A 284,835-nucleotide genomic window follows, 5' to 3' on the forward strand; every position below is an offset into this window, starting at 1 on the left:
TTGCATCTTATGCAAGGGATGTGGAAGTAATGGTTGTTTCTCTCCAGAAAACAGCAAACAGGCTAGGCTCATTAGAGCAGGGAAATGTCACCCAAGTGAGAACACCTGAGGGACAAAACTGGGCCGCCAACAACGACCGAATCAACTCTCCAGCAATAGCCTGGCATGGGCTTCCCTCCCACAGGGGTTGTTGACTGCTCAGGCTTTTACAATTCTCAAGCCCTGTTCCAAGGAGCTTTTGTGGTTTAAATCAATGTGCTTCTGGGAATAAGTGCTCTTATTATTCCTAGTTTCCATTATTTGCCGTGCTCTTATACCACTGTGACATAATATCCTTTGTGCAGCTGAACAATAACAGTCCTTTCAGGAATCCCTAAGAGCTTTCTAATTAAGACCCACAACCACATGACAGATGGAGAAACTGAAGCCCAGGGACAGGGATGACAGAGCTTCACCTTGGTCACAAAGGGGCCAAGCCCAGGTCTGGCTCCTACCGGAGACTGCAGGGCCTGGGCCACACTACTCATGGAGGAAATGCACCTCTGCAGCAGTGACTGCAGTAATTATCAGGTTGCCCAAGTGCATGGCCGGGACCGTTGGGCCCTTTTAGTACTGCTTAGGCTCCCCCGGGCAGTTGAACTATCGAGTTGAGGACTGAGAACTAGAAATGCCCATTGGGCTGGGCAAGAGCTCTTCAGTTTGCAATCTGTTCTCAGTGGCTTGGCTCCCAGGACCACAAACTGTACCATGGCTAGGTCATTTGAATTCTCAAGAAAGTAAACTTGACCGATGGCCTACCATGTGTCAGGCACCAGGAATGCAAAGATGAACTTCCAATCCCCCCCTTGGATGTTCACAACCTAGACAGAAGAGGAGACAGATATGTAAGTGGGGAGTTACAAGAAGCTGAGGGCTTTAATGGAGAGTAGACCAGAAGCTAGGGTGGTGCCCAGCTCTGTGGGGCTTTCAGGGAAAGCTTTATGGAGAGGCAAACTCTCCACCTGGGTAAATCTTTAGAGGTGATCTGAACTTGCTAGGCAGAGCCATAGGGAAGAGAGCAGTGCATGCTGAAAGCCAAGTGTGCACACAGGCCTAATATGTGAAATGCATGGAGGTTCAGGGAACAGTTAGGATGCCAACATGTCTAAAGTGGGGCAAGGTAATCCTATTGTTCTTCCTCTCTTCTATGTTAATGCTTTTTTTTTTTTTTTTTTTTTTTTTTGAGAGAGAGAGAGAGAGAGATTGGCTAAGTGTGGAGCCTGAGCCTGATGTGGGGCTTGAACTCATGACGGTGAGATCATGACCTGAGCTGAAATCAAGAGGCCATGCTTAACTGACTGAGCCACGCAGGCTCCCCTTTCTCTTCTATTAAAAAAAAACTTTTTTTTTTTTAATGTTTAATTTTGAGAGAGAGACAGAACATGAGCAGGGGAAGGGCAGAGAGAGAGGGAAAAACAGGCTCCAGGCTCCGAGGTGGCAGCACAGAGCCTGATGTGGGGCTTGAACCCACGAACTGTGAGATCATGACCTGAGCTGAAGTCAGACACTTAATCGCCTGAGCCACCCAGGCGCCCCTTTCTCTTCTATTTTTATAGGCCAAACTCCATCTTTTTTTATTCTTGATATCTTCCCTATGGATGTTAAAAAGACTAAACATGGGTTTTTTGTTTTGGGGTTTGTCTTTGCATTATTGCTTTAACCCGTCACTCTTCAGGGCATTGTGGATGCCTCTGACTAGGGAAAGATCAAGTATTGGGGAGTGCCCAGATGAAAAGCACAAAGATAAATGTTTTCCTGTATTATAAGGACACAAGGGCGGCTTACGGAACCTTGGACAGGAAGTCAGCTGGGCTGTCTTCTTTTATATAGCCAAAAACATGGCCCTGGATGGCTCCTGAGGTTACCTGCTCCAGGCTCTGTCACCCAGAGGGAGGTTCCATTTGTGGAGTAGAAGCTGGCAAAAGCACATGGGGATGCGAGGGGGAAACGCGAGATGGCCAGCAACGTAATAGAAGACCCGTACGGGAGTGGAAGCATCAGATTTGAACTGTCGGAGTCTGATTTGTAGCTGGCTCTGGAGTCAGGCTAGATTGGGGTGGCGAGAAACCAAAAGCCACCTCCGCTTCCTCTCCTTCCCCTTTCTTCCTTGGTGCCCTCCATTGCCCATTTCACCTCCCATGGGCTTTTCTGGACGGCACTTTATATACCTCCTGAGTCAATGAGAATAATGATGCAGAGTGCTTCTCAGTGTCCCCTCCGTGCACGCTTGGCACCTCAGCCAGCCCTCAGCACCACGGACAAACACTGTCACCCTGACGTATGTGACGACTACCCGCCAAACTTCCTGAGAGCGCGGACTCTACCCAGGCAGTGCCCTGCATAGAACAAGCACTCAATCAGTCCACGGAGACGAAAGGCAGGGAGAGAGCAAGGGATGAAGAGAGGATGGACCGGGAAGAACCCGGCCAGGAACCAAAGCTCGCAAAGTATCAACGCATTCTAAGTTCTGACCAATTCCAGCTGCTGCTGGAGGAGAGTGAAGAGGACTCCAAGGAAAGAGCCGAATAAATGATCTTTAAATTTTTTTTTTTTTTACTTGGGGTACCTGGGTGGCTCAGTCAGTTAAGGGTCCGACTTTTGATTTCGGCTCGGGTCGTGATCTCATGTTTGTGAGTTCAAGCCCTGCATTGGGCTCTGCACTGATAGCATGGAACCTACTTAGGATTATCTATTTCTCAATCTCTCTCTCAAAAATAAATAAACATTAAAAACAATTTTTTTTTTTTTTCTCATGAGCTCTAGGCACTGGTCCTCTCCCTCCTGCCTCAGGCCTTAGATCAGAACCTGAGCTGTACTCTGGACCTCTGCTGGGCCCCGTGATACCTGTAGGCTGTGCTCCCACCATTACACTGCTCAGAGCTCAGAAACAGCAGAAAGCTGCTTCCACACCTCTGATCTCTAAGGTGAACAGTGGGCCGGCGGGCAGATCAGACAGGGTGCTCCTTGCAGGGATGAGTGAGGGCTGAAGGCCAGAGAATAGCCACCGGCCAGTGGGGTGGGGGCGGACAGTGGAAGGAGCCATTTGTTCTCATCAGCAGGACATGGTAACATTAGCTACTACGTGTCTTCCTTTATGCCTGCCCAAGGGCCAAGCAGCCTGACTGCTTCACACAATATTGAATAGGATACGGGCCATGCAGGAATCCTGCACCTGGCTGGAGAACCTGCCCACGGAGGGACGAACGGATTTTTCAGTGATGCCGAGAGGAGCATTCAAGTGGAGGGAAGATATGAACAAAACCATGGCGGTGAAAAAGTGCAGACTGAGCTCTGGGGATGTCCAAGAAGCCAGTTTTCCCACAGACTGGGCTATCCACGCAAGTGTGGCCAGAGGTGAGGCCCTCCCGGCCGCTATGCTGACATCTCATTGGCCGGCGGGAGGCGGGGAGGGGGGGTGGTCTTCAATGACACACTGACGAATTGGGGCTGTTTCGAGAACCCAGTGGGAATGAAAGTTTTGGTCCAGACGAGTGAATTGGGAAGCAATGGGAAGTACGGATTCCTGAGGAGACAGAGACTGGCAGCAAGGAAAATAGGAAGTGAAGGTGATATCCAGGAAGACATAATGAGGTTGCGAGCAAGCATGATGGTTGTGGGGACAGAAGGAGAGAATGTTGTGAAGGCCAGTCTCCCTCCCTCAAAAGTAGGGCAGCTCCTCCCTTTGGCTAGACACGTATCTCATATACACACACACAGACACTCACGGAGGAGGTGAGAGGAAACATAACCTCTTCGCCACCCCTCTCTTCTCAGCCATCAAGCCTGACCCCCGCCCCCCAGCCCTCCTCCCACCTCGGTTCCCTTGTCCTTCTGGGCAGTGTCCAGAGGCATTTACCCTAAAGCCAGGAAGAGTCAAGCAGGGGTTATTAATATCTGCAGCCGCAGTGCCGGAGTACTGTCTGGAGGGCACGTGCCTGGTGGGAAGGAGGGCCACACCCCGTCTCCCAGGCAGAGCCCTCAGCTGGGGATGCTGCAGCCGCCAAGAGCTCCTGCTGATGGAATGGGCCAGGAGGTCCGACAGTCCGTCCTTCTGCCTCCAGAGAAGTAACTGGCAAACACATCCTTCTGTTTGGACCGAATAGCTCACACAGTCCAAATGCCTCCTTCCTTTAGTATTTAATTATTTTCACAGTTCACGAAGTTCTTCCTTCTAGCCAACCTAAACATTTCAATCTTCAGCCTCTGTGCCTCATGGTCCGAGTTTGGGGGTAATGGCAAACTCTGATCAGTAGGAAAATAGTTACGTTCTGTCAGAAAGCGTCCATTGAATCCTGGGGCTTCTGTCCAGTAGATTTGATGGCAAAGAACTAAGTTTGGATATAAGCCCACTTATTTTGCAGCTGCTAAATAACTCCGAATGACAGAGAAGCCTGGGTTGGCTCATTGCACTGGTGACATTTCTCTATTTTTCCCTCCCCACCGGGCCCAAAGATGATGCTGACAAGGATGCCGATAAATGTAAATGCCCTCCTCCCAAGAGAGAATAATAAATTTCTAGTGAGTCTAAGACATTTTAGTACTTTTAGGTCCTCAAATGCCCTGGGACGTCATCTTCCTTTAAGATGGAGATGAGATGATCTGAGACAAACATCGCTGTTTCAGAAGGCTGGTTTCTCTTCTTGCTGTTCTCTGGGCCACCAGGCCACACTGGCCACTTGACCAGAGAGACCGAAGGCAACATTTGGTGGGTCCTTGCCAAGGAGCAGGCTTGGTACATGTATCATTACATTTAATACTGACAACTCTTCAAAGGGCAGTCATCAGCCCCATTTCACAGATGAAGCACCCAGGGCTCCCAGAGGCAGTATGAAAGGAAACAGAGACCCTGAAAATAGCCAAACGGCTGACGTGGGGCATGGGACAGCATAGGGAGCTGTCTGTTCCTATGAACGGGACGTGGCAACTTTAGCCACCATTTGTCCACATTTGTGCCAACCCTGAAGGCTGGGCAGCAGACCGTACCCAAGACTGGGTTGGATACCGGTCACACAAGGGGACCAGCTCTCGTGTCTGGCTGAAGGATCAGGGCAAGGGGGCCTCTGCCAGGTCTGGAGGGTCTGGTATAGCTGGGGTCAGGGAAGACTGTTTTGATTAGAGCTATTTCCCTATGACCGTGGTTTGGGGGAGTTTTCCATTTCCCTCAAACACAGAGAAGCAGGAGGCTGACTGCCATGAGGGGTTTAAGTTGGAGAGAAGGAAGAACTTAGCAAGGCGTGAAGATGATAGATATAAAAGGAGCCGGCATCAGGCTAAGCGCTTTACCGAAGGGCCGCACTGGAAACCGCGAGGGCTCTAGCCTCGACAGTCCTGTCCAAACATTCTTTTCCCCTTTCACTGGAGCAAATGATCAGAAGCTCAGATCCACCAGCATAAATCAAGAGCACGGTGGGTTTCTCACAGCCTTCCCTCCCGCGGTCTGTGCAAACACAAGTGTCAGGGCCATAAACCCAAGGAGCTTGTCCATCATAAGCCCAGTTCCGGGTACCCTGGACGCATTTGATAAACATTTATTTGGTGAGTGAATAAAAAAGGTCACCTGTTCTCAAAATTGTTTGTGTCCTTGTTGGCTGTGCCTTTGGCACAGATCTGGGGAATCTGTCCAAATTCACAAACTCCAGTTCAGACGAATGTTGCTGACTGAGCTACAGAGCCCTGTGATGTCAGCTGAGGTGGCTTTAGTGCTCAGGAGGAAGGAAAAGTGCTTTCCATCAGCTACTCCTGGCCCCAGCCGCTTGAGGGAGGGAGAGGTACTGCTTAGGACAGACTCATGGGCCCTCCCCTGTGTCAAGGGCCCTCAAGGAGAGATTCCTGATGAGCTCACTCCCTGAGAGACGATTCTAGCCAGGGCAAATATGCTTTTGAGCATCCCAGGGGACACTGCAACCACTAAGTAGGATAGATCTGATGTTGCTTAAGCGATTCTGTGATGACAGATTTCTCCCTAAGGCCCTGATACCTTGGAATGTGACATTGGGGGTTTGTGTCATTGAACAGCCTGGCTAGAAGCAGCAGTGGTTTCTGCAACATGAGACAATATTTAATTCTTTTTGAGTGTAAGCTCCTATCTCCTTGAGGCCAAATACTGACTTTACACTTTAGGAGTGTATCTTTTTTCCAAATGCTCTTGTGTTCCTCTCTGGCTTCCAAGGAATAGGTACCCAATAGGTACCCAATAGGTCTCTGATTACGTCAAGAAGCTGTCTGAGGAGGAAGGGACACTTGGATTTCCAAGTGCTGCAACAGGAGAAAATGCCAAATGATGGCCGCTTTCTAATCGCCTAAGAGCCAGTCCTGTTGCATACAAGGGGAGACACTATTAGAATTTCAGGAATGGCATCTTTTGGGCTCTCTCGATAGCTTTTTTTTAATTAAAAAAATTTTTTTTAACATTTATTCATTTTTTAAGAGACAGAGACAGTGCAAATGGGGGAAGGACGGAGAGAGGAAGACACAGAATCCAAACCAGGCTCTAGGCTCTGAGTTGTCAGCACAGAGCCATACGCGGGGCCGAAGTTGGACGCTTACCCGACTGAGCCACCCAGGCGCCCCTCTCACTAGCTTTTATAAAGCCCTCTCCACATTCTGTAGAAATACAAGTCTCCTTCTGTCAAGAGACTACAAGTTGCTTGAGGGCTCTCTCTATCAGTTTTTTGCATTTCCCACACCCAGCTCAGAGCCTGGTATAGCGTGGAGCTCACATCAGGGAGGCCCTTCTCCCCAGGTCCCCCGCTTGCATTTGTACAGTAGGCTTTTCATCTACTCTTGTCCTATGTGTGGGTGTTGGGAGGGTTCAGAACTGACCTTCCTAACACATGACATCTGCCTTTGTTACTGGCTGGGGGTGGGAAGGGAAAGCCAGGTGGGGGACACAAGTCTTAGCAATGCATCATCACTTTGCTCATCTCCGCAGAGTGAGAGGACGAGTAAGGCAAAAAGCATCATTAGCGTCACTGCTTCCAGGGATGGGGGTCGACTTGGGGCAGTACTGCCTGTCCTCACCTTCCATGACACACAACTAGACATTGCTATCTTCTCGCGATTCCTCAGCCTAATTTAGCTCTATGATGTCTTGGTTTTCCATTTGAAATATTTTTGCTTCTTGCCACAAAGAACCTTCATCAAAACCCACCCATGAATCTCCCAAGAAAACCAAAAGGTGAGGTAGAGAATATTTTCTCTCTGTAAAACAATCTGATTTTCTTTAACTCATCCTGACTTCTGAGGGTAGAGATGTTCATTTTGCTGACTGATTCATTTCCTAATACCAAATGAGTTAGTATTATTTTACCTTTATAATTTGCTAAAAATAACTGCAAACAACAACAAAAATATTTTTAGTCTCCGTTTGCCAGCTAAGTACCACAAGACGAAAGCTAGCCCTTGTAGACAGGATCTGAGAGGAAAACAGTCCCTCAACTTGTTTCATCAAGTTTCAATCTTTAACCAAGCCTAAACAGAGGACAGTTATTGCACAACAAACTTGACTGGACATGACAGAATTGCTTTGGGGGAGATTAGCAAGGAAGCAGGAAGGGAAAAGATATAGACTGAAAAATGTTTTGTACCTGCAGTAGATTTGAAAAAAGTAAATTTACATTTAGCATTCTACATTAGAATGTGGAAATCAATGGCTCCAGGCCTTCATATATTAGTTAAGGAGAAAAACATGTCTCATTCTGTTTAAATCCCAACCGCAATTAAAAATTAAACTGCTCATAGAATGAATACGTTAGACCAGGAGATACTACGGGGTAATAATGGCCGAGGTGCACTCAAGCCAATAAAATACACAGCCCATGGAGTTAAAGGTCTTTGTGTTCTTGAGCAAGAAGTGAAAAGGGAGACCATGACCTCTGGCTGTTGGGAGGAGATCTAAGCCCACTCACCAGACTTTTGGACCTCGTACTTTGAATGTTGATGGTTGACAAAGGCTAAATCCAAGGGTTAACTACAGAAAGAACAGGGCTGGGTGTCTGAGCAGCACAGTATTCCTAGGAGCAAAGCACACCCACGAACCCCGAGTACCTTCCTTGTCGTTTACAGTCTTCCATGTGAAACCTTCAGGACATCAAAAAATTCCAATGTAGACAGACCTCTTATCTAGAAATCTATTTAAGAGTTATCTAGGCCCTAAGGGAATAGAGAATTTTATTTCTTCGCACTCTTGCACGGTCCCAATTTTGCAGGCAGTAGCCATGTGAGGCTCTTTAAATTTAACTGAACTAAAAGCAAATAAAAGATTCAGTCACAGTAGCCATATTTTAGATGTTCAATAACTACATATGGCTAGTGGCTATATTGGAAGGCCAGACTTAGAACATTTCCCTCATCACGGAACCTTCTATCGGACAAGCGCTGCATATACGCTACATACCAAGCGGCAGGATCCTCTCACTCCCAATGCTGGCCAGTGTTGGCACAGAAAGACCAAGGGACGAATCTAAGGATCCATGGCGAGGGAGTCTTAAAAATACAACTCAAACTGGCATCTCTGGGACTCTCGTCTGGGCATCTTGGTTTCTTCTTCTAGGAACTATACCACAAGGTGAAAAGTCACTTAGTGCCTCTAGCTGCAAATTACCTGCCACCTTGGTTAGTCTGTGCTAGAAAGGTCATTATCACAAGACCTCTTAGGTCAAGCTGGAATATAACAGTACTTTAATTTCTAAATGGTCAATATACTATTGCTGTCACCATTGAAGACAATCAGCAGCTTTGGAAAGTATTTTCATGATCTTCTTCATACATGTCTTTAAATATTTTAATTAATAGGATTTATAGTATTGGTTGTAGACAGGAATTCCGTTTTGTTTGGGTCAACATTATTTTGTTATTACCCCACATACCCAAATTGAGAATGTGGGAAGATGAGCTTAAATGTGTGTTTAGTAGCAGAGGAAGGTAACTTTTATTATGAATAAATAAAATGCTAAGAATAAGAATTGATCTAACACTGTGAAAAATAATATTCGGGAGGGTATAATAATAGAAGTAACAATGCTAGTGAACCTGTATATCTGCTTACTATATGCTAGGGTTATTCTAATTGCTTTCCTATACTACGTCTATGTTAACTCACTTAATCCTCACACCTATCCCATGAAGCACTATTAAACTTCTCAATTTTAGGAGTAAGGAAACTGAGGCAGAGAGATATCAAGTATCAAGTAGCCTGTGCAAGGTCACAAAGTTAGGTACATAGGATTTGGACCCAGACAGTGTAGCTCCAAAGGCTGTGCTCCGACCCCCCAGGTTATAATGCAAAATGACTAAACACAGAAAAATCAGCCCTGTCTTCCCTAGAATCGATCAGCCAATACCCTTTTTTATCCATATTTGTAAATTCACAGAACACGCTCACTTCACAATCAGTATACATGTATCTTTCGTTCCTTCATCTTTCTTTTTCATTTATAATTATAGTGTAGAAATTATAAACACAATTTCCCCTTACTTCAAATAATTGCTTAACAGTTGATGCCAGAAATGCAGTAGACGTGATACCAAACATAAAATCAGAATTCTAACTCTGGGTCTAACGGACACACTCAATTAAAATAGCCTTTTTTGCTTCACAGAGTTATTTCCATACTTTGAACTATTTGGATTCATTTTTATTAATAATTCCTACAGTGCACCAAATCAAAGAGTTTATAACTACAGCTATCAAAAGCTGGTCTTTTAAGAACATAAAATTTGGGGGGCACCTGGGTGGCTCAGTCGGTTGAGCGTCTGACTCCACCTCAGGTCATGATCTCACGGTTTTTGAGTTCGAGCCCCACGTCGGGCCTTGTGCTGATAGCTTGGAGCCTGGAGCTGCCTCGAATTCTGTGTCTCCCTCTCTCTCTGCCCCTCCCCTGTTCATGTCCTGTCTCTCTCTCTCTAAAAAAAAACAATAAACGGTTTAAAAAAAAAAAGAACATAAAATTTGGGCAGGTCTCAAGGGAACTGGGGAGGGCTGGCGGCTTACAAGATTTGCCTCTTGAGAATTCTGCTTCAAAACAGTACCAGAAACCTGACAGTGACATTATAAAATTTCATTCTGAAAATAGACAATTAAAAAAAAAATTCTCCCCTAATTTAAGAGTCTTTTTTTTTTTTTTTGGTCTTTTAGTCTTTCAGTCACCTGATAAAAACTCTAGATTGACTTGAAGAGATCCAGTCTAATTCAGTCATTTTAGAGACAAGGAAACTAGCCTAGAGAGATTGAGTAACTTGCCCAAGGTAACTCAGCTAATTCATCAGAGCTAAAAGGACAACCTGTGCTTGCTGGGTCAGCTCTTTCCACGCCTGGCAGGTCAAGGGGTTCGTAGCCTCCTCCACATCCCTCTGGTGGTTCTTCCTAAGGCCTGTGCCCTCAGATGCTATCACAACTGTGCACACTGTGACTGTGTACAATGGGGCTGAACATAAAGGGATGCCATCCACAGTCAACACTGGAGATTCGTACGTTTTGCCATGATGTTCTGGCTGGCCAACGACGAAGAGGGACAATAGCTCACCCGAGCCCGGCAATCTCAGAGGGACCCGAATCGCCAATCACTTCTCATCCCTGGAGGCAACATGACAAGGGAAAAAGAAATACCAACTCATTTTTTTTTTCTTTGAGCCAATGTTGACCTTAAAGGGAAAAAAAGTGCAAAACACAAACAAAGAAAATGGGAGATTTATTTAAAAAGGGAACCTCTATGAGGGTTGATGGGGGGTGGGAGGGAGGGGAGGGTGGGGGATGGGTATTGAGGGCACCTTTTGGGATGAGCAATGGGTGTTGTATGGAAACCAATTTGACAATAAACTTCATATATTGAAAAAAAAGGAAAAAGAAAAAGAAATAAATAAAAAGGGAACCTCTAAGGAAGGTGCCCAGCTCCATCTCGGGAACTGCTTCCAGCCCAACTGCCCCACACACATCATGAACATGCGCAACCCTACGATCCCTGATGTTTGGAAACCATGATCCCAAGCACTGAATGATCCCAAACCGAGAACGAACAGGTAAAATACATCTAGTATACTGTGTTAAGACAGGAAAGTTTATTATTATTATATTTTATATAATGGTTTTCAACCAGTATTGAGATAGAAAAAAAGGGATTTTCTGGCTAACCAGAAAATTTCTATTCCCTGAGCATCCCAACTAATTGAGGTTGTGCTATAGATTGTTTTTTCTAGACAATCAAGTCTAGCATTACATAACTTAAGAAGAAACCAAACCAATCAAAAGATCTGCCCTCCTAATTTAAAAGATTAAGATATTACATGTGAGTGATTTTTTTCACTCTTGGAAATAATGTAAAAAGTCTATAATATAAACAAATATTAGAAAACACAAATGATTACTTGCCAATCTTTGTAACTGTTAGCTGGTTTTGGGGGGGGTCAATTAAATACTAAAACAATAAATTAAGATTGCTTTAGCATAGAGAAATATAGGTGAATAGTTGAAATAATGTAGCAGGATGTTTCAATTCTGCTAGACTGCTTCCTCTCAAAATCCAGAAAACTGGATGTTTCAGGGGACACACTGAAGTCAATCTAGGGGAGAACTGTCTCTACTCCCACAGACTCCTCCGTACCAACTAGTCAGCACTTCCCAATGCCTAGCTCAGAATGAGAGGTCTGTGCCAGGTAGTGAGTGATGTGTTTTGGTGGAGAAATCAGTCAAATATATGAATTCAGTGATCCCAACACATGACTTTTCTTGAAAGAGAAAGAAAGGCTCAGCAACAGAAAAACAATGAAAATGTCAAATAGAAGATAAAGGACATGGTTTGAGAAGGAACAAGGGGAAAGCGTCTTTCTGGCTAGGAATCCAATTATTTCTCGAATTAAATTTTTAAAGAAAAACCAACTCTTTTTTTTTGCCAGAGTATTACATTATAGAAACCAATGAATAGATGGACTCCACATTCTTTTATATCTTAATCCATATGAAAAATCAAATTATTTTTGCCCATTTGATCAATTCCTGTAAAGTCTGTAGTGCATTCATCATGTGGCTAAAACCGTGAGTAGGCATTTCGTTGTTGCTGCTGTTGTAATGGTTGTTGGGCCTGCTGTTGTTGTAGGCGAATTTGCTGGGAATAAGGGTCTTCCAGGGATTTTACAAATATGGTAGTTCTGGGACCCGTCTTCCATACAATACCATTGGCATCTTTCACAGAAGATTCCACTGTAATGTTGTGTGTTCCAAGGATAGCAAAGTTCAACAGAAATTGAGTACTGAAGTAATCATTATGAGGTTCAACCCTCTGCTCCATCTCATTGGTCATATTGTCAATGGGTATCTGGAACGAAAAAATTGTTAAATAATAGTAATAGCTAATACGTACTGAGTGCTTACTGTGAGGTAGGCCCTGTACTAAGCGCTTACTTAATCCCTGCAAACAACCAAGAGGTGTAGGTACTATTATTATCCTTGTTTTACAGATAAAAACACTGAGGCAGAGAGGTTAAGTCATTTCTCCAAGGTCACAGCTAATGAGTAGTGGAACTGGCATCTGAACCAAGGCAGGTGAACTCCAGAGCCTACACTCTTTATCACTAAGTGATACTACCTCCTCACTACCAGAACAAGCTCCCAGAGCCTGTCTCGACCCCTTCATATGCTGCCTTTCCTCCTTGTGAAGGAGCTCAGGACACGCCTCTTCAAAACAATGCTGCTTTGGCACATTGATTCTTTTCAACTAAAGGCACTTGCGAAACAGAGGATGTAGGAAGGGTCTCTGACCTTGCCATTTTTACCTAAAACAGGCCATAAAACCTCCCATGAGAAAGGTGCCTTCTCTGTACCAAGAGAAGGAGAACATCCTTATCACCAGAGACTGGGAATCAAGGTTGAAATGCACGGACTGCCGCCCCATCTCTCTCCCAGTCACTCCCCACCTCTTTACTGCCCATTTGTCTTAAGTCTCCACAAATTTACTGTTTCCTTGTCTAAAAGTTACATAAGCTTTCTGCTCTGGTCACTTCTCTGGGTTTCCATTGTCTGTGAAGACTCCCATGTATGTGTACAATTCTAACAAACTCGTATGCTTTTCTCCTGTTAATGTGCCTTAATGTTAGTTTAATCATAGGCCCAGCTGGAGACCTTAAGAGGGTGGAAGAGAATATTCCCCTCTTACACTTGCTTACCCAACCCCAACTCTGATTCCCATCTTTCTTTAGTCTGTAAAGAGAAATTCTGAAGAAACAGAGTACAATCACCTGTTTCAGGGAGTTTAAAATGTAAGAGACTGAAAAAGAACATAACTCTAAGTAAATACAAGTTGGGGTTCCTCCTCCTAGCCAGTCTGATTTTGTATTACTTAATACAGTCAACCCTCCCTCTTTAAAACAAATTAACTTTATAACTTGTACAGTGCTCATTTAATAATCAGTGTCTTGTTCAGATGGGCAGCACAATATATTCTAAAACACAGATTTATGGGCTTGTTCACTTATGTAGCTTGACACTCATGCCTTTGTCCTTCAAAGAACAGGGTAACACTTGCTGGTATACCCTGACCTGTACCTAAGATTGAAGTATGTTAAGAGAGACACTTATTCTGAGAATGCATACACAGGTAACCTTAATGAATATTTGGCCAGATTGTTCTACATTTATGTGTGTGTTTCTGTTGTATAATTAATGATATAAATGTGCCCTGAAGCTTTGTGACTCAGGGAACAGGTTAATCTTTCCGTAACAGCAATGGAATGAAGTCACTGACCAATTCAAGATCTTAGATTTATAAGCCCGGTTTTGTTTGTTTGCACAACTTCTATAGGGATTTTATGTCCCTAAACAACATGCCTACCAAACAAGAACTTCCTTAAAAGGACCAGAAATAGGCCAAGGCAACCTGATCACTCTGAATGGATGATGCATTTCAAGTTGAGAACTCACTGCATGTAACACAACAGAGCAATCCTGTCCTATATAACTTATATCAGCTTCCAGGCATTAAGCAATGCCTCCAGAAGTAAGTCAATAAGCAGAAGACTGGTTTGAAGGTTTTTTTCTTAAGAGTGGAAATCATATGCAAGGAACAATAAGAATCATCGTTACTGTTCTCTCAAACTCAAAGTGAGGAGACAGCTGTTGAAAGGGGTAAGTTAACTATGTAAATTCTCACTAGGATCTTCTGTGACAATAGGGATCACCCACGAACATAGCAGTTGTACTCCAAATACAGTACATCATTCATCAAATATTTGCTACATAAGGCACCATGCTCCGTGTTGTGGGAGTCAGAGAGGAAGAGAAGAGAATGAAGGCTGAGCCATATCAGAGTGGGCAAAGAAGGAGGAGAAAGTTACCAAAGTAAAGAAAGTAAAAACGGCCTAAGCCACACCTTCTCTTGGGTTTTTAGCCTAAAACCACCAAAGAGAATAAAATGCTCTCTTTTTATATTTCTACTAATACTCCTTTCCTTGCTATGGAGCTCAGTTCAAGCGTGCTCACAATAAACCCAGATACAACCAATGTGGGCATCTGAACAACTCCGTCCCTACAACTGTGTACTTGTTCCCTTGTTCCATTGACTGTGAATAAACCATCAAGGAACCAGAAAGAGATGTCCACAGAAAGGAACACTCTGCATTTGGAATACTGGTATTCCACGGTACTCAGCATCCCGGTCTCGGCTAACAAAGCAAGCACGATTTTTGGTTACCTACCTCGTGATTTCTCAAAGCAGCCAATTCCTAGGGTTACACCCTTAAGGAAAGATTTTACTTTATCTGACCATGCCTGTCAATGCTGTATAGCCTTTTGGGGGGAAAATGCTAAAATTCCCTTAAAATAGAGAAAAATAATTCGATGTGTGCTTTTTGGGGGAAAGGGAGCACTTATTCCCTCAGTCCTGAGGTTTCCCTCCGTGTGGAGGGACTTTTCATTAGATGGGCAGTATTGGTCTCCAGGGAAGGAGGTAAATCCTACTGATGGGGAGTTTCTGGGTAGGAACTGAGCATGGGGAGCTAAGATCTTCTCTTTGCCTTCTCTGGGACTCAGGGCGCTCCTTCCTACCATCAGTTTTACAGGGGCAGGCTCTTGTGTGTGCGGGCTGAGGCTGGTGGGAAAATGCAGTGGTACAAAGCTAGAAGTCCCTGTTGCCAGATACCTGAGCGGGGTTTCCCGACAGCTATAATAATAAAACTCGTATTTGATTACTGTCTGCCTGGATGTTTCTCCATCAGCTGGCTCAGGCAGGGAAAAGAGAAGTGCTGTTCACGAGCCCCCTCAAGCCTCAGAATGTACTTTTAACTTGTGTCCGTATCTCATCTGTTAGGAGGTGTAACTGCAATCTGCTTAACACTAGAAAACTTCCATTAATGTAAGTTGATAAAATCCACATCATAACTCTGCCTCTTTTCTAAATTACCTTGTAGTCTTGTCCAGATTTACTCTGTAGTGTAGAGGAAACATTCAGACAGACGGACTGAATTTTGCGGAAGAGTCCTGGTTTTGATCCATGTTGAACCACTCCCTCTACCTTTAGTGCCAGCTGCTGGTTATTCTGGACCGCGATGGGCTCTGCAGGGTTCCGGGGGGATGGCGACAGAGCAAGCTAGAATACCAACATTAAAATAAATGCTAACAAGCAAGAGCAAGCTCTCTTCTGACAGACAAGTTTGTGCTAATTATCATTTATAGGTTACAACGTTACACATACAACTAACGACCTGGCTATGCCAGGACAACCAGGCAGATGTACCTTTAAGGTCAAGAGTTCCTTCTCCTAATGCTTCCTTTTAAATACCACTGTGTTTTCTACGTCAAACCCCAGTTCTGTGTGAGGGTAAAAGAGGATTAGAAAAAAGTGAAGGCACTATTCTTGCCCATTTCTGGGGTGGGGCCTTTCTTTGACAAGGAAACAATTCCAGTACAGAAATGCATCATGTAAATTTTCATATCTAGAGGCTGTCCTCCAGTCTTTCATAATTTTAAATACACTAAATTCAAAGGCAAACGTACTTAATATTCTAGGATTACACATACAATCAAGTCACAATGGTATAAAAGTCAATTTTAAACCTCTCATTAGAGTAGTTTTTTATTTAAAAACATATTTAAAATCCCCAATACACTTAAACTACCGAAAGCCCAAATTCTGCTAAATGAAGAGATGGAAGAAATTGGGTCTTTCTGATAATGTTGAGCATTGCCTCAGTCAACCCTGCACACATCTTACCTAAGGTAATCAATTTTCCTTATTATTCACATCATTCTGAAATGCAACCCAAAACATTCGAATGGATATGCAAAGTGCACGGAAGACATTTACTGCCAGGGATAACCTAGAAAACCTCTTGCGGGTGACAGTTTTCCTCCTTTCCCAAAAATTCCATTCTCTGAATCAAAAATACATTTTTGAATGTTGAGTGGCTTACATATTTTCAAATACTAGCTCTTCTCATTGGCCAGCTCCTCAAAACTGGATATTCACAGACAAAAGTGCCCTGGAGGTAGGACTGGTGATGTTTTATTGGACCTGATTTATTCTGGGTCTGGAAAGTCCAATCACACACGGACTCAGCTCAAGATCCTTGTAGGTGACTATCATGAAACCTCTCAAATTATTCTTGGAGACAAGGGACAGAGCTCCAGGTACCCAAACACCCGTCTCGCTGCATCTGGCACTGACAGGTCACAAGGGAGAGGGTTTAATCCCCAAATCCCGTTCCTTTCACCAAACCACTCAGTAAAGGGAGAAGAAATTCACAACTAAAGGCTGTAAGTTTCATCAAAACCAAAGGTAAGATCCTGAAGCAGAGCTCTATCCCACATACTCTTCAAAAGATAACTGGGTTTTTAACCAGTATTAACCTCTATTCTTGCTATTATTACCTTGATGCTGGTAGACTGCAGTTTCTGGAAAAAGTATCTCTGAAATGAAAGAGGAACTTTCAGCAAGGAAATGATGGCATTGCAGAGGCATGCTGTATGCTGGGGGGAAGAAAAGAAACTAAGTCAAATAAAAATAAATTTCCAAATTTCATCAACAAATGGTACTTTTAGGAAGAAGTTTAAAAAATAGAAATGGTTGGGGCACCTGGGTGGCTCAGTTGGTTAAGCGTCCGACTTTGGCTCAGGTCATGATCTCACGATCTGTGAGTTCAAGCCCCGCGTCGGGCTCTGTGCTGACAGCTCAGAGCCTGGAGCCTGCTTCGGATTCTGTGTTTCCCTCTCTCTCTCTCTCTGCCCCTCCCCCACTCATGCTCTGTCTCTTTCCATCTCTCAAAAATGAATAAACGTTAAAAAAAAATTTTTTTTTAAGTACAGATGGTCCTATGATTATTGCAAAGGTACATACCTATCAGGAAATAGGCATAACACCCAAATGTTTGCCAAATCTCTCATGTCAAGGAATACAATTGCAGATTTTTACTTTACTTTGAAGTATATTCGATAAAATAAAAAGTAAATGTAGAAGAAAATCCTCAAGGCAAAATAATGCACAAACTTTGCATTTCCATAGCACTTAGAGCTATTAGATATATTATTATATAATGATTTTAGTTACTACAATATAGAGTAACTATTGTATGTTAAAGTAGGATAAAGAAAATATGGTAAAGAAGCCAGAGCAGTATATTGATGTCCGAGGCCAGACCGCAAATCCCACGAACCTGACATCCTCATTCTTCCATCCCATCTCCATCTCCATCTCCACATGGTGGCTTCCCTGTCCCTATAGCCCCAGAGTGAGCAATGGGGGAAACTTACTGGAATTCAGATGAAGAATGACAATACAGTCCAACTCTATGGAGTTCCGAAATTTTAATAGAATACTTTATTTCAAATATCTATTTCACAAATTTAACTGAGTTTTGAAAATCCCAGCATAGCTGAAGAGAATCACTACAATGAATCCTTTGAGTCTTAGTAAGAGGAGCCACACAACTAGAACTTAAAAGAGTTCTGAAATATTATATGTATGTATATATGTATGTATGTATGTATGTATGTATGTATGTATGTATTTAAAACCACTTTATTGAGGTATGACCGACATACAAAAAACTTTACGTATTTAATCTATCCAACTTGGTGAGTTTGGAGATGAGCATACAACTGTAACACCATCAAAGATACTGCAAAGATCACCCAGTCTAATCCTCAATTCTGCTGATAACACAGGTCACCCAGACAGGTAATGGGACAAGCAGGGACTAGAACCTGGGTTGCTTGACTCTTAGTTCAGTGATTTGTTTTCTATTTCACCAATGGTTTGCAAACTTAAGAGAAAAAAAATTACAGCACCATCAGAACACTTGTAACTTGAAGTGACCTAGAACTGCTCCTGTTGGTGTACCCTCCCCTCCCCTTCTCAGTCTACTTCCCTACCAGTGGCCTGAAGTTGCAAGCCACTCTACTGTGCTGTCTGCCCTTCTGAGCTGCTGATTCCAAGCACAGTGCCACCTAGTTGCCTATGTTTGTGAACAATTTTAAACAGCTGGGCATTAAGGCTCTAGGCCAGAAGAATCCACTCCTTATTGGTTTCAGGCTGTTGAACATTTCGTGCCCAAGAGACTCCTAATACAAATGCCAGGTCTATTACTTGAGAAAACCACAACACAGATTCAAACACATTGGGTCTATTTCTTCAGGTTTAACTGTTAAGGCAACATTATTCACCTTCCTGCAACGAGGAATCTGGGAAACACTTGCAGGGACATCCTACTGGTGGCGGAAGTCTGATGCCAACAGTATTTTAGGAGAGAAACCTCTTTAAAGGCTGGACTTAGGGGACCCAAGTGCCCTCAGGCTGTTCTGGGGCAAAAAGGCACCATTCTCTCTTTTAAAAGAATGGAGGCAGATTTTGCAATTCCCCATATGGAGAGTGTGGAGTGCCTCTGAGGCCGATGGCCCCTTGGGCACATGTGCATAGGTGTGTTAGGAGCAGATTACCATTATAGTTAACAGTCTGGAAATAGGGAGGCACACAGTGTAGTTAGTAAGCCAGAAGGAGGACTAGCATAGCACCAACACGCTCTTCTTTGTTGAGTCTGATACTTTACAGCCTTTGTATTTTTTTTAAAGTTTATTTGAGAGAGAGAGAGAGAGAGAGAGAGAGAGAGAGAGAGAGAGAGAAGGCATGTGCAAGAGTAGGGGAAGGGGCAGAGAGAGAATCCCAAGCTGTGGGGCTTGAACACACGAACCGTGAGAGCATGACCCAAGCTGAAACCAAGAGTCGGATGCTCAACCGAATGAACCACCCAGGTGCCCCCAGCCTTTATATTTTTTGACATCTAATCAATGTCTTGCATGGATGTGTGTATTTCCTTCAAAGAGAATCTTTACTCTGTCCCTTAGCAACCAAGTCTCTGTCAAACAACCACCCAGGTCAATTCAACTCAGCAAATACGTACTGACGATCTTATGTCAGGGAATGTATCTGTCCTGAAAATCTAATCTAACTCTTCAACAACATATCTTACCAATTTCTTCTTAAACACCTGATAACGGGTGAGAGTACAGAGCGAGAAGAGCGGGAGCCAGAAAAGAGCTACAGGGAATGTCAGCATCTAATGGGTGGCCAGGGCAAGGGAAACTCTCCAAGGTACAAGGTCACAGGTGGGTTGTTATGGGCTGAATGTGTGGCTTCCCCAAACTCCTGCATTGAAGCCCTATCTCCCAATATGTTGGTAATTGGAGGCACGGCTTTTGGGAGGGTATGAGGGTTGGATGAGGTCATGAGGATGGGGCCCCATGATGCGATTAGTGTCCTTACAAGAAAAAAAGAGACCAGAGCTCCCTTTCTCTTCCACGTGTGAGGGCACAGTGAGAAGGTGGCTGTCCACAAGCCAGCAAGAGGGTTGTCACCAGGAACCAAACTGGCTGCCACCTTTGTTCTGGACTTTCCGGCCCCTACAACCATGAGAGAGGAGTGCCTATTGTTTAAGCCAGCCTGTCTACGGGTATTTTGATACAGGAGCCTGAGCCGACTAAGACACTTGGGGAATGGCCAGACAGGGAGGAGAAAATCTGGGTGAGGGTGTGTCAGTCTGTCCTGTGATGGAGGAAACTGAAGGAAGAGGAAGAGCTGAACAGGGCCAGAGGCAATAGATTCAGCAGGCTAAAAGGACATCAGTGGCATCATCTGGCAGGAAGTGATTCACTGCCTTGTAGATGACAAGCACAGTTCTTTCTGTTTCAATTGGCCAGTGGTTCTCAACCCTGGTGGCAGGACAGAATCAATCACCTGGGAGCTTTTTATAAATACTAATGCCTGGGCCTCAGCTGCAGAGATTCAAAGTTACTTGGTCTGGAGTGGGGCCTGGGTAGTGATTTATTTTTTTTAAAAAACTCCCAAAGTGATTCTAACGTGTAGCCAGGGTTGAGAACTATTGCAACTTCAGTTCAATTGTTAAAAGGAAAAAAAAAAGTGCATTCTGGTAGAGCAGATTTGACACATTAACGTAACTCTATAGCAGTGAGAGATGTGCTAAGTGCTCCATGGATTAGCTCATTTCATCCTCACAGCAATTATTAACCCTTACAAAATAGGCACAGCAGAAAACAGGCAGAGAGGGGAATTCGATGAATTCACATGGTTAGTAAGTGTTGGATAAAAACCCACTTCTATCTATGTAATGAAAACTCAATAAAACAAATGTCACTTGCCATGTAAGAAACAGGGGTATATTTCCGATTGAGTGATTCCACTTCCTCCAAGACATGATTATACACAGACATCATTCTCCTCTCATATTCACTGTCAGCATGGGCCGCTCCAGTAGATCCGTATTCCTGGAAACTGAGGTCAAATCAGTATCAGTTAATCAACCAAAATAGTCACTACTTCAATGTCTACATGTGTCAGGCACTTTGCACATGTTCTCATTTAATTTGTAAAATAACGACGTAGGCACGGTTGTTTCCATTTTACAGGTGGAGGGAAATTGAGGCTTGGAGAGGTTAAGTAATAAGCCTGGAATTCAAACCCAGACCTGACTTCAAATTCTGTAAGTCTAATCACTTTGGTGTTAGGTAGTAGAAAAATGTTTAAACCCTGTCTGTGCCATGAGGGGAAGGAGACCTAAGACATTTGAAAAGGTAATTATCCATAAGTGCCAAATAACCAGTGAAGATCTATAAATAACAGATCAGCACATGGAGAGAGGGGAGGAATGCCACAGAACAGACAGGTCCTGAGCAAATTAGCGGGCAAGCAGGATGGAGATGTGGAGTGGTGGAAGTGTGCAGGGCATTTGTGGCTGTGGAAACGGCATGGATCCACAGCATGGATGTGAAAGGCACAGGCATGTTCAGGGGAGAGCTAGTATATAGAGCATGCTGGAAAGTTTTACCGAGATTCCTTCTTTCTTCCTCTACTGCCTCAGACCTAAAAGTGTTTTGAAAGTCTTCCTAAGTGAAAAAAGAAAGCAAACCTTTTGTATTCCAACTAAACTTCAAGGGGGTTATTCGAAAATGCAACATAGGTAATTCAGCCACACTGGGCATAACACTGTTCTTATTATTCATTGAGATTTGTTCTCTAGCCCAGTGTATGGTTTATTTCATTAAATGTTCCAAATGCACTTGAAAAGAACATATACACTGCTGTTGGTACATGTCAATTAGGTCAAGATGATTGATAGTGTTGTTCAAGTCTTCTACATCCTAAGAAATTTTGACAAGCTGTTCTTTAATTACTCACAGAGGAAGTGTTGAAAACTTGATAATTGTGGATTTATTTCTCCTTTCAGTTCTGCCAGTTTTTGCTTCATATGTTTCTTTGTACATATTTAGAATTATGTCTTCTTGATGGATGGATTCCTTTATTATGATAAAATGTACCTTGTACTGAGGTCTATTTTGTATGATATTAATATGGTCACTTCAGCTTTTAGAGTTTCAGGATATATACTTTTCTGTCCTTATGTTTACTTTTATCTGTGTCTTTATAATGGGTTACTTGTGGTGAGCAGACAGTTGGGTTTGCTTTTGTATTCAGTAGGGTAATCTCTGATTTTATTTAGAGTAAGACTACATTTACTGTAATAACTGGTATGGTTGGGTTTATGGCTACCATCTTGTAATTTGTTTTCTACTTTTCCATCTGTTCACGGTTTCTTTTTATCCTGTCTTCCCCATCTTCTTTTGGATTAACTGGGTTTGTTTCTGTTGTTTTTAGTATTTCATTTTATCTCATCTCCTGGCTTGTTTTTTAGTGGTTGCTCTAGAGTTTATTCGTCCTTAGTTTATTGCAAGTTATCTTCAAATAATTTTCTATATGCTACTTCATGTAAAACATAAAAATCATACAGCAATCCCCTCCCTGTCATGTCTTATTTCCTACATTTTACTTCCACATGTTATAAACTCCCATAGTTATTATTGTTTTGAATGATCAACACTTTAAAAAAATGAAAGAAGTCTTTTATATTTAGTGACATATTTACCATTTCCAGTGCCCTTCACTCTGTTTTGTAGCTCTTTTTTTTTTTTTTTTTTTTTTCAACGTTTATTTCTTTTTGGGACAGAGAGAGACAGAGCATGAACGGGGGAGGGGCAGAGGAGAGAGAGGGAGACACAGAATCGGAAACAGGCTCCAGGCTCTGAGCCGTCAGCCCAGAGCCCGACGCGGGGCTCGAACTCACGGACCGCGAGACCGTGACCTGGCTGAAGTCGGACGCTCAACCGACTGCGCCACCCAGGCGCCCCTGTAGCTCTAAGTTTACAGTGGAAATGGTTTCACTTCAGCCTGAAGAACTTAACATTTCTAGTAGTGCACAGCTGGTGGTAACAAGTTTTCTCAGATTTTGTCTGAAAAGGCCTTTATTTAGTCTTAATTACTGAAGGATAATTTTTACTGAATATAGAATACTGGGTTACCTTTTTCACTTTCATAACTTTAACGATGTTCTAATTGTCTTCTTGCTTGCATTATTTCTGATGAGAAATCAGTGGATTTCTGATCTTTCTTCCCTTCTATGCACTCCCTTTCTTCATTTAAATTTTTTCTCTTCATCATTGGTTTTCAGCAATTTGATTACAATGTATGGCTTGTTATGGTTTTGTTTACCTTACTTGTGGTTTGTTAAGCTTCTTGAATCTGTGGGTTTACATTTTTTTTTTTTAATTTTTTTTTTTCAACGTTTTTTTATTTATTTTTGGGACAGAGAGAGACAGAGCATGAACGGGGGAGGGGCAGAGAGAGAGGGAGACACAGAATCGGAAACAGGCTCCAGGCTCCGAGCCATCAGCCCAGAGCCCGACGCGGGGCTCGAACTCACGGACCGCGAGATCGTGACCTGGCTGAAGTCGGACGCTTAGCCGACTGCGCCACCCAGGCGCCCCTGTGGGTTTACATTTTTAATTAAACATTAAAAAACTTCAGCCATTTAAATATTTCCCTTTCCTTCATTCCCCTCTTTCTAGGATTTGTGGTTGCATGTATATATTAGTACAAATGATATTGTTCCACAGGCTAGTTTTGACTCTGTTGTTTTTCAGGCTGTTTCTTATTTCACTGTCCGGTCTGGGTAGTTTTTATTGTTATGTCTTCCAAGTTCACTGAACTTTTCTCTTGCAATATCGAATGTACCATTAAACCTAACCCAAAGTTGAATTCTATATCCATCAAAATTATCTTTCAAAAATAAAGGCAAAATCAAGATACTGTATTTTTTAGCTCTAGAAATTCCATTTGGTCCTTTTTACATCTTTAATTTTTCTCCTAATTATGTTATCTTTTACCTTTAAATCTCTGAAAATATTAGTAATAGCTATTCTAGAGTCCAACTCTGTAAATTCCATCATCTGTCATTTGTTGAGTCTTTTTCCTAAATGACTTAATTTTCTCCTGGTTATGTCACATTTTCCTGCTTCCTCTCATGTCTAATAATTCTTGATCTGATGCTACAAGTGTGGATTTTATACTGTTGAACTTTTTATTTTATTGTCTTTAGAGAATGTTAAATTTTGTTTCGGTAGACAGTCAAGTTACTTGTATATAATCCTGATCCATTTAAAGCTTATCTGAAAGACTGCTCTAGACTTAGTTTAGCCCTACTGCTAAGGTGGTGTGACCCTTCTGGTGTTTCTTCTGAATGCTCTCAGTGTTCAATAAGGTCTCTCCATTTGGCTAGGTGGAACTCAAAACATTTCTCAGACATGTGTGAACTCTAGGAATTGTTCAGCTTATAACTTCTGGTCATCATTCTTCCCCCAGTAGTTGTTTTTTGCCTGGCCTTGTGCAGTTTCCCTTACATATGTGTATCTTAGTACACATATGCTAATCTTCAGCCAAAGAATCACAGCCTATGAAATTTCTGGAGCTCTTTCCCTGGAAACCTGCTTTCTCTCCCCTGTATTCTGTCCTGCAAGTTCTAGCTTCTTCTGGTTCCCTGAACCCTGATTCCTATCTCTTCAACTAAGCAAGACCACTGTGTTCTGCTGAGTGCCTCCAGGGAAAAGAAAGGAAAGACTATGGTAGGGTTTACCTTTTTGTGTCCCTTCACCAAGGGATGACATTCCTGAATTTCCTGTTGTCCAATGTCTGTAAACAGTTAACTGTTTACAGTTTTACATAAAACTTTTATGTTTTATCCAGGTTTTAGTTGTTCGCAGTAAAAGGAAAAGTCCAGTCTATTCTGTCATAGCCAGGAAGTGTTCGCTTATCTTTTAGGCAGTAACATAAAGATTAAGTGCAAAGGACTCATTACAAATAAAAAGTCAGAATAGAAAAATGCAATGAACCACCATCTCAAAATATTTCTTCTTGATAATTCTAAAAAGTTGGAATGAGGTAGACAATTCATAATTATAAACATCTACCCTGTCATAATCCATATTTAATGTTATTGGTTCAGGCACTATATTAGGTGCTAGAGATACAAAGCTGAATAGTAAGACAAAATGCCTTCTTCCAAAAAAGCTTCTAGGCTATGAAAAAGATAGACACATTTTTGTAAAAACTACAGTGAAATACCTATGTTATGCCTCCTTTTCTTGAGTTTTTTTTTAAATTAACTTTTAAGTTTATATCCAAGTGAGTTAGCATGTAGGGCAATAATGATTTCAAGAGTAGATTCCAGTGATTCATCCCCTATGTATAACACCCAGTGCTCATCCCAACAAGGGTCTTCCTTAATGTCCCTTGCCCCATTTAGCCCATCCCCCCCCCACCCCTCTGGCAACCCTCAGTTTGCTCTCCATATTTAAGAGTCTGTTTTGTCCCCCCCCCGCCTTTTTATATTATTTTTGCTTCCTTTCCTTATTTTCATCTGTTTTATATCTTAAATTCCACATATGAATGAAGTCATACGATATCTGTCTTTCTCTAATTTTGCTTAGGATAATACCTTCTAGTTCCATCCATGTAGTTGCAAATGGTAAGATTCATTCTTTTTGATTGTCGAGTAATACTCCATTGTATATATATACCATACCTTCTTTACCTATTCATCAGTCGATGGGCATTTGGGCTTTTTCCATACTTTGGCTATTGTCGATAGTGCTGCTATGAACATTAGGGTGCATGTGTCCCTTCAAAACAGCACACCTGTATCCCTTGGATAAATACCTAGTAGAGCAATTGCTGGTCACAGGGTAGTTCCATTTTTAATTTTTTGAGGAACCTCCATACTGACTTCCAGAGTGGCTGTGCCAGTTTGCATTCCCACCAGCAGTGCAAAAGAGGTCCTCCTGAGGTTCTTTTTTAGCTGCAAGTCCTTCTTTACTTGGAAGGCACAGAATATATAATATCAAGAACAGAAGTTTTAGGAGGAAGCCACTCTTAGCAGTTGTATACTATTGAGAATGAAACCCAAAGAACCCTCCTTCAAGGTACAAGCTTTCTTTTCCAACTTTTCCCTGCTATGAAGGGCAGAGGCTAGGAGAACTGGTTTGGAGAGTGAGAGGGGCGGAGAAGAGTGAGAAGAGAGTAGCAGCATGAGTAAGCTGGCTGGATAACTCCCTTCACCCCATCCCTGCTGACAGTGCACTCAATCTCTCTGTTAAAAAGTCAATCAAGAGAAAAACATGCCTGTCATACCAGTCAACAGTACAATGATATCTGGGTGCTAAGAAGTAAAATGAGTACGGCACAATAAAAAATGGTGTGAGGTGAGTCTTGAATCAGCAATTAATTGGCAAAGACTCTGTAAAGTACATGAAAGTGTAAGCACACTTTGAAACTTAAAAGGAAGGGGTTTGTTTTTTTAAAAACAAGCACTGCAGGTCTGAAGGGAAAATGAACACTGGTGAGAACAGGATAAAAGGAAAAACAAGCAAATATTAGTATGTTATGAAAATATTAAAATGGATCAGATGAATGGGGAAAAAGATAGCTAAGCGGCCTAGTCTAGGAGTAGGCAGAATTTTAAGACAGAAGTAAGGACTTTGCTATTGTCCGGAAAGGAAATGGTGAGTGACTGCTTCAGGGTAGAGAAATTTTACCCTGCTTTGTTGATTGTATTCTTTGAGAAAGCTGACCCTGGAATCACAGGCCTTATTAGACTGGAAATGACAGACACCTGAAAATGCACATTCCAAAACAGAATAGTATAATGGGAAAAAAACAGAAAAACAAACAAAAAAACCAGTGGAACATTCCTGAATAATTAGTTAATGGAAGAGGAGAGAAGAATATTAATGAAGCAAAAATAGGAATATCTTTTTGTTTAGGAAACCAAGGAATAAAAATGCCAAGCTTAATTATATTATTAACCCAGTTTTCCAGACCAAAATTTAGTTACAGTATACAAGAAGAAAATATTCAAATTTCAAAGAATTTCTTCTTAGTTATTTTTCCAGGTCAGTGTTTTAAAAATAGGAGGCAGGAGGTAAATAAACAATGGAGTCGGAAAATCCATGTTTTGTCAGTAGCTGTGACCTCAGGTAAATACTGGAGAAGTCCCTGTTCTTTGTTCTTCTGTAAAACCTCTTCCAAAACACTGTTGTGATGACTAGGTAAGATAACATATTTGAAAATGTACTTCAATGTAAACTATTATTAGAAATACCTTGCTGATTCTGGATCCAAAATGAGGGCTTCTATTGCATGAGATATCAATAAACAGCTCTGCTGCTGTCTGGATGGACGTTAAGGTTATACATGAAAAGAGAGAAATCCACATAGACTTTATATTCTCTGAAGTTCAAGTCGAGATGAGGACCACATTTTAAGTGAAGGCAACAATGTTATCAAATCAAATAGTTTGGGACTCTATTTTTTCCCCCTTTTATTGTTTATAATAGTGACTCTCACATTCTGTTCCAGGAAGAGTACTTCAGAGGCCGCCTAATGTGGGGGTGGGGTAGGGGGCGGGAACCAAGCAACAGGCCCTGTGATTCAATCACAGAAATGGTTTTCTTCTGCTTAGATGTAGAAGTTTCACTGATAAAAGTTAAAAACAGCAACAACCAAAATGGTCTCTAGATACCCCAGAGGTTCCTAAGCTGGGGCTCAAGGGACCTGTTAACCCTACTGCAACTTTACAAATCTGCTGGGGGGTGTGCATAAATGCATTCTGGAGAGGAGAGGGTCCACAGCATTCATAAGGTTTTTACTTAGAAACCCAAAAGGCCCAGAACTACTGGTTTATAGGCCCTACAACTTAAAAACAATTTATCTCTGCCCTCCTTTCAAAAAGGGTTTGAGGCTGCTAATAAGAAAATACGGAAAACCCAAGGAAGGCTTAGGGAACAAAAGGGACAATGAAGATTATGGAATAATAGATCATTAATAAAGGTGATGGGAACCAGGGTTGTTCACCATGAAGAAAACAGAAGTGATGCAAAAGAGAAAATTGTTTTCTGGTGGGAAAATGTGTTACGTTTTCTGCTGCAGCTCAAGTGAGCACCAAGTATGTGGCACTGGGGGACCCGGGTTTTGGATGCTCTTCTTAGCGGTGGAGAAAGGCCACAACTGAGTCACTATTAATTTTTAAAGCCTGGCCGAAGTTAAAAAGTACAACTGTACTGCTCATACTAGATTTCAAAAGAGAAGTTATTAATTATAATACATTTGTAGGCTTATCTACTATATATTTTTTAGTCAAGCACATCTGAAGCATTAACTCTACATTTAAAAGAATACTTCCAGAGAACAAGAAATAACGAGGCGGCTTAGGATATAGTTCCACATTCCTCAAAGTTGCTGAATCAGCATCAAAAGATGCCTGGTAAAGATCCCCATATCGGGAAGCAAGGCTTCGGAATTCTTCCATGGACTGTTTCATCTGAAAAGAAGGAAAAGTATCCATTACCAGAAACAAACATGCTATCATTATTGTATAATAACAGACCACACACACAAAAAAAAAAACAACCCTCCTCAAACAAACAAATCCAAAAGTAGTTCAACTCTTTTCATTTCCATTCCATTCATTCTTACAAACGTTGTTAAATAAAATTAACAAAGATGGTAAACGTTCAAGGAAGTATAATAATACATATAATACACAGAAACAAAAAACATTGCTTTTTTAGCTTCCAGTTCCACTAAAACAATTAATACAGTTATAAACATGCAGCACCTAGTGAGACGTCTTCAATCATTTTGCCACTAAAAAAATGTCAGCCTATTTTTGGCAAGACAGATGAGTTAATAAGCATTTGATAGTTAATGTCTTTTAGTCAAACCGCTGATTTCAGAATTTTTCATCTCACAACTAACCTCAAAAACCTCTAAAGTATAAATAAACACTGCACTGAAAATAAAGTTAAGACACACCTGATTGGAGATGCGACCACACCTCTGAAGGTCATTCCCTAAGGTCATGGCAATGGTTGTGGCAATTGCAGGTGGAGGGCTTGTCTTTAGGCTATTGCAAGTACAGATAAGTTGAGAGAAGGCTTGTAGAAGGTCAATCCTGAGTTTTACAAATTCACACTGAAAACTTAAAGGATTCAGTGGTGTACTGGCAGCCTGGGGGGAAAAAGATATATATAAGACAAAATAAACGTAAGAGCAAGATGGGGCCAGACAAAAAGTATTCGGCACCGTTTGTGCATAAGAGCAGTAGCTCTAACACTGATGGATAAACAAACACCTACATCATAAGAGGAATGATGTAATATTAGAAAGAAAAACTTAGCATACTTAGCATCAGCTCTGAAAAACTGTATGTTTCATCAGCATTCAGGTTCTTTACTTCCTATATTCACAGTCTCTACAGCATGTGGGTTGGTTCGATCATCACCAGTAGGTTATCATTTGAGGGACACTTCAAGGACATTATCATTCTTCCAAAACCCCCTTATCACCACCTTACTTTCTTTAAAAAAAAAGATTTTTTTTAGGGGCGCCTGGGCAGCTCAGTCGGTTGGGCGTCGGACTTCGACTCAGGTCATGGTATCGCGGTCCGTGGGTTCGAGCCCCACGTCGGGCTCTGTGCTGACAGCTCAGAGCCTGGAGCCTGTTTCAGATTCTGTGTCTCCCTCTCTCTCTGACTCTCTCCCATTCATGCTCTGTCTCTCTCTGTCTCAAAAATAAATAAATGTTAAAAAAAAAATTAAAAAAAAATTTTTTTTAACGTTTATTTATTTTTGACAAATGGAGCGGAAGCAGGGGAGGGGTAAAGAGAGAAGGAGACACAGAATTCCAAGCAGGTTCCATGTTGTCAGCACAGAGCCCGACGTGGGGCTCGAACCCACGAACCGTGAGATCATGACCTGAGCCAAAGTCAGAGGCTTAACCAACTGAGCCACCCCAGGCACCCCACCACCTTCCTACCTTTCTAACCTGAAATTCTCATCACTGGAATCATGAATAGGATTTTTAAAAGTTGGGAAGTGAAGGAGGAAAGAAAGATAAGGGCAGAAGAAACATGGTGCTAGACAGTCACTGTTAAAAAAACATGTTGTCTCATAGCTGCATTTTCCCACTGTGAGCCCAGATTAATACTAAAAAGAATTTCTGAGTAGACATGTTTAGAATGCACAGAGAGGCTAATGGAAGGAAGAACAGTTCAAAACACACAAATAAGTTTCAACGAAGATGGAGAAGTATCAGGGTACTTATCTAGGGTCCTGGATAGTAAAAGCAACATTTGCTACGTAGAGGGGGCAAAAAATGTTAAGTCAAGCCAGAGACTCATTGGCAACGAACCAGGACAACTTTTAACTACTCAGCAACTACTCTAGCAGAGAACCGAGCATGGTGCTTTCAACACAAGGCATACCAAAAATGTGCTAAATTAACAATAAATGGAGGCATAGTGAAAATAATTTTCCTCTGATATGACTAGCTTAAAACATGCTGATGCTGTTTGCTCCTTAGATACTACCTTACTTAATACTATCCTTTCAGCAGGAGAGCAACGCATTTGACTTAGGGAAGTCAGGTACAATATTACCATCTAGCCAAGTATCACATATTGACCTTAGTGTACTTCTCTCTACTTTTAATGTCAAATAGTAAGTTTTGTTATTTGGTAGTATTCATATTTTACTCTAGGACTTAGCCACTCCCTAGAACACACACCTGCTCTAGTATTCTTCTTAAATTCCAAGGTCCTTGATGATATTTAAAAGCTACATATAAATAGAGCTATAGTAGTTAGAGGTAATAATTGTACTCAATATAGTGAATTCTGTGGTTTTCATGCTTTTGGGATGTCTGTTCTAATCATGACACAGCATAGATTAGGAGATTAAACAGATCAGTTCAATTGTTTTTAATTCCTTAGAGATTTAATTTGGTCTTATAAGACCTCCTCTGCTCCTTAAACTACTACCTGCTATTTTTAACTTACTGCTTGTCAGTAACTTTACAATGGTCAGGAATACAAGTAGGTGTATATGATACTTTTATATAAATACAGACCATCTGACCAGACAAAAAACACTGGCAATCTTGTGCCAACATGCATTATAAAACTGAAAGAGAAGCAAGATGTAGTTACAATGAGGGAGATTTACCGCAATTCTGGATTTATTTTTGAATATTTTATTGATGATGTAAGATGGTCACCTTGAAAGTGACTGTGCATCTTGGATTGTGTTAAACTGAAGGAAAGCAATGCTAGATATAACACATGTTCAGAAGAACACAGAAAAGATAGATTTGTCATAGAGGTCAGAGGCTTTACGGTAAGATCACCCATGAAAGACAGAAACTGTGTAAGAAATAAAACTTAGATTTATAGCAGTATGCATAATGCTAATAAGGAATATAAAGAATATTATTTACTTTTCTTTGTATTGAAACTAAAGCTTAAACAGAAGTTGGGAATCTAAGGTTAACAGGTAAAGCAAAAATTATATGTAACTAATATTACCCTTGCAACTTCCTCAAGAAGGAATGATATTCAGTGAATTCAACACATGCCAATGAAGGAACAACAGACTCAGAGCTCTCCCTAAGGCTTACTCTGAGGCATCAGCTAATTGGGAAGAGCTATCCCCACTATTTGGATTGCTATTTTACTTCCCCGTTAAATAACTATTTTTCTCCTTCCTTGCTTTTTTTCCCTTCCTTCTTTCTTTTCCCCTAAACATTTACAGTTAAATCTTTGTTAGGTATGCAAATAACACTACTTAACTGTTGACTTGTAGTACTTACCCAATTTTCTTTTTTTATTTTTAAAGTTTATTTCCTTTGAGAGACAGAGAGAGACAGAGCATGAGTCGGGGAGAGGCAGAGAGGGAGACACAGAATTCAAAGCAGGTTCCAGGCTCCAGCACAGAGCCCTACGCAGGGCTTGAACCCATGAATCGTGAGATCATGACCTGAGCCAAAGTCAGATGCTTAACTGACTGAGCCACCCAGGTGCCCCCCCACCCAATTTTCTAAATGGAGCTACCTAAAGAAACCAACATGGCTTAAAAGAAAGCTATCTGATGAGCCCAGTTAAAAAACAGGGTGTGTGGGGGCGCCTGGGTGGCGCAGTCAGTTAAGCGTCCGACTTCAGCCAGGTCACGATCTCGCGGTCCGGGAGTTCGAGCCCCGCGTCAGGCTCTGGGCTGATGGCTCAGAGCCTGGAGCCTGTTTCCGATTCTGTGTCTCCCTCTCTCTCTGCTCCTCCCCCGTTCATGCTCTGTCTCTCTCTGTCCCAAAAATAAATAAACGTTGAAAAAAAAAAACAAAACAAAACAGGGTGTGTGTGTGTGTATGTGTAAGCCATAATGCAAACTTTGGACCTGGCAACCACCATTGTACTTTTGTTCCTATAAATCCGACTTCTTTACATATCTCGTACAAGTGGAATCACGTATCATGTGTCTTTTTGTGTCTGGCTTATTTTGCTTACTATAAGCTCAGATTTTGAAAGAATAAGCCAAGCATAAAGCAATCATGGCCTAGACCGTTTTAGACCAGGCCTCCTGCTAACAACAGCAGTGAAGACTGAATACAATATTAAGAACATCTATTTGAAAGCACTGAAGAGCTTAAGGCAAAAAAGGATTTTGAAGTAAAAAATCATGGAGAGATGGAAAGTGCAAGGAGGTGAGACTAACATTTGGTAACATTTTCTCCCTTGAGATATTTGCTAACTTGCAAGCTGCTCCTGAGAGTCTGAGAAGCTGAGCAGAATTGCTGGCAATCTCCTAGGACCAAGGGGGTGCTGGGAAGAACATTTCAGGCTTTTGGCTATAACCTCAAAGGGCTACGCCCCAGGAGTCAGGAGAACCCAAAAATGTACTGGCTCTCTCCAGGACCGAAGCCTAGCTTTGAATCAGTTCAGTCCTTGGTTGGATTAAGGTGATCTTACCCTAACTGCCTGCCAAGGGCAAAGAAAGAGATGTAAGGCTCTGGATGATGTAATCGGATACTTTTTCATCCACAGTGTCCAAAACCAAATAAAAAATTACCTAGCATACAAAAAAGACAAAATTCTCCAAACCAAGAGGCAGAAAAATCAGTCTAAGACACAAGCCACAATGGATCCAGAAAACAGAACATCAGACATGAATTAGTTAAAAGAAAGTAAATGGCAAGACAGAGTCCTGGCAGAGAACTGGAAAATATAAAATAGCCAAATGGAAATTCTGGAACTGAAAAAAAACCCACAACAAATGAAATTAAGGACCTAATGAATAGGTCTGACAGCAGATCAGACACAATGTAAGAATCACTGAATTGGAAGATAGGTCAGAAGAACATACATAGAGCTAAGAATAGAGAGATAAAAAGATGGAAAATGCAGAAGAGAATGTAAGAGAAAAATGAAACATGGTGAAAAGAGTTATTGTAGGTATCTGGAGTCCTAAATGAAAGAGAAAGGGACAGAAGCTATAGCTGAAGAGACAATGGCCAAATGTTTGAAAATGATCAAAGTCATCAAGCCATAAATTCAAGAAACACTATGAACCCCAAAAAGCATTTATACTGGTAAGAGTCTGAGCTGGAAACCACCATGGGAAACTTTTGGTGGTATTTATTAAAGCTGAATCTCAGTATATCTTATGACACAGCACTACCATTCAGAAGAAATGCACACATCTACCAAAAGATGTACATTAGAATATTCATATCAAATTACTCTTAATAGTCCCAAACTGGAAATAACCCAAATGTTCCCCAGTGATATCAAAGATAAACAAATTGCTTTAACAGTCACCAAAAGAATATCACAGAGCAATGAAAATGAATGAATTACCACAATATGTAAAAACAATAAAATGAATGAATAAACATAAAGCTGAGCAAAACAAGCTACAAAGGTAAAGGAAGCATGAACTGGGGAAAAAAATTTTAAAACAAAAACCATAAAGGAAGAAAGACCAATAACTTAGACCATTAAGTCTTAGACTACTAAGAACTACTGTTCATCAAAAGATAGAAAGTGGGGAATAAAAGCTACAAAATAAGATATTTGCAACTCATTATCACCTATAAAAAAACTAGTATCCAGAACATATAAGGAACTCTGACAAATCAATAAGATAACCAGCCTGCTAGGAAAATGAACAAAAAACTTCAACTTTCACTTCTGTGAAACATCTTTTCTCTCTCTCTCTCTCTCTCTCTCTCTCTCTCTCACACACACACACACGCACGCACGAGCGCGCGCACACACACACACACACAAAATACAAGTGGCCAAATATGAAACAAATGTTCAATTGTTTCAAGAAAATAAAAAGGCAACTACTGAATGGGAGAAAAGATTTGCAAATCCTATATCTGACAAGGGGCTAATATCCAAAACATATAAAGAACTCTTATTAACCCAATAACAAAACAAAACAAAACAAAACAAACAACAATCTGATTACAAAATTAGTAGATCTGACTAGACATTTTTCCAAAGAAGACATAAAGATGGCCAAGAGGTACATGAAAAGATGCTCATCATCACTAATCATCAGGGAAATGCAAATCAAAACCACAAGATATCACTTCATATCTGTTAGAATAACCATCATCAAAAAGATAAGAAATAAATACTATCAAGGATGTGGAGAGAAGGAAACTCTGATATACTGTTAGTGGGAATGTAAACTGGTGTTAGCCACTATGGAAAACGGTATGGAAGGTTTCTCAAAAAAACTAAAAACAGAACTACCATATAATCCAGCAATTCCACATCTGGGTATTCATCTGAAGAAAACAAAAACATTATCTCATATATGCACCCCATGTTCATTACAGCATTATTTACAATAGATATGGCAACAACCCAAACGTCCATCAACAGATGAATGGATACAGGAAATGTGGTGCATATATATAATGGAATATTATTCAGTCATAAAAAAGTGAAATTTTGCCATCTGCAATAACACCGATGGACCATGAGGGCATTATGCTAAGTGAAATAAGTCAGACAAAGACCAATGTTGTATGATCTCATTTATATGTGGAATACAAAACAAAAAACAAACAAAAAAAACCCCAAGCTCATAAATACAGGGAATAGATTTGTGGTTGCCAGAGGTGGGGAGGTGGGGTGGTAGGTAGGTGGGTGAAATGGGTGAAGGGGGTCAAAAGTATAAACTCCCAGGTATAAAATAAATAAATCATGGGGATATTGTGTATAGTATGGTGAGTATAGTTAATAATACTGTATTGCATGTTTCAAAGGTGCTAAGAGAGTAGATCTTAAGTTGTCAGCACGAGAAAAAGTTTTACAACTATGTATGCTGATGATGGATATTAACTAACTACACTTACTGTAGTGATCATCTTACAATATATACAAATATTGAATCATTGTGTTATATACCTGAAACCAGTATGTTACATGTCATTTATACCTAATAAATAAGAAAATAAGTAAGTAAAATGTTTAATTGAATTAATGACTTGAGAAATGTCAATCAGAACTTCTAGAATATACCAAGTCAGGAGAACAATGCAGAGCAACAGAACTCTTATACCCTGCTGGGAGGACTAGAAGTTTGTAAACCACTGTAGAGAGGCTCCTGGTATTAGTTAGTCAGTTGAAGGTACACATAACCTTGCCATTATCCTCCTAGGAAATATATCAGAGCAGTATTTCTTAGCAGAGGCAGGAGTGTACTGGGCATTTCAGGATTAAAGCCAGTAGCAGTCCCCCTTACCCTATGACAAAGAGAAACATCCCCACACACTTTGGAGCAGGGGACAGATACACCGCTTCGATTGAGGCCTACTGCCCCAGAAGAGGGTTTTCAACCTCAGTGTACCAGCCACATTTTGAACCAAGTAATTCTTTGTTGAGGGGACTTGTCCTGTGGATTGTTGGATGTTTAGCAGCATCTCTGGCCTGTGCTCGCTATAAATGCCAGTAATACCATGACAAATCACGATGACCAAAAATGTCTCTAGACATTGCCAAATGTCCTCTGGAAGGATGAAATCATCCCCAACTGAGAATGACTGTCCTAGAGAAAGCTTTCCATAGGTGTATCGAAAGACATGTACAAGCATGTTCACAGCAGTACTGTTATACTAGCAAAAAACTGGAAAAATGAAAATTTCTATCAACACTAGGAGGGGCAAATATTCATATGATATAAGAATATACAGCAGTAAAACTGACCTAGAGCTTCACACAACAAGATGAATAAATCTTAAGAACATCATTTAGATGGGGGAGCCTGGGTGGCTCAGTCGGTTGAGCGTCCAGCTCTTGATTTCAGCTCAGGTCACGATCTCATGGTACCTGGGATCAAGGCCCGAGCCAGGCTCTGTGCTGACAGCGCGAAGCCTGCTTGGGCTTCTCTCAACCTCTCACTCTGCCCCTCCCCTCATGCACGCTGTCCCTCGCACACTCTCTCTCTCTCTCTCTCAAAATCAATAAAACTTTAAAAAAAAAAAAAAAGAACATAATTTAGATAAAGCAAGTTGAATACAAATATGTAGGATTTCTTTTTATATAAAATTCAAAAACAACATAAAATGGTACCTTGTCTAGAATTACAAAAAAGCGCATTAAAATTATAAAGAAGGGCGAGGGAACGGTACACACAAGATGCAGGATGGTGGTTACCTTTGTAGGGTAGGAAATGGTCTGCAAACATGGAGGAATATGCATGAATTTTAGAAGCTATGGTCATGTCCCATTTCCTGAAGATGACAGGTATACTTGGATATTTGTTACACTTTTATATACCCTCTACAATGCATATGGAGATGTTATACATATTCACTCTTTTAAAATAGATAAAGTTAACAATCCACCATCATAGGCAGAATGCTAAGATGGTTCCTCTGGTTCATATCCCTTGGTATCCACATCTTCAGTAATCTCTGAGTGTGAATGAAACCTGTTACTTGTTTCTAACTAGTGCAATATGACAAAGGTGATGAATTGGGGGGATGTAATTTAGATCCTTAATGAAGTGACTCTGTATCAATCAAAAGAGAGATTCGTATATTCTGGATGGAGCTCCCCTAATCAGGTGAGCCCATTAAAAGACAGTCTTGAAGGTGAGAGATCTTCCTGCTGGACTTGAAGCTTCCAGATTCTACAGCTGTGAGGAAATGAATTCTGCAAACGTGAGTTCTGAAGAGGACCCTGCGCTTCCTTGAGCCTCAGACAAGACTGGCCCTGGCAGACACTATGACTGCAACCAGGTCAATATGAGCCGAGGACCCAGCTAAGCCATGTCTGGACTTCTGGCTCATGGACACAGTGAAATAATAAATGAGTGTTGTCTTAAGTCACTAAATTTGTGGTGATTTGTTACACAGCACAGAAAACTAAAATACTTTTTACAATTTTTATTCTTAAGTAGCAAGATAACTGTATCATTAATCACTGTGTTGGGAAATTAGCTACCCAGCGTCGCTGTAGGGTCCCCGTAAGCACAGAATGTTGAGCTTCTCTTGTTTAGTTTGGCTGAAGGAGGTAATTCACAGAGCTGTACAATCTCACATCAGCTCATTCACGTGGCAGGAGTAGAAGGGCATCTGTGCTCATATCTTCTCAGTTACAAAGATGCAAAGCTAGTATCAAATCCACACTTGCCCAATGAATGATAAAAATAAAATCTTTACAAAAACCCTGATGGTATAGTACAATCAGAAACGTGGAAAGTTCCAAATGACTGTAAGGATCATACTGCCTTCTTCTCTAACCTGTTATTAAGAAGAGAATCATTTCCTGATTTTTTTTTTTTTTTTTAACCTCAAAGCAGCGTCTGGCACATAGTAAGTGCTTATGGTCTGTTGAATAAAAGAACTCCATTTCAAAAGGAGATGATGTGAGGCCCAATAACCTGCCTTAGGTCATAATATGTTAACGGCAGAGCGGAGATGAAGACAGGGGCTTTCTGTCTGTCAACTGAGTACTTTCTTTCTATGTCAGAATTCAATCCTTAATTACTGCCAAGCCTCATTAAATACACATACCACACAAATCATTAGAAGACTATTAAATATTCAACAGGATTTTCATAATATTAATTCTGTCTGCTTCACTGTTCTCTGAGCTTCTTTCACGGATGGAACCATTTTCTGTGCTGAATAAACAAGCTGCACGTGAACTAGAAAATGAAATAATTTTACTGATCGCAACCAATAACCATACCTTTTGATTTTCTGAGGCATTTATTAGCCTGATACAGGTAACAACACTCTTTTCCTGGAATAATCAAGAGGAAAGAATCACAGTAGTCCCTGCTACTGGGAGCACCATGAGCTAGAGAGAAGCCATTTGTGTATTCCCGTTTTTAAAACAGCTGCTGATTAATCCTAGCTAAAAAAGAAATTATACTTCAAAAGATATGTACCACAGGAGTCTGAATATTCTGTCTCTTTTGTGACATCTGTTTACTCTTTATTCTACTTCGGAGCATCTCTTTTGGGATGGCCCACCATTAAGAATAGTTTAGATTATGTGATAAACATATGTAAACAGGTACCAAAAGTTTTATGGTTCCATGTAAATATATACAATCTTAAAAGTTGGGTGACAATACTTACAAATTGTCTAATTTTGATTATATAAACTCTTTACTCTTGAGGGGAAAAAATAATCTTTGCATTAATACAGAACACGCTCCTCTTGGATATAGGTTCTTACTTTGGAATACGACTCATTTCAAGAAACATAAGAAATGTTAATGGTCTGCCCTTCCTGCAACCCCTTTACTCTCCTGGCAGAGAAAACAAAAAACAGTAGCTGGCTGACTATTAATTTGAATAGGAGGATATCACAAAGGGGTAAAAAATGGGACGCTAGCATCCTTGATAATTCCTTCTTTGTCTACAAAGTAAGAAACTCTAGTTTCTTAGTGAGCAGCTTCCAGGCATGAAATAGGGGGCAGGGAGTTACATGTGATGGTTGGTACTGAGCCAGTACGTCTTATTACTAGGAGTCTAGAGAGGAAATACCTATCTCCATGTGTCCTTTCTGCATGGATTCAGTAATCCTTCTTCTCTGTGGTACCTAGTACTTGACAAAAACAAAATGATAAACTTCCATCAACTTATGAATATTAAAAAGTGGGGGAGGGGTTAAGGATTTACTACCATGTCCTATTTATTGTTTTAATATTGCTAAATCTATTTATCAGCAGATTTTTCAAGGTAGTTAGAACAGAACAACCCAAAAAGAAAAGGGAGACCATTGTCACACGAATCAAGTTATCACCACCAAAGGAGAATTAAGAGTACTTACTGTTAAGGAAGCAATCCCTTTGTGGTAGAATTTTAAAGACTCAGCAATGCAAGAAAGTGCTGAACTATAGTTCTCCTCTTGCAACCCGGTGAGGCACTGTTCTGCATGTGAGAACTCCTTCAGACTATTCAGCCAGAAGTAGAAATGTTCTGAGGCAACCTGAGTCAGCAAACTCTGATAAAGCTCTCTGGCCATGTCATGGTTACCCTAAAAATGGGGGGGGGGGGTGTGCACATGATGAGATTCTTACATTTGAATTAGGTAGTGAGGCAGCTAAAAGACAAACTCAAACCTTGGATAAGTTTTAACAATCATTCTTCACATTATATAATTCTTTGAGACTCAGTCTAAGTATTTCTTCAGAGAAAATATGCTGAGCTGCTTTTATATAACAGAATGCCTGAAGTTCTTTTCTAAAACAGTTCCAAAGAGAAAATAAATGGAATGAACTATAACTCACATCTAGAATTTTAGTTCAAACTACAGAAAGTATGAACATCTACTGTATGTCATTCTGTATGAGCTAGTTAGTGCAGTGGGGAGGTGGGATGTGAACTCCAGTGAGTTCCCTGAAGTGATTATCAGCAGCACCGCGAATGCCTCTCGAAATGACCGAGGAAGGGGAGCTGTTGGGGGGAACGTGAGCTCGGTATCCTGCAGTGCCTGGATGCTTGGGGGTATTGACTATAACAAAGAATTGTTCTCTCGATAGAGCTCCTCCCCACATTTGAGAAACACCGTAAAATGAGAACATGTGTTACACTATCTAGAATAACACTTCTCAAACTTGCTCTCTGGTCTTATCCCCAAAGGATTTCTATACTGTCCAAGCTCTATATTTCTCTCAAACAAAATAAAAATTGTTAGGCCTTTCACATGGCTGGGAAGGGAACAGCCTACTAAAACGTGCCCCTATCTCCAAATAAGAATGACAAGGTTGGAGAGAGAGAAGGAAGAAAGATCTGGTGTACTGATGATGGAGGATGGAAGTGGTGGGTGGGAGGCAGCTGTGGTTATGAGAATACAGGGCAAAATGAAGTGGCTGAAACTCTTCAGCCAAAAAGAGTTCATGTTTTTGGAATTCCCATGGAACTTTCCCCATAACAACACACGAGAAAAGTTATAAACTAGGTCCTTTCCATTATCATCTTTCAATCTCGTGACTAAAACATACTTCCATATTTACTTTCCATCTTGACTAGGGGTGACAATCACACAGTCAAAGGTTTGTAACCTGTCACTTTCACCAACCCAGTTCACACAGAAGGATAACACGTACCATTCTGGATGCCTGTCTGGCAATTCGGTAAACAGTCCATCCATTGGAGACACTTTCGAGCTGCTGCTTAATTACTGCCTTTACTTCAGCGGATAGTGCTTTCTGACTTGCTACAAATATCACAGTGGCCAAACTCACCTAACGTTGAGAAAGAAGTAAGAAAAATAAGGAAGAAAACATGTAATTCTATCCAATGTCATAGATAACTTTAACCAAAAGGGAGAAAAATTAGAACCCATCAAAAAAGAACAAAATTTGTTTTCCTTTGACATTTATTAATTTTCCACTTCAAAGTCATTAAGCAATTTATCCCATTGCTCAGAGTATTGTTTGTAATAGCAAATAATCAGAAACAATGCCCATAAATACGGATAAGGAGATTATGATATCACACAGTGAAATACCATATAGTAGTGAAAGGGGTAAACCAGAGATACCCTTATCTATTAGATGGCTCCCACCAAACAGGCAAAGAGACAACATGCAAAAGATTTCATGTAGCAAAATAACCTTTATATAAAGTTAAAAATATGAAAAGAATATTGTTTATTACTTAGGATATGTACCAAGGCAGTAAATGTATAACATGCATGGGAACGATGAACACCAAATGCAGGACAGCGGTTAGCTCTGGGAGAAGGAAGAAGATACTATTAGGGAGGTACATAGGGAAGTACAATTCAACTGTACTGGTAAGATTTTTTTTCTTAAGCTAGGTGATGGATGCAAATGTTTTCATATTATTCCTTATGCTTTAATATTATGTTTCATAATTTAAAACTGTCTCACAGTAGTACTAACAAAAAAGGGACAAAGAACATTAGTTGAAAATGCTGCTTCAATACAAAATAAACTTGGCTAACTGTGTCTTAGTATTCTGAAGCTGATATATACAAAGGTCCACATAAGCTGGGATAACTGTATGATGTCATTCCCATGGCTACTGCCACTTGGTCATCAAGGGTAACTTTTCCTGGTAGGAATGAAATGGGGGTAATCTTTTACACAATTCTCCCTGGAGGATTAAATATAAAATGAGCTTGAGTAAGAAATCTCATTACACTTTTCTCCAAGCCCTAAATTCAGATGACCACAATATGAAGCGGCCAACTTAAGGCTTACATCTCATTTATGCTTATTTAGAGCGAAGCCTACTCTCAGCCCTGGAGAACTTCCACCTACACGTTATTATATAGCTTCCCTGTCTTCTGTTTCTAAGCATGCACCTTTCCCAACCCCAGGACTATACTGAAACCTAAACAGGATTCTAAACAGCTACAGAGGTCCTGAATTGGAAAAGAGGAATTTGAGCTAATTTATGGTCACTGTTATCATTACGTCTTTAACTTACATTTTTGAAAGTACAAAATAGGGTTTAGTTCATTACTGCTTTGCATTAGAAAGGAAAAAAAAATTATTTTCACTTTGTAATAAAACAAAAATATCAGACTGGAGGCTTGGCTACACTAAGCAACTTGACAGGGCTTGGGAAGAATGCAGTTTTAGATTTGAACTAAACAGAGCTTTGTAAATCAAAAGTGGAAATAGTCAAAAGCTCACAGTTCCAATTCTGTTCTGATTTCAGCAGATTCTTGGTCTTACATAATTAATCTAAGTAGAGTCAAACAGTAACGTTGACTTCCTAAAGTAATTCCCACTACACCAGATCTATTCATCCCCAGCAGGTTCAAAAGGTGGCTCTTTACCAGAAGTTCCTGCTGCTTGTCTGTGGCTGACCGTCCGATCACCTTGTAGAGCTCCATGAGGTCCCCGAGCATTCCGTCGCCCAGCACTGGCAGCTGCATGGCAATGGCCGCCAGGCAATGGCACATCAGGATCCGCGCGGCATCCTGAGCACTGTGCAGCTGGGTCAACAAGGTCTCAACCACTGACTGGCTAAGATGAGGCCTGCCCTTGGCTAGCTTCACCATACAATTCAGAGCAATCTGCACATTGAATAAAAGATGGACCAGTTACATGCTGAAGGTATTAACTGAAGCTGTAAAGAAAAGAACTTCGTACAAGTGATTAGGAAATATCAAGGAAAAGGTTTTCTGTGGGCATAACATTTTCCTGCCTAAGAAACACACGGCATACTGAATCTTATTATCAGAATCTGAAAGTGAGCCATGTTTAAATGAGAGTAAGTCGGGACTGTATATTAACCACTCATTTCAAGGTAGGCCTATTTAAAAAAAAGACTTGAGATGAAAATCACAACAAGGAAGAGGCCATATACATGCCAAATGGGATATCACCATGCTGCACTTTCGTTACTTTTCAAAAACTGCTTCTGAAGTATGGTTTGTAAACTTCCCTATACCAGCATCATCCAGGATGCTAACGAAAATACAGATTTCCGAACCCCACCTGTCCCAAACTTAATAGATTAACTTTTTTTAGTATTTGGGTTACTAGGAGTTTAAAGTTCAAAAAAGGTGTCCTAAATGACACTGAGGCACACTGAAGTGGGAAGAGACTTCTAATTTTCTTTCTTTCTTACTTCTCACCTGAAATCCAAAAATCAATTGGCTTTAGAACTTCCATTCAGTCCAGTTAATGGCATCGACTAATATCCCAGCCACCAAAACCAGAAACCAGAAGTCCTCTCATTTTTATGTAGCCAACTGACTGCTACATTTAGTCATTTCCACTTTCGCCAAATCTTCAATATCCACCTCCTTCCCATTCTCTCTACCACAACATAAATCTCTTCCTAATTTCCATCTCTTGAAAGCATGGGCCTGTTAACCCACCTTCGCACTACACCCATGTAGCTTTCAGTATGTGTTAGGAAGACACAATGAGGTCTTCAGAACCAGACAGGTCCAGAGTTGAAGATCCGCCTGCCCTTGATCAGCTAGGTATCTTTCAACAAGTTATTTTATCTTTCTGAATCTTAATTTCCTCGTGAGCATTAAAGAGGGACAAATTTCACTAGATTGGTTATTTGTAAAGAAAAAAATATATATACAAGTTGTCAACAAAGTATGGCACATAACAGACATATTTAAATAACAATGATAACTACAACAAATGTTACAGCATGTCCATTACTTTAGAAATTTTAATATCCCCTCAACTACCTTGAGAATCAAGACAAAGTTCCTTGGCATCAGGTCTGGTAACCTGCTTGACAGAGCAGATCTTCCAGATCTCCTAATTGTGTCATGTAGCCACAGGGGGCTATTCACCATCTTCCAACATGAGAGGTAGATTGCTGTTTTCATAACTTCTGTAACAGTCATCCCTTGGATTCAAATGATCTTTCCTCAATACTGAAATTCTACCCCATCTTTCAAGGTTTAACTCACAAGACAGCTACTCGTTCAAATCTTCCCTAACATCCTTAGTTCAACTGAATCACTCTTAACTCTGTCCTCTCATTAGAATTGCACTTTGATTCGTACTCCAGGGAACTTAGTGCATTCTGTTTGGTATTATTGTCCCTTAGATAAATGTCAGTGTGTTCTAGATGGGTAACTCCTCTAATATAGAGACCTTTCTTGACCATCTATGTATGTCCCATGGTGCTGAGGCCAGTGTTTTATTGACACCTACAACTGGTAAGAAAAGGATTTGGTTTGTTTTCTTTCTCTCTTTTTTAAAACTTTTATGTAAATGTATTGTGGCTCCAAAGGGATTCTGGGGATGAATCATTTGCCAAACACATTTTTATTTAACTAATATCTTTATTGTTCATCACTATGATATACCTTTTCTTAACATTCTAAACTAAGTTATGACTTACTTCGAACTGAATCATAACTTAGACAAGCTATCATTCTTATAATCTCTAATATCTGCCTAATAGCCTTTTACTTCTATTAGCCCCACCTTTCTTAATTTTGTACCATCACAAATTGTATTTCATATTTCACTCCAATAAGAGTAGGCTCATTTCACTTCTTAAAAGCCTTAAAAATCTCCAGTGTCATAATAAATTTTAAATATCTCTTTTAAAATCTCTTATCAGTGTTACCTCAGGTTATAAACTTCTGTAAGTACAGGGGCTCTGCCTATTTAATTTTGCCTTATGTTGCCTAGGACCTTCATATGTATTTACTTCAACTAAATAAACACTGTCAACTGAAGGCAAAATAGGCCAAAGTTTGGATTTTTACTTTGTCTATTCTTTGGAATAACAATGGTCAAAGCGGTAATTTTGAAAGTGAAGATGAAGGGCAAATTGTGTGTTTAAGCCAGAGTTGACAAACTACTGCTGTTTGGCCAACACCTGCCTGGTTTTGTAAATAAAGTTTTACTGCCGCACCACCACGCTTTCTTTCTTCCCCTTATGCACACCATCCCTGGCTGCTTTGTCCTATAACTGTAGAACTGAGTAGTTGTGACAAGAGTGTATAGCCTGCAAAACTTAAAATATTTACTATTTGGCCCTTTATAGAGAGACTGCCAATCCCTAGTTGAGGCAATAAAAACAGGCATTATATTAAAATAAATGATATTTTCACCTTTAACGTGGCTTGAGCACCTGGACTATCATCTTGACTACAAAGTACCAAAAGGGATTCCAGGCCAAAGACAGCATCTTGTTCCAGTGCCAAAAGGTCTAGAGGAAAAACACTAAATTTTACAGTGGTCAAATGGAGAAGATTAAATACACACACACACACACACACACACACACACACACACTTAGAAGAAAAAACATTAAGGACTGGAAGATATAGGAAACACTGTCATGTGTAAAGCTAACCTTCCTGAAAAAGTACATGCGCCATTACTTATGAAATGTAAAGGCTATCCTTAGACTTCCACTTTCCACTACTTTACTAATGATTGTAAAAATGTATACATTACATCAAACTAAAAACTTTCTGCGCAGCAAAGGAAACCATTAACAAAATGAAAAGGCATCCTGCTGAATGGGATAAAATATGTGCAAATCATGTATGTGGTAAGGGGTTAATATCCAAGATATATAAAGAACTCATATGCAGCAGCAAAAAACAAACTATCCGATTAAAAACTGGGTAGAGGACCTGAAAAATCATTTTTCTGAAGGACACATCCAGAGGGCCAATAAGTACACGAAAAGAGGCTCAACATCACCAATCATCAGGGAAATGTAAATCAAAACGACCATGAGAGATTGCCTCACACCTGTTAGAATGGCTGCTGTCGAAAAGACAAGAAAGAACAAGCTGGTGAGGATGTGGAGAAAAAGGAACCCTTGTGCACTGCTGGTGAGAATGCATATTGATGCAACTGCTCTGGAAGGCAGCATGGAGGCTCTTCAGAAAACTGAAAACAGAACTAGTATATGATCCAGCAATTCCATTTCTGGATATTTACTCACAGAAAATAAAAATGATAACTCAAAAAGACATATGCACCTTCATGTTCATTACAGCATTATTTATAACAGCCAAGATATGGAAACAACCAATAAGATGATGGATAAAGAAAATGTGGTATTGATACACAAAGGGTCATTATTCAGCCACAAAAAGAAGGAAAACCTGACATTTGAGACAACATGGATCGATACTGAAGGCATAATGTTAAGTGAAATAAGTCAGACAGAAAAAGACATATGATCATATGATTTCACTTATACGTGGAATCTAAAACAAACAAATGAACAAGCAAAAAGCAAAAGCAAAAGCAAACAGAAACCGAGCTCGTAAGTACAAAGAACAGACTGGTGGTTGCCAGAGGCAGGTGGCAGGTAAAAATGGGAGAAGAGAGTTGAAAGGTGCAAACCTCTAGCTATGAGATGAGTAAGTCATGGGATGTATTGTATAGCATGGTGAGTATAGTTAATAACACTATATTGCATATTTGAAAGTTGTTAAAAGGATAGATCTTAAAAGTTCTCATCACAAGAAAATTTTATAACTGTATATAGTGACTGACGTTAAACAGACTAACTGTGGTGATCATTTCACAATATATGCAAATATCAAATCATTGTGTCATACACCTGAAACTAATATTTAAAAAAAGATATATATACCCACATTAAATCAAGAGCTAAAGCCATAAAGGTATAAATAAAGCATAACTGAAATAGGGTCACCAGCTTCGCTGAGGAAAATACTAGGAACGGCAAACCATGTCTTCCAAACTAGACATAAATCTTTAATCTTCTTTCCTAACTGGACAGATTATGCTTGTCTATTTTCACCTACAAGGTAACTTTCTAATGAAAACTGCACCCCTTTTAGGAAGTAATGAAGATGCCACATAATCTTATTAATGTTTTAAGTCAGACCACAAAGAACAAATTCCTTAAGATGTCTCATGTAATAGAGTACTACAGCATCTTTCCACTGCCATGGGGCTAAAATTTCTCTAGAAGCTCTAGAAAGTTCTGAATATATTAGTTAACCATATTTAGGTTAATATGTATGAGCTTTGAGAACACACAGTTTTCTACGTTACATGGTAGAAAACACTCATAACTATTTAAAAAATAAAACAGGTTTAATTATTCAAATAAGAATCAACATTTAAAGAACAATTTAAAGAAATGTTATCTGAATTAGTATAAGGCTTGACAGTGTTAAGACTACTGAAGGTCAGGATGCTAGAGAAAAAAAATAGGTACTAAGAATGAGCAGTGCTGACGTTTTGTGGGGCTAAGATTTCTGTTTATGATCCTTAATAAAGATCAAAATAAACACTGTAACAGAAGAAATATCCAAAATGCATTTCTGGTTTTGAACACCAGCATGAACTTATTCAAGCCTTTATTTAGATCAAAGATGTTAGGAAAATAATAAAATGTAAGCATTTTCTCTTTCTTTTCTTTTCTTTTCTTTTCCTTTTTTTTTTTTTTTCTGAGAGAGAGAAAGAGCTCCAGCAGGGAAGAGGGAAAGGGGGAGAGATCTAGAGTGAACCTTAACCAGGCTCTACGGTCCACAGAACCCCAAGTGGGGCTCAATCTCAGAACCCTGGGATTACGACCTGGGTCCAAATCAAGAGTCTGCCAACCACTTAACCAATTGAGCCACCCAGGCACCCCTAAGCATTTTCTATTCATATCTTAAATTATGCAAATCAGTTTAACTTTAAATACCCAGAGACAAATTCTATGCCAATTTAATTCATATTAATCTGTTAACTCATTTGCCCCTAGGTGAAACTATTTGTTACTTAAGCCCCTTGTTAACTTAAAGTATTTTTTCCTAAATTTTTCAGGCTTTTGTACAGGTGAACAAACTGTCATACCACAGGGCAATCATAAGCGATTCCTACCCACAGCACCATCCACGCAAAGTTCAGCACTGAGAGGAAATGGGCAATGCTCCATGAAACCTTTCAGTTTCACAATCTCAATCCCAAGGTCCTCATTTTCATATTTTTATTTTTCATGGGATTAAGTAGTCTTGAGAAAACCTGCTCTAAGAACACTTCAGGAGGCAACCAGTAGGTAAAAGCACAAGTGCTAAAAATAATAAGGGATTAAAAAACCAAAGACACATAACACAATTCCACCAAAACTTCAATTTGAAAGTTTATATATAGTATCAGTCCTGATCAAACTGACCTTTTTCTTGACAGGAGACAGTTATATTAGTTAGGACTCGCACTCCATGAGCTGCAATGCCCCTGTTGTTATGGTAACAGCATTCTTGGGCTAATCGGACCAAGTCAGAAGATCTGGGGGAAGAACCCACGTTTCCTAAACAAGAAGAGAAAAGTAGCACCGATTTAATTCACTCATATAGTCCAAAAGGAATTCAACGTCTAGGTTCATTTTTCTCATTTTCAAAGGAAAATTTCTACTCCATCTACTTCTACTCCATCATCAATAAAAACAATCATTCCTGCTTCTCTTGTCAAGGTACTTAGAACAGGTATATGTGACAGTCTGTAATGATTAGGATCTAAAATAATATAGGACTTTCCCACAAAAATATTAATAAAAACTGACTAAGGAGTACAGCAAAAGCCAAAACAACTAAAGATTGGTTCTGGGGAACCAATTGGTTCTCATTAAAATTAGGATGTCAATACAGGCTTCTAATCAGGTAAACCTGACCTTTAAGAGAGGAAAGAAAAAGAGAAACAAAACTTTTAAAGTTTGCTTTTCTTACCTCAATGGCTGGCATAGAGTTAAGGTTTACACAGAATTCATGATTTTAGAACTGGAAAGGATTCTGACATCACATGATTCAATGCTTTTTACAGAAGAAAGTGAAGCCCAAAGATTTTAAGCATCTTGCCCCTGAGATCATAAAATCTGTTACTTATGTCCTACCCCTGTGCTTTATACCTTATGCTCTCTGCTGTAGATTGCAGTGACTTTTAAAATTCACACTTGAAATTCTGTAATGTAAAATCAGTTATTTATGTCCTACCCCTGTGCTTTATACCTGACGCTCTATGCTGTAGATTGCAGTGACCTTTAAAATTCACACTTGAAATTCTGTAACGTAAGGCTTATGTTGCAAATATTTTTACATACAGTAGAGAAGCTCTCAGGTATAAGTGAGTGAGCTTCAAGAAGATTAAAGCTTTTCAACTTTTTAGCAGTCTCTTGTTCCTGCCTTCCTTTTTCCATTCTTGCTTATTTTCCATGATTCCTATCAACTTCAACCTTGCCTCTCCTACCAAGGTTGATCATATCTTTTGAGGCTGAAGGGGGACATCATTACTACTTACAACTGGCATAAACCAAGACTACCTCAGGCAGTGTGGGACATATATCGCCTTACTGGTCCCCAGTTTAACATAAAAATACTAGCTCAGGTAAAGCCTCAGTGTTTTTAAAATATTTGAAAAGCTTTTCAAAACTATGGCACTTGTATTTCCTCCATTCTTTTTCTTTCCTATGTGATTTGGACAAAACAGACTCATTTATAAATTTACAAATGTGTTCTGCAACTTACATTTTTCCTTTTTTTCTATGAAGCGTCATCATAGGACACTTGGCAAAAAAAACATAAAAATCCAAAGAAAAAAACAAAAATCATCCCAAATCCCACAGATGAGTGTGGCATTATTTCATTAGCTTTCTAGAGTGTTTCCTTTAAATAAATTTTTTTCCCTTTACGCACATCAACACAATTTAAAAATTCACACATACTCATGATAAGTAGATAGTGGCCAATACTCTGCCTTTAAAATATAGTATTTTGTGGCATTTTTCTATGTTAACTGTTTCAGGGAAAATATTACTTTTAAATTTAATTTTTTTATTTACTTAGAAATTATTTGCTAAGATAAATCCAGCTGGTTCAAAAAGTTCAACAAATATTAGAAAAAGGTATAAAGTCAGTGAATGAGAAGTATTCATGCACCCAATGTTATCAGTTCCTTGTGTATCATTCCAGGCTCTATAAATTTGCAAGTGCACATATTTTGCTATTGCTTTCTCCTTTTACAGTTTTGCATCTTGCTTTTTCTTTAAACATTGTATCATGGAGATTGTTCCATGCCATACATTCTTTTTAATAAATTACACTGACTTCTATTGCCGTTGTATAACATTATTTCTTTAATGCGGTCCCTACTGATGGATTTTTTTATGCTCTTACACCCCTGCTGATGTATAGTATTTTGCTATTACATATAACGATGCTATGAATACCCTTGTACATCTGTCATTTGTCAAATATGTGACTATATTAGTAGGATAAATTCCTAGAAGTGAAATTTCTGGCTCATTTATAATTTTGATGAGTATTTCCAAATCACCTATGCAGACTAATAATTCACAACCCATGAGCAATGAATGAGAGTCGTGGTTCACCCACACCCCTGCTATCAAACTTCTGAATCTATGCCAATCTGATGGACTGGTCAAGTATTTCAGTGTGGCTTTGTTTGGCATTCTTCTTAGGTATGTGCGACACTGAACATCTTACATGCTTACGAGCCATTCGTTAGTGATTTAGATGCAAAATTTAATTTTGTTTTACAAACTATCCTGCTTACATTGAAAAAATCTAAGCAATGAAAACATACTTAAACATTTACCATTGCTTACGGGAATAGTCCAATTTTGTAAAATCCTTGACTTTTAATTTCCTATAAGCATTACCTAATGTGGTTATTTAAACCTTTTGCTTAATTCCATATAGAAACTGCAATTTAATAAAATTCAACATTCAATAAAAGGACAAAGCTCAAGAAGTGCTTGAATACTATAACCTGACAAAGCTTATACATGACTTTCAAAAAATAAAGAAAAAGAAAGTCATTTTACATCTAGGTCATTTAGTATAAAACTGCACCCTAAGTCAGAACTTTTGGGTTCAGGCCCAGGCTAAGGCACTTTATAATGTGTGCCTTTGGACATATCACTGCAAATCTGTAAGCCTCGATTTTAATACTTATAAACTCCTCTGCATGTGCCTTACTTGAAAGGCTACTTGTACAGAAGCAATGAGACCTTGCATGGGAAGGCACTTATAAGTTATAAGACACAACTAATACTCTGCTTACCACAGCTTTCTTCAGGTAGGATGTCGGTCAAGGATAGTAAGTATCAGCTGAGAAACTGAGACTGGCTGATTCATGTAGAAAAAGAACTTAGGGAAAGCATAATGGGCATGTGATTGTTGATAAAAAAGGCTGTAATAATACATCCCTTGCAGGCAAGCCCCTTTGCAATGCAATTTTCTAATTCCTTGCCTCAAGAGGTGTTTATTTCTCCACTTATTTAGACTTGGCTGTGTGACTTGCCCTGGCTACTGAGACATGAAGAAACATGTGCAAGCGAAACGCGAAGAAGTGCTTCTGTGCTGGTGGCCTGCCTTCTTTTGGCTGCTGTGAGGACCCTGAGGACACGATGTTAACAAAGCTAAGCTGGCCTGCTGAGAGTCCCAAGCAGGAGAACCATGGTGCCTCTGCTGAAAGCCTTTCACACTCCAGCTGGTGAATGAGACTACTTTAGACCATCCAGTCTGGTCCAGGTTCCAGAGGACTGCAGTTTTCTGAGTAAAAGCCAATCAAAATTGCTGATATACAGAATCAGAGCAAACACGATGGTTTTAAGCCACTAAGTTTTGAGGTGATTTATTTTGTAGCAATGGATAACTGTAGAAATACCTCACAGAATGGGGCGCTTGGGTGGCTCAGTCAGTTGGGTGTCTGACTGAGGCTCAAGGTCATGATCTCACGGTCTGTGAGTTTGAGCCCCATGTCGGGCTCTGTGCTGACAGCTCATAGCTTGGAACCTGCTTCTAATTCTGTGTCTCCCTCGCTCTCTACCCCTCCCCCAGTCACGCTCTATCTCTGACTCTCTCAAAAATAAACAAACATTAAAAAGAAAACTTTTTTAAAAAGAAATACCTCACAGAATTACTGGAAAGGCTAGAAAACTAAGCTTAGAAAATAGGAAACAGGCAAGGCTAGAGACCAACCAAGATCACTGCCCAAACCATGCACAGAATGAGTTCAGTGAAGATATTGCCACCACTGGCACTGATTCCTCAACGTCACAACTTACACTGCTGCCAAAGGGACCACGCATGACACAGCAAACGCCCACTGCCTACGGCAGATCCTACAAACTGGATGTGACCGTGGTCACCGCGGCATCACTAGTATGTATTCTCCCACTTCCCAACTTTTTTTTTTTTAATTTTTTTAAATGTTTATTTAATTTTGAGAGACAGAGGCAGAGACAGAGCACAAGTAGGGGAGGGGGAGGGGGGAGACAGAGAGAGAGAGAGAGAGAGAGAGAGAGAGAGAGACAGAGACAGAGACAGAACCCGAAGCAGGCTCCAGGCTCCGAGCTGTCCGCACAAAGCCCGATGGGGGGCTCGAACCCACGAACTATGAGATTAAGACCTGAATTAAAGTCAGATGTTTAACTGACTGAGCCACCCAAGCACCCCAATAAAGGCATTCTGAAGTTAAATCATCTGGAATAGGCAACTAGGAAGTCATTATTGAACTGGGGTAAAGTTTTATTTTAATCATTTTCCAGAGGGATGACATATACCTAAAAGAGGGCATGTGACATTTGCTTTTAAACATCACCACCATTTGGCCTTTGAAATGTACTTAAATCCAAAGGGCACTTTGAGTCAGAGGCATACAAAAGCAAACAAGCTATGTTAAGTATCTGCAAAAATACTGTTTCACCTACATATAATTCAAAACAGGGCAAATCTAGAAAACCAATATCCTTGAATTATAATCAAAGGTGCAAGATTTTATGACAACAGACATTAGTTAAGAAATCCTTTTCAAATCAATCACTAGCATATAACAGAGTATGAGATTGGAACCGTCCTGGATTCTAAGGCTTTACAGAAGAAGCAACATGACCCATCAGCATGAAAAAAGGGATTACCACATTGTCCATATGCTCTCCCCTGTCTTCGCCTTACCTGAAGCTATGCTGAAGTAATGTTTGACGGCAATGGTCCCTGACAGTGTGGAAAGGACAGACAACATCCCAAGTTTCAGGCTGTCATAAGGAGTCTGGAGGGCACATTCACAGAGTGCCTGAAATACAGAGGAGTAAAGAACGCAGAAGTTGAAATGCCAATATACTTTAAAATTGTCTAGTTGTTTTAAATGTTCTAGCTTTTAGAAAAATTGTATCTTTTCCCCCCCCATGATAAAAACTTAGGTCAAACTGCCACAGCCAAGAGGACCCTAAGGAAACATGTTAGCTAAATATAATGTAGTTTCCCAGATGGGCTCCTGGAACAGAAAAAGGACACCAAGTAACAACTAAAGGAACCAGAATAAGGAATGAACTTTGATTAATAATAACAATGTATCAACAGTTTATTAATTTTAAAAAATGTGCCATACTAATGATAATTACCAATAATAGGGGTTAACTGGATGTGGGGTGTGTGGAGATCCTCTGTATTGTCTTTCCCATTTTTCTGTAAATCTACACCTATTATGAAGAATAAAGACTATTTAAAAAAAAAAAAGGTCATCATGACTGATTTTTTATTAGCCCAGTGTATAAATTACGTACTATTTAGTCCTCACAAGCAGAACCTCTACCACACTCTGCTTACTTGAGAGATACGTATGTTAGTTCATGTATGTATATTTAAAAAAAAATAGAATGTGGCAATTCTATCTACTATACAAGTGAATGAGCTGTCTCTTCTCCATTTCGGGTCATCTACTCTATGCCTAAGATGATCTGAAGAATTACGAAAAAGAAGATGCTTTTCTTTCAGCACAGTCAGCTATAAATATAAGCTTATACTACAGGGACTCCTGCCTCATCCTGTATATTTACTCTTGGGACATGTCTTGTAAGTAGTCAAATAACTTCCCTGCTAAATTCAACTAATTCCCATTCTCCAACAAGGGCAAAGGTTCAGAAGATGGCAAAACTTAAAGACCAGGGGAAAAATAAAAAATAAAATTCCAGAAAGGGTTAATAAACTTTATAAAATATAAAATAAACTTAGTATGTCCCAGATAAAAATATCAAAATCTTGGGAATGGGGAGATTTAGATCATCTGTTTCTAAAGATCATATGGAAAAATAAAAATCAGAAAATATCCAGAAAAAATTCTGATAAAGTATAATGACGGACAAAATAGGCCCTACCAAATATAAAATGTATAATAAACCTGTAGAAGTCAAAGTTTTTCATATCATGGACAGAGAAATCAATCAAAGAGAACTGGTCCCAGAAATGGATTCAACTACACATAGAATTTAATATACGATAACGGCATTTCAAATCAGAGGGGCTTTTAAATCAACAGTTCAAGGACAACTGGCGAGTCATTTGGGTAAGATAAAACTAGACTCTTGTTTCTTTTTTGTCACAAATAAAAACCAAAACTATAAAAACTACTACTAAGGGATCAACATGGGAAAAGAAAAAGTAAAAATATAATTGACAAACCTGGAAAAAAAAAATATTCCCATCATGTAAGGTGAATGAAGGCCCAATAACCTTAATATACAAAAAGTTCTTACTAATAAATAGACAACCCAATAGAAAAATGAGTAGTTCACAGATAGTATTTATACAAAATGGTTTTTGTATATAAAATGGCTTTTAAATATAAGAAGTTAAACCTCACTCATAATTTGAAAATTTTAAATTAAGAGACTTTTTTTCACCAGATTAGACAAGTTTAATAAAATACAATACTGAAAACAGTGTGGGATACAGGTGTTCTCATGCATTGCTGATAGAATGGTAAAATGGCGTAAACTTCACTGGTGGGTAAGTGGCATTAAATCTAAAAATTTTAAATGTACATATCATTGGACCCAAGGACTCCTTTTTTAGAAATGGTACATTCATAAAGGTGATTTTTTTTTTAAACCAACTAGTCAATGTAGCAATGTAATCAGTAACAGTAAAAGTACTAAAAACAACTCTAATGTCCGTCCATCCGTGGGACTGGAAATATAAAGGGAGTACCACACAGCTGGTAAAAGAACGCAGTAGATCTAAGTGCTAACATGAGATGTTTCCCAAGATGTACTATTGATAAAAGGTTCAGAACATTATATACTGTATTTCCATTTTCGTACAGAAAGAAGATGGGACATACACATGCTTGCATATTGATGACAAATGACAAAATTCAGAAGGATATGTAAGAAAATAGTAACACTGACCACCTCTGTAGGCGAGGGCTGGAGGAAGAGATGATTTGTATCTCATTCACTGTGCACTTTGAACTCTGAATTTTTTATCATGTGCACATGTACTTTTTCAACTGAAACAAAAACCTAGTTAATAAGAAAAGCAGCAGCAGCAGAAGCAAATAATCCCGGGAGACATTCAAAAGTAGTTTCTGGTCATGGAAGGGAAGACTGTGACCAAGATGAAGCAAACAAGAACTGTGGCAATTAGATCTGAATATGGAGTATTTATTTGTGACCTAAGAGGAGGTATGTCCAAAAGAGATGAAGGCTAAGAGAGAGAAACACTGCATAAGGAAGATTAGGTCAGATTAAGGATGATGTTGAAAGTTAGGCAGAGTAATTTAGACTTAATGAGAAAGGTAAAAGGAAGCCACTGGAGAGGAATAACGTTATCAAAAGCATTAGGGAAGATTATTCTGGCAATGATAAACACAGTTGAGAGCCAAGGAGCCAACCTACAGACTATGGCAGTAATCCAGGCAGATGGTGATGGACAATAGCCTGAACCACAGCTTGGTGGTAGGAATGGAGAGTGGAGTGTGAATATGAAAGACGTTTTGAAACAGATTATGTATGAGGGAATCAACAAGGACTCAAGGACTACTACAAAATTTCAAACCTGATGACAAGAGCATGTTGATTCCATTTTTGAAGATTGAGAATTTACGGGAATAAACTAATTTCAGAGGAAAGATGGAAATAGGAAGAGATATGAAGTCCAAGGAGAAATATCTACCAAGCATTTGGAATCTGACAAGAAGCAGATTTTTAACTGGAAGACTCACACTGGAATTCTGGCCCTGCCACTTACCATCTCTGTGATCTGAGCCAATTACTGAAATCTTTGAGTCTCAACTTCTTTGTCTGCAAAATGGGGGTAAAGATGTATACCAAATTGCTTTCATGTAAAACATCTCTGGAAAAACATACAAGAAATTAGACATTGGTTGCCATTGGGCAAAGGAGCTGAGGGGATGGCAGAAGAGTAAGTGGGAAATATTTTACATATATATATATAGATAATACATATATATACACATGTGTGTGTATATATCCGTATCTATATCTATATATCTATATCTATGGATCCTTTTGCAGCTTTTGAATTTTCACACATGAATGTATTGGCATTAAAAGAAATAAATGTTAAAATAAAAGGCGGGGGGGCGACGTTTATTGTCTATAATAATAGAAAGCCCAAGAATTCTGTAAGCTCTACAAGCTACGATGCTGGAGAGTAGTTCAGCTCAAGGAGAAGGACTAGAATGCCCAGGCTGATGTGAAGGGGAGCAGTCAGACTGGCACAAAATAAATGGGAGGAAGCACCCAGCTTCAACTCAACCCAAAGATTCAACTCCAAAGAAAAGGAGGGGTGAAGAATCCAAAGATGATACAGTTTCACGAGTGGAAAAACTGAGTGAGGGCAGTTCAGTGCAAAGAAGCCAAGAGAAGGGGCAGGCTGAAGGGGCCATGACGAAGGCAGAAAAGCCTCCGGATTTAGCATTAAGAACACTGGCGACGTTTTAAGTGCCTAAGCAGAAGCAATAGGGAAACAGATCTAAATGCAAGTGTATGAAAGAAAGAGTGAAGGATTAAGAAATAAGAGAAGACACAGATGCTGTTTTTGAAGTACAGAAGAAAGCAATTTTTAAAAAAGTGATTATCGTTAGGTAATATCACAGTCTTTTTTTATTTATTCAAACACTTAAGCCATTTCCACTTATCTATGTCTTATTCCCTAAACTGTCCTGCCTTTAACTTACTTGTGCTTAAGAATAAAACCCTCAGGGGGCGCCTGGGTGGCGCAGTCGGTTAAGCGTCCGACTTCAGCCAGGTCACGATCTCGCGGTCCGTGAGTTCGAGCCCCGCGTCGGGCTCTGGGCTGATGGCTCGGAGCCTGGAGCCTGTTTCCTATTCTGTGTCTCCCCCTCTCTCTGCCCCTCCCCCGTTCATGCTCTGTCTCTCTCTGTCCCCCAAAAAATAAATAAATGTTGAAAAAAAAAATTAAAAAAAAGAATAAAACCCTCAGCCAAATAGCCCCAGAAGTTAAGGACTATGTCTTATATTTCTATGTATTAAAAATTATGCCTTGTAGAGTGCTCTGTGTATTAGGAGACATTTAACCTTTCGGGACGATCAAGAAGGCATATGTGAGACATTTATGAAAACGATATTAATGATTTTTAAAAAGCAAGAAGAATTTTACCATTTAAAAAATTGAGGGAAAATATTAGAAAATTAATGTTATCTTCTAATTTCTGTCATTCAGCACAGTACTGGGTACTAAAATGCTCCCAGTAAATACATACTGATTTCAAGGTTCATTAATTCAGATCAGTAAGCTTAACAGAGCACATCACAAAGTTCCCCAGGAATGGCACATCAATCCTATGTCAGTGATGAAGTCTGGCTCAAGTTTCTGTTCCAAGGACATAGCCTATTACAAACTGTTCTTACCAGGGCCATTTTCACATTGACAAAAAGGAAAACTAACTCTTCAAACAGAGCACCCTTTCTCACTCACCACGACAATCTTCTTCACTATTTGGTCTGAATTTCTCTCTCTAGGCTGGCTTACCTCACTTCTCAACTAAAGCTCTGTCCTGAATTACCGTTTTCTGGGTCAGTTCCTAAATAGGGGCTTCTCCTCTACCCTAGAATGGGACTGGCCACCAGGGATGTGTTCCAGAAAAGCATGGCAAAAATTTTATAATCTTTAAGGTACAGAAAAACATTATGTTTCAAAGTACTCTGCCAGAGACATAATCTCTCAAAATGTCTCCATTCTACTAACCACAAAGAAAAAGATGTAAAAGAACTAATTCTCAGGCTTAACTTGTCATTCCTCCTAATATCAGATAAGGTACAAATCAGAGCTCTCAGGAGATATAAAACCAAAAATAAAATTATGTCTTTGAAAATATCCAGAATAATCTTTTGCTTCGTAATAGACAGGTTGTATAAATCAACTTCTTCAGATAAGATTATAACATCAAAATAAGTGTAAGCTATTAACACAAATTAACACCAACTAAAATGGATATTTATATTAGCAAGCATACAAAATCCAAACAAAAATATAAACACATGAAAAAATATTTTTGTTCTTATGAAATTAATTCTGTTTTTGGCTATTTTAATAAAAATACACTATATTAGGCCTTCATTTTGTGTTTTTAGAACATTTAGAATGAAAGGATTTCCTTTAAATCTGGAATATATGATTCCATATGTTAATTATAATACCTACCATCACACCAGCAAAAGTAGCAATGAAATAGACACAATCACCCTTGAAGTACCAAAACCCAAAAATTAATCAGCGGTGGATGCGACTGGATGAGAGGCAGGAAAAAAGGAGGGAGGGAAGGGGGGAAGAAGGAAGCCCTAGAAAAAATATAATTACTCTTGGTAATTGGGAGTAAAACTCAAATTTGAAACCAACAAATATCATTATCACTGTTTTCCTCTGTTCTATTTCAATATTTTCAAAAATATATCTAGGCTGTGAGATAGTGATTATTTGACCATATCTATTTAATTAAGATCAATATGCTCAGGTTTCAGGCACAGGAAAAAATTCTTTGTGAGAGAAACAAATATTAAAAAATACATATTTTCAATTAAAATTAATCAAAGAAAAAAGTTAATCAAAGAAAAAAGAAAGATAAATCAGAATTAAAAACTCAAGGGAAGATGTGGTAAAATGAAGAAATACTAGCAAGCTGTGAAATCAACAAACTAGTTAACATTTAAGTGACTGTTAATGTGGCTGTGAAGTTCAGTGCATATATTATGAAAAAACTTATTAGAAAAAAAAAAATCCCACTGCATAGCATTAAAAAAAAAAAAAAGATTGATCATTAAATTCCAGATTATTTTAATAAGATATAGGAAAGAGTGAAGGGGAGGAAAAAAGAGAATTCAAGTCTGCTAAAATTTGCAACATTTCAATGACCACACTTTTCATTCTTAACAGACAGACATGTTCTTACATTACTATATATTGAGTACAGATAGAAGTAAAGTAAAAACAAATGTTTAATTAGCATGTAAAAATCTTTTTAATTCACTAGAACATAAAGGAATAAAGAAAACAATCAAAGTAACAAAGGAAAGTAATGGAGAAAGGAAACAAAAAAGAATGTATAAGAACAATAGGAAGATGGGGAAAGTAAGCAAAAACATCAGGTATATCAATAAATGCAAATAATTTATGTTACACTATTTAAAAAGACTCAGATTAAGTCTAAAGAGGTAAATTTAACTATGTGCTATTTATAAGGATTAAACCCAAATGACAGAGAAAAGTCAATAATAAAATTGACAGACTAATGAATACATGCAAAGAAAAATAAGTAGCAATGTTAATGATATATAAAGAATCAGAGACAAAAAGCTTTCATGTTTTATTTATTTTTGAGAGACAGGGACAGACAGAGCATGAGCACGGGAGGGGCAGAGAGAGAGGGAGACACAGAATCCGAAGTAGGCTCCAAGCTCTGAGCTGTCAGCACAGAGCCCCATGTGGGGCTCAAACTCACAAACTGTGAGATCAGGCCCTGAGCTGAAGTCGGACACCTAACCAACTGAGCCACCCAGGAGCCCCTAGAGGCAAAAAGCTTTAAATAGGATAGAGGATTCCTTTACATTAATAAGTTCTATTTGTGCAATAAGAGCATTAAGATAAAAAAATTTTTTTTGTTACCGTTTACTTTTTTTTTTTATTTTTTAGCGTTTATTTATTTTTGAGACAGAGAGAGACAAAGCATGAACGGGGGAGGGTCAGAGAGAGGGAGACACAGAATCCGAAACAGGCTCCAGGCTCCGAGCTGTCAGCACAGAGCCCGATGCGGGGCTCGAACTCATGGACCGCGAGATCATGACCTGGGCCGAAGTCGGCCGCCTAACCAACTGAGCCACCCAGGAGCCCCTAGAGGCAAAAAGCTTTAAATAGGATAGAGGATTCCTTTATATTAATAAGTTCTATTTGTGCAATAAGAGCATTAAGATTAAAAATTTTTTTTTTTGTTACTGTTTATTTACTTTTAAAGAGAGAGAGTGAGAGTGCACACGTGAGCAGGGAAGGGGCAGAGAGAGGGGGAGACCCAAAATCCAAAGCAGGCTCCAGGCTCTGAGCTGTCAGCACAGAGCCCGACGCGGGGCTTGAACTCACAGACCACGAGATCATGACCTGAGCTGAAGTCGGACACTCAACAGTCTGAGCCACCCAGGCACCCCTAAGATTTTTAAATTAAAATACAAATGGGTGTGAGAAGAGAATAAATATCAAAACTCCATAGATCAAAAGAAAAAAAAAAAAACTAATTTAAAATGGTATACTTGAGTACTATCAATAAAGTAGATTCAATATAGCTTTATACTAAAATGCTATATTAGTAATATATATAGTATGTAGTATACATATACAATATGTAACATTACATGTAATATGTAATATTAACACAATACATATATATAACATGTAACATTATATACTATATATTTGTCTACATATTATACTACATATAACATATCTGATATAATTAATATAGAAAATATACCTTCTTTTTAAATCCTTTGAACTACAGTTGACACAGGGGTGAGGGTGCTGACTCCCTACACAGTAGAACATGGTAGTCTGACAGATCTATATATAAAATCCATGTATAAGTGGACCCATGCAGTTCAAACACATGTTGTTCAATGGTCAACCATATTTATAAAAAGTGATCCTACACTGGGTCTCAAAGAAACTTTAAAATTAGAAATAACAGAAGGTTGGCAACAACAAAAATTCCATGAATACAAAAAACTGATAACTTCAAAAACAGAAACTTCCAGTTATAAGATCAGTTGGTATCAGGTGTGGAACATACAACATGACTATAGTCAACACTGCTGTGTGATGTATATGAAAGTTGTTAAGAGAGTAAAGCGTAAGAGCTCTCATCGTAAGAAAACTTTTTTCTATTGTTCCTGCATGAGATGACGGACACTAAGTAAACTTACTTTGGTCATTATTTCACAATAAACGTAAGTGAAAGCATGCTGCACGCCTTCAACTTATACAGTGATGTGTGTCAAGTGTATCTCAATAAAACTGGAAAAAAACACGAATAAAGAAAAAAATTAATTTCAGGGTCACAGAAGAAATCAAAATTGCTCTCTTGGAAATCTAAGAAAACAATCATTTATAATACCACCAAAACCCACGAACTACTTAGGAATAAATCTAACAGAATGTTACAAGATTTGGATGCTTTAAACTAAGAACTGCTGATGATAAACTAAAACCTAAATAAACAGAGAGAGATATTTTGTTCATGGATCAGAAAACTCAATACTATTAAGATGTCAGCTCTTTTCAAACTGATTTATAGATGCAAATACCAATCAAAATCCTAGCAAGGTTTTTTGCAGAGACTGACAAATTGATTCTAAATTTTATATGAAAAGGCAAAGGACCTAGAACACTGAAAATAATTTTGATAAATACAAAGGTAGAGGACTCACACCACCTGATTCCAAGACTTACTATAAAGGTACAGTAATCAAGATAGTGTGCTATTGGGGTGCCTGGCTGGCTCAGTCAGAAGAGCATGGGACTCTTGCTCTCAGGGTCGTGAGTTGGAGCCCCACACTGGGTGTAGAGATTACTTAAATAAATAAAACTAAAAAAACCCCAAGACAGTGTGCTATTCATTTAAGGATAGACACATAGATCAAAGAAACAGAACCCAGAAACAGACTTATGTCAATATGGTCAAAGAATTTTTAACAAAGATGCTAAGGTAAGTCAATGAAGAAAGGACAGTCTTCTCAACAAAAGGTGTGGGATGATTGCCTATCTAAATGCGTATCAATCCCTACCTTGTACTTGAGTAGACAACAGTCAACTCAAAATGGATCACACAGAGCTAAATATAAAACCACAGTTATAAAACTTCTAGAAAAAAACACAGGGCAAAATCTCTGTGACCTTGGATCAGGTAAAGATTTCCTGGATAAAACAAAAAACACAACCTAAAAAAGTGAAAAAAAAATTGATAAACTAAATTTCATCAAAGTAAATAACTTCTACTCTCTAGAAGATACTGTAAAGACACATACTGGCAGGAAATACTTGTAAAATACATATCTGATAAAGTATCTGTATTCAGAATATATAAAAACCTCAGTAACAAGAACACCATCTTTAAAAAAATGCATAAAAGATTAAAATAGGCACTTCACCAAAGAGATATAGATGACAAGCCTGAAAGATACTCATCATTAGTCATTAGGGAAATGCAAATTAAAACCATGATGCGATACCACTGCATACCTAATAAAATGGCTAAAATTACAAAGCCCTATGATAGAAAGTGCTAGCAAAGATAGAGAACTAGAACTCTTACATACTGCTGGTGGGAATGTAAAATGGTACAGTCAGCATGGAAAACAGCTTGACAGTATCTTACAAAGTTAGTAATATATTTACCACACAACCCACCAGTTCAAGTCCTAGGTATTTACCTCAGAAATGTCTCCCAAAGACCTGTACAATAGTAGCTTGATTTATAATAACAAAAACTGGAAACAATCCAAGTGTCCCTCACCCTGTGAATGAATAAGCAAATGGTGGTACGTCCATACACTGGGATACTACTTAGCAATAAAAAGGAACAAATTACTGCTTAATGCAGCAACATGAATGAATATCAAAAGCATTATGCTAAGTAAAAAAAAGTCATATCCAGAAGGCTACATACTGTGTGATTGCATTTATATTCTAGAAAGGCAAAATTATAGGGACAGAAATCAGATTGGTGGTTGTTAGGAGTTGGGGGAAGGACTGACTACAGAGGAGTCTGAAGGAACTTTTGGGGTGATGAAAATGTTCTATATGTCAATTGTGGTGGTGGTTACATAACTACACACACTTATTAGAACTCATTGATCAGTATACCTAGAAAGGTTTCTGTAAATAAATTATACCACAATAAACCTGACTTCTAAAAAATGCTTTTCAAATTAATGGCAATGAGAGCACCAGAAGCCATGATTTATAGAATTCAGGCAATCTGCACTATGGGGAAAATTAATAGCCTTAACTGCTTTCATTATTAAACAAGAATAAAAATAAGTGTTCTAAGCCCTTGAAAAAGATAAGAAAGCCATGCCTGTGCAAAGTCAAATCAAGAAAAGGGAGATATAAACACAAAGAATAAGAAAAAATAAAGATAAAATTTCAAATACAAAAACACTAAAAATTATAAAAGTTCTCTATATTGATACTAATGAATCTGAGAAGTGAATTAAATGGAAAACATCAAAACTGGTTGAAGAAAAGGTAGAAAAGATAGGGCAATACCTATATAAATAATTGGAAATATTCTCAAAATACTATCCCTGGAGAAAGTTCCAGGTTCAGATGGGTTTCTGATATCTTTTAAGCAGTATCCTTAGGAGACAGAAAATTTCTGTCATAGCTATTCACCTCACCATTCCAGAATATAGAAAGATAAAGATCCCAATTCATTTTATTAAGACAGCACCACCCGAACCCTACAATCTGTCAAAGTATACAGGAAGGAAAATGATAGAAAAATCTTACCTTTAATATAATTTTTTAGAGCTACTCTTACAATAGCATTTTTTTTCTTTTTTTTTTTAGACAGAGTACAAATGGTAGAGGGAAAGAGAATCCTAAGCAGGCTCAATGCCCAGCAAGGAGCCTGACACAGAGCTGGACGCCACAACCCCAAGGTCGCAACCTGAGCTGAAACCAAGTCAGATGCCCAACCGACTGAGCCACCCAGGCGCCTCTTAAAAAAGCACTTATATATATATGCCAGAAACCATATGTATATACACTGCTTTGCTCAAATATCTTATCTGGCAATCCTCTATTACCCTAGCTTAATGGCACTTCTGTTTCTTTAAACTCCTCCCATGATAAAAACAAAAAGCAGACAACATACACTTCAGCAGTACAGTCTCAATTCTTTGCTCTTTAAAGCAGAACTCCTGTATGTTTTATTTAGTTTTTAGTTTTTATGTAAATTCCAGTTAGTTAACATACAGTGTAATACTAGTTTCAGGAGTACAATTTAGTGACTCAACACTTGGTGCTCATCACAAGTACGTTCCTAAATCTCCATCACCTATTTAACTCATGCGACACCCCCCATCCTCTCCACCGACCCCCTGATAACCATCAGTTTGTTCTTTATAGTTCAGAGTCTGTCTCTTGGTTTGCCTCTCCCCATTTTCCCCCATGATTGTTTGTTTCTTAAATTCCACCTGAGTGAAATCATATGGGATTTGTCTTACTCTGACTGACCTATTTTGTAAAGCAGAACTCCTTTAAAAGAACCTTCTAGGGGCACCTGGGTGGCTCAGTTGGTTAAACATCCAACTCTTGATTTCAGCTGAGGTCATGATCTCCCGGTCCTGAGTTCAAGCTCCACTCCACACTGAATGTGGAGCCTGCTTAAGATTCTCTCTCTCCCCCTTTCCCCTCCCGCATGCTCGTTCTCTTGTTTTCTCTCTCTCCCTCTGAAATTAAAAACAAAACAAAAACCTCAAACTTAAAAAAGAAATAAAAAATAGGGGCAGCTGGGTGGCTCAGTAGGTTAAGTGTCCAACCCCTGATGCGGGCTCAGGTCATGATCTCATGGTTCGTGGGTTCAAGCCCCACAATGGGCTCTCTGCTGTGTCAGCTCGGATCCTGCTTGGAATTCTCTTTCCCTCTCTCTCTCTGCCCCTCCCCCACTCGTGCACATGCAAGCACTCTCTCTCAAAATAAACTTAAAAAATTTTTAAATAAAAAATTTTTTAAAACCCACTTTCTATATTCACAGTCTGTATTTTTCCTGTTTTCCTCCAACCAGTCTTGTGCCCACAATACTCCAATAAAACTGCTCTCATGCAGGTCATTAATGACTTCGTTTTGCTAATTGCAAAGGTGAATTATCAGTCCTCATATCCTGAAGAATACAAATATAGTGCAGTATCCCTCATGGTTGATTATAACCTTCTTCCTATAAAATAATACTATCTTGACTTATCTCCTGCCTCACAGGCTGCATATCAGGTTGCTTTGCTGGTTCTTTCTTATTTCATCGTTCCTTGAATCTCATCTATACTCTCTCCCTAGGTGACTCATCTGGTCTCATGACTTTAAATACCATCTATAAATTGATGACTCCCATATTTACAACTTCAGGTAGATCTGTTCACTAAACTCCCAACTCCTTGACATCTCTACTTGGATGTCTGACACTGTAAACGTCATTTGTTCAGAACTGAACTCCTGATCCTCAAGAAAAAAGCCTCCCAGAATCTTACTCAATCCAAGTAAATTTGTTGAAGCCAAAAACCTTGAGTCATTCTTTCTTTCTCTTACACTCTACGTATAATTTGCCAGTAAATCCGTCAGCTTTGCCTTTAAAATATATCCAGAATATTACCACTTCTCGCTGCTATCTCCACTGCTCCCCCGGGTTCAGATAACCACAGTATTTTCTAATTGGAATATTTGCAACTACCTCCTAAATGTTCTCCCTGCTTCTGCCCTTGTGTCCCTACAATCTAGTCTCAATATATCTAAGTCAGAGAGAGTCTCTTAGAACAAGTATACTAATGTCCTCTGCACCCCACCCCCATCACCCTGGTAACCACTGTTTTAGTTTTCCTAAGTTTGGCCTTTTCAGATTCCACAAATAAGTGACATCATAGAGTATTTGTCTCTCTCTGTCTAACCTGGGGGTGGGAGGATAGGACAGATGTTGTGTAAGGGTACAAATTTATGAGTAAAATAAGTCCTAGAGATCTAATGTATCATACAGTGAATATGGAAAACAATGTTGTATGATCATCATCAAGCTTGCTAAGACTCTAGAACTTAACTATTCCAAACACTAAAATTAAGAAATGATAATTATGTAATGTGATGGTGCTAATTATCACAACAATGGCAATCGTATTACAATATGGAAGTGTCCCATAATAACATGCTTAAATTAACACAATGTGATATGTCAAATATATTTCAATGAAAAAATAATAATGGCCTGTGCTAAAGTCCTTCCTTACAAAGGACTCAAAGGCCCTAAATGATCTGCTACCCCCTCCACCCATCTTACACTGTATGTACAGCCACACTGATCTCACACTTATGAATGCTCTCACATCAGGACCTTTTTCTTGCTGTTTTCCCTGCTGGTAATGTTCTTCTTTCAGAGGCTCACAAAGTTGGGATCCCTCCTTTACGTCCTTGCTAAAGTGTCAGCTTCTCAGTGAGAGCTCCCCTGACCACCCTACATAAAACTAGAACCTCCCTCTTCCTCACTCACTGATCTTCTTCCCTGACTTTATTTTTCCCCACAACATGAATCACTACCTGGTCTCTCCACCCAGCAGAAGCAAACGCAAACCTTCTCTAGAGAAATTATTCTTTAGAAGATTCCCACACACACTTCTCCAAGGAAAATGAGGAGCTCAAAGTAAAAAACAGCCAAGTATATAAGGAAAAAGGGTACTACAAAAGAGGGCCAAGAGAAATAGAGAGCAGAGACAGGTCTGAAAAGACCTTAGATAAGCTGGAGAGATAATTACTGGACTAAAACATGGACGGGAGAAATTATTCAGAGCACGGCACAGAGAGTTATAGAGGCAGAAAAAAGATAAAGATTACGGGGGTGATTACGAGAAGGGCTAACATACATTTAACTGGACATCCGGGAGGAAAGGCAAGATAGACTGGCAACATCTGCAAAAATGATGGCTGACAATTTCCCAAAAGTGTTGAAAAACACCATTCTTATGTTTCAAGAAAATCAATAGCCGAGACAGTTTAAACAGAAGAAATCCACAGATGGTTCACTGTGCAGACCGTCAAATTAAACAGAGAAAATTTAAAGCAGGAAAAAAGTTCCTTCCAAAGAGTACTGCCATTCTCAGCAGTAATAATGAAAATCAGTAGACAGCAGAATGGTATCCTCGAGGCCCTGGGCATTATTCTACCCCCAGAGAAAGTATCTTTCAAGATTGAGGGCAAAATAAAGACATTTTCAGACAAGCAAATACTGGGAGAGCTTACCACCACAGACCCTCACTAAAGGACTTCCCAATCAATCAATCAATCAATCAACCAACCAATCAAAAAAAATCAATCAATCAATCAATAAAGGACTTTCCAAAGGCAGGAAAAAAAAGTATCCCAGAGAGAAAGCCTGAAGAGCAAAGACGGTGGAAGGTCCAAATGATCAATGAATTTATAAAACAACCAAACTGATAAGACAGAATTAAGACACATGACAACAATATGTAAGAGTTTAGAGGAATATAAATGAGTAGTGTGTTGTAAGGTCTTTGTAGCAGAATTAACATAAGATATATCTGAAACATACAGATAAAGACTAGAAGTAAAAAGATGATACTCTACCATGTAGGTACATCCCGAAGAAAACTGAAGTAACTATATTAGTATCAGACAAAACAGACTAAGGTAAAAGATAAACTGCAGAAAACTAAATAAATGCAATGTATTTATTCATGTATTAGAAGACGTAACACTGTAAAAACATCAATTTCTTACAAATTGATCTTTCCATTCAATGTAATCCCAATGAAATGATCAGCTTTTTTTTCAAGTTTTATTTATTTTGAGAGAGAGAGAGAGAGAGAGAGAGAGAGAGGAAAAGGGGGGAGGGGCAGAAAGAGGAAGAGAGGGAGAGAATCCCATGCAGGTTCCGCACTGTCAGTGCAGAGCCCCACGCAGGGGGTTAAACTCACAAATCATGAGATCATGACCTGAGATGAAATCAAGTCAGATGCTTAACTGACCAAGGCACCCAGGCATCCCTCTCAGCATTTTTTTTTCTTTTTTTTTTACCTGGAACTTGATCAGCTGCTTCTGAAATTTATATAGAATGCCAAGGACCAATAAAGTACAAGTATCCAGAATATACAAAGAATGACTACAAATCAACAGAAAAGTAATCAAGACTTGAATAGCTGTGTCACAAAAGAGGAAATCCAAATGATCAATAAACATATTAAAAGGATGTTCAACTTCTTTAGTAATCAAGGAATTAGAAATTAAAACTACAACTTCTAAACTGGTAAAAATGTAAAGGTCTGGTAATTCTAAGTGTTGGCAAGGAAGTGGACCAATGGGCACTCACCTTATTAGGAATGTAAACTGGCTCAATCAATTTGGAACACAGTTTGACATTAACTGGTAGAGCTGAAGATCTACATATTCTAGAAGTCAGCAGTTTCACTCTTAAGTATACAAAGAAAGCCCAGCACATATGTGCCAAGAGATAAAGAATGCTCATAGCAGCACTGTTTGCAAGTGCCCGTGTTGGAAATAACCCATCAAAAGCAAATAAACTGTGGTCCATTCGTATAATGGAAAACTACACAGCCATTAAAGGGAAAAAAAAAACAAAACATGCAAACACATGGATGAGTCTCATCAGTACGATGTTAAGCAAAAGAAATAAAAACAAAAACTAAATGTTATTTTTCAGGGAAGCATATATAGGTGGTAAAACAATAAAGAGTGAAGAAACGATTATCACAAAAGTCAAAATAGCAGTTTCCTCTGGGTAGGTGTTCTGGTTCTGAGGGAAGGTGGCAGGGGTCTGTGAGCCTGCAGTCCTCTATTTCTAGCTGGATGGTGGCTACATTGTTTTCATTTACAATTATTTAAACCATTAAACCATATTTTACATACTTTTTTGTATGTGTGATGTGTCATACAATAAAGAGGCAAATGTGAAGGAATAATACAACACTTTCACTGGGTTTGCTTCCCTACTGTAGCCGAGTACATTCTCTTCTTGGAAAGACAGTATTATTTAGTGGAAAAAGCATGAGAGGACAGAGCTCTCTTAATTAAAATCTCAATTAAGTCCCCTTAAGAAGCTCTCTTAAGCATATTAAGTCTCTCTGAACCCTAATTTGTTCACCCCCTAAATGCAAATACTAACACCTGCCCTTATCTCTTGGGATAGTCGGGCCTACCAATCACAACATACGGAAACGTGTTTAGAAAACTGCAAACAAAAAACCCAAATTAACACGGCACCTTAGCTTCATGATCTGAAATTCAAAGGTTTTTGTTGCACTGTAGCTATGATGACACCAAAAGATAATAAAATCCATGAAAATAAAGGTTACATTCTAATAATCTTCCATTTCACTTCAAACATTTTTTAGAAATGGTGCATCAGTTAACAGTAATGAATAAACAAATTTCTTCTTTTGAGAAGAAATATAAAACATTAACTTGACCTAAAAAATGTTATAAAAGATGCCACATTAAAAGTCTAGAGATTGACTGGGGCACCTGGGTGGCTCAGTCCATTAAGTCTGACTCTTGATCTCAGCTCAGGTCATGATCTCACGGTTCAGGGGATCGAGCCCTGCGTCAGGCTCTGCACTGATGGTGTGGAGCCTGCTTGGGATTCTCTCTTTCCCTCTCTCTCTCTGTCCCTTCCCTGCTCTCTCTCTTGCTCTCAAAATAAGTAAATAACCTTAATAAAAGTCTAGAGATTGAGACCTGCTCCTGCATTTACAAAATAAAACTTAAGAATGTCCTTCCTCTCTATAAAAAGAAAAAATATACTTTGCTGAGTTACGCTTCCAGTACCTTCTCCCTAATAAATCACAGCTGGCACCAACTGTTCTCCCTAAAGTGAGTAAAGGAGACAGGAATTAAATAAATGATTTTCCTGGGCTTCTCATGTAGCCTTAGTGCTGCTATGGGAAAAGTAACAGGAAACTGAGAGGCAAAGTCTAACTCACTAAAACAAACAATGCACAAAAGGATAAAAGTTTCAGGTATTTATTTTGCCACTTAAAAAATAACTTCTGCCATACGTATCGACACTGCTCTTAATTTTTTTTTTTTTCAAATTCAAACATTTAAAAGATGACAAAGATGGTACAAAAATGGAAAGTAGAACAATTTATGACAATGTTGCATTATTTTTCTATATAAAATATTAATGTTGAAAGTTGTACATACCTGAATATTTTCCCTACTCCAAGTGTGTGGTGTTTTATTGGCAAGTAATTTCAGATCTTGAATAGCAAGTCTCTTTACTGCCTTCCTAGGGTCATTCTTCAAATACTGCAATAGTAGCTGAATCTATGAAAGAAAGGTCATTCATGAACAACACTGCCACTGAAATTACCATTAGGGATGTACTACCGTTTAGTGAAGCTTTTAGATCTGAGACAGGACTCATTTCAGATTGCAGCCCTATCACTTATTAGCTATGGGTCCATGTTTGGGCCAGTTTCTCCTCGTGCATAAAAGTATACTTATAATCCTTTAACTCGTAAGATTCTAGCACAGAACCTGGCCTTTTAATCTTTACTGCCAACTCCATGCTCTGCCAAGTGCCCTCACTTCTACTTCATGTTCTTAAAGGGCTCCCAAGAATTACTACTGTGGATGCAGAAAGAAAAAAGCAAGCAAAAGGAAATTAAAGTCATCTTTATCAGAGAAAGGGACCTTAATATTATCAAAACTTAGGAGTCAGTAAAACTTAGGGGTTACTTAAATTTCTTGGTTTATACTTAATAGGAAAGTTTACTGAAGAAAAGGCAGTTTAAAGAAAACTGAAATTACCTGCTTAGGCGTATCAACCAAAGATGAAGCGGCAAGCAGAGTAAAAGTGTGCAAAGAAACAATCACCATCTTGGTGGAGGGATAGGACGTGACCAGCTGCTGTAAAAGCTGACGTGCGCTGGACGCCAGGATCGCATCATGGTGCATGTGCTGAAGGATGGGGATTAACTTCAGCTTCAAGTCAACTGGTGTGGCTAACCCTGGATGCAAAAGGAATCGTTAGGGACAGATTTCTGATTATCATCCTTGATAATATTTCACATTTAAAAGGTCTGATTTGGGGCGCCTGGGTGGCTCAGTCGGTTGAGCATCCAACTTCAGATCAGGTCATGATCTCGGGGTTCAGGAGTTCAAGCTCCACATCTGTCTCTGTGCTGACAGCTCGGAGCCTGGAACCTGCTTCAGATTCTGTCTCCCTCTCTCTCTCTGCCCCTCCCCTACTTGTGATCTGTCTCTCTCTCTCTCTCTCAAAAATAAACATTAAAAAAAAAATAAAAGAAAAAAAGGTCTGATTCACTTAGCAAAATGACCATTTAAAAACAAATAGTATACTAATGTTACGTTTACGACATCAAAGATAATTATAGTAAAGCTAACCCCCAATTAAGTTTGATAGTTTTCTTCCAAAGCATTTATCTTAACATTAGTTTTTTGGTGAGTATGAAACTACATGCTGACAGTAGAAAATGCCTTTAAAAGGCACAGCAGGGGCGCCTGGGTGGCGCAGTCGGTTAAGCGTCCGACTTCAGCCAGGTCACGATCTCGCGGTCCGGGAGTTCGAGCCCCGCGTCAGGCTCTGGGCTGATGGCTCAGAGCCTGGAGCCTGTTTCCGATTCTGTGTCTCCCTCTCTCTCTGCCCCTCCCCCGTTCATGCTCTGTCTCTCTCTGTCCCAAAAATAAATAAACGTTGAAAAAAAAAAATTAAAAAAAAAAAATAATAAAAGGCACAGCAGAAAGCAAAGTTTATTATTTGCTATCTATTTCTTCCCACAGCATACTAAAAAGATATATGCATGCAGGTACATATACATATGTACACACATACTCAATGGCTACAATTTAATTATATTTACAGTTTTAATTATTTCCTTCAACACTAAGTCAAGACCTGGATGTGAACGGACTGTGTATGGAGGGGTTCTGAAGTTCTCCGAACTTAGTGTGGCAATGCCTTTTTTTTACCTCCTCCACGGCAGGCATTCCACGAGGATTAAGTCCAGCGTATCTTTTGCTGCCAACACCGTAGCTACACAAAAACATGTTTTCTTCTGCAGCATGGCTTTGTGATGATAAAGAACAAAAACCTGTAGATCATAATTCACCACATATATGCCAAAAGCTAATTCATACTCTGCGGAACACTGTTTTCCCATTGTGAAGTCACCGTTAGTGGGAATATATAAGAACATTCCAACATCCAGGGGTGCCTTCCATCGACAACTCCCTTGGCTGTGTGGCCTGTTTAGGTCTGGCCAAAGCAGAGAGCCCCAGGAGATGGAGGGAAGAAAAATGAGGCCAGAGTATGGGCTCCCTGGTTTCCTTTCTGTAGCCATATCCTGCTTATGTTATTAATGTTTTGATCCTTACAGCACCAAATGCGTTTGACACTGCTGGCCATTCTGTCTTTGAAACTCTTCTCTCTTGAAGGCATACTCTTCCTGGCTTTTGTCCTTCTTCTGGCTATTCCTTCTCAATCTCTCTGTATTCATCTCTTTTAGCCACACTTTAATTTCTGGTATTCCTTGGGGTTGGTAATACACTTTTCTTCTCACCCTCAGTACTTTCCTTGAGTGAGGTGATATATTCCCATGGCTTCCATTATCAGCTATATGCTAAAGACTACCTCCTCCTACCCCTCCACCCTGCCCCTGAACTTCAGATACATGAATCCCATTACCTCCTGGTCACCTCCACTGGGATGTATGGTCAGAAGCATTTTGTACTTACTGGGGCGCAGAGAACTTCTGGTCTTCCCCACAAAAAAATGGGAAAATTTTTCCCACTTTAGTATATGACAGGTGCATCATTATAGAGCCTTTCTTGATTCTCTTACTTCTCTCACACCCCACATCCAAATTTATTAGCAAATCCTATTGATCGTAGCTTTAAAATACAAGCCACATCTGACGATGCCATTCTGTTCCCATTGCTGTCCCTCTGGCCGACTTCCACCACCATCTCCAGACTGAATTACTGCAAAGTCCTCCTAAGTATTTTCCCTACTTACACCTTTCCCCATGGCAGACTCCTATCTCATATCCCTTCCTCCTTCCTCTGCAAATCTATGCTCAACCCAGCAGTCAGTGGAATTTTTCGCATTGATAGACATTTTTACTGGTTTAGGGACACTCAAGAAGTTTTCCTTGGCAGAAACACAAGCAACTTAAACTTAAATGTAAGGATGCTTTTATTACTAAGACTCCCCTGCCATTTCCCTATCTTGGGCTCCAGCCTTCCTCCACCCTACTCCTGTGCTTTTTTTCCCTCTTTCTCTTTCAACCCCCTAGAGTTCCTGTTCTTTTGCTTAAATTTTTTTATAGATAAAACTTGAGAAACAATAATGAATCTTAAGTGTGCAAACTAGCAGGTTTCTACATGTGAATATACCCTAATAACTATCACCCAAATACACACAATACTCCCGCACCGGCATAGGAAGGTCATGGGCATAGCTTCCATCAACTCCCTTGCTATTTGCCCACTGTCTGAGTTTAGCCAGTGTAGAGCCCCAGCAGGGTATAGGAGGAAGAAGAAAGACGTCAGAGTATTTATTCCCTGAGTCCCTCTCCACAGGGCCACATCAGGTCATAGCACACTGAAGGTCGGTTTTTAAAAGTGGCCTTCTTGACATGACTTCACGCTTCTGGTAATCACTCCCTCTTTGCACCCTTGGGTGCAGGACTACATTATCCCCTACAGTTCATCCTGCCCACAACTTTGTAAATCGTTGCTTCCTTAAACTCTCCTTGGATTATTTTAATTCAAGTGTGATATCTGTTCCCTGCTGAGCTCTTGTCTGACAGAGCAAGCGTTTGATAAAAACTACTCAACAAATGAGTGACGCATCCTTTTAATGATAGCTTTCTGCAGTAGAGCCCTTTTCTGGCAGCGAGAAAAAAACACAAAGGAATAAAGGAGAACAGGACAAAGCTCAACCATTGTATCCTGGTCTTCAGGTAATTTTAACGTGGCTCCATTACCTTTTCTGTAAAAGAGACCTAACAGCATTACCTGTCAACGTCTGCCAAGTTGTACAACTCAAAGGAATGTCACTTAGAAAAATACAAAGGATGTGGTGCTCTCTAGAGCTGTGCAGTGCTGGAGCCCCAGAGCCCCCTTTAATGAGCAGGAGGGTAAATGGGGTTAATACACATGAAGCGTAATATGGAAGATGAGATTAGAAAACTAGGGCCTTGTAGGCCATGGTAAGGAATCTGGATTTGAGTTTAGCTGCAACTGGAAGAAGACACTGGAGGAACATGAACAGAGTAAGAAACGAACTCCAGAACTTCTAACAGCCCTCCACTCCCCAGATCAGACTGTTCTTCCCCTAAATATCTGCATCTCTCACACAAATATCACTCCACTAGTGGCCTTCCTTGACCAGCATATACAAAATATAAAGCACCCCCTTCCACCCTGGGGTGGGGACTCTACTCTGGGAGCTCCCCGTCCCTACCCTGCTTTTTTTTCCATAGCAACTGTTATATTTTATTTTTATTTGTCTATTGCCACCCCCCCCCCCACTTCTGCCACTAGAATGTAGGTTACAGGAGGGCAAGGACTTTGTTTTGTTCATTACTGTATCCTAAGCACCCAGAACAGCTCTGGCATTTAGAAGACGCTTAATATTATTTAAATGAATAAGTAAATGAATGGTGACAAGCACACAGTAAGTACTTAATAAATGGCAGCAGCTATTATTAATACAAATCCCAGTAAGTCACTTCATAATACTAAATGAAGCACACATACCTTGAATCATTTCACTGATTTTGTTACAGATTCCTACAGCAAAATCCCTTTGAAAAAAGAGAGAACAGCAAAAACTTTAAAACCAAGAAAAATTACATTTGCTGACTTTTTTTTTCCAATTTAATACATTATTTACTTTATTGTATCCATTATTGATTTTTTTTAAATATATGAAATTTATTGTCAAATTGGTTTCCATACAACACCCAGTGCTCATCCCAACAGGTGCCCTCCTCAATACCCATCACCCACCCTCCCTTCCCTCCCACCCCCCATCAGCCCTCAGTTTGTTCTCAGTTTTTAAGAGTCTCTTACGCTTTGCTGACGTTTTCTAAGGACTTAAAGAGAACAAAATCAACACAATATTACAAATCGTAACAAGGGTCTGGTACAGGGGGTGGGGTGAGAACTGCAACTGACACCTAAACTTCCACCAGCGAACGGCTCTGTCAACACTATTCTCAAGTGGCGTTCAAGGAACGATGCTCTGACTTACGAGTCCTGCTGCACGCATCCTGCATCACCGAGCCCCACTGTCTAAAAGATTCGAGGTCACTATCGCGATGTTTTAGGAAAGGCTTGTAATTATGAAAAGCTTTTAATACCATAAGCTGACTATACAAGCAATAAAATAGATTTTAAATATTCTAAGTTTTAGAAAAGTAGACTAATTATGAAATAGAAAAGTGGTAGGAAATATGGGCAGAATCTTACCAAGAGCTGAACTATTTAAAGTTAGCCATGTTTGGGTTTTTTTTTTATATTATATACATGTAAAGTATTTTCCAAGGGGCTGCTTTTGATTCTGTCTTAACAAAAATATGAGTGTTGCAAAAGTTACTAATAACATGAATATTTGGGATAGGACATTACATCATATGTAAGGAAATATGATACAGATAATATGATCAAGCTTGGCTCATTTAGCCATGATAAATGATATGTTAAGACATAAAATACTTCCCCTCTGCAGTTCAGTGGATGTCCACATAAAATATTTCCTGCCATTAAGATATTTGCCATTTTCAGTTTCATTCTCTCATAAGCTCAGTGTTTTCCAGAGGCTACATGATGCATAATGACACCATCTCTTGACAGCTAATGGAATGTGTAATTGTGCATTCTTGTTTTCTAGAATTTTCCAAGGTAGTAGGTTTAGTATATGAACACACTCTGAGATTAACTCAGTTTGTTCTCAATTCTCCTGTGTTGTTACTATATTTGACTGTATCTATTTTTTTTTAATGTTTATTTTTGAGAGAGAGAGAGAGAGCGAGCGAGCACAAGGCAGGGAGAAGCAGAGAGACAGACACAGAATCTGAAGCAGGCTCCAGGCTCTGAGCTGTCAGCACAGAGCCCCACGCAGGGCTGGAACTCATGAACTGCAAGATCATGACCTGAGCCAAAGTGGGACGCTTAACTGACTGAGCCACCCAGGCGTCCCTTGACTATATCTATTATTATCTTTAGAATCTCATTATCATTCATCATTATTTTGAAATCCTGAGGTTTTCCTTATGTTTATAGAGAAACATATCAGGAAGTACACATTGTCATGTTTTGCATTAAATTTTGAAAGATTTTCCTAAAATTTTATCTAAAGTTGCTTTTGTTTCAGAATTCAATAATATTTTATTACAAAATAAAATAAAGTTTATTTGCAAAGTCTTTTTTTATAATTAAAAAAAAAAAAATCACTGGCCAGAGATTAGAAGGCTCGTTTTCTCAACACAACCTGTACTGTCTACGTCTAAAGATGCTGAAAAAAGCTAAAACTGACAGATCAGAGAGTTTTCTAATGTGTGGAAAGAAAGAACCTATTCTAAAGGAAAGCAAAATTGTAAATAAAAAAAATAAGACTAAAGCTATCCTTGATTTTTTAGATGTTTATAATTTAACTTATCGTGCCTCATGATATCAAACATTTCAAAATGTATTATGGTACCAGTTAACTCTTGGTTTCATTTTGAGACTATTTAGCATTTTTTTAAAAAGACTATTTTAAATGGGCTCTTTAAAAGCAAAATATTGATTTTCAAACCAAAAATAAGAACAGGGTGAGTTATAATGCACTGGCTGGAGAAGTGCACCTAACATACGAGACATGTGCAGCTGAGCATTGATAATGCTGAAAACCTGGATGAAAAGTCAGTAAAAGAAGTCAAGGCACTGCCACTTTTCAACATTAGAGTAATTTATGAAATAAAAGATTTAGCTGCAAACAGGAAGACTGAGTAACAGCTCAACTGCAGAGTTTTATTTCTGCATACAGACGGACAAATCAACAGACATGCGAGACATGCTCTTCTGGTTATATCAGCATCACCTAATCATAAAACCTCGTCTTTTATGTGAACTCTGGGCAATCAACATGATTTGTGCTGAAATTTTCAAAGTGAGTAACTTTTTTTTTGGTTGTTTTTAAATCTTCTGGTTTTTCTGGAACACCAATGCTGCCATCTTCACCACTGGTACCAAAGTAACGATTGAAATTGCTAGCACCTCACCAAGAGCCAAGGCAGTGTCCCCAAACTGAACTACGGTCATTGCACTGCTGACTGCTGCGCACTCACATGAAAAGGAAGAAAGGAAGTCAGATGTGCTTACAAATGTCCCTGATAAAACAGTGGAAATTACTAATTTTATTGAATTTCAACCCTTGAGCAAGTGTCTTTTTAATATTATCGGACAAAATGGAAGGCACACATAAAGTACACACTGGATGTCTCCAGGATAAGTCCCCGGCAGCTGTTTCAATTATGATATGAATTAGCCGTTTTTTTTCATAAAACTTCATGGTTATTCAGACATGGCTATTTGGTAGACATTTTCTCAAAAGACGAATAAAGCCAGCTTGTAAATTCACAGAAAATAACAGGGGAAAATTTTTTGCCAATCTGAACTTCTAAGCAAAAATCAGGATTTCAGGAAACTTGCAACTATGGCCATGAGTTTGACAGCTTAATATTTAAAGACTTTCCTGATGAGATCGGTGGTGAGAGTAACAAATGTGAACCTCTGATATGATACAGTGAGGTGCGTCAACATTTGGATGATGTGCATAACACAGTGAACCAATACTTTCCAAAAGACAAATGCATAAGTTATAAAACCAGACATGGGTAAGAGATTCCAATGGATTTCAGCGTAATAAAGTACAAGTTCATGGATACGGTTTTAGAGCCCACACTGCAGTTTAATTTTAAGAAACCACACTTGTCTGGTTTTGGTATAGCATCAAAGAAAAATATCCGTAATTACCTATCAAGCCTTTAAAAATATTTCTTTCTTAGATACCATATGTTTTCACTCTTATGTGGATCCTGGGAAACTTAACAGAAGACCATGGGGGAGGAGAAGAAAAAAAAAAAAAAAAAAGAGGTTAGAGAGGGAGGGAGTCAAAACATAAGAGACTCTTAAAAACTGAGAACAAACTGAGAGTTGATGGGGGGTGGGAGGGAGAGGGGGGTGGGTGATGGGTATTGAGGAGGGCACCTGTTGGGATGAGCACTGGGTGTTGTATGGAAACCAATTTGACAATAAATTTCATGTTTAAAAATAAAATAAAATAAAACCCCTATAATAAAATAAATAAATAAAAATATTCCTTTCTTTTCCAACTATATATCTGTGTGAGGTTGGATTTTTTCCATACACTTTAACCAAAATAACATATTGCCAGCAGAAATGTTGAGTACAGAAACAGATATTAGAATCCAGCCAGCCATTAAAGAGATTTCCAAAAAAGGTATATCAATGCTACTCATCTCACAAAACTGCTTTTTTATTTTGGAAAATAATTATTTTCATAGCAGTATTTTTACATTAACATCTTTAGAGAACTGTTATTTTAAAAATGAATTAGTAAGTACTTTAAAAATTTAGACATTTAAATTTCTAATAGTGTAAATATCAATCACTGTAGTCCACATAAACAAGCTCTTTGAGGACCTCAATAATGCTTGAAAAGTGTAAAGAGATTCTAATACCAAATAGTTGGAAAACTACTGTTTTAAGATAGCAATTTCACATTTGATAAGAAAAAGTTAAGTTATAATGTCTTTTAGGTATAAGGTAAGAGGTGTATCAGGTCTGTATATACACTCATCCACATTTCAGAATGCTCTCATACTTGTTATCCCTTCTTCTTAGAATATTCTTCCTCTCACTTGCGGCCTCTTTATCACCCAGTTTCAGCTCAAATGTCATTCGTCAGAGAGGCCTTCCCTGATCACCCTACTTAAAGCAGTTCATTCAGGTCATTATCACAATGATGAAATTATTTTTATCACAAAATGGTTTTAGTTTTTCATATATTAACACGCATCTAAAACTATTCCGTGTTTACATAACAATAGGGCCATGATCTTCTCTACCCCTGTATTCCTGGGTGTTTAGAATAGTTATCTGGATATGGTGGATATTCAAGAAGAATTTTTTTCACTAACTATATAACTTTTATGCAACTCAAAATTTAAAAATCTGTTACAGGGCTTTAGGGCCAATGAACTGCAAATTAGAAGCCTGCAGTTTTCTTATCTTTTCCTTTCTTTTCTTTTCTTTTCTTTTTTCTTTCTTTCCTTTCACTTATCCAGTAACACTTTTTAAAATTCTTAATGTCAACACTAAGAATGTACGTTAAAAATATATAGTCTCATATGGTAATAAGATTATAAACAGAATAATCAGATTTTCCAGCCCCCCCCCCCCCCAAAAAAAGTCAGATCTCACAACATTGCACCTACATTCCTGCCCTGTCACAATCAGCTGGGGCCAAGGGGCATGCAGCTACCACTTTTAGATGGCAAGTGCACTATTCAGTTCAGCACAGTGGCCACAAGAGGGCACCTTTCTCATTGACAATGCATCCCCATTCTCTGAAGGCATTTGGGTTTCCAACTCCTGCTTTGTGACCCGGTGACTAGCTCTTTAAATATATAAAATCCTAACCTTTTTTAGAACAAGTGAGATGTGATTATGATACTAGACAGGGGGAGAACAGTGTTAAATAAATTCTTAAGGTCTTATTTGGCCAGTTGCTCTAATCCATTTAAGATCCAAAATTGATAGAGATACTAAGACAAAAACCCATCAGTACTGGTTGAGATATCTGATCTCAGGCCAGGTCTGTCATCATTTCAGAAGAAGAGGTAAACGCTAATCTCAAAAAGATACAGTTCATCATACAATTTTACACTCTGATACATTTTGATAAGCCCTTCAGCCTTCCCTACTGTGCTATTTTGGTATTTTTAAACATCACAAATTATATCATATTGAAACCTTTTACATTAAAAACTGCTTCTACATAAACTGTCAATTTAAATGTTTGCTGGTCATCAATTCTATAAACAAAGAATCATGTTTCTATGTTATTTGGTCTTAATCTTTTCTAAAACAGATTAGAAATTCCATAGCTGGTAAAATTGGCTTCTGATTAGAACATAAGAGAAAATCTGAAGTAAAGATGATTCTCATTAAATCAAATATAATCGCTAAATTACAAATCTATCATCTAAATTTTGAAACTAAATTTAGAAAACTATTTTGGAGGGGCACCTGGGTGGCTCAGTGGGTTAAGCGTCTGACTTCGGTTCAGATCATGATCTCTCGGCTTGTGAGTTTGAGCCCCACGTCGGGCTCTGTGCTGACAGCTCAGAGCCTAGAGCCTGTTTCAGATTCTGTGTCTCCCTCTCTCTCTGTCCCTCCCCTGCTCATGCTCTGTCTCTCTCTGTCTCAAAAATAAACAAACATTAGAAATTAAAAAAAAAAAAGAAAAAACTATCTTGGAGCTACAGAAAGTAGCAAATTTACTCAGATTATAAAGTACTGACACTTTGTCAGTGGTAATCAGATAACCATTCACTAGATATAATTCTTATCCAATAAAAATAATTTTTAAAAAGTTCTCTCAATAGTAATTACTCTCAATAAGAAAAAAAACATTAGTTTTCAAAAGCACAAATAAGAATTGTATTTACTCAGATATCTCTCTTCCTCAATTACTGCCACACCTACTAATTTTGAGCAGGACATTAAAAATTACATGCTTTCTATTCTCCATTCTCCTTTTCCAATGAATAATCCTATGATTCTGAAGGTTTGATAGGAGCAGCTGAAGAAATGAATATTCATATAGCTAAAATCTGAATAAAGAAAATTGGTGATTATTTCAAGTTTTATCCAAATTTAGCAGAGATTCTTAATAGGAAATGCTATTTTTTAATTTCAAAAATAACATCATTCATCTGATTATAAAGTCCAAACCTGCTCCTGACAGTATATACAGAAATTTATAAAAAGTAAAATTAAAATAAGATACCAAGTTATCACCCAGAGACAATATTTGATCTATATATCCTTTGTCTTTTTCCATTCCATCAATACAAACACACGTTTCTTAAAAAATATATTCTATACTATCCCATAAGCTATGATGTACCCTGTTTTCAAATACATTTCTAAAATATATTTGTTAAGAACTGATGTAACACTTCATTGTATGATCATATTTATCTACATACATTGGTTAGAAGTTAGGTTGCTACTAATCTTTTTTGTTTTTATAACACTGCAACTAGCATCCTTGCAAATAATTATCAGTACACTTTGCTGATTCCTTGGGATAAGTTCTCAGAAGTGGATTTTATAGGTCCACTTAAGGGGAAAAAGGATGGACATGTTTAAGGCAAAATGCATACTACCAAAATGTCCTCCAGAGCAATGCTACTTTTGATTATCAGTCAGTAAAGGGGATAATATATTTTTTTAGAGAGAGTAATTTAACAAGTCAAACAGTAACATAATCATGGTCAACACTGCATCCAAAAAAAAAAAAAAAACTGTCCTACAAGATAATAGTGTAGGATATGACATCTCAAATAGGTTAAACCTGGTTTCAGCTCGAGTTACTATCTCTGTCAAACTATCCACAGCTCTAATGCCAAACAGCCAACCTTGAAGAGACAACAGGAAAGTAGCAATTGAGCATCCGACCCGTGTATGTTTGGGGAGGGTGCCTCGGTGGACAGAACTTCTGTTCCTCAATGAAGCCCTCCCTAACTACTCCAATCTGTGCTGATCTGTCCTTCTGGAAATTCTCATTTATTACAGTTAATGCCAACATATGTACTTTTCTATTACATGTACTGAGGTTCTGTTTCCCCAACATGATGTAAACTCTCTTGGAAAATACGCCTCGCCATTTATATTTTCCTCTTAGTGTTTATGTACAGTGATGAGTTATTCCTTCAAAACCTCTTCTCGGGAAGCCAAATTATTAAAAGGCTGATGCTTACTTTGACTGTGCAGAAAAGTTTGCAGCAGCAAAAACGGCAGCTTCAACTTCTACGTTATCATGTGAATCCAGACTCTGCCGGATACTATGATGAGCATTCTTCCTCTCAGGAATTATTGATGCCAGACTTCCCAACATCCTACAGAGAAAAAGAAACCCAAGAATAACAGAAATACCTTAAGCTAAAAATCAAGAGAGGAAGAAGCAAGGCAAAGCTAGATACCAAAATTAAAATTTGGGGGCGCCTGGGTGGCGCAGTCGGTTAAGCGTCCGACTTCAGCCAGGTCACGATCTCGCGGTCCGTGAGTTCGAGCCCCGCGTCGGGCTCTGGGCTGATGGCTCAGAGCCTGGAGCCTGTTTCTGATTCTGTGTCTCCCTCTCTCTCTGCCCCTCCCCCGTTCATTCTCTGTCCCAAAAATAAATAAACGTTGAAAAAAAAAAAAAAAATTTAAAAAAAAATTTGTAGGTAATTCCTTAAACCTCAGGTTAATAAAGCATCAATTTTAGGAACCAAGCAGTGACTCAAATTCTAAACACTTTTCCATACTCCAATGTCAGAAAAATTAACATGGCTTATCTAACATAAGCAAAATTTAAAATTATCATCCTGAAGTACATTCCAGGTACCAGGTGGAGCCCAGAAACTTCTGAATTATTAAAGCATCAAAATACCAATTTTCCAATATTCTATAAGTAAGTCCATTTTAGCAGAGCAACATTTTTGCTATTAAGCAGATCCACAAAGTAAAAAAAGTAAGATTTCCAATTTTTTTTTCCTCATCAGTAAATACTGATAGCATGATCTTCAAATCTGTCTTCAACACCAAGAGAAAAGAGGTAGAGGATGTTCCCTGGGGCTCATATCGGAGTCTGCGAGGGTGAGGAAGGTAGAGTCTGGAAAAACACAGGCTACTTTATAATAAACTGTCAATTTGGGAAAGGGAAAAAAAAATCTATTGTTTGTAACATAAACTACAGAAGGTAGAGCTTGAAAGATGTTTTCAGCAGAAAGGCGTGGATTTTAGAGGGCTGCAAAACACTGCGATGAACAAAACAGAGTTCTTACAGGGACAACCTTTGTCTAAGTCAATGTCCTAAGTACCTTCCAACTTGACACGCCATCACTATCTTATGGAGGTTTGACTGGACAGAAGTGTTAGAGTTTATACAAAACAAAATACTAAAACGGACTAAATATGTGATTTGTATTCAATTTGAAAATAAAGTTTTGAAATTACATAGATATTTTTCAAAAGAAATAAATGGCTTGTGATATATTTTATACAAGAGAAAATGAGATTAGGCTAATATTGACACATTTGGATTAACAGTTTGTTGCTATTTAAATATAAAAGGGCAAAACAAGCATAATCCCACTGGTCACTACTTTCTGAAGATATTTCTGGTAATATTATAAATAACTTGTAGCACTACATTTCAAACGTTATAAATACCTTCCAGCTTCTTCTCCTTCCATTTGCTTTGATAAGTCTAGATTTTTTGAAAATATTTTTGAGAGAGAGTGAGAGCAAAAGTGAGAGAGAGAGAGAATCCCAACAAGCCCTGCGCTGTCAGAGCAGAGCCTGACCCAGGGCTCAAACTCACGAACTGTGAGATCATGCCCTGAGCCGAAATCAAGAGTCGGATGTTTATTAACCAACTGAGCCACCCAGGCACCCCTATTTTAATTGGTAAGTCTAAAGTAATGGGTAAAAAAAAAATCTTTGAAATATCATCTCTTCCTTGTCCTTTCTCCTTTTTAAGTTTAAATCATTCTGACTCTAAAAACTCCTTAGCGTTTGAGAGACATCACTTTTTGCTTTTCTTCATGAGTTTAATCTTATTAATACATTCTTCTAGAAAGCAGTCTCCTTGAGATCAGAGTTCTCACTTAAATCTATGTTCCTTAAAACACACAACAAACTTTCTACTCAACGGGTACTTAATGTTGATCTATCATTTACCAGCCCCATCTTTTCTTTATAGACTTTGTTTTTCTCAACAGACTCGTTTTTCAGTTTTTCATTGTGCTATTACCAGGCTCTTCAATGAAAAATCATATTCCTATAAAATGTTAAGATCATTTCTGTATTATATCTTTTTATTTATAAAAAAAGTATTATAATCAAGCATTTCATGATAGAAGGAATGAATATATAATCACTAATATGCTTCATACATTTCAAAGATAGATTTTTAACAGCCAGTTTCTTTACATTTCTATGGTGACTGAAAACTTTTTTTTTTTCTTTTTTGGCATGTGTTGCATTTTGCCCACATAGGAAGTAAGTGAATCCATTAGGGCAGGTATCATTTTTCTCATTTTACAGCAGGGAAAGTGATTTATGAAATGTCAGCACATCAGAATGTGAGTTGGGACCAAAACAGTTCTTCCTATGCATACAGCCAAACTTCTCTTCAGTTGAGCAGGCCACTGTTTCCCAAATGGGGTTTCAAAATGCTGACATCTTTTTTTTTTTTAATTACAAAAGTACTTAAATTACTTTTCCATTTTAAAAGCAGAATATTTTGAAGACCCGTGGTATAAACTAAAAGCATATGTACAGTGGTTAGTGGCTATAACATGAGCACACTCGCAGCCTACTCACTTGGCTTTACACTGCCAGCATCTGGGGTGGTTTTGACAGTTACCCAGTTTGGAACTTTCTTTATTCTGAGGCATACATTATTTTAGTTACAGACAGAAAACATAAGAAACAATTATGTTGAGACATAACTTAATGAAGAGTATAAAAAATGGTAGTAATTCTGTTCATGGCATTCAGGCCCTAAAAGAAGTTTCTGTCTATTCTTAAATATGATACGTAAAACATGCATCTGACAAAGGACTGGTATTGAGAATATATCAAGAAATCCTACAATTCTGTAATAAAAAGACAAGTAAAATCTTAAAATCTAAACAATCTAACAAAAGAATGGGCAAGTGATTTGAACAACTACTCCCCAAAAAGAGAGAGAAAAACCGTGAGAAAAAGCTCAACATCATTACCATCAGGGAAACGCAAATCAAAACTGCTACACACCCATCAGAATGGCTAATGTAGAAGATAAGACACACCAAAGGCTGGCAAGAAGGTGAAGTAACCAGAACTCACATACTGTTGGTCAGAATATAAAATGGTTACAATCACTTTGGAAAAAGGCTTGGCAGTTTCTTATAAAATTAAATATACACCTACCCTATGGTTCAGCAATTTCACTCCTAAGTATATATTTGTCAGAAAGGGAAGCATGTTCACAACAGGTCTTGGACAAGAAGGTTCATAGCAACTTTACTTATGATAGCTGTAAATTGGAAAGAGCCTAAGAGTTCATCAGTAAGAGAACAAATAAACTGTTACTGTCACACAATGGAAAAGTACTCAGCAATAAAAACAAACATATTAATGACATACAAAATGGATTAATATCAAAAAACGAAAAGAAGCCTTACACAAAAGGATACCCACTGTATGAGGCCACTTACATGACATTTGAAAACAGATGAAAACTTATCTAGGTAACAGGAAAAACTCAGACCAGCAGTGGCCTCTGGGGAGGTAGACGAGAGAAGTGAGTAGGATGGGGCATGAAGGAATATTCTGGAGTAAGTTCTATACCTTGATAGTGGTTGGAGTTACTTGAAACATCTGTCAGTACTCAGTAAATTAACTGACATTAAAGAACCAGATAACCCTGTAAACAAACTGAACTCTAGCTAATGATACGCATGCTAAAGTATCCAAAGGAAAGTATACGGTCTGTAATTTACTAGGAAATGCATTAGAAAAAGTTTTTTGCTCTTTTGTTAAAATTTATAGTAAAGTGTTACTGGAAAAGAAAGGAATCTACATTTTAATATATTTAGTCCCAAGTCAAACATGTGATTTAAATTTTTTTATTGACAATTCATGCTTTTTCTTACATAAGCAGTAAATGATATGGTGTTTGTTACTTGCTGAAGCGCAAAATTAGTTTTCTTTATAATTTCTAAAAGATTGTATTTTTATATTTTTTTAATTTTATTTTTTTAAATGTACATCCAAATTAGTTAGCACACAGTGCAACAATGATTTCACGAGTAGATTCCTTAATGCCCCTTACCCGTTTAGCCCATCCCCCCTCCAGTAACCTTCTGTTTGTTCTCCATATTTAAGAGTCTCTTATGCTTTGTCCCCCTCCCTGTTTTTATATTATTTTTGCTTCCTTTCCCTTATGTTCATCTGCTTTCTCTTAAAGTCCTCATGAGTGAAGTCATATGATATCTGTCTTTCTCTAATTTTGCTTAGCATAATACCCTCTAGTTCCATCCACGTAGTTGCAAATGGCAAGATTTCATTCTTTTTGATTGCCGAGTAATACTCCAGTGTGTGTGTGTGTGTGTGTGTGTGTGTGTACACACCACCTCTTTATCCATTCATCCATCGATGGACTTTTGGGCTCTTTCCATACTTTGGCTACTGTTGATAGTGCTGCTATAAAGAGTGGGGTGCATATGTCCCTTCGAAACAGTACACCTGTATCCTGTGGATAAATGCCTAGTAGTGCAATTGCTGGGTCGTAGGGTAGTTCTATTTTCAAGTTTTTGAGGAACCTCCGTACTGTTTTCCAGAGTGGCCGCACCAGCTTGCATTCCACCAACAACGCAAAAGAGATCCCCTTTCTCCGCATCCTCATCAACATCTGTTGTTGCCTGAGTTGTTAATTTAGCCATTCTGACAGGTGTAAGGTGGTATCTCATTGTGGTTTTGATTTGTATTTCCCTGATGATGAGTGATGTTAAGCATTTTTTCATGTGTCAGTTGGCCATCTGGACGTCTTCTTTGGAAAAGTGTCTATTCATGTCTTTTGCCCGTTTCTTCACTGGATTATTTGTTTTTTGGATGTTGAGTTTGATAAGTTCTTACAGATTTTGGACACTAACCCTTTATCTGATATGTCATTTGCAAATATAAAAGATTGTATTTTTAAAACCTTATAATGTAATATTAAATAATACACTAAATTAAAAAATACTTTTTTACTTTAAGTCATTTCTTATATGATGAAAAAACAATGAAATCATGAAAAAAATTTCTAAGGCTATTCAAAAATGTTCTATTTTTGTGAAAAGTGTTTGATATTCTCGTATTGATACTACAATTTCAGTTTTGAGTTATTATAAAAACACTTTTTTTTTTTTGGTTTGGTATTTACAATTCTGCAAACTTTACAAAACGATCGGATCACCCCTTATTCCCAATCATCAAGCTCTTTATCCTCTTCCTAAAGTGCCTACGCCAAGAATGTTTTCAAAACAGGTCCCTATATTTGGCAAAAATATCTGAGGCCTTATCTATCTGAAGACCTTCTTATTGTACTACATTTTAAATGGCAACTGGATTCCATAACATTCTTAGCTCAAATTTCTTTTAGTACTTTTTGCATCAAGTGTTAATGTTGAAACCTATTACTTCAATCTGAATTTTTTCCCTTTAAAGTGATCTAAATAAGTAAATCCTCTCTTTCTGGAAGCTTTCTAGAAATCTCTGGTTATTCAATGAAGAACTGTGGCAAAGCCCAGTTGCCATGACTTAGAAAGGGCAAGCATGCAAAATGAATGGAATATTCAAATATTAATCTATATTCTTCTCAAAATATTCAAACTAGGTCTAAATTATTTATGAAATCATTCCCCTATTTACACTCTATTTTTTCTCTTTTTTTTTTTTTTTTTTTGTCTTCTGATCAAAATAAATAAATAAATAAAGTATACATGTGGAAAATAACTCAAACATTACAAAACCACTCGGAAGTCTCTTGTAATCCATAGCCCAATGACCCCTGACAAAACTCATCACTGTTAACAGTATATATTCCTTCAGATTTTTTTCTGAGCCTGTATAAACACATATATTAATATTATAGACAAAAATGAGTTAATAAAATGAACATCACTTGACTGTTTTTTTTAACTTAGTATCTCTATGTTAAACACATACTTACTTCATTCTTTAAAAGGTATACAGTGGTCCATAAATTAACTATTCCCATATCGACACATCATTTTTCACCTTTTACAAAAATGATACTATGATCATCTGTATACATATATCCACCAACTTTTAAAAATGATTTATAGCAAACAATTTCTGTAAGTGAATTTGCTGAATCAAAAGGTAAGAATATCTTGGGTCTGGGTAGTCAGTTAAGCATCCATCTAACTCTTGATTCGGCTCAGGTCATGATCTCACGGTTTGTGAGACTGAGCCCCACATGGGGCTCTGTGCTGGAGCGTGGAGCCTGCTTGGGATTCTCTCTCTACCCCTCCCTCACTTGTGTGTGAGTGTTGACTCTCTCTCTCTCTCTCTCTCTCAAAAATAAACAAAAAAAAAAAGGTAAGATATCTTTAAATCTTTTATATATGGTTTTTAAAAGATAAAGCCAATTTACTGTCTTTAAAATATCACACTGTGCTCAAAATTTAATCACTCAAAAGGCAGAGGAATGACAAAAGCACTTAATCCTGAACAAGAGGGAAGCGCTGGCTCCTGATGGAAAAACTTAGGGAAAAAGTGATATCCTAGACTTCCTGGCTAAAAAGAGGACTGTCTGAACAAGGCAAGTCAGAAATGAGCCCTATAATTTAGGAAAGTCAATTTCAAAAGTCTAAACATTACACATACATTCCATAGACGGCAGACCTGAAAAGAAAATACGGTTGAAACTGGATAGAAGGCTTATAGTATAAAATTCTGACAGAATTAAAAAAAAATTTTTTTTAGATGCCAAGAAAGAAAAGGCTGAACAAACAACAGTAGTTGTATCTGGCATTCTCCAAGGGGTTCAAATACAAATGACTGCATATAAAAATGAGCACGTAACAGGGGCGCCTGGGTGGTTTAGTCGGTTAAGCATCCGACGTCAGCTCAGGTCATGATCTCACAGTTCATGAGTTTGAACCCCATGTCAGGCTCTGTGCTGACAGCTCGGAGCCTGGAGCCTGCTTTGGATTCTATGTCTCCCTCTCTGTGCCCCTCCTCAGCTTACTCTCTCTCTCTCTCTCTCTCTCAAAAATAAAACATTAAAAAAAATTTTTTTTTAAAAATGAGCACATAACCACGGATGAATACAAAAACTGACTTGAAACAGAACAAAGTCAGTAAGAGCTCAAAATCATCTGAGGCTAAGCTAGATTCAGATCCAAGTTATCTGATCAGAACACCAACTTAGGAAAAGGAATGTTTCAAACACACAAGTTAGGCAATAATTCAATAATTCACAACCAAACAGTATCATAGATGGTAACTAAAAGCATGTATAGATTGGGATGGTTACCATATTTCTGCCTGGAGTCTTAATTGAAAAAATAAATTAGTACCATCCAAAATGAAAAAAGTACATATATTGCCTTTCTTGAGTACATAATTACAGCCCAAAGAATCTTGTGGATTCATTATAGCAACAGAGTATACCGGAGTGTGATGGCTCTTGCCACAGGATCGTTACTATGAATCACAGAGAAAATTCTCTTCACAAATTCATCCACATTTAGAATCTTCTCCAAATGCTTCTCACTCTGTTGAGTAACTTTAAGGACACACAACCTCAGGAAATTGTTTCTATGAAGAAGCAGAGAAAAGGTAAATGAGACCACCTTAGGAAAGTAATATTTAATTAGGAATCAAAGCAACACATGATTTTAAATGTTAGCAATGGGGCAATGTTTTTCAATCTTATCATTTTTTTCTCTCATCACTAAAAGAGTTGAAGCCTATGCTTTGAATACGAAGCATAAGCAGTTAGCAATGCCTACAGTTCTGAGGCCAGACACCAAGAGGGTAGAATCAGAAAGAGAAGCTGTAGCGATGAACCTCATCTCTTCAATTGTATTATAACCATGGCCGGGAGCTCAGATGGTCTTCCTCTTCTAGCAAGCTAATTCTACAAATCTCTTCTCCTTCAAGTCTGACTCGGTGTGTATATAAGTACCTGAGTGCATGAAAAATGGTGGAAAGAAGTAGGAGGGACTGGTGGGGAGAAAACAAACCAACCAACCAGCAGGGATTTATCCAGTGCTCCCATGTTTTAGGAACCTCACAGTAACATGCAATCTTGTGTTACAAAATATTAAGTCAGAAACTTCTCAAAACAACCTGTATAAATCAGACACTTCCAAAATATACAACAATACATTAAGATCATCTTAATTTGATTTATCCTGTTCCCCAAAGAAGTACCCTCTGACTTGTGACTTCATTTGTGCTTAAAACACCATTATATTTCACACCAAAAAGTGTTGCAAACTGCCATGTGCATCCACTAAAATGGTCACTGACCACGTGGAAGTCCTAAAGCGCAAAAAGAATAAAGACCACAATATTAAACAAAGAAACGTGAACAAATACTTTAGGATGCCGAGGCTTTAAAAAGACTTACCCAACTCTGAAAACATCAGCTAACTTTAGGAATGCAGAATTGATGAGAATAGGGAATGGATACTTCTGAAAGAGCCTGGGAAAGCGAACAACTGCTTCACATTGCTCGCCAAGCTTGCCAGATCTTAGACCTACAAAAAGCACGAAAACAGAAGAATAGCTTACAAATCTGCGGTTACAACAAGGCAAAAATAGCAAATACCAACACAGCATTCCACAGTAAAATTACTTATACCATAACATAACATTCACAACAATTAGGTAAGGTACAATTGTAACTCATGATCTTTTATAAATAATAGGCCAGATAGTAATTTGGTAAACTGTCACTTCTAGATATAAACTAATGAAGAAGAAACAATTTTTTTAAAAAAGGTTGAGTAGTTTAAGAATATTTGGGGCCATAAAATAAGTCTTAACAAATTTAAAAGGACTGAAATCATACCTTGTTATGTTCTCTGACCATAATGGAATTAAGTTAGAAATCTCTAAGAGAAAAATATCTAGAAACTTCCCAAATATTTGGAAATTAAAAAACTTATACATAAGCCATGGGTGAAAGGGAAATTAGAAAAATATCTTGGGGTGCCTGGCTGACTGAGTCGGTTAAGCATCCAACTCTTGATCTTGGCTCATGGTTCATGGGATTGAGCCCCACATTGGGCTCTGCACTGACAGCACGGAGCCTGCTTGGGATTCCCTCTCCCTCTCTCTCTGCCCATCTCCTGCTCATGTGAGTGCCCACAGGCACTTTTCCTCTCTCTCAAAATAAATAAGCAAAAAATAAACTTCACAAAGAAATGTCTTCAACTGAATGAAAAAGAAAGCACAACCTAAGGGAGGCAGCTAATACAATTCTTCAAGAAACCTAACACTAAATGCTTTATATTAGGGAAGAAGAAAGGTTTCAAAGCAATGATGTAACAAAGGGGCCAAGATAATTCAATGTTGAAAGGATACTCTTTTTAACAAACTATCCTGGGACAACGGAATATCCATATGCAAAAATAAATAAATAAATAAAACCTTGATCTTTAATTTGCACCATACACAAAAATTAACTCAAAAATGAACCTAGGCCTAAATGTAAGAGCTAAAATTATAAACCATATGAAGAAAATACAGAGACAATCTTTATGAGCTTGGGTTAAGCAAAGACTTCTTAGATAAAACACAAAAAGCATAAACCATAAAATAAAAAAGTATTAAACTCCATCAAAATTAAAAACTTCTGCTCTTTGGGGTGCCTGAGTAGCTCAGTTGGTTAAGCGTCCAACTTTGGCTCAGGTTATGATCATTCGGTTCATGGGTTCAAGTCCCACGTCAGGTTCTAAGCCGACAGCTGGAAACCTGGAGTCTGCTTCAGATTCTGTGTCTCCTTCTCTCTCTCTCTGTCTCTCCCCCATTTGTGTGTACTCGCTCTCCCTCAAAAATAAATACACATTAAAAAAAAAAAAAAAACTTCTCTTCAAAAGATACTGTTAAGAGAATGAAAAGACAAGCCACATACCAGAAGAAAATATTTAGAGAACACATATCTGATAAAGGACAATGCGGAGGCCACTTTTAGGCAACAGGCTCGACCAATGGAAACCTGAGTAAGGTAAAAGGGTCCATGGTGACTATGGAGCTGAATGCAAACGGGAAGACCCACCTCAAAATATCCATAAGCCCTAGCTGACCAATGGGCTACTTATGACGAGGCACAAGTACCAAAAAAGGAAAATTCCGTATGTTCCCATGCCTCTTCACTTCCCACCCGCTTAAATCCAGTCCCCCAACTTTGCCTACTCGCTTGTCTCTCCTTTGCTATCCTGCCCCGAAGTTCTCTTGCAGTGTATTCAATAAACTTCAATCTCCTTTGTTCTGCCTTGGGTGAATTCTTACACCACCCACATCTCCAGCCTCTACCCTATAGGGTCACTCCACAGACATCATCCATACTTCTTCTGCCTCAGTAAGATGACAACCCGATTTTTAATTTTTATTTATTTAATAATTTTAACGTTTATTTATTTTTGAGAGACAGAGAGACAGAGTGCGAGCAGGGGAGGGGCAGAGAGAGGGGGACACAGAATCTGAGGCACGCTCCAGTCTCCAAGCTGTCAGCACAGAGCCCGACGTGGGGCTCGAACCCACGAACTGTGAGATTGTGATCTGAAGTCATATGCTTAACTGACTCAGCCACCCAGGTAACCCTAGAAGACAACCTGATTTATTTATTTATTTTTATTTATTTATTTTTTTTAAATTTTACATTTATTGATTTTTGAGAGACAAAGTGAGACAGAGCATGAGCCGGGGGCGGGGGCGGGGGGAGAGAGAGAGAGAGAGAGAGAGAGAGAGAGAGAGAGAGAGAGAGAGAACAAGACACAGAATCTGAAGCAGGCTCTAGGCTCTGAGCAAGTGTTCAGCACAGAGCCCCATGCGGGGCTTGAACTGTGAGATCATGACCTGAGCTGAAGTCAAATGCTCAACCGACTGAGCCACCCAGGCGCCCCACAACCTGATTGTTTTAAATGGGCAAGATATGAAGAGAAATTTCATTAAAGAACAAATATAAATGGCACACACATGAAAGTTAACAGATGTTCAACACGGCTGGTCATCAGGGAAATGTAAATTAAAAACCACATCAAGATGGCACTACATACCCACTAGAATGGCAAAAAATGTTATGACAGACAATAGAAAGTGCTAATGAGGCTATGGAGCAACTATAACTCTCATATATTGCTGGTGGGAATACAAAACTATACAACTCCTTGGAAAACAGTTTGGTTGTTTTTTATAAAGGTGATCATTTACCTACTGTCCACTCAGCAATCCTACTTCTAAATATTTACCCAGGTGCATTGAGAATATTCGTCTGTACAAATACCTGTATTCAACTGCTCACAGTAGCTTTATTCATAATGGCCCCCAATTGGAAAAAACCCAAATGTCCATCAACTGGTGAATAAATAAACAAACTGTGGTCTATCCACACAAGGGACTACCACTCAGCAATAAAAAGGAAACAAATACTGCTTCATGCAACAACATGGGTAGATCTCAAAATCACTAGGCTAAGTAAAAGAAGTCAGACCCAAAAAAGACTACAAAACTTTAAGACTGTTTTATATGACATTCAAGGAAAGGCAAAACTTTGGGACAGAGAACAGATCAGTAATTGTCAGGGGCTTGAGAGAGAAAATTGACTGCAAAGGGGTACAGGGAAAGTTTTTGGGGTGAAGGAAATGTTTTATATCTTGTTTTGTTTTTTTTTTTAAGTTTATTTTGAGAGAGAGAAAGAGAAAAAGAACAGGGAGAGCTTGAGCGGGGGAGGGGGGAGAGAGAGAATCCCAGGCATGCTCCGTGCTGTCCATGCAGGCTGGATGTGGGGCTTGAACTCACTAACCGTGAGACCACAACCTGAGCCGAAATCAAGAGTCAAATGCTCAACCAACTGAGCCACCCAGGCACCCCAGAAACATTCTATGTCTTGACTGTGGTAGTGGTTTCATGACTGCATGCATTTGGTGAATTTAATTATACATAAATTATACCTCAATTAATCTGATTTTTTAACGTAAAAAAAAAAGCAACCAACAAATTATAAAGTTAATGTTCAATTCCTGAAAAAATATTCATTTAGAATGAGTATCTTAATATGGTATTAATATAATCAGCTTCAAATATTTCTTTCTTTTAGTATTTTAGCATTTACAAAATGCTAATTATATATATCTAAATCTGGGCAAGAATAGGGGCGCTACAATCTCTCTGTTCAGTAAAGTCTGCCCGCTGTTAGAAAATGACAAAGAAAATACTCATCTGAGGACTCTTTACTGAGTGTGACTACGCTTCAATACAAAAAACAATCAGAGTAAATCTGCACAGGCAATTCCTACAACGTATTAATGGTTTGAGTTTTGTAAACACACTCTTGTTGGTTATTTGGTACTTGGAATATATTTCCTCGTAGGAAAAAAAAAAAAGCACTGTCAGCACTCATCATATTCCAGAATCCAATAACAACTTATAATAAAAGTTCCCATGGGAAAATTAATTCAAATTTCTAATTGAGATATTTAGAACATATCCCTTCTTTGCCTGCTCCCCCTTTCCTCTGCCCCCCACCTCCATACATAGAAGAACTGCCACTAAAGCTCTAGAACTCTTCTCCCAACCAAACACACCTTGCCAATGGAAATGTTCTAGGTACCTGGCAGTGGCTCATGTAGGCTTAAAAGATTTTCTAAAGGCCTGACTTGACAGAGGGTTCCAGAGACACACACACAGGGCAGTAAAGACAAAAGGGAAGGCGAGATAAGGAAGGGCAAGTCTGAGGATGCAGGTGAGAGAACAGAGAAGTAACAGATATGTTTGTGCATGTGTGCTAGGGGAACCTATTGGGATGATGCACAGCCATTGAACTTTTTTCCTCCTCTTCTCTCTGCCAGCAGTTCAGTGACGCAAAAGGGAGTAAAATTCTGTTTGTAATGAATTAAACCTTGGTTGGGATGAAAAACGTAAAGTAGGAGGGAGCCCGTGTAGAGGGAGTTTCCTGACAGAATATGATCTGTTTTACATTCCCTTAAAAAGCAAAACCACAGATTACACTGATTTGTTTAAACATGGTGATTTAAAATGTACCAAAGATAATTTTGAATTTGGCCAGAGAAATGTTTTGATTTCTCTAATACTGTCTAATTTTATTTCTTTAAGATAAAATAGACCCTCATTCCTGTAACAGAGCCAACCAAAATAAATAAGTAAAAGAAGAGTAAATTTCTTGCTTATTTTCTGATGTAAGAGCTTTTGGAAAAAGGAAACAAGAAGCTAGGTTGACTCTGAGGGACAGAAGCTAAGATTCAAGGGAAGAGGAAAATGCACAAAGACCTAGGATTTGGCAACAATCCTGAACTGGGGCTGTGGTACCCATCTTGCTTGCTCTGGGCCAGTTTCAATTTTATAATAAACCAAGCACCTGAAAATAGGCACTCAGCACAATCAGATCATGTAAGAAGGGCTGTTCACTTTATTTCTGTTGCTAGCTACAACCAACCTGAGGAAGAATGCCCTGATCATAAGACCAATGATCGTGAGAATGCCACTATAAAAACAGACATTAAGGTGTAGGGATGTGATTGCTATTTCTACATCTTTCTTTGTATTCTCCCACCAAAGAAACGGAGCTCTCCGTCTTTTTTATTTTTTAAATGTTCATTTTTGAGAGAGAGAGAGAGAGAGAGAGAGCGAGTGTGCACGCACGAGTGGGGAAGGGGCAGACAGAGAGGGAGAGAGAGAATCTCAAGGAGACTCCACACTGTCAGTGCAGAGCCCGACAAGGGGCTCGATCTCATGAATCATGAGATCATGACCTGAGCTGAAATCAAGAGTTGGACGCTCAACTAAATGAGCCATCTTTTATCTCCATTTTATTTTTTTTTTATTTTTATTTTTTTTTTCAATGTTTATTTATTTTTGGGACAGAGAGAGACAGAGCATGAACGGGGGAGGGGCAGAGAGAGAGGGAGACACAGAATCGGAAACAGGCTCCAGGCTCCGAGCCACCAGCCCAGAGCCCGACGCGGGGCTCGAACTCGCGGACCGCGAGATCGTGACCTGGCTGAAGTCGGACGCTTAACCGACTGCGCCACCCAGGCGCCCCTTTTATCTCCATTTTAAAGAAGACACAGGCAAAGACTAGTTAAGCAACTTGCCCAAGGAACAAAAGCTAATAAATGGCAGATGCGGGATTCAAGTCCTGGCAATCTGGCTCCAGAGCCTATGGTCCTAAACTATTAAGCTAAAATACATCTCTAGCACGCAACTAGAGAGTAGAAGTTGAGATTTAAAAAGGGATTATTTGATTATGATTTTAGAGTGCTCTAATTCTGAGGGATAACAAATTCTAGGGAACTGAGGAAGAATAACATAAATTATGGTAAACATGGGGGTTGTTATGTACATGAATCAAGTTTTCAAAACAACATACATTTCCAGGCAGCATGTATCAGTCAGAGTTCTTAGCTTCAAGCCATACAAGCTAACTGGCTGATTAGGCAGAACATGAGTTTATTAAAAACCTAATAAACAGTTTTGAGGCTAAACAGCTAAGAACACCTAATGCTGCACTGCCAGACTGATGAGATGAGAAGTCTTGTTGCTGGGAAACTCGGGATGCAACTATTGGCTCTGCTGTCATCCAGGAACGCTGTAGCCATTGCTGCCGTTACTGTCCACTCACACCGCAGCCACGGTCACTGCCAGGGCACGGAACTGTGAGTGTGCCCTCAAGTACATCTTCGTGCATTGCTAACCTCCTGTATCACAGAGCCCGGAGGAGGTCTCTCTGACTGGCAGAGCTGAGTTCACATCTCGCGCTTTGCAAAGTTAACTAGAAAGGTGAGTTTTGGCTTCCACTCTGGTGAGACAGGGCTCTTGGTGTGAGTCATTCCTCAAGCACAACAGGAGCGATCACAAGATGTTAAGTGACCACCAACATGACTAATACCCACCACAAAGAACACTGCTAATACACATTACCATCCAAGCACGTTTTAAGAGAGTTTGGTATGTACGTTTGCTTTAGCTGAGGGGTGAGGATGATTTAAAATGGAACCATAACACATATGTATCTTGAAGTGTATTCATTAAAAATGGGGGTAGGGAAGAAGAAATACCAACATAAGTATGCACCACACATTGTAAGATAACCTAACATCCCACAGCTTAATAAATTGATCATGGCAAGTCTCAGTAAATTATATTTAAAAAGCGGGAACAGAAACAACAGAAATGATAGTCAACTCAACTGATAATGAACAATAAAACATCCTTCACCCAAATTTCATAAATTTTCTATAACTGTGTATGGTGGGATGTATGCAATACTGTACAGCCAGAATAGTGATTCAGAATCATAAACAAATTAGTTTTATTTTATGAATACCAACTTTCAGTAATATTTAACGATGCAGTTTGTAAGTTACAAAATCGTCAAAATAGTAGCTCTTACCCACATATAAAAATGAGTCTATGGATTTCAGTAAGAACTGAAGAAAGGCCTTGGGTTTTTGGAATAGTTCATGACCCATCAAGTAATCACCAATCAGGATTTGAGATGTTAAGACTTTCCATTCCACGTGACCTTCTTACAGGTCCACCTCTTGATACTCTCAGACTAAATATGGTCTGGTGGTACAGATTCTCAAGAGAGAATCTGGTTGACTCAGTGTGGGTCACATGTCCCCTTCTGAATCAGTCAGTTCTGGCATGGAATGGGTCACCTGGTACAGACTTTGTTGCAGAGGCCTCTCTCTTGAGTAGGGGATATGGAGATACTTCCACAGCCTCGTATTTGTTTATCATAACACCAACTACGTCTGTGCCAAAATGGACAGTGTAATAGCAATCTGTGGTTTTCAGTCTGAGAATTCACAGGTTTGGAATACAGGTGAGGTGATAGCATCTAAGGGGAAAATAAGGGAGAATAAATAGTCATCCTGATTTGTATCAGTTTTCTATTTCATAAATTTTTCAAAGAGCACGCCTCAAAATTTCATGCAGCAATGGGGCGCCTGGGTGGCGCAGTCGGTTAAGCGTCCGACTTCAGCCAGGTCACGATCTTGCGGTCTGTGAGTTCGAGCCCCGCGTCAGGCTATGGGCTGATGGCTCAGAGCCTGGAGCCTGTTTCTGATTCTGTGTCTCCCTCTCTCTCTGCCCCTCCCCCATTCATGCTCTGTCTCTCTCTGTCCCAAAAAATAAATAAACGTTGAAAAAAAAAATTTAAAAAAAAAAAAAAATTTCATGCAGCAGTAAGTTCACCAACACCTCAAGTAGCAACTCCATCTCTTATATTTCCTCTGTTCCCATAGCCCACCTGCAAGAAAGGGAACCACTCCCTTCCTGGTTGCTCTTTCACCTCATCCTTTCCAAGGCCAACCTTACAGGAATCAGGCTGAGTGATGTCATTTAAAGGACACTCCTTTTCACTCAGGGTGAAGGAGATCTTGCATAGGTTTTCCTAAATCATTAGGACACTTTCTGTCAGTTCAGACTATGCAGAAGTTATATTAATGAGAAAGTTATACTGATCAATGTAAATGATATATGTCCTTTATAATGCCTGGATTAATGATTATCCATATTCTGAAATGTGGCAGATAAATTTAAGTTATACTTGATTATAACATTTAACTCCGTATGTGCTTAGTCTTCACAGCTCAGTCAGCATGGTTATCAGCTAAAAACTCTAAAAAAGGGACATACCACCGAAAGACCTCTACAAAGCAGCTAGAGTGATCACTAAAAATGTAAACCAATCTCATGTCAGTCCTCTGCTTAAAAATTTTCAGTGTCTTCTCAATGCACTTGGCATAAAATCCAAACTTCTTGTCCTGACTAACAAGGCCATACATGATTTAGCCCTGTTTCCTTCTTAAAGCTGTGCTGTTCGCTAATATAGCCCCAAGTCTAAGTACAGTGACTAACACAATGTAGGCGATCTGTAAATATTTGCTGAATGAATGAATGGCTATCACCTGATTATTTTTCTGTGTTACTAACTACATCTGGAAGGAATGGACTTGTGTCAGCTTCAAAATGGCATCCACTGGGGCGCCTGGGTGGCTCAGTCGGTTAAGCGGCCGACTTCGGCTCAGGTCACGATCTCGCGGTCCGTGAGTTCGAGCCCCGCGTCGGGCTCTGTGCTGACAGCTCAGAGCCTGGAGCCTGTTTCAGATTCTGTGTCTCCCTCTCTCTGACCCTCCCCCGTTCATGCTCTGTCTCTCTCTGTCTCAAAAATAAATAAACGTTAAAAAAATTAAAAAAAAAAATGGCATCCATTTATTCCTACAGAGATCAGAAACAAATAGCTTAACTGCCATGCTTGCTCAAAAGGCTCAGAACAAAGTGCAAGAAATCATAAATGACATCTCCCAAGTGTGTATCTTAGGACACGAGTGCCACAGATATTTCCTTATAATGGAGTTCAAGTGTCACATCTGTACATCTAACTGCCTACACAACATCTCCATTTGGATGACTAAGAGACGTTTCAAATTTAGCAGTCCCAAACTGATTTCACTTTCATCCACTCAGTAAATGGCAATACATACTTCTAGTAGATCAGACCAAACACCTCTAAGTTTCTTCCTGACCACTAATTCTCACATTCTCATCACATTCATTAGCTAATCTTATTGGCTCTACCTTCAGAATGTATCCAGAATCTCAGCACTTCACATATCTTCACTGAAATCACCCTGGACCAAACCACTATTTTCTTCTTCCTGGATTGTGGCAATTGCCTCACTAGTTTCCTCACTTCCATCCCTGGCTCTCCCACTTCAATGTACTCTCAACACAGCAGTCAGACTGATCCTTCTCAAAATTAAGTCAGATATGCCACACCTGTGCTGAAAATTCCCTATGGTTTCCCATCTCAGAATTAAAGCCAATCATTTCAATGGCTTGTATTGCCCTACACGAACTGGCTCCTGGCTATCTTTTTATCTTCAATGTCTATCACTCTGCTCCAGAAACAGCATGCAAAACAGGCTCCAACCTCAGGGCCTTTGCACTTGCTGTTCCTCTATTTGACCAGTAAGGCCTGTTCCTCACTATCCAACATAAAATAACAAACCAGGGGCACCTGGGCAGCTCAGTTAAGCGTCAGACTTAGACTTAGGTCATGATCTCACAGTTTGTGGGTTCAAACTCCACGTTGGGCTCTGTGCTGACAGCTCAGAGCCTGGAGCCTGCATTGGATTCTGTGTCTCCCTCTTTCTCCCTGCCCCTCCCCCACTCACATGCTGTCTCTCTCAAAAGTAAATAAAAGTAAAAAATAAATAAATAAAATAACCAATCCCAATCCCACACCCAGTTTTCTCCAGCCCCCTTCATTAGTTTCACTTTTCTTTACAGTATGTATCACTACCTGTCACAATATATGCTTACTATATTTGCTTATTGCCTGTTTTCTCTGTCCCAAATATAAGCTCTACAGATGCAGGGGCTTCATTTTGTTTTGTCACTGTTTCCCTAGTACAAAGCCTGATGAAATAAGTTGTGTGTGTGAATGTGAGTGTATATTTTGGGGGGTGCAAGGGAGGGACATGAAGAGGGGCTATGGACTAAGAACCTCCTATTAAAATACTTGAGAAACTATTCCTTGGAATACAATTTGGGGAACTCTGGTCTAGACGTTTGGGAATTAAAACAAAGTCAGAACTTGTAGCCTTCTGACCCTATGACCTTTGGCTCATAAAACAGAAATACTTTAACAGATATAGGATGAAATGACTCAATAGTTAAAATACTATATTCTAATGAAACTGGCCATTCCTGTAATCTAATTTCATAACAGCTTTATTTATTTTTTTTTATTTTTTTTTTCAACGTTTTTATTTATTTTTGGGACAGAGAGAGACAGAGCATGAACGGGGGAGGGGCAGAGAGAGAGGGAGACACAGAATCGGAAACAGGCTCCAGGCTCCGAGCCATCAGCCCAGAGCCTGACGCGGGGCTCGAACTCACGGACCGCGAGATCGTGACCTGGCTGAAGTCGGACGCTTAACCGACTGCGCCACCCAGGCGCCCCTCTAATTTCATAACAGCTTTAAAAGGGGAGCATGGTGAAGCGAAAAAGAACAAAAGTTTTGTTCTTTTTTTTTTTAATGTTTATTTATTTTTAAGAGAAAGAGAGATAGAGCACGAGTGGGGGAAGGGCAGAGAGCGAGGGAGACACAGAGTCCGAAGCAGACTCCAGGCTCTGAGCTGGCAGCACAGAGCCCGACGCGGGGCTCAAACTCACCAACTGTGAGATCATGACCTGAGCCAAAGTCGGACCCTCAACCGACGGAGCCACCCAGGCGCCCCCACAAGTTTTGTTCTTATATTGTTCAAATTATCTTTCTGAGCCTGAGACATCTGGGGAATACTCACCTGGGGCACTGCTGGGAGACTTGAACACGATCACTTGCTTAATACCCAGGACTGACTGCCGGTTTATAGTTAAACACTCAATAATCATGCATTTATTTCTTACAGATATGAAATACCGTATGCTATATCAACTTCTAAAAAGCAAAAATTGTGTTATATATTTTTTAACACAATGTCAAATTTTCTCAACTTCTTCAGAGCCTGATCCTGATCTTTGTTCTACAACCACTGTCCTACTGTCATGAAATGAGCCCACCTGGACCAGAGTGGTAGAAAATGTCTTTAGAATTGGTAGAGTTATTAGATATCCAGACCTGCAACTTTCACTGGGAAATAGGAAGGAATTTCCAGAATGAAAAGATTATGTGGTGTTTAAAAATCACATTTACTATTATAATTTCATATTTCATAGGGGAAACAGCTCACGACTTTGGTAAGAGAAAGCAAAGCCCAGCATCATTTTCTTGGCTGATGAGGATGTACTAAAGATAATGTGACTCAACCAAAGGAATATCTCATTGGAGTGCTGTGACATCTTTATGTTGATCAAAAGAAGTTAAAAGCTTTTTCTGATAAACTCTTATCTAGACCTACCTACTAGAAATGTTTACAGGTTAAAAAACAAAAAAACGAAATCCCAAAAAGTTGACAGAGTGTCCACGTCAGAGAGCTGGGAAATGGCTCCAAGTGGACTTAAAGACAGATCCTTCTAAGCTGTAGTCCCAATCCTCGATAAAGTATACATTGGCCCTGGTCAATGAAGAATTAACTGTATACCAGGTGACAAAACGTTTCCTCCATTCAATAAAAATCACTGAAGTACACTGAAAGAAAGTTTTAATACTTTAGTTCTTTACCGTCAAATATTTGCCTTTGCCTCCCACATCCATCTCTAAGAAGGCATATCTCTTTAGCATTTAATAAAGGCTTCCTTTGCATACAATTACATCAATATTTACAACAGTCTTGCCAGCTCAATGGTACTGAACCCACTTTGGAGACAAAATACCTAGGTTAGGTGAACTTAGGTGACCTGTCCATGATAATAAAATTTGTGGCATTGGAATTTCACTCAGTCTAACTCCAAAACTCCTTCGACTACACCAAGCAGCCCTCGCACCTCTCACCCCTTCTCCGACAGGAAAAGAGAACTCGTGGAATTTACAAAAAAAGGGGCGATGCTTTTTGGATTTTTTAGCCATATTTAACCTGCCTAGTAACCCGTAGGTAACAGAGTTACAGAAATAAAATACAACGCTATAAAGTGGGTGTAAGATTATTATTTAGCACTCCTGGTGAAGACCTTGTCTCAACTGAACGTATTGAAAAACAATTTCACAATTTAAATTTACATTTTTACAAACTGCTTGGAAAATCGGGGAACCGTGCCCTCAAGTGATCAAATCGGGCCCATCACTGGAGCTCGCTACTTGTTCAACTGGTGCAAAGCCAAGCCAGCAACGTTGCAATTTCCCTGCAATCTACCAGAGCTGCAAAAGCTCTGGATTCACCAAAAGCATGGGTGCCCGCCCCCGCCCTCTCTCCCTCTCCCAGGAAAACTAGGCGCATGCGTCTGCCCGGCGGCCACCACCGCCTGGTGGCGCCAGTGCCCCCCACACCCGTTTCACCCGCTCAGCCCGCTCTTTCGAATACCTTTGTCTAATTCCATAAGGGCAGAGTTAGCATCCAGCTCCTGTTCGCCATAGCCGGCATCTGCCAGGAAAGACTTAGTTGAGTTTGACGCCATGACCCGAATAGTTACTCGACAAGCCTATTTAAAAAGATTGCAAACTCTGCCCCAGCACCGCCATCTTCTTCCACCACCTCGCGGATTTTTCCTCCGCGCTATGTCAAGCCCTGTTACGCATGCGCCCTGGTCTCCCCGCCGTTCGCCAGCGCCTCTGCGGCCCCCCGCGCAGGCGCTCAGGGAGCTCCAGAACTCTGGGTTCCCGCGGCTCGGAGAAAAGGAGGCGGGGATTGGAAGGGGGAAGTGACTCGGAGGCGCCCGGACGCCGCGGCGAGAGCCAATCAGAGGGCGTGACGTCAGTTTGGCGGGGAGTTTGGTGGCCGGGGCTTACAGTGGCGGGAGTTGGAGGCAATAACTAGTCGTGTTCAGAGGGGCGCAAGCTACGATTTCTGCAGAACCTAGGGGCATTTCCACGGCTTTTCCTGCAGTTGAACCTTTTCCTCTGGCCCAGATGCTTTTCAATTCGGTGCTCCGCCAGCCCCAGTTCGGCGTCCCGAGAAATGGTGAGTAACGGCCCTAACCGCTACTTGTTGCTGGCGGGCTTCACCTCCCCCGAACAACACCGCGGACCAAGGCCGACTCCAACTCTGTTTCCCAGCCCCCGAGTTCTCCCACGGCCAAAGTGAGTTCGTGTTAGTGAGAACTACTGAAGAAAGCTGCACTTTCCTGTCCTTGGGACACTTTTAATCGTAATCGGGAGTTTTTAAATTGTAATACGGGCCGACGGAGGGAGGAAAGTTGAATCGGCTGGCCTTCTTTACGGCTTCTGTCTATATTGCACATTAACTGGACAATGCGTGCCTTTGAGTGTGTTTGTGTGCGGTTTAACAGCTTTGTGAGATCTTCAACACTCATTTACGGATCCATTTGTTAATTCATTGATTCATTTGTTCTAGAACTTTAGTAAGCCCTGCTGTTTGCTGTATACGCTGGTGAATATGATTCGCTATTAAAGAACTCAGTCAAGCAGAGAAGACAGAACATCTGCTTCCAGCATGGTCAAAAAAAATGTTCCCCCTGATTACTGCATGTGCATAAAAATTCGAAATTACACAGTGAAAAATGCCCTTAACCACATCCCCCAGAGATAATCACTGATAGTAGATTAAAGTATATTATTACAAATGTTTTTCGATGCCAAGGTAGTATGTATTGTTATTTACAGAAATGGGATTGAAATGCTTTGTTTGTTTCGTTTTTCACTGTAGCGGTATAACTTGGGGATGTTTCTGTGTTAGTGGTATGTAGAAATCCAACTTACTCGCTACAGTTGTTGGGGTTCCTTAGGTTAAAACATTGGCAATAGGAGTTTTGAGCTCAGGTTTGAGTATCATCAACCTGAATGAAACTTTCTGGTAAGTTTCTGACCAGGGAGTTACTACCCAGACTGAGGTTGGATAGAAATGAAATCCCATTCATTTAAAAAGTGACTAGGTCTTCTTTCCCCCTTGACATCATGTGGAAAACAAAAAGAATCTGAGAAGGGAACTTTTTATATTATTAAGGCAAAGGTCTAGGAAAAGGATATTGAGAAGTAGTAGACTGAGGAATAGTCCCTCAGTTTCTTGCCCCCATTCTGAACTTTGTACCATCCTTACCTACTTCCCCCTTGTATATTTTTCTGATGGTACTCGAAATGCCCCTCTCTGACTCGCCTGGGACCTTGCTTAAGTACCTTCTCTGTGCCCTGTGTCCTGAGTGGCAGTACTGCCCAGTGGATAAGAGCTCTATCTTTGGAGTTAAACTGCCTGAGTTTTAATTCCAGCACAAGTCCTTACTATCTGTGAGACCTGAGGCAAGCTATTGGGGCTATATTTAGCCCCTATTTTGTAACAGATTTTTTTCCTCATTCTCTCAGTATATCTGTCTACTTCCCCTCTCTCTCTCATTCGCAAATACTCATTTATTGTTATGTGTCAGACTCTGAAATTCATTCATTGTTATATACTATGCACTGAATTTTGTGGGACCTTCTTCTTTCCCCTTCCATGTTGGCGTTCCATTCTAGGCCCCTTTTCTCCTTCTGCCTACTCCTATGGATGATCATAGCCACAACCAGGCCTTCTTCCCCTACTACCTGCAACCTTCCATTCCCTATACTTTACATCCATTCCTATAAAAGCTGTGTGAGTATCTTCACCCGGCAGGTCAGTCTCACAAACATCTCAGACTCAAGTACTCAAAACGGAACTTTTTCCTCAAACCTGCTGTATTACCTACTTTAGGGAGTTGTCCCATTATTTGAAACTAGTCTTCTTAGCCAGAAACTTGAGTCAATCAAAATTCCTCTGTTGTCCACAAGATACAGAAAGTTCTCTTAAAACCTCTTGAATCTGTCCTCTCTATTCCCACTGATTTTGTCTCATCAGTGTATCTTGGATCTGTTCTATGCTTACCATTCCATTTCCACTGATAACTTCTTGTCTGTACTAAATAACAAGTTTCCTAAATGGTCTCTTAGTTTCTCTCTCTCCAGTTTATGCTCCACATTGCTGCTAACAGTCTTTCTAAAGTGGACATCTGATTATTCCTCTATCTATTTTTAAATTGTTATCTGAAAGTTTTTATCATAGGTTTAAACTTACTGAAATTTTAAAATAAAAAATTAAAATGTATCTAATAGGATATAAAAACTAGTGATTTGATGATCACATCAATCATTTTTAAAAAATATGAACAAACTCTTTAACTGCCATATTTTATATGTACAGTTGAACCTTGAGCAACATGGGGGTTAGAGTCATCAATGCCACGCAGTCAAAATTCCACCATAACTTTTGACTTCTCCACAGCTTTACTAATAGCCTCCTGTTAACTGGAAGGAAGCCTTACCAATAACATAGTTAACGCATGATTTCTATGTTATGCATATTATATACTGTATTTTTACGATAAAACTAGAGAAAAGTTATTATTAAGAAAATCATTAGGAAGAGAAAATTCATTTACAGTACTGTATTTGTCAAAAAAAATCCACATGTCAAGGGACTCGCACAGTTCAAACCTGTGTTCAAGGTCAGCTATAGTTGCTTTTTCTCTTGATTTTATTTCCACTGTCTTTCACAGGATTTATCCTAATGTAATTTGATTCTAGGCTTGAAAAGTTATTTTACTGACCACACTGTCAAAATTTTCTGTAATCATAAGGCTCTAAGTGTTAAGAGTTTCTTCTGAATTGTTACAGTTATTAGTATATAAGTTATCAAAACAATAGGGACTATTAATTTTGATAAGTAATTATGAAGCAAAAAGTAAAATTTCATTGGAAGTATATCTTAAAGAGATGAATTGGGCTATTTATGATGCCTTTATTAAAGGAATTATCCTATTGTCTCTTAGTTGGAGTCCCATAAGTTTTTATACTTTGGATCAACACAAGTTTTAAGATTGGGACATGGAAATGCCTTTCTTTTGAAAAGTAGAAGAAAGACAGTGATGAAGGGAGAGGAGGGAAAAGAGCCACAACCTTCTCAGACATTATAGAAATGCACATATATCAAATGATTCACTGAAAACTCTCATATCTTAGATACTCCTTGAAAAATTGGCGTGTAATTCTAGGGGCTTAAATTGTACATCGAGGAAAGAACAGGCTTTTCCAAGTGAGTGTTATGGGGAAAAGAATTATACATTCGTATTGGAAACTGCAAAGCACAATAAGGATCCAACAGTTGGTTAAGAGAGCCGTCTACAACTGTTTGTTATAGGGAGTGCAAAAATGTAAGGGTGGATAGGGACAAGTTACCAAGCCCTGTTAGGCCTTTTGTGCATATTAGTCCATAAGCAGTAAGGTAGAGTTTGAAGGAGTCCCTGTGTAATTGCAGAGAATTGCATCTCCAGAGCTTATCCTGTTCAGTTCTGCCTAAATTGTTAAAGACTTGGTCCTTTAGACTCTTTGTGTTGCAATCATTAGATTATTATATTTTTTAATCCCAAACCACAAGTGTACATTTACATGACTTTAAAATACAGGTTTTTGTTTTAAAATTCATCCTGTAGATGTATATTTTACAACATAACTGTTGTATTCTTCCTTTAATGGTCTTTTAATGGCTTATTTACCCTGATACCTGACCTTGAGGTAATATCCCCAGGAATAATGACTAAATCTGGTTTGTATTCTTTGCTTCTTTTGTACCGATTCTTTCCGGTTATCTCTAGGAACACCAAAGCTAGATGTGTCTGAGGTATGTCAGACTAAGAGGTCTTCTCCAAACAGTATTTTTGATGAAAGTGGAAATTAAAAGTACCCTAAAATGTAAGAGTGTTTATTAATTATTTAGACACCTCTCAATAGAATGTAACTTCATTGTCCTCTGGTGCTTAATAAACATTTAGTTCTCAGTTCTCAGTTTAAAATATTTAAGTATTTTAAATATTTTAAATGTATTGACCCCTATATCTAAATGATAAAACAAATCTTTGAAGATTGCTTACTATTTATTTAGGACCATAGTGCACATTAGATCTCTGACCGAAGTCGAATAAATTCTCCCTGTACCCTGAATTTCTTCCTCTCTCTTGTATATTCAGTGAAAACTTAGTCATCTCTCAACTTCGATTTCTAGAGACTCTAAAGACTTCCCTGACCCTACCACTACCCAGGGTTTAACCGATTGTACTCTAGGGGTAGGTACGTAATGCCTCACATGAAAACTGCTCTAATGTACTTTAAGATACTGTGACTTGTTGCTGTTAACATTTTAGAATCCTAGAATTTCAGCACTGATAAGGAAAGAGGAAATGGAATTAGAATTTACTTGTGAATATGTTAGTGGCTAGGTGGGCACATTTACCTACATTATTTCCTTTAACTCTTTGACCATTGGATTATGTACGATATTTCTAGTAATTTAAGAGTTTGCGGTGATGTTGATTTAGAAACTCTGGAAACAATTTTTAATTGAAGAGAAGGGCAGTTTTAATGGTTGCGGTAATCTTTGTGGTTGTGTTTTGTGGTTGTCACCAAAGGGTGGAGGAGAGGTAAGATCTTTTTTAATGTGCAGAGGCCACTTGCTTTTTAAAATCTCCACTGTACAAAGGAGAGTCTCCATTTAAAATGGATTAAGACTCCATTTAAGCCTAAAGCTGTACCTCACCAGAAGTTGAGTGCGCTCTTTCATTTCTACCTTTCTACCTCAGATTCCCTTAGGGAAATATCAGAAACTGTATTCTAGAGGATCCTGGATAGTGAGTGGATCTATATAAAGTATGTAAAGCTGTTAAAAACAGATATGTACCTCTGTGCTTGTTTAAAGTACTGATATGTGATGATATATTGGAATTCTATAAGGAATTGTGTCTTACTTTAGGATGGTCTTCACAGTACCCTCTACAGTCCCTTCTAACTGGTTATCAGTGCAACTGTAATGATGAGCACACTTCTTATGGAGAAACAGGAGTCCCAGTTCCTCCTTTTGGATGTACCTTCTCTTCTGGTAAGAGAATTACTATCTAATCTAGGCTTGCTCAGAAATAATCTGTTTCACACTTAGAGAAGAAATAATACTGGCTGTCCCCCTTTCAAGAAAAAGTAAGTTAGATAGATGGTAGAGTTTTTCTATGTGTTTTTTTTAATGTTTATTTTTTATTTTTGAGACAGAAACAGAGCATGAGCAGGGGAGGGGCAGAGAAAGAGGGAGACACAGAATCCGAAGCAGGCTCCAGGCTCTGAGCTGTCAGCACAGAGCTTGACATGGGGCTCGAACTCACCAACCGTGAGATCATGACCTAAGCTGAAGTCGGTCACTTAACGACTGAGCCACCCAGGTGCCCCTAGAATTTTTCTAATAACTGTTCTATGATTTATGAAATAGGCTTTTCTTAATCTCTATGCATAATTATAGATTTCCTCTAAAGCATAGACTATTATAGCATTGTTGGTTTTGTTGTTTTTTAATTGATACTGGGAAAGGATTGCAAAGGTTCAGCCATCATGAAAAACTGATTTGCCCAGTAGGTACACCTTTTGGTCTGATGGAATCTCTCTCTTTCTATAATGCATTGGGGAACATATGAACAGAAATAGAAGTACTTGTCCCCACGGTTAATGATTTAAGAGAGGAAAAGTAAAAGGGTATGAAAAGGAAATTTAACTAGTAGACTCAACTTGCTGGTGGCTTGTATCATATGCTTTTCTTCGCCATTGGTCAGTACCACTCTTACTTTAAGTACTACCCTTCTCTAAATAAGAGATTATCTGAAGATAATTTTGGTGGTTTTGAGTCATTCACTGAATTAGATATTATGGCAAATTTTAAGCAGTCTTTAATTCAAATAACGTCTCTACCATATCAAATGCTATTTGGGTAGAATCCTCTTCCCTCTTTTCAAACAGATTCTTTGTGTTTAACTAGTAGCATTCAGTTAATCTATAGTGTATTGTTTTTAGAGCTTTATACTCAGCTTTAAAATTTTTGTGTTACTTTTTATATATTTTATTTTTTATTTCTTATTTAGCTCCCAATATGGAGCATATACTAGCAGTTGCCAATGAAGAAGGCTTCGTTAGGTTATATAACACAGAATCACAAGCCAATCGAAAGAAGTGTGTCAAAGGTAAGTCTAGGTCTAAACTTGTTGTTTTAACATTATTCTGAATTCATAAAGCCTCATGTAAATTGTTATTTGGATATATTACCAATTATATTCACTTCTTTTTTTTTTTTTAATTTTTTTTTAATGTTTATTTCTGAGACCGAGATAGAGCATGAGTGGGGGAGGGGCAGAGAGAGGGAGACACAGAATCCGAAGCAGGCTCCAGGCTCTAAGCTGTCAGCACAGAGCCCGACGCGGGGCTCAAACCCACAAACCGTGAGATCATGACCTGAGCTGAAGTCGGTCACTCAACCGACTGAGCCACCCAGGTGCCCCTATTCACTTCTGATTAAGTCTGTTCAGGGACCAGGCCGAAAGTAAATGGTGGACTGCCTTTCTGTCAATATTATTAACTATGGCAATACCTTTACTGAAAGTTTAAAAAAAAAACACACACACACATTTTAGGATTAAAAACAGTTCTTCTTTTAAGAAGTTAAATCTTTTACACTTAACGTGATTGGAGGAAACATCACTTTCAAGTATTTATGTTGCCCAAGCATTTCCCAAGGAAAAGTTCTGCTGACCTTAAGAAGCTAATAGTTTGGAACTAGTTAAGTCAAGTGTGGAGATAAATAAAACAGGCTATAAATGATGTAGATGTACAAGAAAAATGCCACAGGTGTCAAAAGGAAAGCTTTCGTGTAGTAAAGATGGCAAGGAAAATTTTTCATGAAGTGTAGGATATTTGAGTTGGACTATGGTATTTAAACCAATGGAGGTGGAATAGGACACGCCAGGTGGAGGCAAAAGCATCAGCAGAGCCCTGGAGATAAGAAAGCATAGGCTACAATTAGGGAATAGGGAGTGATCCAGTTTGGTTGGAATAAGGTATATGGAGAACAGTGAGAGATAAACCTTGCAACAGAGATAAAGACCAAAGTATGCAGAACCTTGAATGTCAAACTAGTTTACATTGCATTCAGAGAGCATAATGAAGATTTTTGAACTGGAAATGTTTCAGAAACATTCCATTTTGGAGAGTATATTAGTAGTCACCTCATGGAAAGGAATTTGATATCAAATGGTAGTTCTCTATAGTAGTAAAGGGAATGTATAATGTCTGTGTGTACACAAGTTCTCTTTGGCCCATGGACTGTGGGGTGCTGATGACTGATCTTTTCACAACAGCTTTCAAGAAATTCAGATGGCTATTGATATGGCTACCCCGAACATAGTCTAGACATTTCACGTTCACCATTTTCTTTGTTTAGAATGGATGGCTCACTGGAATGCTGTCTTTGATCTGGCCTGGGTTCCTGGTGAACTTAAGCTTGTAAGTGACTTTCATTTTATTGGAATTTGGGTAAACACTGGTAAAGCGTTTCTTTATTAAATTATGATACCTTATTTTTGAAAGGTTACAGCAGCAGGTGATCAAACAGCCAAATTTTGGGATGTAAAAGCTGGTGAGCTGATTGGAACATGCAAAGGTCATCAGTGCAGCCTCAAATCAGTTGCCTTTTCTAAGTTTGAGAAAGGTAGGTTTGTACCTTTCCTCTTTCATGTCCTTAACCTTTGTAGTGAGTTAATAAGAAGCTGTGATTGTTTCCTCCCTTTCCCCTGTCAGAGTTGCTACTTTACCTACATAGATGATTGAGAGTCTCATGACTGAAACCCATGAAGTAAAGTTGGCTTTTAGTCCCGTTCTTATGGACATTATCTCCAGCTTGTCCCTGTTAAGAATCTTCAGATAATTTTTTTCTATAATCTTGCAGATAAGGTAAATACTTATAAACAGCCACAATACCTCTGTACAACTTCGAGTGTCCTTTAAAATCAAAACCTGTACTGGACACTGGTTAACTCTATTTATAAATTAGATACTTTACTTGTAAAATTTTAATTAAATGGGGTGTGAGGATAGAGTGGGAAACTTGATAAAATGGGCATGATTCTCTACCTAAAAATTTACTATTTAATTACTTTAAATGGCCCAATTCTCTAATATGTTTTCAACCATTATTTACTCACAATTGATCTTTCTATATTTATTTTGCTATTATAATAGAGAAAGAAGATATAAAGAGTGATATAATACAGAACAGTGCTGTAGTAGCTAGGGAAAAACAGGATTGTCTGAATGAGCTCTTCATTTCTGTTCACTTCTTTTCTCCTTCCTCTATTAGTTTCTCACTGAATTTTTTTTTTTTTTTTTTTTTAACAAAAAGACCAACAAACATTGATCTCAAAGAAGTGGCTGAACTAATCTGATTTTTACCTCAGTGGTAAAGACAAGCATTGCAGTCTCCTTTATCATTAAGAAATATTCTATTTTTAAAAGGAACATTTTCATTTATTCACATGAGCACTCAGGAAAATCAAACTGAGTTGTTGAGCTGATATGTACTCAAAAAAATGTCAATTTTAATTGACTGTGGTTGCTTTTGAGAGCGGAACCTTGAAGAAAAATAAATGGCATAGTTTTTACCTCTAAGTTTTCATTCATACATCTATTGTATAAAGTTAGGTGTTTGTGTTCTGATTTACTACTGTGTCAGAGTTTGCTGTGAGTTTATAAAAATAAGATGAAAATTTACCTTACAAAGTAAATTTATTTAAAGAGTAATAGGAAAGGGAAACACTGTATCTTTTGGTCCCTTCGCTTAATTTCTTTAAAACTCTATACAGTAAGTCTATACCAATGTGGTCTAGTAGAAAAAAGCACTGTGTTAGAAATTGGGGCTGGTGGCTTTTATCATGGCTCCCAGTAGTCTGTAGGTGCTCCAGCATGAATTATCTGGTTGGACACTGCCCCCAAGGCCACATAGTTTGGTTGGTAAACACAGATTAGATTTTAGATCCTTCAGCCAAATGCCTTTGTACAAGGCACACTTTTACAACCATATGTAGAACCCCTGTTTTAATGTGGTTTCTGCCTCTAAACTCTTGGGCAAAGTCATTTTTATTTCCCTGGACTTTCATTTGTTGATATTTTTGTTTTAACAGGCAATTAACTCAGTAGTAGTTAGATGGCAGGCTGTTAGACATACAGAAGGGTCAGACCCCATTTTCAGTTCTTCAACATAAGCCTTAATTACCAGCTGCCTTTGGTTTTCCCTTGCATATATGGTTCAGGGGTCAACCAGAGACTCGTGCTAAATTTAATTTTTTTAATGTTTATTTATTTTTAGAGACAGTATGAGCAGAGGAGAGGCACAGAGAGAGGGAGACACAGAATCTGAAGCAGGCTCCAGGCTCTGAGCTGTCAGCACAGAGCCCAACATGGGGCTCGAACTCACAGGCTGTGAGATCATGACCTGAACCGAAGTCGGAGGCTTAACCGACTGAGCCACCCAGGTGCCCTGTGCTTTAAATTTAAACACAGAATTAGAGTTACCCTTTCTCTGGCTCTCTGTGGAGTTCCCCTCTCACTCTGGCAGCTCTTGTTGCCTCAGTCTCCTTTTCCTAGTTCCTATGGCTTGAAAGATGGCAGATATTTTATTGGCATCTTAGCTGCCTGGTACTGCTCGTGCAACTGTGGCTACCTTCAAGGCAAAACTACAAAAAAACAGTAATTTAGCCCAGGCCAATCATTTGCATCAGGTGTAAACTCCCCTCCAAAAATTGCATGTTTTTGTTCAGTTTCTAAACAGCCCTCAGGTAGTTGGTTTTTATATTTTGTCCAAAATTGATAGCTAATGCAGGTAAAGATTGGTTCGGTAAGGGCTCACTCTTTCACACAGGAAACAGAGTCTTTTTGGTTTAGTTTTTAAAGAGTAAAACATTACAGATAAATTGAAGTTCCCCTATGTTCCCTTCTCTAATCCCATTGCCCTTTTTTCTAACCTAGAGGCAACCTCTTGTACCATTTTGTGTAGATCTGGTCCATATTTTAATACTGAGACAGTATAGCTTGGAGATTTGGAGAGTGGGCTCTCGATTTATTCTGCTAAGAATATCTTTATAAGTTACTTATCTTCTCTATGCCTTAGTTTTCTTATCAATAAAATGGGGATAGTAATAACCCCCTAAGAGGGTTGATAACAAGGATTGAGATAATTTATATAAAGCACATGGGTTAGTGTGTAGCGCTTAGTAAGCTCTCAGTATATTTTGGTTACTGTTTGTTTATCATTATTCTTTCCATAAGCATACCATATATAGTGTTTTGTGTGGTTTTAAGAATATTTACACAGAGGGATTGTTCTGTAAAGTGTTTTTTTCAGCATAAACATTTTGAGTTCTTTGTAGTCTTTTCCCTTCACGGCTTGTTTTCTCTTATTGTTAAGCCATGTATTTTTTTCGATTTTAATCTCCTCTGCCAATTACAGTGCGTAGCATATAGTACATGCTCTAGGAAACTTAAATTGAAATGCATGCATTATTGACTGGTTTTGTTAACTTCTTATAAACTATTTCCCCATAGCCGTCTTCTGTACAGGTGGAAGAGATGGCAACATTATGGTCTGGGACACCAGGTGCAACAAAAAAGGTAGCCTAGTTCCATTTTAGTTTTGATAAATGTAGGATCACCCCATACTTACGTTGATTGAGTTAGTGATTTCATATAGTTACCACCAGGGGGCACATGTTCACAATCCCCCATTTCTGCTAACTGTTCAAATTCTCATTGTGTTGCAAGTATTACCCTCCATATTTACTTCTGTTGTCTTCTGAACTGCAATAATTTACCTAAACTATTGATGGGATTATTAATACATGGGCTCACTGGGAGATGATCTTTTAGTTTAAAAATTATTTGGCTTTAAAGAATTGGATTAAACATAATTATGCTCACACTGCCCCCATGATACCATTAAGCAGAATGCAATGATCGTATCTCTGCTTGCTTTTTTAAAATTTTTTTTTTTTTTCAACGTTTATTTCTTTTTGGGACAGAGAGAGACAGAGCATGAACGGGGGAGGGGCAGAGAGAGAGGGAGACACAGAATCGGAAACAGGCTCCAGGCTCTGAGCCATCAGCCCAGAGCCTGACGTGGGGCTCGAACTCCCGGACCGCGAGATCGTGACCTGGCTGAAGTCGGACGCTTTAACCGACTGCGCCACCCAGGCGCCCCTCTGCTTGCTTTTTTAAAAATAACTTATTTATTTTTAACAGACTATTTTTCAGAGGGCTTTTAGATACACAGCAAAATGGAGCAGAAAATCCAGAATTTTCTCTGTACTGGTCTACTCCCTATCCTTACAGCCTTTCCCACTGTCAGCATCCCACAGCTGAGCTGTGGACATTTGTCAAAATTGATACACCTGCACTGATACATCATTAGTACCCAGTGTCCCTCTGTACTTTACATTAGGGTTCTCTCTCGGTATTGTACATTCTGTTGGCTTTGACAAACATGATGACATGTATCTATAATTATGGTATCACGCAGACTAGTTTCACAACGCTAAAATTCCCCTGTGCTCTGCCTATTCATCCTGACCCTTGGCAACCACTGATCTTTTACTGGCTCCATAGTTTTGCTTCTTTCAGTATGTCATATAATTGGAATCTTACATATGTAGCCTTTTGAGATTTGCTTCTCTCACTTAATACGTATTTAAGGTTCCTCCATGTCTATTCGTGGCTTGGTAGCTCATTTCTTTTTACCACTGAATACTATGCCATTGTCTGGATATACCACAGTTTACTTATACATTCATCTCCTGAAAGACATCTTGATTGCTTCTAAGTTTTGGCAGTTAGGAATAAAGCTGCTCTAAATATCCATACGTTTATTTCTTTTTGATATATTATAATCTCACTGAAAGAAATGTAATGCAGTAGCTCCCAGCTTCTTCTTTCACTTTTAGGAATACAATTTTGGGATCTTATACATAAATGTTATATTCAGCATGGGAATAAAGTTCTGAAACCTAAATCAGTTTGTTCGAAATATCTTTCAGATGGATTTTATAGGCAAGTGAATCAAATCAGTGGAGCTCACAATACCTTAGACAAGCAAACCCCTTCAAAACCTAAGAAGAAACAGAATTCAAAAGGACTTGCTCCTTCTGTGGTAAGGTTTTATAGCTGTGTACATGTGTGCATCTTAACAGGATAGAATCTCATTTTATAGAACTTCTTGGGCATAAAATAGGAGCTATAGATTAAATGAATGAGAATCTTCATTTCCTCTTGGTATCAGTGGTTTATTGCTTAATACTCAATACCTACAGTACTACAGTAGTAGTTCTCAAACTGTAGGGTGCAACACAGTCACCTGGAAGTATAGTAAAAAGTCATCTTCCTGAACCTCATCCCTAGAGACCTCCATACATACACGTATCTAGAGTATAATGTAATTCATTAGAAAAGGGGGGATGGTTTGAAGAAGCATATTAAGTACCTTGATAGAGTTTTCTTTAGGAGGAGGGAATCCCTGTTGTTTTCATAACTACAGGAAATATGTAGATTTTTATTATTTTTTTAAACATTTGGCAAAATATTAAATATATTGAGACATTTAGGTAGAATATAGTATCTCTCTGAAAATTTGTAGTCAAAGCTTAAACAATGCCCATAATATACCTTTTCTCTTTCAAAAAAAAAAAAAAAATCGCCATTTTTTTGGTGGGTCTTATTGTGTTTATTTTGCTAATATTCCTGGTCTGTAGGATTCAAATTAATATGTTAGAGAAATGTGTTTACTAATTAAAATTGTAAACCATGAATAGGACACAGGCATGAGAAGAAACTGACAGGGTTAATGTGATTTTTGGAGGCCAGATGAAGTTAAAATTAATATCATTTTAGACAATCAGATTCTGAGCCAAGGAAATTTGTTAATGACAATTAGGAGGTAAAACTCTACTGAGCTCCTTTGAATTTTTCAGAGCATGTAGTCATTTTTTATCCATAATTCTTTAGACACTCCTATATGATAGTTTAGGTAGATGGTGACATTCTACAGATGAAACAGGCACAGGGAAGTTAAATGAGTTTTCTAAGAATACACAGCTTATTAGTAGGGCTGATTTTAAGTAGAACCAGTTTGTTTCTTGAGTACAAGGCAAAGTCAACACTATGTACTATAACTTAATGATGTTTAGGTCATTTTCACACAAAACTACTTCTTGGTCAGGATAAATATCTGATTTAGGATTATTGGAAAGGGAAAATTTAGTCTAACTCAGAGTTTGGGTGAGGGGGAAGCCATCATTTTAGCATCTTGGTTTCTTTGTGGTGAAGATTATGATACCCAAAATAGGACTTTCTGCCATTCTTTTTCTGCCTCTGGTGCTGTTAGGATTTCCAGCAGAGTGTTACTGTGGTCCTCTTTCAAGATGAGAATACATTAGTCTCGGCGGGAGCTGTGGATGGGTAAGAGCCTTGCTTCTTTTGATGAGATCTCTTTCATAAACATAGGGAAGTCACCTAGTCCCGTTAAAATTGAATGTGTGTGCTTTTAACTTTCGACATAGTGAATATCCAGCTGAGAACTACAGATGACACTGAAAAATACCTAGTTAGGACTTTTGCTCAAAAAATTAAATGAGGTAATGTATCACACTGAGCACATTACCTAGCACACGGGAGCATTGTTGGCTGCTATTGCTGTTGTAGAGAAGCTGGATGGGTAGCTCACTTGTCCATGCGGTAGAATTTAAGCAGTGGGTCTTATTTTGAGGAGTAAGATTTCTGTTATTTTGGATTTTATCTTCTCAGGTTTAGTAATAACCCTAAAAGAAGAAATCTGATTCTGGGTATATAATGGGCATTTCAAGGAGTAATAAGGCCTAATGACTTTCACATACCTACCATCCGTGATTGGTCTGAATGTTTGGTTTTCAAATAAGTTTGTGGTACTTCTTGATTGGTTGCTTTGTTAGAATAAAAATTCTTTGAATGTTTTTTTAAGCACCCTTCTTTGCCCTCTTATTTGCTCATTGTATCTCTGAAGACATCCCTACCTTCGAAACTAATTTAGGATGATGGCTTAATGAACTAGGATTTCTGTTGTCTCTTCTGGACACCAAAACTTGTCTGTGGACCAAATTCTCAGGCACAAATGAAGGATTATCTGAAGGTTATTAGTAATGCTTCTGAATGGCTATGAAAGCTTGCTCTGTTTGTTTGCAAGGATACTGCCCTTTTATACCAAACTTGGGTTTTTTTCAGGTTGCCTATAAACTAGATGTTGAGGATTAAGACAATTATACCAATAAGTGAAATGAAGAAATACTTCATTTCACTGGAAAATTTATTTAGATTACTTAAGGATTTATATAGAGAGATAACCATAGGGACAGGGCTTATTCCTTATGATGTTAGAGGTTACATGCAGAGTGTTAATGGCTTAGGAAGCATTTATTTTGTTTTGTTTCTGAAAACAATGAAACAATGACCATCGGAACCCAACCTTCATCTTCCTTTTCCGCTCCCTTAAAGTAAACTCAAGGTAACCCATCACTGGGTCAGATCACATCTGTTTCCGTTCCGCTTAAGTTGTTAGCCTGACATTGGAAATAACGGTATGAGATAGTTCAATCTGTTTCCCAGTGAGATATCCTCATTATACCTGATTGATGAGCCAGAGGAGTCAGATTAAAAGTCATTTCACATTCAAGAAACTGGTTGGAGTTGGGTGGCTACAAAATAACTTTCTTTACCTTGGTTTTTAGGGTAATCAAAATATGGGATTTACGGAAGAATTATACTGCTTATCGACAGGAACCCATAGCATCCAAGTCTTTTCTGTACCCAGGTAGCAGCACTCGAAAACTAGGTAAGCCTCTTTATAGCCTGTAGGACTTTTTTTAGATGTGCGAGTTTTTGTTAAAATTTTAAAAATAAATATCAAGCTGGTTTTCAGCAACACAGACTTAAAGCTAACATGTCATTGTATCTTTTTGAAATTAGAAAGATAAACATTCTGAAGAATATTTTTGGTTTATATATATTTGGGGGAAGACAAATTCTGATAATCTTGTGGAATGTTCTTTTTGCCTCCACATTTTCACTTCTGTTCTACTCACTGTCATCAGGACATGCTAACTAAAGTTTCCTTTTTCTAGGATACTCAAGTCTGATTTTGGATTCCACGGGCTCTACTTTATTTGCTAACTGCACAGATGACAACATCTACATGTTCAATATGACTGGATTAAAGACTTCTCCAGGTAAGATCTTAGCAACTTCAAATCTCCTACCCAAAAACTACTATGGAAGTGTTTGTTAGTGATAATTTAATATTGGCCTTTTTTCTAAACCAAATTTATGAAGACGTATTAGGACCTTGAGTTCTTTGATTAATTCTAGTGATGTTTTGATAGATACATTTCCCTGTGGTAATTGCACAAGTAAACAGAATCCTGCTATGGTGATTTAATTTTATGTTAACGGTGAGTCTTTCCTGAAATTATGTCCCTTTGACTATATTTAGATTTATCTCAATTTTTGTGATACAGAAAGCTGGTCTGCTTAGCTTTTGTCTTGTTTGGGGGTTGTTAAAATTAGGGGGCTGAAGTTTTTAAGCCCCTAAATACTTTTTATCTACTCAGCCTCCTTAAATTTGTCTCTGGTTTTCCCCAACCTCGCCTTTTTTTTTTCTTCAAGAAAATTAAAATTGGAATTTGGTGTTCAAAGTTGATACATGACTTTTTTTTTTTTTTTTTTTAATTTTTTTCTCAACGTTTATTTATTTTTGGGACAGAGAGAGACAGAGCATGAACGGGGGAGGGGCAGAGAGAGAGGGAGACACAGAATCGGAAACAGGCTCCAGGCTCTGAGCCATCAGCCCAGAGCCCGACGCGGGGCTCGAACTCACGGACCGTGAGATCGTGACCTGGCTGAAGTCGGACGCTTAACCGACTGCGCCACCCAGGCGCCCCAATACATGACATTTTTTAAAAAGAAGTGAAAATTTCTTAGACATCATCGAAAAGGGTTATTTGGGTTACATAATGTAGGAATATTATCAATTACTTAGGCAAGCTACGTATTCGTAACCTGGTTCTTGCTCAGGTCAGAAACAGACTTTGAATTCTATAACCAATCCCCAAAGTTACCTAGTTCCCATTAAAGTAAGATGTGTTGATAAATAAGGAACGTTAAAATAGTATAGAATTTAGCTGGGCTCTTACAGAAGTTTCCAAAGACTGCCCCAAGCCATTATTAGGATTTTGAATTCTATGACAGCTTCACAGTTGATATTTCTAACACCCTGGATGGTTCTGGTGTTTGTCTAAACAAGAACAAGGTTATTTGGAAAGGGGAAGCGGTATATAACTTCTTTTCCTATTTTCCTGAGTCAAGCCAGAACTTGGATAGCTTTTAATTTAAATAGCCATATAAAATAGACTTTTTAAAATCTTTCTCCAAAAAATAAAAATACAATCCCAATTGTGTTATCAAATATACAAGAGCTCCTTTATTTAAAAAAATTTTTTAATGTTGTTAATTTTTGAGAGAGAGAGAGAGAGTGTGAGTGAGTGGGGGAGGGGGAGCAAGAGTTGGAGACAGAATCTGAAGCAGGCTCTAGGCTCCAAGCTGTTAGCACAGAGCCTGACTTGGGGCTTGAACTCACAAGCCGTGAGATCATGACCTGAGCTTAAGTTGGACGCTCAACCGACTAAGCCACCCAATGCCCCACAAGAGCTCTTTTTGTGTCATTTTTTTTTATGGTGTGGCCCTAAAGGGGGGCTTGAGTTTAGTTTGTCCCTCTGTCATCGAACAAATATGCCCAATGCTACTTTACTAATAATTTAGTGACCTTTTTCCTGTGCTCCTAAAATAGTATTAGATAGATAGATAGATAGGTAGATAGATAACGTTCCTTAGAAATTGAGTGACAGATGTGTGTGTGACATCTGGTAATTGCTTATCTTTTTCAAAACTTCAGAGGGTCCTGGGGCCCCTGGGTGGCTCAGTCGGTTGGGCGACTGACTTCGGCTCAGGTCGTGATCTCACGGTTTGTGGGTTCGAGCCCCGCATCTGGCTCTGTGCTGACAGCTCAGAGCCTGGAGCCTGCTTCCAATTCTGTGTCTCCCTCTCTCTGTACCTCCCCTGCTCATGCTCTGTCTCTCTCTGACTCTCAAAAAATAAATAAATGTTAATAAAAAAATTTTTTAATTAAAAATACTTCAGAGGGTCCTGGGCTTAATATTTCATTTCCCATGCTTTTAATTCACAATATTTTATTATACTAAGTGATGTTCATAAGGATGACTCTGAACTACTTCAGTAAAGCATTTTCAGAGCCCAAATTATTAATTTAAGTTAAGCTAATCAAAGCCAATACAGGTTTAAGGATTTTTCAAAAGGTGTGAAGCATTTACAGTGTACATTATTAGACCAGCAGAGGGCAGTAAACACTTACTGGTTTAGTGGGAAATTTGGTCTGTAGTTTTCCATTCATAGTTAGAGTTGAAAAAAATAAATATAGTTTTGGAGTTGGATTCAGAACAAAGGAGGCTGTTTATTTTGTGAGGATTTATCTATCATAATAGGTGAAAAGAAAATTATATCTGAATTGATTCACATTCTACTTCCACACTGAGAGTGTTGTGGTGGAAACTATTTAATATGTAGGCTTTTTCTTGAAAAGCAAAAACTACAAGATCTTTTTCCAGTTTTATTCTGGTAAAAGGAAGAGGTTTCTATGACCACTTAAGGAAAGCTATTAAGTCCCTTAATAATTCCTATTTCCTTTCTGTTAGAAGATTGGAGTGAATTTTTTTTCCTGTTTATATGTATCCTTAAATTCTCCAATAAGTGAGATTATTTTTCTTATATTTCCTATTAGTGTTCTCATACCAGAGGCCTCAGGTTTTGGTCTGAGGGTAGAAGAACCTGTCAAGCACATTGTGCTAGATTGGATTACTTGCCCTTTTACCACAGGTAGTAAGAAGTCTAAACCTGAAGGCTAAAACTAACCTAGTTGGAGTATCTTACGTGTGAACATATAGTTTACCCCATTAGCTACTTCTTTCCAGCCTTTTTAAAGTGTGGAATTAAAAAGACTCCTACAAAAAAATTAAGATAGATTCCTACATCCCAAATGACCTGTCCCTAAATCTTAACTCTTTCCACTGATTACTGCTTATTCATGCAACAAATGTTTGAAAATCTACTCTGTTCAAAGCACTGTGAGGTCTAGTGAGGAAAGAATAAAATAGGAAATTTGTCCTTGAGATTTGAAGTCTTAGAGGAAGAAGGACCAATGTATTATACAATGGAAAAGCCCTTCCTCAGGGTGGGGAAAGAGGGGTCTAATAAAGGCATTTTACTAAAAGAGTGGAGACTGGTTCCATTCTTCTTAGGAATGTTTTTCATCACTTTCTCTTCTATAGCCAGCTCTATACCAAGTATTTGGGCTTAGGTCATGAGAGTGTGTCTAATATAAAGCCTCTCTCTGAGACTTCCTTTACTTTTGTGACAATGTCCAATTCCTTTTAATTTAGTGAAAATAGCTTGACTGTCTGTTTCAATAGTCAATACGCTAATAAAACTTGTTAGAACATGTATACTGTCTGCATTTATTTGAACACTGGAAATAATAAGAACCAAGTAATTTTATTTTTTCCCCCTCTGGCAGTGGCTATCTTCAATGGGCATCAAAACTCTACCTTCTATGTTAAATCCAGTCTTAGTCCAGATGACCAGTTTTTAGTCAGTGGCTCAAGTGATGAAGCTGCCTATATCTGGAAGGTAAGTTGCCAAACTTCCCTCACAAAGAGGCTAAAGAGACTAAAGTGTTCTTACAAATATTTTTTCTAAGATGAGCAAGTTGAATGCAAACACATACCGTTAACTTTCTTTACATCAGATGTTCAACACAAGTTGCTTCTTGCTTCTTAACATAGCCAAACCTCTCCCTGTCAGAATATAACACACTTTCATGGCCAGAGCTTCTCAGAAATGACAATCCGTGTCCTCCAGGAGTTTCACAGATTATCAGGAAATTGAGAATTCAGAAGACCGGAGAGAGTCTTAACTACTTTGTCCTACTTCCTGGAAAAACATGTTGGACTGCCTTTCTGCCTTGATCATGAGATCAAGCCCCATGTCAGGCTCTGCGCTGAGCATGGAGCTTCCTTGGGATTCTCTTTCTCCCTCTCTCTCTGCCTCTCCCCTGCTTGCACACACACTCTCTCTCAAAATAAGTAAATAAAAATTTTTTAGAAATATCTTCAAAATACAGTATTTTAATCCCCAGGATCCTATACCCAAATTAACCATAGAGCCTTACACAAAACACTCAAAAATATTTGTATGGCAATTGTATCCTTTACTCTTTCATAAGTGTTCAATCTTAAGGTTACTAGAATAGAATAGATGCTTTATCAAGTTTATATATATATATATATTTTTTTAAGTTTATTATTTTGAGAGAGAGAGTGCGGGGGAGGGACAGAGAGAGAGGGAAAGAGAGAATCCAAATCCCAAGCAGGCGCTGCACTACAGTCAGCACAGAGCCCAAAGCAGGGCTCAAACTCACGAACCGTGAGATTCATGCCCTGAGCTAAAATCAAGAGTCAGACGCTTAACCAGCTGAGCTGTCCAGGTGCTTCTCACTTTTGTATATATTTAATAGCATTATTTAATTTTTTTATTTTACTGATTTCCCATTTCACAAGTTTATAATATTTTTTTACTTTTTTTTTTTTTTTAACGTTTATTTGTTTTTGAGAGACTGAGAGAGCATGAACAGGGGAGGGGCAGAGAGAGAGGGAGACACAGAATCCGAGGCAGGCTCCAGGCTCTGAGCTGTCAGCACACAGCCTGACACAGGGCTCTACCTCATGAATTGTGAGATCATGACCTGGGCTGAGGTCGGACACTTAACTGACTGAGCCACCCAGGTGCCCCAATATTTTTTTACTTTTTAAATAACAATGATACCTAAGTGACTACTATAAGCTAAGAAATTTAAAGCTGGTGGGGTCATCTGGGTGGCTCAGTCCATTAAGCGCCTGACTTCAGCTCCAGTCATGATCTTGTGGTTCGTGAGTTCAAGCCCCAAGTTGGCTCTGTGTTGACAGCGTAGAGCCTGCTTCGGATCCTCTCTCTCTCTCTCTCTCTCTCTCTCTCTGTGTCTCTCAAAAATAAACATTAAAAAATATATTAAAAAGAAATTTAAAGCTTTCCATTTGACATTAGTGGAGAAAACTGAAATACTACACAAGTAGTACTTGCTGACCACTGAAAAGTAGCTCTTGTGGGACTAATTAATTATAGAAGTGTCTGGGAGTTCAGAGAAATAAGAGTAATATGGCATTGTTTTCCTAGGGCTAGAAATTAATTATCTTCTAGGTTGCCCTGTAATATCATAAATGTCCCTGACATTGGTGAATTAAATGATCAGAATTCACACATTTTGGATCTTAGAGTCATAATGTCTCAAACTTCATAGACCCAGATTCAATGTTATCAAATCCCTTCTTAGGAGGCAATTACATCATTCATAAGTCCTGCCAACCTGTAGGAAGTCGTATCTTTAATGTTGGCTTAGGACAGGGTAGAGTCTGTCAGGTATGAAGGATAAGTCTTCAGCTTAATTTCATCTGGTCCTGGGGGACACACTAAAAAATGATTTCTCTGAATACCTAGAAGTACAAAAATGCAACACTACCTTAAGAGTTTTTAGTCACAATATCCTAGATGGTCACATGGTGGAGACGTTGTTCTATCCAAATTGCTTTTGTGTTGTACTTGCCTCTTTTCCTACAAGCACGTTTCTTTTTTTTATTTATTGTATTTTTATTTTTTTTAATGTTTATTTATTTTTGAGAGACAGAGCATGAGCAGGGGAGGCGGGGAGAGAGAGAGGGAAACACAGAATCTGAAGCAGGCTCCAGGCTCTGAGCTGTCAGCACAGAGCCCAAAGCAGGGTTGAACTCACAAGCTGTGAGATCATGACCTGAGCCAAAGCTGGACGCTTAACCGACCAAGCCCCCCAGGCACCCCTACTTATTGTATTTTTAAATGAAAATTTGCTTGTAAAATACATGCTTGAGACCCTGATTCATAAGAGTTTTTACTTAGTTTCTTGTCTACAAAATTTTCTGATACGAGTTTTAAACTTTGATGATATAGGTTAGCAACACTAATGCTTTCTTCTAATATTTTAAGTTTTGAGTTTCAAATTTGGTCTTAATGCTTATTTTTCTTTTTGTTTTTCCTTTCTCCTTCTCTCACTATCTTGTCTCCATTCCTTTTTCTATTTGACTTCCAACTTAGCAGGAAGATTTTATTCCTACCAAAGTCTGTATCTTTTTAAGTTTTTTAATTCTTTAAAAGAAAATTACACATACAAAAAAGCATGATAAAAGATTATGCAAAAAATACTTAATGCACTGATCATTATTAAAAATCTTTTAAAGTAAGTTTTTTATTACATATATGTAATTATGCATATAATTGTATATTATACATGGGTGTATGTGTTTACAGATATATTTTATTGTCAATTCTATTTCCTTTAGTACACAAACTGTTTTATTTCGTTTCAGGGAATAAGGGTGGAGGTATAGTTTCTTTAGAGACATGCAGTAAAGATACTTGGCTGTTGTTAGTAACCCATTTTCAGATGTCTACTCAGTGGCTATCACATACATGAGTGACCCTTTCTAAATTCCTAGGCAGGGTCACATGTCAGTGCTGAATGATGTGGTTCAGACATGATGTTCTCCTGCCTGTCCACACATAACTCAATGTGCAGGCTCTGATATTTGAGATCCTGGCAAGCTCACTGCTCCTAAAATTGAATTTGCCTAGTGACGTGGCTCAGTTTCTCTTTTCCATGATTAAAAAATAAGGTGGGGGTGTAGTTTAAAACCATTCCATGCAAGCTGAGTATCCAGGCTGTTAAGTTATCTTATAGCTCTGCTGTGTTTCCAGCAGTCAGAATTCCTTCAAGTGTTGGGATTTTTCCTATGTTAAAAAGCCCATGGGCACAAGAAAACAGTGAAATAAAGGAGTTTCAGGTCTTAAGACAGAAGAGAATAGCCTTCTAATCTTTACCACTGCTCAGCAAAGGGGAGATATAATATAGTTAGGCTCTCTGATACTGAGGCCCAAGGCTTCAAAATACAGTTAATATATTTTTTTCTTTTTAATTTCTTATCCCTCACCTCCTTTTCCTGGTTCATTTCTGTTATAGCCGCTGAATAGTATTGAAGTGGTTATAAATAAACTCATTTGGCACAGTCAATTCTACCGCTGACTGGCGAAACATTGAGCCTGACACTTTAGGAAGTGTAAATGATCTCATGGCAGAAATAAAGATGAGATTTGGTTTCTCACTGGGCATAGTAAGGAGATTTTGGGGGGAAAGATGCTCATCTTTTTTGCACGTTTAAGGATACAAAATGTTTATTACATGCATAGCTTAGAGCCAGTTCTTTCTACCTGTTGCGTTTATAGTTCGAGGAGTTTTACCACGGAGACTCTTCATGCCTTGAAGCAAAGTCTGTATAACAGCTAGAATATGTAAGAGAGGGCAGTTTTCCATGGTTTGACCCTCTCCAGGATGCACAGGTGTAAATGTCTCTTGGACTTAGTTTCCTCTTCCTACTTAAAAATAGAGAGAGGCTTAAAAAAAATGAAATCATGTAAAGACAGTAATGTTTTATAAAAATGAAGTGACCATAAATAAAAACTTACTTGAATAAAAAGGAAGGATTTAAAAACAACTGGAGCTTCACCAGAGGACATTTTATCTCCTTCAAGTAGTCAGCAAGGGTACTATACCACGCTAGTATAGTCCTAAACTGCGAAAGCGCTTGTAACTACCATTCAGATAAACTTGCTGGATAGTACCTCTCATTTCAGCCTACCTCATGTCCTTCTCTCCACTTTTTTTTTGTTGAGATAGAATTCATAGAATATAAGGTTCATCATTTTAGTCATTTGTCAATATACAGTTCAGGGATTTTGAGTATAATCACAATATTGTGCAACCACCATCACTATTTCATTCCCAGATGTTTTCATTACTCCAAAACGAAACACTATACCTTTTAATAAGAGTCGCTCTCTGTTCTTCCCTGCCTTCAGCCTCTGGCAAGCACTAACCTCTGTTCTGTCTATGGTTTTGCCTCTTCTGGACATATCCTACACATAGAGTCACACAGTGTTTTCAAGATTCATCATGTTGTTGCAGATATCAGTACTCCATTCCTTTTTATGGCTGAGTATTCACTGTATGTATTGACTGCATTTTACTTATGCCTTTATTAGTTGGTAGATATTTAAATTATTTCACTTTTTTGGCTTTATGAATAAAGCACCTATGAGCGTTCATGTACAAGTGTTTGAACATACATTTTCAGCTCTTCTGTGTGTATATCTAAGAATGTAAGTGCTGGGTCGTCTAGTAATTAATTCTATGTTTAACTTTTGGAGGAACCTTCTCCCCCCACGTTTGAAGCTATGTAAAGTGCCTGGCTCAACAAATGCTGACTTTTATTGTCATTATTATTCCTATCTTATCAGTTTGTCAAAAGTTTTTCCAAGGGATCTTTTGTTTTTTCTCTTAGATCCTATAGGTAAATGCAAAAATGTACATGGATTCTATTGGCAGATATTTGTTTGTTTGTTTTTTAATTTATTTTAATCCTTTGTATACACGTTTAGGTTTCCTTAGGTATTACAATGCCTAGGAAATTGAAGAAGAGCCAGTATCATGAAATGACAAGCTAGAGGCCATAAGCAGAGTAAAACAATGCAGTAGAGTAATGTGTTCCTACCAGGGAGGGTCAAAAGAACATTAGGGTTTTCTCTCCCTTTTAATTTGCTGCTACCCATTCTGCTTGGGCCTTGGGTGAAGAGAAACTTAATGGGCTGGGGCCATCCCAAAGAGAGAAGGATGGAGAATTTCTGTGACTCCTGAAATGAAAGTCTTTTCTAAAATATGCTACCTTGTGAGAGAATGAGTTATTGCTCTCTGTGCTATTGTAGGAAGCAGAAAGTGAGATCCTTTTTGTTAATACTCAGGAAAAAGCTTTTTCTGTGAAACTCTAATTAACCCAGCAAGGCAAATTAGACTCTGTTCTCTCTCTTCTTTTGCTTTTTGAATCATTACCTGTGCCATTTAACCCAAGAGAGGAGTAGTAATGATTGAGTTGGAGAACCTTATGAATCAGTGTGTTGAATATCTTCACTACAATTGAAGGAAATCTATTAAGTTTACTTAGTCATTCTTGCAAATATTCTTTCCAGAGTCGCCTCCACTTTCTTCGTACAGATGAGCAATGATTCAGAGCCTTGGGAAAATGAAAAGGGAATAATTTCTCTTTTTCAAACACATGTGCTAATAATAGTTAAATGAGTTTGTGCCATATTGTGCTGGTTAATTCTCATGGCCTCTGAAAGGGATTGACAGCTCTCGAATGAATCAACTGTCAAATGCAGATCACTAATGGCATCCAGTGAGGCGGGGAATCTGATCCTTAGTCATGTGTGTTGTACTGCATAATATGACCCTTGATTCATTAAAACATAGCAGAACTTAACTGAAAATTCAAGAGTTCTTTAATCAAATTAACCAAAATGAAATTGTAAAAGATTCTTTTTTTCCAAAAAGGATACCAAAGTGCCATGTAAAAGTATATGGTTTATAGTCCTTCAAAATGAAGGGATGACTTTGGTAAAAATCAGTGAGTCTTTTGGATGAAAGACTGTCCTCTTGTTGCAGGAGAACTGGTAGTATGTCTGAAATGCCTTCAGGGTTTAGCTAATGTAGTATTCCCAGAAGTCACTGATTAGAGAAGATCTGAAAATGCCTAGGCTATGTAAAAACAGGGCTCCCTTGAAGTGCACACTACCTAGCAGCTGAACCCCATCCTTGCAGAAGGTTACCAGCTAAGAAGTGAGGAAAAATGTCATTCTTGAATTTTAGTCAAAATATATATAGATGGTTAGGTAGTCCTGTCCTGGTATCTGAGTTCATATCTGTTTTCTCAGATCGGTGGCAGAAATATTTTGCCCATTGGAACTCTTTTCTGAGCTATAACTAGGCGTACTTAAGAGACGTTTGTAACAAAGCTATCTAAGGCACAAATATGGAGATATTCAAAGGCTCTATCTGGGAGACCTAGCACTGCTCTGCTGACTTGTTTTTTTCTTTTTTTGATGGTGTAATAGGTCTCCACACCCTGGCATCCTCCTACGGTACTCCAGGGTCACTCTCAAGAGGTCACATCTGTGTGCTGGTGTCCATCAGACTTCACAAAGGTTTGTAAATAAATCTCTGTAGTTGATTTAAAAAGTGGATCACAGATTTGTAGATTTTCCCAAGGTTATTTTGAGTGTTATACAGACTTTAATGTTTAAATAGAGATCGAAAGAACTAGAGGCCATCCAGGATCTACGTCAGCATTAATCATACACATTTTACTTTTCTCTACCAGTAGAGAAACTTACACTAAAGAATAAGAATGGATTTCTTGATTCCTTGGAAGTCATTGTTTTCCTAAACGTAGAATTAAGTTTTTAACGTAATTAAATTTTATCTGAAACTCTAAAGTAAAAAGAAAATTTTAAGGTGAAAAAACTAGTTTTATTAACTATCTACATATTATCAATGTGACATATTAAAGGTAACATCTCGACTGTTCTTCACAATCCAATTTAGTGTTCACATGCCTAAACAATGCTTGCTGTGAAGTCTTAATGTGCTAGGTTATCTATGGCAAAACTACATAAGTAGCTCTAAAATGTTTTAGACATTTCTCACTTAAAAAAAAAAACAGTAATACTTAAAAACAAAATCCTGAAATGTAGAAAGACCAGAAACATAATCATAATCTTTATGTACATGTAGGGCTTTCATACATAGCGGCCCAAGTTCCAGTCACTCTCCTGGCCTCTACTTCCCCTGGTCTTTGGGTTATTGGGATTTACAAGAAATATCACTTCTGTGGAGATCTCTCCTTTCATGTATGAAGTTTTGAGGTTTTGTTCCCATCTGTTTTTTATCTTCCAGAAACTTTTTATGGTCTGCTCTACTCAAGGCATCTCTGCTAGCTTTCCAGTACTGCTGCTGTGGATTTCTTTTTATTTCTGTATCCCTATATAACCATTTCTGTGGTCAGCCTCGTGATAGGCCTTTTTTTTTTTTTTTAACTTAATCGTTTTAATCACCAATAATTATATCCCAATGACATTTTCCTTCTGAGATTCCATGTAACTTCCAGTGAAATATCTGCTTTTAATATATTTTCTATTTTGTAGAATTGGGATAGTTTTTTAATTTTTCAGTTATTTATGTCATCTTTTTTCAACCACCATATATTGTCCTCATGTATATGCACAGGAAAGACTCCTAGGAAATGACAGGGCTGTTTACCTATACTCATCTAGTGACTACCCTTTTAAAAGTTTTTTTTAAATAATTTTGCTCCTAGGGACACCTGGGTGGCTCAGTCGGTTAAGTGTCCGAGTGTCCGACTTTGGCTCAGGTCATGATCTCACGGCTCTTGGGTTTAAGCCCCATGTCGGGTTCTGTGCTGACAGCTCAGAGCCTGGAGCCTGCTTTGGATTCTGTGCCTCCCTCTCCCTCTCTTCCCCTCCCCTGCTCATGCTCTGTCTCTCTCTGTCTCTCAAAAGTAAATAAACATTAAAATAAAATAAAATAATTTTGCTCCCAGCCTAGAGTTAGGAAGGTAAGTATGGTATAAAAACAAAAGGTTCTAGCTCTGAAATTGGAAAAACATAATATTTCAGTTCTAGCTTTGCCACTTAATTGTGGTGACATTGGGCAAACAACTTTATTCTAATCTGCAGATGAGGTTATTTGAGTTCAAGGTTTTTTACATTGTGAGTATTAAGTTAAAAAATGTAAATTGTCAGATTCACAGTAGGTGCTCTGGAACTAATAACTCTTATTAATAGACCATAGAGTAACTGGGGATTCCAGGCATTTCTTGTTGAGCAGTTAAATATGTGTGTCTTCTTTTGGCCTCCCAGTAAGGAAAGGAAAAAGCTGCCAGTCTCTTGGGGGCCAAGACTTAAGAGAACGTGTGTTCTTTTTTTCTCTCTCTTTAGTGACTGAAATAGAGAAATTATATAAACAAATGCTGGGGAACAGCTCTGGTACCAGTGGCCATTTGCCACAAGCTCTTCAGGCTGGACTTTCTCTGCCATAAAAGGCTGGGACCAAGATCGGGAATGGTCAGATATTTTTAAAGGGGCAAAGGTTATTTTTAACTTCTTTCAGCCTAGTGAACTTGTTGTTTTCCCAGATCGCTCCTTTACCTATTTAAAAAGAATCTCAAAGGAATGGTTTCATTCTACTTGTCACAGCTTCCTAGAGTCATGAACTAAGCCTGATCTTGGAAATGATCCCATTACTTTAGCAGTAAGCCAGATCATGTATAATTCAGAAGAAAGTGGTAGAAATTGAATGGTGACATGTACTGGTTTATCATTTAAGAGGGAGAGTAAAAAAGGTATTATAATTATATATGTCATAGTTCTATAGAAAGTTATAAAGATAATGACTAGCCCAAGTTTTTAAGGCAAAAATGAAATGAACTTGGTTTTATAGTAGGGCATTAGGTCAGGTAATAAATGACTGGTAATGAAAGACCTACCAGCAGAATTATTAAGAAACTATAGAGAGTCCTTTGGAAATTTGGAGTGATTCCTGAAAGCAAAGAATGGAAGTATATGATTTTTCAGATATCATTTTCTATATCCTGGTGTGTCAGACAGAATAATTCTCCTTATGAGTCCTTAAGATCTACAAAATTTTTCCTTTGTTGTAAGTCTTTGATTGAAACTTCTTGACTCCCTTCCTGGTTCTCATAGATTGCTACCTGCTCTGATGACAATACACTGAAAATCTGGCGTTTGAATAGAGGCTTAGAGGAGAAATCAGGAGGAGATAAGCTCTCCATAGTGGGTTGGGCATCTCAGAAGAAAAAAGAGGCAAGAGCTGACCTAGGTAAGGATCCCATGCATTTTTCTAAGTTGTTCATGGTTTAATTGGTTTCCTTCTACAGTACAGAGTGATAAGCTAGATTTCATCTTGTCTTGGTATATTTTTAAAGGAAAGCACCATCTTTTTGACATTCATTCTTTTCAATACATATTTTCTGAGCACTACTATGTTTATCATCTATACGAAGCACTGCAATCCAGTGGTGGATTTATTTTCAAAATTTTTATTGAACATTGACTATGTGCTAGGCACTGTTCTGAGTTGCTGGAGATTTAGCAATGAACAAAAGAATCAAAAAACCCAAAGACATAAACGAAGCGCACAGATTAGTATGAGCGGCATAGAAACAAGTTAAAGTAAAATACGTACTATGTCAAATCATGAGTACTTGAGAAAAAAAAAAAGAACACTGGGAAATTAGGTGCCCAGGGAGGTCTAAATGTTTAGATGACATTTGGGTAAAAGAAGTGAAATAGTGAGCCACGTGGACATTTTGAAGAACATTCCAGGCAGACAAGTGCAAAAGCCCTAAATAAAGTAGGAGCAGGCCTGACATATTTTTTTGTTCCTTGAAGGGGCTAATATGGCTATAGCCCCTGTGGCTGGTGCAAGCTAAGGAGAGGGAGGGGAATAGTAATGGGAAATGAGGTTCTTCTACAATTTGGCTTTTGTTCTGACAGACAGAAAGCTATTGCAGGGTTTTAAATAGACGAGTATCATGATCTGACTTTGCTTGATCATTCTTACTCCTGTGTTGAAAACAAATTGTAAAGGGAGCAGTATAAAAGCTGGAAGCTAATTTTAATGTCGTTTTGAAATAATCCAGGAAGCCATGATGGTGACTTGGACAGAGGGGTAGCAAAAGATATGGTAAGAAGTCTTCAAATTCTGGATATATGTACAAGGTGGAGCCAACAGAACATGGTGTGGAATCAGATGTGGGATGTAAGGGAGAATTACTAAGGATGACTTCAGAGCTTAGGGCTTGTAAAACTAGAAGAATGGAATTGCCATTGACCTAAACAGGAATCACTGCAGAAGGAACAGGTTTGGGAGGGAATAGCGGAAGTTCCCTTTGGATATGTTGTTTGATGTGATTATTAGACATTCAAATGGAGATGTCAGAGAGGCAGTTAGATGTTAATTTTGCAGTTTGGGGCTAAAGCTATAAATTTGGGGTCCATCATCATAGAGCAAGGAAGCTATAGCTAAGGTAGAGAATAGGTCTGGGGTCTGAGCCTTGGAACACCCCAATGTTTAGAGATTAGAGAGGTGAAGAAACAGACACAACCAGAGAAGTTAGAGAAAAAACCAGCAGAGTACTGTATTTTGGGACCCAAGTAAGTAATGGAGAGGGGATCCATTGGTCAAATGTTTTTAGCATTCCACCTAAGACAAGGACTGAAACGACCTTTGGATTTGGCAGTGTGGGGATTATTTGGTGACTTCCATGAGAGCAATTTTGGTGGAGTGTCATGGTCTGATGGATGTTCAGGAGGATCAGAGAAGAGAACTTGGAGACTACAAGTATAGAAGGCTCTATCAAGGAGTTTTGCTAGAAAGGAAAGGAGAGAAATAAAGTGGTGGCTGAAGGAAGAAGCAGCATTTGTTTCTGTTTTGTTTTAATAGGAATATAGCATTTTGGAGTACCTGGGTGTCTCAGTCAGTTAAGCGTCGGACTTTGGCCCAGGTCATTATCTCACACTCCGTGAGTTCAAGCCCCATGTTGGGCTCTGTGCTGACAGTGAAGAGTCTGGTTAAGATTCATTTTCTCTCTCTCTCTCTCTCTCTCTCTCTCTCTCTCTTTGTCCCTCCCCCTCTCCCCCACTCTTGCTTGCACTCTGTCTCTCAAAAGTAAATGTTTAAAAAAATTTTTTATTTAAGCAGTATAGCATTTTGTATGTGATTGGAAGGATCCTATAGAGAGAGAAACTTGATGCAGGGAAATTTACTAGAGCAGTGTTCTCAAGTAAGTGTGAAGGGATGGTATCGAATTCACAAGTAGAAGGGTAGGACTTTGCTAAGAGTGTGGTTAGTTCATCCATAATAATTAGAGAGAAGGTGGAACATACAGGCACAGTGAAGGTAGGTCAGAACCTATGGAAGTTGATAGCTTCTATTTTCTTAGTAAGATAGGAATCAGGATCATCAACTGAAAATAAGGGTGAGGAAGTGGTTGAGATTTGAGGAGAGTTAAGTGAGTCTGAAATAGTCACGCAGAGAAAAGAAGAGAAAGTGGACCAGGGAAATACGGTTGTTGGGCAGTGGGTCAACTTGAGGCTAGTGGTCATGAATTGCAAGTGAGCAGTGTCTAATGGTTGTCTGCTGCCCAGGTACAGATACACTATAGGTGCGGAGTTGCATTTAACCAGAGGTGTGGTTTAAATCCACAAGTGTAAAGTGAGAGGAGGGCCAAGGAAGTTGAGGGTAGATATGAGAGGATGGTTGTAATGGTTGACTGCAGGATTTAAACTGGGTAAGGAAGGAAGTGAGCATATAGTGGCACTAGGGGATAGTGTCAAAGTGGGAAGATAAATGAATTGAGGATCCCCTAGAGATGAGGGATTTTGGAGATTGATCACTAAAGTGAACTGTAATATAGGTGGTGGTTGAAACTGAGATAACAGGATTTGCAGATTGGTAGTAATAAGGTCAAGGAGTAAGTGGCTTGAGTGAATTAAAGGACAAGGCTGTAGAAACCAAGGCATTGGAAAGACCATGTATGTGGATTTTGTAATAACCATGAATTGACAGAGACAGTATTGAAGAGAGTGATAGTACACCAAGAGCAAAACTCTTCCAAGCACTGGACCAGACAGAGGGGATTCTCATGTTATCAACAGATATATAGTAATAAGCTGGAAATTCAAACTTAAAGATTCATTTTACGTTAACCATCAAGGCCTAAGCTAATGGGGAATTGAAGATGAGACCGAATATATGCCCATTTTTCTAATGACTTAGTTCTTTAGTCTCTTAAAAGATGCTATAAGCAGAACTGGATTCCAGGGGAGGGTCTTTTACTTGTAGGTCTGCTTTAGTAAAGCCTTTGATGCCTTTATTTTTTAGTGTTTGGTGTTTCCTCTCTTTAAAAAAATTTTTCTTTTATTACTATTATATAAGTTTAAAAAGCCAGCGAGTCCTTCAACAGTGAACGAGATAAACAGTCCCTAGATGCCCTGCCCCATAGTTCCCTTTTCTCAGGGACAGCCACTCTCAAATCTTCTAGCTGATTCTTTGATATGTGTGTCTATATCTCTGAATAGTATTTGTGCATTTCTGTTTCTTTTGATTTTTGTTTTGTTTTCAACTTTATCTACTGACGTCTCACTTTGTGAGATGAGGATTTCGCTCTCTGTGTCCCCACCATTACCAAGCCTCTGCATGCTCTGCATTCCCCTATCTTCCCAATACAGGATCATAATTTTGGTTTGAACAGGAGTTAGCTTTTTGTTTTTGGTTTTTTTCTATTCAGAAGGGAGTTAGATAGTAAACTGCTGTTACTTTTTATTTCCTGAACTTTTTTTCCCCCTTGAGGCTCTTTTTTTTTTTTTTTTTTTTTTTTTTAAGAGACTTGTCAAGATGTATTTACCTACCATAAGTCCACCCATTTAAAGTATACAGTGCAGTGGCCTTTAGTATATTGAGTTAGGCAGTCATCAACACAATCTCATTGTGGAATATTTTCATTATCCAAAATGAGGGTTCCAATTTCCCTATATCTTTATCAGCACTTGTTGTTGTCTAATTAATTACAGACCTCCTAGTGAATGTGAAGTGGTATCCATTGTGGTTTAGATTTGAATTTCCCTAATGGCTAACAATATTGAGCATTTTTTCCTGTGCTTATTATTTGCCATTTGTATATTTTCTTTGGAGAAATGCCTCTGCACATCTTTTGCCCAAATTTTAATTGGACTATTTGTCTTTTTAATGTTGAGTTGTAAGTGTTCTTTATATACTCTGGATATAAGCCCTTTGTCATATAACGATTTGCAAATATTCTCTTATTCTGTAGGTTGTCTTTTTACTTCCCTAATGATGTCCTTTGACACAAAATTTTCTAATTCTGATGAAATCCAACTTACCTGTTTTATCCTTTGTCAATTTGTGCTTTTGATGTTGTATCTAAGAAACCATTTCTTAACCCAAGGTCACAAAGAGATTTTTAGTTTTAAGCCATCTGGTCCATTTTGTGTTTATTTTTGTGTACGATATAAGTTAAGGATCTAAATTCATTCTTTTATACATGGATATCCAGGTTTCTCAGTATCATTTTTTTTTTTCAACGTTTATTTATTTTTGGGACAGAGAGAGACAGAGTATGAACGGGGGAGGGGCAGAGAGAGAGGGAGACACAGAATCGGAAACAGGCTCCAGGCTCCGAGCCATCAGCCCAGAGCCTGACGCGGGGCTCGAACTCCCGGACCGCGAGATCGTGACCTGGCTGAAGTCGGACGCTTAACCGACTGCGCCACCCAGGCGCCCCAGTATCATTTTTAACAGAGACTATTCTTTACTCCATTAAATTATTTTCATACCCTTGCCAAAAATCAATTGACCATAAATGTAAGGATTTATTTCTAGATTCTCATGCTGTTCCATTGATGTATATGTCTATCCTTAGGCTGATACTACATTGTCTTGATTACTATAGCTTTGTAGCAAGTTTTTGAAATTGGAAACTCTGGGTCCCCCAATTTTCTTCTTTTTCAAGATTATTTTGGTTATTCTTGGTCACTTGTATTTCTATACAGATACTAGAACCAGCTTGTCAATTTCTACAAAATAGTTCCCTGAGATTTTGATAGGCATTATATCAAATCTATAGTTCAGTTTGGGGAATACTGCCATCTTAAAGGTGTGTTAACTTTTGTGATCCGTGAACATAGATGTCTATCAGCTGCCTTGTCTTTATATTTACTTATCTATCCCTAATTTGGGAAAACAAAAAAGAGAAGAATCGTGTGAGTAAAAAGCCATCAGTGTTTCTACCACTCACAAATAATTTTAATTAACATTTTAACTTATTTTTGAGATTTTCCTCCTTTTCCACAGAGATTCTTATTAATAGAATCATGTTTATACTGTAAATACATTTGGATTTCTTGGGGACGTCTTCCCTGAACATGATGTTCTAAGCACTTTCTGTGTTATCTTTTTAGCAAAATATTTAAAATAGTCCACTGAGTAAATGTTCCACAGTTTATCTAGCTATTCTCTCGTAGTTGGACATTTTGTTTCCAAAATTTTGTGAAACTTTTTTCTGAATTTAAGGTTCCCTCATCCCATTAAAATAGATTCCCAGAGGTGGCATTTCTATGTTAATTGCTGTAACCATTTTAAGAGTATTAATGAAAAGTGAAGTTGCTTTTAATTATTTTTAGTGTATCATTAATTATTCTTGGTTTTGGAAGCCAAGTCGCAAAAAGAGTTATACATGTTGACCAAGTTTGGACCATAATAATAGCGACCACATTCAGCCATTATTGAGTATGAGCAAAGACAATCTAAAGACCCACTTGGATTATCTTACTTAGTTTCCCAAACAGCCGAAACTAAAGCTCAAGGAAGTTAGGTTCGCCTAAGATCCCGCACAGCTGTGAAGTTTGTAGTAGAACCAGACTTCAAACACTTGCAGTCTGGTTTTAGAGTGCGTGCTTGGTCAGTGCTGACAGCTCAGAGCCTGGAGCCTGCTTCAGATTCTTTATCTCCCTCTCTCTCTCTCTGCCCTTTCCTCACCCACACTCTGTCTCTCCGTTTCTTAAAAAATAAATAAACATTTAGAGTGCATGCTTGGAAGCACTCTCCAGTACTGCCTCCTTTAAAACCCAACACAGGAAAGCGTAGTTCAAGTTAAGACCCAACCAAGATTTCTCCATTCAGGGTGCTGCTAGAGTTACTCTGAAGAGCACTAAAGAAAATCAACCCCACTTGAATGCCAAAGGTTGGCACATTGGCTATTCAGCCCTGTAATCCAGCTTCCAGCAGCAGAGTGGCTGCTGTTAATCACACTACCAGTTTGAAAATGATGGTCCTCTGCTTTCCCAAGCTTCTAATTGCCACCCCAATCCTTCACTGTTGTCCTGGGCTTCGTATCTTCTCTTCTGGCCCTCTTAACACACCAACTATAAGGCTTTAAACCCGAGGCAGAGCGCCTTTTCCCTCTGCCCTACTTTTCCCAGCCAGCACCTGCTCTATCGCTTACTATTGTGTCACTGTTTCAGCCAGCGATCTCAGTACTGTCAAGGCAAATGGTTCTCAACCCTGGCTGTGCATCTTAACCAGTTGTGGAGCTTTTTAAAAGTTTGTGTGTCCCCAGAGATTATTCAGTAGGTCTGGGGTGGTGGCCAAGTACCTGTATTCTTAAAAAGCTCCAAGTAATTCTGGTATGCAGCCAGGATTGAGAACCTCTGGTCTAGGCATTATTGAGTGACAAAGATGATTGTCCTTATCTTGAAGAGAAGGAAACCTTACCTGTACTATCTCATGTGCTTGCCATAGTCTTGCAAGTCTGCAGAATGCTTACAGAGTCTGTTTTTTGATGCATGGAACCTCACTGTCATCCCTCTCAGCAGTAATGAAATTTCACAAACATTGTTTAATAATTCTTTGCTGGGTACTACAGGGGCCCTAGACCTAAAAATGAGTAAATTATCATCACCTGCCTTCTAGGTGCTCACAGTCTAGTCCAGGAGGCAGATACAAAAGCCCTGTAGTACATTGTATACATTTCTCTTAGCTGTATAAACAAAAGGAGCCTACTTCCTGTGGGAGAGGAGGAAAGAAGTTTGTGAAATCTTCACAATGAAGTTAACGGCTGTCATCAGAGCCTGAAACATGAGGAGAAGTTTTACCTGGCCAAGAAGGGGCAGACTTGGCAAGAAAGCCACATGAACAAAGACAGAGATGTGACAGTGCACAGCTTGTTCAGGAAGCAGTGAGTAGTCTCCTGTCACAGGATCCTAAAGTAGCAGTACATGATATGACTGGAAAGGTAGGCTGAGGCCAAATGGCAAACTCTTATACAGAAAGAAGCTGCAAAGTGACTGATTATTAGTAAGCTTTCTATAATTCCTCAAAAGAACTGACTTGCAGGAGGCCCTTAGGGCAGTAATGCAGTTTGTGATACCATGTCCTCAGATCTCACACAGTGCTTCGGGTCAATGGGAGTTCAGTAGATGATGTACTACCGGCCATGTTATATTTAAATCGAGGGACCATAGAGTGACATACTGTGTAGCTGTTAAAAAGAATGCAGTGTGTCTAAGTTTATAGAGATATAGAGAAAAAACACTGTTTAGAGAAAAGAAGAAATTGCAGAATGTGTGTATGTGGTGTGTGTTTGTGTAATAATCCATTGTTGGGTTTTTAAGATCTGATATACCTTTGTGTGGTAATAGGCATCTAGAAAATTGTGGGATGCACACGAGTAAAATGAGGTTGAAAAGAGGGCTTTTTACTTTTCGCTTAATTTCCCTTTGAAACTGAATTTTTTTTACCATGAAATTTTATTATCTTAATAATCTTATTACTATTTTTTTAAAAAGATTGAAATTTGGTGCAGAGTTTTGTTAACCTTCAAAGTTAATAAAATCTTCTCTTTGAAACCCCATGGCCCACTCCTTCCTCCATTTAACATCCTAAAGGAAGAGAAATGCCCAGCTTTCCACCACATCAGATCTCCCTCTGACCCTTAGTAAACACTTCAGATGTCTGCTACTCAGGTATCAGAAACTTAGATACCTGCTTAGCCCAGGGCCCAGCTTTTCCTTCTCCCCTAATCCTGTGTTAGAATGTGCCTGTTCTAAGACCCATGCTATTTTAGGACTTTCTCCCTTAACCCTACCCTTCAGCCCACTCTCGTGGAACTAATAACTGTAGGGACTGTGCAGTGACTGTTGATCTGTGCTGAAGAGTGACACAAATGAAAAGTTTCTGTCCTCCTGAAATAATGACTAATCAAGCTCTAGAATATGAGAACTATCACCAGATGCTTCAGGGACAGTCCCTGTCACTAACTCTCCTTCTGGAGCACGTTACTCCAGAATGGGATTTTCCAGTAAAATGATCTTAATTGATAAGAGCAGTATCACTTTGGCCATTTCTGAACGTATAGTTGATGGGGAAAGTTTAGGCAAAAGTCAGTTTGTAGAATTTCTCTGTCTCAAGGCAAAACTGCTTGATGAGTAAAAAGCACAGGGTAGAACATACAGGGTAACTAAATGACTGAAATTAGTGCTTGTGAATCTGTATTCTAGTGATTGTCTTATGTCGGCTTATCCTAAATTCAGTTGCATATAAATGCAATTCAGTAATTAAGCTGAATTAAATATCAGAGTTATAATTCAAAGAGTTTGTGACTTAGAAATAATTGATGGCCTTTCCTTGGTACTAGAGACAGGAACACTATTTCAGAAATCCAGAAAGCTCAGAAGGAAAGTAAGAAAATACAGAGTTGTCTATGGCGGGGCCAAAGTGGGAAGAAGCATGAAGTTTATAAGAATTTTCCTCAAGGGCTTGCCATTGCTTATAAACAAGGGACAAGACACATAGAGAAGAGTTCTGTCCACTGACTTGCTTTACTGAGAGCAAGCATTTGGTTTTGCAAATGTTCTTTGGCATTCTTTGACTTGCGGAAAGTAGCCATTTATAAATTAAGGTGGAAAGCCAAGTGAGGCCTAATAACTTTAACAAGCAATTGATGGGATTATTTCCTGTGGACATTAAAAGCTCTCCATTTCACAGATATGGAAACTGAAGCAGAAGCAGAGGAGGTAAAGGGTTGTGTTCAAGTCAGTAGTAAATGGTCGTGCCAAATTTTAGACCAGTGCACTTATGTTTGGGAACCACTGTGCAGTGCCCCCTTGCCCTCACATTGCTCCAAAGCATATACAGGAATTGTAATGGCAACTTTACTTGTGAAAACAAAATATCATTAACAACTTAAATGTCTTGCTGTTACCTTAGAATACTTGGTAGCTAGTAAAAATTATAATGTACATCTATATTAATGTGGGGAAGGTCCATTATACGCTAAGAAGCAGGTTACTGAATAGTATATACATTATGGTCTCTTTTGTATACAAAAAATTTGAGGTGTATAACATATATATCACATGCACAAATATAGAAAAAATGCTGTAAGTGGTGTACCTGGATGCTTTAAAATTTTCCCTTCAATATTTCTATATTTTCTAGATTATTACAAGTAAATGTTTTACAACAGAGTGGTTGGGAGGCTGGCAGTTAGGAAAGGGGAAGGAAAATGCTGAAAGGGTGTGGTAAGAATCAAGTGATTTATGTAATCGACTCACTGGGAAATCCATTCCTATATGAGTAAGTTAGTTATAATTTTCCTTGGTGAGAATTCAGGGATTTTCTATGGCTTTCTCTTCTGATTTTTGTGACCCTCTGTTCTTTTTCAGTAACAGTGACAAGTAGCCAGAGCACTCCTGCCAAGGCCCCCAGAGTAAAGAGCAGTCCATCTATTTCTTCCCCATCATCAGCAGCTTGTGCTCCAAGCTGTGCAGGAGACCTCCCTCTTCCTTCAAATACTCCCACATTCTCTATTAAAACCCCTCCTGCCAAAGCCCGGTCTCCCATCAGCAGAAGAGGCTCTGTGTCCTCGGTCTCTCCCAAGCCACCCTCGTCTTTCAAGATGTCCATTAGAAACTGGATGACCCGAACACCATCCTCCTCACCACCCATCACGCCACCTGCTTCTGAAACCAAGATCACTTCTCCAAGAAAAGCCCTCATTCCTGTGAGCCTAAAATCATCCCAAGCAGTGGCTTGCTCAGAGTCCAGAAATCGAGTCAAGAGGAGGCTGGACTCAAGTTGTCTGGAGAGTGTGAAACAGAAGTGTGTTAAGAGTTGCAACTGTGTGACTGAGCTTGATGACCCAGTTGAAAAGCTTCATTTGGATCTGTGCTGCCTTGCTGGTAGCCAGGAAGACCTTGGTAAGGACTCTCTAGGTCCTCCCAAACCAAGCAAGATTGAAGGAGCTAGTATGAGTATCTCAGAGCCTCCTTCTCCCGCCAGTCCTTATGCTTCAGAAAGCTGCGGAACACTACCTCTTCCTTTGGGATCTTGTGGAGAAGGGTCTGAGGTGGTAGGCAAAGAGAATAGCTCCCCGGAGAATAAAAACTGGTTATTGGCCATGGCGGCCAAACGGAAGGCTGAGAATTCATCTCCCCGAAGTCCATCCTCCCAGACCCCCAATTCTAGGAGACAGAGTGGAAAGACTTCTCCAGGCCCGGTAAGTCGGCAGTGGTGGGAAGATGCATTTCCTAACTTGAAAGGAGCCAGTGAGAACATAGATTCTCTAACTTGAGGAGGTCAAGCACAAATCCCTTCTCAGAAGTCAGGATTTTTTTTTTTTTTTTTTTTTTTTTTTTCAGTAAATCTATTTATACCTAGGGTTGCCAGATTTAGCACATAAAAATTCAGGACAAATATTGCGTGGGACATATTTATACTAAAAATTCTTTATACTAAAAGGTTATTTGTTTGAAATTCAAATGTAACTAGGTGTTGCTGTATTTCATTATCTAGCAACCCGATTTACTCCCATTAAAATCCCCTCCGTGAAGGTCCATACCACTCAGCCCTGGTGTCTGTTTCCTCAAAGCCTTCATCATGCTCCAATATATCAATTCAAAAATATCTTCCCTCTTCTTTGTTTGGCATTATTCCCTCCCCACTTAACCCCTGCGTTTTTTGTTTTTTTTTTCTTTTCCCCATTAGCCAGCCCCTGGCAACCACTTTTTATAGGTTCCCTCCCCTTTTTATAGATAAAACTGACATTCATGGGCAAGTTACCAACATCCATGAATAGATTTCCAGTTTGGTCATTATGGTTTATGATTATTTCAAATACAGTGAAACTTAGATGCTTAAAGCAATTTAAATGCAGAATCCTTCCAGATTTTTATGATTTTCCCGCCATTTTTTTACCGTCACCTTGCTCACACCAGTATTTTTGGCAATTCATCTATATCTATACTTTTTAAACATTCAGGTTAGTTTCACTTATCTTTTTAAGACTACTGTTTTCATTGACACAATATTGAAGTTAAATAATTTCAAAAACATATATTGCTGGCAGAAATAGGTTTGTGAACCTTGAAAAGCAAATGACCTATTGAAATGGCAGAGGGAGAAGTAGCTATGAGCATCGAGTGAGTATGGGCACAGGTCAGAGGGACTAGAAAGCTTCAGGTAATCAGTTTGCAAGTGGCGGGGGGGTAGGTTCACAAAGTTTCTGCTCTGATTCATAGTGGTTCTTGCTCTGTGTTAAGAAGGTGGTACAATGATTAAAATTCAATCTAAAAGCTGGAGAGCCTCAAGCCAGCTCTAGTTTAATAAGTGTTCATATCCCCCATCCTACTGTCCTGAAGCCTGTCCCATAATTTTAGGGAAAATAAACTAGAAATATTTTAAAGATTACTTAAAACACAGAATCCAACCAAGATCTTGCTACAGAACATGGGGAAAGAAAACAGGTATCAGGAATCTTTTCTTTCTTCTCCTAAAATTATCTTTGTATCTGTTTTTTGCCCCTGACCAAAATCCTTTTTTTCCAGAACTGATCTCAGCTGTGTGTTATCAGAAAAATAATTTCAGTGAAAAATTGTTTTCACTAATGTGTACATTATAAAGGCTTTTAAAAATAGTGTGCCAGTCCCATATATTTCCAGTTTTATAATTTCAATCTTTGAAGCTAAAGTTTCTTTAGAAGGTTTTTCTTCTTTATGTGCATAATGATAAGACTTCCTCAGAAAAGGGTAGCAGCTGCCATTTGAATCCCTGTCCCATTTGTAAATGGGGGGGGGGGGGTGGTGGTTTACTCATTTCTTTCAAAGAGGAGGGTTATTATAGCCTTTAGGTCTTATCAGGAGGTTTAACTAGTAAATATTTTCAGTTCACATGAAAAATCTATGCCTTCCATTCTTACATACATCTATTAAATTTTTATTAAATTCAGTACAAATCAGCCAAAAGAGACATTGCCCTCAAAGTATTTGGAACTTGAAAGCTGGCTGACTAAATAATCAAATTTCTAGGCATCCCAACTTAAAATACCCTTTACTGATAACTTGCTGAAGTAACAGCTGAACTTTATCTTAGAAAATCTCTGAAATCTAAACTTTCTTTTTCTAGGTCACTATTACTCCCAGCTCCATGAGGAAAATCTGTACATACTTCCATAGAAAATCTCAAGATGACTACTGTAGTCCCGAACAGTCAACAGAATTATAGATTCTAATCTGAGTGAGTTAACTGAACTTTGGCCCCTTAAAACAAGACAAAAAATACAACAGAGTGATTCAGTAACTCTGATCTTTAAGAAAGCTACCATTCTTTCATTTTCAGAGAAAAATCGTTTCAACTCTGAAGCTTACCTACTCTGGTTCTAAGCTTATATGCAGCTTCCTTGGGGTGAATGCTGTGTTTAAATTCCATAAAGTAAGTTTGTCACTCTGTAACATTTTGAATGAATAGTCTTCACTTTTTAAATTATGCCTCTTCTCTACAATAATGACATCCCAGCTCATAGAGGCAAAAAGTAAGACTTGTCTCTTGTTACTCTGAGACTGTGGGTACACAGTGGAAAATATCTGCTGGTCACAGCAGGAGGCCTGTCTGTGAAGGCCAAGTGCTGAAGAAGTCTTCTGCTGGGGACCCCTGGATCTGTGCTGCCTCAAACAAATATAATTTCATTTAAAATTTATATAATCTTTTCACTACACTTTTGGTTTTTTTGTTTTGTTTTGTTTTTAGTATGTGTAAAAATGTGATGTTCAGATAAGTACATTTATATTGATTCAGTGTTAAAATACAGTCTTCTTAAGTTAAAATCATCTTTATTTTCAGAGCAGTGATAAATGTCAACGCTTTGGAGAAACTAGGAGAACAACACTAGAAACCTTTACTTGGCCTTTTTCCCCCAAATGTATCTCCCATATGAGACTATGACTCTTATATTTTTTACTAAGCAATTTACTATGTAGCAACCCAACATCATGTTCTATAAGAGGTTATGGTTTTGCCACTTACTAGACAAAGATACTTATAAAATCAATTGTCCTGCATGGAAGCTGGGGTGTGAAATCATCTTCAGTTCTCTAGGGGCTGCAAGTTTTTCAAAATATAAGTCATCAGATTTTAAGAAAAAGTAATCATCTCTGATTGATACTTTTATAAAAGAAGATAGGTCTGAACTGAAAACCCAGAACCTAAAAAACAACTCTTGGCTTTTTAACTTGATTTTTTGGATTTTCTTCATGTATATATATGAAAAAAACAAAAAACAGTGACCCTCTAGAATAGCCCTGAGCTGAAAAGTCATGGAAATTTCTCTAGATATTTAATGTAGAAGATGTTTAGACTGACTCTAAGTTAATAGTGTACAGAATATCTTGAGCATCTTCTCCTTTAACCAACAGTTACATGTCGATCATCTTGAATTGAACTGTTGTTTTATATTTGTCCCCTTTATAAGCTCATAGAAACAAGTTCCATGTACTTTCTATGTGCTACATCCTTAGAAGGGACTCCCCTAACAATCATGAAACTTGATTCATTTTATCCATAACCCTGAGAAATGTGTAGAGTTTATTCATATTTTTGTCATAATTTAAAAATCTGTTCTTAATGACAACTTTTTAATTCCTTTGCTTCCTATAAGTCAAGCTTGTAACAACCTGCACTACATATGTTGATTACGCGTGGTTTTCTCCAAGGAGAAAAATAAGTAAAGGGAAGCCACAGAATTGCTGTTTTTGAAACAAAGCACTCCATAGCATTAACTGAGTATTTAGGAATTCTACTTATAATTGGTGTTTGATTTTTGAATGTTAGGCTATGGGAAGGTGTTGCTTATGACCATATCTACTAATAATGATATCTGTCTCTTGCTTTGAACGCCAAGTGGAGGGGAAAAAGGATAACTAGATAATTACATTCTTTGTATCCTTGAACATCTAACAGCTCTGCTGAGTGAAATTGGGGTAAATGTGGCTGGCAGGAACTGTGCTGAGAGTCTACTGGCTGTAACACGTCCCACTTGTAAAACTAGTACTTCAAATGGGTGCCAAAGGTCAAATGTAATGAGATAATAATTATCCCTGCCTCTGTCAGTGTCAGACTTTGAGCTGATCCTGAATAATAAAGCTTTTTACCTTATCTGATATCCTTTTCTGAGCTTTTTGCATTAACCTAGAAGCAGTCTACACAAAAGAACTATAGTAGTAATCAAGAATCCCTTCTACTTGTTCATTGAATAAAATTTGTTTATTCCCAAGGATATGATCTAGTTCAAGCTGAAAGAAGTTTTAATAAATATTGTCTTGCTTGGTCAGACCTTGAGCGCTTAAGATGGCTTGAATTACTTGATGAAGTAGGGTGGAGTGATGTAGTTCTTTTTCTAAACAAGTATTTCCAGCCCAAGCTTTTCCATTTGAATACACTCCAAGCATTATTGCTACAGTGCTGTATTAGAGTTTCCTTTGGCTGTTTCATCACAGGCCCTTAATTTACTTTTGTGAGGGTTGACTAATTAGTCCTTTAAAATGTTTCCTTTAATCTGGGCTGCACATTTAACTGATGATAAATCAAAACCATCTGTAGCTATCCCTGTTGGACTGGCAGAGGGTGAGTTCAGCTCACTACCCCATCTCTAGCCCTAAAAGCTTAAAACTTCACCAAGACTTTCGGGAAACCCAGTATAGGAGGCATTTTTTAAAACCTCAGCTGGGCAATATGGATGCCTGGAGATAACTTTTTAGTGTGTGTGTGTGTGTGTGTGTGTGTGTGTGTGTGTGTGTGTGTGTGTGTTGTTTAGTCCCCAGCTTGAAATCAGCCTATGGTCATGATCTTGTACGGTCATATATCAGTTCAGCATGCACTTTTTGAGAGCCTATCCTAGCAGATAAACTGCTACTCTCAGATCTATTTTTCCTGGACTTCCCTTCACACTGCTCATAAAGCAAAGGCTGAGTAGCCTCATAGAATGAGTTCACAACTAGGTAGCATGCGCAGCATTTTACAGCTGTGCATCAGAAGAGAGATTAGAGGAGAATGTCATGTTGGGGAAACTGAGTTATTGTCCTCCACATGGCAATTAAAGGGCTGAATATGGGTCCAGTGAGCTCTTGTTCATCAGCTCTCCCTACTTCTCAACAGGTGTCCATAGGAGGTTCTTTGGCTGCCTAGGTTTGGATCATGCCACATTGTGAACTAACTAACCATCACTCATTAAATTCTTGGGAATTATGGAAAACCCTGCTTTATGCATTATTAGCTCTTTAGATACTGGATAAAAGTTATGGGGAGGCCAAACACAACATCTTGCTGGACATGATGTGAGTCTAATGCTTCGTTAGATCTAGTGCTAGGAATACAAGCTCAGCATTGTTCTAAGGAACCCATTTTGTTGTCTAAAGTGGCAGAAAAGCCTTTTTTATTTCTGAGCTATGTTTAAATGCTTGTTAAAAAGTGCAAGGGTCGTTAGGGAATGTGGTGGGGTAAAGTCAGCCTTTTAAAAAAAATCACCTGAGCATATTAAGCAGCTTGTTCAGATCAGTATGCTTACAGCAAGTATATAGAACACAAATAAGAAGTATTATATTATTAAAGAATAGGCTTATTCCATCCCCAGAGCTTACCCCTCCCATTTCCTGGCTAAGCCAAGAAAGAGGATTTCAAGGATATATAACCAGGTTCTTTATTTTGAATTTCAAAGGTTTAGTATTCCATTTATACTTCATTTCTCTTTAATTTCCTTAACTTGCCACATGCCCCTTCCTGTTTTGACATTCTAAATAATTTGTATTCAAGCCATTTTGTGGACTATGAATAGCACATTTCAAAGTGCCTTTGACTGGAAGGCTTTCAATTCAGTCAACATTTTATTCATCACCTGGGTGCCAAGCCCCGTGTGAGGCACCTGGTCTGCAGAGTTCTTCTCTTTATTTTCGGTTGTCAAAGGAGTCACTTTACCTGTGGCACTTCGGTAGACTAAAGTCAGCATTTGAGAGAAACAGGCAAAGATCAGATTTTCAAGTCCTTTGAGTGAAGTTGTTTGTGAGCAGCTGTAAATGTAGCAAGTGCTGTCTGGAAGCCACATAGACTGTTCCCTCCAGGAAGTTCATTCAGCAGCTTCTTGGAGCACCTTAACTTTTCAAAGTAAAATGCTTTTCTCATGCATGGTTCTATTATATTCTTTACAATATTACGAATAATGGTTAAAAACATATTCTCTGTAGCCAAACTGCCTAGCTTTGAATCCAAGCCCTAGCTGTGTGATGTTGGGCAAGTTCCTTAACCTCTCTGTGAAGCGGTTTTTCTCGTTTGTAAAATGGGATTGTGTGGTTATTATAGGTATAGCTCTTGGGACAGTGCCTGGCACATAATAGCTAACATTTATTGAACAATTACTGTTAGCTATTATTCTCAAAGTAGAGAGAGCAAGATTCTATCCTTATTGAATAAATGGGCATAAAGGTTTAACTTTTTGTTTCTAAATCATTCCTGTTCATTCCCGTTCCACTAGAGCCATGGTCCTCAAAGGTATGGGAACTAAATAAGAATCACTTGGGAAGCTTTTTTGTTGTTGTTAGTGTTGCTTCGGTCTTCTAGTCCTGACACTTTCAAAAGGAGCAAATAGACCTCTGGGTGGGGGGACAAAACCCTCCAGTTTCACAGGTGTTTGATATTCATGAATCTTTCCCACCAGGTACACATGAAAATTACAGAGGTTATTTCATATGTGGCCTCAGCCAGTGTTCAAAGAGGTATAATTTGCAAATCTGTATCCTGCACTCCTAAGCAAGCCACGCATTTGCTCACACAGAGCCCATCCTCCCATTTCCTGACTGCTGCCCCCAGCTCACTATACTGTTTAACACGTGTTCACCCCTAGGGAGGAAGCCACAGCTGGCTCGCCATTAATGCCGACTCTTGATCACTTGTTAGGCTGTTGTGTTCCCTGGCCAGTGGGAAGGCAAATAAGAGATGAAGCTAAAAGCAGGCCGTGTGGCTGTCTTAGTTGGATGCAAGATTCAAACATTTGACTGAGGAGTAATGTGTAGACTCTAGATTCTTTTTTCTCACTTAATGAGATTCTCCCGTGGGCTTCTGTTTGGTGCTAGTGATACCTGTTGCCAGTGTCACACCAGTGCCAAAATACCAGTCGTGAAGGTTTCAGACTCAACATTGGGGTTTCTCTTGGCATCTGAGCACCAAATTATGCTGCCACTGCCACTGCCGCTGTTCAAGACTCTGGTTTCCAAATGGGAACTTGTAGTTCTAGAATGGGGCATTCTTTTATTAGCTGGTATCTGCACCTCTACAAACAGATGATCCCACCATGCTCAGCCCCCTTCATGGGTTGGTGCCAAAATTATCAATTCAAATGAAGATGATAAGGGCTACTTTTTTTTCCCTGTTATCAGCCTTTTAATCTTTCTTAATGTTTATTTTTGAGAGAGAGTGCAAGAGGAAGAGGAGCAGAGAGGGAGACACAGAATCCAAAGCAGGCTGCAGGCTCTGAGCTGTCAGTGCAGAGCCCAGTGGCGGGGCTTGAACTCATGAACCGTGAGATCATGACCTGAGCCAAAGTCAGCCACCCTGGGCGCCCCAGCCTACTCACTTTTAAAGTCATAGTGTAAAAGTACCGTAATTGTACAAATCAGCCCTTCCCCTAACAATATACTACCAGACAATATATGTTACTGAAACAACAAACTATAAATAAATTATCTGGCCTTGCTATGTTGACCTGTAGTTAGCAAATATTGTCATAACACATCATTCAATAATCATTCCAAACCACTCTTCCCCTTTTCAATTTCTTTTCTACCTTTTTTCTATAACCTACAGTGCACTCACAATATTCCAAGAATTATTTAATAAGAAGCATAATATGGCTTATTAAGCATAACGGTGAAATAGTGATGATACAGGAACTGAAATAATTAAAACTAAAATCCAGTAAGGCATTGTTGCCTCTGTAATGGGTCGTTGTTTGGCCCACCAGTTGATGTCAAGTTGGAAATGCCACTTCCTCAAAAGCCTTATTGAATTTAGATAACTTTATGTGGAAGTAAGAGACTCAGAGTCCAAAAATCACTGTCTTTACAAGGGTTGACTTAACAGACAAGTCTAAGCGAACGTTAATAACTTCAGGGTAGGGGTAAGGAGAGGATGGCAATGCTAAACATTTCTCAGCTCCCTAATGAGGCGATTAGGTATTGGCCTTGAAGTGTTGAACCTGTAATTAAGTTTCTGGCTTTGGAAAACTAGGTCCTAAAAGCAAGAGATACAAGCAACAAAGTCTGGAATCCTATATGGAGAGTCTAGAGGATAAGGAAAATTAGAATGTGGTTTTTTGACGATTAGGAATGGTTTCTGTTGCAGCCAACTCTCTTGTACAACAAGTTTCACAAGAGGGTGCCATTTAGAGCAGCTTGTTAATTTGAGCTATCCTCTGGTGTCCTCTTGCCTTCCTGTTTACTTTGACAGTATTTCTAGTCCCATTCACTTTTTCCTTCTTCATGTTATGTTGCCCGCTGAACTCTGTTGAATAGTGCTTAAAGTCAGGGCTGTGTATTTGATTCCCAGATGGGCCAATTCACTTCACCCTGTCCTGTGGCCACAGGCGGCATCCCACTTGCCTACCCTAGCCAGCTGCTCCAGCAAGGAGTGAGAAAAGTATTTAGGCTCAGTATAAACACCGGAGACAAACTCATAGAATATCTCCTCACTACCTCACTACATTTTGAAAGGCTGTCTTTCTCCTTAAAGACCAAGTTTATAAACCTCTTTTGACCAAATTTATATAGATTGTTTCATGTAATACACACAATTGCCCTATAGGTAGGTATAATTTGTTATCCACATTTTGACAGATAAAGAAACTAAAGTACAAAGAGGTTAAGTAATCAGCCCAAGGACACATAGCCAGCACTTTGTGGATTTGGTCTGACTCAAAGCCCACAGTCTTAATTCCCATACTATAATGCCTCACAGAAGGAAACTTGTCCCTGGCCCTCTATTAATCAAATACGCGCTTTCTATTTTGCACACACTTAGAAGAACTCTCAAAATGTTCCAAATATATTTTCTCTTTGAGTAATAAATGAAAAAATGTTACTTCTTGGAGAGGAAACCATTCTTAACTACCAGAGGAGGTGATGCGCAGCACTAGAAGCTTAGAAGCTAGCATCAGTACCGATAATGTGTGTTAATAGGAACCTAAGATTAACACGATTGAAGGTTGGAAAAAAGGAGCGAAGAATTCTGAACAAAATTCTTCAGAAAAGAAAAGTAGAGAAAGGCTTGCTCACGAATGTAGGGGAGAGACTGAAGAATGGAGATGAGGATATACATACCCTCCGACCCAGCAATTTCACCCCTGTACTCTAGGGAAGCTCACATGCCCAGGGCACGAAAACAAAGATGGTCAGAGCAGCATTGTTTACACTGGCCAAAGCCTGGAAACAACCCAGATAACCAGCCAGGGTAGAATGGGTAAACTTGGATACTCACGATAGAACACTATGTAACCATGAAATGAAAAAGAATAAACTAGCTACACACAGCAAGAATGAGTGTTAGAACGGTGAGCAGAAGAAACAAGCAAATGCATGTGATATGATTTTGTTCATGTCAAGTGTTAACAAAAAATGCAATACTGAACTAGTATGGAAGCGTACATACATGGGTGGTAAAAGGCAAAACAAGGATCATGATCACAATAAATCAAGACGGTGGATCCCTCTGGAAGATTGTATACTTGGGAAGTAACGGGGACTTCCTAGGATGTGGCAAGGTTCTCTCTTCCCCAGCTTGGTGGTCACATGGGTGTTTGCTTTATAATTATGTCTTGCATTTATGTTATACACATATTTCTGGATGTTTTATGATTCATGTTTTTAAAGGCTTTTGAAAAGGAATGAAGATTAAATAGTTCTATAGAGAAGATTAGGCAAGATGTGGGGATAGAGAAATTCTAGATAGATTTGATAATAACAATTATTCAAATAGAATAAGCTACTAGGGAAGTCTGTGGGATCTTTTTAATACTCTGTAAGGAAAAAGGAGAATCCTCTGTTCCCTCAAAGCAGAAGGATGAACCTGACTTGCATTCACTATATTCATTCAGTTTAAAAGAAAAGAACTGATCCTTTAGTAAACCATACAATTGCTCAGATATGGGGTTGGGATTTCCATAATTGGGACTGAGCCAGAAGCTAGCAAGCAGGACGAGTTAGAAGAGAAGGTCCTGCAGCATTTGACCTTCTAAAAGTTTCACACTAAGTACATTTCTTTTTTTTTTTTCCTTCTTCCCCACTCATATTTTCTTTCTCTTTCCAAGATTCGTCATCAAATCAAGGCAGAAATGGGCCATGGAAATCAAATTCTTACTTTCAAATGAAGAAACTGGCCTGGGGAAGTTAACCAGTTTGACTGAGGTCACAAAACTAGATAGTGGCAGAATCCGTTCTGGCACCCCACATTGTTTGTACCCTAGTCTTCCTGATCTACTAGCCATTTCTCTGCATACCATTTTTAAGATCCAGTTTGAACCCTCCCTCCTTCCTGTAAGAGGTATTCACAGATTTTCCTAAATAAACCTTCCTTCCACTCAGCCTCATGCGTGGTGCCTTGTTTTAATGCCCTCAGCAGTGCTTATCACATTTGTCTCAGAATTACAGATTGTATCCTCCTAAATGTCAAATTGATCTAATTCATTTCTACATACCCAGCGTTAGGCTCATCGGAGCCAATTATTAAGTACTCAGGAATTTTGTGAGCTGGTCATTAAAATGTAGGTAGCTGGAAATCAGTCCTGGTGAGAGTCTTTGCACCATGGAGCAAACAAAAGCTGCAAATCAGGGCTCCCCCACCCCCCCCCCCCCGCCCCCAGGGAGCCAGGTTACCAGCACATCACTGTACGAATCCCACCACCACCAGCAGCCACCTCTAGACTTGCTGTGATGCAGAGCAGTCGCAAGGAGCACGAAGAAGGAAGGATCCAGTACAAGTGAAGACCAAAAAGTAACAAGAATTCAAAAAGCATCAGTTCAGGAGCCCAAGGAAGAGAATGTTTTGAGAAATAGGTGATTCACTCTGCAGACAAGTCAGGAAGATGAGAGCTTGAATAAGGCCAGCACATCTTTGTCCTTCTCAAGAGCTTTTTCAGTAGCATAATAAGGATGAGATGTGGCTGGGAATGAAAAGATGGGGGTGGTTAGGAAATAGGCAGTAAATGTAGATGCCTTTAAAAAAAAAATGGCAGTCTTCCTTATTAAGCAGCTATTTCTGAATACCTACTGTGTGTCAAGCCTTGCACTAAACAAAGATGACATGTAGGCCCATCTTCAAGCTGCTCCCCGGTGCTTAGGGCAGACAAGAGAACATTGAACACGCTGTGATGAGGGCTCTGATGAAGACAGATGTGGGGCCTGTGGGAGCACATCAGACAGCCTGTGCATTCAGGGAAAGTTTCATACCAAAGCTGACCGAGCTGAGCCTTAGAGAAGAAACATTTTCTAGATGGTAAGTGAAGGAGGGACATTCCTCACAAAGGAAATAGTGGTCTGAGGGTGTGAGGAAGAGTGGCCTGAGGAATTCTTGAGTAGTTCGGTTTCCTGTTAGAGCTGGAGCAGAGGGAACATATAAAACACCAGCAGATGAGGCTGCAGAGGCCAGCAGGGCTCAGGGCATAGACACCCCTACAGTGCCGCCATAATGAGTTTGAACTTTATGTCAAAGGCCCTGGACAGCCACTGAATGACTAAGCAGGGGATAAGCACAACCATTTTTTTTTTTTTTTTTTTTTTTAGAAAGATGATTCTGGTAGCAATGTGGAGGGTCCATTGGAAAGGGACCAGACGTCAGGCAGTTCACCCAGTCAGAAGGAGACTAGTAATCTAAGCGGTAAGGAGGGTGGGCCTGAAGTGAAGTAATGGGGGTGCGTAACAAGGATTTTGCCGATTTGAGAGATACTCCTGAAATGGCAAACTAGTGTTTTCATACGTGGGTAAAAGAGGAATCATGAATCCCAGGATCCTGGCACTGGCAATGGGGTAACAGTGGTATCATTTGGGGAAGGGAGATACAGAGGTGATAGGATTATAAGATTGTTTTCCTTGGGGACACCTAATGGACAGCCATTGGAGATGCCCCATCGGTAGTTGCATGTATACAATTGGAGCTCTGGAGAGCCGTCTGGAGTGGAAAGGATTTTTGGTGTGAAAAGAATAGTTAGAAGGGGAGCTCACAAAGATCAGCCAGAAAGACAATGTGTAGCATGGTAGCTCTCAAACGAGCAAGTACCCCACCAGTTTTTGATTCAGGGTATCTGAGGTGGGACCTGAAAAATACGCATTTCTAACAAGTTCCCAGACTGTGCTGATGCTGCTGGTCTGGGAATCACACTTGGAGAACCATCAGTATAAAGAAAAGCCAGCATTTGGGGGTGATTAAAGAAAGAAGTGACAGAAGTGAGTGAGGAGGAGTCATTTTAGGAAGAGATGGTCAGGATAACGTTTCAGGAAACAAAATTCAATAAAGTCAGGCAAGATGAAGAACAAATAACGTCAACTGCATTTGGCAATTTAGAGGATACTACTGGAGCCAGGTGGCAGTATCAGGGAGAAAGGGGGAGATGGTCATTGTAGTTTACTCTCCAAGGAGTCTGACTGAGAAAAGTGAGAAAGGATAGATGCTGGGGGGCAGGTCATGATCAGGAAAAGATCGGCTGATGGGAAAAATGGAGTAAACGTATAGCTAGGCAAAAGGAGGGTGTGGAAAAGAGAAGGAAAAGGAACAAATGCTTTGAGTGCCTAATCTGTGCCAGGCTCTACGCTAGGCTCTTTAATAAATACAACCCTTTAAGTGGATTATTATTATTTCCATTTTACAGAGAAAGAAACTAAACCTCTAAATTTAAATAATTTGTCCATAGAAGATAACGAGTAGTAAAGGAGGGATTTAAATCCCAGCCTCCAAAGCCAGTTCACATGGAAATGGCTGGAAATAACCATTATGAGAATTACAGTGTCTTCCCTCCCTAGAGAATGGAGACCAGGACACTGCAGCCCAGGGATGCAGCCAGGGATTCTAAGCCCTTAGAATGACCCAGGGCTATGGTAAATGTTGTCTAGAGGGAAGCTATATGGGAACTGATTCAATCAGAAATGAGGCAGGAGAAGATAGAATTCCCTGAGATTCTAGATATTCACTGGGACTTCTGTGGCGATGCCTTTGGTCTCTGATCTACATTGACCAAAAATAATAGAGTTGAAATGCACATATGTCCAATTAGGAGTGAACAAAAGTTGACTTAAAAGATTGCTGAACTGCAGCAGGAGCTCTGATGAAAGTCAACTGACTTTGTGCAGAGTTAATGATCATCTTATGATGAGACATGATATAATGTCTCGCCCAGATTGCCTAATCTTGACTGCTACTTGCTAATTCTGTGACTTTCTGCAATTTACTTCATCTTTCTGAGCCCCCATTTGCTCACCAGGTGAGAGAAGTATTCACAGTATTGTCCTCATTGTTATTGGGTAGGGGTTGAATGAGTCAGTATGTGTCAAGTGCCTAGACAAGTGCAAGATGTGTGCTAAGTTTAAACTTTTTATAACTTCCGGGGTGGCAAAATTCCTACCTTGAAGAACACGCAGTGGGGAAAGAGAATCAGACACACATGCTCCTAATGGGATGGTTTGTCAAGGGCTCAGGTACACAGGAAGCTGGTCAGTTTCCAAAAGAGCTCAGCAATCTGGTAGCAGAGGCAAAGAAAGCTGAGCTGGGGATTAGCGAGGATGGGAAGGCAGCAGCAAGGAAGCACCCAGGGAAGAATAAAGAAAGGGATCCATGAGCACTCTGGGTCAGCCAGTAGGTCCAGGCTGGATATGGAGGAAGTGGGAGATTCTGGGGAGGGTGGAGGAAGAAATACCTCGACAGAAAAAAAGTCGCTTAGGTTGTGGTCCAAGTAGGGCTGTGAGAATTTGAGATGACAGGGGCCATTCTGGTACCCATCTCCAAATCACGTTCATCACAGTGACTCATAGGTTGGGCAGAATTTAGTCGTGTAGTTTTTCAAAATGATGGTGAACCCTTGGGGCGCCTGGGTGGCGCAGTCGGTTAAGCGTCCGACTTCAGCCAGGTCACGATCTCACGGTCCGTGAGTTCGAGCCCCGCGTCGGGCTCTGGGCTGATGGCTCAGAGCCTGGAGCCTGTTTCCGATTCTGTGTCTCCCTCTCTCTCTGCCCCTCGCCTGTTCATGCTCTGTCTCTCTCTGTCCCAAAAATAAATAAACGTTGAAAAAAAAAATTAAAAAAAAAAAAATGATGGTGAACCCAGGGTATCTGAAGGGTCCCCCTCACTTCACAGGGATGCAGTGGCCAAGAAAGCTGTGAGGCAGGCATTAAGCCACTGAGGAGGATAAGAGTGCAGGAAATCAGGATATGGTTGGATGGACAAGGTGGCCAGTAAGATGGGATGCTGTGCCCAAGAGGGATGGGGGAGCATGGTCTGGGGAAACAACGGGAACTTGGAGAATGCCAGGTTGTTCTCCTGACCTTGAAAACCAGGGGAGGGAGAGAAACTGCCCTCTCTGGAGAGGGCCAGAGGGCAAAGCAGGGCAGGTGTTCATTTAGGACAAGAAGGTGGCAAGAGTGTGTGTTGAAAAGGTGGGGAAGGTAAGGAAGTGTGTTCACCGGTTAACACGCTGTACCGTCCAGGAGCAAGGAGACACATGTTCAAAGGCCTAGAAACAGTTAAGTAAAGCCCCGTCCTGTGGTAGGATTACTGCCTGGCAGGAGGTGAGAGTCAGAGGCCAGGCCATGCAGCTCTGCCTGGGCCCACCACGCCAGGACAGGACCCTGCCAGAAGAAAGAACCGTGGCCTCCTGGGTCAGTGCACTCGGCCTATTTCTGTACATTCAGGCTGCTGAGTAATGGCTCCAAAGGCAGTGCCAGCATCTCACAGGGCGCAAGGGGAAAGTGAGAAGTAGGGCTTGGCACCTTATTTTGGGACCTGCCGTCACAGGCCCAGCCCTCCAGTTCTGTGTGCCTGACACTCAGCTACAGCTCTCACTGTGAGTCTGGATGACCAGCCCTGCAGGTCTGGCTGAGATGCCCAGGCAGCCCTCAAGAAAGAAGAGTTGTGCGGTTTCCCCAAAGAGAGAGAATTCTGAGTACTTACTCCCTGAAGGAGAATTGCCAGTCATTCCAATTGGTCAACCCACTAGGCTAGTGCCTCAGCTTGAAGACCCTCAGAAGTGAATCCTCAGAAGTGAATCTTCTCTCCCTGCTCACATGGTCTTCTAAATACCATAAAATGACAATGACCCAGCTCTAAACCTGAGGTATCAAGGTGTGTAGTTTGAGCCAGAGTGTTCTTTGAGCAAGATAACAAAGGGGTGGGGGGGGGGGCGGGGAGGCGGAATCCACCTGTCCTCTCCCAGCCAGTCCCCTGTGTGTCTCTGGTGATGTACATGTGTGACTGCCAGCTAGGGCTAGGGCTCAGTCTAATGTGGGGACAGTTACATATATACAGAGGTCAAACCTGTGATCCCATGAGCACAGGGTTCTAGCAACTTGCACTAACTAGCCCTGAAAGCCCTTGGGACAAGACTTTGGGTTAGTTGCTGCTGAACAGGTATGTCCAAAGACTCCCCTAGAGATACTTGTGGCTCCTTTATTGTAAATCTGGTTGCCTAAAACCCTCCAACCTCCCTTAGATCCATTCAAGGCCCCCAAGTCTGGACTCTAGGTGAATCCCCATTAGTATCTTGACTTCCTCTATACCTCCCCCTTTTCTTAAAAAAAAATTTTTTTAAGTTTATTCATTTTTCAGAGACAAAGCGTGAGTGGAGGAGGGGCAGAGAGAGAGGGAGAAACAGAATCCGGAACAGGCTTCAGGCTCTGAGCTGTCAGCACAGAGCCCGATGCAGAGTTCGAACTCACAACCGTGAGATCATGACCTGAGCCGAAGTCAGGCACTCAACCGACTGAGCCACCCAGGCGCCCCTATACCTCCCCCTTTTCTTAAAAAGTAAACCCTGTTCACTTCTTGGGATTTCTTCTTATGAATTCAAGTTTCTTTTCTTATATTAAATACTCCTAAGAAATAAAGGACTTGGTATCCAACAGGTTTGAGTGGTTTGCAGTAAACTCAAGAACTCTGCAGCACAGCAGGGATTAGAGCCCAGTGGGGGCTCTGCCTCTTTCAGTTGACCCACCCCCTGCCTGCTTGCCTCTGGATTTGTGCCAATCTAAGAACCAAACCATGGATGGCCACAGGTATGGGCTCCTTCTCCATCACTGCCATCTGTCTCTCTGTGACAGGCTTGGACATCACTGCATCAGGTAGAGATTATCATACTAGGGGAACTTTTCTGACCCAGACCTCTGGCAACTGCTTTCTACTCTTTCTACAAGTTTGACTTCTTTTTTTTCTTTTTTTCGTTTTTAGATTCCACATGCAGTATTTGTCTTTATCTGCCTTCCCTTAGCAAAATGCCCTCAAGCCCTCAAGGTCCATCCATGCTGTAAGACGTCCTTTTTCCTTATGGCTGAGTATATCTTCTTTATTCATTCATCTATTGATGGACACTTGTTTCCATACCTTGACTATTGTGAATAATGCTACAATGAGCATCGGAGTGCAGATAATGCTTCAAGATCCTGTTTTCCTTTCTTTTGGAAAAATAATCAGCAGTGGGATTGTTGCATCAAATGGGAGTTCTATTTTTAAATTTTTTGAGGAGCCTCCATATTGTTTTCCATACTGACTACAACAATTTATATTCCCACCAACAGTGTACAAGGGTTCCCTTTTCCCTACATCCTCTTCAGTACTTGTTATGTCTTATCTTTTTGATGATAGTCTTTCTAACAGTAACCGGCATGAGGTGCTATCTTAATTGTGGTTTTGATTTGTATTTCTCTGATAGTTAGTGATGCTGAGTACTTTTTCATGTATTTATTGGCTATCTGTATATCTTTGGGGAAATGTCTATTCAGTTCCTCCGCCCATTTTTTAATTGAATTGTTTGGGGTGTTTTGTTTTGTTTTTGCTATTGAGTTGTGTGTGAGTTCTTTATATATTTTGTATATTACCCCTTATCAGATATATGATATACAAATATTTTTCTCCTGTTCAGTAGGTTGCCTTTTCCTTTTGTTAATGGTTTCCTTTGCTCTTCAGAAGCTTCTTAGTTTGATGTAGTCTCACTTGTTTATTTTTGCTTTTGTTGTCTTTGCTTTTGGTGTCAAATTAAAAACATCATTATCAGACCGATGTCAAAGAATTTACCCTCTATGCTTTCTTCTAGGAATCTTATGGTTTCAGGTCTCATGTTTAAGTCTCTCATCTATTTGAGTTGATGTTTGTATATGGTGTAAAATAGGAGTCTAGTTTCATTCTTTTGCATGTGGCTGCCTAGTTTTCCTAGCACTCTTTATTGAAGAGACTGTCCTCCCCATTATATATCCTTGGCTCCTTTGTTGAACTGTAATTGACCATATATGCATGGGTTTATCTCTGGACTCTCTATTCTATTCCCATTGATCTATGTGTCTGTTTTTATGCCAGTACCATAGTGTTTTTGATTACTATAGCTTTGTAATACAGTTTTAAATCAGGAAGTGTGATGCTTCCTGCTTTGTTCTTCTTTCACAACATTTCTTTGGCTCTTTGGGGTCTTCTGTGGTTCCATATAAATTCTAGGATTGTTCTATTTCTGTGAAAAATTCCATTGGAATTTTGATAGGGATTGCATTGAATCTGTAGATTGCCTTGGGTAGTACAGACATTTTAACATTAATTCTTCTAATCCATGAATATGAACTATCTGTCCATTTATTTATTTCTTTGATATCTTTCATCACTTATAGTTTACAGCATATGGATTATTCACCTCCTTGGTTAAATTTATTCTTAGGTATTTTATTCTTTTGATGTAATTGTAAATGGAGTGGTTTTCTTAATTTCCCTCTGATCATTATTAGTGCATAGAAACATAACTGATTTTTGTATATTGATCTTTATTGAATTTGTTTATTAGTTCTTACAGTTGTTTAGTGGAGTCTTGGGGGGGGTCTATATATAATATCATGTCATCTGCAAATAGAGACAGTTTTACTTCTTTTGTACTGATTCAGGTGTCTTATTTCTTTTCTTGCCTAATTGCTCTGGCTAGGACTTCTAACACTGTGTTAAATTACAGTACTGAGAGTGAGCATCCTTGTCTTGTTCCTAATCTTAATGGAAAAGCTTTCTGCTTTTTACTGTTGAGTATATTAGCTATGTGCTTGTCATATATGGCCTTTCTTATGTTGAGGTACATTCTCTCTATACCCTGTTATTGAAATTTCACGTAATCTTTACAACAACATAGCAAGGGGGTACTTTTATCAGCCCCCTCTTAAAGGTCAGAAAACTAACCTCACAGTTTACAAAGGTTGAATAACTTCCCCAAAGTTTGCAAATGGCGAAACCAGAACTGAACCCAGCAGTCTGACCCCCACAAAGCCCCTTGTGAGAGCCGAAGTAGCAGAAGGCCACGGGGAAGCAAGCTGTAACTGTGGCTCCTCCAGCCTGCAGCTTGCCCAGAGAGAGCCATCCTGTGGTGTCTGTATTACTCATTTGGCCATGGATAATACTGCATGTTATACTATACTTTCCTGTGTGTGTGGCTTAGTATTTTTAAAAATACATTGTGAGCTCCTTGAGATAGGGATCATGTTCCACTATAGCACTGCACAAACGCCAAGCAAATAGTTCAATAAATACACTGTATTTATCCACTGAGGCTCAAAATTACCTGAGGAGAGAGACATGCAACAAGAAAATCAGAACTACATCTTAAAGATCTTCTAGGCTTAGAGTTTGAGTTTGTAGTTGAGGAAACTGAGGCCTAAAAAGTGCAGTCAGAGCCATGGAGGTTCAACACTTTCTTCAGAATGGAGCCATTCTAAATTATTCTCTCTCTCCTCTGACCCCCTCCTCTGGAACCAGTGCTGGGACTCTGTGTATATCATCCAATGTGTGTTAAGACCTCAGGATCCAGTTCCCATAAAACAATTAAAATCTGGTATCATTCCAGTTCCGTCAGATTTATACCCAGACTATACCAGACTTACAATCAGAAGAAGCCTTAGAAATCATCCCATTCAACTGTCAGGTTGTAGATGAAGCAACAGGCCCAGAGATGGCAAGTGATATGCGAGTCCTTGTCAGCTGGCCAGTACCTTATCATTTAAATGAGGTTCATCTGTCTAGAGGGAGCAAAGACACATAGGAAAGACACATTGGCCTTTTTCTAGTTGGAGCATGTATGTCGGGGGAAGGGAGGGGCAGGAGTTTGACTGTCTTCCCAAGGCCAGCTTGTTCCCAAAGCCAGTCTGCCTGGGAAACATTGTCTACAGTTCAGCAGAACCAATAATGGCTCACCCTGTGTGTACCCTTTCGCCTCTCTCCTCTATGCAGTAGAAGTTACAGCTGAGTCCTGTGCAGGAGCTGGAACCTGATTCTTCCACTCCTTCCATTCCACCAGCCCTTCCCTTCCCAGCGCCAACTCTGGCCCAGCGACCAGGTTAGGAATGTCACACATGCACAAATTATAACTTGGCTTCCATGTTTTCTCCTCCTTGGGTTAAAAGCTTAGAGCTGAAGAAAATCAGTATCTCCATTCTATTTTGCTTTCCACAGAAGCCAAGGGCCAGAGGAAAGAGAAGCCCCGTTGCTTCTGACAGGCAGTACTGGCAACAGAGTATTGAGTGAGTAGGGTATTAAAGAAGGCTGTTTGTCCTCTCACTGGAGCTTAACAGTGACCTTCCTCAGGGAGTCAAGCCCTGTCCCTCCCATGCACTCACAAGCACAGTATGGATCAAGAAGCAGCACTTATAAAAAGACCTTTCTGAAAACTGAAAGGGATTGTTCCTGACAAGCCTACAGAAACAGCAAAGAGCATATATGGAAGGCTGAGCTCTACATGGGGGAATCTGTCAGGCTAACAAAAGACCCGCTCTCCCAGGGACAGGAAGTTTGGAAGGTGGACTTTAGGGATACTCATTTAGTGGGGACAGAGGAACCTTCTTCCCATTTCCCTCTGGCTATGTTTCCACAGAAGAGCTGGGCAACAGCCACCTAGGCTCAGAAGCAGGTGGCAGAGATTTTCATCTCCTGTATGGCCAAATCCCAACAACAGGTGAACCTTTCTATCTGCTTCCTTCTTGCCTGCACCCAAGAAACCAAATACTACTGAAGAAAGTCTGACTGCCAGAGAGATGGGTTCCACTACAATTCAGGATCGCCACCCCCACATGGGACAAAGCATGATTGAAAGTTTACTACTTGTCTCTGGTCAGCTCACACTCCTACTATGGACAACTGTTTCAAACCTTTCCCACTCCCCTGACCCTTCTGATGCCCTCTACACAAACCCTCATTGTTGAGTCCTTCCTTTGTATTGCCAAATGTTTAAAGCTACCCACACGTTTACCCTTCCTTCATGCTTCTTTTTACAATTGAAAAGTGTTTCTTCCTACTAACTAACCAAGAACAATTCCACCACTTGTGTTTTATAGCCCATCCTCACCACGTTTTCATGAATCTCATCTGTAATTTATCCGGTCTTACTCTTGTGTATCTAGTCTTTCTCTCTTTACTGGATCCAAACAAACTCATATCTCTCTCAATAAAAAAAGAATCCCCTGGGGTGCCTGGGTGACTCAGTTGGTTAAGCATCCGACTTTAGCTCAGGTCATGATCTCACGGTTCGTGAGTTCAAGCCCCGTGCCAGGCTCTGTGCTGACAGCTCAGAGCCTGGAGCCCTTCTTCAGATTCTGTGTCTCCCTCTCCCTCTTCCCCTCCCCCACTTGTGCTCTCTCAGAAATAATAAATGAATAAACTTTATAAAAAATAAAGGATCCCTGAACATACATCCTCTATCTGTGGCCTTCTGTCTCTCATTCTTTACACAATCTAATTCCTCACAGTAGTTCCACTTTCTCACCTCCCATCTACCTTTCAACCCACTCCAGTCTGGCTTTTGCTCTCGTTAATCTGCTAAAACAGCTCTTGCAGTGGTCATTAGTGATATCCATGGTCAATATAATGGTCATGTTTCGGTCCTCATCTTGCCTCTTCAGCATTGGACTCTATCAAATGGTTGAATGACCATTCCTTCTTTCTTAAAAAAATATCTTCCCCTGCCTTCTATGACACAATACTTTTCATATATCTTTGACCTGATCTTTGACCCTGATCTTGCTAAGTCTCTTTTGCAGGCTCATCCTTCTCTACCTAGCCATTAGTTGTTAAGAGTTCAAGGTACGGAGTTCTCTTAAGTCTGTTTATTCGAGAGTGCTTTTAAACACCACACTGTACTGCCTTGTTAAAATGTTTATATCAGCAATATATATTGGAAACATCTTCCCATATCTGCAAAATTATTTTACTGCGTGCTTACCATTGTTGTACATACTATAACTTATTTATTTCATCTACTCTTAGGCATGTAGTAGGTCATTTCTAATATTTTACTTTCATAGATAGTGCTATGATAAAATTCCTTATCTAGTCCTTTTTATGTGTGACTAGATGAATAATGTTAATATTGATTACCACTCTCCAGTCAATAATAAATTGCTATGGGGAAATTGAAGATATTTTGGAAATATGCACTTAGTGTTTTGAGGCCAAAGGCAGAGTACAACAACCAAGTTTCCCACACAGTAATACTGTGCAGGACAGAATCTTTGATAGAAGAAACTGGCTTTGTCAAGGATTATATGAATGCTACTTCCCTGTTCTTCTGAGCTCTCAATATGGGAGTTGCTATCACAGATGATAAGAGGGTTTGGCCACACCACTGCTCACTGTGGAAGTCATGGCATTCGCCTTATTCCTACTCTATACTTTGGCAGGAATCAGTCCTGATGGAGCCAGATGGATTTCAAATGACTCCAGAGTACTCTGAGGACATGGATTGGCTAGAGCAGTTTCTAAGGCCCAATACCAATCCTGGAACTGATCTGTCAGGCCCGGACTGGGAGGGCCACAGGATAAAACAGGTCAGCAGAAGTCAGAGCCAGAAAATCAGCAAGACAGGACGGGGCATAGTCGTGGGAGTAAGAGAGAATCATGGGGATGGGGGAGAGGCAGAGTTAGCACAAACAACTCCAGGGTTCCTCTTCATCTCCCCAAATATTTAATATTGGAGTGTCCCAGGACTCAGTCCTTGGACTTCTGTTTTCCACCCACTCTCTTCCTGGGTGATCTCATTCAGACTCATGGCTTCTCATGCCATCTATACAGAGACAGTTCCCAATTGTATATTTCTAGCCTGATCTCCAACCTGAACGCCTGACTCCTATATCCAATTGAAAAGTTGACATCCCCACCTGGATGTTTAACTGAACTTCTAATTTTACCCCTCCCCCCACCACACACACACACACACACACACACACACACACACACACACACCCTATTCTGATCTAACCTCAGGTAACAGCAATGCCACCCTTCTAGTTTCAGGCCAAAAACTTGAAGTCATCCTTGACATCTCTTTTTTTCTCACAACCTGTATCCAACTCATAATCAAATGCTGTTGACTTTATCTTCAGAATATATTCAGGCTCTGCTTCCACCTATGAAAAAATGGGACTTACCCTCTCACCATAACCAACTGAAAAACTGGCTCAAAGATATGAAACAACCATTTTTAGACATTGGACAAGAGTCAAGACAGGACTGTGATCCGTGAAGGAAGGGAAACAAATGAGATGAACCCTCAATTGTGGAGGAAACTTTTGGATTCCTCAGCCTCCATTACAGCACCAATGCAATTTTACGAATTGCTTTGGAAAACCCTAACAGAGCCCAGTGGTCTTGCTGAACTGAGGAGGCAAATTAGAGTTTGTGGAAGCCGAGTCAGCTAAAAATTTGTAGATAAATGCCCAAAAGGAAGGAGCTATATGGAGAAAGAGCTCTGTATAAGGAGTTGAGTCTTTGAATGAACACCAGTCTGTGCATGCACAGGGTGACATTTCACAAGACCAGACCAAAAAGAAAAAAAAAACTGCTGCAGAAAAGCTAATTCCTGGGAACTATGAGCTGAAAAATTCCTAGGGCTCATTCATGACTGGGAATTATTCAAGTTCTTACCAGCCTGAGTAGAGAGACCTTGTTGTGGCAGATTGTACCTTCCAAAGATGACCCAATATCTCCTATACCACATACTCTTCTAAAGTGTGACTTGCTATTCCCACATCAAGAAGTAGAGTCTGATTTTTTTTTTACCTTTAATCAGGGAAAGTTTGTGACTTTTCCTACCAATTGAACAAGGTGGTGATGCTGTATTGACTTTGAGGCAAGGTTGGAAAGGCTATGTAGCTTCCAGACTCGCATGTCAACTACCACATTTCCCTCAGCTCATACTTGTGATCATGTGGTAGGGCTCTTCCAATCAGCTGATAGAAGAGGAAGAAGCTGAGATTGGGTCACAGATGGGACAAGCCACAAGTGGACTGGTGCTGTATTACAGCCTATCCAGGGGCAGCCCTGAAAAACAGTGGTGAGGAGAAACCTTCATAATAGAGCTTTCATGCACCTGTAACTCTCTTGTAAGAAAAGAGAAATAGTCTAAGGTAAAGAATATACAGATGGTGGTGAATAGCTTGGCTGTATTGACCAGGGACCTGGGAAGGACAAAGCTTAGGAGATAAGAGCCAGGGAGGTCTGAGGGAGAGGCATGTGATAGATCTATGGAAGTAGGCATGAAGTATGAAGTATTTTGCCACATATTAATGGCCACCAGAAAGCAACTGCCACTAAACCCAAATAGAATGTCTCAGCTAGTTGATCTCAGATACTTTCTGTCACTGGCTAACTCTGTGCAGACTCCAAGTTACAAAGGCTAGTCTAGCTGCTGCCTCCACAAACGAGCAACCTACCAGGAACAGAAGCTAATGCTCAGCCCCCAGTACAGCACCATCCTCTGAGGACACGAGCCAACCACTTGTGGCAAGTTGATGCCCTGGAGCTTTTTCATCTTAGAAGAGGAGACCATTTGACTGGCCTTAAGACATATTTCATTAACTCAAATGCATATACATAACTCTTACATTGACTCAAAATGGATCATGGGCTTACATGTAGAATGTAAAGCTATAAAACTTACAGGAAAAAAAAAACAGGAGAAAATGTTTAGGATCTAGAACTAGGCAAAGAGTTTTTTACTTGACACCAAAGCATGACCCACAAGGAAAAATTGATAAATTTGACCTCATCAAAATGTAAGACTTTTGTTCTGTGAGAGACCCTATAAAGAGGATTAAAAAACAAACTATAATTGGGAGAAAATATTTGCAAAGCATATATCTGACAGAGAACTAGTATCTAAAAATATACATATATAAAAATCTTAAAACTCAACAGTGAAAAAAATCAATTATAAAATGGGCAAAAAAATGAACAGACATTTCACTGAAGATCTACAGATGGCCAATAAGCATGTGGAAAGATGTTAATATCATTCGCCAATAGAGAAATATGAACTAAAGCCACAATGAAATATCACTACATGCTTACTAAAAAAAGTGGTGACATCAAATGCTGGTGAGGATGGAGAAAAACTGGATCACTCACATATTGCTGGAGAGAATGTAAAATGGTCCAGTTGCACTGGAAAACAGTTTGGTAGTCTTTTTAATAAACTAAACATATAATTGTCATATGGCCCAGCAATTGCACTCTTGGCCCTTTATTACAGAGAAGTTAAGACTTAATGTTCACACAAACAGCTATATACAAATATGCAGAGGAGCTTTATTCATTATAACCAAAAAACTAAAAACAGCCCAGATGTCCTTCAGTGAATAAATGGTTAAACAAAGGATGGTATATTCATATCATGGAATACTTGGCAATAAAAGGAACGAACTATTAATGGATGGGACTTGGATGAATCCTCAGGGAACTATGCTGAGTGGGAAAAAAGCCAATTCCAAAAACTTGCGTACCATATGATTCTGTTTATAAAACATTTTTGAAATGACAAAATTTTAGAAATGGAGAACAGATCAATGGTGGTTGTCGGGCATTAGGGATGGGGGAGTGTGGTTATACAAGGCCAATACAGGGATTCTTGCAAGGATGGAACTGTTCTGTATCTTGACTGCAGTAGTGGGTATACTAACCCACGTGTATGATAAAATTGTGTAGAACTAAGGGTGTGTGCACAACCACACACACACACACACACACACACACACAAATTAGTGTAAGTAAAATTGGAGCAATCTGAGTTGTATCACAGTTGATATCCCAGTTGTGACCTTGTGCTATAGTTTTGCAAGATGTACATTGAGGGAAACTGGGATCTCTGGTACATGGATCTCTGGTTTAATTTTAACAGCTGCGTGTGCATTTATAATTATCAAGTAAAGATTTAATTTAAAAACAGTATATTCCTGGTTGATATTCCATATTTCGTTTTGCCTTTTCTACTGATGGAGCCTTGGCCAATACCACAACTCAAAGGTTTACAGAACATTAGATCCACTGACATGGGATTGAGCATGACCTTGCCTTGGACCATGGGCCTTGCTTTTTAGCAAAGGAGATATGGGAGTGGGTATCCCCTCCCATATACAGGACCACGGTATGCCCTAGTGCTATACCCAGAAGCTGCTGGCCTGATAGAGTGGCAAAGTGGCTGCTTAAAGATGCAGCTCAGGTACCAATTTGGAATTGATATCCTACAAAGTTGGGGTGTTGTCCCCCAGGAGGTGATCTCACCCTGAGCACAACCATTATATGGTACTGTGCCTTCAATAGGCAGAATACATAGGTCCAGGAACCAAGAGGAAGACCCATTCACCATCACTCCAGTGACCTGCTTGAGGAATCTGTACTTCCCGTCCCTGCAACTTACAGCTTTGTGGGTCTAGAGGCCCTGGTTCCCAAAGGGAGAATGCTTCTACTAGGAGGAGGCACATTAGGGGTTCCAGTAAGCTTTAAGCCACAGCTTCTGCCTGGTCACTTCAGGCTCCTCCTACCAAGAGACTGACAGACAGGAAAGGATCACTACATTGGCCAAGGTGATTGACCCTAATCAGCAGGATGCTGTGTTACACCCTGGGGGAAGGGAAGACTATCTTTGGCACTCACATAATCCACTGGGGTGTCTCTGGATACCCTCCTGATTATAAAGGTAAATGGAAAAGTGCATCAATGTTGATCTAGGAAGGACATGGTGACCCACTGCTCAGATCCCTTAGGGATGAGGGTCTGGGTCACAACACCAGGTAAGCCACTTGGAACAGTGTGCCAGCCCCGGATGAGGGGACTCTAGAATAGGTAGTACAGGAGGGAGATGATGAGTATTGGTTGTGGCCTCAAGACTAGCTGAAGTAGTGGAGACAGGGAGGGGTGTGGCTAGTTCATCCCACTAACCTTCCATAAGTTTCCCAAGGAAACAGACCAGCTATAGTTCTAGAGAAACTATGCCCAGATGGAGTGGATTTGAACAACAGAAGAGGTGATTTATAGTGGATACTGTGAGGTAGCATCCAGATCCCCTCCCTTCAAGACTAAGACATGGATTCCCTCAGCATCCATGAGTGTTGCCTGTTGATGGCTCATAGCTCTGTCCCTCTCTGGACAATGTTGTCAGCTAAAGGGAGCTTCCGTGGCTTATTTCCACACCCCTTGCTGGGGGCAGGCCACATCTGAAAACTGGTCACTGTGCTTCAGTTTGGAAATCTCTGTCTAAGAAGCTTCTCAAAATTAACTCATTCAAAACCAAACTCTCAGAGTCTTCTCTAAACCTGTCCCCTCTCCCCATTTCAGTAAACACCAATTCCGTGCTCCCAGTTGTCCGGTCTAAAACCTTAGGAGTTTTCCTTGACTCCTCTCTTTTTCTGGTTCCCTGGACATCTTAATATACCAGCAAATCTTGGTGGCTTTACCTTCATATCCTCAATGTAACCACTTCTCAGCATCACCTTTGCTAACCTTCTGGTCCAAATCCCTATAAATTCTCTCCTAACTGGCCTCCCTGCTTCTCTGCTTGCCTCCTCCCATCTATTCCATGCAAGCAACCAAAGTGATACTGTTAAGAGCTAAGTCAGATCATGTCATTCTTCTAACAAGTTCTTCTAGTGGCTTCTCATCACACTTGTAGTACAAGCTAGAATCTTTACAACAGCCTACAAAGCCCTACATGATCTGGCCCTGCGCCACCTGTCTAACTTCAACTCCTGCCACACTCCAGCCTCTGGCTTCCATTCTGTTCCTCACACTCATGAGAAGGCTCCTGCTACAGGGTCTTGGTATTTGCCTTTCATTCTGCCTGGAATGCTATTCCCCCAGATAGCCCCATGGCTCTATCCCTCACTTCCTTTGGGGCTCCTCTTCAATATCACCTTATCTAAGACATGTTTACTGATCACCTTCTAGGTAATAGAAACTCCCCTCTCACCTTATCACCACCGGCTCTCCCTACTCATCTTTCTTAGCACTTATCACCAGATGTACATTGTTTGTTTCTTATCTATTTCCCCCCACTAGAAGACAAGCTGCATGAGGACAGGGACTTTGTCCTTTTTGTTCATTGTAGTATGTCTCCAGTTCCTATAACAGGACCAGGTTCCTATAAATACTAAAAAATATATATATATTTGTCGGATGAACCAATAAAGTTTCAGGCACTTTATAATTTAGGCTTTCATACTACCCTTCCCCCACTCCAAAGCAGCTACATCCTAAAGTTCAGACACACTGAGACCACCACAGAAATACCCAGTCATGTGTGACACACACCCTCACTGATCCAATAAATATCTTAGGGGGGAAAAAGCCTCTTCAATTGTGAATTCATTCTTCTAAGCCATTTTGGTTGCAAAGATTCAAGAAGAAGGAAGGGGGGCTCCTGGGTGGCTCAGTTGGTTCAGCGTCCGACTCTTAGTTTCGCCTCAGGTCATGATCTCACAGTTTGTGGGTGCTAAGAGCCCAGAACCTGGAGCCCGCTTCATATTCTGTGTCTCCCTCTCTCTCTGCCCCTCCCCTGCGCACTCTCTATCTCTCTGTCTCAGAAATAAATAAATAAACATTAACAAAGAAGGAAGAGGAGTGCCTGGGTGGCTCAGTTGGATAAGAGTCTGACTCTTGATTTCACCTCAGGTCATGATCTCATGGTTCATGGGTTCGAGCCCAGCATCAGGCTCTGTGCTGACAGCATGAAGCCTGCTTGGGATTCTCTGTCTCACTCTGTGTCTCTGTCCCTCCACACGCGCGCATGCTGTCTCTCTCTCTCTCTCAAAAATAAATAAACATTTTAAAAAAGGAGGGGGGAAGAAGGAAGAGACCCAAGCCTGCATGAATAGCTTATGGCCTGACACCATATCCAACCTATCCATTAGGCACAGCGTTGAGGGCCCATGATACTTCTAGGGGCCACAAAAATATAATTTTAATTTGTTAGAATCAGAAGAAAAGAATTATAAGAATAATAATGAATATAATAATAAATCCAGATTGGATTATATCCATCTCTATACCAATGTAGTCATAAAATAGAATTTTTAATACTTTTTTATGAAAGAAGCAACCCAGGAAGACAAAAGGGACCCATGAGAGTCATAATGTGGCCCTGCTTGACACAGCTCACCTCTAAGGCTCTGGGGAATATTGAGGGCCAGCATGACAGGAAGGAGAGGAACTGATGTCCAACATGCTTTCTCACTTATTTGTCACCCCCACTTAGCATTACAGCCCCATGCTATCAAAGGGGAAACTGAGGCCCTGAAAAGTTAAATGACTAGGATTTGAGCCTAGGCCATTGGAGACCAAGCCACCGGTGAACTTACTGCCCTGCTAATGGTGCCTGCAAAGCCGCAGGCACAGAGATGCGGTTAGACACTTTCCTCAGATCTGCCCCTGCCTGCCAGAGGCTGTGCCCCACACTGGGTCCTGCCCCCTGAGTCACCCCAGCTCCACCCTGCTCTTTGTGAGCCTGAATTTCCCTTGTCTACTTTGTAGATGCCAAGCCCCTGCCCCACCCTGGCTCCCGATCTTAATCATGAAACTTGGGAAAAACAGGGTCAAGTTGTATTGCCTCACCCTATGAACAGGCAGGCCTGGTTGCCCTCTCCTGCCTGTCAGTACTTCCAGAGAACAGTTACTTAGTCCTGAAGGAGCAAAGAACAGCCTAGGAGGGATTCGTGCTTCCTGCCGCAGGCTGTGTGCCTCCTCCTCCATCCTTGTGCCCATGAAAAGGTCTTCAAAGACTCTGAGGGCCTCTTCTGTCTGTACCTAATCCTCCTCAGCACAAGCTTAAGGGTGAGTTCTCTCCTGAGGCCCAAGCAGAAGTTCTCAAATGGAGCCCTCCTGTTATTCTCTCCTCCACCTCTGCCCGTATTTGGTGAACCCTCAAATAGGAATGGCTGGGTCGTAGTCAACATCCAGGAGGAGGGCTAGAAAGTGTAGCATGGACTAGGGAACAGAGGGGCCTAGCGGAATCCCAGCTGCGGATAAATAATTTGACCTCTCCAGATGTAACTAAAACTTGCTAAACACTAACAGTGAACAAGAGATTCATCACATGCTTAATACGCAATCTGGAATAGAGTCGCGCGGACAAATGTTAGTGATCTTTCATGCCTGCTGTCTTCCACTCTAATTTGCCTGGTTCTGTAGTTAACCTTTTCCCGGTTTGCATCTCATTAATGCATTACACGTTTATTGAACACTTGCTATATGTCAATCAATATGTAGGCATTGGAGACACAACGCTGAACAGAAAATATCTTTGCCTTTGAGCATCTTGTGCTCTGGTGGGGATTGTAGAGAAGTGAACAGTCAGCTACAATACAGTGTGGTCATTGTGCAGCTCTAGATCTCAGTCAATGGTGTCGCCAATTAGGGAACCAAAAACTCAGATGGCAGAGAAGTGATTAGCCTTTAAAAATTGGGTAGTACAGGGGCGCCTGGGTGGCTCAGTCGGTTAAGCGTCCAACTTCAGCTCAGGTCATGATCTCACAGCTTGTGGGTTCAAGCCCCGCATTGGGCTCTGTGCTGACATCTCAGAGCCTGGAACTACTTCAGATTCTGTGTTTCCCTCTCTCTCTGCCCCTCCCCTGCTCACACTCTTTCTCTCTCTCTCTCTCTCACACACACGCACATACACACACACACACACAAATAAGTAAATAAAAGTGAAAAAAATTTTAATTGGGTAGTACATAGATAAATAAGACACCAAATCATTGGTACACAAGATGGACCAGGATGGATAATAATAGGACCCTGTAACCTAGCATTTGGCCATTTTATAAAGTAGACAGCGTAAACCTAGTTGTTCCTGGCTATTCCTTCTAAAAGTGAAAGCCCTATTAGGGTCCTGGGGATTTAGCCCTATGAGTTTTCTATTTTTTTTTTAATTTTTTTAAACATTTATTTATATTTGAGAGGCAGAGAGAAACAGAGCATGAGTGGGGGAAGGGCAGAGAGAGAGGGAGACACAGAATCTGAAGCAGGCTCCAGGCTCTGAGCTGTCAGCACAGAGCCCAACATGGGGCTCGAACCCACAAACGATGAGATCATGACCTGAGCCGAAGTCAGACACTCAACCCACTGAGCCACCCAGGTGCCCCAGCCCCAGGAGTTTTCTAAATTGATAATAGATTATTTTTTATCAGGGCTGGTTTTATGAGTAAATAGAATAGGTTGCCACCCATGTGTATGTTCTGAGAGAAATGGGAGGGACCTCAGCTGCATACCAAAATGCCTCTTTATGTCACCATTCCTAGAAGTCCATCATTAGAGTCAGTCCTTAGGGATGGTTTTAGCTCTCAGAGTCTTCTTGTAAAGGCATGTAGTCCATAGAGAAATGAGCCATTGCTCTCGCTGTTTCTTTTCCTAGGTTGCTCTTTTCCGTATATTCAAATCCTATCTGTCATTCAGTCCCAGAACACTTCCTCAGTGGTTTTGTTCTAGCCTGGCCTTGTCTTTAGGCTTTGAGTTGCTGGTACAAGCCTTTGATCCAGCAGGCATGACCTTATGTGGCTTCTTGGTTGGATTCTGTGTGTGTGTGTGTGTGTGTGTACACTCTTCCTAATTAGTGTCTATCAACTGCTAGTTCATTTGTCTATTGCATTATAAACCACTTAAACTTATAAACTTAAAATGATTTTTACTCACAACTCTACAATACAGGCTGGGATCAGTTGGGTGGTCCTTTTGCTGGCTCAATGTGTCTCACGTAGCTGCGGTCATCTGGAAGCTCGGTCTTGATGGGCGATTCCAAGAGAGCTTCATTCACATGTCAGATACCTCAGCCGAGGAAATTAGAACCACTGGGGGCAGGCTGGCCCTTTTCTCCATGTGATGCCTCATTCTTCAAGGCCTCTCCACATGGTCTCCTCTCTTGCTCGTTGTCCTGGGCCTCCCTACAGCATGGCAGCTAAGTTCAAAAAGAGAGCATTTCAAGAAGTAGAGCTCCATTATGCTAGTACTTACCTACTTGCTTCATGTCTGTTAATATCTCCTTGATTGAGAAAGCCACCAGCTTACCCAAGAATCAATGTGGGCTTCAAAAGGGTAATACTAGTGGGAGATGTGGTTTTTGGTGTGCCACCAATGTGTACCACGGTTTATAAACACTTAGAGTAGAGATTGCATCTTTTATTTTTTTAAATAATAGCCTGGAGTATATTGGTAGGTGCTAAATGGATATTTGTTGACTGACAAGTGTTGAGTATTGTTAACTGCCAGGCAAGCAGTAACTGGAGGTTGCTCCATGAGGAGAGCAGAAGCCTAAAAGGAAAGGTTTTTGAACACCAAATACAAATTGGTGGGTTTTGGTGAATTTAACTAATGCCTTTGCTGTTGATTTCAAGACCAGAAAAACGTAAGCAACAAATACCATAAGAAACCAAAGTATACTCAGTTCAGCACTATGTTAAGCTTCATGGAGGATATAGACGAAAACAGGACCTTTGAGGTCATTCAAGAAATGAGAAGTGAAAGCAGGATAACTTAAATATTACCAGACCAAATAATATCCCTAACACAGTGTATGGCACATAATAGACACTCAAGAAATGTTCTGGAAAAAAGGAACAAGATGTGGTCAGGAAGGGAAAGATAGGGAAGTCCAGGGTTTGGCAAACTACAACCTACAGGCCAAATCTGGCTTTCCAACTGTTTTTGTGAATAAGTTTTATTGTAACACTGCCATGGCCTTTTTTTTTTTTTTTAACATATTATCCATGATTCCTTTTGCGTTACAACAGCAGAATTAAGTAGTTGCGACAAAGACCGTAAGTCCTGCAAGGCCTGAATATATACTAGCTGGCCCTTTACAGATGAAGTTTGCCAAACTAAGGACTCAGTGAATGCCTCCTAGACTCCGTAAAACTGGTACAATTTTCCTTGATGGAGGAGAAGGTAGGTGAGCACTAGGTTAGATGGAAGATAAAATACTTTGTGCTCAAAACTGAATAGTTCTGGTCCCTGTGAAAAATGTTTTTTGAGACCCTCCTCCCCCCCCCCCCCCGCCACAGGCAAGGATTTGTGCTGATATGCAATAATCTCAAGCTCTGGGCCCCTGTTTAGACTAGTGGTCCAGGTAATTCCTTCTGGCTTTCTCCTCCTCTCCTCACCCTGTTTTGCACATCTTCCTCTACATTTTTGACTTGTGGTGAGGCAAAGTATCCAGATATTGAACTTGGACATCAGGGAACCATTGACAAGGTAGATGCACTTTCCATTTGGATACATATCTGGGTTCACAGGAGGAAAGGGAACATCTAACTCGAAAGAGAAAGGGCTTGGTTCTTTAATCCTTATTTCTTCAGTTTACATGGGCCTCAAGAGGTCATCTTGGTCATTCCTCTGTTCCAGACTGGGTTGAGCTTAAATCACCTCCTAGATCTAAATCACACACACATATGGATATACACAGATACACACCCCTCTCTGTGCCTCACGCCCACATGCTTAAAAATATCATAGCCCCTCTCCAGAGCTCACTTACCCATAGGCACAGTGCTGAGGGCCCATGATATTTTAGGGACCAACAAAAATGGTGTTTTTTTTGTTTTTAATGTTTTTATTTGTTTTTGAAAGAGAAAGAGGCAGAGTGCAAGCGAGGCAGGGGCAGAGAGAGAGGAAGACACGGAATCTGAAGCAGGCTCCAGTCTCTGAGCTGTCAGCACAAGAGCCCAGAGTGGGGCTGGAACCCATGAACCCTGAGATTGTGATCTGAGCCGAAGTCGGACGCTTAACTGACTGAGTCACCAGGAGCCCCAAAATGTTTTAACTTCTTTTAAAACCAGAAGGAAAAATATATATATATAATATTAATGGACATATAATAAGAATCCAGAGTGAATTATGCTAATCCGTATACCAATTATATAAAACATAATTTTCAATATTTTTGTATGGAGGGAGGAGCCCACAAAGGCAAAAGCGCCAAGGGCCAGTGAAAGCCATAATGCAACCCTCTTTTCCTCAAATAACATGTTTCAGGGCCCACAAACTTCATGGAGAGAGAATGCTTTGCAAGATCCGAGCGGAGTTCCTCATGACCATGTCCTTCTTTGGCGCAGTCCTTGGGAGAATGGAACACAGCCGGCTTTGACCTTTGAGTCAGAATAAAAAACAAAAAAGCTCTCTGGGAAGGAAGCAGAGGCTTGCAGCTAGACGAGAAGAGGGCTGGTGTTGATTCAATTGGCCCCAGGGCCTGGCAAGGCCAGACTGCCAAGCAGTGCCCCCGTCACCAGTGTGTCCGCTCTCAGCAGAGCAGAGCCCAGCTCAGACCCTTCATAAATAAATATTGCTTCAGGCCCAAGTGTGTTGACTTAAGAAAGCTTCACCTTTCCCTGGCAATGCAGATTGTTCTGGGGGGAGCAGCACTCCAGCTAAGAGTTCTCCAGGGAGCGAACACAGCCTGGAATTTGCTTTCAAGCTTGGTCAAGCTTTTGGAGCGCTAAGTGCTCCATCTTTCAGAAGCCAAGGTTTCCGTTTGTTGATTAACCAGCTGCTTTAATTTTCCTCCAATCCCCCAAGTCCCCCCTACTTCCCTTTGTTTTTGCTTCACAGCGGTCCTTTATGGAAGAGTGGGGTGACTGAAATTTGCTTTCCTTAGGGCAGCTGGTGCCACTTAAAACACAACTTAAAATTTACCTGGACGGTCTTTGTTATGGGGTGAGTTGTGTCCCCTCTGCAAAGGTGTGTTGAAGTCCTAGTCCTTAGTACCTCAGAACATGACTCTATCTGGAAATAGCCTCACTGCGATGAAATTGAGTTAAGATGGCATTGTGCTAATCTGATGTGACTGGTTTCCTCATGAAAAGAACATTACTGTGTGAAGAGACAGAGACACAGAGACAGAAGACCGTCATGGAAAAACAGAAGCAGAGAAAGGAGTTCTGCTGTGAGAAGCCAAGAAACATCTGGGGCCACCAGAAGTGGACAAGACAAGGAAAGATCATCTTGTAGAGGCTTTGGAGGGAGCGTGACCCTGCCAATACCTTGATATCAGACCTCTAGCCTTCAGAACCGTGAGAGAATAAACTTCTGTTGTTTTAAGCTACCAATTTGTGGCACTTTGTCCCGGCAGCCCTAGGAAACTATGCAGTCTTCAAAGCAAATAATCCACACAGCTAGAACCTCAAGAATCAGTTGACTGATGTATAGTAATCACACTGAGCCCTTGTTCAGTGTAAAAACCTTACTTCTCAAAGTTCTTCTTTCCCCATTATCTCACTTTTGCCTCATAAATACTTTGTGACCCAGGGCAGATTTTTATGATCCCTCATTTTACAGATGGCAAAACCTGGAACTCAGGATGTAAATCATTTACCCCAAGTCATACGTTAAGTGTCTCTGTGGGTTAGAAGAAAACAATGAGTAATAGAAATTCAAAATCAGCCCTGCCTCTGACTAGACTTATAGGGCCTTTGGTGAGTTACCTGTGTATCTGAACTTTGGAATTTCAAGTACGGTCACTACATTTGCTTAAAGAGCATTAAAAATTACCTTAAACATGAAAAACAAGAGAAGGTCATAATATCAGAATAAAAGACACATCTTTCAAATTCAATAAATTTAGTTAGTTTTTTTTTTAAATCACTACTTTGTCTCCCCTGACCCCCAGAAGACAGATAAAAGGATTGGCATTTGGGAACCACTTCTGAAATCTCTCTAGGCCTCATTTACCTTATCAGAGAGTGTTGGATTTCTCCTTGAGTCCCTTCTACCACTTCACGGTTTATGATTCTCTGACTCAAGCCCAGATTCTCTTTCTACTGACACATCTGGAAACAAGAACCCCTGGGTGTGCGTGGCGACAGCCAGAGTTCCCTGATCGGGGAACCGGTTGAATGAATGTCCAGCTTCTGTCCTGAGACCACAATATAGCCTGTGTTCTCTGAGAGAGCAACCAGGGGTTGCTGTGATGGCCTCAGGTAAGCTGTGGGAAGAACTGCCTTCCTCTTAGAAAGCGACCCCTTCCAATTTGAGGCAAAACAGTTTGGGATTTGATGTGCAAACTGCAGCCAGCTTTCTCCCTGCACCTCCTGCCAGCAGGCTGGCTCTGGCTGGCTTTGCTCTCCCCCTCAGCTGGAGAGCCCCTTGGGCTACCAGGCCATCAGTCCCCACGGGTCACCTGGTTGGAAAAGCCAACCTAAAGAATCCCAGGCTTCCACCACAGGCTGCCACTGGGCTAAGCCTGAAGCTTGAACGTGCCCCATGGCTACGGTCAATGATTTTATGCTCATCGATGATAATAATAAGCTTTTGCACACCATTTTTGAACTATTTTTAAAATGCAATATCTTTTGGGGTGCCTGGGTGGCTCAGTGGGATAAGCGCCAACTCTTGATTTCCACTCAGGTCGTGATCTCACAGTTCGTGGGTTTGAGCCCCACATCGGGCTCTGCACTGACAATTTGGGGTCTGCTTGGGATTATCTCTCTCCCTCTCTCTGCACCCCCTCTCAAACATAACTAAATAAACATTTAAAATCCAATATCTTCTTAGCATAATATCATTGCTCAGAGAGATCTTCATGAAAGAGATAGGACTGAAAGGGCTCCCCGAAGAGGCAGGTGGTATTTGATGGGAGAGTAGAGGTGGGAAGGATGGTGTGGTCTGTGGGGGGACTAAAGGACAGTCTGGAGGGTAGGAGGTGTGGTGTTTACAGCTAGGGAAAGCCCTGCCTGAAGGGGACGCTGAATTCCCACAGGGAGAAGAGGGGATGAGCCAGAAGTATAGAGATGTCACAGGCTTCTGAGGCAGACACACTGGGTCACACCCTAGTTCGCTAGTGTTTTCTGCCACCGCCTGCCCCCTCACTGTGAGGGAAAGCTCTCCAAGGCCGGAAAAGTTAAGTGATCATGAAAGATCCGGACAGGGCAGGAACGGAATGAGTCTGACAGGCAGGGGTTCTATTAAAACGTCCTTCAGGGAAACAGTCAGACTACCTCCACCCTCTCAATCTTTTGACCTGGTTGTGTTTAGTCCCTCCTTTTCCCTGAGGGAAAACTGCCAGGGTAACAAAAATCCAAGGAAATCAACAGGTCTTCAGACAGACTTGACTCCTCTAAGGTCCTCTGACCAAATGACCAAGCCAAAGAACCATCCTTCTTCCCCTTTGCTCTCAGGCAGGGTCCACAACAAGGGCTGAGGAAGTGACCTGAAATTCAGCCCTTCCCTTCTTGGAAGGAGCTTATCATGTCAAGGAGGAAAGCTTTAAAAATGCACTCCTTTTTCAGTGCAGAAGGAAAAAGGAGTGGGGGGAAGAATTTACTGTCCTGCAATAGTTTTCAGAATATAGAGGAAAAATATTTTCTACAATAGGGCACCTGCTCCCCCCAATCTGAGTGGAGAGTCTGCAGCCTTAAAGAGAACTTTCTCTAGAAAATTTCGCCTCTACTTTCATAATTGTCCCAATTGGAAACCTAGAGGAATTTTTATCATACATGATGTTGATGTGTTTATTTCTTTACTATGTTTTGTTTGCCCACCATTTCCTGTTGCACCTGTTGAGATCCAGATTTGGTAGTGTGTGAGGAAGTGAGGCATGCCAACCTAGGAACCAGAGGAAGACTGGGAGCAAACACCTAATTAAAATGTATTTGGTTTTCCATGACTTTATTTAAATTTGCATTTTTTTTAATGAAAGCAATATATGTACCTTGTCAATTTGGCATTTTTACTATGAAAGTAACTTAAGTACCAATTATAGAGTTTAAAATGAGTATAGGCTCAAAATAAAAATAAAATAAAATAAAATAAAATAAAAATGGTTCCCATATGGTCTTGTTCTCCCCATATCTGACTACGGTAATTAGTTCTTTATACATTTTATATAAAAAAGCATTTATGCATATACAACTATGAGATGTATCCTTTCTTTAAAACAGAAACACAAATGGAACCAATGCTATGCATAGTGTTATATAACTTGCTTTTCTCACTTAAAAAGCTTCCTTGGAGAGTCTTCTTTTTTTTTTTAAGTTTGTATGTTTATTTTGAAAGAGAGAGAGCAGAGGAGGAACAGAGAGAGAGAGAATCCAAAGTAGGCTCTGTGCTGACAGCACAGGGCTTGAACAGACAGGGCTTGAACCCACGAACCATGAGATCATCACCTGAGCCAGAACCAAGAGTCAGAAGCTTAACTGACTGAGCCACCTCAGTGCCCCTGGAGATTATTATTTATTGGTAGTATGATCATATGTCCCATACCAGACAGTCCTGATCTACACATTCTAAACCAGCATACTTATCAATAGAATCCCTTCCACTCTCAAGAAAGTATCAGTTTGGATAAAGCTTCTGGTCACTCTACGTGTCAGGCCAAATGGATCTTTTTTGCTTTCCACAACATGGAATGTCATACCATGGATGCCTCAAATGTAACGAATCACCCATCCATGAACATTTATTTCTAGTTCTTAACAACTAGAAACCATTCAACAGAGGGCCTCCTTGTACACTTATCTTTGAACTCCTATGAGGACACATGTACACAGTAAGTTCCCAGCAGTGAAAATTGCTGGGCCTAAAGATTTTTGTCTGTTACATTTTTTTCTGCAAAAATACTTTTATTTGCTTTCTAATTGAGGTATTATATTCTGTTGTATAAATATATCACAATTTATTTATCCACCTTTTACATTTTGAGCACTCTCGCCAAATACTTCTCCAAAAAGAAGTAACTATAGGCATAGGGACCAGCCCAGAGTAGCCCAGACCCTCCCACACCTCTTCACTGGACTTCTGATGGGCCAGGTCACAATCCCCCACCCCTGATGACAGCAGGTTCTCATCTGGCTCCTCCCCTTCTCCTGCGGGTACCCAGCCCGCTTCCTCTAGAAGGCACTGCCTGGCTCCCCCACTGAGGCTGGGATGGGGCCCCTTCCATACAGTCCCAGCACCTGCTACTTCTCTGATCACTGCACTCATCACATTGAACGATAATTTCGTCTTTAATTCCCATCTTCCCACTTGAACTCTATGTTAAGTAAGAAATTAACAAATGTTACTGTAACAAATGACCACAAACTGAGTGGCTTAAAACAGGACAAATTTACTATCGTACTGTTCTGGAGGTCAGAAGTCTACAATAGGTTTCCTTGGGGTAAAAACAAGCTGCGTGTAGGGCTGTGTTCCTTCTGGAGGGTCTAGATAGAATCTGGTTTTTTGGTTTTTCCAGCATCTAGATTCTGCCCTCATTCCTTGGCTCATGGCCGCTTCCGTCTTCAAAGGCAGCAACGACCAGTTGAATCTTCCTTAGGTCACATCTCTCTGACACCGACTCTTCTGCCTCCTCCTCCTCCTCCATTTAAGGATCCTTGTGATCATATTGGGCCCACCTGAGTAACCCAGGATACTCTCTCTATTTAAAACATTTTTTTTTTACATTTATTTATTTTTGAGAAACAGAGTGAGACAAAGCGTGAGCGGGGGAGGGGCAGAGAGGGAAGGACACACAGAATCTGAAGCAGGCTCCAGGCTCTGAGCAAGCGGTCAGCACAGAGCCTGATGCAGGGCTCGAACCCACGACCCGTGAGATCGTGACCTGAGCTGAAGTCGGTCGCTCAAGCAATTGAGCCACCCAGGCACCCCTACTCTCTCTATTTTAAAGTCAGTTGATTAGCGACTTTAATTCCATCTGTAACCTTAATTCGTTTTGCCATGTTGCATAGTATATTGACAGCATTCAAGGATTAAGACATGGACATCTTTGGGATCCATTATTCTGCCTACCACAACCTCCAAGCTCTGCGAAGACAGAAAATGTTTCATAGTCTCTGTTGTATCCCCAGTACCTGGAGCAGGGTAAGTATTCAATAACTGTTTCTCAATTCCCCGCTTCCTCCCCTGTGCTATTCCTTCAGGTCTGGTAAAGAGGGCTGGCACTAGGGCTCCACAAGAAGGCACTTTGGTGTCTACTCATCAAAGTGGGCTAGGAGCGCCTGGGTGGCTCAGTCGGTTAAGCATCCGCATCCAACTTCAGCTCAGGTCACGATCTCGAGGTCCATAAGTTCAAGCCCCGAGTCGGGCTCTGGGCTGATGGCTCAGAGCCTGGAGCCTGCTTCCGATTCTGTGTCTCCCTCTCTCTCTGCCCCTCCCCCATTCATGCTCTGTCTCTCTCTGTCTCAAAAATAAATAAATGTTAAAAAAAATTAAATAAATAAAATAAAACAAAACAAAAATTCTACAAAAAAAACAAAGGTGGGCTAGAAAACCTCATTGTGGAAGCTGAACAGCCCTTTTCCAAAAGATAGGAGCCGTATCATAGATGTCATTCAAGGCAGGGACCATGTCTTCTATATGTGTGTTCCCTAGCACGGAGAACCTGGCATACTTTTCGAACTCAGTGTGTGTTTGTTGAGTGGGTCACGGTGGGACAGAAGCCCAATTGGGGCAGAAAAGCTAGTAGCAAGGTATCCACTAGGGCAGTGAGTCAAGGTGAGAGAAGTAGAAGTCCTTTGGGGGTCACTCCCATGTGACCACAGGTATCTGAAGCTGGCAGGGGTGTATCAGTGAGGCCCAGATTGCTAATGTGGAGAATCAGATCAGTGAGGAAATCAGCAGCCAGAGACAAGGCAGTGTGACAGCAAGAGAAGGGGCAGGGGCTGGGTTCAAGAACGTGGGTGTGGGTGGAGGTTAAAATTGAGGGAGCATATCAGGAACCTGCTGGAGAGTAGGAGCAAGCTTAACCATGCCAGCTTCCTGCTCCATACCCCCAGGTATTTATATCATTCCTCTGTGCCGAGCATCTTGACCTAGCCACACGCCCCTGGACACTGGATGGTGCCCATGGCATGGGAGCAGGAGCAGCAGCAGTGAGGGGCTCTGTCCCAGACATGAGCTGGGGACAATACAACTAGTGGCGGTCACAGTAGATACAGAGCTGAATATGACACAGTCACCATCCTTGGGAAATCACAATTTAAGGCAACAGTCAGGCACTAACCCACTATTATGCAAGGTAGTAGATTAGAATAAAAGGGGACTAAACTGAAAGTTCTTTAAAAAAAAAAAAAAGGCCTCATTTACTCTTCGCAGTAATCCATGTGGTAGATGTTATTTCCTCCATCTTATAGACGAGAAACAGGAGACTCAGAGAGGGAAGGTACTTTGCCCAAGGTCACACAGGTAGTAAATAGTAGAGCCAAGCTACAACTTTTCGATTTCTCTTACTCTCTCTGTTTTGCTATATTGCCGAGCACAGCACCAAGCATATAATTCTTAAGTTCTTGTACTTTGCACACATTTCTATTATAGCTCTATTTTAGCACTAAGCTCTTGGTAGAATAATCACATCTCGCTCATGCCAAACAGGACTTGCAACAGGATAGTTATATGTTTCTGAACCTCATTTCCTACCAAAATGTGAACTCCTGGAGAGAGGAGCTTCAGTAGTTGCTCCCTTTGCTGTGGTTTTGCTTTTCATGGTTTCAGTTAGCTGCAGTCAACCGTGGTCTGGAAGCAGACGATCCTCCGTCTGACATAGCCACAGAAGGTCAGCTGTGGCCTAATGCTACATCACAATTCCTTCATCACTCGTTTCATTCCATCTCATAAGGTAGGTATTTTATCATCTTATATTATCACAGGAAGAGTGAGTACAGTACAATAAGGTATTGAGAGAGAGAGAGAGAGACCACATTCACATAACTTTTACTTTAGTATCTTGTTATCATTGTTCTATTTTGTCATTGGGTAAGTTGTTAATCTCTCATCATGCCTAATGTATATGTTAAACATTACCATAGGTATGTAAGTATAGAAAAAATAGTATATACAGAGTTTGGTACTATCCACAGTTTCAGGCATCCACTGGGTGTCTTGGAACTAGTCCTTCATGAATAAAAGTGAGCTACTGTATATCCTCTTTACCTATTAGCCTCACACATAGTAGGTGTTCGGTAACTTGGAGTATGAATAAGTGAAGTTTAATAATCTATGCTATTATAATCTATGGACAGGATGGAGAACAAAGAGGTTCTGGGCTGAAATGGTGGGGACCCTCTTTTTCTTCTCAATGTTAGTATAGTGCCTGGCACATTAAAAGTACTCATGGGACACCTCGGTGGCTCAGTTGGTTAAGCGTCCAACTCTTGGATTCGGCTCAGATCATGATCCCAGGGTTGTGGGATTGAGCCCCGCATCGGGCTCTGTGCTGAACATGGAGCCTGCTTAAAATTCTCTCTCTCTGCCCCTCCCCCCACTCACATGTTCTCTCTCTCTCTCTCTCTCTGTCTAAAATTTTTAAAAAGCATAAACATTAGTTGAACAAACGAACAAATGAATGGATCCTGCATTTACATTCCTGCATTTTAGAATCCTAATTCTCATTATAACAGTAAAATCCTATCCACTCTGGGCAGTTCTAGAACCAGTAGAGATACTGTGTTACATTCTGGGGATCCTCCCAGCCCAAGGAATTTCACACTGTGTCTACAGAATACCCCATCTCCAAAGAGACTACACCTCAGTTCCAAGTAGTTGCACCACAGTCATAAACACAACCACAAAGGGATAGAAACAAACCACTATGAGTGGGAGGCCCAACTCCTCCCAACCAGGGGAAAGCATTTCTAAACAAACACAAAGGGGCTTACACCTGCTCCAGATCCTGCCAAAACAATACAAAGCAGACCCATGAAAGTCAGACTGTCACCAAGTGAGAACCCAATGGGGCCAAACAGGAAGTTTCCTGGAGAAGAAGAGATTCCAGGGATTAATGGTGGTCAGAGATTGCTCTAATTCTACTGTCTTCAGGAAATATTATTGCACAGTCGAATGAGTCATACAATTCAGGCACATCATATAGTTTCAAGCAGAGATGATAATAAGAATAACTGACTTTTACTGAGTGATTACTGACTACCAGGTTCAACACTAAGCACTCTTTAACATGAGCTCACTTACTTTTCATGGCAGTCCTGAGACCTGAGACCTGCTAACACCGGACAGGGTGGTAATCAAGTCATGGGACCAGCAAGGTAGGTGAGAGAAAAGTTAAGGCGAACATAGTACGACAGCTCAGGGCAAGAAGTCCAGATGGCCACCGGCAAGAGACCCGGCACATGTGTCTGCCAGACCCGACTCCTTAAACTGACAACTTCCAAGACACCAGGGTTATTTGAGGAAGTTTTCAAAAGACAGCTTTTTTTGGGTCCTCCTAAGATTGACCAAATCTGAATTCCTTTTTTTAAAAAATGTTTATTTATTTATTTTTGAGAGAGAGAGAGAGAGAGAGAGCGAACACAAGCTGGGCAGGGGCAGAGAGAGAGAGGGAGACACAGAATCCGAAGCAGGGTCCAGGCTCCATTCTGTCAGCACAGAGCCCTATGCAGGGCTCAAACCCACGAACTGTGAGATCATGACCTGAGCCAAAGTCGGATGCTCAACTGACTGAGCCACCCAGATCCCCCCTAAATGTGAATTTCTGAGAGCAGCGCTTAGAAATCTGTATTTTAACCTATATTTTTAAATATATATATTTAAAAATCTCTATTTTTAAAAAAGCACCCTGAATTAACTCCAATTTGTGTGGATATATTTAATACACAAAGGGCCTTAAGGAAAGTGCAAATGTTGAAGTAACTCAGGACTCTGCGTTGGCTTATTCCCAAACTGCTTTCCTTTAATACCAGCTCTACCTGGTCCCATGGCTCTGAAACCTCAGCATTCTGGTGTTTCTCTGGACTACACTCAGTCTTTAAATCTGAGTCAGTCTGCAACTCCCTAGGATTAACTTGACTCCCTCTGACATTTAGTGCTACCCCAGGTGCCTATGTCCTTCCACCCAGGCTTTGCATCCAGCCAAAGCTGTGCTGAGCCTCATTAGTGAGGGTGTGGGAAGGGACACTTTGGATTCAGAATACCAACAATCAGAGCATCACATAATAAGATGAGGGTACTATAAGGTCTGTCCCAACCAAAGACTTGATACCTACTTTCTATTAGGAGAGGAATGAATCCCTTACAGTCCTGAGCCTACAGATAAGAGGATACATGTGAGGAGGAGAATGAGCGGTCTGAGCTTAAAGGTGGAGCTAGGATCATCTCAACAGGTTCTGAATCCTGTTCATGGGCCTTCCTTCTGCATCAGTAACCATCTCCACCAACCCCTGTCTCTGGTCTTTGCTGCAGGCAAACCCCTCTGCTCATTCTTGGCAACCATCCCTGATACATAGACAAAAATAGGCCAGCTGGCCTCTGCGAGCACTTTGCCTTCACTGATGAGAAACAAACGCCCATTTGGTTTACTTTCCCTTCAAATGTCCAGGAAGCCTCTTGACAGAAGATACTGGGAAGGTTTAGTAAAGGCCAAGGGTTTAAGTTTTGAAATCTAAACCATTTGACAGGCCCTGCGAAGGTGGTGAAAGCCAAGAAACTTATGGTCAAGTTGAAACCCTCCTACTTTAGGTCTCGCTAGATGTGGTAAGACATTCATCAGGATTGCTTAAGTGCAGAAAAAAAAATCAAATACAGTGAAACAGCTTTGTGCTCTATAGAAGAAAGAACTTGCTACTAGAGCCTTTCATCAAGAGGAAGAGTAGGCCCTGGAGAGGCATGAAAATATTTTCACTGGCTGTGACTCCAACTCATTATCTATTAGCCATGCCACAGGTGTGAGGTTGGAACAAGATGACCTTTAAGGTATCTTCTAATCCCTAAATCCATAACTGTGATCATTATTACCATAAACCATGAACTTACAAAATTTTAATGCTAGGAATATTTTTGGATGTTTCAGTCATTGAGAATCCAAGCAGCCTCAGCTCTGAGCAATGTCTGCTAATCAGCTTTCTTTTTTAAAACAGTATCTGGGGTCACCTGGGTGGCTTAGTCAGTTAAGTGTCTGACTCTTGATTTCAGCTCAGGTCATGATCTTATGGTTCTTGAGATCAAACCCTGTGTTGGGCTCTGCCTGCTTGGGATTCTCTCTCTCTCCTTCTCTTTCTGCCCCTCCTCTGCTTGTTCTCTCTCTCTCTCTCCCTCCCTTTCTCTCAAAATAAATACACATTAAAAAAATAAAACAGTATCTGTCTTGTACACATTTTTCCCTCTGTCTGAAACACTCTGACCCTAGTTATCTGCATGTCTTGTTCCCTCTTTTCCTTCAAGTATTCATTCAGTTGTCACCTTTGCAGTGAGGCCTTACTAGACCATCCTATTTATCCAGCCTATCCTTTAATTGTACTGTTTAGATCATTTATATTTAGTGTAATTATAGATACAACTGCGTTTAAGTCTACTCTCTTGCTATTTATTTTTAATTTATTCTAGCTCTTCTCTGCTTCTTTTTACCTCCCTTCCTGCTTTTATTTGTATATAGCAAAACAGTTTTTACTATTCCATTTTAGCTATTTCTCATGGGGTTTTTGTTTCTTTTAGTGGTTTCTCTAGAAGTCAAAATATATATTGCTAACATCACAACCATACTTTGAAGTAATATTATAATATTATATCACTTCATGTACAAGGTAAGAAACATACAATAATATATTTACTCCCTTTCTGGCTTCCGTGCTATTGTTATAATATGTTAATTATTTCTACATGTTATAAGCCCCACAAATTCTTAATTTTTGGTTAAAAGTCAATTGTATGGACTCATTGAACTCCTATTCAATGACTTATAATGTTACTATTTGTTTCTTTAATCTTCAAACTGTCCCCCATTTGGTCAGTAGGAATCCCTTCATGTTATCTCCTGTGTCCTTTCGATATGTTAGTACTTTGTTACTTCTGGTAACAAGCCCTAGGCTCATCTTATACTTCCCTGCCCTTACCCTGAAATCAGCCATTTCTCCAAGAAGTTTTGATTCCTTTTAGTGGAAGATGATAATCATAAGCCAGGATCTGGGTACTCAGTGTGCTCCTTCCTTCTGGAGTGTCATTTATTGCTTCTAGGCCTTTGTCCTTTCAATGGATAGAACTCGGAAATTATAAATGTAAATGTAAATATAAATAATATAAATATACATAAACATGCACATGTGTATCTATTTCCATATCTATCTATCAAAAACCATGAGATATAACCAATGCCTCCAATTCGAACCCAATATTGCAGGGTTTATCTTCCCCATTCCATCCTTGTAACTCTCTTCACTAGCAGAGAGGATTGGCTTTCATTATCCTGAATATATTATGTATTTGCTTAGTCCACCTGTATATAACCAATGTCCTGGCTGTTCTGGGCCCAGTCCTTGGTCCTTAAGTCCCACTGATTTCCACCAGTGACATCAGGGCTGACTTTTTGTCCTTTGGCCCCCCTAATCCCTGCTGGCCATGTTGGGGCAAAAACCTAGGCCCTGATGAAGGACTCAGTAGCCCTAACATAGAAGCAAAAGAGACGGCTGGATTGATTCAAGAGTGGTGGCCGGTAAAGAAGATGCAATGGGAAAAATCAGGGACCTTGGATGCTAAGAAGGCCACGGGATATGTCACAGGTTTCATGCAGGATGTAGAAGAAAAATATGTCAGGAGGCATGCTGCATTGGTTGAAATGGAGGGGTGAGAGCACTGGAGAGCCTGATAAAATCAGAGAATAGGTATGGTGGGAATCTGGGAAACCCAGTCATTTCCAACTAGTTAGCCAAATGTCTGATTATATCTACACGTGAACCACGCTACAGTGATTCCACTGGAACTTTTACTGTCAAGTGGGTCATATCCGGGAGAGCTGCCATTAAACGTTTTTCCAAACGGGTTGCAGGTGCTTCCCCTCCAGTAAATTAAATCCCTAATAACAGAACTAAAGGAAGCACATGTACACAGACTGAATATAATACTGGCCCCCAATCAAAAATCATCAGGAAGTCAAACTTCAAGGCAAGCCCCTGTCCTGAAATGACTCTTTCATGATCAGACAGCACAGGTATCAAAGAGAAAAGGCATAGATGGACCTTTGGCCAGCTCCTGAACCCAGAAGGTCTGAGGTTCTGAGACACCACCTGGAAATTGGATTGGTTAAAATAAATAAATGAGTAAATAAACCGGAGCCGGGCTTTGCAGACCGAGTAGGATTTCTGTCGATAAGAGGGAGAAGGAGTAGAGTCCACATGGGAAGCAACTAAATCACGGATCTAAAGCGAGCCACAAACGCACCAGAACTGTGTGACAGAACAGTGGATACATCTGCTCCACTGGATGTGACACAGGTCAGGGCCTTGGCAGAGTCGCGTCTCCATCCAAAGCCAGGCGCTTGGTGCCACTTGGCAGTATCTGTGTTGTCAGTTTCCTCCTTTTTCCCTATGATGGCTTTTCAAAATCTCCCCTCTCAGAACACAGCCTTACTGGCTTCAGTAATAGACATCAAGACTATCAGTCATGAACTTCTTTGATCTCCTTCCTCTGCACCTACAAATTATTGCATTAAAATTTTTTATTATCTTTTAAAGTAATCTCTACACCTCTGTTTAAGTAATTTCATGACCCTGAGATTAAGAGTTTCATGCTCTAGGGGCACTGGGGAGCTCAGTCAGTTAAGCATCCAACTGAGGCTCCGGTCGTGATCTCACAGTTTGTGATTTCGAGCCCCGCGTCACGCTCTGTGCTGACAATTTGGCCCTGGAGCCTGCTTCAGATTCTGTGTCTCCCTCTGTGCCCCTCCCCCACTCACGCTCTGTCTCTCTGTGTCTCGAAAATAAATAAGCATTAAAAAAACAAAAAAGAGTTGCATGCTGTACCGACTGAGCCAGCCAGGTGCCCCCAAATTATTGCATTTATATCTATTCACAACTTCTTTCCTTCCCGATCACAGGAAGACACATCCTGTCCAAGGCTAATTCTTCAAACTGCATTCCGACCCCTTTTCCGTCTCCCTCCCCAGAAACATTGTTGCCACAGTTATCACCCTCAGCACCTTTCAGGCTTTTTCAAAAGCCGTGATCAGGCAAATGTCTGTCCCACCAGAAGCACATGAAATTTTCATCCTATACCCTTTAGCTATTTCCTTTTCTTTATCTTTTCTTGAATAGCAACACTTTTTTGTTGTTGTTAAATATCATTTTACGTGTTTTTCTAATTATAAAAGTAGTACACGTTCCTTATAGACTATTTGCACAAAACTGTACTGAAAGAACTTTTGTAATCCTGCCACTCATTCTTGGGTTTCCATGTATATATGGCTGTCTAACACTTCACAGCTGATATTTTGCTGAGTGCTGTGTGCCCAGCTCACGGTGATCCAATGAGAGACTTACCCACAGATGTGCATCGAGTCAGTGGCATAGTCTAGATTCAGTCTTAGCAAGTCTGGCTTGAGAGCATAAGCTCCTAAATTAGCTCCTTATGCTTCTAATTTACACCCAAATCAGAATCCTATATAATAGGCAGAGGGAGAATTTTTCAGTACTACAAAATAATGTCTCAGAAATGTGTTTTCTAAGCATAACCAAGATTTTCAATATAATGGCTGGCCAGTCTCCAGTCAGCTGTCAGCCCACTGGCACTTTTGCCCTCATCCTCACCGCTCAACAACACACACTGACCCCACAGAGCTAAAGGCAACCTCTTTGATGCCAAATCCAATGGACACTTTAAAACCCTTCTCTTTCTTGACCCCCGAGCAATATTATCCCTTCCTTCCTTCTGTCATTTAGTCAGTAAGTATTTATTGAGCACCAATTATATTCTAAGCACAGTGCCAAGTATCAGAAACTTCCTTTTCTATTGATTTCCAGGACATATTCTCCTTTGCTTTCCTCCTCCTTCTCTGACCATGTTTTCTTAGTCTCAAACTTCATGTCCCCCTGGTCCTCAGCCTCATGTTAGGGTCTTCACCAGGGTCTCTCTGCCCTGGCTGTGCCTTAGAATCACCTGTGGCACATGCCTGGAGATTCTGATTCGGGGTGGAGCCTAGGCATCAATATTTGAAGATGTCACATGTCTTCCACTCAACAGTTGATTTTCCTCCTGTGTTCCTCATCCCAGGAAATGGCATACCTCTCCGTCCACTTGCTGAAGCTGGAAGCCTTTCCTTCTCTTCCTCTTCCAATCAACCACTATGTCCTGTTGATTCTATCCACCTTTCACATGTCTCCATCTCCATTGTCATTACTTACATTCAGACCATCATCATTTCTTAGCTGGATTATTGAAAATACCCTCCCAGTTGATCTTGCCTCTGACCTTGCCTCGCTCCAATCTCTTTGTTATTTTTGTTGTTCCACAGTGAAAATAACTTTGCAGTTTCTTTCCTGGTTATACAAGTAATACATGATCAATATAAAAATAAGACAATCATACCAAAATAAGGAAGAAAGAAAATGATTACCTGAAATCTCACTACCCTGAGATACTTCTGTTCCTCTGTCAGCTTTTTAACATTGATCAATCATATGAGAAAAGAGTCTGAACCTTGTCTCTTGCTGGGATTCAGATGCCTCAGGATGGCCCTCAGGGAGGGAGAATTTTAAGTAGGAACAAAGAGGGCTCAGAAGGAGTGAATATATAATTGGAAATAAATGGTATAATATCATAATGCTGCTTTGTTCTGAATAGAAGGCACTTAAAAATTTTTTTTCTATACCTTCCCTTCTCTCTCTTTCTTTACTCCCTGCACCCCACCCCTACGCCAGTTAATCAATGCTAAGAACTTGGTATGTATACTTCCACTTTTCTTCATGCTCACATAATCGTATATTGTGTTTGCCTCCTCACAACAGTGACCAGCTACAGAGGTTTAATTCCTTGAGGGTTTATGCTTATATGAACAAAGCCCAGGGCTCCATGAAGTGATCAGGGAGCCAGGTTCCTTCAAACTGTCTGCCTTGCGATCTTTCACACGGTCATATCTTCAAAGCCATAAAAAATGTTTGTAAAAGTGCCAGCTATCACATTCCCATTTCAGATAAAAAAAGAGAATACCACTCCCCAGCCCCAGCCCCAGACGTGGCAGCCAACGAGATGTTGATGCCCAAGGAGAGCCGTATTGTCATTATGAACTCCTTTTCAAGAAGGGAGCGACGATAAGCCAAGGAAGACATCCACATGCCTAAACCCCCCGAGCCAGCAGACAAGAATGTGCCCAATCTTCACATCATGAAGGCCATGTAGTCTCTCAAATCACGGGGCCACGTAAAGGAACAATTTGCCTGGAGACATTTCTGCTGGTATCTTACCAGCCAGGGTATCCAGTATCTCTGTGATTACCTCCACCTGCCCCCTGAGATCGTGCCTGCCGCTCTGTGTCACAGCCGTCCTGAGATGGCAGGCCAGGGCCCGAAGGTCTGGAGGGAGAGAGACCTGAAAGACTCACCTGAGGGGACACTGACACAGACACCTACAGACGAAGGGCTGTGTCCCTTGGTGCCAACAAGGAAGCTGAGGCCGGAGCTGGGTCAGCAACTGAATTCCAGTTTAGAGGCGGATTTGGTCATGGTCAGCCACCTCAGTAAAAGTGGAAGAGATGGTTTTCTGTTAAATAAATCTGTAGGCAGAAAAAGAAAAAAGAAAGAAAGAGAAAGAAAGAAGGAAAAAGAAAGAGAGAGAAAGAAAGAAAAAGAAAAAAAGAAAGAAAAGGGGAAGACCAATAGCAAGAAAGAGCTTCACCAAACACTCAGTCCAGAACTCCCATTATACCTCATTGGCCACTCCGATCTGCAAGACAAGGCAGGAGAAATGTACACACACACACACACACACATGCACATACACGCACACACATATACATGCCAACCCACAAAAGATGTTAGGGTTTTTGTTTTGCTGTTAGCAGCAAAATTGAATTGGAGGACACATACACTGTTGCATACAGCTCTTCCTACTTAATCATATTTAGTGGAAATCCCTCCAAGTCACTGAGTATAGATGTAGCCTATACTTTTTAAATGGCTCCGTTACTCCCCATGATATGTGCATGCTATAATGTATTCAATCATTCCCCTAATGGTGGGCATTCACTTCTTTTCAGTGTTTTGCCAACCACAAACAACAGCAAAAAATACCTTTGTACATGTATCTTTTCAACCGTGATTTATTTCTGTAGACTAGATTCCCAGCAGTCGGATTGCTGGGTTGAAGGCCATATATGTTTAACTGTTATAGTCTTTCCCTGATTGCCAAATAGTTTGCAGCAATTCATATTTCATCCAGCAATGGATGAATAGCCGTTTCCTCTTCACTTTCACCAGTAGTAGGTGTTATCACTGTTCTTAATTTTTACCAGTCCAGAGGGTATATAAAGTGCTATTATATTACTACTTTAATTTTAATTAGCATCTTTAAATATATTTTTTGGACATTTGGATTTTTCTTCTATGAATTGCATTCATATTATTTACCCATCTCTATCAGGTTTGTCTTTTCAAATCAGTTTCTTTTTCTTTTTTTAAGTTTATTTATTTATTATAAGAGTGTGTGTGTGAGCAGGGGAGGGGCAGAGAGAGAGGGAGAGAGAGAATCCCAAGCAACCTCTGCACTGTCAACGTGGTGCCCGATGTGGGGCTCAAACTCACCAACTGTGAGATCAGGACCTGAGCCGAAATCAGGAGTCAGACACTTAAGTGAGCCACCCAGGCACCATTCAAATCAGTTTCTGAGAGCTCTTTGTATATTATGGATATTAATCCCTAACTAGTATAGTGCAATTTGTATACTAATAGACTATATAAAAACTCGATTGGATCCTCTTTGTCTGCAGCATAAAATCTAAGTAGCTTAACAAATCCAGGTGTGTTGTCTGAGCAGGAGATGTTATTTAGATGCCTTTGATGAGAACAGTTAGGCAATGCCCTCCTCTCCGTGTATCTATTTATACCCACTGATTTACACAGAAGTTGAACAGTCCAGCCTATGAGAAAGAGTCTGAATCTTGTCCCTAGTTGGATTTCAGTCATCTGATGGGCCCGAAGGAGTCATGATTATAAGTAGCAGGGGGACCCAAGAATTAAGTCATCATATAGAAGAAGGTGTCTGGCCCCTCAGATCAAATCCAGTAGTTAGGCCAGAGTGCCCAAGGGGAATGGCATTCTGGGTTCATGGTGGAAGCTAATGCTGTAGCTTGCCTCACTAACCACTTTGGCAGCATGTGTGCTCCTGTAAGAAAGTGGAGTGGGGAGAACTTCTGTGGAAGTTTGAAAAGCTGTTGGTGTGCAGTCAAGCAGCCTTACTGGGGAAACTTTATTTGAACGTTACCCAACAAGGGCATTTTCCCAAAGGGTTTGCTAGATCCGTGGCAATCATCTCTGGTCTTTAGATGCAGCAGTGATGCTCCAGTGTCAACACTATAAAGCTCAATAGACTGCTAGGTATTTGTGACAACGATAGGACGGAACTTCCAGCCTTGTGTTGGTACCCTTGTTGAAGCATTAAAGCCTGGGACTGCAGGATTCCAGCCTCGCTAGACGTGGGCAGGTGATAACCTAGACTATTTCACCAAAACATGGAAGTACTCCCTGAAGAGTCTTCTAAGGACTTGGTGGAAAAGACCCTGGAAATACCTGATATTCTGCAAAGATCTCAACTTCCTTTAGTCAAGCTGATGGGATGCTGAGCTTGGGAGAGCTGGATATTGATGCTGGTGGCGTTGCCCCTGCACACACTGACTGGCGAAGCCTGAAACTGGTCGCTTTCATTCTCATTGTACATGTTATGGCTCCTGCCAACTCTCTGGCCTCACCTCCTGCATTTTCTCTGTCCCTCTCGAAGTTTTGGATTTGCTACACCAGTAGGAAACTCCTCCAAGCACCACACTTTGCCTACTATAACTTTGCTGATGCAGCTCTCTGCCCCTGAAACACCCAACCCCTCAGCCACATTATTTACTGGCTAACTCCTGTCAGCTACTACCTCTTTCAGGAAGCTTTCCTTAATTCTTCCCATCCGGGTTTCAGGTCCCTCCTTAATGTTCTCATAGCATCCTACATGCTCCCACACCCACCCCTTCTATTAGACTGGAAGCTACTTTCCTCAGCATTGAGTACAGTGCTTGACATATAATGGATGGTCGGTAATGCTTATTAAATGAGTGAATTAATGAATGAAAAATTAAATGTCTACATGTGCTCAATGCTGTACTCATTTCTTCGAAGAGAAATAAAGGGCATATCCTCTACCCTCAAGTGACTGATAACTCAGTTGAGAAGACAGAGGTGTTTTTTTTGTTTTGTTTTGTTTTGCTTTTTTCTCCCCCCAAAACTAGCAAATAATTATATGCCTTTAAGATTAAATGCTTAAGAGCATTGAGGGCTGGGAAAAGGGAACATAATGAAGTCACATACATCAGGAGAAAGGAATGCCCTATTCTGTTCATGAACATCTTTATATGGTACAAAAATAGCCTCCAAACGTGTATCAAATATTGACTATGTGAAGCCTGTTGTGCCAGTCATAGATGCTACAAATTGGGAACATTACTGTCTTTGGAGACTTATTATCTAATTGGAACCACCCCAGATTCTATTTGGAAGTAGGCAGGGCATACACAATAATCAAACACGTAACAAACAAGTACCATACCTCTAATGACAGGACAAGGTAGCTACATAAAGAGAAAGCAGGGGTGCCTGGGTGGCTCAGTCAGTTAAGTGTCCAACTGCAGCTCAGGTCATGATCTTGGAGTTTGGGAGTTCGAGCCCCACACTGAGCTCTGTGCTGACAGATCAGAGCCTGGAACCTGCTTTGGATTCTCTCTCTCCCGCTCTCTCTGCCCCTCCTCCCACCCTCTCTCTCAAAAATAAACACTTTTTAAAAAGATAAGGCAAATCAGTTTGCATGTATTAAAAGAGCAAAGATTAAAGCAGAGATAATATCCAGCTGTGGTGGGCATGGGGTGAAGTGAGTACTTTTGCAACTACTCGCAGAAGGGCAAATTGGTGCATATTTTCTGGAGGGCAATTTGGCTCCGTATATCAAGACTTTCAAAAATATTCCTACTGTTTTGACCCACTGGTTCTATTTCTAGTAATTTATATTAAGGAAATAATCAGAGGCATGGACACTTATGGACAAAGATAGTAATAGCAGTGTTATTTTTAATAGAAAAAAATAAAAATAGTCTAAATGTCGAACAATAGGGAATCAGCTAAGTAACTTATGATTCATCTGTATGACAGACATTATACGGCCATTAAAATCCATGTCGTTCTCAGAATTTTAGCATCATGGGAAATTTCTCACAGCATAACATTAAGTGAAAAAGTACACAAAACTATATATACCTGTCATCTCCCACATTTTGTGGTTGCGAAAGGAAATACCCCCAAGATGTTAGCAGTGGTGGAATTATAGCTCTTTTTTTTTTCCTAAAAGTATTTATTATTTTACAGTTAGAAAATGGTTTTAATGTTTTAATGAAAGAAAATTGCTAGGACAAGGTAGTTAATGCTAAAAGCAAGAGGAGTCAGTGGCCGTAAAGTCACATTCCCACGGAATGGCTAGGAATTGCACCCAGTCTTGGCTTTCGTGCCGTGTAGCTATAGCTTCGTCCTCTACAGCCTTCACAGTGTTTGAGAGGGGAGGGCATGATGAACAAAACAAAGACAGGGGACTTGAGAGACTTCCCATGAAATCTTGTCATGGTCAAGTGTTTCATGGAAAGTCTGTGGGTGAGACCATGGCAGTCAGCATCCCATACCCTGTGTCCCTATGTACTCCTTTTCTTTTGTTTTCTTTTTCTTTTCTTTTCATTTTTGTCACCCTTGTTGAAGAAAAGACTGGAACAACATGTCTTGAGAGGGTTTGGGAGGCGAGGAGAAAGGATTCTCACACTCACATCAGCAAGTGGGGATCATCACTTCTATCCCTAGAAGTCTGTAATGACTATTCAGGAACATCTGACCTGCCCCAGGCACAATGGGATCAACAGTGTCCCAGTTCTTTTGACCTCATGGGGAAGGGAAACTAAGGTAAGGATTGACGAGCAGAGAAGAAGGAACAGGCTCAGATGTTAGCCCAGCAAGTCAACCCAGTAATTACAATGCTTCAAGCAGATGACCAATGCAAAAGCTAGCTTCCATTTGTATCCCTTTTGCCCCCAGTTCATTAAGGGCTTTTACGTTCATTATTTTATTGGATCCTAACCAGAACCCTGTGAGAGAGGCACTAGTGCCCTCGTTTTACAGCTGAGATCTTTGAGGCTCAACAAGATGAATGGATCCGCCCAAGGTCTCTCTCAAAGAGCTGGCGCTGGAACCCGGGACTTGTGATTGATTCCTCTTTATTTTTTTTAACGTTTGTTTGTTTGTTTATTTTTGAGAGACACAGAGAGAGATGGCATTAGTGGGGAGGGGCAAAGAGAGGGAGACAGAGAATCCCAAGCAGGCTCTGAGCCGTCAGCACAGAACCCGACGTGGGGCTCCGTCTCACCACAGCGAGACCATGACCTGAGCCGAAATCCAGAGTCGGACACTTAACCAACTGAGCCACCCAGGCGCCCCTGATCCCTCTTTCTCATTTGACACACTGAGCTGTAAGAGATACATTTTCATACAAGAACACACAAGGAATATTAAAAAGCAAGAAGAAAAATGGAAGTGTGTTTACAAAAAGTTGGTTCATGTGATCTTAACCAATAGTTCCCCTTTTGAGATTCCTTTTCATTTCTCAGCCCTTATCATCAATGCCCAGGAGACATACCACAGACAGCACCGAGGCACCACCTCTGGACCTTAATGCCGTGTTTGTGTTGTGTTATTCAGGCACAGTTGCAGAGCCTGGGCTTGGTGGGAGTTTCCAAAGGTGGCCCTATTTGCCAAAGGCAGTGCTCAGGCATGGGCCGTGTGGCCCATGTGTCCTAGGCCTGCCACGGGCTCTATGTGGAGGAGTCTCTGGACAGGCTGCCATCTTGGACAGGCAATCTGGGTTCAGGCTGGCTCCCCTCCAGATGGCACTTCATTAGAGAAAAGTACAGTTAAGGCCCCACATGGGGCACACCTGTTTATCCAGCTCCATCTCAGATCCTGCCTTCCCAATGTGCCTCTGACAGGCACAGAAGTGAAACACATGGAGCTCCTTTTGGCCTAATGCTGTTTATTGTCACATTTAATTCTCAGCCCCACCGTATGGAGTGATTGTCTGCATTTTATAATTAAGGATCCTGTGGAATCAGGGAGTTTAAGCAACTTGTTCAAGGAAACACGACTAGTAAGTGGCCCATGTAGTATTTGAGCCCAGCTCTTTCCGGCAACAGAAACCAGGCACTTTTCAATGTGCTACCCAGCCTCTTCAGGCAACAGGAACTCTGCAGACACCTCAGCTCACTCCAATCTATTGACCAACTTGAATGTGTTACCACTGCCGAGCAGGGGAGTGTACACGAAGACACATTCGTAGATCATGCATGAGACAGGAGATAGCTCCTTTTCATTCAGCCAAGTAGATTTGAAATCCCCCTTTTCTAGAAAACGTTCCTGGCCCCACCTGAATCCACTTAGCTATAGAACATCATACCTCCCTCCTTCCCTGTTTTAACCGCCGAATGATTGTCCTTTGAGACAGTTACAGAGCAGTGGCAGAAGCATTTCAGACCACCCGCAAGGCAACTGCCTGCATGTTTGCATGGGGGATCCTGTCGCAGGATTTTGGCCCACAGAAGGCAGGGGCCTGGGCTGCCTGAGTCACCGTAGGTAAGGCAGCAAATCCCAAATCAGCCCTGAGTCATCCGCACCCACCCCTCTCTCACTGCCAGCCACCTTTCCAGGGGTAACACCTGAATCACCTTCTCTGCCTTCAGGAAGTGCACATCTTAACCGAAACAATAGCAGAGTCTCTCCTCAGAAGATTTGCAGCCTCAGGTAAGAAAAAATAGTTCTTTTCATAGAGTTTTCTCTGTTCGGTGGGCTCCATAATTAGTTCTTTGGGCTTTCGACTAGAATCACCTGTCTTTTCCCACATGTATGCCCTCTGTGTCCAGTCTTCGGCCCTCCTGTCGGTGGTCTGGGGCCTGGCTGAGGTCTACAAAGATCACGATTAAGGCAAAAAGTGGAGGGGCACCTGGGTGGCTCAGTCAGTTAAGCGTTTGACTTCAGCTCAGGTCACGATCTCACCGCTCGTCAGTTTGAGCCCTGCGTCAGGCCCTGTGCTGATAGCTCAGAGCCTGGAGCCTGCTTCAGATTCCATCTCTCTCTCTCGCTCTCTCTCTCTCTCTCTCTCTCTCTCTGCCTCTCTGCCCCTCCCCTGCTCATGCGCTCTCTCTCTTTCTCTCTCAAAAATAAATAAAAACATGAAAAAAAATTTTTAAAGGCAGAAAGTGGAGACTTGACTCCATCGCTACATTTCCTGCTGCTTAGCATTTCTGCATTTTCGATGTATGTTTATCCGGTCTCCTCCAATAAACCAGAATAGCAGAATGTTAGGGATGGGAGGAACTTTAGGTCACAAAGCACCTCCACAGCCTATTCCTAGATACCTCCTGGGTTTTTGGCACTTGATCCAGAACTCCCTCCCATCACCACAGCAGTTCCCAGGGGAAACCTCTTTTTTTTTTGCCTCGTATCTTTCCCTCCAAATCTTTGCTCTTGCGCCAAATTCACTGCTCCGTGTTGCCGACCAGAGAAGCAGAATCTTCTGGCTCTTCTCACCCTAGAGGGACCTCCCAGGTTAGCCAACAGAACTGCAGGCACAGGCATGGCTGTTGGGCTCACTTTGGCTGTGCCAAGGCATGGCGGGCATGACTCCTCTGAGGGTACAAGCCTCCTCCGGTCCCCGCTCCTCTGCCACCATAACAGCCCTAGCCCCTTCCTCCCCAGAATAAGCTGCCCTTGTTCCTGGGGGCAGGGGAGTGGGCCTCCACTCTAGAGTCTCTTCTGTAGCATCTTCTGGACAAGTCTTGGCCCCCACATGTCCCAGCCCAGGAATCTCAGCAATCTGTGCCCACTGATGGCTTCGGTTGGCTATGGTGCTGACGCCCTGAAGAGGATTAACGAGCTTCCCGGGCCTGTCGGTTGACTCTGCCTTGGGAAGCCGTCCAATCCAGAGCTGGGTCTTTCCCCACAGCGCGGCATGCTTTGCTATGACTCAGAGCCTGCAAATGCTGAAAATACTACCACCATGTTCCTCGGGATGACAAATCCTCCCAAATGCTATCACTACGGACTTCCTTCCATGGCAGGCTTCGTGCCCAGTCTGCAAGTCAGCGTAAGCCCTAAGGCTCTGGGCTTCAGGTGAGTCTGTTTTTTATGTTAGTTTTCAACAGTGGTTTGGATAATCCAAAGAGACAGATTATCTAGAAATAATTTAAATAATTAAATCTCTCTCTGGAGTGTGTTGGGTGATTTATTTGTTTTAGGGAGAGCATTTACCTTCCTAATGATACTTAATTTAGAGTAATGAGAGAAAGAAATGGCATTCCATCATCCCAGGTTAGATAGACAGGCCTGGAGGTGCAGGAGAAAGGGGATCCCGGGGGGCAGAAACAATGTGCTCAGCATTCACTGCAGCCAGAGGAACCCCCTACTCACTTCCTACCCAGGCTGTTACATGGGCTCACTGTCATTGCTCCCAGGGATAGGTTGGCACATCTTGCCATCTTCCCATTGGTGTGGAGAGGCCTGCCATCTTGGGAGCCACAGAGGAGTGAATCAGGGAGGGAAAGAAGTACTTCTTACGTCCAGGATGTGGGAGCTGTATCCCAAAGCAAAAAACGGTAGGATAGAATGCTCCTCCTGTAGTAAATATGAGAAGATACCCTTGAGGGAGAGAGCAGGCTCTGGAGCTCATGGATGACCAACTCCCTCTTGCCTTTTCTAGGATCTCAGAACGCTTAGCCTTGAACTTCAGGACATAAAAAGATTCCAGTGAGCAGGAAGGGGACAAGGCAGGCAGATAGCGTGAGAACTGTACAAGATTCAGACTGAGAAGAAAAGGGTTGCCTCTTGATGGCTCTGGGATCTTAGGCAAGTTATTAACTTCTCTGGCTTTCTAGGTACTCTTCTGAAAAAATGAAAACAGTAACAATAATAAGAGTATCTAGCTTACAGATGAGTGGCAGCTAAATAATAATGTTTATGAAAGTATTTTGGAAGCTGTAAGGTCCTGTGAAAATTTCAGTTATTACCATACCTCCGAGTGGCTCACTGAGACCCAGCCACAGACCTGGATAGACAACTCAAGGCACATGTCACATTCATGTTTGAAGGACTGTGTGTTCAGTACATAAGGGGTATTTTCAGGTGTGTATAACAGGCCTCCCGTACTCATGGGGGATACGTTCACAGACCCGCAGGGGATGCCTGCAACCATGGATAGTACCAAACCCTATATACACTGTGTTTTTTTCCTGTGCGTACATGTCTACGATAAAGTTTATAAACTAGTCACAGTAAGAGATTAACAACAAAAGCTAGTAATGAGCCAGAACAATTATAACGATATGTTGTAATGAAAGTTACATGGATGTGATCTCTCTCAAAATCTCTCACTGTACTGTGCTCGCCCTTCTTGTGAGGATGTGAGATGAGAAACATGCCTTTATGAAGAGATGAAGTGAGGCGAGTGACACAGACATTGCAACATAGCGTTAGGCTACTATTGACTCTCTGATGACAGGTCAGAAGGAGGATCCTCTGCTTCCAGACCACAGCTCACAAGAGGTGACTGCGACTGCAGAAGGCAAAACCACGGTTAAGGGGGGGCTACTCAGTCACTGCCGTTCTCATTCTGACGTAGGTAGAGATGGCCTTCTTGCACATGGTCCTTTCTCAGATTCCTGACATTTGGATGAATTTGCTAATGATTCTAGATCTCGGCGTCTTCATAAATGCTTGGCAGTAGAATTACCATCTACTTTGGAAGCCGGGTTGGAATCTGCCCAGACTCTCAGTAAGAGGGTACTTCCAAACACTCTGTGTGGGGTCCCTTGCCCAAGATCTTTTCTTCAGTGGATGGAGAGGTGGTGGAGTGGGCAAGAGTGGCAGGGGGTGACGAGGGGCTTGGGGGAGGGGGGTGATAGCCACTGCTGATCTCAGGCTTTCCCATGGACTATTGTCTTTTCCCACAGAGGAGAGGGAAAAGAAAATCATGACCGAAGCATTGGGATACCCAGAGTTTTCCTTCCCTGATCTGAACCCTCATTCCCATCTCTCATTGTGTCCCTTTCTTTGTTCTGACCATGGATCCCACCCCTGGCTTTAGTGTTTCTGCTCTCTTGTCCTCTTATCTTAAAGCCACAGGGCCTCTGGAATCAAATGGCAGACTCCTTCAGAGGAAAATAAGCTATGTGCTCTGGGACCTGCAGGCTCTCATTATTGCTGAGAACAGGGACAACAGGTTCACCTGGATGTTGTCAAACGGGTTGTTCTCATTTAGGTTAAGCCTGGCTGTTCCTATGTCTTCACAGACCTGTGTTCCCTACCTGTCCAAATTTGATGGAGTCTTAATCCTTTTTTCTACACGTTCTTGTCATCACCTGTTAGTCCTTCAATCATGTATCCACCACCTCCCAGTGCTTCCTACCCTTCATGGTAACTTGGCAAGTGTCAAACTGTCTTCAATGAGCATAATGAGTCTACAGACAGAATTCTTCATTAGGATTTGGTAAATCAAATTTTCAGAAGGTTCCTATCCTGTTGTAGGCTGAGTTCCCTAGGAGGAAAGCCTAATGTGGAGATTCCTGTGCAGGTGACTTTTGGGGAGAGTGTTCTAGAAGAATCATGAAAGGAGGACGGGGAGCAGGATAAGGAGGAGAAGAAGCTAGGCAGGAATGTGGTTTCAGGAGAAATGTGGCCTCCACCTGGTCCTTCTGGCAGCTCTGGAATATAAATGGCACCACAGTTTGTCCTGCATTGAGTCAAGGAGGTAGGTGCTTTTGTCTCCCCACACCCGTCAGCCATTGACTGTAGGCTGTGGAGGGAGGAGTGTCATTCCCAGGCATGCGGGGAGGTGGCTCCATTGGGCAAAGGTGTGCGTTGTCAGCAGCGCCTGCAGGGGCTAGAGGAAGGACACCGCTGATGGTAAAAGGGACCCTGGCGGTAGCAACAGCCTCTGCTACATACCCTCTGTCTCTTTAATGCCAGTCCTGGAATTCTGCCATATTGAAAGAATTCTAAGTACAGAAAGGAAAAAGAAAAATCAAAGATGTTTACTGCAGTGTCATTTATGATAAAACATTTCAAAATGCAAGAACCTAAGTTTCAACAGGACAGGAATAAGTAAGTTAATTATATAATGGTACAGTTAAGTAAATAAATTACACACTTGCATGATATTCTTTGCCCCACAAAGGCTTGGCCCCCTTGTCTCTTCCCTGATTTTATCTGGCATGACTCTTCCCCCTTGCTCGCTATACTCTACCCAAACTGGTCTCCTCTCTGTTCCTCCAGTACCCCAGGCTCCCTACTTTCCTGGGGCTCCTGCACTAATGTTCCCTCTGCCCAGAATGCTTTGCACATGGCTGCTCTTAACTCAGGGAGTAGACTCCATATCTCAGAGAGGACTTCTCTAAATACCCATCTTCAATAGCTGTCCTTGTCACTCTCTAACATATTGCCCTGTTTTATAGCTCTTATCACTCTGTGGTTTGCTCATTTATTTCTTATCTTTTACCTGTCTTCCCTCCACTAGAGCAAAACCTCTGTGAAAATGGCAATCTTACCTGTTCGGTTCACTGCTTTATTCAGAGCCTGGAGCATAAGAGTTACTCAACTGATAGCTTTTTGATAAGTAAATGATTGTAAACACAGTTTAAAACAATGTCTACAAAAATTATACAGTGAAATGGAAAAATGACCAAAATCTACTGTTAAATGAAAACATCATGATGCAAAATGTCTATGTTATATCATTATATCTGCATGGAGTAAACTTCTGCTTTTGGCCATAATGGAGTAATGAGAGAGAGAGAGAGAGAGAGAGAGAGAGAGAGAGAGAGAGAGAGAATATGGGTGGGTGAGGGGCAGAGGGAGAGACACACACACACAGAATCCAAAGCAGGCTCCAGGCCCTGAGCTGTCAGCACAGAGCCCGATGTGGGGCTCGAACTCACAAGCTGTAAGATCATGACCTAAGCTGAAGTCAGATGCTTAACCAACTGAGCCACTCAGGCATTCCATCTCTCTTTTTTTTTTTTTTTTTTTTGAGAGACAGAGAGTGAGTGGGGGAGGGGCAGAGAGAGAGAGAGAGAGAGAGGGAGAATCCCAAGCAGGCTCCACATTGTCAGCATGGAGCCCAATGTGGGGCTTAAACTCACAAACCATGAGATCATGACCTAAGCCAAAACCAAGAGTCTGATGCTTAACCGACTGAGCCACCCAGGCACCCCAGGAATTTATTTTCTTAACTTAAACTAAAGCTAAAAATCTGGACAAACTATGACACAATGGTTTCAGGTTTTGGGCCATAGTGACCACAAGGCTGTGTCACTTAGAGAAGGGAAAAAAAAAACAAACCCAAGGTCAATTCCACAGTCGCTTCAGCTTACCAGCTGGAGGAAGTCTCCAGGCTGCAGCATGGGGAGGCAGAACCCAAGCAGCCTGGTGGTCTCACTGGCTTGACAGATTGGAATTCAGGGAAGCCAAGATGGCTAGAGTTGGAGAGGCAGCATATTAGAGAGGATGGACCCACCCAGAGGGAGAGCTCTGAAGGTCTGTAGATCAAGTCTTTGGCTGAGTAGTGATTCAGGCACGTGTGAGACAATAATACATGAAGCTGGTGGGAAGGGTCAGTTAGAGAGGGAGCACAACAATGGAAAGCAAGAGCCCCCATATTCCTGGAGCTCACAGAATTCTGTTCCCTTAGCCAGACTGGAAAGACCTCATAATACACACGGCGTCTGGGAGACTCCTCAGAAAGGCATTGCCCTAGCAGTGGAGCTAATTTGTTCTGAACTCACTGTTGTTCAGGATCCACCCTAACAAAGCTTAAAGCAAGCCTTGCAGGAACCAAACTGACTTTAGGCAACTTATCTGCATGCCAGAACACGTAGCGCCTCACTTCAGGGATTACAACAAAATGCAGTAACCAACAATGTAAAATTCACCATGTCCCACAACCAAGCAAAATTTGCCAAGCATGCATCAACGTAGGATAATATTATCCATAACTGGGAGAAAGATCAATTAGTAGAAACAGACCCAGAAAGGACAGAGAATATGGATTCAGCAGACAAGAGCGTTAACACAGCTATTGTAAACATGCTTCGTGTGCTGAGGAAGACAGAGGGAAACATAAACACAATGAAGGGAAAAATGGAAGATGCAAAAAAAGATCTAAAAATTTCTAGAGATGAAAACTACAATATCTAAATGAGAAGTATGCTGAATGGGATTAAAAACAGTTCAGATAATATAAAATAAAAGATCAGTGCATTAAAGACATAGCAGTAGAAACTGTCCAAAGGAAAAAAAGACTAAGAAAAAAATCCCTTCAGTTACCTGTGAGTCAGTATCAAGTAGTATAGCATACTTGAAATTCGAGTTCCAGGAGAGGAGGGAGAACAGAAAAAAAATTTGAAGAAAATAATGGCTGAAATGTTCCCAAAGTTGATGAAAACTGTAAACTTACAGATACAATAAGCTCAAGAAATTCCAAGCAGAATAAACATAAAGAAAACTGCATCAAGGCACACCATAATCAAATTGCTAAAAGCTAGTGATAAAAGTTAAAATCATGAAAGTAAGGGGAAAAGAAGGAATGTACAGAGGAGTAAAAGACAAGAATGATAGCATTCTTTTGTCAGAAACTTTGCAAGTTAGCAACAGTGGGGCATCTTTACAATGCTGAAGGTAAAAACTATCAACCTAGAAGTATATACCTTATGAAAATATCTTTTCAGGAAAAAAAAGCAAAAACAAATACTCTCTCGGACAAAGAAAAGGCAATAATAATTGGTTGCCCGGAAGACTTGCACTGGAAGTAATGTTAAAGGGGGTTCGTCAGGTGGAAGGTGATGGAAACTTGGATCTACACCAAGGAATAAAGAGCACCAGAAATGTCAAATTGTAGGGCAAATATAAAAGAAAATTATCTTGCTTTTAAATTTCTTTAAAAGATAATTGATTAATATAAAAATCATTACAGTGTATCTTGGGGTTCACAGAGTATGTTGGAGTAAAACATATGACAATAGCACAAAAGATAGGAGGGAAGAAATGAAATTAAACTGTTGTAAGTTGCTCTTACTATACATGAAGTGACATAAAACTAAAACATTGTTCGAAGGCAGACTGGGATAAGGTGTGTGCTATAAACCATAGAGAGCAAGCACCAAAGAAAAATTTTTAAGAGATACAGTTAATAAGCCAATAGTGGAAATAAAATGGAATCATAAAAAAAAAAAATCAATCCAAAAAAAGACAAAGAGGAAAAAAGAAACAAAGAACAAATGAGACATGTAGAAAACAATAGCTCAGGGGCCCCTGGGTGGCTCAGTCGGTTAAGTGTTGGACTCCGGCTCGGGTCATGATCTTGTGGTTTGTGAGTTCAAGCCCCACGTCGGGCTCTGTGCTGACAGCTCAGAGCCTGGAGCCTGCTTCAGATTCTGTGTCTCCCTCTCTCTCATCCCCTCCCCACTAGCACTCTGTCTCTGTCCCTCTCTCTCAAAAATAAATAAACATTTTAAAAAAAAGGAAACAATAGCTTGAACATTTCAACCAATGCACATGAATAACACGTCTCCCAACCTCCTGATTTGAGGGAAGGAAAGCCACTTGGTTCAGCTAGGGTCACACCTCAGCCTCCCAAGTGGAAAGGGAGTTATGGTGTAAATCATGGTATGAATCATGGCTATACCAGACACCTCCCCAAGACAACCTTCCTGAACACCATCCTAAAGGACACCACTAAGGAAAACACCCTTGGACCTTCATTTGTCATTCAGAAAAGTCTGTCAATCAGCCAGCCCATCAGACAAATAGTAACAATGAACGCCACTTGTATAAAGAGAATAGCAGGTGTGTCAGGATAGACCGAGAGGGTCCCAAGACCACACCTGTGCAGGAGTATCTCTCAACCAAGGTTTCTTCCTGTGTCCATCTTCTACCTTCACAGGCACTGGAGAGGTAGGGTCTTCTGAGACCGCCATGAAAATGAATAGTGAATGGAGGGGGGGATTCCATGTCATTTGCATGTTATCATCGATTAATTAGAGTAACTAGAGTATACCTTGAAACTACCAACTCTAGGAGAAAGAACTCTTTTACCAGTAAGTTTTATGTGTCGCCAGGAAGCCAGCAATTGTGGGCAAGAAGGTTGCAGCAGGAAGAGGAAATTATACCCTGAAGACCAACACTCCTGTTTCAATTTGCCCTTGGGCTAGTCCTGTTGAGTCTTTATGGTAGAGTGTGGTGGTTCTTAGTCCTTTTCAGCCAGAGACACGTCTTTGACCACTAGAATTTGGAACGGAATATTTGGGGAAAAATTATCATAAGGCTCAATAAGACACCACAGCCAGCAGTGATTTTTGCCTTCAGTCATTGCTAGAGCATAACAAGCCCTCACAGCGTCTCCACCAACCACAGACAGAACATTCACTTTTGGCCCTTTGGTCCCTTTACATCACCATGTCGCTGTTTGAAAAGATCCTGTTTATTGCCATTCTCTTACATAATCCCGAGACGAAGGTCTCATATGTTCCAGTCAGAGAGTAGAGTTTTTTGGTTTTTGGTTTTTCATGAATTTTCTTGAGGAAGGGTGGGAGGGTAGTTTCTGGCTCCATGGTCCAACATCCCTCTTTCTAAAAGAAAGTTCACACCCCTCTGTGTACCCTGTACATGATCTGCTTGACTCAGCATTCATTCTGACGTATGGCGAACCCTAAGCTGTAGCAAAAAATTAACTTTGCGCGTTAACCAACATTCAGCAACTCCGTATGAGAAGATCTGCAGGAGCAGAGAGAGTAAATAGGAAACAGAGTTCCAGCCCCAGGAAGTTCAACTTGATTCAGTCGAGGTCGCACACCTGCCACATCCAAGGTCCCGAGCCTGAGTGGGTCACACAGAGTGGGCTTCTGTCACCAGCAGGAGCCTTTGCCTTGAGCCATATCACTGGGTTGGGGCAGGGCCAGTTACGAGTAAGGAAACCATCCACGTACGTCAGAGATATGTTTTCTCTTTTTCCTTCGGGAAGATGTTCTTGGGAATTCTTTGCCAGGAAGTCTGTCACTTCCTGCCCCAATGATGAGATTTCCGAAAGGCATAAATAGCTTCTCTTGCCACATGGAATTGGCTGAAAATGCCTCCATGCTACAGAAGGCAGGCCTCAGGGAGGGTGCTTTCCAGCAGCAGGGAAGGGGCATCAGGAGCTGCGGGATGAGCTCCAGGGGCTTGGCCGGGGGGCTGGGGTGGGGGGGGGGGCCTTGAGGGCTAAAGGGAAAGGGCAGAAGGACCCGGAAAAGGGGCCAGTCTGCTGAAGAAACTGCCAGAAGAAATGTGCTGAGAGTGTGGGGAAGCACATGAGAAGAAAGAGTAAAAGACGAGGATGAGTAAGAAAATGTATTTGTAAGAAAGGGTCTCAGAGGACACAGCAAAGCCCTAAAAGACATGTCAGTCATGGGTCAGTAAGGGGTCAGTGAGTGACACAGGGTGAGCCACACAAGGGAGGAGCTCCAGTGTGCAAGAAAGGGAAGAAAACAATAACTAGTAGGGCTGCAAGCTGTGACAGTCACCTGTCATGACACTGGTCATGCTAGAGTGAAGGGCTCCCCAGGTGTGGGCTTGATGCCGCATTCAACTTTGTGTTGTGTACACATTGCTTTTTGCGTAGTCTAGTGTGTCTTAAGTTCTGTTGGTAGTTTATCCATGGCGGTGAGTAAGTTATTATACAATACATCCTGTTGTGCTAAAGGTACTGGTGTGCCCCGGCAAGAGGGACACCTGCCTTGGGTCTATGCTTTAGACTTTTCCTATTCAAAATACGGTCCTGTACCGCCAGGACTGGCATCACCCCCGAGTTTTTAGAAATGCAGTCTCTCAGGCCTTACCCGGACCTACTAAATAAGATCCCAGGAGATTCACACGCGCATTAGTGTCTGAGAAACGTGCTTCCTCCAGCCGCATCTCTCCTCGCTGGAAGAGGAGTCCTCAGGGCCAAGGAGATATGGCCACTCAGAGCCCACCTCCCCTTTTAGACCATGCTTCAGGTAGCTGGGATGTCGGAATCCTTTGCACAAATAGCCCTGCCTCATCCTGCCTTCAGGGTGTATGTGACTTTCCCCAGGCCCATCCTCCTAGGGTCAACCTCCCTGCCAGTGTGAGATCAAGTTGTCTTGGGGCAGCTGTTTGCAGGGGATGTGGACAGAGGTCGGACTGCAGGATGGAGTTTGCACATGAGGTACCTGAGAGAGAGCCAGGAACAGGAAGAGGAGCAGGGAGCGGGCGGGAGGCAGGAATCATCATTACCTGTGCTGCCCCACTCCAGTGCAGAACCCCAAGGAGTTCAAGCATTCTGAATTTGAAATGGTCCTTCCAGGTCAACCTGAAGGTATATTTGTCAAGGTAGGAGAATAAAACATACTCAATGGTTTATTCTCTCGATTCATAACTTTTATATATTTAGATCTGTGTATATGGGATGCCATGTGTGCTTTTGTCTGGGCCCCACAAATGTTTTTGTTGTACCTAAAATACACAAATCTGGGAAGAGCCAGATGACCATCATCACATCAGTTTGTCCCCAAGCAGGATAGGACTGTCCCCAAATGAGGACAAAACACGGATTCTTGAAGGTGGAGCAAAAACAGACCAAGAATCGGCCTCCAACAGAAATATAAGTAGTATATCTTCTGAGCCCAGAGGAGAAAGAGATTACTTCAGCCAGGGAGGTTTCCAGTGTGAAAGCTGGAACTTCTGGGATGATGGGTGTTTTTAGAAGTGGCAATTTTGGCAGCAACAAGGTGGAAAGGGGCAGTGGGCAGCTCAGTCTTGCTGGAGGACTGAATGTATCCAAAAAGTCTCAAGGGCCAAGTGTGCAGAAGTGGGAAGGCCCAGGGTCTTTGTTTAGAAGATCAACATCTCCCAAAGTGCTCTGAAGCCGCCCTTATGCCTTGAGAGGTCACTAGGATGTTACCAATATTTTTCTTATAAAATTCATTTAAATACATGTATTAAAAAGATATATACATGTGATATATACTGTGAATCTACATGTGAAATAAATTAATTTAGACACAAGACCTTATGCTCTCCACAAAAATATCATAGAACTAAAAGTAAAGCACAAAATTGTAAAACTCCTAGAAGACAACATAAGAGAAAACCTGGATGACCTTGGGTGTGGCAATGGCTTTTTAAATACAACACGAAAGGCACGATATATGAAAGAAATGACTGATGAGCTGGACTTCATCACAATTAAAAATTTCTGTTTTGCAAAAGGCAATGTCAGGAGAATAAGCCAAGACACAGACTGGGAGGAAATATTTGCAAAAAGACACGTCTGATAAAGGGCTGTTATCCACAATATACAAAGAACTCTTAAAACTCAACATTAAGAAAAGAAACAACCCCGTTTTAAAAGTGGCCAAAAATTTGGGGCGCCTGGGTGGCTTGGTCGGTTAAGCGTCCAATTTCGGCTCAGGTCATGATCTCACAGTCCGTGAGTTCGAGCCCCGCGTCGGGCTCTGTGCTGACAGCTCAGAGCCTGGAGCCTGTTTCGGATTCTGTGTCTCCCTCTCTCTCTACCCCTCCACCGTTCATGCTCTGTCTCTCTCTGTCTCAAAAATAAATAAACGTTGGGGCGCCTGGGTGGCGCAGTCGGGTAAGTGTCCGACTTCAGCCAGGTCACGATCTCGCGGTCCCGCGGTCCATGAGTTCGAGCCCCGCGTCAGGCTCTGGGCTGATGGCTCGGAGCCTGGAGCCTGTTTCCGATTCTGTGTCTCCCTCTCTCTCTGCCCCTTCCCCGTTCATGCTCTGTCTCTCTCTGTCCCAAAAATAAATAAACGTAAAAAAAAATAATAATAATAAATAAATAAATAAACGTTAAAAAAATTTTTTTTTTTAAAAGTGGCCAAAAATGTAAACAAACACTTCACCAAAGAAGATATACAGATGGCAAGTAAGCATATGTAAAGATGTTAGGCATTATGTGTCGTTAGAGAATTACAAATTAAACTGCAATGAGATACCACTATGTCCCTGTTAGAATGGCCAAAATGCAGAACACTGATAACACCAAATGCTGGGAAGGATGTGGAGAAACAAGAACTCTCATTCATTGCTAGTGGGAATGCAAAAATGGTACAGTCACTTTGGAGATAGTTTGGCAGTTTCTGAAAAAACTGAACATACTCTTACCATGTGATCCAGCCATTGCCCTCCTTGGCATTTATCCAAATGAATTGAAAACTTATGTCCACACAAAAACCTGCACACAGATGCTCATAGCAACTTTATTCATAATTTCCAAAACTTGGAAGCAGCCAAGATGTCCTTTGATAGGTGAAGAGATAGATAAACTGTGGTCCATCAGACAATGGAGTATCATTCAGCACTGAAAAGAAATGAGCTATCAAACCATGAAAAGATATGAAAAAATCTTCAATGCATATTACTAAGTGAAAGGAACCGATCTGAAAAGGCTACGTATATACTGTATGATTCCAATTATATGGCATTCTGAAAAAGGCAAGACTATGGAGACAGTAGAAAGATTAGTGGTTGCCAGGGGAACTACTGTTAGGGGGAAAAGGGATAAAGAGGCAGAGCAAGAGGATTTTCAGGGCAGTGAAAATATTCTGTACAGTTCTACAGTGGTGGGTACATCATTATACATTCGTCAAAACCCATAGAATGTCCAACACCAAGAGTGAACCCCAATATAAACTTGGGAATTTGGGTGATGATGATGTGACAATATAAATTTACTTATTGTAGCAAATGTACCACTCTACTGCAGGATGTTGATAGTGGGGGAGACTGTGTGTGTGTGCGGGCCATGGGGTTTATGGAAACTCTCTGTACTTTCTGCTCAATTTTGCTATGAATCTGAAATTCCTCTAAAAAATAAAGTCAGGAGGAAAAGGAGGAGGAGAAGGAGAAATAGAGAAGGAGGAGAAGGAAGAAGAAGAGGAAGATGAATGATGTGAATAAATCAGTGGGGGGAAAAAAGACAAGTCTCCTGTGCTGAAGAATTCCAAATAATTGCATAGGCACCCCACCCTCAGGAAGGTCGAGCATAACTCCTTACTCCTTCAGTGTGGGCTATGAAGTGACTTCCTTCTAATGAGTACAGCATGGAAAGGGGTGGAAGGAGTCACTTTGTAATGAGAAATCTGACAAACATGACCTCAGCCAGGCGATCAAGGTCAACATCAAAAAAAGATTAAGTCATGTTGATAATATGTACCTTTTATATAATGTGGTGAAAATGATACTTTACCTCTGTGGTCTTTTTCCTAAAAACCCATAATCCTCCTAATCATGAGAAAAACAGAGGAACATTCTACAGAACGCCTAACTCCTGTGCCTCAAAACTGTCAAGGTCATCAAAAACAAGGAAAGTCTAGGAAACTGTCATAGCCAAGAGGAGCCTAAGGATGTGAAAACTAAATGGAATGTGGCATCCTAGAGGAGATCCTGGTATACAAAAAGGACACTTGATAAAAACTAAGGAAATCCGAAGTAAGAATAGACATTGGTTAATAATAATGTATCAATATTGGTTCATTAATTGTAACAAATGTAGCATACCAGCGTATGGGGTACACAGGAACTCTCTGTACTATTTTTGCAATTTTTATGTCAATCTAAAGGTATTCTAAAAGAAAGTTTTATTTTTTTTTAACATATTGAACATACTTGCATGGTTTCTAAAGGCAAGTGGACTTTAGAAATGTTGTGTCCAAGTGAGCCCCATGGGCAGGCAAGACACTGCGCACCTGTGCTCAGTGGGAGCTGAGAGGAGGTAACAACACTGATCAATCAACAATCATCTCTCATTAGGCATCTTGTGTATTATTTCAGCATTCATTGTAGTGTTTAGTGTTTATCGTGGCCTAGACATTTACACACCCATTCCCTACAATTCTGTGCTGAGCAGGAGGATGTGGTATAGTGTTTGTCTTAGTCTGTTTGAGCCACCATAACAAACACCATAAACCAGTGCCTTAAACATCAGAAATTCATTTCTCGTGGTTCCAGAGGCTGAAGTCCAAGATCAAGGTGCTGACAGGGTAGGTTTCGATCTGAGGCCTCTTTTCTTGGTTTGTAGTTTACCTCCATCTTAGTGTGTGCTTACATGACCTCTTCCCTGTACACACAAAAAGGAGAGAGACAGACAGAGAAAGGCAGACAGAGACAGAAGAGTTCTCGTGTGTCTTCTATTAACAAGGGTGCTAATCCCATCATGGGGAAGGGCACTAATGCCATCATGAGGACCCCACCCTTATGACTTCATCTAAACCTTTGCCTCCCAAAGACCCCATCTCCAAATACCATCATTGGAGTTAGAGCTTCAACATAGACATTTTGGGAATGGGGGTAGATACAGCCTTTTAGTCCTCAACAGTGGGTGAGGCCCATGTCGGCTTTATAGAGTCCAACTAACTACCTTGACTCAAACCCTGACATTACCCCTTACTAGCTCTGTGACCTTGAACAATTCACTCCACGCCTGGCTGTGCCTCTGTTTCCTCATCTGTAAAATGGGAGATATTAACAATACCTACCTTGTAGGTTGCTTTGAGGGTAAATGTCAGTATAAAATGTTTAGAACGGTGTTGGCATGTTAAGTATCAGCAAATGCTAGCTACTATCATTATTATGATGTAATTGATGAGCTCCTACTGGTATTTTTCTCAATATCTTATATATAAAAAATGTTCTGAAGTCAGATATGTTTGAGGGAGACTGCAACAATGGGGAGGCTTTTGAAAAAATATTTTGGGCGGGAGGGTCTGTCTCCAGTGTTCAACTTTCCCTGCAGATGCGCCCATCAAAGACACCCGGCCCAAGTGGCCATTTCCTTCCTTTGTTCCTTACCTCACTTGGACGGCTGGAATTTAATGTTCTTGGCACGTTCTGACTTTTAACTTAGAGGGAAAAGAATGAAGTCACGTGTTCAACTGTGTAATATTATTAACGTTCTTGGCTCCACCTCAGATTCTTTTTCAAAGGCAGAAAATTATAAATAAAAACAGACATCTAATGAATCTAGCACTTAGTTATGCATTCAATCCCATTTGAATTCCAAGTTCAATTTTGATTTCTTAACAAATGCCTAACTCTATATCATAGTTAATGTTACTGGTTATTTTCCTCCTCACCTAACTTGTGGTATAGCAGAGTTATTGACTGCCCTCATCCTTCCATTAGGCTAAAATAGCTTAACCCATCTTCCACCCTAAGTTTGTACTCTCCCATTTTCCATTTTCAACTTGCTACTCTTATTTTAATGCTTGGTATTGTATACAGACTGAACTTTAAAGTTTATTTTATTTGAGAGAGAGAGAGAGAGAGAGAGTGTGTGCATGGGTGTTTGTGGGGTGGGGAGCAAGGGGCAGAGAGAGAGAGAGAGAGAGAGAGAATCCTAGGCAGTCTCCACACTTAACGTGGAAGCCAACGCAGGGCTCGATCCCACGACCCTGGAATCATGACCTGAGCTGAAATCAAGAGTCCAGACACTCAACTGACTGAGCCATTCAGGTGGCCCCAGACTGTGCTTTTTTTTTTTTTTTAAGTTTATTTATTTTGAGAAACAGAGTGGGGGAAAGGCATAGAAGAGAGAATCCCAAGCAGGCTCTGCACTGTCAGTGCAAAGCCTAACACGGGGCTCAAACTCACAAACCGTGAGATCATGACCTGAGCCAAAGTCGGATGCTTCACTGACAGAGCCAACAAGGTGCCCCATCAGACTGCACTTTTTTAAAAAAGTTTTTAATTGTGGTAAAAATGCACATAACATAAAACTTATCATCGTAAGCATGTAAATGCATGGTTCAGCCTGGATTGCATGTTTTTGCTTTTTAAGTCCTCAGATGCCTGGTAACACCTCCAGAAGGAAGCTGTGGAGAGTTTTTCTTTGCTTCCTTTTTTTTTCAATGGTCCACCTCTACTCAACAGGAAAAGGTTTGGTTTTCTAAGAAAATCTTAGTAATCTGGATAATGGTAATTGCTCTCATAAACCTCTCTAAACAGCTGATAGTACTTTCTGTTTCCCTGATAACTTATCTCTTGAATAAAAAGATAAACATCACTTTTTTGGCCTTCTGGTAAGGGAAAAAACAGGACAGATGAATGTGGTTCCTGTCTGGCCACAAAAAAAGGGAACCAGGTACGGAGTCAGTGAAGTGCAGTGTCCCAGGGCATGCTGGGAAGCAGAAGCAGGGAGGCCCTGGACCATGGCTGATAGAGAGCCTGTTGCCCTGGTCTCCTCTCGAGAGTTCTATGCTCGGCTCAGCTAGACATTGTTACTCACACTTCACCCTGCCTGTGAAGGGTCTACAGTCAAGTCAGGAAGGTGAGGTGCATGTATATAAATGTAGTAAAAAGGCAGCTCAAGGCCATCTTTAAGAGGCAAATGAATGGTACAGATAGTAAATGCAGAAACTCTGTGGATTGGAGGGTGAGAGGAAGCTTCTTAGGAGAAGTGGGATTCCTGAGTTACCTTGAAAGATGGGTAGGTTGTTGGAGAAACAGGTGAATTAAGGTCCTGTTGCTAGAGGAAAGTATATAAACAAAGGAGAAAAGAACATGGAGTATTGAGAAGACCTTTATCTCCCCAAACCATTTACTATTGATTTCCATATTTTCCTCAACTTAAGTTGGTTGGATTGGCTTTTGCCATTTGCAAAGGCTGTTTTCTCTTTCCACCTCTCCTTGAATCCCTAAGACAACCTCCAGCATTTACCTTTTTATATTTCTGTGGGCGAAAAACAGATTTGTCTTTTCCCCTTTTTGAATGTTGGCTTCCTGAGGGTAGAGGAATACAAGGAGATACTCTTTGCCTGAACCCAGCCATGTACCCACCATATACCCAAGATTAGACTTCTCTCCTGGCAAGAGATGCCTGTAGTAGTACTGAGGAGTGATCGTACTTTCAGATACTCCTGTGGTGCCTATGACTAGCTAACCTTGGGGAAGGTCTCCTCCATCACTGACTTTGAGCTTCTCCAAACAGAGATCACGTGTAGAGTTTTCATGACTGTGTTTATTCAACAGCAACACTGACCAGTCTGGTCTCAGAGTCAGGACTGGCTCAAGTCTGGACCCTGGAGGCATTGATCAACTTTGTGGTCTCTCCTTGACCCTTTTGGGTCTCAGTCTGGTTAGTCAACGTATCCTGGTCACGTGGGTCAGCCAAAAAGAAAGGGCTTCTGGGCAGAATGCCATTAGGAAGGTTGTCCCTCAAGAAACAACACACCCTTTTATTTATGGTCTTTTCCTAATCCCCCATCAAATCAGATTTTGCTTTCTCACACTACTGAGGTGAAAGAGACAAAGACTTGTGTTTAATATGCAAAAGCAGTAGCTCACATCCAAATTGCTATTATTCCTGTAAAAAGGCTTCTTTCAGTGCTTTAAAATCCTTTAGCTATTTACTTGCATTGCATGGGTTACATTTACCTATTTTGTTGTTGTTGTTGCAAGTTTTGTATAGCATAATCACAAGGGAAGGGAAACAGTTCTAGACTATTTCTTTTGCTAGCCAGCCATCCCATTGAATTTTTATTTTAAAAAGAAGGAGAAAGGGAAGAAGAAGAAGAAGGAAATTCTACCTTGATTTCATGTAAAGGAATTGCATAATATTTGAATTAAAAATAATTATATTTCATCATACTTTTTATCATATTTGCCAAGACAGATGATGAAGTCATTGACACACGCAAGTATAAAAGCACAATATGCCTTCAATTTCTTTTGATTTCCTCCTCTACAGAATGAAAGGTTTGCCCTGAATAGATTATTTTTAAGTTTCCTTCTAGGTTAATATTTATGATTCTACAAGAAGATATAATGTTGGGGCGCCTGGGTGGCGCAGTCGGTTAAGCGTCCGACTTCAGCCAGGTCACGATCTCGCGGTCCGGGAGTTCGAGCCCTGCGTCAGGCTCTGGGCTGATGGCTCAGAGCCTGGAGCCTGTTTCCGATTCTGTGTCTCCCTCTCTCTCTGCCCCTCCCCCGTTCATGCTCTGTCTCTCTCTGTCCCAAAAATAAATAAACGTTGAAAAAAAAATTAAAAAAAAAAAAGAAGATATAATGTTGTTTTTGTTAGAAATTCAAGATGGTAACATCATTAAAAAAGCAAAAACAAAAACTAGGAGAGACCAAAATTTGGCCTGGAGTAGATTGGTGCCCACTACTTGAGACCGCCCAGTTCTAAGAATGGTTGGCATTAGCATGGACCGAAGGAAGAGTCAGCAGCGCTTCCACGGAGTCCTTCCACCTGAAGTTTAGCATTTGCAGCCAAGGGTTGCAAACTCAAATGCCTCCTGGGTTTTGAGGCAGGTAATGAAAGTGTGTGAAGTGGTGGAGTGTGAGTCCAAGGTGAACGGTCAGAGCCCCGGCCCCTACCTAAGAGTATGTAAATAAATAAATAAATCCTATAAGGCTTTGTTGGTCAAAGCACACAAACGAATCTGTGGCTCTATCTGGCCCATAAGCCACTAGCCTCCCACTCTTAAATTCTAATTTAGCCAATCTCTTTATTTATTTTTTAATTTTTTAATTTATTTTTGAGAGAGACAGAGACAGAATGCGAGTGGGCTAGGGGCAGAGAGAGAGAGACACAGAAGCGGAAGCAGCCTCCAGGCTCTGAGCTATCAGCAAAGAGCCCGACATGGGGCTGGAACTCACGAACTGCGAGATCATGACCTGAGCCGAAGTTGGACGCTCAACCGACTGAGCCACCCAGGCACCCCTCTTTATTTTTTAAGTAAAACGTGAGGCCAAGAGAGTGGCAGTAATTTGCTGGAAGTCACACGCTGTTTAATGCTACAACAAGGATGGGAAGCCAGGTTTGATTCCCAAGTCAGTGTTCTTCCGCCTGATTCTCCCCTAGCTTGGATCTGCTCCAGCCAAGCAAGTCTACTGATTGTCCAAACACAGAATGGATTGTGGTCTTGCTGCCCTTATCTGAAAATTTGTTATAATAATACCTACTTCATAAAGGTAAAAGGAGATCTACATTAAAGTCACTTTTTAAAAATGCAGGCATGCTATTAGCCATTATTAAATCACGAACAGCACCATTCAGGAGCCACATAGATCATTTTAAATTGTCTAGTAGCCACGTTAACATAAGTAAAGCAGATACATAAAAATTTGTAATACATATAAAAATTATTGAGAAATTTACCTTCTTGTTTCATACAAATCTTCAAAATCTGGTACGTATTTTATGCTTACAGCACATCTTGATTTGGACAATCACATTTCAAGTGCCCAATAGCTACTGTGGCTACCGTATTGGACAGTGAAGTTCTGGAAGGTTCCTTTTTGTTCCATTCTCCCTCTGCTCACAGCCAACCAAAGAAGAGCAAAAGTCCCCAGAGGTTTGCTTCTTTCAAGCCTCCTATTGCTGGTTAATTAAATCTCTAAGCAACGCTGAGTCACTTGCAACTGCAGAAGACAATTTAAGAATCTGTCTCAAAGCCAAGAACATAGCTCCCCCCGTACAAGGAGGGGAGGGCAAGTCCTTTGGGCTAGATGCCTTGAAGGAGGAAGTCTGCATTGAATCAGGTGCTCCTGTGGGAGAGGGGAAGATAAGTCTTTGACAAGGAGAGAGGAAAGCAGAGAAGAAAAAGGGTCTTATTAGGGTCACTGTTTCCTTCCAGGCTGCTGTAAAGGAGAGTCTATAGTGTTTCACTCAATCCTCACCACTGGTCCGTGAGGTGAATACTATGTTATTCCCATTTTATAGAGGAGGAAACTGAATCATAGAAAAGGTCATGTAGCTTGCCTGAGGTCGGGTAGCTAGTAATCAGTAGAGCTTGTGCTCAATCCCTAGTTCTTAACCATTAAGCTGTACTTAGGGTGTTGTCACACCATCTCCAAATCCACATGGGTCACACGAATATTTACATGTTCAAAAAATGTGCGTGGGTGTTTGGTGTTTACATATAATTTATTATTGTCTGCACGACTGAATGGTCTATTTTCAGGCAAATGCCAATCTGAAACAGGGCACTACTTCCTAATAAAAGTGGTAGTTTCTTCATTTTTCTCTTTGCTAATCCTTTTCCCTCACCCACTGTTTCTGGCGGACTCCTGGGAGCAGAACTGTATGAGGGGGTGAAACAGAGCTAAGAAGAAGGAGGTGAATGCCAGAAATCAGCAGGGCTGGCTATCAGCCAAGGAGCTGGCTTATCTGTAGCATCTGGTTTGAGGTGGGAGAGGAGGGAAATATCAAAATTCTCGTTTGTCTATTAATTTTTCCTCCTGTGATACCTACTGTTAGAATGGACACTGATAGGGGCGCCTGGGTGGCGCAGTCGGTTAAGCGTCCGACTTCAGCCAGGTCACGATCTCGCGGTCCGTGAGTTCGAGCCCCGCGTCAGGCTCTGGGCTGATGGCTCGGAGCCTGGAGCCTGTTTCCGATTCTGTGTCTCCCTCTCTCTCTGCCCCTCCCCCGTTCATGCTCTGTCTCTCTCTGTCCCAAAAATAAATAAACGTTGAAAAAAAAAATTAAAAAAAAAAAAAAAAGAATGGACACTGATACTTGAAATCATGCAGTGTCTACAATCCACAGGTGGCTTCAGCTGAGATTATACTTGGTTATTTCTCAATACAGATGGTCCTCGACTTAAGATGGTTCAACTTAGGGGGCGTTTGGGAGGCTCAGGTGGTTGTGTGTTTGACTCTTGGTTTCGGCTCAGGTCATGATCTCACAGATCATGAGCTTGAGCCCTGCATTGGGCTCTGTGTTGACAGAGTAGAGCCTGCTTGGGATTCTCTCTCTCCCTCTCTCTCTCTCTGCCCCTCCTCACTCATGTTCTCTTGCGTACATTCTCTTTCTCTCAAATAAACTGTAAAAAGAAAAAAAAGATGGTTCACCTTAGGATTTTTCTACTCTATGATCACGAGAAAGTGATAAGCATTCAGTAGAAATCATACTTTGAATTTTGATCTTTTCCCCAGTCTAGCGATATTCAGTATGATACTCTCTTGTGATGCTAACATCAGCCATAATCACGGAAGTAAACAACTGATACACTTACAACCATTCTGTACCCACACAACCATGCTCTTCTTCACTTTCAGTACACTATTCAATCAGTTACATGAAACATTAAACACTTTATTATAAAATAGGCTTTGTGTTAGATGATGTTGCCCAATTGTAGGCTAATGGAAGCCTTCTGGGCATGTTTAAGGTAGGCTAGGCTAAGTGATGATGCCCAGTAGGTTAGGTACATTAAATGCATTTTCAACTTACAATTTTTTCAACTTACAATGGGTTTATTGAGGTGTAACCCCATCCTAAGTCAAGGAAGATTTTTATTCTCCAAGATGGTGGCCAGAACTAGTACAAAGAAAGAAGCCATTCACAGACTCAGCCTGGGGGTGTCCTGAAGCAAAATGAGAATGACTTGGGTGTTATTTACAGCTTCAGACTCCACAGGATGAAAGACTACATGGCAAGTTAGCAACAGAAACACCCAGGACACCCCCAGATTGGGTGCGGTCCGTGAATGGCTCATTTCTTTGGGCGCCTTCATAGTGTTCTCTTCACCTCTCGGTTATGTACTTATTGAAACCCCTGGCATATGGTTGGTTTCCAATACCTTTGAACCACAACACTTAGAGCCCACTAGTGGAATCATTTTATAAAAAATAATAGCTGTCACTCATATATTTCTTTATAGAACATTTTCATAAACCTTATTTGTGTAATTGTCACAAATTCTCTGATTATGAAGCAGGAAAGGAAAATCTTATATTTTCCTGGAAAAAAGTAAATAAACAAACTGAAGTTCAAAGGGCTTAAGTAAATGGCCCAAGGTTCGTGCAGTTATTAAGTGGAAGGTCTGTCTCTTGAATTCAGGTTTCAGGTTCCAAATCACAAGTGTTATGTATTGCCTGGGGGAGAAGCTGGAAAGCTGGAAACCACCTCTTGTTTGCCACCTGCCCAGTCAAGCCAGAGATGGACAGAGCTGCCTTTTAGAGATACTTTAACAGAGCTACCCCTCTCTAAGTGAATCTCACTTCCAGCCCAGTAACAAGCCACTCCACTGGTTCAGCACCCATGACTGAGGACCATCTTGGTGCCAGGTGCTGTGCTAAGTGCTGGGGATGTAAAGAGTAATAAGGCAGGTGAGGAGCCCACCTGGCAGTAGGGGTTCCTGGATTCTCTGCTGCACATCTGACACGGAGATGGGGGAAGTGGGTGTGATCTTGGAAACAGGGAAAGAGGCATCAATGATCAGAATAAAGGCAAACTGTCGACAAGAGCCCCAAAGCAAGAAAAGTCATAATGTGAATAACAAAGAGACAACAGCAAAGGAACTGAAACTGACTTCTTTCTGGGCTGCCCCTCTCCCCACCCCTGTTCCCAATATCCCCTGTTAGAATGTCTTGTGGGTAGAAAGTTCTTGGTAAAGATTGGCCGTATCTTGTGCTGGTTGGCCCCAAGAGCAACGGGGGAGATTTCCCCTTTGAGGGCTTCCTCCTCACCTGGACACCTGGACACCTGGACACCCTGCCGGGGTGTTGAGGTGGGATCTGCTTCTGAAAATGGACAGGAGTTGTTTTTGTTTTTGTTTTTGTTTTAATTTTTATTTTGAGAGAGAGGGCAGGAGGAGCGGAAAGAGAGGGAGAGACAGAGAATCCCAAGTAGACTCTGCACTGCCAGTGCAGAGCCCAATGTGGGGCTCGAACTCATGAACTGTGAGATCATTATATGAGCTGAAATCAAGAGTCGGACGCTTAACTGACTGAGCAACCCAGGTGCCCCCTGGAGTTTATTTTTTAGCAGGGAAGAAGCCAATGAACCTCTCCCCACTGCCTGTCGCTGTCCCCACCCAGCTTCCCTGCTACCACCACCTCTGAGTGGATACCAATCCTCAGTGACCCACCCTCCAGGACCCCTGACCAACAACCTGGCAGCTGTTCTTCCTGTGGAAAATTCAGTTTCCTTCAACTCCTGAAGGTCAGCTGCATGACTGAACAGTTGCTGCCAGGGATGCTCACAAAAGTTTGGTTTTCCATCTTCCCAGAGGGCACTGGTGTTGAAAGAAGCCAGGCCTCCCTCCTGACAAGACAAGTGATGCTGACATTGCCTGACCACCAGGCACTGCCGGGCCTAAATTAATCCTCACCAGAAGCTTAAAGAAAGCTATAATGATCTCTACTACAGAGATGGGGAAACTGAGGCTCAGAGAGAAGTGCTTTCCACAAAGTCACACAGCCAGCAAGTGACGGCCTGAGTTTCCTCACTGACCTGCCTGGCTTCAAAGCCCATACCTTTCCCACCATATTGCTTGCCCCTTAGTATTCTGGGCACCATACAGATAACAACTTAATATTCTGGTGCACCAGTGCCAGGGGACAATTGTGGCTGGTTTGTTAACCCTCCTGTCTTGGGAAAACAAATCTGCTCAGCCTGTAGTGTTTTCCTAGTGGGAATAACTCACTAACCACAGGGCTGAGGTTGATAGGATATTTTGAAACAAACAAAATTTTCAACATTTCCTTTCTCTCCTACCCCAAGTTAGATGTCGAAGATGTTCCAGCTCCTCTGCTCGTCGTCAGACCCAATGGTTCCTGGCGTTCACCTCCTCCTCCTTTGCTCTGTCTCCCCACCAACCAGTTTCGCTTCCAAGAGTTCATCAGAAACAGTGAGCGGGTGAAAAGGAATAGCAAAGAGAGAAATTAAGAAAATACCACTTTATTGGGGAGCACTGGTACTGTTTTAGATGGAAGTTTGCCCAAAAATAGACCATTCAGTCATGCAGATAATAATAGTGTTAGCTAGGACTTGGTTTTGCCAATGGGCCAGGCACGATTTCAAGTGATTTGCAAATATGAACTCATTTAATCTTTACAAGAGCCCCACCAGATAGGTTTATGACTAGCCTCATTTTCCGTAAGGGGACACCAAAACACAGGAAGTTTGAGCACAAGAAGGTGAGCCGTGAGCTGAACCCAGGGAGTCCTGCACCGAAGCGACCTGGGCAAGCCACTAACCCTGGGGACAGCCTCTAGGACCAGGATGGACTCTGCCCAGAAAGAGGGGCAGCATGCCGAGTGACCTTTCACTGGTCACCGCCTCTTCTCCAACTTGCTCTCCAGGATTACCAGGTCATTAGTGGTTTTTCCAAGGGTTCAGGAAGAAGGAGACTTTCAATTTCTTATTCTATTTTGTTATAAGGACAACTTTAAAAAAAAGGTGAAAATCATGACGAGATATAAAACAAACACATGTTCGAGGTTGTTTAAGGGGTGCCTGGGTGGCTTGGTCAGTTAAGCGTCTGACTTCAGGCCGGGTCATGATCTCACAGTTTGTGAGTTTGAGCTCTGCGTCTCGGGCTCCGCACTGACAGCTCAGAGCCTGGAGCCTGCTTCAAGTTCTGTGTCTCCCTGTCTCTCTGCCCCTGCCCCACACACTCTCTCTCTCACTCACTCTCTCTCAAAAATAAACATTAAAAAAATTTTTTTTAAGATTGTTTAAACTTATTATTAATGAGAGGACTAGGCAGATGTTACAATTGGTTCAAAGGAATCCAAAGGACAGCAGATTTATAGATCAGGAATATTGAAAAGAATTTGTAAATGGATGCAAAACTGGCTTTTCTAGGGTGGAGAGAGGGGGACGTCGTCCCTCCACTGGACGGAATTCACTTCTGTGTCTATGGACAAACATTATTTTGCTTTGCTATCAGTACTCTTTACAGAATTGTAAAATAAATCAAAGGCAATGAAAGGCTAGAATCAGATCATCCTAAAGGGTAGGCTCTAAGCAGAGCATGGCTTTCTATTGGAGACATTTAATAATTTTTTTTCTTATTCCTAATTTCCTTACATTCTGCATTGCTAGGATCTTTACAACATGTATATGTCACTGTATTATTTGAGTAATTAGTATATGTTAACTCTGCTTTTTAAAAATTTTTTTTAAATTTATTTTTGATAGAGAGAGACAGAGCACAAGTCGGGGAGGGGCAGAGAGAGAGGAGACACAGAATCTGAAGCAGGCTCCAGGCTCTGAGCTGCCAGCATAAAGCCCGACGCAGGGCTCGAACTCACAGACCGCGAGATCATGACCTGAGCTGTAGTCGGACGCTTAACCAACTGAGCCACCCAGGCGCTCCGCTTTTTAAAAAAAGAATACAAGCCTAACACCCTCTTCATTCTCTTACCTTTTTTCTACCCCCAATACTTCTTTCTTTTCCTCATTCCACTGATACTAAATGTATTTAATTTATGTTCTGTTTCGATAATTCCAGTATCTGAAGTCTTTGTGACCCAATTCTTCTGTTTGTTGTTTCTGTTGACTCTCACTCATGGCACTTTGTTTCCTTGTGTGTTTCATAATTTGTTTTTGAAAACCGTGGGCTTATATTTATTGGATCTTTATCTGATGGAATTTTTCAAGGCCTGGCCAAGGGTGGTATCTTCCTCCAGAGAGGATCTATATTTGCTTCTTCTAAGCACTCAGAATCACGGCCTACCCAGGATCAATTTAAATGTAATTCTCAATTGGAGGTCTTCAGAATATGCAAGTAGAGTGAATTTGGACCCAAAACCTGAGTTGAGGGCTGGTTTGTGATGACTCACAGCTCAAGGAAACATTTTTTCTCTCAAACTGAGAGCAAAAGCCAAGACAAGTGATTCTTTGGTCTGTCCCTTTGGAGGGTACCCCACTCACACTGCGGCTCTGCCCTTCAGAAGCCCAGCTTTGAGCTGCAGTCTCTGATCTGATCCTTCAGCTTGTGTGGGCTCTGTGGTTTCCAGAAACTGAGAGATTTCTCTCAGAGTGCTTTTGCCTTTAGTACTCGCTTACCTCTCTAAACTTGCTATTGCTTTGATTTTTTTTGCCTTTTAGTTTTTCCTTTTCTGTGTGTGCACACACCCACGCAAGCACACACAGGAATGTCAGCTCAGCAGTACGTTTTAATAGTTTAAAAAATGTTTTTAGTATTTTTAGATATTTCAGGTATTTGGTAGTGATGGGATTTTTAAGAATAGCTGGCCTACCATATTGCAGGAAGTAGAAGTTACCCGTTATTTCTAAAGTAGTGGCATAGGGTAATGAACCTGGGATCTGGGCTAATTTATTCAAAATGGCTCCCATGTGCCAGACACTGCACTAGAGACCAGTGAACAAAGTTCTGACCTTGCCTTCAGGGTCCTGCCTGGTCCCATCTTCTTCATGAAGTTACAACTAGATTGAATTTGGGCTAAGCTGATTATCAACTGTATTAACTTAAATGCATTTCTAAACCTATAAAAAAGGAGATAGGGGTGCCTGGTTGGCTTGGTCTGGTGAGCATCCGACTTCGGCTCAGGTCATGATCTCGCGGTCCGTGAGTTCGGGCCCCGCGTCGGGCTCTGTGCTGACAGCTCAGAGCCTGGAGCCTGCTTCGGCTTCTGTGTCTCCTGCTCTCTCTGCCCCTCCCCTGCTTACACTCTGTCTCTCTCTCTCCAAAATAAATAAACATTAAAAAATATTAAAAAAAAAAATAAAGGAGATAACTACCTCATGGGCAATGCTGAAGACTAGGTGAACTTAACCTACAAACATCAGTTAGGATGATTTCTGAAGAAAATATATCACATGACTTTTCCTAAACCAGCCATTGTCAAGGGAAATAGAAATATCATAATTGGCTTAGACCAATTAATACCTACCTTTGGAATTGGAGACAGGTCACTTTCCTCTGACCCTCAAAAGGAAAGAATTGATGAACAAAACTGAGGTTCTGTTAGCAAGGATGAAAGAGAAATGAAGTTCCCACTACAGTCCGCGAATGCCCAGGACAATGGCAACCAGCCAGCAGTTATATGTCCAAAAAATGTTAGTTACTAGTTCTCTCAACTACAACCAAAACTAATCTATACAAACTGGCTTGAGGTCAACCCCTTAATACAACTATTCACCTGGAAATCAAACCATCTGACAGGTGCCAATGAAAATTTTTTCAAAAGCTCGAGCCTGACCGCCTCCCATGGTGGATGCCAGCTCTTCACACCTTGCTCCGCGCTGCACAGCACATCGCCAGGCAGGTGTTCTCGGGCTGATTCGTTGCTGCTCCTGCTATCCTCCGTGTTGGTGGACCCCCTGAACTTCTGGACAGCCTTCATGCCACAACTGGCAAAGAAAGTCTCCTCTGGGATGGAGGCCCCGACGCACACACCCCCGTGCCTGGGAGAAGTGACTTCCAGCTGCATCCCTTTCACTCCAAATAAATATGTAAGAAAGTAAAACACAAGAGAGACAGACAAAAAGCAGGCTTGGAAAGACAGAATAAGGAAAATGTACTTTCACAAAAGCAAGAGAGAAGAAAAGGAGGCAGAGGGAAAAACATCCCTCTGTGTCCACTTGAGCTCTGGGAAAACCAGATTTTTTAAACTATTCTTTTAGATTTAAGGATTTATTACTACTCCTTCCCTTCCTAATAGCCCTCTTTTCAGCAGTTTCTTTATTCATCTGGAAGCAGGAAGGATGAACAAAGGATCTTTCCTCCTCAAGAAACACCCCCTCCTTCCTTGTCTCCACACCCCTGTCCTAGGAATCCATGATTCCAGGAAACGTTTTCAGATAAGACAGTTCCGGTTACTGGAAAATCTTAAGGCTTTCCTCTATGGGTTTATAATGGCCTGGTCTCTGACTCACAAATAAAAGAGATTTACTGAGATAGTAACACCTTTTATGTAGTCTCAAGTCACTTCATCTCTCCCAGATTCACACTCCTCAGTCACACAGTGATGAAAGGTAGAATGGGTTAGTGTTTTCCAAACTGTATACGTGTGCATGTAAGTGTGAATGCATGCACGCATGTGTGTGGAGGTACATATTGACATAACAGAACATCTTTTTGGATGATGACATCTTGTGTGAAACGCCATCATAAAAAACAGATAAAAACATATGTGCTTTTGTTGAAGGGAGGGTGGAAGGGATAAGGGTGGAAGAGGAGAAGAAGGGGGTCCTTAGAGGTCCCACCCTTGGGCCCGGCATCCCCTTGAAGTACTGCCCCAGTACTTCCTGTGTGAGGAAGTGAGACCTTCCTGGGGCTATTAGACAACCTCTGGCCTAGCTGTTTTTTCTCTATGGTCCCTTCTGATCTAAAATCCTCCCTCCCTCCCTCCCTCCCTCCTTCCTTCCCTCCCTCCCTCCCTCCTTCCTTTCCTCCCTCCCTCCCTCCTTCCTTCCTTCCCTCCCTCCTTCCTTCCTTCCCTCCCTCCCACCTTCCTTCCTTCCTTCCTTCCCTCCTTCCTTCCTTCCTTCCTTCCTCCCTTTCCTTCTTCCTCCCTTTCTTTCTCTTTCTTTCTTTCTTTGTTTCTTTCTTTCATTCTTTCTTAAAAAGTCTGATTATTCCCTTATAGATCACACAATAGCACAGCACACCTTTCATAGATATAAAGCAGGTTAAAATGTACTATTCCCTTCCTAACCTCATTTCTCTCTCTCTGGTAACTTTGAAAAAAAATTGATAGAGGGATATATATATGATTATATATATATATACACATATATATATAATCATATATATGATTATATATATACATATATATAAAATCATATATATGATTTTATATATATAATCATATATAAGTATATATTTATAATATAAAAATACATATATATACCGTAAATATATATGAAATATATATATATAAATGATATGGAATATATATACGGAATAATATAACTAACACTTACCATCCATAATCAGAAAATTGTAATTTGACATAAAGACTTTTTTAAAGCAAAGAAATAAAACCTGGCAGACAAAGTTGAAGTTTTCTTTGTCTTCCCAATCCTGTTTTCTTCGTTCTATCCTCAGGTAAACACTATCATGACTAAATAATGGCCCTCCAAAGGTATCCATGTGCCAAACTGTGGGTATGTTACCTTACATGGCAAATGGGAATTTGCAGATATAATTACATTAAGGATTTTGAGATGGAGAGATTGTTCTGGATTACCCACCTGAGCCCAATGTAATCACCCGTGTCTTTATAAGAGCCCAGTGTAATCACCAGAGGATCAGAGAGAAGACGCGATAACGGAAACAGAGGTTGGTGGGATGGGGCCAAGAGCCAAGGAATATGGGCAGCCTCTAGAAGCTAGAACAGGCAAGGATTCTCTCCCAGAGCCTTGCTGACCCATTGTAGACTTCTGACCTTGGGAACTGTAAGATGATAGAGTGGTGTTTTTGAAAGTTATTAAGTTTATGCCAATTAGAGAATATGTCAACAATAGAAAACTATTACAGTGAGTTAGACAGGTTTCCATCTGGTCCATGTTTTTGTACTTGGATTAGATAGATGATTGATTGATTGATTGATTGATTGATTGATTGATAGATAATAGAGAAAGTAATTTTGTTTTAGGTTTTTTCTATACTCAATGTTTTTGAGAATATATGCATTTGATATGTAAACATTTAGTTCATCCAGCTCAACTGCTATTTAGTATTTTGTAATGAATATATCACAGTTTATTTATGTAGTTCTCTAAAATAGGAATTAGGATATTTTTTTATTTTTCACAGCAATAAACTTCCTTGTGCGTATTTCCTTACACACATACCTCCTTGTACATATATGCCAAAGGTCTACTAGAATATGTGTCTAGAATTTGTGATTCTGTCTTTAACCCGGCCTCAGATTTTAAAGTTATTAGCATATGTGCCCAGACTATTGACAGGGGCTCTCTGGGGAAGGGAATAGGATTTGAGGAAAGAATGGGGAGGAAAACCTTCACATTCACCTTAATGTTTTGATGTTTGAATTTTTTACAGGCATATATTACTATAGTGAGAAAAAAAAAAAAAAACCTAGGTATTTAGGACTTAAAACAGAGGTTGAAAACCAGAGGTCCTTAGACTAGATACGGCTGGCAGACATGTTTTGCTTGACCCACACAGGTTTTTTAAAATATTGAAATATTCACTTATACTAAACAATAGGGTATTTCGTATAACTATCCAAAATTTCAACTTCTCTTGAAAAATTGGAAGAGTTGGAAATATCGGGCCTGCATTTTCACATGGCAACAATTGTCAGGAGCAAAGTCGAGCTGATTCCCCGAGTGAAATAAGTGTTCTCTCGTTTTGCCACAGTCCTCAGTCACCTCTATTGCCTTACACCTGCCCATATTACTCATGTATTTTATCTCCTGGACTTCTGTAGGCTTTTGAGGTTGCCACCCTAGCTAGAGTTGCCAGATAAAAACCAGAACTTCCAGTTAAACTGGAACTTCAAATAAACAACAAATACTTTTTTTTAGCATAAGTATGTCCCAAATATTGCTGAGCTCCCTGTATTTTTATTTGCTAAATCTATCGACTCTAACCCCAGGTTTCCAGCTCTTGGTAGCCTGGCCTCCCCCATTCCAACTTTATCTCTTACTGATTTTCTTTATGCTCTGGCCAAACCAGACTGCTCACCAGTTTCCTGAACATGTTGTTTGCAATCTTCTTCTGACTTGGAGATCCCACCCCTGTTTGTCTCCAGCTACCTAAGATTAAATCGGTGCTCTTTATGATCAAGTTGAAGTTCAGGCTCCTATAGAAATTTTCTCTGCCTTAGAGATCGCTTCTTCCTCCTTATGCCACAGCACTATTAGAACTCACTTAGCATTTATCACTTTGAACTGCAGTGTTACTTACTTTTTCACAGGTAAGACATCTCCCCAAGTAGATTATAACCGTTAAGTTTTTACTTATTATTGTACCCCGAGTGCCTAACAAATGCTTTGTTGGTTGGTTGATAGGAGTATATAAGATGTAAGATGTACGGATAATGTATTAATGAGCTTTTCATAACAAATTACTCCAAAACTTAGTGATTTAAAATAACAAACATTTAATCTAGTTCATGATTCTGTGGGTTGGTTGGGTGGTTCTTCTGGGCTGGGCTAGTTTGGTTGAGGCTAGATGTCTGGGACAGCCACACTCCTACGTCTGGGGCCTCAAGTGGAATGCTGGACCAAGGATGTGGCTGGAGCCTCTTTCCATGTGGTGCTGCTCATCCTCAATGAGAAGGGGCCAGGCTTGTTCACATGGTGGTAAAGAGATCCCACCAGCAAGAGCCTCTGCTGTGTCAATTTTGCAATTGTCCCATTCGCCAAATAAGGTCATTTAGCCAGGCCTGGATTCAATAGATAGAGAAATAGACTCAGAGAAACAGACTCTGCTGCTAGTGGGAAGAGGGATAGAATCACACTGCAGAGAATGCATGCAGGGGGCAAGAACAAATGGGAGGCTATTATTGCAACAATGATAATAACAATAAAATAACAATAAATAAACAATGATAATGACAATAAAAACAATCAGATGATAATAAGAACCCAGCTTACAAAGTGCTTAGAAATTCATTTTGGGGCACCTGGGTGGCTCAGTGAGTTAAGCGTCCAACTTCGGCTCAGGTCATGATCTTACAGTTTGTGATTCGAGCCCCACATCAGGCTCTGTGCTAACAGCTCAGAGCCCTGGAGCCTGTTTTGGATTCTGTGTCTCCCTCTCTCTCTGCCTCTCCCCAGCTTGTGCTCTGTCTCTCTTTCTCCCTCTCAAAAATAAATAAACATTGAAACAATTTTTCTTTAAAGAAATTCATCTCAATTAAAGAAGCATGCTTATGTTCAATCTTGGTCTCTCATATCGGTAAAACTGGACTTCTGGAATGCCAAACTCCTTCCCCCAGGGGCCTTTCCTATGCTGCTTTCTCTGCCCGGAATGCTCCTCTTCACCTCCTTGTCAGGCTAATTACTACATTTCCTTCAAGTCCTTTCCTGAAGTCACTTCCTTATGGGGAGCCTCCCCTGACTCTTCAGACCAGTCCAGGTCTCCTGTTCTGCACCCTCAGAGCACCGTGGGCGCTGCTTTTAAGGGGCTCCCCACCATCGTCATCAATTACTGTGTTGGGTACTTACTTAATGTCATCTGTCCCTCTCAAAAGAAAGAGCTCTTGGGCAGAGACCGGATCTATCTTGTTCACTGTTGAATCCCCAACATCTAGCACCATGCCTAGCATATAGTAGGTGCTCAGTATCAGGAGAGTAAATGACTGAATATACAAACAAATGGCCTACAGTTTGCTCAGTGTAGAAGAGACCTGTTCAGAGCACCCTGAACTCTGTCAGGGTGGAAGTCATGGGAAACTGCAGTCAGTTGGGGAGATGAGAATGGGTTGCACAAAGTCATCCAAGAACAACTCAGGGCCAAATAAAGATTTAAATGCCAGCTGCTAGACTGTAATTGCTGTGGGAGATGAGGAAGAAGATATCAGGACAGGATGGGTGGTTATAGAAGGCTTCACATGGGAACTAGGCCCAGGGAAGGAACAGGATTTGGATGTGATGAAATTAGGGAAGGAGGCTAATAAGTCAAGGTCATGAGTTTGAGCCTCTTTGGTTCCAGTTATACTGGTATCTTCATAAGCTATTACTCACAAGGAGAATGAGTGAGGATGGTTGGGCAGAGCCAATCCCACTGTCACTGAAACGTCCCTAGAAGATTATGTTTCAAAGGACATTGCAAAGTTGAGAGTTGTCCACACACATAAAAAACAGCCCATTCAGAACTCAGACTCCTCTGAGCCAGTAAAAGGGAACAACAGTAAACATCTGCTTCTGCTCTTCTGGAAACACTGTGGTCTAGATGCTCTCTCTTTTTTTCTTCCTCTCTTTCATGTTTAACTATTTATTATGACAACTTCTGAACATAAACAAAGAAGAAGGGTACAAGAAACCCCATCCCCAACTTCAAAATGCATCCATACTTTGCCATATTTCTTTCATCTCTCTCCCTCTCCAACCCTTTTTTTTCCCCTGAAGCATTTTAAAGCAAATCCCAGATACAGTGTCATAACACTCCTAAATAATTCAGTATGCATCTCTAAAAGAAATAAGGGCATTTTTTTTACATAACCACAATACCTTTCACATGCACAGCAAAATAAGGCATAATTCCTCAGTATCATTTAATACCCAGTCCATATTTAATGTTTCTTGATCATCTGAGACATATCTTTTTACCGTTAGTTTATTTGAATTGGGATCTAAACAAAGTCCACACATTAATTTGGTCAACATGCCTCTTAAATCTCTTTTAATCTAGACTACTGTTAAATTAATTAAACAAGAAGGCCATTAGACGGATGTGGCTCTAATTCCCTGGCAGCCTACGAAAGCAAGCCCAAATCTAAGCCTGTAAATGCCTCAAGGTTATGAAATCAAAATGCTAAGGACAACCAGTTACAGTCAACTAGGCTTTAAGCTACAGTCAATCAAATAATTTTCTCTCTCTGTTTTTGTACTTTCTGTACATAAATCTTTCCTCTGACTCCTGTTGGTGGAGCACTCCTAACCACTTCTGGTTTGGTGCTACATAATCTGACTTGATCTTTGCTTAGATAAACTCCTCAAAATTTTAATATGCCTCAGTTTATCTTGTAACACTATGGATGTTCTCTTTGAATGGGCATCTCTTTGCTGACAACCCACCTTAGCCTCGCCGCCTTTCTCTCTCTCCTGGATGGGCAGGGAGCTGAAAGATTAAGATTCCCATATGAGGAGAGGGTGGGAGGGATGGAGTGAGTATCAGCATCCTTAATCTTATGGAAAAAAAAATTCTAATTGGCTTTGGAGGGAGCAGATTAAAATAAGAGACTCTTAAAAAACTGGAGCTAGCCTGCATGCTCTCTTAACATTTATGAATGAGAGGAATTTATGGAGATGTAAGAGTCTGATTCCTGTGCTCGCTTTGGCAGCACATATACTAAGAGTCTGATTCCTAAGGGCAAGAAAGGGAGGGTAAGTGAAACGAAATCTGGTTGAATCTGAGGAACAACATAGAAACACAGGCAGGACCAGCTACATCATTTGCAGGGCTCTGTGCAAAGTAGAGGTCCCAGTCCCCTTATTCAAAAGTATTAGGAATGCGGGGGCGGGGGCTGGGTGGTTCAGTTAGTTAAGCATCCAACTCTTGGTTTCATCTCAGGTCATAATCTCATAGTTTGTGAGTTCAAACCCTGCATTGGGCCCTGCACTGATAGTGGGGAGCCTGCTGGGATTCATTCTCTCTGCCTCTCCTGCGTGTTCCCTCTCTTGGGAAAAAAAAAAAAAAGTATTAGGAATTCCAAGATGGCAGCAGAGGAGCAGAAGAACATTAAACCAAGCATGGGTCCTTCTGAGCACAGGGACCTGTGTGAGTACGTAGCCACATGCCCCCATGAAGCTGGCCCTGACATAGTCCAGGCCCAGGGAGGGGTTCTACAAGGCAATGCTTTACCAAGCTGTGTCTCATTTGCATTTCAGAGACATCCAAAGACAATGGGAAACATTTCCACATTTGGCAGCCACTGCCAGCATCTCAGACTTAGCAGGATGCTTATGGGTGGTGAATGGCTTCTAGAAGGTCACAGAGATCAGCACTACATAGCTCTCAAATCGTGGATAGTGATGGGTCTGGATCCTTAGATGCTGGTCTACGTGAGCACAGGCTCTAGAGTCAGAGTGCCTGGCTACATATCCAGACTCTATCATTTATTGGTCACTGTGAAACCTTGGTCAAGTTGCTTGACCTCTCTGTGCTTTAGTTTCCTCATCTATAAAATGGGGCTAATAAAAGTACCTACCTCATAGAGTTGAGAATTAAGTTAGTTGATATTTGCTGGACTGTGGCAAGTGTTATATGTGTTTGTTAAAATAAATCCAGGGGCTAGAGTTGGAAGGGTCCAGACAGAGCTCTGGTAGCCATGCTACCTGCAGGACAAAGACGGACTGTGATCTTCTTAAAGAAGAAAGCTGTGCCTGGCATCCTCATTGTTCTTCCCAACAATTTACATAATGGTCATCCACTCAGTAAGTATTTATTCGGCACCTACTATGTACCAGGCACTTACTGAGCGGAGAGCGAGCCACACGTGGTCCTTGTCCTTCTGGTGCTAGTCGTCTAGAATAGGGAGGGCTCCACATGCAAAGTCAAGTCCTGCCTGGGTCTGGCACCAGGCCTGGCTCTAGATCCTCCACCTGTAGCCCACCATCAAGGCAGTTCAGAAGCTAGTGAGCAAGATTTGACTTCAGTATCCTGATTCCTTATTATTAATCTGCTATGTGATATTCTGTTTTTACTAAGTCCCTGCCTGACAATTCAGCATTCCTCTTGTAAGATCCAATAGTTTATTCCCCGCCCCAGGACCTAGATTCCTAGCTTGAGGTCCCCTACCTGTTAAGCCCCAAGATGCTGTTAGCCTCCTGGCTGCCTAGGAGAAGCTCCCAGGTTCTTAGACTAGGTTGAGCCCACCTTTGGTTAAGCATAATTATGTCACATTGGCCTTCCCAGGCTGGCCTGGACCTACTGTGTGTCCACCTATCCAGTAAATAGTCTTACACCTTGCCCTTTTGTTCTCAACTCCTGGCTACTCCTTGAATCTGAACAGGTGTATGGCTTTGGATTCCCATATCACCAGTGTTCAATTCCAGGATATGAAGAATATGGGCAAGACAGGCTGTCAGAGGGAGCCTTTACCAATGTCAGTCTGACACTGACCCCAGAGTCCTTTCCATCAACTAACAAATATTTGGCTACCAAGGACTTTGAGGGGCAGTTTGTGTTGGGATGGCTATGGAGGGTAAGACAGGGTCATGGAGGTAGAGGGAGAATGGTGATAGAGACACCAGCTGCTTTCCTGTTGGCCTGTTCCAACCCTGAGGTCACTTTGATGCTGCTCCAGCCAGCAGCCCAGGAACCCTGTCTAGCACACCACTGTCCTAGCTAAAGGCCTCCAGGCAACTGGGCTCTTCAGGTAGTCGGTGATACAAAGAAGTGGCAGGTTTAGAAGCTAAGTGAGAGTTTTTCTACATATCCTTCTCCTTCCCCAGATCTGCATTTCAGAACTTATGAAATGGTGAGGCTAAAAAAAAAAAAAAGTTTCTCCAAGGTCACTTTGAAAGAAGCAATGTATATAAATTTCGCCCTTCGGGCCACAGAGCTACTGGTCCTGTTGATGAAGTGTTATTGGAACAGCAGAGAACCAGACACTGAAGGGATTACCTCCAGAAAATCAGAGAGGACCTCAACGTGTAAACCTGAATCCTTTGGCCCTGGGAAGGGAAGCAGCCCAGCCTGGGAAGAAGCCAAGCAGAACAGACGATGGACAAGATGGCCACGGCGCAGGGCCAGGACTTTTTATCCTATTAGCCCATGGCTTCCCAGCAACTTCTGAACAGAAGCATTCATCTTACAGAATTTCTGGGCTTCTTAAAAGGGGATAAATGAAGTCAGTCTTTTGGCTACATTTTCTCTATAAACTAAGACCTTGTAACAATTGATGTTTTTAAACAATTTTAAGCTTTAACACAATTGATGCTGATGTCTTAAAGGAGCGGTTGACAAATTAATTCAACAATACTTCCTAAACAAAACCAAAGGCTGGTTGGGGAAGGGAGGGAGTAAGAAGTGTGACTTCCTGAAACCATATTATAGTGTAGAAGGATAAATTTTTTTCAATCCTAGAAAATACAAAAAAATATATATATTTAGGAAGAAAGAAGTAGCAATTTACAGACAATATAGGATATAAAGTTCTGAGGTGGCAGGAATGTTTCTCCTCGGGTATCTGGGAAGACTTGGGAAAGGCAGAATCTGAGCCTGGCCTTGCTGGTTGGGGAGGATCTAGATTTCTTCCACCTGATAAAGCACCAACTGGGTGTCAGGCACTGTGCTAAGAATTGGAACACAATGATGAGCACTGTGTGGGCTCTGTCCTCAAGGAAAGACTTGCTGTCTATGTGGGCAGCAGGTGTGGGAACAGAGGACGAAGCAGAGCCCTGGAAAAGGTGTGGTATTGGAAGGTGGCTAGGGAAGTAAGCTGGGGGCATGGAGTGTGTGTGTGTGTGTGTGTGTGTGTGTGTGTGTGTGTGTGTGGCATCTGATGTATGGAGAGAGAGAAAGAGAAATAGAGAAAGGTAGTTCTGGATGGGCTCCATTGAGGTTGTAACATTTGAGTTGAGTCTTGAAGCTTCTGTGTACTCTATGGACTCAGAGGAATGGCATTCTAGACAGGGGGAACAGTGAATGAGAAGGCATGGACAGAGGCCACTCAGTAAAGACAGGGTGAGAATTTAGAGAAGTCTGCGTAACTGGAACAAAGGATGCGTGTGGGCTGTGATAGCAGTTGAGTCTGGGAAAAGGAGGCAGGAGAAAGATCCTGGAGGCCTTGAGTGCCAAATAGTGTGTGATTTTATCATGTGGGGGATCTGGGGCCAGCCATATTTTTAAGTAGGAGGGGGTGGGTTCATGTTTACCTTTAGAAATATCATGGAGAGAATGGAGTCTTGGAGCTCAGAGAAGCAGGAGGAAGGGGACCAGTTCTGGGGGTTAGTGGGTTGGGCGGGAGGCACTGAGGCATATAAGCAAGGAAATGGCAGCATCTCATGGGATGCTCACAGCTGGGTGGTGTGCAAGATGGGTTTAAGGCAAGAGAACTATCTGGGTTGAGGAAGACCGTTAGGGGAAATGCCCCATGAAAGTCATTTATTTAAAAAAATTTTTTAAGTTTATTTATTTATCCTGAGAGATACAGAGATAGCATGAGTGGGGAAGGGGCAGAGAGAGAGGGAGAGACAGAGAATCCTAAGCAGGCTCCACACTGCTAACACAGAGCCCGTCATGGGGTTCCAACTCACGAAATCGTGAGATCATGTCCTGAACTGAAACCAAGAGTCGGACGCATAACCAACTGAGCCACCCAGGCACCCCGAAAGCCATTTATTTTAACAAATACTTTTCCATTGTTCCATTTCTTCCCGGAGGAGCACCTTTCATTTTGGAATTTTTAAAATAGCTGTCATTTCTGTAGCTTTCCGAGGTTTGGGTAATGATTTCCTTTTTCTCTCAGTTGAAATGGATTCTGCTTCACAGGAATCATCAGAGTTGACTTCAACTTTTTGTCTTTTGAGGGCTGCTTCAGAGTCCCTTGTTCGGGACTGAGGGATAGTCTGTGATTGTCACAATGCTGTGAAATTTCTAGAAATATGTACTGAAATCAGTTGGAACAATTGTGTTTATTTTAAAAAAATAAATTTCCCAGAGGCAGTCCCCAAATTCTGTATAAGGTGACCTTTTGCCTCGCTGTATAAATGGTTAGAACTGTAGAAATACTTAGAACTAGACAGATGTTTTCTGAGGTAGATCTGTCCTCACAGGAAAAGCTGGGCTGTAAGAAAAGGGCACTGAAGGAAGTGACTTTTGTTCTAATGCCAAATCCCTGGGAGACTGGTGTTTGCAAAGTTTACATCCTTTTGACTTTTTACATGATTTCTCTAACTCTTACATTTCATACACCAAGAGCAAAATAGAACTTGACCCTGGCTTACTACATGGTGAGTCTGCCAGGCTGGCCATGCAATGGGCTAGTTAGTCAGGAGACTGGAGCAGAGAGCAAGTAAGGTCGAGGTCATGGTTGAAACTCCTACAGAAGCCTATTGGCTGGGTACATCCTGGCTTCCACTCTCTGGCTCCGGTTCTAAGGGGGTTGTAAGGGGTAACAATGACTCAACAGAGCCCAGTGTCACTCTCTTAAATTGCCTTGCATGTCCTCAATGGTGGGTCAGTAATAGGAACTTCAGACATAAGGAGACCTTGATTAAGAAACCATTGGGAAGAAACGACCATTTTCTATCTCAGCTCTGATTTTTTTTCAGGCTTCTGTAGTGATATGGGGTGGCATTAATTGTTGCACCTTTTCTACTAAACAGAAAATACTTTGATGCTCCAGACAGAAATACCTGCCAAACGTCTTTAATTTGCCCCCAAACAGTTGAGGGTGCATAGGGTTGGGCCATGCTTCCATTCCCCATTTTCTCTTTCTCTGCCCTTTGCTCCACCAATGGCCTCTCCTTCCCTGGGAGCCCCCCTAAAGACCCTTCTCTCTATCAAAGCAGGAAAGGCTCTTACAATGGTTGTTTGTACTCACAGGTTGACAGATTGCCCTTCATGGCAATGATTTCTGTAACCATGACTTCAACTAGACATTGCATTTCAAAGTATTTCCTGGGAGGCCGTGGATAGAGAGTGGTGGTTAAAAGTGGGTAGTCTGAAACCAGATCACAGCCAGGCTGGGATCTGGTGCTGACACTTACCAGATATGTGACGTGAGATAAGTACTTCACCTTGCCAAGCCTCGGTTCCCCTCTCTGTAAAGAAAAATCCGGAATGCAGTGTTGCTGTAAGGACTCAAGGAGAAAACCTGCTTTAGCTCGGAATTCCCTGGCACGTGATAAATATTAGCTATGATTATTTATTGGCTAATTGACACACAAATGGCCTTATTCTACTGAAGTCCTTAGTATAACAGTGAGCAAGTAGTGAGAATCTTCTCAGTTTTTTTACAATGAGAAGCTTCGAACGTGTAGAAAAGTTGAAAGAATAGTACAATTGACACGCAAACCCTTCTCCTTAATTCTACAATTATTTATTCCACAATTGTTTACATTTTGCTGTCCATATATATTTTTCTTAACCATTTCATAGTAAGGGGTACACAGGACCTCTAAATACTTCAACACATATCTCTTGAAAAAATAAGGATATTAATGAATAAGGGTATTCACAATCATCTTTATCACACTTAGGAAAATTAATGATAATCACCTTAATCACCTCATTCCAGTCCATGTACCATTTTCCAAAATGTTATATGTCCTCTAGTAGATTTTTTTTTCAAACAAGATCCAATCAAAATTCTTTTGAGTTTGGTCAAAATGTCTCTTTGTTCTCTTTTGATCTAGAGCAGTAGGTGTGTGGAAACTTAAAAACCACATCGTTACTGAAATCAGCTACATGAAAGGGTTGGCTGCCAGATAGGAACGTCCACAGCTTCCACCGAACCCCCCTGGCCCTGGCACTTTGCATACTGACACAGGCTCTGTGATAGGACCGCATTGTTGGTTTGTCGAACAATAACTTGAGGTTAGGGACTTTTAATATTTCCTTCATATTCCCATCACCTGCACTGTACCCGACACAACAGGTGGTCAATAAAAGTGGATGGAGGGAAAAGAGGCAGAGAGGGAAGCAGGGAAAAAGAGGGTAGGAAGAAGGCTGGCCCAGGGAGGCATCTGCATCCATGCCTGGTAGGTGCCCGGGGGAGGACAATCTCATCTCCCGGAAGCACCCATTCTCCTTTGATTTGGGGAGGACAATCCTCTGCTGTGGCATGTGCCTTCCTCCCTCTTGTGCTCCTTTTCCGCATCTCCCACCTTCCTCACCTGAACACTAGGTGGGCTCATGTCAGACTTCCTGCTAACTCTAGTTTAATCTCTCCCTCTATTTCCAGGGACTAGATTAGCACTCGACAGTGTTTAAAAAGTAATCTATTTATCTTTTATCTTAATGTATCTTCTCCTACAACCACACTCACTTTTTCCAATACTCCCCTCCCACATGATTTCCACCTTCAGTAATGAAATTCCTGACCACAAAGTGAATCATGGGGAATACACACTCTTTGTTCAGAGAGATTTCATGGTGTTAATAAGGAGGCATGCTCTGATGAAACGAGAGGACCCAGATGGATTAGTTCCCAAAGCCAAGAGGAGTTGTCCTCCAAACAGAACCAACAAAGTTTAGCTTAGGCTTCACGGTCAAACTATTACTTCTAGTTGGTGGAGAGAGAACAGTGACCGAAATGACTGGAATAAACCAAAGTTTGTAGAGCAAGCTTTCTCCAGACCTCCTATCTAATCCATCTCTAAAATTCCAAGGTAGACACAGGCAGAGAAGATACAGATAATGAATTCAAGAAACTCAAGATTATCTGCATGGCGTACTGACTAATCTTCATTCCAGGCTGATCTCGTTGATATGCTTCTCTGTCACCTCTCTTTGCTGAGCAGTTGGCTTCTATTCAAAGTACACAAGGCCATTTAATTATTAATCTGAGCAAAACAGTATTAGGAAAGTTAATCTGTTGAGTGTGTCTGTATGTGTACACTTGCGGATACTTTCTTGATTACCTGACTTTTTTGTTTTGCTGTTTACCTCTCTGGGCCCCTTCTTCTCTCCATTTGTGGAGAGATCAATAAGGTTGTTATGACCAACAAGGAACTCCTAAGAATTTGTTGGTCCTTCTTCCCCTCTCCTTGGATGTGTGTGGAAATGTTTGTCAGCTGTGGGGGATTCATGTACACAAGAAGTGACTGACCTTGACCTTTGAATGGACTCTGTGTCTGTGACCAGGAAAAAGTGCAGTGTTTGTGTTTGATGATGGTTTTATGCCCTGATGTCAGTAGAGAGTACTTTATAGGGCTTGCTGATGGCCAAGGGCTCTGGGAAACATAATGATTATTTAGCCAACTATTTTAATGAGTCTCTATAAACTCACTCCATTTTTATGTTAATAACAGGGAGGGAAACATTGGAAGATTAAATATAGAGGAGGATGGGTTTTAGCTTCATTGCTCAGGGCTATTGGGAATTCTATAGATTTAAGTCCATCCTATTCTCATTATTTTTTTCTTCCCATACCTCTCATCCTGTCTTATTCTTCCTTCCTTTCTTCCTTTCTTCATCTTTCTTGCTTCCTATCTTTCCCTTCCTTCCTTCTTCTTTCTTTCTACAACATTTATTGCATTCTTACTATGTATTAAACACAGTGCTAAATACTGGGGATACAGAGATGAATTACACATGGCCCTAGCCCTCCTGGAACTTGGTTTACTGGGGGAGGCAGACAGAGACAGAAGTCATTCCAGTGTAATGGGTAATAATAGGGGTAAATTTAGTGGAGGGGCCCTTGGCTTGGGAAGGAAGGCAGGAAACTTCCTGAAAGAGATAATTGGGTGATTGACTAGGAGAGGAGCAGGGCCCAAGGCCAAGCCATTCATATGCTTTAAGAGCATTGGACAAAGGAATTGGGATGAAAGAATTTGGGGATGTGGGTCTTTCATGGATGGATGACAACCGATTTTGATGTCATGGGGTATGGTTAGGGTAGGGTAGAAATGATACCTTCTTCTACTCTGGTAACGTACAGGTGACCCATCCATGAAGTACTGGGTATGTTCCAAGGGGCCTGCTCAGATGGCTGGCCCCAGGGAATCCTGGAAGAAATGAAAGCTAACATGAAGGAGAGATGACCCTTGAAGGCCAGTGCATGATATGTGCTCAGGGGTGAAGTGTCATATAAGGGGAAGCAGGCAGGTAGGGGTCAAGAGGTATGGATGAAGATCAGTGCTCACCAGGGTGGAACAGTGGGAGTCAGAGAGGTGGAGGAGATCTCCTGGCCTTCTGACAAACAAATCCTACCTTGTGCTACAAATTTTACCAGGAGCTCAGGATTCAGGAGGAGTTCTTCCAGCCAGTAGTCAGATAAGTGGCCACATTTGTTCTTAGGGTCTCCAAGGGCAGAGCCCTATCTGGGCTGTTCCATGAGATACAGGAAGCAGGAGACCTTTTATAAACTCAAGAAGGTAATAAGGCATCTACTGAGGAAATTTAATTCCTGTTTCTTGGTAGAAAGAGTATATATGAGCCAGAAAGACTTAAATATCATGTCCAATAATAGCAACTGCAGTGATGGTAATAGCCACTGTATATTTCATGTCTACTCTGTAGCAGGGCACTTCATATATTATTTATTTTAACCGTCACATGACTTAAAATGATATGTGATGATAGAAGTTCTTACAATTGCCTCCATTTTATAGATGGGGAAATCAGAGGTTGGAGAGGTCATAGGTAGCAAGCCCTAAAGTCTCATTTGAACCCATATCATTCTAACTCTAGAGTCCCTGATCCAAACTGCTTTCCTTACTGTGAATAAATAGTGCAGCTCATCTTTGACCTGAAATGGTGGAGTGCAGACACCCTAGGGACTGATGAACTACATTTCTACTGCACTACTAGTTGTTATGAAGATGCATAACTTTTAATTTTTTATTTCTCTAGTATAGTCTTAGTATACTTAAAAAATATTAGTATTAGCCAAGAACATATCATTTCAGGGGGAAAAAATACAGATTTGAAAACAGCCTCTCTGAAGTCTATTACATTGGTAGTTGTTATGGACTGAACATCTGTGTCCTCCACCAAATTCATACTTTGAAGTCCTTATCCCCAATGTGATGGTATTTGGAGATGGGGCCTTAGGGAGGTCACTAGGTTTAGATGTTGCCACGATGGTAGGGTCCCATGATGGGATTAATGCCTTTATAAGAAGAAGAAAGAGACACCAAAGCTCTTTCTTGATGTACACACGCTGATGAGTGGCCACGTAAGGACATAATGAAAAAGTGGCTATCTATAAGACAGGAAGAATGACGTCACCAAGAACTGAATGTGCCAGCACCTTGATCTTGGACTTCCCAGCCTCTAGAACTGTGAGAAGATAGATGTCTGTTGTGTAAGCCTCCCAGGCTATAGTATTTTGTTATAGCAGCCCAAATGGATCAAATCAATAGTTGATATCAGCATCTGGGCGGACATGTTCCTCCGCATGTGTGTGTCCGTGCAGTAAATCCTCTTTGAGGGTTGCTTACCTTATCTTGAGACCCCTCACTCCACACCTGAGATTTGGGTGTTCTTTTTCTTATTTATATTTATGAATAATTTATGCATAATGACTTTAACAAATCCTTCTAGGGAAAATCTATGAGTTGCCTTTGGATTCTTCAACAGATGCGATGTTGGGTGCTACCACCATCTGTAGCCCCCAGATGAATGAACAGGGAGGTATGTAGGTGGTTCTGGCCCAGGGAGGAAAGCTAGGATCTATACAAACCACTGGACTACCTGCCTCACTCCTTGCTCTGGGTGTCTCTGATGGGCCTGAGGGAGACATACCTCAAGAGTATGGCAGCTGCAGTCCCTTTGAACACAAACCAGACTCTCAAGCTGTGTGGTCTCCCAGGAATTTGCTACAGGGAGTCTGGTGTGTGTTGGGAGGGACTTCAGCTATAGTACCCTTGAGGTTGTGGAGAAACATATCCTGTAAAAACAGACGAGTGGAGAGCTGTGACTTGGGAGGGGGAACATCACGCCTCCAACTTCCTTAGCAACCAGGTCCCCCTCTGCAGAGGGGCCTCACCGCTTCTCAACTGGAGTTGGCCCATGAAATCCTCAGGTGGAAGGAATCTGCAAAGGTCATTTAGTCGAGGGCTTCTCGGTCTGTGAGGTACATGTGTTTCACCTGGGAATTTTGTGGGGGTGGAAGGATTCGTATTGAGTAGGTCAAGGATGGGACCAGAGAGTCAGCATCTTTTTTTTTTTTTTTTGAGAGTCAGCATCTTTAACAAGCTCCCCAGTGAGGCCGATGCTGCTTCTGGGGATCACACTTTGAATGACAAGGATTTACTCTGTCCCTCTGTGTCAAGGTAGGCTGAATTTCAGTGACCATCTCGGTCAAATAAGAATCCATTCTGCTGCAGCGAAGGAAATTCTCTTGTCTAGCAGCTCTCTTACCTTGTAGAAGTTCTTACTCAGCGAGGCCAAATCGCTTTACGCAAGTCAGTTGAGGCCATTTTGTCAGATTCTGCTCTCCGTAGAGATACAGATTCAAAGTAAGTAGCCCTCTCTCATATCACAATCCTCGGTTATTTAAAGACTACTAAGTCAGATCTATTTTTAAGAGCACCGCTTCTCCCTCTGTCCTTACACCTGCATTATCCACTTTGGTCAGGAGGAGTGAAACTACTGGGGCATGTTTGGCAGAGGAACCGGCATTTGGAAGCGTCATGGGGGGCTGCTCGCCCAGTCAGAGGGTCCTCACGCAGCCAGATACTATCCACTCTCCGTTCTTTTTAATAAAGGGGATGGCAGAATTTATGCAAATTAAAATCTGACGAGAAGATGAAAATCCCTTTTAGCCTCACCACTTATCAGGACATGGTCACGGTGTTGTTCGCAGGTAACAAGTGACCTAGTCTAGCAAAAGACATTTTCTCTTTTCTCCCTGGCTTTTTATTTCTCCCACTGGCAGACTTGGAAGCAAGGATTCAGTCATTTGCCACAGCCACGCAAAGGACCCCGAATAACCCACAATGTGAAGGAGAGATAGTAGATTGCATTTTCAGTATCCAGTAATTTGCGAAGTCTCTTCTGCCCCTGTTTTATTTCCCCTGAACTCTGTTTCCTGTCTGCCATCAGCTGTTTGCGCCTTTGTGTGACTAAATCAATGTGTTTCCTCTCTCAGGGGCACTTGTATCTTTTTTTAATATTTATTTATTTATTTATTTATTTATTTATTTATTTATTTATTTATTTATTTTAAAAGAGAGAGAGAGAGAGAATGTGAAGAGGGGAGAGACAGAGAGAGAGAGGGAGAGAGAGAATCTCAAGCAGGCTCCTCTCTATCAGTGCAGAGCCCGACGCGGGGCTCAGTCTCACAAATTGTGAAATCTGAGCCGAGATCAAGAGTCAGATGCTTAACCGACTGAGCCACCCAGGCGAGGGGCGCTTGTATGTTTAAACTCTTCTCTCTGAGTAAGGAATGAGAAAATGTATCCTTTGTCACAGAGGCTAATGGTCTCCTGGTGACAGGTTATGTTATGTACCCCCTCGAATGGCCTCGTGGGATTCCTGCAGCCATTGCCTACACTAAAGATGCCACGGTCTACAGGTTCACGCTGATATCCTAGAGGAGGGACAGACTCTTCCAGTAGAATGTGAGGCTTCCAGCAGAGCCTGTGCAAGTTGCAGGTTTCCAGAGAGCAAGAGTATCCAGAAGTCTACCGTCACCCCAACCCCACCCTCTGCAGAACATCCTTCGTCATTTTAAGAAGGTAAAACGAGACAGCCAGAGCGCGGGACGAGATGGCAACTTCTGGTTTATTCTGACAGCCAGTGTGTAGGGAGCTTTGTGTGGGGAATATGACTCACTCGCCTCGGTCATGACTCTGAGCCCAGGATTCACAAGTGTTCCAAAGTTAGCAACCAACCTTGTACGCCCACAGAGTAGTAAGACGCTTCCCATTGAAAACACTCAACCAATGGGGAAATACATGGAGAAAGAGAAGGTTAAAGGAGCTGTGGATTATTACAGTTTTTTCAGTTAGCCTGGAAAATCTTTCTAGAGAATATAGTCTTCTCTGCTTCACCATTTACTACCCTATTCATCCACCCATTCAAAAAGTTTTTACTGGAAGATTCCCAATGCCTAGCACTGTTCTGGGTGTGAGGGAGGCAGCAATAATAAAGGAGTCCTTTCTCTCATGGAAATCACAATACAGTGGGGAAACCGTGGGAGAATGATTTCATCTCTTATAGTTTCCTCATCTACAAAATGGGGATAATACTGTCCTGCTTCATTGGATAAGGTGTGTAAAACAGTCATCAGGGTGCCTGGCCTCAGCAGACATTTACCTAATGTTAGCTGCCGGCTTCTGTTGAGGAACAACTGACGTGTGATTAAGATCATCGGTGTCCTGGGGGCACCTGGGTGGCTCAGTCGGTTAAGCGTCGGACTTCGGCTCGGGTCATGATCTCGTGGTTTGTGGGTTTGAGCCCCATGTCAGGCTCAGAGCCTGGAGCCTGCTTCAGATTCTGTGTCTCCCTCTCTCTCAGCCCCTCCCCCACTCATGCTCTGTCTGTCTCTCTCAAAAATAAATAAACATAAAAAATTTTTTAAAAAATCACCACTGTCCTGATGTGCCCATTGGTGCCATAGTCCAGTCTCCCCACTGGGAGCCCAGGGCCTCAGCAAAGCTGTAGCTGGGAACTTAGCCCCACTGTGGATAGTACCAGAGATGCTGAGCTCAATATAAGCCTCCACCGTGTTAGAAAAACCTCCTCCCTCTCTAAAAGGAGCTGGCTGGGTAATCAGTGACTGCTTGGTGCAGATAATGGTGGTGACGATGATAAGAATCAGCAAAGTATAGGGGAGCCCGGGTGGCTCATTTGGTAAACGTCCAAGTCTTGGTTTCTGCTTGGGTCATGATCTCATGGTTTGTGGGTTCATGCTTCACGTTGAGCTCCATGCTGGCAGTGCAGAGCCTGCTGGCAGTGCAGAGCCTGCTGCCCCTGGATTCTCTGCCCCTCCCCTGCTCATTCTCTCTCTCTCTCTCTCTCTCTCTCTCTCTCTCTCTCTCTCTCTCAAAATAACTAAATAAACTTAAAAAAAATATTTAAAAAGTATCTGTAAAATGGGGTGCCTGGGTGGCTCAATGGGTGAAGCGTCTGACTTCGGCTCAGATCATGATCTCACAGTTTGTGAGTTCGAGCCCCGTGTTGGGCTCTGTGCTGACAGCTCGGAGCCTGGAGCCTGCCTCAGATCCTGTGTCTCCCCACTCTCTGCCCCTCCCTGCTCATGCTCTGTGTCTCTCTGTCTCTCAATAATAAATAAACATTTAAAAAAAAGTATCTGTAAAGTGTAACTCAATTTTATAGTCAGTCACTTTATGGATTCAATGTTCTAGTCACCATTCATTTCCTCTTCAGTGCAGGGAACCACCCATTCAGACAGTTGCATAATGAAAAGAAGCTCTGAGAATGCCAAGGTGTGTCACTGGTTGTGGTCCCGCAGCCAGAAAGGGCAAAGGTGGATTGCCAAACCAGGGCTACCTAACTTCAGCTGAGAAACCCTGCTGCCTTCAGGCCTGCAATTTCTCTAGACCTCAGTTCTTCTCCTGGGTCTCTTCCTTGGTGAGGTCTCTGGATGCCTGCAGGCACTGATAGTTTCTGGTTTGAGTGCTTGCCTAAAACCGCTTACAAGTATCTGTTAACACAGTCTCATGGTATTATCATTACGCATTTGTGAATTTCTTTGTTTAATTTTATTTATTTTGTTTAACTGTACTCTTCTTTTTTTAAATGTGTTTATTTATTTTTGAGACACAGAGAGAGAGCATGAGCAGGGGAGGGGCAGAGAGAGAGGGAGACACAGAATCCAAAGCAGGCTCCAGGCTCCGAGTTGTCAGCACAGAGCCTGACGCGGGGCTCGAACTCACGGAGTGTGAGATCATGACCCGAGCCGCTTAACAGACTGAGCCACTCATCAGCCTCCTTTGTATGATTCCAGGCAAGAGCCTGAAATACTTCTGCCACCAGCCAGTTTCTCAGTCTCATTAACAACGGGCAAATCTTCCTCAGGGAGAAACAGTTTAAACACACAATGAGAAGCAGTAGTTTGCTCTAAGCAGCCTTGACAAGGTGCTTTAGATCATTGCTAAGTTTCTCTCCAGTTCTGGAGTTCTAGAATCTCAACTTTCTTGAGCCAGAGATAGTTTGGGGGGGGGGGGGGGGGCGAACAAACTCAGCAGGGAGAGGAAAAAAGAAAAAAAAATTAGATGGCTTAGAAAGTGAGTATAGAATGCGAGAAAAGCTTTGAGATTTTTCCATTTGGAGATTTGGCTGCATTTAGAGCTGGTTTTCGGCTCTGCTGGGTTCACCTTTCTAATCAGCTCACTCATCTAGCTAGTTGGTATGGCTTGAAACCAGCAAAGAACCAGGTAGTCAGGTCTGGCTCCTTGCTGTGCCTGCTGCTATTTCCAGCAGACCTGATCTGCACATCCCTAATTCTTTGTGGTCTTCGATGGCCTCCTTTCCCAAGGCCACTAAGCATTCTCCTGTCCTTTTACGTGGTCTTCTCTGTGTTGAGGTGTCACAGAGCCAGACGAGCCTGGTGTGAAATCCACCACAGGTTACTTATGTGACCCGAACATGTTTCATCTCTCTGGGCTTCGATTTTCCCCTCCATGAAATGGGCCCATATTAACCTATTAGCCATTACAGAGTTCCCATGAGAATGAAATGTGTGCATGCATACATGATCATACTTAAACATTAATCGAAAAGCTTTTGTGTAGGGATTAGGTACACATCCGGGTGTGCCGCCGAGTAGCTGTGGGAACTCAAGCAAGTTACTTGACTTCTCTGTGCCTCAGTTTCCTCATCTGTAAAATGGAGATAATAATACCATCTACTCCAATGACTTGGGGTAGTGATTAAGTGAGCTAAGAAGTAGAAGATGCTTGGAATAGTCATTGGCAGGTGGCAATTGTATGTGTCAGCTGTTACTATTATTATTAACACGACACAACACACCCAGCATAATGCTCGGTAAGCCCTGATACCTTTGGTACTGAACTTGCTGTCTGTCCTCTGGAGTGCCTCCCTTTCTAGTTGTCCTGCTCAGCTGAGCCTCTCTCCAGCTAATAGGAAACTGGGGCTCCAGGGGCTGTTCAGCAATCAGACGTTGAAGGCCCACGTTTGGTGGTCCAGGTAGGTGAGCACATGGGTCCAGAGGAGACCAAAGCCCTGAGAAGGACCAGCAACCTTCACTGCCTTCATTCCATTCTTTGTCCAGGGCTCTAGCCTCAGGGACACCCCAAGAGGGAAACTAGAGTGTGTGACCTGGGGGCCCTCCCAGGAAGCACGCAGGTTTGCTGCTTCCCTGAAGAGAGGAGTCCCCAAAACAGATTGTAACCCTATAGGGATATATATATATATATATATATATATATATAGTTTATATAGTATATATAGTTTATAGTATATATAGTATATAGTATTATATTTAGCCAATGAATAAACTGGACCCAGTATATAGTATATACTATAGTATATACTATAGTATATAGTATACAGTATAGTTTATAGTATATACAGTTTATAGTATATATAGTATATAGTATATAGTATATATAGTTTATATATATAGTATATAGTATATAGTATATATAGTTTATATATATAGTATATATATATATATATATATATATATATATATATATAAAGTTTATTCATTTATTTTCAGAGAGAGAGAGAGAAAATTAGTGGGGAAGGGGAAGAGAGGGGAGAGAGAGAATCCCAAGCAGGCGCTGCGATAACAGTGTGGAGCCCGATGCAGGGCTTGAACCCAAAAACCATGAGATCATGACCCGAGCCAAAACCAAGAGTTGGATGCTTAACTGACTGAGGCACGCAGGCGCCCCTGTAGCCCTGTAGTTTGTCAGCTCTGGCACATGTCAAGGAGGCTCTGGGTTCACTTTGGCAGGGATGTTTTTCTAAGTCTGCAACCTAAAGTAGGCTACGACTTCCAGTCTCAAGAATTCGGCTCTGCATGGAGCGCTAGGCTTCCTCTTGCCAGCGGGGCTGCTGGTGCCCTACCATCCAAGGAGACTGGCTTGGGGGAGGCTGCCGTGGGGGAGGGGGAGCTGGGCTGCCGGCCCAGCTGACCACTACGCTGGTCCAAGCTGGCTGTGCTGGGGCTGCATGGAAAATACTCTCTCACCAAATGGCAGAATCAATCATGTATCGGGCGCTTACTCTGCACAAGATACTGTGGAGGGCACAGTGGAAACTAAGGCGTAACCCAAGCCCTTAAGGAAGTGAGGAATCTGGTGGAAAGAACAGAAGTACTTGAAGAGCAAACCAGGGGCGCCTGGGTGGCTCAGTCAGTTAAGCGTCCGACTTTGGCTCAGGTCATGATCTCACAGTCCATGAGTTTGAGCGCCACGTCGGGCTCTGTGCTGACAGCTCAGAGCCTGGAGCCTGCTTTGAATTCTGTGTCTCCCTCTCTCTCTGTCCCTCCCCTGCTCGTGCTCTGTCTCCCTCTCTCTCTCTCTCTCAAAAAATAAACATTAAAAAAAAATTGTTTTGAGAGTAAACTAATAAAAGCAGGATATTTGAAGTCATCAGTATGTCCTTGAAGATAAGAGTGACCTGTAAGAGTCCTAAAATTCCCGAGATTCTAGGTAGAGCAGACAGTACCGGCAGAGGCAGGATACAAATACATCTGCTGTGTACTCGGCACTCTTCTAAAGCCTTTTACGTATATTAATTCATTTCGTTTTCACAGCAGCCTTTTGTAGTAGGCCTTATTGTCCTTATTTTCCGCACGGGGAAACTCAGGAACAGGGAGACTAAGGGACTAGCCTGAGATTACACAGGTAAGAAGTACAGAGCCAGGATCCAAACCCAGGCTCTCGGGCTCCAGACGCCACGGCCTCACCCTCCTTGTTAAGCTACCTGGAGCCAGGGAGGGTGAACCCCAGGAATCACATAACCCGCTGGTTATTTCAGTGCATGAGGTTTACCCCACAGATTCATCCCCGTGCCTGCCCCTCTCTCCTCCCCCCATGGAGGTTGCTCATAGGTCTCGCATTCGATACCCTGAGGGAGAATCTGCTTGCTCTGTTCAGCACCACCCAGGAAAGGAATCCCTCTCAGGGCACAGGACTCCTGCCAGGCCCCTCATAGGCTTTTGGCCAGCCTCCAGATGGCTGCCTTTGCGGAGGAGAGAATGCCAGTCCAGTCAGTTGTGACCAGGGTGGCAGGAGGTCATGTGGTACAGAGAAATCAAATGGTTCCCTGCAGGGCAAAAGAGCTTGACTAACACAGGAACCCGCAGGGAAGGGTGTGGAGGCTCTGCATCCTTTATCATGTTGAATTGTACTGTCTGCTAACACAGAAGTCTTAAAAAATACACACACAGACACACACACACACACACAGAAAGTATGTATGTATATATATGCACAAAGTATAGGGGATTGGTTGAATAAATTAAGGTACGCCCAAACAACAGATTACTGTACAGCTATTAAAATCACTGCTATATATTTATTAACATAGAAAGATGTTTTCAGGATGTCGAGGTCAACTTGAAAAGGAAAATGGATACTCTGATCCCATTTTCACTTTAAAAAATGTGTATTTGTGTGCAGAAAAAAAATTTCATTTATACACACAAAATATTGACGCTATCTTTGATAGGAAGGATTACAGATGAAACTCTTTCCTGTTTACTTATTTATATCTAAATTTTCTATAGTAAACATGTATTTCTTGTGTAATAAACGTATATCAAAAATCAAATCAAATGTTAAATAACCTTAATTTGTAAAAAGATTCATCTCACCTTAAACATGAGAAAACATGCCTGAATTTCTTGTTCTCTTTCCTTTTTGTCCCTCCTGGTTTTGGTGGAAAGCAAAGAGTATGCATTGTGGAGAATGATTCTAGGCCAGGAACTTACCTTTGAGTAATGGTTCATGAGAGCAAGAAGGGAGTTAAGAGATTATCTAGCCCGACCCCCTATTTAGCCAATGAATAAACTGGACCCATAGGCTTAGCTGGTCTTCTAAGTGCCTGACAGCAAAACCTCAGCTGGAATCCAGGTCCTCAGATGCCCAGACTAGGGCATATTCTACACCATCATGTCAGACCATTATATTTACCCTCTAGACACAGAAAGGGGACTGTAGTCATTTAGTGTGCAGGTGACAACTCTGAGTACAGAGTTAGCTATTAACACTGACCAAGATCAGTCCCTATTCTTTGGCTCTACTAAGAGGCAGATATGGGACATTGGGTTAACGTACTGTAGATCCCACAGTGAGAGTTAAGACATTGTAGTGAGTGATAGGAAGGTAATTCTGGCGCTCTCTTCTGGAAATCTCCTATCTGGAAAGCTCATGTGTGATTCCACATGAAGGCAGAGGCCTGGCCACAAGTCTTGTCCCCAGATTCCTTCCTCTTCTTCAGTAGCTGGGTCATGCATGCTGCCTGGAATATTTTCACTCTTCTTCCCAAGGCTCATCTTTCTGGAAAGTAGAGCAGTGACAGTAATTCAAAGTCAGCATCCTATAAACATTGTTCTTAGCCCTTTGTGAAACTGGTTTTGAGAAGCTGCACTGATAATATTGCTTCGTCAACTTCCCTAGAGAATTCTCAGCATTGGCACTATCTTATTAGTCAAGGCTTTTGGTTGCACACAATCAAAAAAACCCGCTTGAACTAGTTTAGGGGAAAGAGGGAATGTATCAGCTCATGGAATTCAAGGAAAGGTTGAGTATCTAGGCTATGCAAAGATCAGGAATACATGGAGCTAGGCCTCAGAAACCATGAGAATCAAAGACTTCAGTACCAGGCAGGCCTTTGTCTTTGCCTGTGGCCTCTGTTTCTCATTCACGGTTGCTTCACCCTCTTTCACGGCAACAGGCTACTCCACTTTCCATGGCCATATTTCCATCTGACAGTCTCTGTCACCAGAGATGAACTTTCCTGGTGATCTCTCACTTGTTCCAAGTTAAGAGATCCCAATGGGAGGGCCAGTGTGGGTAAGCTATGGGCAGGGTGCTGAGTCATATAAGAACATGACAATTCCAACATGAACATGGTGTTTGTTTGTCTAGGGGGAAAAGTGCAGAAAACTAGGAGGTATTTGCTGAGACAAGGATACCCTGTTCCACCTCCTTAGAGATAATGAGTTGAGAAGAACCTGAACAATCAGATGATGAGTGAGAATCCTTAAGAAGTCAAAATAGAACTCCTGAGTGGGAGGTGCCTGGCCGGGGACATCCATTCTTACAATGATTGACACCTAGTGGAAAAAAAAAAGCATAAAACCTGTAGCAAATCTATTTTTGACAGGGTCCCTAAAGAGGCACACCTGGGTATTTTAGGGCATGAGACAAGTTTCAAGAGCTGTGCTCCCCCTTTCCCAACCCACTCTCAGACAACTGAACTATGGGGGTAACAATCCTGTAATTTTAACTGTATTTATAAATCCCTGATCCTTTATGTAGGGCTTTTTTCTATTCTGTGCTTAGTCTGAATGTTGCTATTTTCACAGAGGAAATCAGAGGAAAGAGGCTATAATTATAGGTCAAACACAAGTTCCGGAAGCAGCAAAGGCAGCAGAGAGCCTATGGCTCCCTGCCCTCTTCCAGGTTGCACCCTGGACATCTACCCCTCTTTGCTCGGGCCTAGGTCAGCGCCTGTATCTTTATCCCCTCTCTTTTCTCCCTTTGTTTTCCGGCTCAACAAAACACAAGACAGAAAGGGAAAGTTAGAAGTAAAAGCCCGTGAATTAAAATGGCACGATGCTTGGGCAGACCTGTCTTTTGGAGATAATTCAAATGGAAAAGAAAAGGAAAAAAAAAAAACAAAAAACATTTCAGGTCATTGGCCTTTTTAAACAGACCGCCGGCAATATTTACTCCTCCTGAAATAGCACAGTCACATGAAATAAAACCGTGTTCGGTAAAGCCCGCGAAACAAAAGGACAATTTACAGGCTGGCACACTCACTGAGGGCCCTCTGTTTGCCGGCCGGATCAGGACTTCTGCTTCCTGGTTCTCCTGGCCACCTTCAGCCCAAAGTCTGTGGGAGGTCTGTGGGGGTCAAGGTCAGACTGCCATGGAGACCCTTCTGGACTTTTTCCCCCTCATATAATTTGGGAAGGTAGCTGGAGGGTTGAGAGCAGGGCTCTGACAAGGATGTGGCGAATGTGGCCGCCATCATAGATCCAGTGTCCGGAAGCCTAGGTTGCAAACATCATAGGAGAAGCTGTCAGTGGCGCCTTGTCACCCTCCAGCATGGCTGCCTCTGTCTCCTCTCTGTCCTTTACCCCTGACTTCTTTATGTGTTACCTACGCCCCCCATCTTCTCCTGTCTACTCTCCTCCATTTTCCCCTCTCCCTTTCTTATATCCCCTCTTTGCGTTGTCTCCTTTCCTCTTAATTCTTCTGGGGCCCCCAGTGGACCTTTACTGAGTAGTCGTGCTGTAGCCTGAAAGGTCTGCTCAGGTTCCTGGTGGCGGGGTTAGTTAACCAGGCACAGACTAGGTCTGGGGTCATTGTGACTTCCCACTGAGACTCAGAACTCAATGAGAATTCAGGGGAACCTTCTCGGCCTCACTCTGAAACTCTTCTCCTCAGTTGCCCAAGATTCCTTTTAAAAAGCCAAAGCCAGGGGCGCCTGGGTGGCTCAGTTGATTAAGCATCCAACTGCTGATTTCTGCTCAGGTCGTGATCTCACGGTTTGTGAGTTCGAGCACCCGATTCAGGCTCACTGCTGTCAGCATGGGGCCTACTTAGAATCCTCTGTCTCCCTCTCTCTGTGGCCCCTCCCCCACTCACATTCTTTGTCTTTCCCAAAAATAAATAAAACGTTTAAAAAAAAAGCCATTTAGGGCACCTGGGTGGCTCAGTCTGTTGAGCATCTGACTCGATTTCAGCTCAGGTCATGACCTCACAGTTTGTGCGATTGAGTCCCATGTTGGGCTCCACACTGAGAGTGGGGCCTGCTTGGGATTCTCTGTCTCTCTCTCTCTCTCAAATAAATGTAAAATAAAATAAAACATAAAAAAAAGAGTGAATGTAGATGAGCCCATCTACTTTCACTTCTCCACGGCCAACACCTGCGTCTCTATGTCAAAGGGCTGTCCTCAGCCTGTCAGGATGTCCTTTGCCAGGGGACCCTGCAAGCTAAAGGGTCTGGACTGAACACACCAAAGGAGGAGCCCTCAGCCAGTGACTGACAGGTGCAGAGTACAAACCTCTGACTCCAAGGGCTGACGTGCACTGTTGGTCCCTGGGGAGATTGGGCTCAGGTTACTCTCCGTGGGACTTCACTTGATATCAGTTCCTTCTGGGCTTCCACGTACTCCCCACGCTACTTTCCCACACCCCTACTGGTTTTTCGTGGAAACACAGCCTTAAAAATCACTCTCACATCAATCCTTGTTTTAGGGTGTGTTTGTTTTGTCTTGGGCTCCTTCCTACCTTGGTCTGGAGTATCAGAGTGAATGAGAGAGAGGAAGGAGAGGAAGTCCAGGCCCTCCCTCAGGCACCCGAGAAGCCTGTCATTACAAGCTGAAGGTGGGATCTTCTGAAAGGCCTGGGGGAGCAGGGGCAGCGCTCAGGCAGGGAGGGAGGCCATGTCCCCAAGTCTGCACAGGACATAGCTCTGGTGTATGTAGGGGGAAGGACTTGATAGGAACTGAATATCATTTGACACCTTAGGGTTTTCCACTTTGAAGAATACTAGATGACGAAACCGAGATGGGAGAACAGCATCTGCAAACTGGGCAGAGGCAGCAGCTGTGAGGCACTTTTCCCAAGTGGCTTCTGGGGAGCAGACGTCCATGAGCAGACCTGTGCCTGAGCACGTGGGAATCACCATCTTGGGTGCCCAGAAAAACCTGAGAAAAGTAAGGAAGTATTGATACATGCAATAACATGGATGGGCTCTGTAAACACGCTAAATGAAAGAAGCCGGATGCAAAAGCCTACATAGCGTATGATTCCATTTACAGGAAATGTCCAGAACAGGCAAATCCATTCAGACAGAAAGTAGATTAGTGGTTGCCAGGGGCTGGAGCAAGAGGGGAACAAGAGTGACTGCTTAATGGATAGGGTTTCTTTTTCAGTGATGACAAGGTTCTGGAATGAGTGATGATGTTTGCAAAACTTTGTGAATATACCAAAATCCACTAAACTGTGCGCTTTTTTTAAAGTTTATTTATTTTCAGAGAGAAAGAAAGAGCACACTCAGGAAAGGAGCAGAGAAAGAGGGAGAGAGAGAATCCCAAGCTCCAGGAGCTCAAACCCATGAACCGTGAGATCATGACTTGAGCCGAGATCAAGAGCCAGTTGCTTAACTGACTGAGCCACCCAGCTACCCCCAAAACTGTGCACTTTAAAATGCTAAACCTGAAAGGGAGAGAGGGAGGGAATGAAGGAAAGAAGGAAAGGAAAAAAGGAAGGAAAGAAGGCAGGAAGGGAGGAGAGAGCGAATGAACAAAAGAATGGGAAACTTGGGGGCAGTGGAAGGAGGCGCTGGGGTCCTCATTCACCAGAGCTGCAAGTTAGTAAAATTTTGGATATTAATGTTATGCCCCTTCCTCTTTTGGGTGATGATTCGGATCATTAGTGTCATGCAAGTGTTGAAGGAGATCTGGCTATGTAGATTGTACATGGTAGGACCTCTGTGGCTGTACCTGGTGGCCCTGGTCAGCTATATATTTCCGTAAACTTCTTTAGTACGTAGGGTCTCCACTGCCCAAGATGGAGGGGTGAAGGCGATATAAGGAGACTTTTTTCTAATTATTTCATGAGTGCCCATCTCATTTCCCCAATTACAATGTAAACTTCGGAGGGTAGAGATCATGTCTCTTGAGGGAATTAGGGATTCCCTCTTCTTTTCCACAGGAGCTCCTTGACCCTGTGACCTCCCCATGCTGACTCTAAACTTAAAGGAGGCCTGGGGCCTGGCAGCTGGGCCCACCCATGTGAGTCTCCAACTCTGGACAAGGCTCTGTTCTACTTGCTGCTTCTCTCTCCAGGTCCTTCTCCAAAGGTCAGGGATGGCTCACAGGTCCAGAAATTCCCTTCATTTCTGTCCTAATACTTGGCATCGTTTGCTCCCTTCAACAGGAAAGCAAGTTTGATTTCTGGAGGCCATGTGGCACCCGCTTATTCTCGGTCACAATACATGCCAACGTGCGGCAGGCTGATTATGATCATACATTTGCTTTTGTAAACTCCAGCAAGCTTGAGGCCTAAGCATTGAAGCCGGTTCAAAAGTCATCACAAGTTTTCTCTTCCAGGGGAAAAATAAAGAACTTCCAATTAAAGTGTAGAATGGAGCTCCTTCCATCCCATTCCGCTTGCCTTTCCTAAACTTTCAAGAATAAAAATAAATCAGTTTTCTGACGGCGGTTAGTTAGTTCCTTTCTATTCTAGAAACTTCCCAACTGTCCTTTGTGTGCTGTGCTGTGGGCTGGAGGCCTCTACTCCTGACCCCACTCCTCCACCCTGAGAAACAGGCTTGTGCAGCCAGCCTGTGCCTACAAGGGCCCACGTTTCATGGTCAGGGAGGCAGGGGCCCGGGGTGGGGGGGCGGTCTGTCTCCAGACACCCAGGTTGGGTGTTTACTTGAAGGCTTGGATGAATAGGAATGTCACTTCCTGGCTCCAGAGCTGGCAGCGTGCCTGCCCCTCCCTCCTGGCGGAGAGCCACAGATGGCCCGAGGTCCACATGTTCTCTGCACCGGCACGTTCTCAATGTCCCCAAGGCTGGGTCACATCTGGACTCAGAGTTTCTGCCCCCTGAGGGAGTATGTGTGTTTGTGTGTTTTATGTGTACATTTGTGGGGTTTGTATACGCCTATTATAGGTTAGAGTGTTTGTATGTATGTGTGTGTGTGTGGCTGTATTTGGGGAGTTGAAGTGGCTAAGTGTATACAGAAATCAATATTTATTGTAAGACAGTCTAACAATAAATAAAAATATAAGTGAAAAAAACCCACTCAGTATCACCTTCATGAACATTCTTCCATGTCTCTCTCTTTAGATATAGATATAGATGAAGATATCTATATGTATTCTCTCTATATATATGTACACACACACACACGTACATTTACATACACACATATAGATGTGATTTTTTTCATAACTGGTCACAATATACTAGAAAGCTGTTTTCTAAGCACATAATGATAATGGGCATTACTGAGTGCTATGGACTAATCTCATTTAACCCTCATAACCATTCTAAGTAGTGGGCACCATCAATATCCCCATTTCACAGATGAGGAGACTAAATCATAGACAGAGTAAATAAAGTTAGCGTCTGGGGAGTGGCCACACGGCTGGTAAGGGGGCAAAACCTGGATTTGGACTCATCTGACTCAAGGACTCTGCCCTTGACCCTACAGTCCAGCAACAGAAGTCAGCAAAAGCTGGCAAAAGTCTTGAAGTTCATTCATTCATTCTTTCATTCATTCAACGTTTACTGAGTGCCTCACATGGGCTAGATCATGGGGGCAAAATTACGAACAAGACACAGATCTTCTTGAGAGTCAAAGTCTTTTGAAGGAGACAGGGTGTAAAGAAATCATTGCAGCTCAGAGTCATGAGGCAAATTACAAAGAGAACAAGGAGTAAGCCATTAATACTACCCAAGGAGGTTGTCGAGGTGACATTTTAACTGTGTCTCCAAAAAAAAAAAAAAAAAGGAAAAAGAGAAGCTATTTGCTAGAGAGTTAAGCTGGGGAAGAGAAAAGCAGGAAAGGCCACTTCGGGCTGAGTAAATAGCATGTGCAAAGTACCAGAAATCTCAAGTGTGTGGTGTGGCTGCAGGTAGAGAGTAAGGGAAGGGAGCTGACAGATGAGAGAGAATTCAGACCATGGAGGCATGGATGCTCTGTTGAGAAGTATTTGCTTCCTTGTATCATCACGGGGGGCTGCTGGAGTAGTGCGATCATGGTGGTGGCTTAAAAGGACAGGAGACAGCATTCTGGAGGAAGGTTTGAGTGGGGCAGGATGGGGAGCAGAGAATGTAGTTATGCATAGGGACAGTAAAGACAGTGGTTCTCAACTCTGACTGCCCAGGTGTATCACCCAAGGAAAGAGCCTGGAGCTCAAGAAACAGGCCTGAGCTGGAGATATTCTGGGGAGAGCCATGAACATCTGGGTAGAAAGTTGAAGCTATAGAAACAGATAGTGTTTTGATTCAATTGGTCTGGGGCACAGATGGGATACGTGGTCGGCTTTAAGATCTCCCCAGTTGATTCTGTTTTGTTTTGTTTTTTTAATATTTATCTATTTTTGAGAGAGAAAGAGCACAAGTTGGTGGGGGGGTTACTGAGAGAGAGTGAGACACAGAATCTGAAGCAGGCTCTAGGCTCTGAGCTGTCAGCACAGAGCCCAACACGGGACTCGAACCCACGACATGTGAGATCATGACCTGAGCTGAAGTCAGCCACCCAACCGACTGAGCTTCCCAGGCGCCCTCCCCAGTTGATTCTAATATGTACCCAACATGGTACAAGGTATGTTCCAGCGAGCAGGGGACCTTGGACAAGTTTCTTAATATCTTTAAGCCTTTGATTTTCTTGTCTGTGAAACAGAGATGGTATTAGCTTGTACTTAGAGAAGGTATTGAAATGTTTGAGCACTGTTCCCGGCACATAGTAAACATGTAGTGCCTCATTAGCAATGATTCAGTGAAGTGATAGTGAGGATCGAAACTAAGTCAAAGGCAGGGGGGGTTGCAAGGAGGATATGAATTATAAAGATATTTCAGCGGTGAAAATATGGGGCTTGATGAACAATTAGATAGAGGGAGGGTGAGGAAAAGAGAAGAATTGAAGAGAACTCCCCAATTTCAAGCTTGCACAACTCAGAAGATGGTAACCCCATCTTGGATGATGGGGTCCAAGGCCAGAGGAAGGGATAAATGTTGAGATGGGGAAAATAAGTTAGGTTAGATATATTGAGTATGCTACCTATGAAGGCATCTAGCAGGAAGCTGGAGTTATGGTCTGGAGCTCAAGAGAGTGGTCTGGGCTGCAGATATTTTGGGGGGAGCCATGCACATATGGGTGGAAAGTTGAAGCTAAAGAAGTAGCTAGTGGGGCGCCTGGGTGGCTCAGTCAGTTAAGCATCCGACTTTGGCTCAGGTCATGATCTCGCGGTCCGTGAGTTCGAGCCCTGCGTCGGGCTTTATGCTGGCAGCTCAGAGCCTGGTGCCTGCTTCGGATTCTGTGTCTCCCTCTCTCTCTGACCCTCCCCTGCTCATGCTTCTCTCTCTCTCTCTCTCTCTCTCTCTCTCTCTCTCTCTCTCTCTCTCTCTCTCAAAACTAAATAAACATAAAAAATTTTTAAAAAAAGAAGCAGCTAGTGTTTCTCTGGGAGGGTATATATAGTGAGAAGGAATGCAGGCCAAGTCTAGAACAGGGTGAACGTCTACACTGAAGAGGTAGATAAGGGAGTCTGTCCCCCCAAGAATGAGGTAGGGGATAGGAAGCTGAAGTGACAGGAATTATCATAAGGAAAACACTAAGAAATAGCTGGCTATTATCTGTAGGGAAAGACATAAGCCTGGGATAGGGAAAAGTCTAGTTGAGTGTATTGAGCAAGATAATAAGGTTTTTTATTTAGTCACTCTGAGTCTAGGATGCTCTTAAAAGAATTTCCCATTTTCCCATTTTTCCCACTCCTCCCAAAGGGTACATTTCCTTCCATTTCTGGATGCAACACTGTAGCAAGAGCCATAGCAAAAACTTCAGCCACGTCCTGCCTGTGGCAATCCTGTCCTGGGGCTGCTATGAACCCCCGGACCGGGCAGAGCTGCAAGCATACACTTTATATGCGGAGACCCTGGCTTGACGCTTTTAAGATCCAGGCTACGGGGGGCAGGCCCCCGCTGCCTGTCACTCCTCTCCAACTTCCTGTGACTCACAGAACCTAGCTGACCCCTTCCTCCATGGGAGGAAGCCACTCCTCTACCCTGCAGTCAGGCTCTCTCATCTCCACCACAAAACATGTCTTCAAAGTCCCTCCTCACCACTGAAAGTTTTAGACAACTCAGGTCACACCCTGAGCCTCAGAAATGGGCAGCCTTGGGAATCAAAACTGCATAAAAGGCTTGGGCACCAGGGACTGTGGAAGACTTTCTGAGGCTCACATCTGATATTAGCGGTTCTCAAAGTTTGGTCCCTGGCCCAGCAGCATCACCTGGGAGCTTGTTAGAAACACAAATTCCCAGGGCCCATCCCAGACCTAATGAATCGGGAACTCTGGGAATGGAGCCCCCCAATCCAGTTGGAATCCAGTTGATTCCGATGCATATTCAAGTTGGAGAACCACTATCCGGTATAATTAACAGCACTGGAAACATGAAGGTTAGGAATCCGTCTCTTTCTTTCTGTATGTCTCTCTCTAGTCTACAATTCTGCAGACAGTAGTGCTTAATAAATGCTATTTAGCAAGTATTTATTGAGGATCTGGTATGTGAAAAACTCTTTATAACACTGAAACCAAACACACAGATACACACACACACACACACACACACACACACACTCACATACAAGTTAGGTCAGAGACAGTGTAAGGCAAGGTATAAAGGGTTGAAATGAGTGGTCTGTAAATGATACCACAAGGAAGTAATCAGCCAAATCTAGAATGTTAGGCATTGTATAGGACAGTTAACCTGGTTTGTTTATTTGGTTGGCTGGGTGGCTCAGTCGGTTAACCTTCTGACTTCGGCTCAGGTCATGATCTCATGGCTCATGAGTTTGAGCCCCGCGTCTGGCTCTGTGCTGACAGCTTGGAACCTGGAGCCTGCTCCAGATTCTGTGTCTCCCTCTTTCTCTGTCCTTCCCCAGCTCACACTCTGTCTCTGTCATTCTCTTAAAATTAAATAAATTTAAAAAAAATGTTCTTTTTTGAGGTGCATGCTGAGATGTTTGGGAATAAATTGACATAATGTCTGGAATTTGCTTTAAAATGGTTCTCTCCCCCACTGCCCCCCCCCAAAATAATTTGGAAGGAGAATAGATGAAATATGAAATAAAATATGGCAGAACTTGATGGCTGTTGAAAGCTGACAAAAGGGTTCATGAGGGTTTTTTTTATATAAGTTTAGAAACTTTCATGATAAAAGTTTTTGGGTTTGCTTGCTTGTTTTGGAAGAAGTGGTGTAGACACAGATAGGACGGCTCCCAGGAGGGTGTTGGTGGTAAGGACCAGAACGGTTGGTGAAGGAGATGAAGCTGAGTACTTCCTTCTCTCCCCACCCCACCCCCCACAAAAGCTAGCCTCAGCCACACACCAAGCAGAGCACAGTATTAAAAGCAGCCTGGGGCATCTGGGTGGCTCACTCGGTTGAGTGTCCAGCTTCGGCTCAGGTCATGATCTCACAGTTTGTGGGTTCGAGCCCCACATCGGGCTCTGTGCTGACAGCTCGGAGCCTGGATCCTGCTTCGGATTCTGTGTCTCCCTCTCTCTCTGCCCTTCACCCATTCACACGCTGTCTCTGTGTCTCTCAAAAATGAATAAACGTTAAAAAAAATTTTTTTTAAAGGGGCGCCTGGGTGGCTCAGTCAATTAAGTGTCTGGCTTCGGCTCAGGTCACGATCTCACCGTTCGTGAGTTCGAGCCCCGCGTCGGGCCCTGTGCTGACAGCTCGGAGCCTGGAGCCTGCTTCAGATTCTGTGTCCCCCTCTCTCTCTGCCCCACTCCTGCTTGTGCTCTGTCCTCTCTCTTTCAAAAATGAATCAACATAAAAAAAAAAATTAAAGCCTGGTGGGAGCAGCGGGTGTCTTTGGGGGAGTGGGGAGGCTGCCGGGGGAAGTTGGCAACCAGACCACAGAGGAATGTGGAGAATGGCCTGCTGGGTGTCTGGCTGAGCTCTGCGCTATAAGCCGTGATGGGGCTTCTGTGTAGAAAAGAGTGATGAAATCTGAGCTCTAGGTGAATTAATTTTGATGTGCTGGGCAGGATGGAGTTAGTTGAGAAGTCTGGTAGAGAGTTGTTACGGAGGCATGAGGAAGTGATAAAGGCTGGGACGGCGTGGGGTGACTGTGACGAGGGCCCTCCGTAGAGTGACATTTCAGACGAATCAAGAATCCGCTGAATGTGTTGGTGCCCGTTTATGAAGCTAGCAGCTGTGAGTCAGAGATTGACTTTTTTTTTTAAGTTTATTTATGTATTTTGGGGGGGGGGCAGGGGGCAGAGAGAGAGGGAGAGAGAGAATCCCAAGCAGGCTCTGTGCGATCAGGGCAGAGGCCGACACAGGGCTCGAACTCATAAACCGCGAGATCATGACCTGAGCCGAAATCAAGAGTCGGAGGTTTAACTGACTGAGCCACCCAGGTGCCATGAGTCAGAAATTAACTTGAACATCTGGGCAGACGATGGTTCTCTTTAACAGAGTGAGGAGACCAGGCTGATTTTGAACATGTAGATGAAGTGTTGATTTTGCATGTGCAAATTCTGAGATGAAGACAGAACAACCGAGCTCCAGCATCTCAAGGAATAAACTGTTTCAAGCTCATTTCAGGAGGAGGTGAAGAGATTTAGAGTCCAATACATTGACTGGTTAAATCTTTCACTTCTGCGTCCCCTCCCCAAAATAAAGCCTGAATCGAGTTTGGAGACTGAAGTCCAAAAAGGATCTGAAACAGTGAGTGGTTGAGCAGAGATAAGAGGTGAAATGGAGGGGAGGGTGGGGGGCAGGTGGGTGTTTTCAGGGTGCTGAAGAAACCTTGCTTTTGAAATCCTGCCCTCCCTTGACTTTTGCTTCCTGTTGTGATAGGAGAACCTTCTCGGGGTTCCATGGGGCACGGTTCCAGCGGGTCATTCAGTGTGCACCGAGCTTCGTCCTGGTTGGATAACTGACGGCTGGGGAAGGACATTAGATCAGGTCCTCCCTGCGGGTGGGGACCAGCTCTGTTACTCCAGCCCCAAGTACTGGGACACAGCGAGACCTTTCTGGAAATGTGTGGTAGCTGCTGATGACCACCCGGGTCCATGCCCCACAAAACTGGGGAACCGTTCTGTCATGATTATTTAATCACTGAGCTAACAAACAAGAAAAAAAGTCACATGGGGCAGGATTTCAAGAGCAGAATTACTTCAGCCGCCTGTGGAAATAACGCTGGGTTGTGCAACAAGGCTTTTAGGGTAAAAGAGGCACATTAGATCTTGGTCTGACAGACCACTTTTTAAAACACAGCCCATCTCTCCCTCTTTGGAGCAGCAGATAGGACACTAGTGAGACACCCCCTTGCTACCCTCGCCCCAAAAGTCGGAGAGAAAGGTCTGATACTCTGCGACACCCCAGATGCCTTGTGTTGGTTTCTTTCTGATTCTCCTTTCCAGAAAATGATACCAAGAAGCCAATGAGACACAAGGTAGATTATTTTTTTTCTCAACTGCCTTCCTTCCTGCTAAACCCTCTCAAGCTCTGCCCCTCCCCCCTCCCTCCCCCCGCCCTCCCCCCACCACAAACCCACTTCCTCGCCAGAGTCCTAGCCAGCCCGCTAACACCCCATGTCTTCCCTGCCACTGTGCGCCTCCTCCCACAGCTGCAGCTCAGGGGTCATGCCCAGGCAGCCTGATCCTGGCCGAATTTCTTACCTCACTCAGCAGCCCCGGACAGAGCTGGCACACCAAGCTGGGTCACCTTGGAAGAAGGCAGGCAGGAGGCACTGAGAGCACAGCTGACCTGGGCTCTGTCTTGCCTTAATCATTTTAAATATGACTTCTTATCGCGACTGTTGTTAATATCGTTAACATAGAAAGAAGAGCTGCCATTCAGTGAGTACTCAGCTATATGCCAGGCACAGGGCTAAGTGCCTACATGTCTTTTCTCATTTAATCCCCCTCCCCACAGGCGAAGTGGGTGCTATCACCATCCCCTTTGTAAACGTGAGGAAATAAGGTTTAGAGATGTTAGGCAACCTGCCCAAGACCAGATAGCAACCAGGTGGCTGTGCTGGGATGCAGGCTGGGTATGCCTAATTCTCGGTCCCCTGCCCTTCACCATCATGTCACCCTGCTTGAAAGGCATTTAGCCCGACTTATTCCCACCTGCTGAAGCAGGGAAGACCATTTCAAATAGGAGACTGTTCTTGGGAGGAAGCTGGTCACCAGGGATCCGGGGTCAGACTGCCCCAGAAGCCATTGGGATCTGGAACTGGTCATTTCCAGGGTAGTCTGCTCTTTCTCAAGTTTGGGGTCACCAAGCTCCAGCTTCGCCAGGCCTCTGGGCCCATTTCCTACTTGGGTGGGTGGTAATAGGACCAAGGTCACATTTCTGATTCCTTGGTGGACCAGTTCACTTCCATTCCATTCTGTGGTCACAGATGGTAGTCCTAATTTTGGCCAGCATTTCTCAAGTGCAGACCACTGCGTGAGAACAAAAGTGGTTTAACATAGCCCTCTATTTAAAAAAAAAAGAATAAGTAAGCCGTGAAAACATATACCCTACAGATGATGAGCAAGAGTTAGAGCCTCATATAAAGAGAGTTTTCTATATGCAATAGAGACTTAACATTTTAGTGAATCCTAATCCCTGAAAGGCCAAACGTCAACATTTACTCCTTCTCCCCCAAAAGGTATACCAGGTAATAGTTAGAGGTATGCCAACCCAGTTGAAATATCATGTTTTGTTTAATCATTCTAAACTTGTTGAGGTCGTGACATACCATCTCATCAAACATCCTGGAGGCAGAAGTGAAATCTCTCAGTGTTCACTAGCTCAGCGTAGATCCAGTACAGGGCTCGGTATACAGTGGAAATGAATAGCTACAGGGAAGGCTGTACAAACTGGCCTCTTCCGCTGACGGCTAAGAATGCCGGGTTTGTGAATTGTCCCAAACAGGCTTAGAACCAGTTAAGGAGGCAACTTCCACTCGGCATGCTGCGCTGCAGCGGACTTGGTGGAGAGCCACGGCTATCTGTTAACCTTTGACCTCAGTGGAGGAGACAGGAAACATACTCATGTAATACAGAAATAGACTCAGAAACATGCACCCCAAATACAGCACATATAATGATGGGGGGGAGGGGCAAAGACACGAAGGGAAAAGAACCAAGTGGGTTTAAACAGAAAACAGATTTCCAAAAGAGGGAGAGATGGAGAGAATAATCTTGAGTCTGTGTGGACACAGGGCCCAGGTCAGAGTGCCCCAGGGGCTTACGTCTGTGCCCAGGAGAGAAGTGGAGACAAAGCCAGGTGAATTCTTCAGCACCATACCAAGGCTAGTTGGTTGGGATAGTTCTACCCCTCATCTATACCGAATCAATTAGTTGAACATTTATTGAGCTTCTATAAATCACTGGCATTGTGCATAGCACCAGAAATACAATGATGGTTAATACATAGTCTTACCTTCAAAGAGTTTACGGTCCAGTCTAGTCAGGGACATGGTAAAGCAAAGAGGTGATTACAGGATCCTGTGATAAAGACTATGATAGAGATCTACCTGGGTGCTCAGAGCTAACAGAGGAGGAAGACCAAGGTCAAGGGGATATCAGGGATGGCGGCACCTGACTTGTCTTAAAGAACAAGCAGAAAACGGAAGGCGGAAAAGGTGGAGAAGAGCATTCTGAGGGGGAGTTCAGCATGGCAGAAACATTGAAAGGAGAGAGCACGTGATGTGGGGCAGGGAGTGTTGAGAAATAAATTCAAAGACGTAGATAGGACCAAATTTGAATGGTAAACCAAGGATGCAGTGGCAAACAACCTTGGGGTGAAAAATTTTAAGTAGGGAAATAATAGCGTTGGAGTTTAATCCTTCAGCGGTCGGTAGTTAGTCAGGGATCCAGGGTGAGAAGACAGAATAGCTTATGGAGAATAACTACAACTCCTCTCCCGAATGCCAACCATTCCTCACAACACCCTCACCCTTCCAACCTTTCTCTCTCCCTTTTCCTCTTGTACTATTCAGGGTGAACACCGAGAAGATTGGGAAGGGCAAACTGATTCTATTTCCACTAAGGAACACAAGCAGGCCTGGTACAGAGCGTAAAGGCCTCTATGTGAATTTCTAGAATTCATCCCAAGGTGTTCCCCAAAGGTACTCAGGAGACTGAGAAGTGATTTGCAGTCTTACAGGTATCTCTTACCTGCCATTCCAAAATCCCATAGGAGTCGCTTTATTCATGATCTTTTTTATATTAGTCCAGAACAATCTGAAAATTGGTAGCATAGACTAAATAGATGCAGAGAGAGAGAGAGAGAGAGAGAGAGAGAGAGAGAGAGAGAGAGAGAGAGAGAGACCAGTACTAGCTTTTGTATCACAATCATACCCTGCTACCAGTGCCTCTCTTTTTAACAGCTACCGTCTCTTCTGTGAGAACTTTAACCTATTTGCATATGATAATTCTTCCTTTAAACTGGTTAAAATGCCCATTTGATTTCTAAGAAGCAGTAGATATTGGGGCACAGACTAGTTTTTTAAATGGGTTTGTGTCTTTCAAAACAGGAAGCAGCATTGGCCAACTTCATTAAAAATCAGCATTGGAGAACACTTACTGAGTGCTTAATTATGTAATCAGATTTCAGCTTGGGGGCTGGGAATAAAGTTAGAAAGAAAGAGAGAGAAAGAGACTGGTTGTACCTGGGTGGATGGAAAGAGCGTGAACAAGTGATGAAGACAGCTGGGTGGCCTTCCCATGGAAGCTGGACTCTGTTAGGCACAGGCCCCCAAGCCTGGTAGCTAAAGTAACCAGATCTGAGATGTCCTACTTCCCCAAGTCCAGTGATTAATGACCCTTTCCCTGGGAAGGGTCAGTCTCCTTCAGGTATGTCTGTCATTGGTGCATCATACCTAATGACGACTTTATAATAATGGAATTTTACCATGGGACGGCACCTCTGTATCTTGCAAATGAGTTGGTACCAAACTCACACTGAAGTTAGTGATGAGGCCTGAATCATGCCTTTCTTGACTCCTACCCTGCTGTCTCCCTTTCTGCTTGCCAATTCACCCTCACCTTGGAGCAACAAAAATGCAAAATAAACTTGAACCTTGTGTTGAGAGTTAAGCCCGTGAGTCATGGTTGAACAACAGTTTGGGGTATTTTTTTTTTTTTCTCTCCACATTAGCTGTGTTTTTCCTTCACTGTGGCCCAAACAGAAATCAACTGACATTAATTCATCCACTGGTTATGGGGTGCCTGTTATAGAACAGGTCCTGTGTGTGGATTCTACAGTGACTCACACAGTAAGGTGTCTTCTCCTAAGAGAGTGCTCAGGGAGATTTGTGGGTGCAGAAGGCCGGAGAGGAGGGCACCTGAACTCACTCACCTTCAGGTGGGCAGCAAATACTAATGCAGAGGGAAGGACTCCAAACATCTTAAATACCTGGGTGTGGGGAACACTCCCAGAGCACTCTAGAGGAAGGCAGCTCTGGGAATGAGCCATCTGAAATCGGCAAGAGAACTGATTGCGATGAGACCTTGTGTCACTTTCTAAAATTGGATGTGGTTAGAAATAGCTGTTGGAGGGACTGTAGGAAGAAGGAGCTGTGCCCGGATTTCTAGAACTGTCCTTCGGGGTCGGTGTCCGCTTTGCTCCCTGACCTTTGCTCTGTCCTACCCTCTTTGCCCTTCTCACTTCCCACATCAGCTCTATCTGGCCCTTTCATGCTTATCTCAGAGTTTGGCTTAAAACTTCCTCTCTTCGGTGTACTCTTTGTTCTTTGTTCTTTGGGAGGACACTTGGCTCTCCCCTGTCAAAATTCTTTTCCCCCCTCATTACTCCAAACGTTCCCACTTACTGGCCAAATATTTCTTGAATATTTCATGTGCTATTGGGGAATTCACAAATTATAAAGCATTCACGCTAACCTGACCAGAGAGATGTACCCATGATTACTTTAAACAACAGTACAAAGCAGTATATGAGGAAATACAAAATATACACAATGGGTGGGAAATATTTCAGGAATTTAGAGGAGAGAGAGAGATCATACTGGGGCTGGAGTCCACACTGAGGTCCTCATAGAAGAATGGGCCTTCAGTCTAGTCTAGACGGTAAAAGGATAGAATCAGAGAGGCCCCAAGTAGGACAAGTTTAGGGAACAAATACTCGAAGGAGGAGTTTCATGGTGGAGAATAATAAAAATAGTGTTTAACAACTCATGAGCACCTTATAGTTTGCAACTGCTCTTACACTATTGAATTTAAGAATGGTGAGCTGCACCAGATTACAGAGACTTCTGAATGTCAGCTAAGATCTGGAAGATTCAGCAAGCACACGGTGGTCACCTACCTCCTGTCAAGCAGTTTTGCATATATTATCTCATTAGTTCAAGAAGAAACCTTGGGATGTAGATGCTGTTATCACCATTTGAGGTATGAGTAAATTATGCTTAAGGAACTTCTCAAGGTCACAGAGTTAATACATAATCATAATAATGATAACAATAGCTATTACACATGGTAATTACTATGTGCCAGACACAATTTAAGTATTCTTACAACCACCCTGAGAATTATTGTTATCCTCATTTCTAGATGGAAAAAACTGAAGCACAGACAGAGATGTTAAACAACTTGCCCAAGGTACACAGCTAAGTGTCTGCAACTAGACTCAAAATCAGGCTGTCTAGTTTCAGAGCCCAGTCTCTGAAGCCTCTGCTCTAAAGCAGAGATGCCAACAAAAACATGATAGAATGTTCTATGTCAATTTCAGCTCAATAAAACTGGAAAGTAAAAAGAAATATAATACACACCAAAGTTCAAATGTTCTAGTAGCCACGTTAAAAGGCAAAATAAAGAAGTAAAATTAATTTTAATGTTACCTACTCTAACCAACTACCTCTAAAATATTAACATTTCAACAATGTAATCAATAAAAATAATTCTATGTTTCAAAAAAATTTTTTTAATTAAAAAAAAATTTTTTTTGACAGAGAGAGACAGAGGGCGAGTTAGGGAGGGGCAGAGAGAGGGAGACACAGAATCCCAAGCAGGCTCCAGGCTCTGAGCTGTCAGCACAGAGCCCGATGTGGGGCTTGAATTCACAAACCATGAGATCATGACCTGAGCCTAAGTTGGTCGCCTAATCAACTGAGCCACCCAGACACCCTTTGTTTCACATTAAAAAAAATTTTTTTTAACGTTTTACTTTATTTTTTTGAGAGACAGAGACAGAGTACGAGCAGGGGAGGGGCAGAGAGAGAGGGAGACAGAATTCAAAACAGGCTCCAGGTTCTGAGCTGTCAGCACAGAACCCGATGTGGGGCTCAAACTCACAAACCATGAGATCACCACCTGAGCCCAAGTCGGAAGCTTAACTGACCGAGCCACCCAGGTGCCCCTCACATTTTTAAATGTGAATGAAATCTTCTAAATCTAAACTTTTAAACTTAGAGTGCATTTCAATTAAAATGCTAAATTTGCATCAGAAATATTTTATCTATATTTATATTTCATATAATTTGCAGCTGAAAAAGTAGATTCACATACCCAAGTTTTTCCAAACAAACTTAAAAGTTTTCCAATAATTGGGTCAAGTTCCAAAAATTGCTTTTTAAATATTTGCATCTGTATTGTCAAAACTGTTTCCTGTGTTTAGAAGAAATGATCTGACTTTGAAGCAAATCCTATAAGTTTCGAAACTAAGTTAAATAATTCACTAACTCTATCAACTCAGTAGTGTTAACATTGAAATCAAAGGAGTATTGCATAAATTTAAAGCAACTATAAATTCATCAATATTAGCAAAATGTTCATATTTTTTAGTTTTTACAGCTAATTCACATAATCTTGCTTACAATGAATATCCTCTGTATATTAATTCATGCTAGAAAAATGGGTTAATTGTTGTTATTGATTGTTATTGTAAAAAAATTCCATTTCACCATAAATTCTTGTACTTTCTAGCAAATAAATTTTTCCTTCCTTGGAATTTCAAATTTAGCTCATTCATATGCAATGTGATATTCAGTAAGAAAATGTATGGGGTGCCTGGGTGGCTCAGTCAGTTAAGCATCCAACTTGGGCTCAAGTCATAAGCTCGTGGTTCATTAGTTCATGCCCCACATAGGGCTCTGTGCTGACAGCTCAGGGCCTGGAGCCTGCTTTGGATTCTGTGTCTCCCTCTCTCTCTGCCCCTCCCCAGTTTGCACTCGCTCTCTGTCAAAAATAAACGACCATTAAAAAAAATTTTTTTAAAGAAAATGTAAACCACACTACTATCATTTTGCCTTTGATTATTGAGTATTTGGCAGGTATTCCTTTCATTTCAAGAAATGGATTAACAGTGTGATAAATCTTTGTAAAGGTCCTCCACTACTCAACTAATGAGCATTGGAAAAGAACGAGATCATTATATTCATTTACTGTTTCTATAGTTCCACAAGTTGATAATTCATAGCATTTGCACCTTTATACAACAATTTTAACCACTGTATCCATGACACTGTTCAGAAAACTAAATGCAAATGTCTCCAATACCTATCAGACAAGAAGAATGAAACAGTTAGAAGAAAGATCAGTTTCTTGCTTTAAAATTTCAATGAATCCCTGGGCACCTGGGTGGGTCAGTCGGTTAAGCATCTGGCTTTGGCTCAGGTCATGATCTCATTGTTCCCAAGTTCGAACCCTGCATCGGGCTCTGTGCTGACAGCTCAGAGCCTGGAGCCTGTTTGGGATTCTGTGTCTCCCTCTCTGTCTCTACCCCTCCCCCACTCGTGCTCTGTCTCTCTCTCAAAAATAAATAAAAATTAAAAAAATTTTTTTTAATTTCAATAATTCCAGACTTTTGACTTAATGTAATTAGGAGACCTAGGGCTGTAATGGAAACTATGTTTTCACATCCAGATGAAGTTTTTCTTTGATACGTGTAAGAAACTCAACCATATCCATACCAGTGAGTTCAGTTTTTAGGCTGTGAAATAAGACTTTTCTTTTCCGAATAAGTCTGAAAGTCTTTTGAGACAGAACACATCCAAGGTATGAATTGGGCAGTGTCTCTTATATGGCAGACTTCTCCAATGGCGAAAAAGCCCTTGCCATTTTTCACACTTTGAATCAACCGAACTTTATATTAAGACTTTGTATCCAATGGGCAATTGTTTAGAGGCTTAACTGAAGAGTTTTATTTTTTGTAAAATGTCTTTTTTAGCTTGTTTCTTATACTAACCCAACAAAATCTTCGTAACTGAAATAATAATTTATTTTATTATTTCTCCACGTAAAAACAATTTCCTTCTTTGTGCAAGAATCTATGTCATCTTAAAGCTGCCAAAGTTAGAAGTTCAGATCCTGCTAAAAATTGTTTTTAAAATATTTGTTGGACATTTAATTTTAATTTCAGGCAACTAATATTGATTCTCTTTTGACTGTTGAGAGGAAACATTTTAACAAATTCACTATGTATTTGTTGCAACTATCTCCTAATATTGCCCACGTTATTATCTTTAAAATTATTTTTTTACTGGCAGCTTTTTCATTTTGTTTTGCAGAAACTTGCAATTGCCAATCATTTTGAAATTTGTGACACGCCTTCTTCTGGTCTCTTTTGTCTTCATTGATTTAAAGTACACGGTAGCTTCAAAATCTCTACTCAATTCTGCATCAGTAGTATGCCTGTACTTTAAATATTAAAATGGGGGCGCCTGGGTGGCGCAGTCGGTTAAGCGTCCGACTTCAGCCAGGTCACGATCTCGCGGTCCGTGAGTTCGAGCCCCGCATCGGGCTCTGGGCTGATGGCTCGGAGCCTGGAGCCTGTTTCCGATTCTGTGTCTCCCTCTCTCTCTGCCCCTCCCCCGTTCATGCTCTGTCTCTCTCTGTCCCAAATAAATAAACGTTGAAAAAAAAATTTTTAATATTAAAATGTTTTCCATACTTATTTTTTTTAACTAGAAACATAATTTATTATGTCACAATTAAAATTAAAATAAGTATTTTGATTTTATTACAAATTATGATTTATAGTGGCATCACCATAACTTACATTGTCTACATAAACTATTCAAATAAATGTATTATAATATTACATTGGTACGTAAAAAAATTTATTCAAACCAGTTAATCCATTGATACCAATTAGATCAGATGTGTGCCTATATGCATGTATGCACCCAATACATATATTACAATATAACAATATTTTTCACAGTATGTTTAACAGGAAAATGAATTAGAATGCTTCAGGTTTTAAATTAAAATTAAATTCAGGGGTGACTGGGTGGCTCGGTTAAGCTTCCAACTCTTTTTTTTTTTTTTTTTTTTAATGTTTATTTATTTTTGAGACAGAGAGAGACAGAGCATGAACGGGGGAGGGTCAGAGAGAGGGGGAGACACAGAATCAGAAGCGGGCTCCAGGCTCCAAGCTGTCAGCACAGAGCCCAATGCGGGGTTCGAACCCTCGGACTGTGAGATTATGACCTAAGCCGGAGTCAGACGCTTAACCGACTGAGCCACCCAGGCACCCCAAGCTTTGTACTCTTTATTTCAGCTCAGGTCATGATCTCATGGTTCCTGGGTTTGAGCTCCATGCAGTGGGGCTTTGCGCTGACAGCATGGAGCCTGCTTGGGATTTTCTCTCTCTTTCTCTGCCCCTCTGCCATTCTCTCTATCTCTCTCAAAATAAATAAACAAACCTAAAAAATAAAATTTAATTTAATTTAATTAAAATTAAATAACATTTTATTTTTTTTTTAATTTTTTTTTTCAACATTTATTTACTTTTGGGACAGAGAGAGACAGAGCATGAACGGGGGAGGGGCAGAGAGAGAGGGAGACACAGAATCGGAAACAGGCTCCGGGCTCTGAGCCATCAGCCCAGAGCCTGACGCGGGGCTCGAACTCACGGACCGCGAGATCGTGACCTGGCTGAAGTCGGACGCTTAACCGACTGCGCCACCCAGGCGCCCCATAAAATTAAATAACATTTTAAATTCAGTTCCTCAGTCACACTAGCCACATTTCAAGTGTTCACTAGCCACATGTGGCTAGTGACTACCATATTGGACAAGATAGCTCTCGATTGTCATTTAGCAGAATCAGAGCTATAATTCAAACCTTGATTCTAAGTCCTTTCTCAACCTCTCCTTGCCAGGAGCTATGGCTGGAAAGAGACATCCTGGTGGCCTCCCAGGTCCAAGGTCTATCAATAGGGGTTAAGAGCACCAACATAGATCTTGAACAGCTCCAGGCATGGAGGAGGTTAAAAGGACAGGCTTGGGTCCACGTAAGCAAAAGGAGGGAAATGAATCACAAAGCACTTCTGATGGTTATAGTCTATAAACTCATAGAGACTTGGACTCAATAAAAGCAAGATAAAGTAGGGAATAAAGCCCTAAGACAAGAAGCTTTGAGAAACTGAGGTTCAAATCGTATCTATTTAATTGTGGGGAGACATGGTCCATCCCTATGGCAGTCACCTTATGTGAAGGTACTGCTGAAGTATGTGAACTGCTGAAGGTACCAATTTCTCTAAAGATGTCTCACAGAGGAGTGATGTGATTCTTTAGGTTAGGAAGTCCACTCTGGCTGCAGTGAGCTACAGAATAGCCTTGATAGGGAAAAGAATGGAGCTTCAAATCCAATTTGGAGATGACTGTTGTCTACAATAAGGTACAGTACAAGGAGACAGAAGGAAGGAAGGAAGGAAGGAAGGAAGGAAGGAAGGAAGGAAGGAAGGAAGGAAGGAAGGAAGGAAGGAAACGAAACCTAGAGATACCACTCCACCATCTTTTATTCTCATGAGGTTTTCTCCTTGCTCTGCAATATGTTGGCACCTTCCGTGTTTGGTTTCTCCAGATGACTCATCTCTTCTTTTTTATTATCTTTCTGTTTGTGTCTTCTAGGCTGGTTTCTACTTTCTCACATCACAAGTTGTATAGTTGCCTCTAATTTACAGATCTTTCCCTCTCCTCCCTGGACTAGCCTCTTTAGGTATTGGTCCATTCAGAAAATCACTCCATTGTTGAAAAAATTCAGAGTAAAATTTCTATCTAAATTGATTTTTATCCTCGTTAGGATTTGTTGTATCTCTTGAATTGATGGGTTTATAGTTTTCATCAAATTTGGAAAATGTTCTGCCATTATTTCTTCAAATATTACTTCTTGCTCTCCCCACCCCTCTTTGGGATTTCAATTATACTATTTTTGACCACTTTCTAATGTGTCACCAAGAGTGTATTCTTTTTTTTTTTTTCCAGCCCTCTTCTTCTCTGTAGTATGAATAGTTTCTGTTGCTATATTTTCAAGTCCATTGATATTTGCTTCTGCATTAAGTTGCTCTTAAGCCCATTTAATAAATTTTTCATTTTAGATATTGTACTTTTCAGCTCTAGAAGTTCCATTAGATTTCTTTTTATAGTTTCCATTTCACTCCTCATTATGTTCATGTTTTTCTTTAAATTCCTGAGCATATTTATGATAACTCTTTTATAGTTCTTGCCACGTAATTGCATAATCTCTAGCATTTCTGGGTCTGTTTCTATTGACTGATTTTTATATTGTTTATGAACCACATTTTTCTGCTTATTTGCATGTCTAGTAACTTTTGATTGGATGTTGGACACTGTATTGCTCCATGGTTGAGTGGACAGTTACATGCAGATAAGTTTTTTTAATGTTTATTTATTTTTATTTTGAGAGAGAAAGAGAGAGGAGGAGGGTCAGAGAGAGAGAGGGAGAGAGAGAACCCCAAGTAATCTTCACACTGTCCACACACAGCCCAATGTGGGCCTCAAATGCATGAACTATGAGATCATGACCTGAGCTGAAATCGACAGTCTGATGCTCAACTGACTGAGCCACCCAGGGGCCCCTCCTATGAATTTTTCTTACATATATAAAAGGGAATTCCATATATATATGGAATGTGTGTGCGTGTAAGCTTTGTGTGCATCCGTGTGTACATATATAACCATATTTAAATATACTCTTCAGATATCTCTAAACAATAAATATGTTTTTACATAGTTTTAAGCTTCATTCATTCATTCATCCAGAGTTATAACTTTTCTGAGCTTCTATATCTAGACACAGCAGACAAAACAAAGAGACACTCAATAGAAATCTATTTACCAGGTACTGAGAGGTCTCCTAGAATTGTCTTAAGGGACCACGGAGCCAATACAACTGCTTGACCAAACATGTACCTTGGGCATCTTGGGGAAGGAGCAGTTCTGGCTGAAGCAAGGGCTTGGCACTTGATTCTATTTCCTGAGCTCATGGCAGAATTCTGGGGAGGAAACAGAGTTCTGAGGAAGAACTAACTGTGCAGCTACTGCTGATGATACCACCACAACTACCATCATCAGATCTGTCCCACATGCCCATGATGAGTCAGGTACTGTAGTATTTTTCGAAGCATTCTCTCTCAAAGCAAGCATACTTGTCCCTGTTTTTTAGATGAAGCAACTAAGGCTACAAAGACCTTAACCTAACCTTTCTTCTGAACCCTGCCCCTCATTCCAAGTGTTAATGAGCATCTTCACTTAGAGAGTCCACAGTCATGTCAAACCCAACAAGTCTGAAAGTTCTCTCTGCTTGCAACCTCTCCTCCCTTTCTTTCTCCCTTTATTTCTCCAACTGCTAGGGGGTTAAACATATTGCATTCTGATTAATCACTGCCCTACTCCAAAACCTGTCAACAGCTTCTCTCTACCTAAAGAATTAAGTACAAACTCCTTACCCCGGCATTCAAAGTCCCCTATGGTAGGCCCCCCCAACCTGTGTTCCACTTTATCTACTACTACTTTCCTATACCCCGGTCAAATTCATCTAGTTTCTGTTCTCCAAATGTGCCACATATATTCCCATCTCAGGAATCTTGCTCATGCTGTCTCCCACCAGAATGTTCTCCACTCTTCCTCTACATATCTACCTATTGAAATCCTATGCATTCTTCAAGGTTAATTTTAAATGACCTACTCCTCCTTCTCACCTGTTCTTCATTCCCTATCAGAATATTATCTTTCCTTCTTTAGTTCTGATTGCATTTTGTTTGTACATTTCTTATCTTCTTTTTTAATGTTTATTTATTTTTGAGAGAGAGAGAGAGACAGAGCACGAACAAGGGAGGGGCAGAGAGAGAAGGAGGCACAGAATCCAAAGCAGGCTCCAACCCCTGAGCTATCAGCACAGAGCCCGACGCGGGGCTCAAACTCACAAGCTGTGAGATCATGACCTGAGCTGAAGTCGGACGCTCAACCGACTGAGCCACCCAGGCGCCCCTCATCTTTTATTCTTATTTCTTCAAATATCTCCTCCCCTCCTTTTTTTCCTACTTTCTTGGAATTCCATTATCTGGAAGTTAGTACTTCTGTGTGCTTACAACTTACAGACTGCAAGATCATGACCTGAGCTGAAGTCGGACACTTAACTGACTGAGCCACCCAGGCGCCCTGTACATTTCTTATCTTAACTTATGCTGTGACTCTCTGTGTGTTTGACTTTTCTTCTTCATAAAAGTATAAAACCCAAGAGAGGAAAAGCTTTTCCTTCCTCATCTTTACTTTTCTAGCATGTGGCATATACTGCTTAGCATATAGAAGGAAACAGTACTGTAAATCATTGAATTGATATAGTATTTTAATTTTTTTTTATTTTTTTAATGGTTATGTATTTTTGAGACAGAGCATGAGTGGGGGAGGGGCCAAGAGAGAGGGAGACACAGAATCCGAAGCAGGCTCCAGGCTCCAAGCTGTCAGCACAGAACCAAATGCAGGGCTTGAACTCATGAACTGTGAGATCATGACCTGAGCCAAAGTCAGATGCTTAACTGACTGAACCACCCAGGCGCCCCGATATAGTACTTTCTCTCTTTTGAAAACTAGTACTCAAATAATTCATATTGAAATATGGAGTCCAACATGTGCATGGACCAGAATTATATCTTACACAGATTATGTTCATTCTCCAGTCCTACCCCATATCCTTGACCCAAAGTAAGCTGGGGAATACAATCACTATAATTTAGTGTGAGAGAGTGAATCGTAGCTATTGAGGGCAAGAAAAGGTCTTGGCCATTCAAGAAGCTGGGAAAGCTGGAAATCTTACATAGGCCTTGCTTGAAACTGGGAGGAAATCCTGAGTAGGAAGATAGATTTTTGCTTCTTCTATAAAGGCATTGTAAAGAGATTGTGTCATAGTTTTGTGTGAAAGATGGTTAGGATTAAGGACACAGGTGAGTGAGTAAGTGTGTGTGTGTGTGTGTGTGCACACGCACGCATGCCTACTTGCACATTATGGCATGTTCAGAGGGGTCACTGAGCCCTATTTGTGACTAGTAAGGGATGCCTTGTTCCTGATCTTTGGCCCGCTGCCACAGTAGATACAAGAGGCTGTACTGGGCCCTCGTTCTCTCCTGTGCAGCCCTACTGACCATTTGACACTGGAATCTACTGAGACACTTGACAGGTTACACATCTCTTACCCATTTGTTTCTGTCATTATTATTATTATTATTATTATTATTATTATTATTTTGTTACAGAGGAAAAAGAAGCTTGTGTTGTTTGTAATTTCTTACTTTGCTCTGGCCTATTCCAGGCTGTCAGCCTAGGCTAATCCTCATCTTTCCTCAAATTAATATACAACATATCATCACCTCTTTTTGAAAATAAAGATCCAGCTCTCCAGACTCAATGACCTTAAAAAAACTCTGTTAATTCAACACATGTAGCTTCAGATTTATCTTTGCTTCCCCTGCCCTTCCTTCCTCTGGCACTCTTTTCTTTCCCCTCCCATAAAAGAAAACTGGCTCAGCCTTTGGACTTTTTGTTTAAGGCCCCCAGTTCATCTGGTCACCCAATTCAAAGCATTGCTGTCATTTGTGATTCTTCCCTTTGACTTGCCAACTTACTCCCTTTAGTCAAGTCTTTCTAGTGTTTCTGTTGTAATGTTCCTCGCCTCTATTCCCAAGGCCATTTTTGGTTTAAGCCAGTGACCATCAAGGAGTAGGGGATAAGGTGTGAACAGAGTTGGTCAAGGGGATGGGGTGGGTGTTGGATTGTCACTTGGGAATTTTTCAAAATTCCATATAGTGAATTAAAAAAATTTTTTTAATGTGTATTTGTTTTTGAGAGGTGGGGGGAAGGGGCAGAGAGAGAGAGAGAGAGAGAGAGAGAGAGAGATACAGAATCCAAAGCAGGCTACAGGCTCTGAGCCGTCAGCACAGAGCCCAACATCGGGCTCAAACTCATGACCTGTGAGACCATGCCCTGAACCAAACTTGTATGTTTAACCTATTGAGCCACCCGGGAGCCCCTAAAATTCCATATAGTTTAAATAAGTTTCACAGGTGATGCTGACAGATTGCTTAGTACCACTCAGGCGGGTCCTTATCACCTGGACACTTGTTCTCAACTCCAACCAATCTCTTTGGCTTCCACTTCCCCCACCCAGTGTTCTGGGTAGAAGCACTACTTTCAACATGACATCTTTTCTTCAAACATTCTTCAGTTTCCCCACTGATCTCAGGTTAAAGTCCCATCTTGTTAACATGCCATCATCAGATGCCACCTTCTTTCTCTGTTGCTTTCTCCAATATGGGTACCCTGGGGTTTTTCTCACCCTCTTTCTTTCTTGTTCTACACACTCTGCATAAGAGAACAAGGGTATTCTTAGACCTCATCTACTCTCTTTTCACTGATGACTCTCAGACCTCTATGTTCAGCCAGATCTCTTTCCTTCCAGACTGCACTATCCAACTGCACACTGCATGTTCTCTCAAAATCAATGTCCAACTTATTATGTCCTTATATTCCTCCTCTCCTTGTGTCACTATGGCATTGCTGTCCACCAGTCACTGAATCCAGATACCACGAGGCATCCTTTCCTCCTCTCTGTGCCTTACCTCCCCACCCTCACCCCCAAATAGATCACCATGTCCTTTTCTTTATTTACAAGATCTCCCTCATTTGACCTCAGAAGTCTTCTTCAAGCTCTCATCATTCTTTTTCTGGCCTACTGGTCTCCTTGTCTCTGGTCTTGCCCTCTGTAATCAGTTCATCCTCCACACTGCCAACAATGTAATTTTTCTAGAGTGTCAATGTGATTGTACCACTCACCTTTTAAAAGGCTGACTTGAAAATCAAGTCTAGTAACTGCACATGACCTGGCTTGCCCTCATCTTCTGCCCGCTGTAGAAGGCTCCCTTCAGCTTCACGGTGCATCTCCTTTCAGGGCTCTCCACACCTTCCATATTCTATTCCCACTTCTTTTTTAAGACATTTAATTTAATTTTTACTTTATTATTATTTTTAAATGTTTATTTATTTTGAGAGAGAGAGGGAGAGAGAGCAAGCAGGAGAGAGGCAGAGAGAGGGAGAGAGAGAATCCCAAGCAGGATCTGCACTGCCATCACAGACCCAGATGTGGGGCTCAAACTCACAAATGGTGAGTTCGTGACCTGAGCCAAAATCAAGAGTCAGACACTTAACTGACTGAGCCACCCAGGTGCCCCTTTTAATTTTATTTGAGAGAGGAAGAGAGAGAGAGAGAGAGAGAGAGAGAGCAGGGGAGGGGGCAGAGGTAGAAAGAGAGGGAATCCTAAGCAGACTCCATGATGAATGTGGAGCCTGACACAGGGCTTGATCCCATGACCCTGGGACCATGACTCGAGCTGAAATCAAGAGTTGGATACTCAACTGACTGAGCCACCCAGGTACCTCCCCCCCCCAACAACTTCTTGTAATGAGTTCCCTTTTGTTTCTTTTCCTAGATAACTCCTTGTAGTTCTTCAGTTCCCAAATCTAGAACCTTGTACTCTAGAAAGCTTTTCTTGCTCCCAACCCCACAGATTTCCTCTGTGCTTACCTCTTTCACAATATTTATTATATTATCTATGCTGATTTGTAATTTTTTTTTTTTTTTTTTTTTTGGTTTTTGGTTTTTTTTTTTTTGGTTTTTTTTTGGCTTTCCAGAATCTCTGAGGGGAAAAAAAAATCTGTTTTTTTTTTTCCTTTCTATCCCCAGAAACTAGACCAGAAAATAGCCAATAATAAGTGCTGAATGTTTATCAAGTGAGTGAATGAATGTAGCTTCTCCAGCTTTCGTTCTCACCCTTCTTCTAGAAATCACCTTCTCTAGCCAACACATCTTCCCACCTCCTCTGTACCTGCCTGTGCTTCCCCCTGCATGCCTTCACACCATTCTTCTCTGGACTGACCGGTGGTGATACCAAGTAGTGACAGAGAGGGGAGGTGGAGGTGGGAATAATAAGTTGGACACTTTGAGTTGAGAGACACACAGTAAGCAGTTGGATAGAGCTCTACCTTACCACTTCCCTGGTTCTTTACTTAGGTGATTATGCCCAATCCTCCAAGTCTAGCTTAAACCCCAACTCCTCCACCTCAACACAAACACCAGCTGTGGGCTTCTCAAAATTTATTGTCTTGGCTCTCATCAAATATTGTTGTGAATGAGACGTTATCTTTTCCTGGACACATGCCTCGTCTCTTCCCCTAAGAGCACATGCTTCCTTAGGGTTGAGACCACAACCTTTAGCCATAGGCCTTGCCCATAATAGGCCTAATAAGTAGATGTCACTGCCTGTTTGGTTTACAGGGTGACCAGCTGTCCTGGTTTACCCAGGATTTAGGGGGCTCCTGGACAAGAGACTTCCAGCACTCGAACTTGGAAGTCCCTGGCAAACCAGGACCAGCTGGTCACCCCACTGGTTAGCTACACAGCTGTGTACATCTGCTGTGTGGAATGATATGGTGTTTCCTCTGGTGCATATTCCCTCCTTTGTTTTTATAGTTGAACTTTAATTAATATGAACTTTCCCCATTGATGGCAAACTCCATGCAGGCAAACTTTGTCTCATTCATGGCTATTCTCCAAGCCCCTGGAAGAGACAGATACATTATAGGAAGTTAATGGGCAATTTTTGAATGAATGAATGAATGAATGAATGAACGAATAGGAAATACTCAACACCATTATATCTCTTAATAATCTTATTTTCTATCTTGGCAATGGGACTTCATAATTCCACATATACAAAATTGTTAAAGTGCTAGGCACTTTATGGTAGTGATAGTCCAATCCATTCAGTATCACTTTTTTGCGTGAATGCCTTTGTATAGAGTGAATAAAAAGAGGCTGAATTTCCATTGATTTTTACAAAAGAAGAATAGAAGCCCCCAGAGGTGCTAGAATATAAAAGTTTCTCCTCAACATGCCCTTGGATCACTAGGACCAAACTCTCAGGGGATCAGAAAGGGGTGTCACACAGACAACAGAGAATTTCAGACAGGATCTCATTTGATCTCTTTCTTCCAGATTCTTCATATGAACGGTGCCAACTACATGGCGGGTGTTAAATTTATGGTGGTAAGGGTGGCTCAGTTGGTTAAGTGTCCGACTTCGGCTAGGTCATTGATCTCATGGTGAGTTCGAGCCCTGTGTCAGGCTTTGTGCTGACAGCTCAGAGCCTGGAGCTTGCTTGGGATTCTGTGTGTGTGTGTGTCTCTCTCTGCCCCTCCCCTGCTCACACTTTGTGTCTCTCTCAAACATAAATATACATAAAAATAACTAAATTTATGGTAGTGATTACATTTATACACACCCACAGACATGCATATATGTGTGTGTGTGTGTGTGTGTGTGTGTGTGTGTGTGTGTGTGTGTCTATATATTAAAGCTATATTGTTTGGGATAGAAGTCAAAGCTTAGGATCTAAAAACATTGGAATATTTCCAGTCCAATAATACCTGAAAACCCCACAGTCCTACTAATACTGATTCTTCAAACCGTAGATACCACCTGACATTAAAGAAATAAGATCAATTTGCTGATTTTTTCCAAATTGATTGTTTTCTGCAAGTGTGAGCCCAAATGGCAAGCAAATAAGAGAGAACACATTGCTGGCATGTAGCAGCTAGATATTTTAAGACAGGGACTGCCTCAAAACCTGGATGCTTCTTCCAGGTGAACAGAAAGGGAAGACCACTTATAGATTTATATAAAATCCCCCTATAAATGGAGGATTAAGAAACCATATAGTATTTTTATAATCACTGCTTTGCAAAATATGTCTAGAGGGCAGTCATGTGTTGAATTTAATCTCTCCTTTCTCTTTAACTATCCACCTCCAAGTCAAATTCTGACACAAGGTGGGGCATACTATTTGATTCTGTTGCAATGGAATGTTTTCTTGGTAACATACTGTGTGAAATAAGCAAATTCATCTACTGAGATAGGAAAATCTTTTTTGTGATAAAGAAATGTGGAAAAACTTCTTGAATGGCAAGTATTCTTTTCTTTTCTTTTTTGTCTTATCCATATGAAAACTGTTTTAAGATTCATTTCAAGCATTACTTTTTCTGTTAAATTTTCCCTGGTTCTCTCCTCCCAAACCAACCTTGGATCTTCTTTCCACTGTTTTCACACAACACCATAAGGAAGGTTTATATATGATGTAGTCTTTGGTCATGTGTTTATGTTGCCCCTCCTCACTAAATTGTAGGGTCCATGCTTTATTTATCTTCCCATTCCTAGTGTCTGGCATATTGCCTGGCACCTAGCAGGCACTTGAAAAATGCTTTCAGAGTTGAATTAAAGTGTGGAGAGTTTGCCAACGTCAGGCTTTTTAGTTCCACTCTGCAGGACAAGAGGATATGGCATGAACTGAGCCTCTTCAAATTATATCCTGGTCCCTCATCAATATAGGTAAATGATTGAGTACACCAGGGGTTTTCAGAAATTTATGATTACAGCCTGCTTAGATGAAGCAAAAGCCCTCACAGCTATGAAAGGGAGATTCCGTGATAATCATAACATGTAAGTATCCTAGCATGTTTTGGGGGATTAAGAATACCCTCTGCAGCACGCTCCTCTAAGATAAATCTCCATTCTAACCCATCTCTACTGCCACTGACCTTGTCTAAGCTCCTGGTTGACCAACACAATAGCCTGTACAATAAACTATACCAAACTGATTTAATCATGATAAACTTGACTAAAAACAATTTGTAACTAAAAAGCAAAAGCAGCAGCAATTGAAAACCATGACAGCTGAACCTGCCCTGTTAACAAATGACCCTTCCTGAAAATTGCAGGCATTCCAATCACCTCAAGGAGCAATTGTGCTTGCACAAGGGCCAGAGAGACAACACAGATTTAGAGTCCTTGAAAAAATCTAGGGAAGTGATGAGTTTTATTTATGAAAACCAAATTTCAATAAGCTTTGACAACTGGCATACTAAGTTATTAGTCAGATCTCATTGGACACAGAAACACAAGTCTCCTGAAAGATATATTTTAGAAAGGACTTTGCAATTTGGAACAGTTGGGGGCACGTGAGAAGGACCTTCTTGGTCTGCCCCAGGGTCAGGTACTGGCTTGACCAAACCTGTACCAATCAGTCACTGGCATTCCTTTGGCTTTCTAATTCTGTTAATGCACAGCATGCAAATATAAATATCTGTTACACGAATGAATTAATGAATAAAATAATGAATGAATGAATGAATGAATGAATGGATATGCATAAACCTGTAAGAACGCTAGAAGGTTCACTGAAATCTGGAGCCGTATGAAATACCTATGAATCATGAAGCTTCTGGTGGAGCTTCTTAAAACGTGAATTTATTAAATCCTAAGGACGTAAACATACTATATCTCTGGAAGAAGCACATGGAAGAATCTGACAGCATTGGTTGCCTCTGAGGAGGAGAACTGGGTGTTGGGAGACAGGGATAGGAGTGAGACTTTTCCAGTGACCCCTATACTCCTTTTAAATTTTAAATAAAGGGCATATTTAAATAAAAAGGAGTGAGGTATTAAAAATCAACATTTTTACGACCAATCAGATACTATCTTGACTTAGGTTCCAATAAAGTGGTAGTGAGAATCAAATTTTCAAGAAAAATATATAGGAGAAATTTCGTCTTATTTTATTTTTGTCAATTTGGAAAATCCCACCACTATTTGAATCTGCAGATAAAGCACATTTGTCTGGTGCTCTATTAGAGTTTGGGAAGCAAGGCCTTTAAGGAAAGAGAATGTTGACGACCAAAACCTTGCTTGGATATGTTTTAGAGAATTTCAGTGATTTGAAAAGAACGCTTTCTTTGATTCACTCTTTAAAACTATTAAAGGACCATGATTTTGCTATTGTGGATGTTGTTTCATGAATTGCTCATTTTCCTCAGCAAGCTAGGCATTGTGAACAAACGAATGAGATCAGTAAATGTACTTATGTTTATGGACTAACAAAATCAAGTCATGTGAGGACAAACCAAAGAATTTGTGAGTGATGAAGGCTTGGCCTCTCAATCACTGTTTATCAAGGGTCTTCACAGATGGGAAGAGGAGGAGATCTATGGTGTGGAATCATCATCAACACTCTTCCTGCATCAGAGGCACACACAGATTAACACTGCAATTGCAGTTTTCTGATAGATGGTTCTTAGTGACCAAGCTTCTGTTTAGGACCCAGATACTCTATTTACTAAAGACAGTACATGAAAAATCATATGTGTGTAAGATTATCATGTGTATAGTTTTCACTTTCCCAAGTATTTTCTTTCATGTGTCACATTTAAAACTCATGCCAACCCTATAAAAGAAAGCTGTTCACTTAACTCTTTTCCTGATGTACACACGTGGAAACCAAGGCTCTTGAGTGAGTGACTCAGCAGGATCATACTATTGGTAAGTAATAAATTCAGGCCTTTCAATTCTTGAGCTATTGTTCTTGCCATCTTTCCCAAGATGTTTGGTGACTTGAATCCGGAACCCCATCCTCCTCTCTTTTCAGGTTTTGACTCACTCTTTCTTTAAAATTGTGTTCAAAATTCTTCCACAAGGGGCCATTTCAGAAAGCCTAGATAGTTGTGCTGGGTCCATGCCTTTCAACAACTTGTTTCCAGTATCTGCTTTCCATCTGTTGTGTTCTCTATTTTCTAGTATTTATTATCATATTTCAGTATGAATTTTTTTAAACATTTATTTCTTTTTGGGAGAGCGCAAGTGAGGGAGGAGCAGAGAGAGATGGGGACAGAGGATCTGAAGATCTGTGCTGACAGCAGTGAGTCCCATGTGGGGCACAAGCCTATGAACCAGGAGATCATGACCTAAACCAAAATCAGCCGCTCAACTGACTGAGCCACCCAGGCACCCCCCAGTATGAATTTTAGCTTTACTCTATTGGTTTGCTTTCTGCTTTTTATTTTCCCTTCATATTCTATGTAAATCCTTTTTATTATTAATGGTACTGCCTCTTTTAGACATTTACAATCTTTTAAAATAATATTCACAGAATAGTAGTTTCAAGCTTTTGTGTGCATAAGAATGACCTAGGGAGCTTATGAACAATGGATTTCTAAGTACTTTTCCCATAGGTCCTCATTCTGTGTGTCTGGGGTCAGGTCCAGGAATCTACATTTTAAATAAGCACCTCAGAGGATTCTGATGTAGGTGATCGAATGGCCAAACTTTCAGAAACCCTGCTTTTGAGAATTAAAAACTAGACTGTCATGTTCTGTCCATCTATCCTGTGCTCAGTAGGGCATATGGAAGTATAGAATAACTGAGTTCTTGGTCTTTCAGTGTTTACAAACTTTTATGGGAGGAAGAGTGTAGCTCCATCTCCAATGGTATGTGATGATGGGGCATGTGAGTGACATAGACAATAAATGCTTTGGCAACATAGAGAAAGAAGGGAGACAAAACTGGCCAGATGATCGTAAATGCCTTCATAAAAGATAGGGGTTGAGCTGAGGTTTGAAGAGAAGATAGGTTTCAACCAGATGGAAAAACGATTATCTCGAGATGTTGGAAAAGTAAAGACTGAGGGTCAAGGAAGCACAACTACTTCTAGGGGATCAGTATGTGGAATGACATGTCTGACCTGAAAAAAGAGTTTGTGTAGAAAATGGTGGTATTTATGCCTTGAAAGATAGGAGCTAGCTTGAAGACAGCTGGAATT

General features: G+C 41.0%; 2 protein-coding genes, 2 long non-coding RNA genes and 1 pseudogene across 5 annotated transcripts; 3 read left to right on the forward strand and 2 right to left on the reverse strand.

The window, feature by feature from the left end:
* Window positions 1–11,072: 11,072 nt before the first annotated feature.
* On the reverse strand, window positions 11,073–103,044 carry INTS7 (integrator complex subunit 7). Its single transcript, XM_086694099.1, has 20 exons — window positions 102,820–103,044; window positions 90,233–90,362; window positions 89,269–89,415; window positions 81,816–81,953; window positions 74,518–74,564; window positions 70,543–70,742; window positions 69,934–70,056; window positions 52,645–52,762; window positions 47,847–47,981; window positions 44,803–44,900; window positions 42,037–42,276; window positions 40,331–40,468; window positions 39,052–39,258; window positions 28,731–28,925; window positions 28,132–28,236; window positions 27,019–27,086; window positions 20,672–20,804; window positions 16,892–16,990; window positions 15,426–15,611; window positions 11,073–12,347 (listed from the first exon to the last, which is right to left on the reverse strand). Exons 1-20 carry the CDS (start codon window positions 102,911–102,913, stop codon window positions 12,060–12,062), a joined length of 2,889 nt encoding a protein of 962 aa, XP_086550225.1. The 5' UTR covers window positions 102,914–103,044; the 3' UTR covers window positions 11,073–12,059.
* Window positions 103,045–103,230: 186 nt separating this feature from the next.
* DTL (denticleless E3 ubiquitin protein ligase adapter) lies at window positions 103,231–152,002 on the forward strand. Of its 2 annotated transcripts, none has more exons than XM_086694492.1 (16): window positions 103,231–103,416; window positions 108,226–108,351; window positions 109,373–109,471; window positions 110,725–110,786; window positions 110,871–110,991; window positions 113,880–113,945; window positions 115,364–115,476; window positions 116,707–116,780; window positions 118,082–118,185; window positions 118,475–118,579; window positions 121,996–122,108; window positions 128,547–128,636; window positions 131,214–131,349; window positions 140,775–141,607; window positions 143,512–143,622; window positions 151,730–152,002. In XM_086694492.1, exons 1-15 carry the CDS (start codon window positions 103,365–103,367, stop codon window positions 143,608–143,610), a joined length of 2,193 nt encoding a protein of 730 aa, XP_086550618.1. In that variant the 5' UTR covers window positions 103,231–103,364; the 3' UTR covers window positions 143,611–143,622; window positions 151,730–152,002. The 2 variants fall into 2 exon arrangements, with proteins under 2 accessions (XP_086550618.1, XP_025776911.1); XM_025921126.2 differs by lacking the exon at window positions 151,730–152,002 and adding an exon at window positions 143,725–145,541.
* A 37,323-nt stretch (window positions 152,003–189,325) lies between these two features.
* On the forward strand, window positions 189,326–195,122 carry LOC147572603 (small ribosomal subunit protein eS10 pseudogene; annotated as a pseudogene).
* A 385-nt stretch (window positions 195,123–195,507) lies between these two features.
* LOC147572604 (uncharacterized) lies at window positions 195,508–255,342 on the forward strand. The gene is made up of 3 exons (XR_015246293.1): window positions 195,508–197,660; window positions 198,862–199,028; window positions 255,064–255,342. It is a non-coding gene; the product is annotated as an uncharacterized LOC147572604 (long non-coding RNA).
* On the reverse strand, window positions 228,740–242,464 carry LOC147572605 (uncharacterized). The gene is made up of 3 exons (XR_015245927.1): window positions 242,366–242,464; window positions 237,046–237,099; window positions 228,740–229,049 (listed from the first exon to the last, which is right to left on the reverse strand). It is a non-coding gene; the product is annotated as an uncharacterized LOC147572605 (long non-coding RNA).
* Window positions 255,343–284,835: the final 29,493 nt, after the last annotated feature.

This window comes from Puma concolor, chromosome E4, assembly GCF_028749965.1.
Source record: "Puma concolor isolate L17-30 chromosome E4, mPumCon1.1.hap2, whole genome shotgun sequence".
Classification (NCBI taxonomy): domain Eukaryota; kingdom Metazoa; phylum Chordata; class Mammalia; order Carnivora; family Felidae; genus Puma; species Puma concolor.

Coding starts and splice junctions, on each gene's coding strand:
- INTS7 (XM_086694099.1), bottom strand. CDS start 102,913: ATGGCGTCAAACTCAACTAAGTCTTTCCTGGCAGATGCCGGCTATGGC. Junction 42,277..44,802: donor GTGCTCAAGCCACGTTAAAG/GTGAAAATATCA, acceptor TTCAATGTGCAG/ATTGCTCTGAATTGTATGGT. Junction 28,926..39,051: donor AAGGGATTGCTTCCTTAACA/GTAAGTACTCTT, acceptor TTTTCCCCCCAG/GCTGCCAGTACACCACTGAA.
- DTL (XM_086694492.1), top strand. CDS start 103,365: ATGCTTTTCAATTCGGTGCTCCGCCAGCCCCAGTTCGGCGTCCCGAGA. Junction 115,477..116,706: donor AAGGACTTGCTCCTTCTGTG/GTAAGGTTTTAT, acceptor TGGTGCTGTTAG/GATTTCCAGCAGAGTGTTAC. Junction 116,781..118,081: donor TCGGCGGGAGCTGTGGATGG/GTAAGAGCCTTG, acceptor CTTGGTTTTTAG/GGTAATCAAAATATGGGATT.